The sequence below is a fragment of the Balaenoptera musculus genome, chromosome 20 (genome assembly GCF_009873245.2).
Source record: "Balaenoptera musculus isolate JJ_BM4_2016_0621 chromosome 20, mBalMus1.pri.v3, whole genome shotgun sequence".
Classification (NCBI taxonomy): Eukaryota; Metazoa; Chordata; class Mammalia; order Artiodactyla; family Balaenopteridae; genus Balaenoptera; species Balaenoptera musculus.
In genome coordinates, this window is record NC_045804.1 from 19,372,290 (window position 1) to 19,650,758 (window position 278,469).

Genomic DNA, 278,469 nt, shown 5'->3' on the forward strand with positions numbered 1-278,469 from the left:
ATCCCCCACTCTTCCCCGTAACCCCCGACCCCTCCCCCCACTCTCAGTGACGTGGGGTGTATGTGTGCGTTTCTCTGCGTGAATGTGTGAGCAAGTACACGTGGTGGGGGAGGAGCCGGGGGGACTCAGGAGTGCCACGCACCTGCTCTAGAGAGGCAGCTGTCCCAGTCCCTGCTTTGGAAGTGAGGGACAGGGCCCTCTCCTGGGGGCCATTGGTGCTAATGAGGGGGATGGCCTTGATGTGGGTGCTTAGCGTGCCTCCCCTAGTATTGGCCCGGGGCACTAGGGCAGGCAGAGTGGGGCAGCAGGTGCAGTGTTGGTGGGAGGAGGGGCTGCTGGGACTAGGAGGAGGGTGCCAGGCCAGGACAAGGGGGTGCCAGAGCCATGACCACTACCCCGCCCCCACCACCCGCCTCTCCATCTCAGTATTCCCCCTCCCATCACTCATAACACACATACCTCATCCAGCCTCCTCCCTGCTCAGACTTGGGGAGGGTGGGGGAGGAGGAGCCCCTACCCCTTCCCCTGGCGGCGGGTCTACAGGGCTGGGAGAGGGCAGGGCGTGTGACACAGACACCGTCCATAAGGGGGACAGTAATTCCTGCCCTGGGAACTCCTGGGTGGGAGGAGGGGGACACTTCCTTGCAGGCGCTACTGAATGTATGAGAAGCTGGTGCTGGGGTGGGGGGAGGGGGGCTGTGGCCAGAAACAGGGAAGGAGGTAGGTCCCTTCCCCAGGGAGGGGTGGGGCCAGTAGGGGTGACTTGGGGGGCTCCTACTCCTGCCCCACGTTGACAATCAGTATGTCTGTTATGTGCGATTTTTCACCCCGTTGTGTTTTGGGTCAGGATTTTAAAGAAAGATATTTTTATGGTAATTGTTGCTCGTCTATTTTACTATATATTTATGTAATAAATATATGATGAAAATAATCCCCTTGGGCACCCCCCCCTTAGACTTGTGTGCTGTTTCCCTGTATCCTCCCATCTGCTGGCCAGAGGACCCACCCCACAAACTGACCAGATGGAGAGGTGTGCCCCCAGCCTTGGCCACGTTCCCGCCCCACCCCCCCAGAACGAGCACACACCACAGAAGCCAGCTCAGCTGTGAACTATTGGATTTGAGACAGGAATAGAACAAATCGGGGGGCTAGAGAGTAAGAGGGGGGAGAGAGTGGTTTAAATAGGGGAGGCCGGGGAGGTTCAGTGATGGGGGAGGGAGGCAGGTATTTACAAGAAGGCTCGGGGGGCCAGAGGCTCATCTTGGAATATTTTATAACAATATAAATAAGATTCTGGTTTGCTTTTCCTTTTCGTCTCGTAAAGGAGAGAGAAGTGCAGAGTTCGATTCTGTACAAGGGGGCAGCGGCAGAAGGCCGGCCGGGCGGGTCACTGGGCGTCCACCCGGAAGGACAGCAGCTTCTCGGAATGCATGTTGTTCAGGGTCCGCAGGTCCGGCAGCTTGAGCAGCAGCTTGGTGAAGCGGGAAGTCTCCGAGGGCCGGTTCTTCAGCACCAGAGCCCGAAGAGCCCGCAGCAGCGTCTCCTGGAGCTGCTCCACCGAAGCGGAATTCTCCATGCCCGAGCGGTCTGTGGGGAAGACGACGGCAGTGAGGCAGGCTCCCTGAGCTCCTCTGACGAGGAGGACCCGGAGGCCTGCGAGGACGCGGCGGCGGCCATGCGGCCTCTCCCCGAAGCCCCCCAGAGGGCCGATGGGGAAGGAGGAGGAGGGGGAACATGACTCCCTCTCCAAGAGCAGGAGGTGCCTGCGATCTGGGAGCCCAGGCTCAGCAGGGCTGGCCCCCTCCCACCCCACCAGGCCGCTCTCCTTCCCTGAACAGGCCAAACACGCCCAGGCTCCCTTGCTTTTTGTTCTGTAGTTCCCTCTGCCTGGGATGCCCTTCCCCCTCTCTCTGCCTGGCAGTATCTTTACTTGTCCTTTGAGGCCCCACTCAAGTGTCACCTCCTTCCCCAGCTCCCCAGGCAGAAATAGTTGTGTGTGCTTCCAAAGCCCTTGGTTCATGCTTCTACTGTGACACTTATCTCACTGTTTTATAATTAGTCAGGCATGAGTCTGTCTCCTGAGCTAGACTGTGTCTGAATCATGTCTGTATCCCCAGTGCCCGGGTGCAGGGCCTGGCCTAGAGTAGGTACTCCATAAAAGGTGTGTTGAATCGAACTGCGTCCGCCTCCTCCCGGGGTCAGGCTCAGGCGAGAGCCTGACCTACCTGCAGAGACGAGCACCACCGCGGTGAAGAGGCCCAGCTCCTCCTCGGTAAGCGCCAGGGAGTTGAGCTTCTCGCTGAAATCGAACATGGCATTGAGCAGGTCTCCCATGCCCATAGCGCCGAGCTCCTGCAGGCTGTAGGTGGTGCGGCTCAGAAACATCACTGTCTGGTCCTTCACGTTGAACAGCGACGCAAAGCGTACCATCAGCACCTAAAGCGGGGACAGTCATCCTGGGTGGAGTGGGAGGAGCAATTGCCAAGTTGCCCCTAAAGTTCTGTGAAAGGGTTACTGGTGCTGCCTTAGATTTCCCAGTCAAGACTGGGGCTAGTTTCTGAGTGAGCAATGAGGCAGGGGGGCGGGGGGGGTGCCAGGTGTTAGGATGGGGAACATCCCACTGGCTTTGGAATCCAGCCTGAATCTGAGTCTCAACCTTGTCACTCCCTGTGACCTTGGGCAAGGCACTTCACCAAAGTTAATTTACTCATGCCTAGAACGGGAATAGCGCTGTACCCTAAAGTGTTATTTTAGGGTAGTAGGATGTAATTAGACCCCAGCTGAGATGACAGAAGTCCCAGCCATCCATAGGCAGGACTGGGGGGGATTCTGCCCCTTCCTTCATCCGTCACGAGTAAGGTTTCAGAGCCCCTGCCCACCCCAGACACCCTTTCTGCTGGATCCTTCCCAAGGTCAAGAGCAGGGAGCACAAAGGGTCACTCACCTCAAAGGTGCCAGCCTTAAGCAGGGTGACCTGGTCGTGCTGAGAAAGATCACGGAAGCCAGGGATGTGCTTGGCAAACTCTACCACCTCCCTCACAGCGGGCGTGAAGCTCATGGAGAAATCCTCCCAGATCTCCTGCACAGTTCGCCCACTGCGTCCGTGCGGGTACATGTTCATGGGACATGCCTGGAAGAGGAAAGAATTTGGGGAGGGGAGTATCAGTCAGGCTGCCTCGGATAGGCTTCCCCAGCAGTGCTGGGCCCCAGATTCTGCTTGTGTTAGAGTTGTGGCCTTGGAGGATGGGTCTTTCAGGTAACGTAGCAATCAGGTGCCCGGTGGAGATCAGGGATTCCCAGGCAGAGCCCTTCCTACAGGGCTGAACATCCTCCCTGCACCTAGCCTTCAGGCACACCCAGCGGCCCTGTGCTAAATCCAGTCTCCCCAGTCCCCTGCCCACTTCACCCCCAATGCCCTCACCAGCAGAACGTTCTTAGAGTTGCCCTGCCGCAGACTGTTGGCAGGTGCTTCGCCTTCTGGGGCTGGGTACACGTGGGTGGGGCACAGATGGTGCCCATTGCTGTTTGGCTGGTGGCAGCTGTGATGGGCAGGGCCAGGGGGCCAGGTGGGAGGGTAAGAGGAGGGAGCCTGGCGTAAACTGTTCAGGGCCTCATTATGACGCTGGGCGGCCATGATGTTGTTGTCATTGGGGGCAGGCGGGCAGCCCTGACTTTCCCAGTGATGTGGGGTGGTGGCTGGAGGGTTGCCCGAGGCATGGTTGGCATTTAAGTTGCCAGGTGAGGTGCCCAGCTTGTCATGGGCGTAGGTGAAGATCTCTCGGTGGGCCCGGGCTACCTGGGATATCACATCCTCCACTGTGGGCTCAGGACTTGGGGATCGGGGAGGCGTCAGCTGTTGTGGGAACTGGGAGAAGCCCACCAAGGGTGAGGGGGCAGGGGCTGGGGGTGGTGAGGGGCCCATGGGGCTTGAGGTGGGGTGCTGGGTGGGTGGGGTCTCCAGCGGGCACTGGCTGCTTAGCTGGTTGTTGGCCAGGTTCATGGCACTCTGCATCTCAGCCAGCATCCGCTGCTTCTCTCGTTTGGGGATGCGCCCAAAACGCACAGCTGTGACAGGATGAGAATAGTGTCAGGAAGTTCTCATACACACTCACATGCTTCTCTTCCTTCCTCCTGAATGGGCAAGCCCCTTAGGGCTTGGGGTTCCACATAAAACCCACAAGGCCACACCCATCGAGGGGGTTTTCCAAGTAGGAATTACGGTAAGAGGTGACCAGAGGGACTAATGGGAAAGATGTGTGTGTTTACCTGAGACCCGATGAAATGTGGGCATCCCCTATGCAAATGAGATGCCTAGTATTGGGCCTTTTTAAGGGAGGGATTAATTCAGAAACTTCTGAGTGGAAGAAAGGGGGAGGGCGAGGGGAAGCTCGTGGGCACGGTGCTGCCTCACCATCTCGAGACATGCCCACGGAGAGACACTTCTTGAAGCGACACTGCTGGCAGCGGTTACGATTGATGCGGACGATGGAGCAGTTCTCATTTTTCAGACACCTTTTGTACTGGATGTTCTGCTGGATGCTCCGACGGAAAAAGCCCTGTGGAGCAGGGGCAGCTAGTGAGCACCTCCGTCTAGGCCAGGCCTATGTGTCCTGTGGGAGAGGGTCACCTGCCCTTACCCACACCCTGCCTCACCTTGCAGCCCTCACAGGCATGCACGCCATAGTGGAAGCCCGAGGCCACGTCCCCACACACCTTACACAGTAGCACCATGCCATTCAGCTCTGCGGGAAGAGAGGGGCAGTGGGTGAACAGGGCAGGTTTCTGAGTGGCCAGAGAGCTGGAGGGTTTCTGAGCTGGAGATTGGGCGGGGGGGGGGCGGGGGGGGCGGGGTGGGGGGGGAAACTGAGGAGGAGCTTAAGTATCTAGGGGGCACTCGAATGAGCAGACAGGGTTGACAGCAGCTGGTGCAACTCTAGGAGAAATCCCTGAGGCCAGCGTAGGTCCTGGGAATAACTGTGTCACATGAATGTCAACTCCCCACCTCAGCCGGGACACCTTCCCTTCCCCCCAAATCGGCTGGAAATTTACTCACTGGTGATGTTGCTGGTGCTCTTGCTGGGGGACACTCGGTTGCTGTCTTCCAGGGCCACTTGTAGACCCCTGGGGGGGCTCCCGTTATAGGAGGAGGATGACGACAACGAGGAAGATGAAGAAGAAGGGGAACCATCGTCACCCAAGCTGGGTGGAGTGCTCCCGAAGGAGCGAGCTGGGTCCTGGGTGAGGGAGCCAGTGGGTGATGGTGGGAAGTAGGTGGGACAGCCTTGGGTCAGGGACTGGAAGCTGCCATTCGAGCTGTCACTGTAGAGGGACTCGGGGCTGGTGCGGTTTGGGGAGGAGCCACTGGAGCCGATGTAGGTGATGACGCCACCTGGCAGGAGAACCCAAGGGAAAGGCGTGTCAACCGCCATATATCTTTGGTCCTAGGTCACCACTCTGCCCATCCCTCACCTGCCTCCCAAAACACTGTTGGATACCCAGAAGTTAACCATGTGAAACACCTAATCTTGGAGTCCCCAGAAGAGCCACAATAAGCAACTCCCCAACACATACCAGACATGGCCAACCAACCACCGCAACTCTTGGCAGGTACATTCAGCTTCTGCCTGGCGTGTGAGGTACCTCTCTAGAGGCATGACCTCTGTGATGCTCTGTGAGTATTTCACATATGTACCAACCCCCCACCCCCCCGCCCTGGATGCCTTCCTTTAGAATATCAACCGCAGCTAATGACTTAATTGTCAGCAGCTGACCTCGGGATGGGATGAGCAGCTGAAAACCATTCATAATGCCCAGGCTTCAAAAAAAAAAAAAAAAACCAGCTGCTGATTTTCATACCAAGACCATTCCAGGGATGAGACCATGGAGGGGCAGCTAGCCAACATTGAGGAGAGTGGGGGTCTTACAAGAGTAAAACAATCACATTCCCTCAAAACTGGAAGACGTATTCTCCAAAGGTACTGTTCCCCTGGCCTCCAAGATCAAGTCAGAGTGGACTCTATCCCTGAATCCAGGAAGGGCTTAACAGTATGAGTTGCAGGAGTTGGAAGTGAAGGACAAACTGTCCAGCCTAAGGCTTTGGAATTCCCCCTTCTAGATCTCTCTGCCTGATGACAATGACCTTGGCTCTCTGGCCATTCAGAGACTTTGGCCCTCTAGTTATATTGCCAACCAGGTGGCTGTGTTCCCATTGCATTAGCAGGAGAAAAAGGTGACCTGCCTGCCACACCTTTGCCAAGTACCTCGCATGGCCTGCCATGGATGGGGTGGGAGGAGGGAGGATCCCAGGACACGTGTGAGCCGACACAGGGCATGCCACCGTGTCTACAGAGGCACATGTCTTGCTCACCCACTGACACACACTAAGCTGGGCAGAGCAACCCTAAAATAGCTCAAGGTTGGTCAGGGTGAACCGAGTTCCCTGTAAAATAATTGCACAATAGATCAGCTCCTACAGTTTCAGGGCTGAGGTGGGGGAATGGGATATTTATTTGGTGGTAAATGAACCTGACCCAGTTCAGCCATCCCCCAAAGAGAAGTAAGACTCATCCGAAGAGACTTCCACCTGGAAGTGTGGGGCACACTCAAAAGAGTCTAGTTTTAGATCTGGATCTATCACCAGCAACTTGATTTGTGACCCAGAGGAAATCAACTCCCCTCTCTGGGTCCCAGTTTTCCTTTCTGTGAAAAAAAAAGATGAAAGAGACTTAATATCCTTTCAGCTATGTTTCTGGGATGTAGTTGTTTTGAGGGAAGTCCTTAGGAGACAAACTGCTTCTTGTGTGGTGGGAGTAGGCGTAAGACAGTGTTTGCAGGACTAAGAAACGAGATGCTTGGGGAACAGAAAGAATTTGTAATGGGGAGAAGCCGAGTCTAAAGACAGTACGGTGAGGTAGGTGCAAAGAGAATAAAGAGGAAAAGAGTGAGGAGAAGGGTGGCTAGATGTGAGGTCCCCTTGAGGAGTGTAAACATGAGGCCACGAGAGGTCAGGGATGGCTCTGTCTTACTCTGCATCGGTTATGGGGAAGGAGGAGGGGGCCGGGCAGGCGGACAGGAAAAGGAGGCAGGCGGGGGCGGTGAGTCAGCCCAGCTTCACCCAGATCTCGGCGGGGCGGGGCGGGAGCCGGGCCCTCAGCCGGCCTCACGTCCCGGCTCCACGTGTGCCTCTTGCACGTGGCTCCCCAACGAGGAACCCCAGAACCCGAGGTTCCGCCCTCTCCGCTTCCCGTCAATTGGGAGCAGCAGCCCCGCCCCCCGTCCCGCCCCTCCTCGGCGTCCGGGGTCCCAGTCTAGGGCTGGGACCCTCACGCCAGCTGGGTCAGGACTACTAAGGGGAGGAGAGAAGGGTACACGCGTTGCCGGGGCAACGGGGGGCGGAGCTCATTATGTAACGGGGCCGGGAGGCAACCACCAATGGGGTGGCGGCCACGGCTTCTGCAGAATGAAAACAAACGCAGCACGTGGGCCCGGCTCCGCAGCCATGTGAGCGCTCCGGGCTGCCGGGGCGCTCTGGGTGTCCTTCCTGGGGCAGAGCACCACTCGTGGGGCTCCTCAAGTGCCGCTCCCTACTGAGGATTCACCAGTGAGATCCGACCCATTCCCCCAGCCCCTCCTGTCTGGAACCCAGATCGCCCCACTGCTTCTCGAGTTCCCTCGAGCCTGCAGGAACTAAGGGAAGAGGAAGATTGGAAGGAGGGGGTCCTCCTTCCGAGAAGTCCAGGCATGCCACAGCTGCAGGGGGTGGACAGATGGGGGCGTTTCGGGGCACTGCTCCAAAACTCCCAGTTCCTGTAAACTGTTCATCTCACCACACGTACCCGCTCTCCATTTCCTGCTTCCCCGCGATCCGAGTCCTTCAGGCTAAAGAGAGGGGCTCTGAGGGGTGATGGTGGGGCGCCTCCGGGCGCATTCCCAGGCCGAACAACACGCTCTGGAAATCCCAGCCTATGGCCCCCATCACGCTAGCAAATCCCCAGGCCGAGGGAGTCTCCAGTCCCTTACAAAGTTCCTTACAAAGGCGTAGATGGAGGAGAGGAGACAGTGACAGAGAAAGAATGATGGTAGCAAAGGAATCTTAGTACCTGTGTTGTTGTTGGAGTCCAGGGTCGTCATGTCTTCACCAGCTGACAGCGGTCATTCAAACTGGACCTTGACACAAACTGGAGATTACAATTGCCGCTGTCGCCCCCTGGGAACTGACCGAGGACGGGGAGTGGACCCCGCGGCTCACGATAAGGATCCTAGGCACCCTGCAGCAAGGTCTTGGGGTGGCCGACTGCAGCCCTGCAGAAGGGTAGGACGCTGAGGCAACGGAGGTCTGCTTTGCATGGGAAAAGCAAGAGAGTGTGGGGGAAGGGGGCGGAGGGAATCAGCCTGCAGTAGTTCTGGCTAGAAGGTAGCAAGGAGGGTCGGGTCTCTGCAGTGCCCGGGGTGCCACTGCCTGAAGGCTCCGCAGCGCTGCAGGGTAGCGAATCTGGAGCTCCCGGTGCAAAAGTCCCAGAGGGAGAGAGGTTGCAGTCAGGAAGTAAGTACGTGATGGGAGAAACGGGGCACCCAGGCGCAAAGAAGCGAGACGTGTGCCCTGCTACGTTCCCTCGGCAGCAGTATTTCACTCTGCCAATCTCAACGGCCTTTTGCCCCAGCCTTTTTCTCTGGGACAGAGGGCTCTGCGCAGGCGCCAGCAACCCAGGGTTCCCGGGCCGCACGCGGCACTGGAGCAGGTACCATGTGATCCCAGGGAGCGCCTCGTGCCCCAGTGACACACTTTTCCAGCAGCAGGCACGTTGAGTTCCGTGCGCCTGCGTAAAGCCAAGCCTGTCGGGATATGTAGTCCATTGGCAAAGTGGGCGGACTGCGTATATTTCCCCGTTTCTGCCTCGCAAAAGCTCTTGCTGGAACCGGGGAGGAGCTGAGAGCCTTGTGGGGTGGAGTGCGCTGAGAGTCAGGGTGGCGTGTTTGGAAAGCCTGTATGGCAGAGGCATGTGAATTCCTGGGGAGGGGCTGGCAAGCTTGGCCGCTCCCTGGGAGATCAAAGCTAACAGCCCCTTTCTGCAAACCTTGCAAACGTGAGGGCTTCACGTGATTGCAGGACTGACTTCGCCTTGAGGTTACTGGTGACACGAGAGAGATGACAAGTAGGAATATCCCCTCGGTCAGGAGCTTAAGCTGAACTTCTGCTGCAGAGCCAAGTCCTGAGATGGAAAGGAAATGTGGCCCCTGTTCCATTCTACTCCCCTAGGGAAGGGAGTTGCCATGGGTGGGGGGGGGGGGCGTGGTGAGGATGTCCCTGGGGACTCCCTGTTTTTGTGTATGACACCACCCCACCCACTGAAGGTGACTTTGGGGTGAGTCATTTCCCTTTGTCTAGGAAATAAAAAGGACAAGCGAGGAGAACTTTGTGGTGAAAGTGCTTTGAAGTCCTAAAGGGGCCAGAGGTGAGGCAGGGCTTGGGGGCAGAGTGACACCCCCATCCCCACCCTCAGTGCTTCAGGGTAGCGTGGATTCCACGGAAGGGAACACAAAGACCATCTTAACCCTCCCTCCTTTACTGACGAGGAAAATGAGTCTTAGAAGAAGTGATTGGCCCAAGGTCAGACATCCATTGCTAGTTTCATTTGACCACCATCAAGGAGGTGGGCCGACATGGAAGTGAAATGCTGAACAGGGGTTAGAAACATCCGGCATCTCCCTTCAGAGGAGCAACTCTGCCCCATTGGCGAAAGAGGGTCTCCAGTCGAGGTCTATCCTGTTGGGGGGGGGGCGGTTTGGTCTCGCTGTGCGGCTTGTGGGATTCCCCAACCAGGGATTGAACCCGGGCCTTCGGCAGTGAGAGCTGGGAGTCCTAACCACTGGGCTGCCAGGTATTTCCCGAGGTCTATCCTGTTTGAGGACTTGGGTTGCGGGGAGAGCTGCGAGCCTCTTCCTGAAGCAGCCAAGTGAACCTGGGCCACCTGCTTCTTCCTGCTAGTCCCTTCTCAGCCCCACAGCTCCTAGGGAGGGTTTTTTTGTTGTCTTTTTTTTTTCTATACAGGAAGCCCTTCTCCACTTGTTCACAGATAGCTCCTGGGACAGCATTGATGGATGCCTGGAAACAGCTACCGAAAAGGTAAAGAAACGGAGGCGTGTGGACACCAAAGAAGGAGTAAGCTGGGTGGTGAGGAAGTAAGCAGAGAGGGCTGTGAGGGTGACTGAAGGGGAGGCGGTTGGGCAGCTGGCCTGACCACTCGCTGACCCTCTGACTCCCAGGGGAAGACAGATGGGCTCCCTAGAATGGCCTGGGCTTTAGCTTTGTTCCCTTGCCCCCAAGAACAGTGGGAGAGAGAGGGCAGTGGGCTCTTCCCTGGCCTGCCCTGGCCCCTTGGCCCAGAGCTGGGAAGCTGCAGCAGAGCGTGGGAGGACCTGGGAGGGGCTAGGACAAACAAGGAAAGAGGCTTTTCAGGAAAACTTGGTTCTGAACTCAGCCTCCACCCCCTCTCCCTCCTCCTGCTGGGCTCTGGAGGGAAAACTGGGAGGTGAGCTGCCATGTCCGGCAATGCATGCTCTCTGCGCCCTTCCTGAGTCTCCATCAGAGCCAGGGCCAGGGCCAGAGCCCAGGGACCTGCCAGGGCTAGACTCAAAATCAGGGACCTTGGTATGACCTCTAGCTCCCCACCAGCCCAGCAGCCCCGTCAGCACACTCCCTTTAGTTGCCCTGTTTGGCAACTACGGTTCTGCTTGCTGCTGTGGTCACCCTGCCCACCCCTTGTTCTACTTGCTGGTGTTTATCCCTATTCGGGGAGGGCAGGGGTCAAGACTCCCTCCCTGAGTTTACAGCCAGTGAGAGGGAGGAGGAAGCAGAGGCAGCCAGAGCTGAAATGCAGTCAGCCTGACTCTTGGCAAGAAGCTGGGTTGTTTTGCAGTCTGTGTGAGGTATGAAGGCGGAGGCAGGGAGGGAGGAGGCAAAGGAGGGGGGTTACTTCTGGGCCCTCCTTCCTCTGCACTTCTTATAGGGCCCCTCCTTTGCTCCCTGACAAAGAAGTAACTTTGGGATCTTCCTTCTACAACTGGAGAGAAGGATACAGAAAAATGACAAGGCAGGACTCTCCCTTGGCTCCAGAAGCTTCTGTCTATCCATCCTGCTCGTCTCTCTGTCAACAGCTGCTGGGAGAAGGACAGAGACTATGGCACTCAGAGCCACCAAATGGAGGGAGAAAAGGCTGGGTCGTCTGGCCTTTGGGAACCTGGAATAGAATCTAGCTTTGGCCTCTCTATGACCTCAACCTTGACCTAAGACAACAGGTGTATCTCAACACGGCCTCCCACCCCTCCTGCCAGCTGGACATTCCAGTTCACTTCTATACACACACACACTCTCTCTCTCTCTCTCACACACACACACACACACACACACACACACACCTGTGCATGCTCACGCACCATATCTCCCATAGCGAAATTCAGCCCACGAACAACATGGACCCTTAATAAACAGTGCCCAGATAGAACCATGGGGAACGGATGCATATCCAAGACCCAGCACAGCAAAGCACACCTGGCTCCATGTTGCCCACACTTCTGCTCAGATTCCTCAGAGTCTGGGATTCTAGACTGACCTCACCATTTAGGGGCCGGGTGGAATCCTGTGTGTGTGTATATGTTTCCAACTATGTCTTAAATTCTCTTGAATTTCTTTGGTCTGGGGAGGACAGCAGAAATAGGGTAGAGGAAGAGAAGAGAGTGAGAGCTCCAAGCTCTGGCCAGAGTGTGTGTGTGATCATAGGATTATGAACGAGAGACTGCACGTGTGAGTGTGTAAGTGTGAATGGCAAGAATGTGTGTGGATGTGTGTGTTTGATCCAAGACCTATTTTCCTCATCAGTAGGATGCTCTGGGTAACAAGGCAACACCCTGTGCAAATCCTGGGTGGCCTAAATCTTGGGCTGACTGCTTGACTGACTGACTGACTGGCGTGGGTCCTTGCTGGAAACCAGGTCAGCCTTCAGTAGGTGCCTTCCTTCCCCGCTCCTTTCTCATGGAACGAACCACTGCCCCCGGAAAATAACCTGCCTGCCCAGGTGATGCAGACCCAGGACAGAAACGCTGGGAATGCCCCAGACCCAGGCAGCAAGCCCTGTGCCTGGGAGAGACTCATTCCCGGCCCTACTAGATCCTTTTTCTGTTCTCTGAAAGACCAGCCAGCTTTCCCTAACCTACCAAAAGCTTTGATGTCTTGGGGAGAATTTCAGGAGAATTAAGTAGGAGGGTTAAAGTCCGAATTAATGTTTTCTCTGGGGGTGATAGAAAAAGGGAGGGTGAGGTATGATCCAAGGCTGGGTTCCATGGATGTGTTTTGCCTCAGATTCTATCTTTACCTCACTACTCCTTTTTCCAAGGAAAGGAAATAATAAATATGTATTAAGTACCAACTGTATGCCAGGTACTGGGCTAAGTGTGTTACACACATTATTTCATTGAATGTCCACGACAGCCCTATGCTGTAGGTCTCATTCTTAGTTTATTTATTTTTAAAATTTATTTATTTAGTTCTGGCTGCATTGGGTCTTTGTTGCTGCACGCGGGTTTTCTCTAATTGCGGCAAGTGGGGGCTACTCTTCGTTGCGGTGCGTGGGCTTCTCATGTGGTGGCTTCTCTTGTTGCAGAGCATTGGCTCTAGGCGCGCGGGCTTCAGTAGTTGTGGCTCGCAGGCTCAGTAGTTGTGGCCTGCGGGCTCTAGAGCACAGGCTCAGTAGTTGTGGTGCATGGGCTTAGTTGCTCTGCGGCATGTGGGATCTTCCCGGGCCAGGAATCGAACCCTTGTCCCCTGCATTGGCGGGCGGATTCTTAATCACTTGCGCCACCAGGGAAGTCCTCATTCTCAATTTAGAGATGGGGAATCTGAGACTTAGAAACATTTATTAACTTGCCCAGGACGCTCCAGAGACAAGGCAACTTGTCTTGAAGCTGTATTTGAAGTGAAGCGCTTAAGATTGAGAAGATGTCACATTAAAGAATGGTGGAGTTAATGGAGACTTATGGAGGAGCTCAAGTTCCCCCAGCTGTCTCTTGGAACTACCACTATCAATGGCGCAATGAAAATGGCAATGTTGGGAATTCAACCCCAGGCCTGAGGATAAAACTCTTTCCACTAGCAAGACTGCCCTTCCTTGAGAGAATGATTACTCTGGGTGGAATGTCTGAGCTGCAAGCTCATCCTGGTGTTTCCTAAGCAACGATGGTGCTGGAAATGAGGTGTGTCACCAAGAAGGGGAAGCCTGAAGTACCCCTTGCTCCTGTCTCCACAAGTACCTTAGTTTCCCAGAACCTCTAACTCCACCCTCATTTCTTCTTCCCTTAAACTCCTCCCTCTCTCACTCCTACATCCCCCTCCTCTGGTTAAGTAGAAGAGGGCCAGATTAGGTTGCAAACAAACACACAAAAAACCAAACTTCCACATACATTGCTACAGAAGTGAATAACTTAAGCAGGCATCCGAATTCTCTTCTCTGACCCCGTGACTCTGGGATATGTAGCTGGTGATGAAGGGAGAGGGACACATAAGTCTGGGCCCCTTAAAGGGCCACGGTGTATCAAGAATGGATTGGTTGGGGGAAAAAATGGGAATTCCCTGGCGGTCCAGTGGTTAGGACTTGGCGCTTTCACTGCCAGGGCCCTGGTCGGGGAACTAAGATTCCACAAGCTGTGTGGTGCAGCCAAAAAAAAAGGATTGGTTGGGTGGTGTGGTCTCCATCTTGCTGGAAGTCACCCTCGGTGGGGGCCACATGAATGGGGGCTGCAGGATGTCCCCCTCTCATGGGAGCCTTGTGCATGCAGACCCTTTGGTGAGAACCATATCTACATGGACCCCTTGGTAGGAACCAATCAATATGGGTCCATTGCCAGTTAGGACCTGTTACATACTTGCTTACCTTTATAATTCATTTAGTCGATTGACTTTTCCAGTGAACCAAAGTTCTCCTTTCTTGTTAACACTTCAAATACAAGTTTCAATTAAAAAAATTAAAAATAAAAAAGAATGGGTTGGTTAAATGAGAGTACGGAAGACCACCAAGGACAGACACAAGTTGTATAAAAAACCAAAAGGAGGGACTTCCCTGGTGGCTCAGTGGTTAAGAATCCGCCTGCCAATGCAGGGGACACGGGTTTGAGCCCTGGTCCAGGAAGATCCCACATGCCACAGATCAACTAAACCCGTGCGCCACAACTACTGAGCCTGTGCTCTAGAGCCTGCGCGCCTAGAGCCCATGCTCCGCAACAAGAGAAGCCACCGCAGTGAGAAGCACGCGCACCGCAACGAAGAGTAGCCCCTGCTCTCTGCAACTAGAGAAAGCCAGCCTGCAGCAACGAAGACCCAATGCAACCAAAAATAAATAATAAAGTAAATTTATTTTTAAAAAAAAGCCATAAGGAAACAACATCCTTCTTCCCCATTTACCTGCTTGAGAGATGAGCATTTCTGAAAACAGCCCTCTGAAAGCCACCCACCATCCTGGGTCAGTGCTTCTTCAGCAGATGCTTTGGGGAATCCTCCTTTGGGTTCCCCTCTCTGAGCCCAGGATCCCAGCAAAATCACAGGATAAAGGAGGTGACATGGACTGTCCTTGGCAGGAGAAAACTAAGCCCCAGAGTGCCCTCTTTCTGGCACGGGGTTCCTCCTCCCAGATTGGGGGGCAGTGACATCCATCACATGCTATGCCAAGGCCATCCTGTCCAACCTTTGCTGTGCTGCTGCTGGAGCCCACGGGTGGTGTCATCTTCCAGGTCCCTGCACATGCCCCTTGGCTGTCCTTAAGCCTCTGTAGGACTAAGATGCAGGGGAATGTATGGGGAGTGGTGGGGCTGGGATACCTGTGTGCCTGCCCCCATCGCCATCCCTTACCCCAAGCTCCATCTCAAACCCCCTCCGTGTCCAGCATCTCCTCATTCCTTGGGCCTCTGCAGATCTCCATGCAGCTGCCTGGGGAGGCCGGAGGCTCATGACAGTCCTCGTGAGCAGGATGGACCTTGGAGGAGCTGCGGCCTGGGCAGGCATTAGGGGCTGTGTGTAGCTTCTGGGAGGCTTACATAAACACTGGCTGGGATGGGGAGGGAAAGAGGGATGCAACGGGTTGCCCAGGAAAAAAAAGCAACCCCGCCCCCCGCCAGCTCAGTCTGAGTGGAAAGAAGGAACAAGGCTGATTTTTCCCACCTCCCATCCCTCTCCCCTGGTCTGCAGCTGTTAGTTGGGCTGGAAAGACTGCAGTATGTTGGGGGGAGGGGAGCAGGGGAAAGAGAGAGGGAGGATGCGACTTCACAAATTTGGGATCCCTCCCCTTTTTCTAAATTGGGGGTGGGGGTGGGGAGAAGCAATTTGCCAAAGAGATTTTCAATGCCGCGGGAAGGAGCTTTGGCTCATTAGAATGCGCAGTTTGCACCCGGAAAAAAAAATCTGTACTGGTTGCAAAAATGCAGACGCGTGTAGGGGCCCAGTGGAGAATTAAAAAAAAAAAAAAAAAAAAAGCGCTAGCTCTGCAATGCAGGATCTGCGAAGTTTTGGTGCGGTGAGGAAATGTGGGTCGTGCTCCTTTCATTTGCTTGTTCCTGCTAACCTACTGTCCGCCTGACTCCAGCACAGTCTCACATCCCAGCAAGAGGCACTGCTGCTCAGAAACAGGGTCACAGGTGGGGGGCCCGGAGCAGAGGGCTGGGAGCGGGGGTCTGGGGTTAGAGTGCTGACAGAGGTCTCTAAGGGGCTGGGAGGGCCAGATGGATGAGAGGGGACACTTCCATGAGGGATGGAGGCTGAGCTTGTCTCTCGTGTCGCAAGGAAGAGTTTGTTCTCCATCTGGACGGAGTTTGTGTTCTTCCAGATCTCACCCCCCCATCCCCACCCCATCCCTCAGCTCTTCCCTATCCCCGGTTGGCAGAGGGATTTTGCCCTTCCTGCCCACTAACCCCACAGACCACTGCTGCAGAAAGAATCCTTGGTTCCAGTCCCTGACCCCACAAATCCCTGAACACTCCCGGTTCTGATCCTGGACTGGGCACTCACTGCATCTCTGTGTGGCATCCTCCTTCCTAGAAAGAGGGGACCAGGCGGCCAGATTTGGGGAGCCCAGGCTGCGGGGAAACCAAGTCTTGGCTCTGGGCTGACATTAGCACATCACTTGGAGGACTGGGGCTGGCATTCTGCGCTCTTGGCTTGGGGAGGCCCTTTGTTCACTTGGGGCCTAGGGCTCTGGGTAGTGTAAATGCCAAGGGGCTGCCTGGGAGGAGAATATGCCTGGGGAAACCATGTTCCTTTCCTGGGTGTTTCCTCCCCTGGTGGCTTGGGAGAGACAGAGGAGACAGAAGCAGGATAAAAAGCCAGGAGACGGGGGAAGGGAGCCCAGTGCCCTTTCACTCCTTCCCCATCTTTCCTCCTTTTTCTCCAGCCGGTGGAGGACAGGGCCGAGTGTGTCTGTGCCGGCTCGAGGCTCACGCGGGCTGCTGGGGTCACATGGCCCGGGCATGTGCAGCCTGCTCCATTTCTACCACAACAACTCGCTCATAAACAGCCCGGCTGCTGCGGCGGTGGCGGCGCAGACATGTGCAAGCGAGGGGGTGGGGCACGTGGCCCTGCCCGAGCCAAGGGAAGGCGCTCGCTCAGCACGGCCTCTCCCCTCCCCATGCTGGCGCTGCCTCGCCACAGGAAATTCCTAGTGCTCCGTTGCTGCTGCAAAACATGTTTTGGGAAGTGACTTTCAATAAGGATGGAGTCGATGGACTATTTAAAAAGAGAACGTCTAATCAATCGGAGACCGACTTCTGCTCACCCTTGCCCTATCTTTCTGGGACCCCTGTAGGCGTTGGGGTGGAGGACTGAGCAGGAGTCACGTGTTCCCAATTCTCACCTGTTTCTTCCTCCTAAACTGTATGACATTGGAACGAACCAGCTCCCCATGGTGAGCACTGGGGTGAGGGGCTGTGGTTCCCTAAGACAGTGATTTTCAGGATCCACTGGTGGTCCCAGGATTAGTGGAGGGGTCAGCATCACCCAGGCACCTGTTAGAAATGCAAATTTTCAGGCTCCATCCCAGACCCATTGAATGAGAAACTCTGGCGGTAGAGCCCAGCAATCTGAGTTTCACCCAGCTCTGCAGGCGATTCTGATGCAGGAGAACCACTGCTCTGGGTCTCTGTTCCCTAGCAATCAGTCCTGTAGGAGAATCTAGCCCAGGATCTGAAGAGGGTCCACCTTCTCCTTTTGTGCTTTTTCATCTCAAAGTTTAGCCAGAGAGCATAACCGGATTCAGTTTGACTCAGTGTAAAAAGCATTTATTGAGTGCCTACTGTGTGCAGGAATTCTGGGAATGAGAGCAAACGAGTAGTGAGAGGATAAGAGGATAAGTAGCTGAGCTGTGAAAGGGGAGGGTAAGGTTTGAGGGGAAGAATGAGGGGAAGAGAATGCTAAGACTGATTATTTATCCTTTCTCCATCTTCCCTACTTTTCTTCCTGTCCTGAGACTCCTACAGAACAATTGATTGTGGTTTAAATTGTTTTGAGTCTGGAGGTAGAAATTGGTCCCTTGTCTATTCTTCCTGGCCATGAGGACCCCAAGCTTGTTACAGCCATAGGTCCTTGACACCCCATGCAAAACCAAGACAGTATGAGTACCATGCATGCACACAAAAACACACACTCCTTGGGATCTTGGGGGATAGGGGTAGGGAGAGCCAAGAAAAGAAATGAGGTCCCAGAGGGTTGGAAGTACCCTGGGCAAAATGAGTTTAACAGATAACAAGCAGGAAGAGTCTTTCAATGGGGCGGGTGGGGACAACCCTGGCCTACTCTAGCTTCCTGAGACACAGAAACTGTGACCAGAGGAAGCAGAGGGTCTCTGAGGCAAGTCACAAAGGCCCCAGAAAATGAAATCTAAGCCTTGAAAGCAAGGCGACTGGAGAATGGGGGATGGACAGTAGATCAGAAGAGTTCCCTTACACAGGCAAACAGAGCAAGGGTGGGGCATGGGAGGGAAAGCCAGGGAGGGGGCCATGCTCAGCCTCTCTCCTCTCCCTTTCCCTCCTCCATCACATGCAGCCTCTTAGGAGCAAAGCTCCCATCGCTGTCTCAGGTGCGACCAGTTGACTCCTGGCCTCTCCATGCTTCATTTTTTGAGGAGTGCTTTCCTCTGTTTCTCACAGAGCCCTTTCTCTCACTTTTCTGCAAGGTTTCCTCTCTGTGCCTGAAAGGCTCTGCGCTCAAGGGGCAGACAGCCCTGTAGGCTCAGCTGCAAGTGACCTACATCGGCTCTCCTCTAGGCCCTGGGTGTGGGGGGCTGAGATTTCAAGATAGGAACTTGGGAATCTGGCACAGGTTACAGATGATGACTTCAGGGAGACAGTCTGCAAAATCTGTACCGAGGGACCGCGAGGCAGGGGATGCCACAGGACTGAGTTCTCACTTTGTCATTTGTGGACAATATCAGAAGACTCTCCAACCCCCGCAATGCAAAAACATTTCTGAGCAGTGACCCCTTGGAGAGGAGGCAGAGGCCTCTGACAGGCCTGGTCTCTATTCATTAGATTTGGGAGTAGTTTCTGCCCGTTCCCCATTCTTGCTGAACCCATCCCAGTCGGCTACAGCTGGGTGGAAAGATTTCCTTGGCCTTGATGTAGACCAACAAGTTCAGATTTCAGCTGATTTATTTCAGGAACATGGAGGGTGAGTAGAGGTAGTCAGATATGCAGAAATTCACTCCCAAGCTTTACTACAGAGAGACGTACTTCCTTAGACCCAAGGGTTCTGAGGAGGATCCAGAAGGAGCCCCAGGGCCAAATGACCATTTACAAAACCCTTACCTTCAGGACCCTGGCAGCTGAACCTCTCCTTACAGCTACATGCCTTCTGGAACAGGGAAGGCAGGTTCTGTAATAGATTTTTTCCCCCTCTCTCACTGTAAACCAGTGTTTAGGATGCCCACCGTCTCCATATTGTGGATGTTTTGCCCTGGCAAGGAAATCCTATTGTGGGGGTAGGAAATTAGGTGATGGTGACAGAGAATGATAGATGAGCCTTTTGCTTGGGGTGCGGGGTGGGGGGTGGAGAGAGAGAGGGAGGGAGAGAGAGACACGGAGAGAGCGCGCGAAAGCAGGCTATGCAGGATTGGGTGGCTCTCCTGTCCAAAGGGCTTCCCCTTGGCCAAGCCCCACCCCAAAGCCCAGGAAGTCCAGAGCTTGGCACCCAGCCAGGGTGAGAGCATTCCTCAGGACTCTGACAGGCTGTGGGGGATGGTGGTGGTGTTCCTACCACAAGGATGGGGGAGGGGAAGGAAACGCGCAGGGGAGGAAATGACCTCGGAGGGTAAGAGGTGGGGAACTAGTCCCAGTCCCACGAGAGAAGGGCTGAGGCTAGATGTCTTCCCAACGGCCATGCGAAGGGTCTGCAGCTTCAGAGTAAATGACCCCTAAGTCACCTCTCTGCTCAGGGTCACCACTGACGTCCCAAACTGTCCTCTGGAGGCTCTCTCTCTCTCCCCGCCCCCATCCCCCGCCCCCGTCCCCGTCCCCGTCCCCGTCCCCGTCCCCGTCCAACTCTGGGACTGTGGTTGAGCTCGGGAGCCCCCGAGTGGCGAGAATCTAGAACTGCAGCTGGGCTGGGGGAGGAGCCCATCGGGTCTCCCTCTGTCTCTCCACCAAGGCCCCTCCCTTTTCCTCCACTAGACCCAGGACTCTGGAAATAGCACCTGGTAATGGGAGCGCTGACAGATGCTGAGTTATAGGAGAGCAAGTGTCCCTAGTCCTTAACGTTCTAGCTTGATTGCTTTGGAGCTGTTTCCCTTGAAAATAGGTGCCTTAGGACTCCTCCCATTCCCTTTGACACATCTCTCTTTAACATGCCCCTGGGTAGTGTGCTTCTTGGCTACAATGCAAGTCCCCTTGTTTGTGCCCCAAGATTTGTACTTCTTGGGCTATCTACTATTCATGACCTCTGTGACTTTGGAGGGGCAAATGGCACCCAACTATTCTGATTTTAAATTTACCCTTCCCTACCCTTCCTTCTCTGATCACTACCTGATGTACAACCCTTTCTCCTAGTCAGCCTCCAACTACGTAACTTCTGTCACCCCAATTCCCTACCCAATCTCTCAACACCACATCTCATGTGGGGAAAAGGAGTGGGGCGGAAAATGGACAAAGCCCCGGTCAGAATTTTTCCCAAGGAAAACAGTTCCTCTGTTTAGCTTCACTTAACCTATTTTCTAGCTTTTCCTCTTTAGTCCCCTTGCTCTGCATCAAGCCTTCCCACTGGACTAATTTTTGCTGTCCTGCCCTCTCCCCCTTCCTCCACCGTTGATCTCCCAGGGCTCTTCCCATCCAGGACAAATGTTCCCGACGTTGAGAGAGGAGTATTCTCCATTCTAGAAGTAATTTGTAGCTTGAGGAAACTGAGCCCAGAGAGGAAGAACTGTTTCCAGTGTCGTTGGGGAAGGGGAGGTGATGGAGGAGGCAAGAAGCAGAACGCTCACCCTAGGAGAGGCCACGTTCCCATTATCCCGCCCGTAATTAAAGAACTCGGGTGGTATTCGGGGATCTCAGAGAGCTCTGCCAGCATCATGAAGAACTCTAGGGGAAATGGAGTAGAGGCAACCAACTTTGCAGCTAGGGATTAAAACTCTACCCAACTCCACCTCCAAAGCAGTTTTCTTTTTTTTCTAATTAATTAAATTAAATTAAATAATTAATTTATTTATTTTTGGGTGTGTTGGGTCTTCATTGCTGCGCGGGGGCTTTCTCTAGTTGGGGTGAGTGGGGGTTACTCTTTGTTGCAGTGCACGGGCTTCTCACCGTGGTGGCTTCTCTTTTTGCAGAGCACGGGCTCTAGGCACACGGGCTTCAGTAGTTGTGGCACGCAGGCTCACGCAGGCTCAGTGGTTGTGGCGCACAGGCTTAGTTGCTCTGCGGCATGTGGGATCTTCCTGGATCAAGGCTCGAACCCGTGTCCCCTGCATTGGCAGGTGGATTCTTAACCACTGAGCCACCAGGGAAGCCCCCAAAGCAGTTTTTTAAAATGATATCCTTCCTCTTGAATTTGCCTCTTCTTTTTTTTTTTTTTTTTTTTTTTTGCAAAACAGCATGTTTATGAAAACTCATTTGATCCATTTTGTGATGACACTTGAAATAGATTTACTAATTAAGACAACCAACACTCTGCTTTTGCTTTTATTTGCATTTATTTTTTGCAGCATTTATTCCCGGGCCATAAGTTTTTGTTTCTTCAATTTCTTCTGGGATATCTTTTTCTTCTGGGCAACCTCCTCTTCTGGTTTAGGAGCAATCTGTTCTTCTTCAGTAAGGATCATCTCAATGTGGCAGGGAGAGCTCATGTATGGGTTGATCCGACCATGAGCTCTGTAAGTCCTGCGCCGCATCTTGGGGGCTTTGTTCACCTGGATATGCTCAATGACGAGGGAATCTACATCTAAGCCCTTAAGTTCAGCATTACTCTCTGCATTTTTGAGCATGTGCAGTAAAAATTCAGCACTCTTTTTGGGCCACCGACCCCGCGTCCAGCCCCACTGTTTGGCCTGGGCACACTTACCAACTCCACCATTGTAAGGACGGAATGGCACACATTGCTTCTTTAAAGTGACATCCTTCAGATACTTGGTGGCTTTTCGGATATGCATACCCTTAATGGCCTGGGCAGTTTCACGAGTGTTCTTAAAGTGAACACGAAGATTTGAACCTCTTGACTTGCATGATTTTGTGGGGTTTTCTGGGTCAAGTAAATAGCGAACCATTTTTAGAGGTCACCTCAGGCCGCTTACCGCAAAAGCTGCCTCATCTTTTAATTGTATTATCCTTAAAGTTATTAACCAGGGAGTTACGGTTTTGAAATCATTTTAAGCAGAGGCAGTCACGTTCCCCTATTGTACTCCAGTCCTCAGTCAACTTTCCTCCCCTCCCCAGGCTGCGGCTCCACATTCACCCTGAAGGGGGCACTTTTGTTCAGTCGTTAGTTGGTGCCAGCGGAAAAAGGACCCCAAGAAGGAAATATAACAATTGGTCACGTGTTGGGGGTGGGGTCCTCGCAGAGGTTGCTGGGCCAGGGAAGGGAGGTCCACGTGGAGTGGGCGGAACTCGCTGAAAGTTTTGGCGGGGCTGGCAAAACGAGAAAAATAGCCGAATTTGAGTTGTGATTTTATTTAAAAAAAAAGAAAGAAAGAAAGGCAGCAGGGAGGGTGTGTCCTGCGGAGAGGCCCCCGCGGAGGGGAGAAGGGGAGCGGCACATGAGCATCCTGCTCGCGGAGGCCTGGAACGCAGAACAGGGTTTTTGCCAGAAAGCTCTGAGCCGGGGCAGGGCTTCAGAGCCGGAAACCTTTGTGGCTCCATGCTGGTTCCCCATCCCCCATCCTCCCAAAAAAGGGAAAGGTGGCCTCTCCACCCGTGGTCTCATTTTGGTGCCATGTGGAGCTGGGTTAATGCCAGCCACGCAACCCGTCTTTATTTACCTTTCCAAGAGCCTCAGGAAGCCGCCCAGATGAGTACTCTGTCTCCGGGAAGAAGCCAAAACAAGTCTCTTTTTACTATACCTAGTTCGGCCCCACTCTTAGTAGGAAAACACAGCTTCATACGGTCTTAAAGATGATCTATTTCAATTTTCTTTTTGGTCTGGGGAAACCAAGACCCAGACTGTTAAAAGGGCTTGCTACATGCTCTTTCCACACTATAGGCATTCCCTTCAAAGAATGTAGGTCATAGAAACAGAATTCTGTCATTCCAAAAAGTCTTAGAGGAATGGTGAAAGTGTTGGCTTCAACTACATCCATACACTTAGCCAGAGGGCAAATGGGAATGGTCATTATCCCATTAGGGATGAAATAGAGATTTGATTAGGGACTTGATTTATGGGTCCTATGGTTTTCCTAAGACTCCTTCTCAGCCAGTAGGTCCACTTTCTCCCTCTTGTCCTTTACTCTTTGATATCTCACGTCCTTAGATATGTCCTAGTTCAGAGATTATCACAGTTTAGAACCTAATGGTTTGGAAGCAAGAATTCTCTTCCCTTTTTAAAGAGCTTCTCTTCCCAGGTTTCAGTTTTCTGGTGGTCTATCCACCTCATCCTGTGAATTGAGATCAAGAAGATCAGACCTCAAATCAAAAATTCCAGCCTTTTCGCTTTGGGGGAGAAAAGCATGTTTACTTAGCCTGGAGCAGTGAAATCCTAGACTTTGGATTTCAGAACTGTAAAGTTTTCAGGAAAAAAAATTGTGGGGGACTGATGTAAGCTTTTTATTTTGCCAAGTAAGGACATTAAAAAACTACCCACCACCGATTGCTGTGTACTATCACTATCATTTCACGAAAGTACATTTTAACATACACAAAATAGGAAGTATGTGATCTCTGAGTAAATGACAGTATTAAGCCACCCTGCATTAATTTACATGGGTGCATTTATTTGTAGACTTTTAAATGATGGCCATTCTTGGACTTCCCTGGTGGCGCAGTGGTTGAGAATCCGCCTGCCAATGCAGGGGACACGGGTTTGAGCCCTGGTTCGGGAAGATCCCACATACTGCGGAGCAACTAAGCCCGTGAGCTACAGCTACTGAGCCTGCGTGACACAACTACTGAAGCCCGCGCGTCTAGAGCCCGAGCTCTGCAACAAGAGAAGACACCACAATGAGAAGCCTGCGCGCCGCAACGAAGAGTAGCCCCCGCTCGCAGCAACTAGAGAAAGCCCGCGTGCAGCAACGAAGACCCAGCAACGAAGACCCAATGCAACCAAAAAAAAAAAAAAGAAAAATGATGGCCATTCTGACTGCTGTGAGGTGGTACCTCACTGTAGTTTTGATTTGCATTTCTCTATTAAGCTAAGCTAAGTTTGTGTGTGTGTGTGTGTGTGTGTGTGTGTGTGTGTGTGTGTTGTTTTTTTATTTATTTATTTATTTTTGGCCACGCCCAGAGGCATGAGGGATCTCAGTTCCCTGACCAGGGATTGAATCCTTCCCCCCTGCATTGGAAGCGCGGAGTCTTAACCATTGGACCGCCAGGGAAGTCCCACTAAGTATTTTTAAATAGTTGAAAATCTAAAATAATATTTCATGAAACATGAGAACATATGAAATTTAAACTTCAGTGTTCCTAAATAAAATTTTATAAAATGGTGGGAATGTGATCGCTGGTTGCAGCCTCACCCCAGAGCCTTTGCTTTCAAACAATGAGTCTGCCACCTGTCATTCCCTCTAAATCCCCGTACCACTGGTACCTTAGATTAACCACTCATCATCAGCCACCACTCATTCATTTACACATTGTCTTTTGTGCTACGGTGGCAGAGTTGAATAGTGCAAGAGACTCCACGGCTGTCAAAGCCTAAAATACTTACTATGTGGCTCTTGAAGAATAGGTCCTGGTATAGACTCCAGAGCAGTGTTTTTCAAATTTGAGGTGCATCAGAATCATCTGGAAGGCTTGTTAAAACACAGACTGCTTGAGTCCCACTGCAGAGTTTCTGATTCATTAGGTCTAGAGCGGGGCCTGAGAATGTGCATTTCTAACAAGTTCCCAGCTGATGCTGGTGATGCCAGTCCAGGACCACACTTTGTCTAGTGAGGAAGAAAACATATGCAATTTGTTCATGGAATTGCCATCTGCCTGACCTTAGAAATCTTGACCACAAAGTCCTCCTTCTCCCTCACCCCCTCCTCACACTTTCTGTCGATCAAGAAATTCTGCAAATTACTAATAATGTGATAACTACACTCTCAAGCCTTAGATTAACCATTCATCATCTCTCACCTGGACTAACAGCCTGCAAGCTGGCCTCCTGCCTTCGGTGCAAAGATATACTGAAGTTAGCTTTCAAAAACACAAATCTGATCATTCCACACTTTGGTGGAAATCCTTCGATGTTTCACCTTGGCTGATAAATTAGTTGTCCCTCAGTATCCGAGGGGGATTGGTTCCAAGACCCTGCTCAGGAAACCAAAGTCCTCAAATGCTCAAGTCCCTTACATAAAATGGCGTATATTTGCATATAGCTGACGCACATCCTCTAAATCATCTCTAGTTTACTTATAGTAACTAACACAATGTAAATGCTATGTAAATCATTGTCGGGCTTGCGGCAAATTCAAGTTTTCCTTCTTGGAACTTTCTAGAATTTTTTTTCCTGAAATTTTTTTTTTTTTAATGGTCAGCTTTTTAAATTAAATTAATTAATTTATTTATTTTTGGCTGCGTTGGGTCTTCGTTGCTGCGCGCAGGCTTTCTCTAGTTGCGGCGAGCGGGGGCTACTCTTTGTTGCGGTGCGCAGTCTTCTCATTGCGGTGGCTTCTCTTGTGGCAGAGCATGGGCTCTAGGTGCACGGGCTTCAGTAGTTGTGGCACGCGGGCTCAGTAGTTGTGGCTCGTGGGCTTCGTTGCTCCGTGGCGTGTGGGATCTTCCCGGACCAGGGTTCGAACCTGTGTCCCCTGCATTGGCAGGCGGATTCTTAACCACTGCGCCACCAGGGAAGTCCCTTCCTGAATATTTTCAATTTGCAGTTGGTTGAATCTGCAGATGTGGAACCTGCGCATATGGAGGGTCGACTGTATCCATTTCTTAACTGGGCCTTCAGACCTTAACAATCTGGTCTCAACACACCTTGCTTGCTTTATCCCCTGTACTTCCCAGTATCCAAGCTAAAGTCCAGCCAACTTCTCCTATTTACTCCAACACATCCTTTTATCCCATGCCTAGGCAATGTTCTCACCTCTGTCTGAAATGTCCACCTATGGCCTCAAACTTTAAGACCCACTTCAGTTGTCACTTCCTCAATTCCCTCCAGAGAGTATGTTCTATCTTCTCTGTGCTTCTAGACAACTTTATTTTCCCCTAGGTTTCACTAATTTTTACACTTTATTAATGTTATAAGACTGTCATTCTCAACCAAGCTAAAGGTCAAGGGTACATGCTTTCTCTTAATATAAACAGCTCATTTACTCATTCAGTGAATATTTATTAACTGCCTACTCTGTGCCAGGTATCGTTCTAGGGGCTAAGGACACAGCAGTGAACAAAACACAAAGCTCACATTCTAGTGTGAGAGGACAATAAACAAGGTCAATTACATCTTAGATGGTAATAAGTATATGAAAAATATAAAGCAGGAAAGGCAAGGGAGGGTATTTGGAAGAGGTTGTGCGTTTACACAGGGTAGCCAGAGAAGAAGGCATGATGAAAAGATGATATTTAGTAAAGAGCTGAAGGAAATGAGAGAGGAAGGTACGTGACTATCTGAAGAAAGAGTGACCCAGGTGGAGGGAACAGCAAGTGAAAGGACCTGAGCAGACACATGTTGGGTGTGTTTGAAGGACAGCAAAGAGGCAAGTGTGGCAGGAGGGGAGTGAGTAAGGGGGAGAGTAGTAGGAGCCAAAGTCAGAGAGCAGTCCCGGGGGCCAGATCCAACAAGCCACAATGACGATTTTGCTTTTACTCCAAGTAAGATGGGAAGTCATGAGAGGGTTCTGAGCAGAGAAAGAACATGTTCTGCCTCATATCTTATCAGAATCACTATGGCTGCTGTGTTGAGAACAGACTTAAGTGGGGGAAAGTAAAGCTTGAAACTGAGGGGCTAATTACAAGGTTACTGCAATAAAAAAGTGAGATACGATTATGGCACAGATTATGACTCAAGGTGCAAGTTGTGGAGATGTTGCAAAGGTGTGTGATTTTGGATATATATATATATTGAAGGGCAATGGGATTGAAGACTGATTGGATGTGGAGTGAGAGAGAAAGAGAGGAAGGCTGTAGAAGAAGCAGGATTTGGGTGAGGGAAATTCAGGAGTGTGATTTTAGAGGTACGTTTGAAATGCCTGTTACACATCCAAGTGGATATGTCTCCTAGGCAGCTGAATATATGATTTTGGAGTGAGGGGATGATCCCAGAAGATATAAATTTAGGAGTTGCCAGTGTAGAGATGGTATTGAAAGTCTCGACACCGAAAAAGATCACCACTATTCTATATGCCTCCTGCCACACACCTCCTTCACTGGTATCCCTAACTCCAGTACTCCCCTTGCAGATCTGAGGCCATACAGTCTGGCAGAAGAGGGCTGGGGCTCCCTTGGCTTCTTAGCATATTCGCACCCATTTATTTAAAATTTCCAGTGCTCTGTGTTTTGGGGAGGTTTTCACATTAGGCCAAAGAATGTTAGTCATCTCCATCTTCACACAGACTGGAAAAAAAAAAAAAATCCCACCTCAACACAAAAGAAAAACAATCAATTAAAACTATTTAAAAGTTTTTCCAGGAGAAATTCTGTGAGGACTTGTTAGCTAAAGTTGCCTGTAAGTTAAGACAGACAGACACACAAAATGAACACTGAAGAGAGAGGACAAAGTGCTCAGCATAGGAGAATACCCTAAAGTATTCCTATTCCCGGTAAAGGTAAAGGTCCCTTCCGAGACTTCCTTTGCCTCAATCCTTCATGAACCCCCAGAAGATGCTAGAAGCGACTTAAGAAGGCTGGGGAGATGGCCGTTGGGAAAGAACTGTCGGTAGTAGGCAATACTTCATTCCAGGGAGGTGGTGGCAACAACTCCCTAGGCAGCAGACATCATGGATTTTCCTCCCTCGGGGAACCAGAGGTCCCCTCCGTTTCTGGCCTGGATCCCTTAGAGACAAAGAACTGCATTCTCTCCCATACCAGTGTGGGGCTGCTGGGGAGTGCTGGGGGTGGAGGGTTAGAATTCTATGCCCAGGAAACACCCGTAGGCTCAAATAGGAGCCTGCATCCTGACTGGTCCAGGAGGCGTGCGGGGCCGCTGGGCCCCTCCGGCGAGGGCCAGGCCGGTTGCCAAGGTGCCCGGGGAAGGGGTAGTCCAGCGCAGGCAGGGTACGTGGACCGCTCGGTACACTTCCACGGAGGGCGCCTCTGCCTCCCGAAGACCCCTTCCTTCCTTTCAACTCCATTCTCTCACGCTCCTCTCTCCCGAGGAGCCTCCGCATTCGCCTTCTACCCGTCATGGCCCCAGCCCTTTCTTCACTCCTCCTGACCCTCCCCCGGCTCGCCCCTCCTCCGGCAGCCCACCTTCACCCCGCCGCTCCTCGGGCTTCTCGGTCCTCGCCCCTCATCCCCGGCCTCCCCTCGCCGGCCCCCCGCGCCCGGGGCCCCCGCGGCCCCTTGCCCGCCCTCCTAGAGGCGGCGGCGGCCCCTTTCACAATAGCGCGGCCCGCCTCCCTCCTCTCAGCTCCCGGTTCGCTCCCGCCCGCTACCCTCCCGGCGCATGCGCCCTCCGGTCGGCGGCGGCTGCGGCTGTGGCGGCTCCGAGCGACTCCGTTTTTTTTAAAGGGAAACGCTGAGGCGCCGGGGGTGACTGTGGGGGAGGGGGACCCCGAGCCCGGAGACCCCCGGGGGAGGCGACAGACCCCCTCCCGGAGTAGGAGGGCTTTGGGCGGACCCATCCCTCCCACCCCCTCCTGAGGAGGAGGGGGGGGAAAATGGAGGCTCGGGGCGGCTGAGGAGAGCTCCGGGGCGGGGGGCCGGGGCGGGGAAGGGGGGGTGTGGGGTGGGGAGACGAGGCGGGCCCGGCCGGGCCAGGGGGGGCCGAAGCGAGCTCCGGGGATGAGCTCGGGGGCGGCTGGGTGCGAACTCCTGCCTCTGAGGCGAAGGCGGCGGCGGCGGCAGCAGAGGCGGCGGCGAGGCCCCCATGGGCCGGCGGCGGGCCTCAGCCGCGGCCTCCACTTCTCCGCACGCCGGCGGGATGGCGCCCGGGCCCCGGAGGAGCCGCGCTAGCCAAGGCCTGCTGCCGCGCTGCTGAGGCGAGCCCGCCAAACTCCCCTCCCCCTCCTCCGTCCTCGACCCCCCGCACCTCACCCCTTCCCCACCCCCTCCTCCGTTTCGGTCCCCGGCGCTGCTCCGGACCACTATGACCATGAGATCCGCAGTGTTCAAGGCGGCCGCGGCCCCTGCCGGCGGCAACCCTGAGCAGCGACTGGACTACGAGCGAGCTGCGGCGCTGGGCGGGCCCGAGGACGAGCCCGGGGCGGCCGAAGCCCACTTCCTCCCCCGGCACCGTAAGCTCAAGGAGCCGGGGCCTCCGCTGGCCTCCTCCCAGGGCGGGAGCCCTGCGCCCTCCCCGGCCGGCTGCGGCGGCAAGGGCCGGGGCTTGTTACTCCCGGCCGGGGCGGCCCCCGGGCAGCAGGAAGAGAGCTGGGGCGGCTCGGTGCCCTTGCCCTGTCCGCCCCCGGCCACCAAACAAGCTGGCATTGGGGGGGAGCCAGCGGCAGCCGGAGCCGGCTGCAGTCCCCGACCCAAGTATCAGGCGGTGCTGCCCATTCAGACGGGCTCTCTCGTGGCGGCGGCCAAAGAGCCTACGCCCTGGGCTGGGGACAAGGGTGGGGCGGCTCCCCCAGGTGCCACCGCCTCGGACCCGGCGGGACCCCCACCACTACCTCTGCCCGGGCCGCCACCCCTCGCGCCCACCGCCGCCGCCGGGACCCTGGCGGCCAGCGAGGGCCGATGGAAGAGTACGAGGAAGAGCCCTCTCGGGGGTGGCGGCGGCTCGGGAGCCTCCAGTCAGGCCGCCTGCCTCAAACAGATCCTTCTGCTGCAATTGGACCTCATCGAACAGCAGCAGCAGCAGCTGCAGGCCAAGGAGAAGGAGATCGAGGAGCTGAAGTCAGAGAGAGACACGGTACGGGAGGGGTTAATCTGCGTTCGGGACGAGGAGCGAGTTGTGCGCATGCTCGGGGGAAGGGGGCTGTAGGAGGTTAAGGTATCCCTGGGTTAGGGGTAAGGAGGTTGGCCACCGGCGAAGGAGTCTTCTCAGTTGCCGGGTCCTTGGGAGCCAGGCCCACAGACACGTTGGGTTGGAGGGAGGGGTTAAAGGGCAACCTCCCAGGGGGAGGGGGAGGGGAGGTTTCAGGTGCCAAAGGGTTAATTTAAAATGACAGCCCCAGACGTGTGGGAAAGACGTTTAGAGTGGGAAAAGACCTGATTTGTGAGGGGTTGAAAAATGAAAAGGTGGGATACATATGTGGTGGCTCTTTTTGGAAGGGGTTAACTTAAAGAGCTTTGCGTTAGAAATGCATTCTGGAGGAGAGGGCCATAGCAGCTGTTGCTCTAAGCACTGCTGTAGCATCTTTAGACAGAGTAGTAGGTCTTTTAATGGGCAGAGGGGTCGAGGTGATTCACAGTGGAACCCTATTACAGCTTTTTAAAATGATATTAAGCGAATCATCACCTTTGATTTCAGACAGTTTTTAATACGAATCTGAGTTATAAAACATGACCTGCTAACCAGCTCCCTTGTATAAGCATGGTGTTTAGAGGCTGGAAGGTTTTTAAGGCATCAGGGGAAATTAAGCTTATTAAATGTATTAAGTAGACCAAAATTTTTTCCCCTGTATTAGAATCTTAAGGTAGTAGGGAAGTCATTTATTATTTCTTTGTACTTCTGAGGAGCACGACTATATAGGGTTGTTTTTACTGCAGCAGTAGCTAAGGGCACCTTATGTGTTAAAACATATTCCTCCAGATATCAGGAAAGCTGTGGTGGTGGGATATTACTGTGCTAGCATACCTTACAGCTGCCTAAAAATAAACATGGTTTCTACAATTGTTGTGTTCAGGCTGCAGCAGTCTCTCTCTCTCTTCCTCTCTCTCTCTCTTCCTCCCTCTCTCTCTCTCTCTCTTCCTCTCCCTCTCTCTCTCCCCCTCTCCCTCTCCCTCTCCCTCTCTGGCGTTGTGTGCGCCAAGGGCTGAGCAGGAGAGCAGAGGGCTGTTCATTTTGTTTGCTTTCCAAATGAATCTCTCCAGGCAGCGACTGTTTTATTGGAGAATGCATTCTGCAAGGTGGAATGGGAGCTGGGGCCGGTCTCATTAAATTATCTCATGGTGTTGATTTGTGGAAGTTACTCAACATGGAGGTGGCACTGCTCAGCTACTGTACTGCAGTCTAGGGGTGTGATGGTACTGTAATTACAACACATCGTGTCCTTATTTGGGGGCGGGGGGAGGCGGGAAGAGAACGACCAGTGAAGGAGAAGAAGTCAAGGAAATGTCACCCACAAACCGTGTTTAAGTAATGTTAAGGCTGTGAATCAAAACAGAAGGAGATGAAATGAGAATGTGGCTGACAGGGGGGCTCTCTGCTGATTGTGGAGGTTTCTGTTCAGTTCCTGAGGTAATGGCCCCTTTGCAGACTTTCCTAGGCAGGAAAAGCGGGGTGAGTTAAGGATAGAGTGTCAGTCTGAACTTGGCATTCATTGCCTCTGTTGTGTATTGCAGTCTTAGTGATGCTTAAGCTTGTTTCTCTGATTCCAGTTGTTGTTTGGCCTCTCATGAAATCTATGCAGCTAAGTGGATGCAATGAAGTCAACATTAATATCACTGTCTAACCCAAATAAAATTGTTATTATAGAGTATAAGTAGCACATTTGGCATCTTTTCTCAGAACATTTTAAAGTGAACTTTTCAATGATAATAGACTTACATTTTCTGTTTGATTATGTGTTCCTCCCTTTAACTAGAATTAAAAGACTTTGTTTTCAATATTCAGACAAATAGGTATAATTTTTTTGTTATCTCAAATGCAAAGCAATATGTACATTTGATGATTGATGGGATTTATGGGTACTGGTTCTTTTATAATTCTTCCAAATTGAGTGTTCATTGTTTAGGTGGCACCTCCCCACCCCCACCCCACCCGCCTTCAAATAACACTGCAATCCCTAGTGGCACTGTGATTGTGTGAGCTTTTAATTCCTTCTCAATGTACTGTGTGGACTTTGTCCTTGTGTATAGTGTTTTGGAGTGGAAGTAGAGAGGATAGTGTTTGGAGAACCTTAGGGCCTCCTAAAAGAACATTAAGGTTAATTCTGGAAACTCCCAAACTGACTTGGAGCCACATGGTTAGCAGTAGCAGAGACCATGCCATTTAAAAGGCATGTTGTGGCCCCTCCCAGTGAAGAGGATTTTCTTTCAGAAGAATGAACCACAAATTCCCCCATGCCCCTCCCCAACTAGGTTAGCCCCTAAAATTAAGCAGTGTACCTTGTCTTCTCTATTGTGTTTAAGAAAATCTATTCAGATTAATGTCTGCCTGTTAAAAATAAGTTGAATTGCTATGGTTCATGGAAAGAGGCAGAAGACCATACTGATTCACAAATGGGGCTAAGCACCTGTGTTTAATTTTTTTGTTTTTTAAGTCTGCATTTTGCCACTGTCTCTTTTAGCTCCTTGCTCGGATTGAACGTATGGAAAGGCGGATGCAGCTGGTAAAGAAGGATAACGAGAAGGAAAGGCACAAGCTGTTTCAGGGCTATGAAACTGAAGAGAGAGAGGAAACGGAGCTATCTGAGAAAATTAAACTGGAGTGCCAGCCGGAGCTTTCCGAGACATCCCAGACTCTGCCTCCCAAGCCTTTCTCCTGTGGGCGGAGTGGAAAGGGACACAAAAGGTGTGCTGATAACTTTGTTACACTGTCTGGACATGAGGTTACTTGTTTCCGGTGACTGAGAGTAAGGGATTAGGACTTATGAATTTGTTTTAATAGAACTATGTCTTGAATCATGAGGTCTTCTGTGCTGAGAAACTGTCTTGAAACATTCTTGCGCAGACTATGTAAGTCTGTTAGGAACATTTTGGTCACAGTAGTAACTACAGAATGCAGAGTACATCATAAAGAGAGTGGGCAACAAATGTGACAGCTGAGTTTCTTAAAGAAAACTATAGCCCTTCACTTCAAGTTAGGAAGTGTTAAATTCCTTCATTGCATCAGGCACTGGTAGACATTAAAATGTAAGCTCTAAGTGTCCTTGGACTCAAAGAGATTAGTCTAGCTATAAGGATGGCATAAGTTTTGAAAACTCAGAATTCAACTGCAATAAAATATGCAGATAGACAACAGTGATACAAACTATTCAGAGATTAAAGATTATTGTGCGTTAGAATAGTGAAACTTTAAGGAGGAGATGGATCTTGAAAAAGAAGTGTAGAATTTAGATTGGTAAAAAGGAGAGGAGTTGGCATTCTAGAAGTGTGTGTGTGTGTGTGTGTGTGTGTGTAGACTGGTGGGAGAAAGAGAGTCAGAAGATAGCAAAAAAAAAAGAAATAGAGATTGTAATTAACATGGTATAGGATTGGGGGGGTAGGAGTAAGAGACTGGTCTCTGGTTGACAGGAATGAAACAGGCCACAAAGTAGAGGCCTCTAATGTTAGCTAAAGGATCTTGAATAAAATAGGAACCTTTTTAGATTTAGTAGGCAGTAGGATACTAGTAGAGGTTTTAAGCATGGAAGCTCACTTGTTCAACAAACATTTACTAAGGGCCTATTATATATACTGTTAAGCGTGAGGCTGTTCCTGCTCATGACAGCCAAATGAACCCAGATATTTAGATACTTGAATACTGATTATTTTGAAGCAAGCTAGTTCTCTTGCCCCAAAATGTAATCAAATCAGATTTTACTCAAGAGTCAATAAATTCTATAATGTTTTCTTCCCTATCTAATAGGAAATCCCCATTTGGAAGTACAGAAAGAAAGATTCCTGTTAAAAAGCTGGCTCCTGAATTTTCAAAAGTCAAAACAAAAACTCCTAAGCACTCTCCTGTTAAAGAGGAACCCTGTGGTTCCTTATCTGAAACTGTTTGTAAACGTGAATTGAGGAGCCAAGAAACTCCAGAAAAGCCCCGGTCTTCAGTGGACACCCCGCCAAGACTCTCGACTCCCCAGAAGGGACCCAGCACCCATCCCAAGGAGAAAGCCTTCTCAAGTGAGATAGAAGATTTGCCGTACCTTTCCACCACAGAAATGTATTTGTGTCGTTGGCACCAGCCTCCCCCATCACCGTTACCATTACGGGAATCCTCTCCAAAGAAGGAGGAGACTGTAGCAAGTAAGGCATAGAGAACACTTGCTCTTATACCCTAGTGGTGGCGGTCAAGCTAACAAGTGTGAAAATGCCTTTGGCATTTTTAAAAAAGTGCAATCAATAAAGCAGAGTTCTGTCAAGAATGAGTAAGTTAACAGCCAGAGACAGACACTGTGCAGGCATTGCAAATAGATGGAATTACAGCAAAATGTGCTCAATGTATTTGCCTGCTTACAACACTGGGAGATGTGTTTGCCAGTAAGTTGCTCATCACAAGAGCACCAGACTTGGGGGTGTAATCTCCGGCAACTTGCATGCCCTCTGAAAGAAGGGTTTTCTGTGCTGTGAAGTGCATAGAACTTATACTTTGCCATGCACGACTGTTCCTGCAATTGATATTGTGTGAAACCTGGGAGGGTGGTCTTTGGGTGTTCTCAGGGGCCAATGGTAATTTTTGGGTTGGGGAGCCAGCTTGGGGTGGGGAATTTCACCTGGGCCTCCGCTCTTTAACTATATAAACATTTATCTGTATCTCTATGTCCCGGTCTGGGGGGCAGGAGGAATCTGCCAAAGACCAACAGTCTTACTTTATCTTACGATACTTCACAAAGGTTCTAAATGTGAAGAGTTTACTTGGATTGCAGTAGCCCATTGGTTGTTCATATATTTAAATAAAATGGTCTACAAACTATTTTTCAAACAATAAGGACTATCTTGGGATATCTGAGCTGCTTGGGATGGGTGTGGGGTATGGGACCTTGGTCTTCATTCCCTTTTTTTTCTTCATGGCTTCCACACAGAGATGCTCCCCTATCTCCTACATCAACCAGTAACTGGAATGTGCCTTCAATCGTGTAATGTTAGTCTGTGACAGTCACAGCGGGTGCTCCGGGGTGATGGTGGGGAAGCCTTGGATAGAGTCACAGCCCTGAGTTTCTAACGCTGTGTCTTGCCCTAGTAGGGATGGGGATGGGAATCCATTCCAGTAAGACAAGAGCATTCTCCAGGCTTTGTTTGGCTGTTCTGGTGACAAAATTAAGTGGGGAAGATAGATTACTCTTCTTAATTATCTAAACTTCATTAGGCCTTACACTTGAGTACATGAGATAGACCAGGACCCTGATCTAGGTTCAGGTTTTTTGTTGGTTCAGTCAGTTGAACAGGTTCATCCTTAATGGTTAACCTTCTTGCTGCCATGGCAATGCTGTGTAACAAGAGAAACCGTGAAGCAATTTCCCATCCGGGATTGGGAAATGGCTTAGTCCGGAGCTGTTCTGTGTGACTGGCTGTTTTTGAAAACCCTTTCTGCCCTAGTACAGAAAATTCCGAACACCTCTAATATTGTGGGCCTAGCAGTACAGAAAGAGTCTGATGGGGGGAATCCCAGTCCTTTGAGGACCCTGAGTTGTGAATAAACGTGTGAATCCTTATTCTTGACGCCCCTATCTCAAGAGGAAGTCTCAATGGCTTGTTTTAAGGAAGCCAAAGTCTTTGTGCATGTTGTTCAGGCTGGACCAGCAAGGTAGTTTGTTTGGAGGGAGGAGGGAGCTGTTTAAGAAGACTACATATGTAAGTTTTGAGAACACTGATCTTTTATTTGAAAACTAGGGTCAACTTTTACTCACCTGCCATGTTCTGAGTTTAAGGTTTGATATCCTTGGCCATCAACTGTTGCAGGGAAACCACCCTAAATAATGAAGAAAAGAAGTCGTCTCAGTGTAAAAAAAAAAGTGGTGGGCTTATTTTCTTTTCTTTTGTCTGTTGTTCCCTCTTCCCCTCCCCCAGAGAGAAATTCTCAAAAGAACAACTCAAAAAACCAAAATGGCTTCCTAGTGAGAACTTCAGTGATGATCCTTTCCTCCATTTTGGGTATGGGCTTTTTTTCTTTTTACACTGAGGTGATTCTTCTTTCCTGCATTATTTAGGGTGTCTGATGCCATCAAGTGTTGCAGGAGAAACTTCAGTCTTGGCTGGTGAGTAGAATAGGAATTGTGCTGGCTGGGCCTGGGGTGGGGGTTGGTGGGATGGTGGATGGTTGGGAGCTGCATTCCCCATCAGTTGGATGGGGGAGAGTGAGATTCCTTGGTGTATGATTACACTATAGACTTCCAAATGACTACCAATTTCAGTTGTTTTTCAGGAACTGCAATAGCATCCATTATGTGAATTGTCAGGTATTGATTTAGGGTTTTTTGTGATCCTGTGTTTGGCAGACTGCAATGGCATTTTAGGTTCTTTTAATACCATAGCAAGGACACTGAATATGGCTTCAGGTGAGGCCATAGAATGGGTTCCTATCACTTGGTAACTTTGTCTTATCTGGGAGAGATCTCTTGTCCTAGTGAATAGTAGGTTGTGTGACCTTGGATTTAAGGGTGGTTCCACCCCTCCTCCCTTTCTTTTTCTTTTTCTTTTTTCTTTCCAGTTCCTTCTTGGAGGGACCACTCAGTAGAGCCTCTAAGGGACCCAAATCCTTCAGACCTTTTGGAGGTAGGTACCTAAGACCTGTCAGTAGAAGGGAGTGAGAGACAGATAGAAATGGGGCTGTTACTTGAATATGTCATCGTAACTGTATGGATGGGTTAAATAGAACTCTGAAGCAAGAAGGTAACTTGAGAGATTATCTAGTCCAACTCCTTTGTTGTATAGATGAGAAAACTGAGGTCCAGAGTGGCTAAGTGATTTATTAAAAAATAAATAACTAGGGAATGTTCAAAACAAAGCTAGATTTCATGCTAAGTAGAAAAGTTAGCGTGTACCACTCAGCAACAGCATTATATATTCCAACCTCATTTGACTGTTAAAAGTTTGATACTTACTTTAAACTCAGACTCTTATAAAGTATAGAGGTAGGGAGGGTTTGTGGCAGTCTCAAGGGTTGTTTCAGTTTGATGTGACTTTCACCTTGGAAAATTATAGCAATGATTTTGGAATATGGAGATTCTACAGGGTAGGGGTGGGGAAAGGAGTATGTGTTTTGTTGATTTTGTTACCAGGAGGTTCCTATGATATCCATAGAACTCACAGACTCAGGTGGGACCTGAAGGTGAAAGATTTTACATTCCTGGAAGCTGGAAATGAGTATACACGTGTCACACGGTGATAAGTAGCTTATCAGCTGCTATTCTTTACACAGAACCTGGATGACAGTGTGTTTTCGAAGCGGCATGCAAAACTGGAGCTGGATGAGAAGAGAAGGAAAAGGTGAGGCTAGAGATGTCCATTCTGGGGACAACTGAACCCTTATAGGACCCTGACCTCTCTTATCTATGCTGAGGGGAGCTCTGGAGCTCTTAATACTTTTAAATTACTGGCTTCCCAATTGGTTGAGTATCAGAGTTTGAAGTGGTGGTTGTTACACACGTTTGGCCTCTTTTTCTTCTGGGGAACACCAACGCATGATCTAGACTGCCAGACCTACACAGCTCTTCCCTAACCAAGCAGGCAGTTCTCTTTACCCCCCTACCCCGCCCCACCCCCCATCCCCCATCTAGAAGACTCAGCAAAGATCTCCCTAGCATCTGGATTGTGTGAGTTGCCTTTATAGAGCTGGTTTTCAGTAATGTTGGGTTTGTTTGTTTTGTTTGTCTGGTTTGTTTTTCCCAGATGGGATATTCAGAGGATCAGGGAACAAAGAATTTTACAGCGACTGCAGCTCAGAATGTATAAAAAGAAAGGAATTCAGGAATCTGAGCCCGAGGTTACCTCATTTTTCCCTGAGCCAGATGATGGTAAGTTTTGTTTATCTAAAAGAGTACAAGGCTCCAGGATACTACTTGCTCTGAATGAATGCAGTATTTTGGAACAGGTATAGTTGCTAGACATTTTCCATCTGTGTCACTAACAAGGTTCCATTTGGCTTTCTTCCGTAGTTGAAAGTTTGATGATTACCCCCTTCTTGCCTGTTGTAGCATTTGGACGACCATTACCAAAACTAACTCCACAGTAAGTATAAAGTTTTTTTCCCCTCATCTCTCAGGTAGTCTGCGCTTCACCTCCCTTCCAGACTTCATGAAAGCCTAGATATAAGGTGGAATAGCTGGCTTAGGGATAGCCATGGCTCTTTGACAGAAGTGAGGCTGCCTGGGCCACTAGTTTTTGCAGTGATAAGATTCCCAAGCCAGGAATTAGGAGGATTGCTTTTTGAATTAGAAATAGATTATTCAATCACTTTAATAGCACACCGTTGCTCTGGCTTTGAGGCAGGAAAGACACTCTAAACTTGGGACTTGGGAGTCAGGGCTAGGAGTCGTAAAGGGCATAGTGTCTTTTTTTGAGTTAGTCTCATGTCCATACTGAGTTTCTTCTAGTCTTGCAGGTTGATTTCCGTATCCTTTTTTTCTTTTTTTTTTTTTTTTTTTTTTTTTTTTTTTTTTTAAGATTTTTAGAAATTTCATGTAATGTCTGAAACATTTATATTAACATATTTCCATACATATTTCCATACCAATACAAATATAAGATTTTTAGAAATTTCATGTAACCGTATCCTTTTTTGCCAGGAATTTTGAGCTGCCCTGGTTGGATGAGCGTAGCCGATGCAGGTTGGAGATCCAGAAGAAGCAAACACCTCATCGGACATGTAGGAAATAGCTGTGCCGGCAAGAACCTTCTGTCTTCAGATAGTTGTAGCATGCCATTCCCAGAGAGTGGCAGAGACCTGTATATGTGACCGATGTCCTCATGTATGTTATCATTCGCTGGTAATGCCCTTCCACACTCCCCTGATCTTGGTTTTGTTTTCATCACTCTGATTTCACAAATACTCTTTCACTGGGCTAATTGTGAATTATGGAGGGTGATTGGGATTTCTTTTCCCTTTTTGGGGAAATGAACTCTCAAGCTAAATCTATAGGATGGCAGATTTGGAAGCTTCAGGGGTCTGCTTCTCTACATTTGCCTATGTTAAAAGGGTAAAAGGGCTCTCTTCATTAGACTTTTGGAAGATGAAGCAACCCCTGCCTTTAGAGCTGTGCCTGCATGGCACTCGTCTTGCCCTGGTATACCCTGCCTTATAGTGTGAGTATAATGGTTTTTACCCCAAAACAAAACAAAACAAAAAACCTCACCATGAGCTTAAGGACCAGATGAGGAATAACAAGTGACGTGATGAAGCAAGTCATCTTCACAGGGTAGAAAAGAGATTGGAGAGTTGGTAGATAAATATCTGAAAAGACAGTTCTCTTAAAACTATCCTGTGATATAGCCATGTGGGAAGGGATGTTTGGCTGTGATTATTTTCTTAGTTAATGGGTAACTGAATTTCCTCTCCCACCCCTCAAAGAATAAAATCTTCTGAAAAGAGAATGAGGATGGTAAGTTTGGGACCAGTTATGGCTCTAAACAAAAGCCGTTGGTGTTTGGGGATGGCATGCCAGATCCTGTATAGATGTCTTTGTGTCACATCACTTCTCCAGTATTCCTTAGTTGGGTTTTATCCTTTTAGCTGAGCTCTTGGTGGTGGGATAGAGATTTAGGGAGGGTGGGGGTGTGTGTGGAAATATGTGCTTCCTTTGGCTGGCAAATGTCTACATCTTGAAACAAACAGATGTACCTAATGAGCTTCTCCGTTCATTTTGTAAAAATAGATTTGTATGTGTACCATCTTAGTTCCCCCCACCCCACCCCCATTTTGTTAAAAGAATTTCAGGACAGCACTCCAGGCCACTTTGGTCTCAGTGTAAGATCCCTGTAACTATCTGGAAGGAAAATAGAGCCAAGACCTCTGGTCTTAAATATATAGGAATTGCCTTTCTTTAGTCTTCAGGACTATTGTATGAAAACAAGTAGGGGTCTAATCTCCTAGAAGGTAGGGGCTTTTATCCTTGAAGAGAATATGTCCCCAGATTATTAGCACTTTTAGAGGAGAAGCCAAGGTATGTAGGGTGTGTGGCCGGCCCATCAGTGGAGCATGAGAGAATGGGATACCACTGTGGGAAGGGAAGAAAAAAGTTCCTCAGGGGCCTCCCACTGCTAAAGCTTTTTGTGAGATGTTGATCTGTGCTCCCCGAGTTTGACTTTTAAAGGAATTACTCCGGCAGCACATGTAGTATTCTTGGATGATCTTGCTGCTCTTATTTCTCCTTTGTGTGTGTGTGTGTGTGTGTGTGTGTGTGTGTGTGTGACTATGGGTTTTCATTTGTAACTCCATCTGCTTAGGAGAGTGGGCTCTCCACAAGGGAACCTGCTGTGAACTTCATTGCAGCAAGAATGTAGAGAGAAATAGGACTTATTCCACTAGGGGCTCTCATCTCACACCTTAAGGAGAGGAAGGAGATTTCTAGAAAAACTGGGCCAGATTTTCTTCGTTCTCCATCATTTTAATATGGCAAGCTGTTTGGCTTTCCTACTCTGACCTATGTTATGTTCCTTTATAATGTGCCCAAGAAGAAAAAGACCAGTCAGTGTCTCTTTTATTCCTTGATTCCTCTCAGTTTCTTCTTGATTTTCAGCATTTGTCAGATTCCTAATTTGGATATGCATTAGCAAATTTAGCCTTTATGTTTGTGCCTATCCAGCAGACTCCCCAGATTTTGAACTTGAGTTAGACTAAGAGGAATCCATGGGTGCTATCTGGCCAGACTTAAGTGGATTCTATTTCCTTGGTTCTCCCTCTACCTAGGACCTCTTATTTTATTGTCCCCTCTTCTAGATCAGTTCTCCTTTGATTTGGATATGTTGAAGTTTTGTTGAGAAGGAGGTTGGAGAGTAGATTAGCAAAGTTCCAAGAGCAAAATTACAGTGTGTTGAAGTGTGGGGGGAAAATTAGTCTTATTTTTTCCCTACATGGGATACAACACTGTGAAATTCAATCTTCAACTGAAGGACCTGCAATTCTCCTAAAACACAGTTCTTTGTTTCTTTCCTTAACAAAGTTTAAGCTAGTGTTAATAAATTAAAAAGAGAAATTGCTTGTCTGTCCACTTCAGCTTTGTTTTATGCCCATTTCATATTGTTGTCTGTGTTGTAATTCATACTTTTGATACCATTTCTGATGTGTAAAATTGGTTGTCTTGTAAATATCTTATAAAGAGTTCAATTGTAAATAAACTATTGTGGCTGTTAATTTTGAACTTCTGCTTCAATTTATTAGATTTATTGGGAAGCATTAAACAATTCTGCTTGTATATTTTAAAAGACTAGGAAAAGAAATCCATTTTCACAAAATAGAAAAACACCATTTTCCCTTTTATATGAGATATCAACTTCCATTTGTGTATGAACACAATGTATGTTTCATCCCTCTTTGTCCTGTGTTCTTCCTTACACATAATTGGCAACTTTAAAAACAAGAAATGATAGGATACTTGGTGCCTGGTGTCTAAATTAGTAAAACCTCAGTTGGAAAGACCTTAGAGGTCTTCTAGTCTGACTCCAATACATGATTCCCTTTGACAACATTCCAGACAAATGAAGTCCAGCTTCTCTTTTTTTTTTTTTTTTTAAATTTTATTTATTTATTTATTTATGGCTGTGTTGGGTCTTCGTTTCTGTGTGAGGGCTTTCTCTAGTTGCGGCAAGTGGGGGCCACTCTTCATCGTGGTGCGCGGGCCTCTCACTATCGTGGCCTCTCCCGTTGCAGAGCACAGGCTCCAGACGCGCAGGCTCAGTAGTTGTGGCTCACGGGTCTAGTTGCTTCGCGGCATGTGGGATCTTCCCAGAACAGGGCTCGAACCCGTGTCCCCTGCATTGGCAGGCAGATTCTCAACCACTGCGCCACTAGGGAAGCCCCAGCTTCTCCTTTAACACTTTGTTTTCTCCTATACATTTTTTTCTAAATGTTAGAAAATTCTTCCTCGTTGACAAAATCTAACTTCTTGTAACTCGAGCCCACTGGTTCTTACTTTGCCTTCCAGGGTTATGAAAAAATATCAATTCCTCCTTTCCTCATAGTCCCTCAAATAGTTAAAGTTTGCTGTGGCAATCCCAATCTTCATGGTTAACATTCAGAGATTTTACAATTGTTCCTCAAAAGAAAGGATCTTGAATGTTTCAGTTCTCTGGATGAGTGAACAATCTGCTCATGTCCATTTAAAAATTGAATCCAGGGCTTCCCTGGTGGCGCAGCGGTTGAGAATCTGCCTGCCAATGCAGGGGACACGGGTTCGAGCCCTGGTCTGGGAAGATCCCACATGCCGCGGAGCAAGTGGGCCCGTGAGCCACAACCACTGAGCCTGCGCGTCTGGAGCTTGTGCTCCGCAACAAAGAAAGGCCGCGACAGTGAGAGGCCCGCGCACCGTGATGAGGAGTGGCCCCCGCTTGCCGCAACTAGAGAAAGCCCTTGCACAGAAACGAAGACCCAACACAGCCAAAAATATATATATAAATTAAAAAAAAAAAAAAAAAATTTAATCCAGGGGCTTCCCTGGTGGTGCAGTGGTTAAGAATCTGCCTGCCAACGCAGGGGACACGGGTTCGAGCCCTGACCTGGTAAGATCCCACATGCCACGGAGCAACTAAGCCCGTGCGCCACAAATACTGAGCCTGCGCCCTAGAGCCGGCGAGCCACAACTACTGAGCCCGCGCACCTAGAGCCCGTGCTCCACAACAAGAGAAGCCACCGCAATGAGAAGCCCGCAAACCGCAATGAAGAGTAGACCCCGCTCGCCGCAACTAGAGAAAGCCCACGCACAGCAACAAAGACCCAACGCAGCCAAAAATAGATAAATAAATTTATATTAAAAAAAAAATTGAATCCAGATCAAACAACTGAAAGGCAAAGTGGCAGACTATCACTTTCCTTATTTAGACACTAAACTTGGCAGCTTTACTATATCAATTTACTTTGAGATAGGATCCTCTGGGTCTTTTTTTTTTTCTTTCTGTTAACTTATTAAATCACACATCCTCCATTTTGAACTCGGGCAGTTGGTTTCTGGAGCTGTATTTACAAGTTGTCACATTTGACCACTTGTTTAACCAGTTGAGATCTGTTTGGATCCTGATTATATCTCTGAAGGCATTCAGAATACCTTCTAGTTTCATATTGTCTATAAATTTGATAAACATCAGTATCAAACAGCATTTGTAAAAGCATTACACAGGACAGAATCCTGTGCCATGATAGTGACCTTTCTCTGGTGTGTATTATTAAAATGTGTACTCCCGTAGGTGCACTAATAGCTTACGCTTCTTATATGTTTTTATTATGGTACAAAACAAACATACCGATTTTTTTCATTGCTGAAAAATGTGTTGCCAAAATCTCAGCATTCCCTCATTTACCCGTCTGGCATGCCCTTAACAAGAAGGATATCATGTCAGGTTATTGAACCAAATGCCCGTTCCTATGATTATCTTTTTTTAAATCGGTTCTAAATCTTGGTAAGATTACCATCATACCAGCCTGCACTTTGGGAGAGGTGATGGCTGGGGTGGGAAGACACGTGAAGGGGGAAGAGGAAATGAGAATACAGGGAAAACACTGTAGTGCTGCAACACTAAATCCTCGGGCTTCACTACGAACAACTGGTTCCTCCTCCGCCCTTTAGCTTAAAATGGGCTGGTGTTAACAAATCTGATGCAGCACAACGGCTTCAGAGGTTTCCCTTGATTCGTGATTTTACCAAGCAAACGAATTCAGTCAAACGATCTGCTTCAAACATAGGTAGAAACGAAAAAGAAAATCATGAAACAACTCCAATGCCGCAGTGAAGCTGTGACAGGTCAAAGATATCCACTCGGAAAGCCCAAGATGGCCGAGCGTGGAGCCGAAAGAGGCCGCCCGAATGCAACTCCCCTCGCCCGGTGCCCTACCGGGGGAAGTCAGGGGCCGCGCCACGCCCCCTACGTCACCGCTTTACGCAATCCCGCTCGCCCGCAAACTTGCCGCAGCGCGCCAGCCCCGCCCCCAGCACCTCCCCCTGAAGAGCAGGGCAACCAGCGCCGCAAGTGAAGCATGCTGGGACCAGGTCTCGAGCCTCCCGGCAGCCCCTGCGACGGGCGGGGTACGTCAGGAGGCGGCCGGCGGCGGCCGTTCTCCGTAAGATGGCGGATCGGCGGCGGCAGCGCGCTTCGCAGGACACCGAGGACGAAGAATCTGGTGCTTCCGGCTCAGACAGCGGCGGTTCCCCGGCGCGGGGCGGCGGGAGCTGCAGCGGTAGCGCTGGAGGCGGCGGCAGTGGCTCTGTGCTTTCCCAGCGCGGAGGCCGAGCCGGGGCCCTTCATCTGCGGCGGGTGGAGAGCGGGGGCGCCAAGAGCGCTGAGGAGTCGGAGTGTGTGAGTGCGCGCGGGCGGGGCGGGCCGGGGGGCGGGCGGGGTGTAGGTGAAGATGGGAGGCTGGGAGTTAACGGTAGATGCTGAGGCGTAACGTGTTCGAGGAGAGAGCTATCCCAGTGCGGTTTGCCTCCGGAGCCCCAAGCGAGGAGGAGCGGTTTGTGGGGGGGAGGGCAGAGCTGCTGCGGATGGGAAGTGGATGTTTATTCAGAAATTGGGACTGGAGGTGAATAGACGGGACCTCCCTCGGATGCTACTTGTTAAAGATGTACCTTTCCTCGTGTCCCTTTCCAACCATTTTGTGTTCAGTTTTCAGCTCTCACCCTCTGGAAGTCACAGAACTAACCCATGTCTTTTCCTTTCCTTCAGGAGAGTGAAGATGGCATCGAGGGCGATGGTGAGTAGCATCCTGACAGAGTTGTTTGCCCATAAACTCAGGTCAGCCGTTTCCAGCAATTGACATCCTCTCAGACTGTTAAGGATTTGAGGGAGGGTGCCACAAAGTGGCTCTTTGTAGCATAGAGCTTAAAAGCATACGTCTTAGCAGTATGATCCTGGGAAAGTCGAAGTCACTCTTTGAACCTGTTTTCAATCTGTATATGGGGACTGTAATTTTATCTTCCTCATAGGTTGAAGTCAGAATTAAATGAGAGCTTTAGCTTGATCCGCAACAGGCAGTCAGGAGATGTAATTATAATAATTTGTGTTGAATTTTTTTTCTTTACATGTTTCTGTTTTCTTTCAGCTGTTCTCTCGGATTATGAAAGTGCAGAAGACTCAGAAGTGAGTGTGATAGTTTCTTTTTCCTATGGTGTAGGTTGGAAAATGTATTTTAAAAACTGTACACACCTGTGGTTCAAAAGTACCATCACCTACTTGTTACTCCTCTTGTGCATTCTTCATTTGTGCTTCTGAAAAACTATTATAAAGGGTCTTGTTCAGTTCTAGGGAGGGAAGCGTGGTGTAAGCCTCTTCAGGCCACATGTGTTACACTGTTAATAGCTGGCTTTTCACCCTGTCTAAAGGAAATAAGGTTCTAAATAAGAGAATGAGAACATTCTGAAGCCCTTTACAGGTTGTTTGACACTCCATTTCATGATGCCTAGGTAGTGAAGCCAGCCAGTTGGATATTTTTTCTGAGTATATCTGAAGACCTTAAAAGGGTAGGATTCTGAGTGGTTTGTGTCAGAAACATTTCTCAGTTTATGGATAAGGTTTTCTGTCTTTAGCAGAAAGTTTCCCTAAGCCAAACGTTTGTGAACTTACTTGTTTTGATTGAATAAACTACTAGAGACGCTATCAGAATGGCTATTTGTTTCCTGGAGTTGTTGAACAGAGCCCTGAGATATAAGGAGGAATTGGATTGTGGATCAAAGGTTCATTCTATAAATTTTATAGAACTGTTGCTACATATTAGACTTTCCATTAAGCCCTGGAGATGCAACAGTGAACACTGTAACAAAGTTCCTATCTTTAGGAATCTTACAACTTAGTAAGGAAGTCAGACAAACATTGAGGCAATCATAGGACTTGGTGACAACTGCTCGGGGATAGGGTTAAGTAGGGTGTTAATGGCCCGGTACTGAGTCCATCTTAGGCAGTCAGAGGAGAACGAATTGGAGTTAGCCAGGCAAACCATGTGCTAGGCAGAGGGAACAACCGCTACAAAAGCCCAGAGACAGGAGAGAAGGTTAAATATTTGGAAACTTGAAAGTAGTTTGGTGTGGCTGGAACATTGTTGGGACAGGGTGGATACAAGAAATAAGGGCATGTTAGTGAGTAGGGGCCAGATCATGCGGGGATTACTTGTTCCTTCTCTTTATTAAGTGCCTGCTCAGTGCCAGGAGCTGTACTAGGCACTGGAATAAAAGACAGGCATGGTTCTGCCCTCATGGAATTTAGCAGTACATTCCAGGTCAGAGGGAGAAAATATAGACAGTTAACTAAGTAATTACAATAATGTTTGGTAAATGCCATGGTATTGGAAACATAAGGTGCTTTGGGAGCACATAGCAGGGGCAACTAACTGGGTTTAGGGTGTTTGGAAATGTTTACAGGAGCGAATGTTCAAATAGAGACCTGAAGGGTGAATAGGAGTTAGCCAGGTAGAATTTTCTAAGCAGAGGGAACAGTGTGGAAAGAAGGTCTAGAAGGGATGGACTGCATGGTGAGTTGGAGGATATGAAGAGTTTAGTATGACTGGTGGTAAGGATGAATCTCAGTCCAAATTTTAAACTACTTTATAAGCCAGGCTGAAAACTATTTGGATTTTATTCTAAGGAAGTAAAAAAGTGTACCAGGGTTTTAAACAAGAGTGTGATACAGGTTATGAATAAGACTTAAATTTTAAAGCAGTGTTTGTCAGATCCAGGGAACACCTACATGAAAAAATCCTACTGAAACAATCTTGCAGAGGGAGTGAAGATTCAGACATTTGTATGTTAGCAAGATCCCAGGTTGAGTCACAGTAATATTTTAGAATTATTATTTTTATAACCATCATTTTGTGTGCAGTGGGGAGAGTTGATCTGAAGGGAGCAAGATTAGAGACAGAAAAGCTAGTTAAGAAAGCTACTGTGGAAGTCTAGGCAAGTAGTAAGTGTGGCATGGAGTGGAGTGGTGGCAGTGAAAATAGAAGTGGACAGCACTGACAGTTATTTAGGCTATGGAATTGACAGAATGTGGTGATTGATGAGATGATTTATTTTCTTTGAAGTCAATGGTAAAGTTATCTGCAAAGAGTAAAAAGGAGATAAGAGGTTTTGGAGTGAGGAACGTTTGCTGTAGTCACTAGAGAACAGAAACATCAGAAAGACTGCCAGGCAGTATGGGGTGTTCAGTGAGGTTTGGTGATTGTGACTTTATAGGAGTGTACCATTCTGTGTATAAATGAGTTTGGATGTTACTCTAACAGCAAAGAAAGAAAGGCTGTTGGAAGCTTAAGTGTGGAGGATGAATTGTGGATGAGGCAAGACTGGAGACAGAGCTGTTAAAAGGTTATTAGGATAGTCCAAGGAGCGTGATGGTGCCCTAAAGAAAGGACATGGCAGTGGCACTGGCAAGACAGATTTGAGAGATATTTCGGTGATACTAATAGAACTTCTTGATTGATTGACTGTGGAGCCTGAATTAAGGAGGAGTCAAAGGGATGCCCAGGTTGATGAATGGTGTTATTCACTAAGAAACGGACCACAGGGGGAGGAGATTTTAGGAAGGACAGTGTTTGGGTTAAGTTTTGGATGTTTTGAGATTGAGGAACATGTGGGACTTTGATGAGGCAATATCTAGTATATATTGTCTGAAATTTAAGAGAGAGGTGTAGTTCTGTTCTGTCAGATAGGGTAGTCACCAGCCAAATGTGGCTATTTAAATTAATTAAACTTAAAGTTTCAGCTCCTCAGTTGCAGTAACTACATTTTAAGTACTCAGTAGCCACATGTGCATAGATAAAAACATTTCCATCATCCCAGAAAGATCTGTTGGACAGCACTTGTCTAGATTAGAGAAGTAGACTTGACATCTTGCCTTTCATTGTAATCTGTTACTTGCTTGAATTTCTTGTTGATTACTAACTGTATATACCTAGATGCTACACTTTAGTCTTGCCTATTTCTTAAATTTTGATCTATCTCTTAGTCTACAGTTTAGTTTTTCATCCCTTTGTTTTCTTTACAGTGTATCCATTGAAAAGATTTTGATGGTCACTCATTCATAGTACAATTTAGCATGCTCTCTCTGCCCTTTGTATTTCTTGCAAATTGTCTTTCCATGATATCCTTGGAAAAATACCAGTGTGACCCAAAGCTTTTATCTTGCACGGAACTGACTAATGAACACCTGATTTTCTTTCCCTTATAAGTCACTTGCTATTTTTGTCTAGGTATTCCCAGTATATTTTCTTTAGGGTCCAGTAAATTTATTAGAATTTGTCCTGGAGTTGGTCATTCTGGATCAGTGTTCATAGGTATGAGATGTGCTCTACAGTATGTCATGGAACTTCTATCCCAATATTCTTTTCCTGTCTTCAGTGTTTGACCCTTTCTCTGTAATCCTTTATATCTGTTTCTTCATTTTCTGTTGATTTTTAAATATTTTCTTCCTTTTCACTTTTAATTTCTCATAAGGCATTATTGTTGTGTTTATCCACGCTTGTTTGTGTTCCTTCTAGTTTTAGACTTTGTATTTGAAATGAATTTTTTTTTTAATTTCTGATATCTTCCTTTGAATGAATGAGTTCTTTCATTTCATTTTTGGATTTTTCTAATTCTGACTGATGTTCTTTCATGCCTTATATAATATTAATGTCTTTTTTGCTCATTTTGAAATAGAAGTTACAATTTTGATACGATATGCATGTCTTTTTGGCATGCCTTCATTGTAGGAATGCTATTCTACTTATTTTTTTTTCTCATAGCAAGTTTATGTGGGATTTGATCTCTGTATTTTTCCTTTGTTGATTTTAAAAATTAGTTTTCCTGATCTTTTCGAAGGAAGTGCGGCTCAGAGTAACTTTTTCTAACTTCATAGAGCTCCCTCTTCAGTTGTTTTTCTGTAGTGTTAAAAAAAATACATGGTGGCTTGCCTTCTGAGATTTCCTGCTTTTGTTCCCTTCTCTAATGTGTTTTGGACCTTCTCTTTCCTTCATTCCTTTTATCCCTCTTCTGCTGAATTTGATTCTCTTCTCAACAGTTTTATCTTCAGTGTGTTACTCTCCTAGAGGGGGCCCTGGCAGCCAGATTGGTTTTAAGATTTCAAAAGGGTTACACTGCTCTAACCCTTTCAGACCTTCTTACTGCAGGACCCTTAAACTCACATTCTATTGGAGACAGTAAAACCCCTTCTGGTTTCAACTGTTATTCTCAGTTTTGCTTTCTTTTGACTACCTATTGACTAGTTCAGGGTTCTCCTGTTTTCAGGTCCATTTAGTGCTCTCTGCTTTTTCCAACACTGATACCAATCTGATGCAGGTCTTGTGGCTGTTGATGCTTTGCTCTTATGTGCTTATATTTTGGGTCCTGGGGGATAGCTTGCAACCTAGTTTTGTTGTAAATGTTATCCAGAGGGTTTTGATATTGCTCCCATTTCATGTGGAGATTTGAAGAGATCAAAAACTATGCTGCTGCCATTTTCCCAGAATCCTCCAAGAAAATTTTTTAAAGAAATTAGCCTATGAAGGGGAGGCTAGAGAGCTGGTAGCTGGAAAGAAGGCTCTAACGTCAAGAGAGGGTTTGGTGTTATTTTTTAAGTTGGAGAATAAAGTATGGCTAAAGGTTGAAGAAATCAGTAGAAAGGGAGAGAACAGGGAGGGGATAGGTAATGCGTGTATTGGTGTCCTTGACTGAGTACATGAGAAGAAATAGGAAACAGACAAGAAAAACGTCTTCCATTGTAATTATAGAGAAGTGGGAAGGAAAGGTATATGGGGAGGAAGCTGGTGTGCCCTTCGTTTTGTTTTCCTTGTGAAATAGAAGGAAAAACGTAAAGAATGGTTGTTGGTGGAAGGGCAGTGTAGGAATTGTGAGACTAAAGGAAGTTTGAGTAGTTGAGGTTGGAGGTGGCACTGATGGGTGAAGTTGTATGATTTTTTTTTTTTTTAAACTCCCTTTAGTGATGATCAGAAGTCTGGTTGTAAGCTTAGAAAAAGCAGACAGTTAGTTGATCCAGTCTTGGGCACATGGGAGTAGGGGACTTGAGGGAATTACTAGTAGTGATTGAAATGAAGGGGTCACAGAGTTGAGAGGAAAGTGAATGTGGGAAAGGACTGATCTGTAGGGAAAAGGTAGAAATGTCAAGGGAGTGGATGTCTTAAGAAATTGGAGACTAGAGAGTAAAGGAGTAACTGAGAAAGAACAGGAATAACAGGGTTTTTTGTTTTTGTTTTTTTTTTTAACAGCTTTATTGAGATATAATTTATGTGCCATTCAACTTACTCCTTTAAAGTGTACAGTTCTATAGTTTTTAGTATATACAGGTATGTGTGACCATTACCACAGTCAGTTTCAGAACATTTTCATCACTTCAAAAGGAAATTCTGGGGACTTCCCTGGTGGTGCAGTGGTTAAGAATCCGTCTACCAATGCAGGGGACATGGGTTCGATCCCTGGTCCGGGAAGATCCCACGTGCCACGGAGCAGCTAAGCCCGTGTGCCACAACTGCTGAGCCTGTGCGCCTCAACTACTGAAGCCCATGCACCTAGAGCCTGTGCTGACCAAGAGAAGCCACCACAATGAGAAGCCCATGCACCGCAATGAAGAGTAGCCCCTGCTCGCCGCAAACAGAGAAAGCCCGCGTGAAGCAACAAAGACCCAACACAGCCAAAAAATAAATAAACAAAATTAAAAAAAAAAAAAAAAAGGTCCACATCAAAAAAATCTTAAAAAAAAAAAAAAGGTCCACATCAAAAAAATCTTAAAAAAAAAAAAAAAAGAATTTCTATACCCTTTAGCTGTCACTTGCCCCCCACAGTTCCTCCATCCTCATTCGCTCCAGCCCTAAGCAACCACAAATCTACTTTCTGTGTCTAGAGATTTCCCTATTCTGGCCTTCTATATGAATGGAATCATATATTATATGGCAACATAATATAATATGACTGGCTTCTTTCACTTAGCATAATGTTTCCAAGGTTTTCATCCAAGTTGTAGCATGTATCAGTACTTCATTCCTTTTTTTTTTTTTTTTGGCTGCTAGTTGCGTCATGCGGGGTCTCCGTTGAGGCATGTGGGATTTTTCTTTGCAGTGTGCGGGCTTCTCTCTAGTTGTGGTGTGCGGATTTTCTCTCTAGTTGTGGCATGTGGGCTCTGTAGTTGTGGCACGCAGGCGCTCTTGTTGAGGTGCATGAGCTCAGTAATTGTGGCGCGCCGGCTTAGTTGCCCTGTGGTATGTGGGATCTTAGTTCCCTGACCAGGGATCAAACCCATGTCCCCTGCATTGGAAGTCAGATTCTTTACCACTGGACCACCAGGGAAGTCCCCTGTACTTCATTCCTTTTTATGACTGAATAATACTACATTGTATGGGTATACCACATTTTGTTTATCCATTCATCCATTGATGGACCCTTGAGTTTCTGTTTTTTTATTATGAATAATGCTGCTGTAAACATTAGTGTACAAGTTTTTGTGTGGTTGTATGTTTTCATTTCTCTTGGTTATGTACCTAGGAATGGAGTTGCTGAGTCATGTGGTAACTGTTTAATTGTTTGAGGAATTGTCAAACTGTTTTCCAAAGCAGCTGCACCATTTTACATTCTCAGCAGCAATGTATGGGAATTCCAGTTTCTCCACATTCTCAACAGCACTTATTATTGTCTTGATTTTTTGATTCCAGCCATCCTAGTAGGTATGAAATGGTATCTCATTTTGATTTGTATTTCCCTGATGAGTAATGATGTTGAGCATTATTTCTTGTGTTTATTGGCTATTCGTGTATCTTCCTAGAAGAAGTGGCTATTCAGATACCTTGTCCTTTTTTTAATTGGGTTTTTTTTTTATCATTGAGTTGTAAGAGTTCTTTATATATTCTAGGTATAAGTTTCTTATCAGATATATGATTTACAAATACTTTTTCCCATTCTGTGTGTTGTCTTTCCACTTTCTTGATGGTGTAAGGTTTCAGTGTTGATGAAGTCCAATATATCTGTTTTTTCTCTTGTTGCTGTGTGTTTGGTGTCATATCAAAGAAGCTTTTGCTGAATCCATGCCAAATGCAAAGTCATGTTTTCTTCTAAGAATTTTATGGTTTTGGCTCTTATATTTCGGGTCTTTGATCCATTTTGAGTTAATTTTTTATAAGGGGTGAGGTGAGGGTGAGGAGTCTAACTTCATTCTTTTCCATGTGGCTTTTTTTTTTTTTTAATAAATTTATTTATTTATATATATATTTTTGGCTGCGTTGGGTGTTTGTTGTTGCCCGCGGGCTTTCTCTAGTTGCGGCGAGCGGGGGCTACTCTTCATTGCGGTGCAGTGCTTCTCATTGTGGTGGCTTCTCTTGTTGCGGAGCACGGGCTCTAGGCGCACGGGCTTCAGTAGTTGTGGCTCATGGGCTCAGTGGTTGTGGCTCGCGGGCTCTAGAGTGCAGGCTCAGTAGTTGTGGCGCACGGGCTTAGTTGCTCCAGGGCATGTGGGATCTTCCCAGACCAGGGCTCGACCCCGTGCCCCCTGCATTGGCAGGCAGCTGCTTAACCACTGCGCCACCAAGGAAGTCCCCCATGTGGCAGTTTTGATCAAAGTCTGGGGTGTTTAAATTTAAGATTTTTAAAAGATCAGGTTTACTTAAAAAAAAAAAAATGTATATAGCAGTTCCACGTAAGACTGGTCTGAAGTGTGTACATGGAAGCAGATGACTAAAATGGAGGTGAAAACTGTGAGCTCCTTGCCATAGTCTTCAAATTAACGACAAGGTGGACCCAGGCAGAGGCATAGAGGTACAGGTTTCCCCCTTGGTCTGATAGAGCGTCCCTGTGAAACCTTTCATAAGCTGAAATGGCTTAAAGCAAAGAAGCAATTACCTTAGGACACATCTTGCCAAGGGATGCAGAAAATAAATAGACATAAAGCGCGGATGCTCACAGACACAGTTCAAAGCTGTGGCAGCTTGATGCTGAGAGGCCGAGTGTAGTTCCCAGGGCAGGAGCTTGGTGGTGCCACTCTTTCTGCTTGGGGTGTGGAGCTGCCAATATGACAGCTCACTGCAAAACAAAACACTGAGTACAATTTTCACTTTTGCCTTTTTTCTTAAAACAAAGATTCTCTTGAAGCTTCTTTCAGTTTGTGAAAACAAGTGCTACTGTAGGTCTTTCATAAAAGTGAAGTGATGTAATCTGAACTTTCGAGAAGCAGGGTATAGCTAGGTGATAGGAGCCTCAGAGAAGCAGCAGTTTAAAATGAGGTGGAGTTGGGATTAGCAGATACAAACTGGTATATATAGAATGGATTAACAAGATCTTACTGTATAGCACAGGGAACTATATTCAGTATCCTGTGATAAACCATAATGGAAAAGAATAGGAAAAAGAATGTTTATATATGTATAACTGAGTCACTTCGCTGTACAGCAGTAATTAGCACATTATAATTCAACTATTCTTCAATAAGTAATAAAAACAATAAAAATTAAAAATTTTTTTAAATGAGGCAGAGGAGTTAGATCTGGAAGAGACATTGAGAATGAGGAAGATACCAGCTCGACCTCTTCCTCTGAAATATGTGGGGAATGGAAAAATGAGCTAAAACGTTTGCATGAGAATTCTGCCAGGGAAGCAGTTGCTTCAGTGGAGAGCTAGGCTTTAGGGTTTGGAAGGGTGTTCACTGAATGGGAGAGTCAGCACTAGGGGAAAGGGTTTTGATGTCAGCCCATAGCTGAAGAAGCTTGACTCTAGGGTAGCACCTTGGCTTCCATTATACCAGACTTTGATGCTAATTTGGAGTCTCCTCAGCACTGTGCTATTTGTATCTTTCTGTCCTGCCCTGGAAACAAAATTAGTTTCTCATTTGGAATAAAAGAGTTGCCTCATTTGACATTCCACCACAGACTAAGAGGGGATAGAGCATAAAACAAAGTTCTCTCATTAATCATGCTGATACTATTTTAAGGTGTTTGAATTCAGTCATTGTTGGGGTGGGGGGGAGTAGTGAATTAAGGTCACATACACACCAAGCAAGACTTTTTTTTTTTAAAGATGAAATCTTTATTATTATTATTATTTTTTGAATATTTATTTATTTGCTGCGCCAGGTCTTAGTTGCGGCATGTGGCATCTAGTTCCCTGACCAGGACTCGAACCTGGGCCCCCTGCATTGGGAATGTGGAGTCTTAGCCACTGGACCACCAGGGAGGTCCCCCAAGCAAGATTCTTGCAATTTCTGCTACAGAACCTGAAGGGAACATAGGACCAAGGAAAGAACTGAATGATTACCACCCACCTGTTCCCAACTCAAGAGGAGAGAAAACTTCTTGTGATTGAGGGGAAATGGGAAGAATCAAGGGTACTTGGTTGTTAAAAAGCTGTAGGTAAAGGCGTGGTTCTCATAGTGTGGGTGTGGTCAAGCAGTCTCCCTGAACTCTGGTTTCATAGCAGTGTCACCTTTCTGGGACTCCTAACCCAAAACACTTAGAGGCCGAAATACCCTGATGCTGAGCAGGGAATAAAGGGGAAAGGGAATTAATTGACTTGTCTGGGCCAGTCAGGCAATCGCAGCCCTATCTGAAAAAAGGTCAGAGACTTAGAGCTTGAGAGCTTCTTGTTTCGTCAGGAATCTCAGTGAGTATCTTTGATCAGATTCCTGAGGCCATCCTGGACCTGGAGTCAGGAGAGGGTCTGGTACAGACTGAGTGTCAGACCCAGTAGGAGAATAAGAGACCAGTGTACACGAATCTACCAGGGGGGCAGAGGTATATTGGTACCCTTACATGTTAACCCAGCAGTGGGGACTAAACCACCTTCCCTTGAATCCATTTCTTTGTGTCCTCATAGGTCTCTAAACCTACCTCCCCTGACCTATAGCCCTGCCTCCTTAGGTCCAAATCTTGGAAGGACAAGGCTATGAGAGTAACTTTAGTCTAAAGCCAGCCCCTTTAGCAGGAGCCTTAGCTGCTCCCTTTCCCTACCTAGAACTAGCTACACCTCTATTGCCTAACCCTTTCTAGTGGCCCCTATTTAAAGGATGGCCTAAGGGACCCTTCTTTGTATGGACAGACCTAACACTTTCTATGTCACAAGCAGGATTATCCGGTTGTTGTTTGTTTGTTTGTTTGTTTGTTTTAATTGAAGTATAATTGATTGGATTATCCAATCTTGCTGTGCTAAGAGAGGGAAGAAAGTGGAGAGGAGAGAGAGCATTTGGGCTTTAATTTTTTTCATTTCTCAGGTGCAGTGATTGTACAAGTTCTTCTAAAGTTTTCCAAGTCAAAATTTTATAATTTTATCATTCTGGACAGATTTGTTGGCTAAGGGGCTCTCATGCTACAGAAAATTTAGTATTTATATCATAGACATAAAAAATGTAAGCCACTGTTTCCCAACTTGAGAGTAATAGTGCCTTGGGAAATCATGGAGTTATTATAAAGGGCTGCGAATTCACTAGCTGTGTTCTCATTATCTGTACACCAAATCAACATCTCCTACCTTTATGTACTACTATTATTGAATATATATATGAATTAATAAAATATTAATGTATTTAAAAGTATTATTGAATGTATAGCAGTTGTTTGTCATTACATGTTTTCTCAATTTGTGGATACTATACTGAGCTATTGTCTCATGGGGACCCATGAAAATTTTAGATCCTAAAAAGGGGTTCACATAATCTAAAAGGTTGGGAATCTCTGTTCTAAGCCATTTTGAGATGAGAGAATTAACAACTTGAGTTAGAGTGTAGTTATTAGGCACTGCATGTTTAAGAGACAGCTCATTGAGAGGGAGAGAAATTATCAACAAAGATAAAGCTCCTTCTGTGTGCTAGACACTAAGAGCCTCCCATCCGTATCCCCTGGGCTTCTTCCCCAGAGGCTGCCACTGTTTTTGGTTTTTGGTTTTTTTTTCTCCCAGTTTTATTAAGGTATAATTGACATATAGCACTGTGTAAGTTCAAGGTGTACAGCATAATGATTTGACATACATCATGAAATGATTATCACAATAAGCTTAGTGAATGAAAGAGGCTGCTGCTGTTAACAGTTCCTTGCATTTCTTCCTGGAAAACTTACAGGAATCTATATAAACATATATATATATTTTGGCCACGCTGCACCGCTTGTGGGATCTCAGTTCCCTGACCAGGGATTGAACCCAGGCCCTTGGCAGTGAAAGCATGAGCATGGAGTCCTAACCACTGGACCGCCGGGGAATTCCCTGTATATATATTTTTTTAATGTGCTTTTAATTTGTTTAACAATGTTTCTGTTCTCTAGAAATTTTAGTAAGAATATTGATGTGTTTGCTTTTAATTCTTACATTACAGTAAAATTTGTTAGAAAATGTTTTCCTAAAGAATGGAAAATTTAAAAAAAAAAATAGAAAATTTTAAAATACACCATTCAGATCTTATCTCCACAGCTGACAGGGAAACTTTTTTCAGGGTGATGAAGGGGAGTACAGTGAAGAGGAAAACTCCAAAGTGGAGCTGAAATCAGAAGCCAATGATGCTGCTAATTCTTCAGCAAAAGACGAGAAGGGAGAAGAAAAGCCTGACACCAAAGGCACTGTGACTGGAGAGAGGCAAAGTGGGGATGGACAGGTTAGTACCCACCAAAGGCCTCCATTTGGGTTCTGGAATAGGAGCTCTTAACCTTGGAGTGAGTAAGGAGTCCTTTATCTGTCCGATAGGAGAGCACAGAGCCTGTGGAGAACAAAGTTGGTAAAAAAGGCCCTAAGCATTTGGATGATGATGAAGATCGGAAGAACCCAGCATACATACCCCGGAAAGGGCTCTTTTTTGAGCATGATCTTCGAGGGCAGACTCAGGAGGAGGAAGTCAGGTAACAGCCACTTGCTACTGCTCTGTAGGATGTTAGTATGTATTTAGTGCTTACTACTGAAATATATGCCAGGCACTTTGCTAAGTGTTTTACTTGTATTATCTCATTTACTATTCACAACATTTTAAGGTAAGTACTGTGATTATCCCTCTTGTACAAATGAGGAAAGTAAGGCTTAGAATATTTAGCAACTCTTGGTGGAAGAGCTGGGATCCAGACCCACACTTCCACTGCCTTCTTTAATCTGAGGCTCAGAACCTCTGGGATTTGAAATACTTGCATAGGTGGCCTTATAGGAGAGAGATGTTTCCAGAGTGCTGAGTAGTTTGAAGTGAAGTCTCTCCTCATTTCTATTCCTGTTACATTTGAGCCCAGCAGGCCCTGAGGTGCTGTGATTCACTCTTGCCTTTGGAAGGCCTGTTTTGTATAGCCTGTCGGGGAAGATGGAGAGAATACCTGAGTTCCTACTGTTTCCCTGCCCAACCCTGTTTATTTCATGAACATCTTTACTTGGCAGAATCTGCCAACCTAAGACACTTTTCCCTGGTTTCAACCAGACCCAAGGGACGTCAGCGAAAGCTGTGGAAGGATGAGGGTCGCTGGGAGCATGACAAGTTTCGGGAAGATGAACAGGCTCCGAAGTCCCGACAGGAGCTCATTGCTCTTTATGGCTATGACATCCGCTCAGCTCACAATCCTGATGACATCAAACCCCGAAGAATCCGGAAACCCAGGTGAGGAAATTTTGGAGCCTACACTATTGATATTTACAGGAGAAAAACTCTGCTTTTTAAAATGCTATTCTGGCCCGTAATTGGGTGAGGAATATGGGAAGTCTCCCTGACCCTCAGTTTATGTCTCTAGTGGTCCCTTTTGTTATTTCTCTGTTCCGTTTGTTCAGGTTTGGGAGTCCTCCACAAAGAGATCCAAACTGGATTGGTGAGCGGCCAAATAAGTCCCATCGCCACCAGGGTCCTGGGGGCACCTTACCACCAAGGACATTTATCAACAGGAATGCTGCAGGTACTGGCCGCATGTCTGCTGCCAGGAATTACTCTCGATCTGGAGGCTTCAAGGAAGGTTGTGCTGGTTTTAGGCCTGTGGAAGCTGGTGGGCAGCATGCTGGCCGGTCTGGTGAGACTGTTAAACATGAGACTAGTTACCGGTCACGGCGCCTGGAGCAGACTCCAGTAAGGGATCCATCTCCAGAAGCAGATGCTCAAGTGCTTGGCAGTCCTGAGAAGGAGGAGGCGGCCTCAGAGATACCAAATCCTGCTCCTGACACTGCACCACCAGCTCCTGACAGGCCTATTGAGAAGAAATCCTATTCCCGGGCAAGAAGAACCAGGGTCAAAGCTGGAGATGCAGTCAAGGTTGCAGAGGAGGTGCCCCCTCCACCTGAAGGGCTGACCCCAGCACCTCCAGTCCCAGAAACTACGCCTCCTCCGCCTGCTAAGACTGGGAACTGGGAGGCTCCAGTGGATTCTACTACAGGTGGACTTGAACAAGATGTGGCACAACTAAATATAACAGAACAGAATTGGAGCCCAGGGCAGCCTTCATTCCTGCAATCACGTGAGCTTCGGGGTAGGTACCTTAGGGCTAGTGACTCGCTTTTTCCCCTTTATATCATTGGACTTAGGGGCATGGGACTTATGTCTCTCAGGGATGTGGTGTCTGACAGTATCTTCATTAACTGCAAGGAACAGATGGATTCATAGTTATATTCATCCAAAACCTCAGAGCAGTTTTATTTATTGCACAAGACTACCCCACTACTTTGCTTACTATTAACTGATCAGTCATCAATACTGAGCTCCTGAGTACAGAATCCGTTACCAGTCGCTGTAGAAAAAGTGGAAGAAGGCAGTGTTCTTATTATTTGAGCTAATGGTTAAATGTTTCAAGGCAGAAACTGCATTTGAATTTGGATGAGTATCTCCTAATCTTCTTGAAAGGAAAGCCTCTCTAATTTCCTCAGTCTTCTAGAGCCAGGCTGCCCAGTAGAACTTTCTGTACTGATGGTGCTTTTGAATACTTGTAATATGGCCAGAGTGACTGAGAAACTGAAGTTTTAATTTTAATTAATTGAAATTTAAATAACTACATGTGGCTAGTGGATATCCTGTTGGACAGCATAGTGCTAGTGACTAGGACCTGTCTACCACCCCTCTCCCCCATCCTTTTTTTCTTCCTCCAGTCAGATAGATCAGAGGATCTTTTCCTTAGTTTCTGAAATCTAATTCGAGCTCAAAGTTTGGAAATCCTCATTTGGACTGGCAATTTCTGCATTCTTATCTGGTGTGCGTAATTTTTGAACACCGAAAACCAGGGTAGCCTAAACTGGACCTGGGGTTGATCTTTGGTTAGAGGAGTACACTCTCCTACCAATGCCTTATTACCATTGGAAGACAGTCTCTAGAACATTCCCTTTTGTCCTGAGTCATCTTCAGCCAGAGGGGAATCTCTTCTCATACTTCTAGCCCAGACCTCTGTGGCCAGGAATAATCAGGTAGACTTAGAACATCCTCCCCTCTCTAGTTGTTGCTCAGAGACTTCAGGGCTGAGATTTTTCAATATGTTTGATAATGTAATATGCTAATTATAACCTCCCAGGGATTCTGTGCAGGGAAGTACTTGATTGGAAGATTTTGAACTTGGCATTTTCTGAATTGCATTACTGAAGTTTTTTTTTTTTTTCATGTTCAAAGGTTTTATTGCTATATTAAGGTGGCAGGCAGTGGGGGCAAATTTCCAAATGCTGGAGTTGACAGGAAGCAGAGATAGTTTAAAAGGAATTTTGTTAGTTTAAAGGAAGAAAGCCATTCCCCATGTTGGGATTCTTCAGCCTGTCACTTTCTTGATGGTATCTTGAGTCCCATTCACATCTGTCTGCTCTGCAGCAGTGACTTTTTTGGTGTATTACAGGTATGCCCAACCACATACACATGGGAGCAGGACCTCCACCTCAGTTTAACCGGATGGAAGAAATGGTACAGAAGGGGGAAAGGGGCACATGTTGGGGGTTGCATGTCACAGCTTGTTCACTGTTTAAACTAAGTCAGTTTTCGCATGTTTCTCTTTTAATTTGGGTCTCCCGAAATGTAGGGTACAGGGTTTGGGTTTAGATCTTGATGCTTTTCATTGGTTTTTCAATTCTTTTTGCAAATACTTTTTTTAACACTGCCATGTACCAGGTAAGTGTTTTGCAGTACCTAAAGGAGGGTGGGACATGATACGAGAGTCAGCCTTTCGGAAGTCTTCTTGCTCAGACCTCTTTCTTTATTTCAGGGTGTCCAGGGTGGGCGAGCCAAACGCTATTCATCTCAACGGCAAAGACCTGTGCCGGAGCCCCCTGCCCCTCCTGTGCACATCAGTATCATGGAGGGACATTACTATGATCCATGTGAGTTTATTTTTATTGTTGGAGTATCTTTCTTGGCAGGGTGAAGTGAACTAAGAGACCAGCCTCCTGCCTCCTGAATTTCCCTTCTGACCTCTCCTTGTGGTTAACAAACATTCTCTGGTTGCTGTTTTCTTCACATGGAAATGAGAACATCTTTTCAAAGGGCTTGGGGGACAAGGAGACTTGTCCATGTGATGTGAAGAGTGAGGGTTTATGAGAGTCCCAATGTGATATCTTACAGTGCAGTTCCAGGGACCAATCTATACCCATGGTGACAGCCCTGCCCCACTGCCTCCTCAGGGCATGATTGTGCAGCCAGAAATGCACCTTCCCCACCCAGGTAAGCTTTGTGCCTCTGCTTGTATGCTTCCAGTACGTGAGGATATGTGTTGGGGGCTTCACAAACCCCATCCTCCTGAGCTCTGTGCTGCTTGCTAATGAAGCTGGCCACTTTGGCTGCTTGGGCAACAAACTCCTCTTGGGTCCATCCTGAGGACTTCCACCCTGAGCAGTTTGTGGTGAGCAGTCCAGCCAGGCCATCCCATGGAAATGGTGTTACCTTTTATTTCAGTTTTTGTTTTCTTCTTGTCCAGGTTTACATCCCCACCAGACACCGGCGCCTCTGCCCAATCCAGGCCTCTATCCCCCACCAGTGTCCATGTCTCCAGGACAGCCACCGCCTCAGCAGTTGCTTGCTCCTACCTACTTTTCTGCTCCAGGCGTCATGAACTTTGGTAATCCCAGTTACCCTTATGCGCCAGGGGCACTGCCTCCCCCCCCACCGCCTCATCTATATCCTAACACGCAGGTGAGATGGCTAATGAGATTTTCCTAAGTACACATCCTTCAAATCAGACAGGAATATAGTATGAGGAGAATGCTCAAAGAATTGGAGACAACATTTCAATGCCACTGATTTGCATGTGGTGTCAGGACGCCTCTTGGTGGTCAGGAGCTAGAAATGCAGCTTATGTGATGCCCATCATCTGTTTATTCTCTTCCATTTCTTTAATGATGTTTTTCATTCAAGTGTTTTAGTATGTCTTAGGTTGGCATGTCTGCTATTTATTCAACTGCATAATGAAGCTGTATTCTACTTACCAGCCCTACCCCTCCCTGTACTGTTTAACTCCCAGAAGGTTGACACCATGTGGTATCTGGAGTGTCACCACTGAGCTCAGTCTCTTCCATTTGTCAGCTGATGGTAGGAATTAGAGAAAGCTGGGTAGTACTTTGAAGAAGTAAGAACCATATTAGGACATATTAAGGCAGAAATGAATAATTATTTTAAAGGGGGCAGCTTAGAGATTTATAAATTCCCCGATACTCTTATTTTTGTGCCTGAATAATGTTTCCTGTTTATCATAGTTTGGATGAATTAATTCCTTTTTCTTCTCCTTGTTTATTGGGGTCCCAGGCCCCATCGCAGGTATATGGAGGGGTGACCTACTATAACCCCGCCCAGCAGCAGGTGCAGCCAAAGCCCTCCCCACCCCGGAGGACTCCCCAGCCAGTCACCATCAAGCCCCCACCACCTGAGGTATGAGAGCTCCTAGGGAAGGAGCTCTAAACAAGGGATGTTTAGGCCACATCCGACCTCAGTGGGCTTTCCTTTTCTTCAGATTTCCCTCCTTTTCTGGGTGTGTTTCTATGGAAAATGGTCTTTTTTTTTTTTTTTTAAATAATAATGACCTGATAACAAATTCCAACTTTATTTCAGGTTGTAAGCAGGGGTTCCAGTTAATATGAATTTGTGAATATTTTAAATCTAACATCGTATAAAAGTAAGTGTACAACTTAATATGACTCAGAACATTCTTAAAACTAATGCTTATGCTTACTTGCTTAACAGTCACCTAATTAATGCTCTAAGTTGTAATCATGGGATATCTCAGGGGGAGGCTTAGAGGAGTCCCAAAATTTGCCGGTTTCTTTGTTTTATGAATGCACTGAGCAGGGTTGAGTAGAAACCACTGTTAATTTGGTAGCATTTTATTTGGGAAGCTGGAAGGAAAAAATGCAGGAGGGCATTCCTTATTAAGGAAAGGGGAAATCTAAATTTGAGGTGTTACAGCAGAGCCAATTCTAAAGGTCGTGGAGGAGAAAGACCATGGGGGTTTTGTTGTTTTGTTTTGTTTTAGGGATATTACTTTAATATACATTATTTAGAAATGTGGTTTTCTGAAAATAGCTTGTAAATGCCCAAAAGGTCCACTAACACTTTGGTGGTTCTTCCCTTTTTCTCACCCCTGTCAGGACAGCAGAGGTGAGAACCCAGGATAGAAAACAACCGGCTGTCTACTACCAGGAGGGCTTCGAAGATACAGGGTGGCTCCTACCAGCAAGCAGCTGAATGGGGGGACCCCTGCCTTCCTCAGAGGATAGGCTCTGTTGGAGAAAGGGAGAAACAAGTGGACTTCCTCCCGTTTTCAGTCTTTCTTTGAGTTGGCTGTGCTCAGAGGAGCAGAGATCCAGACAGCCGAGGCTTCTGAGTCTACATCTAGGAGCCCACATCTTTTGCTCTTCTTCACTTTCTCCTGGGAAATTCAAGCATCTGCTGCTCCCAGGGAAGCTCCATCCTGTTTTGTTTTCTAAGATGTTCGTTTTTAAAGCCTGGCTTGCTATTCTTAAATTAATATTCCTTTAAACCCCCCCCCCCCCCACCCCTTTTCTCTCTCTCTGCCTTTAAATGAAACAAGTTCATTCTCTGGTTTGCTAGCTTCTCTGGGTTCCCTTTTGGCTCTTCCCTGCATCCCAGATAATTGAGACCTTACCAGCCAGTCTTCCCCCACCAAGTCTACAAAGAGCTGGCCTTTCATTTTTGGTTGGCCTTTGTTATTGTATACTTGGACTCTCTTAACTCTTCTAACCCTATGGAAACATAGCTGTCTGCACAGAGTGTCCCGTTGTGAAGATCTCAAAGTGTGTGGTAGGAGTCCTTCTTCTTGACTTCAGTTTTTAGAATTCTGGGCCTCCATCAGTCTCTGTACTCTGGTAGACTTCAGTTCTCTACTAAGGGCAAAGTCTCAACAGTGGGGAGAGATGGCAAAACTAGATGCTTTAGTGAGAAAGGGAGGGTGGAGTGAGACTCTTTGCACCTTAGGGGTATGTCTTCACACAGTCCTCAAGGCTCAGTCTTTGAGGTAAGTGGAATTAGAGGGCTCTGCTTTTCTTTACATCCTTTCTACCACACCCCTTCCAGTTGCTATGGACCAATGCATCTCTCTAGAGGCAGATATTACCCAGCCAGCGGTCTTCCCTGTCCTTTGCAATTGCTCTTCTCCATGTCTTTTCCTGCTACAATGTTTTAGATGTTACTACCTTGTTCTTCTAAGTTTTACTCTGTCCTTGCAGACAGAGGATACCACACCTGGGCCTAAAGCCTAAGGAAACCAGTCACTTTTCAGGGCAAGAGCTCCTCCCTCCTTTCCTTCTTATCTATGGCGCTGAACCACTCCCCTGCTGCCTCTTTGGAAGAGATTCCTGTTACTGCAGCACTTATGACTGCCAGGGGTAACTTGGCCATTGTCCCTGTCCTTCTATAGAACCTGAGGGAGAAGGTGGCAGCTGTGTCTCTCCCCAGGTAATGTCACCAATTCTGTTCCTTCTCTTCAACAGCTGGCTTAACCACTCTGAGTCACAGGGGTGGGAGGGGAAAGAGGCACTCAAGCTGTAACCCCCAAGGAGGAAACAACTAAGAGATTCTTCCAGGGGTGGCTGATGGTTGTGCCTTTTGTAGGCTGTTCCCTTTGCCTTAAACCTGAAGATGTCTCCTCAAGCCAGTGGGCCACATGCCCAGATTCCCAGACCTTAAGACACTGTGACAGTTGTCTCTGTTGGTCCACTGTGTTTTGTTGCAAGAGTTTCTCCACGTGTATATTGTTTCTTGTTTGTTACTGTTTTAAAGGGTGCACATATGTGATTGGCATTGTGACTTGGAGAAAATAAAATTTAGACATGTAAACTTGGCTCATTTGCCAGTGTTTTGCATGAGTCTTGATTTGGGAGGGAGGGAGGGAAGGGGACCCCCTGATTCCCTAGAGTCACAGTCCCAGCTTGAGCCAACTCAGAATTGTGAAATGGAAGCCCAGAGAGGTGAGGACCCCCTATGAGGCCACAAATGACTGTACTCCCCATTAATTTTCTTAACCCCATTGCCACATAGACACCAGGATATGCAGTCTCTTAGATTGGAAGTGCAAGGGACAGAAAAACTAGTGAGATGTTGCTTACCCACATGAACAGCTAGTAACCCTCATGCCTGCCTTTGTGCTTGGCAAGTAAGTTTCCCAGGGTGACGCCCCACATGTCAATACAACGTAACCAGGTCTTGGATGGAGGGAAGGTGCAAATAGCTAGCTGTCCTCTTGAAAAGGAGAGTTTGCACTGGCACTGAAGTATCAAGGACCACAGTCTAAGAGAGAGGCTCCTATCAGTCTTAGTACAAGTAAAGAAGAGGGGCAATTGAAAGACCAGCTCTGGCTCGTGGTCCCAGTTACCTAGGCCACTTGGTAGCTAGCTTTGAGTTGACTGTTTCCCCCTCCAGATCCTCCAGACCCTCGGTGGTGTGGAAGTTCACTACAAAGGCCGTCCCTGGTGTGGGGAAGCAGTTGAATTCAGTGTGGAGCTGGCAGCATCTGCCCTTGGGTCCCACAAGTCTTTGTACACTGGGGGCATGGGCATCATGGTGCACCTTAAAATGACAGCTGGGACTCCCTTTGGTGCTGCTGCCACAGCCAGAGAACCATTGACTCTTCTGACCCTCAGCCCTAATTCCTCTTTGATTAAAGTCAGTTTACTTACCTTCTCCCCTGCAGAGTGATGGGTAACTATGGGCCTGATCTCTTGGGGTCATCCAAAGAATGCCAGCCAGCCTTGGGGGTGCATTGCTGGCAGGAGGAATGAGCATGATATTTCCCCCTCACCCCTGCCTCTGGATTCTCCAGTCCTGCAGTTAGATCCCATTGCTCTCTCTGTTGCCCTGGTAACCAGCTCAGCAAGAAGAAACTCAAGCTCAGCAAAGCCCCCAGGTTCTCTGCCCTCCCAGCCTGCCTCTCAGTGGGCAGAAAGAAGGCGAGTGTTAAGGGGCAGATGGATCAGCCTTAGGTAGCCCTGCCCTATCCCCTTCCGGAAGTCCATGGGCTGGGCTCTCAGTTTTTTGCCTCCATTTCCTCACAGGTGTTAATCATACCACCCTCTCTCCCTCTATTTCTTCATGGAGTGTAGATGCCCTGCCAACAATCCTCCCCACAAGGTCGGCGCACAGGTTTTGTGGGAGACTCAGAAGAGCCAAGGACTTAGAATCCCCAAGTTGTCTCCCAGCATCTGCAGCCCACTTAGGTTGGGTTGTCCCTCTAGAGCAGTGATTTTCAACCCTGGCTATATGAATCACTTGGGGATCTTTTAAAAAATACCGTAAACGTTGGCCCTACCTCAGAGATCTGATTTAATTGATTTGAGGTGTGGCCTAGGGAACAATATTTTTGAAAAGTTCCCTGGATTACAGTGTGCAATTGGGGTGAGAACCACTGCTGTTCTAGGAGGACCATAACTCGATGCTGGTTTTCCTCTCTGATTCAAGGTCTTGAACTTAGTCTATGCCTGACATCCTTGAGTAGTTGGAGGGTGCTGAGGTCTTGTTTCCCCACATTCCAGTTTCCAGAAGTCTCTTTGACCCTTTTATTTGCAGCCCCTACACCCTCCACACTGCCCAATTCTTCCCCCTTCCTAGCCGACAATCCCAAATCCTGCCCAGAGAGGACGTTACCAAGGCAACCAGTTTAATCTGGTAACTGTGGCATGTGCTGGGAGTGGAGCCCTCCCCTCTCCTTACTTGGTTCATAAAATGCCTGGGGAGCTCCAAGCCACTCCAGCCAGTTTCTCCTCTTAACCCCAGGGATATTAGGGTATCCAATAAAGTGGGTCCAGGAAACTGATACTTTGATCTTTATTCTAGCTTCTTAGCCAAAATTGTGCTCTCTCCTTTTTTTATTACTGTTCCTTATTGCAAATCCACAAACAGATGGGTGTGCAAAGCTTTATTTCTGTAAACACATGCTCTTGTACACATAGGACCAGATAAGCACACACAGTAACACGTGTAATACACACCCTATTCAGTTCTACCACCACTCCCAGCCTTTAGCATTCCTGTCCCTGCCTGGTCTGTGCACAGTAAACAGAGGTGGGGCACTGTCCAAGGAGCCTCGACCCATCTGTTGCCTGGTGCCACTCTCCCACCTTGTTACCTTAACCTTGATGTGCTTATACTGTGCGTGTCTCTATACACCCCTCCTCCTGGGACAGTGTACCCTTAGGGACAGAATGCTCTGGGCATAGGATCAGGAATAAGGATTATTTGGAGTGCAAATTCGGTACCACTTTCCCCACTCCATGGTTATGTCACCTCTGGAGGGGATCTCTATGCCTGATGGTGTTGGTTGGCAGTTCTAGAGCTTGTCACCCATCTCCAGGCCTCTGCTTCCTCCTGCTGCCAGTGGGCTCAGGTGCCCTTGTGCCCCTGGTCTCCTCCTCCACCTGCCTACCGTCTCTTCTCTTCATCCTAATTAGACCTGCCACAACCTGCTGCTCCCTGCCTGGCTCCTACCTGCCTGCCAGTACCTGCCTCTCACAGGCCAGGCCCTCACCACCTGTGGTGCCCTACCAGAAAGGGCAGATGGGTACCGCCACCAGTTCCAATGCCAATCCACCCGAGGCCTTCCCATTCCTTCTTACAGAAGCAAGATAAAGACCACATATTCCAATGAGTATGGCAACAGAGCACACAGTCGAGATCGAGAGTGAGGGACACCCAATCAGCAATTTTCGTAGGCCTCACCTGAATACAGGTAGGTGAGTCAAGGTTCATCCTGGTTCTTTGCAATGATACCAGGAGTCCTCGTAAGCCTCGAGCCAGGAAGCCCCTCTCCATTGGTAAATTACTCCCTCACCCTTGTCCTTAATGTCTGCGTCTGCTCTGAACCCAGTGCCGGTCAGCCCTTACTGTTTCCCTCGCGGTCAGCCCCAAGTTGAAGCCTGGCGCGGCCCAGGGGGCGGGTCCATTTAGGGTAGGGGAGGGGACTGGGCGGGGACTGGAGGAGGGGGCGCGGTCTCAGTTCTGCCACCTTCCTCCCGGCCGGGAGCGCAGCCGCCGCCGCCGCCGCCGCCGCGTCCTCTCAGCCTTGCGCTCCGCCCGCTGCCTCTGCCGCCGCAGCCCGGCCCAGGAGCGCAGAGCCTTGGGCACCGGCCCCGCAGCCTAACCACCCTTCGGGCCGCGTGCACTGCAGCCGGCATGGGGGGCGACTAAGAGCGGGCACTCCTTCCCTCTGGTACCTCCCCCGGTCCCTGGCCACTGGACTCCGGCCAGCGAACCTCGGGCACCTCTGGCCCCCAGTCCGGCGCCTGGCACGGCCCTCTGCTCTGACCCTCCGGCTCTGAGCACCGTGTCCCCACCCCCCCCGCCCGTGCCTGGGACACCTGGGTCCCCCGGCGGCCCCGAGCAGAGGGGCGGGGGGGGGGCATGAAGCCGCTGGAGAAATTTCTGAAGAAGCAGACGTCGCAGCTGGCGGGGCGAACGGTGGCGGGAGGTCCCGGCGGGGGTCCGGGGAGCTGCGGCGGGCCTGGAGGGGGTGGGGGACCTGGCGGGGGCGGCGGTCTAGCCGGGGGACCGCGGCCGCTGCAGCGGCGTCAGAGCGTGTCTCGCCTGCTGCTCCCAGCTTTCCTCCGGGAGCCCCTCGCCGAGCCGGGTCTGGAGCCGCCCCCAGAGGAGGACGGAGGAGAGCCGGCGGGGGTCGCGGAGGATCTCGGCAGCGGGGGGCCCTGTTGGCTGCAGCTGGAGGAGGTGCCGGGGCCCGGGCCTCTCGGGGGAGGGGGGCCCCTGCGCTCCCCTTCCTCATACTCCTCAGACGAGCTGTCCCCGGGCGAGCCTCTGACTTCCCCACCCTGGGCCCCCCTGGGCGCCCCCGAGCGGCCGGAGCATCTTCTGAACCGGGTTCTGGAGCGGCTGGCCGGAGGGGCCACCAGGGACAGCGCCGCCTCAGGTAAGGGGTGGCTGGCTCATCTATCCCGGAGTAGGGGGTTGCCACCTGGTTCCTCTTCCTTTGCCCTTGGACGGTGGGTGGGGGTTGCCCTATGCCGAGCCTCGGCGTGGGGGGGGGGGTGTTGAGTGGTCAGCTGGGGGCCTATGGGAGGAACAGACCTTTCTGCAGCAGAGAAGTGGCAGTGCCACCTTCCTCCCTGTAGCGGCCTCACCCACGGCTGCAGAAGAAGCTGAACCCCTTTCTCTCCTTAAGCCACCCTTCCTCTCACCTGGACATTTCATCTAGACCCTCATGGGTCCCTGATGCTGACTACCTCCTTCTGTGGCCCAAAATTAGGGCCTGACACACTAAGATGGAAGCTGCCCAGACCAGTCAGTGCAGCCCCCTAGAGGTGGCCAAGCCCCAAAAGACCTTCCAGGAGTCCCCGATTCCGTTTAGAAGCCCCAGAGCAGAGGGCTGGCCCACTCAGTGGGGCAGTGCCAGACAGGCACACAGCCCAAGCTGCCTTTTGGGCTCTGGCAAAGGGATGCATTGTCCTTAGAAGCTTGGGGGGAGGGAGGTATTCTAGTTGGGGGCTGACTCAGAAGATATTTGTTGGGGGAGAGGCAGCTAGGCAGACATCAGGGCCCTGCAGCATCCCGGGGGGTCTGAACCTCTCCGACTCCCACCCTTCCGGTGGCAGGCCTCAGCACATGGCCTCTTTAAAAAATAACCACACCCTGAGAAGCTTATTCCCTGAATGATGATGCTATTTTGCCACTCCCCACCAGCACCCCTACTAAGGGGATTTTGAGGAAACTGAGGCCTCAGATTGCTGGTTAGTGGCTGAGGTAGAAGACCGGAGGGTCTTTAGGGCTAGCTCTGGGCATTTCACTAAGCCCAGCAGGGTCTGAGGATTGGGAGCCCTGGTTGAGGGCCTAAAGATGGGGTTTCATGCTTTGCTCCCAGACCTTTGCAGGGAGTCCTAACCCAGATGTGTGGAATGGGGCTCCACTCCCCTAGATTTTTCTCAGCACCCAGGTACTCTCCTTGGCTCAGGTTGTAGTTGCCCTGGGGAGCTGACACCTTTTGGATTTAATTAGAAAAATATCAGACACACACAGCTCTCTTAACCATAACTTCCCGCCTACACCACACACCCTATGTCTCTATGACACATTCCCTGGGGAGGCTGTACATTGGACCAGAGCCTGCCTTGGAAGAGACAGACGCCAAACTGTAGCCCCCATAACAGCATCTCCCCCACTCTGCCCCCACGTTCCTCTTCCTTTGCTCTGTTTAGCTCTCCTGTGAGATAAAGTGTAGAGGAAAGATTTTGGGTATCCCTATTCCTCGTCCCCATCCCTGGAGCTGAGGGTCAGGGCTGGGGGGCTCAGACTCACTTTAAAAACTGGGCAGAGAGGAAAAGGGAAAAACTGTCTTTCCCCTTCCGCAGGGGCCTGGTGCCACAGACGCTGCTCAGTCTCCCCTGGGGAAGGACTCTTGAACTGATTGTCACCGTATTATCTGGACTGGCAGGCTGGATCCCCAGAGTAACTGCTTTGGGGAACCCCAAACCAGTCCCAGAGTGAATGAGAATCAGCTTAACCTGCCACTCTGATATTCTCCAATATAACCAATGTTCTTAAGCCATCTCGGTTCCCTCCCAGGGCGTGTGGGAGGAGGGGACTTAGAGAAGGTACCCAAAACTAGCCAAAGGCTCTCAAACGTCTAAGCAGCCCCACCTGCCCACTGTACTCTGACGCTCTGCTTGCCTCAGGCATGGTGAGAAAAGAACACAGACTCAGGAGTCTGGGTTCTTACTCCAGCTCCAGGCAAGTCCCTCCCAGCTCTGGGCCTCAGTTTCTCATTTGTGAAATGAAGTAGTTGAAGTAGAGGATCTTGTGTTGATTCTCCTGCTCCACCTTCATGGCTGGAATTGGAGGCCAGGGGATGGTGACCCGGGGGCCATCAGAAGCCTTGGTTTTGCCCTGGGGCAGTACCTGGGGACCTGGCCCTAACCTGTCCTGGTGAGGACACCTGGGTCCCTCCCTGAACCCTGCCTGTCTGTGTGTGCCAGGCTGCCCTGCCCCACCCCAGGGCTGGCTGCAAGTCAGGGCGACCTTGTACCTGGCTGACTGGCTGAGCCAGGCCCAGATGGGGGTGTGGAGGGGGAAAAGGTGGTGTGAGGAACCACTCCCCTCCACCCTTCCATCATTAACTCTTCCATCCCTGGGCATCCGGAGGACACAGGCTTTCTATTTCAAGGCTTTGGGATCAAAGAGATGGCAGTCGCTCCCTCTCCCTTTGAATGGGGCTGGTTCTCACCTGCCTAGTTGGAACTCAAATCTGTTAGGTAGGGAGTGAGGAGGGGCGGAGGGACACACACACACACACACACACACGCACACACACACACACACACACACACACACGCGGACCCTAACGTCTGTGCTTAAAAGTTCTCTTTGTCTAGAGACACTTCTGGGGGCTACCTCTTCCTCTTTTTTTCAGGCAGATCTCAAGCTTGGTGTGTTAACTGACCAGCTTCCCACACACACTGGAGAGAAGTGGGCGTGGCCATGCAAGCGCGCCCCCTCCTTCTCTCCAGCCGCCTTGGCAGCTGCCAACCCCACCCCCGCAGCGGCTGCCCAGAACCTTCACATGTGTGTGTGTGCGCGCGTGTGTGTGCAGAGCGTGACTGGGCAGGTGGCTGGGGCTCCAGCCTGGCTAAAGAGAATTTGCCCTCAGAGGCAAGAGAGGGGGTGGTGAGTGTCAAACTGGGCCCTGGAAGTGCCCTCCCGACATCAGTGGTGGCAATTGCTCTCTACAGATATCCTGCTGGATGACATCGTCCTCACCCATTCTCTCTTCCTTCCCACGGAGAAGTTCCTGCAGGAGCTACACCAGTAATATCCTTTTGTGGAGCTTGCAAAAGGGGTCAGGAGGGAGCCACCCCGCCTCACCCCACATGTGATGTGAGGGTCTAAGCTCTTCCCTAGGAAACACACCTGGGTTTCAATTCCAGGTTTTTCACTCACCAGCTGTGTGACCTTGGGCAGCTCACCTAACCTCCTGGGGCCTCAGTTTCCTCTTCTGTAAAATGGGGGTAAATAGCACCTGCCCTGCCTCTCTATGGGGCTGCTGTGGAGACCATTCTGACAGCAGATGTGGGAGTGCTCTGGAGACTGCAGAGCCCTGTATAGATGTAAGGTGTTATTACTCTATTAAGAGTGCCTCTCTCCCCACTGAATTATTGCTCCAAACATCTGGTTGCCCAGTGAGTTATTACAGGGTCTGATGTAAACATCAGGTCATGGCCGTGCTTTAGTAGGGTCTACTAGAGACAAGCCACTGGCTGGGCTATTCATAGGGCCTCTCACCAAGTTATTCTAGGACCTAACTGTCAGTGTCAGGCCAGTGAGTAGAATATCATAGGCTCTCTTAGAAACACCAGGCCTTACACTGAAGTATGGTCAGGCTTGTGGTTAGCACCATTGGTCTTTATCAGCCTGCTGTAAGCTCCAGGCTGTGAGCTGATCAGGGGTCAGGTGGGTCCAGGCAGAGTAGCTTCTAGTGAATTTTCTCAGGTGAAATTCAAACAGGCAGGAGCAGGAGCTGGATGTGGTCAAGTGGGTGCCATCCCTACCTACTCTGGCAAAAACCTGGGCTGGGGCATGAGGTGGTCTTGGTTCCAAGGGCCCTTGGAGCCGCTTTCTCCATGGCCCCAAACCTAGAGAATTTTTAGGGGTAGCCTAGCCTCCCATGCCTCCCATTACCCCTTCCCAGTGTCCTCAGGTTGCCTGCCCAGGGCTTTTTCTTAACTTAGGGGTCAGCTTTGTTTGGGCAGGAGGCATGGAGGGCCCGAGGGGCTTGGCCGGAAGCAGGCCTGCTAGCCATGCTCCTTCATTTCTTGGACACCTACCAGGGGCTGCTGCAGGAGGAAGAGGGGGCTGGCCGCATCATCAAGGTGGGCCTGGGATGAGAAGGTGGTGTGAGCAGGCTGTGTGCTCTGGAAGGGGGCCCCCTTTGAAGGAACCATGCTTCTCAAGCTGGGTACCTGGAAGGAAATGATGCCAGTGAGCCTTAGCATGTACGGTTCTTCTGTGCTCGAAGGCATGGAGACCCTGCCCCGCCTTTGCAGAGAGTGATGCTTGAGACCCCTGCCCTCACCTTCTCTCTCCTCATCTCTGCAGGATCTGTACCTGCTGATTATGAAGGATGAGTCCCTTTACCAGGACCTCCGAGAGGACACACTGAGGCTGCACCAGCTTGTGGAAACAGTGGAGCTAAAGTGAGGGGAATAGGCTGGGGGAGGGGACAGGAAAGAAGTCCCCCTTGTTCCTCTATTACAGGGCTGGGTGCCTCTAGTCTTTGGGCTCAAGATGCTTTTATTTCATTCCCTTTCTCTTACTGGAGAGTAGCACAAGCACTGTCTCCAGTCATTTTTGGGGTCCATTCTCCCATCCATTTATTTGTCAATCCAATGGTGTACTGATAAATATTGAACAGCCAGCACGTCAGGAAAAAGAGCCCTGGTTTATAGCTTTTGCTGATTCCCATGGTGTAAATTCTCTCACTGTGGTTGATTCCAAGCTACCAGTATGACATCACTGAAAGTGAAGTTGGGAAGAGATGTGCAGTAGCAGGCCATTAGGTACTATCTTCACCATATAAATCCAACAGACGTAACTAACCTGAAGAGCATAGATAAGAGTAAAAGGTAGTGAAACAATTAGGAAACTACTTTTTTGGTAATAATTTGGCTGTAAGTTTATAAAACATATATATATATATATATATATATACACACACATATATATATGTCTATATATAATTATATATTTTATATATATGTAAGTTTACATATATACGTATAATTAATTTTTGAATGGCTATGTTTAAAACCAGTTGGCAAAACTCCCCAAAATTTAAACAATCTGCTCTCATGAACCAATGTGAGCTGGCTTCAGGACACTACTGCATCCTCCCTCCATCTTTTCAGCCCTTTCAGTTTCTCTCTGCTCCATCCCACCATCGTAACCTCATTTAGGCGTCATTATCTCTCAACTGGATTATCGCCACAGCCTCCCATCCAGGCTTCAGCTTATGGTTTTGTGTCTTTCTTATGCTGACCCAGAGAGATCTTTCAAACTTGACAACATGTGCTTCTGTTCCAAAAATATCCACGGCCCACCATTGCCTACAAGATGAAGTTGCAACATCCTAGACCCTCTTTCTGCCTTCTGGTCATCCTTCCCATCTCATCTCCCACATCCCCCTTCACCGTGACACTCCTATACACCCCCCATTCCATGAACACCTTTGTGTTCCCAGCTTCCTGCTGTCACTTATGTGGTTCACCCCAGCGTGCCCTCCTCCCACCCCCTTCTCTCCTGTTGTCCTTCAAGGTCCAGGTCAAATGCCATCCTCAGTGAAGGCATCTTTAGCAGTAGCTGTCCCTCCCCTATACCAACATAACTCTTCTCGTACCTTTATTATATCACCTAACACCTCCTGCCTCGTGTTAGATGTAGCTGTATGCCCGTCTGTCTCCCTCCCAGACTGTGAAGTTCTTTTTTTTTTTAATTTATTTTATTTTCGGCTGCGTTGGGTCTTTGTTGCTGCGCGCAGGCTTTCTCTAGTTGCAGCGAGCGGGGGCTGCTCTTCCTTGCGGTGCGTGGGCCTCTCATTGCAGTGGCTTCTCTCGTTGCGGAGCATAGGCTCTAGGAGTGTGGGCTTCAGTAGTTGTGGCACACGGGCTCAGTAGTTGTGGCTCGTAGGCTCTAGAGCGCAGCCTCAGTAGTTGTGAAGCACAGGCTTAGTTGCTCTGTGGCATGTGAGATCTTCCCGGACCAGGGCTTGAACCGTGTCCCCTGCACTGGCAGGCGGATTCTTAACCACTGCACCACTGGGGAAGTCCCCCAGACTGTGAAGTTCTTGTTGGCAAAATTCAGCAAACAGCTGATGACCTACACCTACCATGTGCCAGGCAGTGTGCTAGACCTGTAGGATGAAAATAAAACTCAGTCAGCTCTCAATCTTGTAAAAGAGATAAGACATGAACATAAACAAATATTAGCCCAATGTCCTACAGCTATTAAGACAAAATGGTGACCTCTCCTGGTGGGTGGGATGGATAGAGAAGGATTCATGGAAGAGGTGGCATTTGATTTGGGTCATTCAGACAGTTGTCCCATGCTGGCCGTTGTCCTCTCTTCTTACCCCCTTCACCACTCTCTGAACCTGATGCCGGGGCATCCTTGACCAGTTCTGATATCCCTGATTGATGTTGCCTGCCTTGCATGCAGTATGCCTGGCAGGGCTTCCTGATGCCCAGCTGTGTCCACACCAGGATCCCTGACGAGAGCCAGCTGCCCAGCAAGCAGGTGAAGCCACTCTTCCGCCACTTCCGTCGGATAGACTCCTGTCTGCAGACCCGCGTGGCCTTCCGGGGTTCCGATGAGAGTGAGTGTGGACCGTAGGAGGGGTAGGGCTTCCTTAGTGGCTCCGGGGGCCCTGAGGGGTCTCCGGGTCTCGGGCACCCTCTGTGGAGTCTCCTTGTGTCATAGCACCAGTCCTTTTCACAGCATCTTTTTCAGAGGCCAACCAATTTCCGGTTGGGGTGGGGTGGGGAACAGAGGTGCCCAGGAGGGAACTGTGCTGATGCTGCCGTTCTGCCCACGGGTGACAAGCCACCTCCCGGTCTCTATCCAGTCTTCTGCCGGGTCTACATGCCTGACCACTCCTACGTGACCATACGCAGCCGCCTCTCAGCATCTGTGCAGGACATTCTGGGCTCTGTGACGGAGAAATTGCAGTATTCAGAGGAGCCTGCGGGGCGTGAGGATTCCCTCATCCTGGTAGCTGTGGCCTCCTCAGGAGGTGAGGGTCAGAAAGAGCTGGGCTGGTGGCGGGGGTGGGGGGAGCACAAGAAAAGAAACTCACAAGCCCAGTGCCTTGGGGCAGGAGTAAAGGCTGAATTCTAGGCCCTGGCTGCTACTCCAAGTGTGGTCCTGGGACCAGACACATGAGCATCACCTGGGAGCTTGCTAAAAATGCAGTATCTCAGGCCCCACTCCAGACCTGCAGAATCAGAATGTGCGTTTTAACAAGATCCCCGGGTGATTCCTATGCACGTTAAAGTTGGGGAAGCAGTGGTCCAGGACACTTGGCTGCTGCTCTGGGTGCCTGCCTCTTACTCACATTGGGATCTTGTCCTTTAACTTCCACGAGCATCTAAGGATGCTACGTTTATGAGGCCAAAGACACAGGGTGGGCCTCCAATCCTGGTAGGAAGGCAAAAACCCTGCAATGTAGTCATAGCCTTATTTTCCTCTAATTCAGAAAAAAAAATTCCTGCTTTCCCAGTGTCACAGGGATGATAGACTAAGAGAAGAGCTATAAAGAAGGTTGGGAGCCAAAGGAGGTCATAAATGCAAGAGAACTCATTTTTTGAAAAATGTCAGATAAATATGGCATAAACTGGTGATGATATGAGTCCTGTTAGTCTAGAACATATCTGTGCGGGATGAGGAGTTTCTGGAGGGGACAGCGGTGGTGGCTGGGGTGTGTGAGGGTGCAGGGGCCGGGGCTGAGGCAGGGCAGCTCGTTCTCCTGCAGAGAAGGTCCTTCTCCAGCCGACCGAAGACTGTGTCTTCACCACGCTGGGCATCAACAGCCACCTGTTTGCCTGTACCCGAGACAGCTATGAGGCCCTGGTAAGAACTCCTTCACAAGCCTTGGCTGAGAGGGAAGGCTGAGAGGGGCCGGGAGCAGAAATTGAGAAGCCCAGCCCATGTCCCTGCCTGCCACCAGGTGCCCCTCCCCGAGGAGATCCAGGTCTCCCCTGGAGACACAGAGATCCACCGAGGGGAGCCTGAGGACGTCGCCAACAACCTTACTGCCTTCCACTGGGAGCTGTTCCGCTGTGTGCACGAGGTGGGGATTGAAGCTGGAGCTGGGCTGGGGGTCTGGAGGGAGGCAGCCTCTGGGCTGAAAGTTCTGGTGAGGACGCTCCCTTGCAGCATGCCCTGGGGCAGTGTGCCGCCAGAACCTCTCTAAGCCTTTGTTCCCTTTATCTTAAAAAAAAAAAAAAAAAAAGCAAAGAGAGAGGAAACACCCCACTCTACCCGCCCCCCTCCCGGGGTGGTTCAGGATCCACGTGCTGCTTACACAGAACCCGACCCACGGTTAGCATTTGTAAAATATTCACTATTAAAGAAAATAAGGCAAGGACAATAATGTCGATCAGATGGTTCAAGCGCCTGGCACCGGGTAAGTGTTCAGTAGATGGTAGAGCATTATTAATGTTGGTTGTCTTTTCTCCCCCCTCTCTGTTGCATCCTGTCCTGTCCCGGTTTTTTTCTATTTTCCACCCCTCCCGCCCCCGCCCTCCTGCCTTACCCTGCTCACCGCCTCGCACGCACTGCCCTCTTCCCACCCGCACTCCCCACGCCCTGGCGGCCCCTCCTGCCACCGCGGCTGCAGCTGGAGTTCGTGGACTACGTGTTCCACGGGGAGCGCGGCCGCCGGGAAACGGCCAACCTGGAGCTGCTGCTGCAGCGCTGCAGCGAGGTCACGCACTGGGTGGCCACCGAGGTGCTGCTCTGCGAGGCCCCGGGCAAGCGCGCGCAGCTGCTCAAGAAGTTCATCAAGATCGCGGCCATGTGAGTGCGGCGGCCGCGGAGGGGGAGGCCACGGCCGCCCGCCCCCCCGCTGACCCCGCCTCCCGCCCCCGCAGCTGCAAGCAGAACCAGGACCTGCTGTCCTTTTTCGCCGTGGTCATGGGGCTGGACAACGCCGCGGTCAGCCGCCTGAGGCTCACCTGGGAGGTGATGAGACCTCTTCCCTTTCCTCTCCTCCCACCTGTGCTGGCCCACCTCGGGGGTCTTGGCCTCCACCCTCAGCCTTGACATTCCGGGCTCACCCCAAAGCGGCCTCCCGGGACCGCTGCTCGCCTCTAGGGAGCTTTTGTGCCGATTGGAAAGAGGCGCCCTCTTCTGGCAAATACAGCCCCGGGGCACACAGCAGGGCTGAGGGACCCGGTCCCAGGGCAGATTAGCAGAGGCGGATACCCCGGGGGGTGGGGGTGGGGTGGGAGGGAGCAGTCCCGGCCAGGTCGCGGCCTTGGCTCTTGGATTTCAGACAGCACCCAGTGAGGCCTTGTACGTGGCACGTGCATCTGCAGAGGCCTCCATTTCCCCAGAATAACTCATTCCTCTGGGCTGCTTCAAGCTCCCCAGACCTAGCCCAAGGCTGGTTTTACTTTACCGCCGGCCAGCTTCCCAGCCTCCTGGGAGACACTCGGGCCCTTTCCCCCACTAACACCTGGGGATTAGTCAGGAGATCCCATGAAACCCAAGGAGCTCCAGACTCTGACATCTCTTCTTCCTTCAAACTGCAGAAGCTGCCAGGGAAATTCAAGAACTTGTTCCGCAAATTTGAGAACCTGACAGTGAGTGGGTTTGGCTCTTTTATCTGCCCCTGGACTGGCACCCCAGAGAATTTCTGTGCCCATAAACCTTCTACCTCAAGCTTCCCTTTCAAGGTTTTTAGTGCCTGGGTCCCCCCACGCCTACCCGCCCTTGCCCACCACGCTGGGAGGGAAGATGGGAGGATTGCTGCTTTGTTATCCCTGGAGGAGAGGGGAGAGCAGTTGAGCCCCAAGCAAGACACCCAAACACGCCCCTATCTGATTGGAGATATTTCTAGGGTAGGGGCTGAGGGAGGGAGTGGGGCATGACTTTGGGGTACACTGGGCCTGTCTGTCCCTTTATCCCTCTTCTGTGGAATGCTAGGACCCCTGCAGGAACCACAAAAGCTACCGAGAAGTGATCTCCAAGATGAAACCCCCTGTGATTCCTTTCGTGCCTCTGATCCTCAAAGGTGAGAGTCACTTCCAAGCTATGTTCTTCTCTCCACACTCTCCATGCCCCATTCTGACCCTCCGTCCCCTCTGAACTCAGCTCTGTGTGTGCCCACCTAGAGAGGAGCGCCCCCAGATTGAGTGCGGTCGGGGGGAGGGGAGGGGCCCTTTGGACCTCCTCTCTTACCCATTTGCTTCTCTCTCCATCCCTAGACCTGACTTTCCTGCACGAGGGGAGTAAGACCCTTGTAGATGGTTTGGTGAACATAGAGAAGCTGGTGAGTGGCACTGCCAACCTCAGTCCCATGAGTGGGGGAGGGCTGGCATCCTCGCCCTCTCCTGGCATCCCCCCTAAAGGCGACAGCCTTCCTCATGGCGCCCAGCTTGCCTGAAAGACTCCTGACTGTCTCCCTGGGGGTGTCACTGTGACAACCTGCCCACGGGTGGCAAAACTGACAGGCAGCTCGCGGTGGGGGGGCAACTCTGCCTCCCCCTCACGTGGCATCCTATTGTACCCCGTCTTTGGTCCTTTAGAGACCCTCCAGAGCTGGGGACTGGAGGGAGTTAAACCAAGAGAGTTGGAGATTGGAGGAGGGAGAGCATTAGAAGGGGGAGCATCTTTCTGTGCCCTTTTCAGGACTCATTCCTTGTCATCTCCCAGCATTCAGTGGCCGAAAAAGTGAGAACCGTCCGCAAATACCGGAGCCGGCCCCTTTGTGAGTAACCCACGGCGTTTTGAGAGCGTTGCAGGTAGAGCTTTGACTGAGCCGGGAGGGTTCCTGGGAGAAGTCCCCACTTGAATGTTTATTTCCTTAAATGTGTCATTTCTCCATTCTCTCCTTGGCCTGCCCGGGGGCCCTCCTGCCCAACATCTGTCCCAATCCACACCCTTCTTCTCTGGCTGGTATGTGTGTAGGGGGAGAAGGGTGGCCAGCACCCTGACCGCCTCCCTGTCCTCACACCCCCAGGCCTTGATATGGAGGCCTCCCCGCATCACCTGCAGACCAAGGCCTACGTGCGCCAGTTCCAGGTCATCGACAACCAGAACCTCCTTTTCGAGCTCTCCTACAAGCTGGAGGCCAATAGTCAGTGAGAACGGAGGCTCTGGCTGGCCCTTCACCAGGGTCCTCGGGCACCTGGCACTCAAGCACTTTGCACAACGTCCCAACCCACATCTGACCTCTGTCCCCGGGAGCAGGAAAGAGTTGGGTGGACTTAGCCCTGGACTCATAAGCCTGTTCATCCTGCTGAAGTCCTCTCCGCCTTGCTCCTTCAAGCCCAAACCACACTCTGCTGGTGCCTGCCCTCCCAGGGAAAGGGGGCGGAGAGCTCCTTCCCCAGCCCCTCCCATAGAGGTCTGTTCCGAAGATGGAGTTCCCAGCCTCCTCTTCCCAAGCAGACAGGAAAGCTGCCCCCCTTCCCATCTCGCAGAGCGAGTTACGGGAGGGATTGGTGTCCTTCCTCTCCACCACCTGCCGGGCTTCTCCATGGTCAGGGCTGGGACCCCTAGATGGACCCCCGAATATTATATTTACCTTGTGTCTGTGCGGGTGTACGCGTGCGTGTGTGTGCAGATGTGTGCGCCCCCTTTGAAGGAGCAGGAGTGCATCTGGTAGTTGAGGGAGGGTGTTGTGTGTGCCGGGGAGGGGGTCCTTCTGTTTGGTGCTACCCTTGTCTACTCTGCCCCTGGGACGGTGTGGGGTGCTTTCCCCGCCCCACCACTCCCTGCCCAGCTCCTCTGCTGCCCTGCATGTCCAGGCTTTTGGGTGAAGCTTCTCGGGAGGGCAAGGCGCAGCAGCAGACGGGAGGGTTACCCATTAGCCCTTAGGATTTCCCCCCTCAGGCCTCCCAAAGGTCCCTGGGTGGGCTCCCATGAGAGGGTAGAAGATGCTCAGGGAAACACCGGCCTAAGCTGCCTATTGGACCCTCCGTCTGCATTGCAGGGGGGTGAGGTGTGGCAGTGTCAGGGTTGGGGTGCCTGCTGTCCATACTCCTGCTGTTGGGGTGTCTCACTGCTGAGCAGGGAGTTGTCACCTCCCTTCTGGCTCTTCTGTGGGATACCAACACATGGTCTCATCCTCCTCCCTGTCTTGACTCCCCCTTGGTCCTTCCCATCCAAGCTGGGGTGGGGTGGACCCCTGTACCTGGGGCAGGCAGCCCCCCAGCGTGGGGAAGGAAACGACAGAGACTGGAAAGGTAAAACTGGGCTCTGGCGATGCCTTTATTACCTCTCTGTCTCCCCTCCGTCTCCCATCACGGGCCTCCAGGGCTGAGGGGTGCAGGGCTCCCGGCAGCTACGGTGTGAGGTTTCCTGGTGCAGCCTCACCCTCCTTTCTGGCACCACCTCTTTCCCTTCCGAAGAGGCAGCAGCCAAAGCAGCCAAAGCAGCTGCCGTTCCTATTCTGAGAGTGTACATATTTTTTACCAAAAGCTCGGGAATTGTAAATTTATTTTTTAAAACTCAAAGGGGGAAAGAGCCTTGTATCATATGTAAACAGTGTATCATAGGTTATGTTGTACAGTCCCTTTTATACAGCGGTCTGTCTTGCTCCTGCCCCCCAAAAATGTCTACAGACTCCCCACCCCCAGCACATTCGCAGGTGCTGTGTCCCACCCCCTCCATCCCTTACAGACAAGGACCTCTGTCTATCTACTCCTCCCTGCTCCTGCTGATGTGCCCTCCTCCCCCTGCAGCCGCGCTTCCTCCCGACCCCTCTCAGCAGCCTTGTCACTCCAGCTCTCACCATCCTCCCCAAACCCTGGGGCCCACTGGTCCAGTCTCGGCTGCTGCCCGCCCCTAGCCTTGACGCCTGCCCTGCTGCCGCCCAGGGACCTCCTGGACGCCTTCCTGTGCCCCACAGCTTTACCAGAGTGAAACGTGTGTACTGTACAGGCTCGGTTGTCATTGCAGAAACCTCCCGGTGGAGTAAAAGCTGATAAAAGTCTATGAATCAACCCGCCTGCTGTTCTCCATTCTGTTTCTTTGAGCCTGGGGAAGGAAAGGCCAAGGGAGGAGAGAGGGAACCACCTCTCGGGGCTCTGGGCCACCTCAACCAGGCTGTTCTGGAGTGACTTTGAAAATGTGGGTGAGAGGAAAAGGTGCTAACCTTGGGAGAAATGCCACCTAGTGCCTGGGACTTGCAAGAGTGAATGTTTTCGTTCTTCCACGTTCCAGGTGCCATGGATATGTGATCTTGTTTAATTCTAACACTATGAGGTGGAAGCTGGAAGCTGGGCAGTCCCAGCATAATGTCCAAGTTACAGGGCGAGCGAGGGGGCAGAATGGGGCCCCTAACCCAGATCTGTCTGCTATAGACAGCATGCATGTTTTCTAGCCCAGGGGTCCCCAAGCCCCAGGCGGCGGGCCAGTAGTGGTCTGTGGCCTGTTAGGAACTGGGCCACACAGCAGGACGTGAGCGGCAGGCGAGCGAGCAAAGCTTCATCTGCCGCTCCCCATCACTTGCATTAGCACCTGAACCATACCGCCCCCCTTCTGTGGAAAAATTGTCTTCCACGAAACCGGTCCCGGGTGCCAAATAGGTTGGGGACCGCTGCTCTAGGCGCTACCCAGACAGCATGCACTCTGCACACAACCAGTACCTACCAGTTATGCTAAGATGTGGAGAATCTAGAGCCTCGTGTTAGGCTCTAATGAGAGCCTGAGCTCCAGGAGACATCATATACTCAAACAGCTACACGTGAGCCCTTGACCTTCTCTCATCCTGCATCGGTTATTCCCTCAGTCTTCTGCATCTCAGAAAATGGTCCTCTCATCCACCCAAGTTTTCCAGGCAAGAATCTAAGACTCACCCTCGATGCCTCTTTCCCTCATGCCTCACTCATCTCATCGGCCCGGCCCGGCGGCTACAACTCCAGAACACAACCTGATCACTCCACTTCTCTACGATTTCTCTATTACCACCCAGTCCAGACACTTTCATGTCTTCCCTGGACGACTGCACTAGCCTCCTACCTGGGCTCTCGGCTTCCTCTGTCCAACCTGCTCTTAACCTCACCAGTTGGGTCTCCACACTGCAGCCAGGGTGCTCTTTTACAAACCTAAATCAGATAATGTATGGCTCGACTTAAAGGGCAGCGATACCAGGTGTCAGTGAGGATGCGGAGTAACCGGCACTTTTATACATTGCTGGCAGGAGTCTAAATTGGTACAACCAGTTTGGAAAACTGTTTGGTCGTATCTACTAAAACTAAATGTACACCCGTACCTGTGACCTAGCATTTCCATTCCTAGGTGTATACCCAAGAGAAATTAGTGCTTATGTCACCAAAAGACATGTACAATGGTGATCATAGCAGTTTTATTCATGATAAAGAAGTTGGAAAAAACCCAAGTATCCTTCAACAGGTGAATGGACAAATCAATTGTAGTATATTCTTATAATGGAATATTACATAGCAATGAAAAGGAACAAATGACTACTACCTGTGTAAATGAATCTCATAGACATAATATTGAGTAAACAAAGCCAGACATATGGACTACATACTGTATAATTCTGTTTAGAGAAGTTAAAAAACAGGCAAAATTATGGGGATTGGAGTGAAAATAGTGGTTACTCATGGGGTGGGAGAGAGTATTGAAGGGGTGTGAAGAAGCCCTCTGTGGTGATAATAATGTTCTGTATCAGGGACTTCCCTGTGGTCCAGTGGTTAAGAATCCACCTTCCAATGCAGGGGATGAGGGTTCGATCCCTGGTCAGGGAACTAAGATCCCACCTATGCCGCGGAGCAACTAAGCCCTCGTGCCACAACTAGAGAGCCCACATGCCACAACTAAGACCCGACGCAGCCAAATAAATTAATTAACTAATTTTTAAAAATATGCCCTGGGGAATTCCCTAGTTTAAAAAAAAAGTTCTGTATCTTTTTTTTTTTATTGAAGTATAGTTGATTTACAATGTTGTGTTTAGTTCCAGGTGTACAGCAAAGTGATTCAGTTATATATACACATACATATATACATATGTATATGTACATATACATATGTATATATGTATGTGTATATATATATATATATTCTTTTCCATTACAGGTTATTACAGATATTGAATATAGTTCCTTGCGCTATACCGTAGGTCCTTGTTGTTTATCTATTTTATATATAGTAGTGTATATCTGTTAATCCCAAACTCCTACTTTATTCCTCCCCCACTTTCCCCCTTGGTAGCCATAAGTTTGTTTTCTATGTCTGTGAGTCTATTTTTGTTTTGTAGATAAGTTGCTTTGTATCATTTTTTTAGATTCCACATATAAGTGATATCATATGATATTTGTCTTTCTCTGTCTAACTTACTTCACTTAGTATGATAATCTCAGGTCCATCCATGTTGCTGCAAATGGCAATATTTCATTCTTTTTTTATGGCTGAGTAATATTCCATTGTATATATGTACCACATCTTCTTTATCCATTCATCCGTTGATGGACATTTAGGTTGCTTCTATGTCTTTGCTATTGCAAATAGTGCTGCTATGAACATAATGTTCTGTATCTTGACCTGGATGTGGTTACATGTGTGTGTGTGTGTGTGTGTGTGTGTGTGTGTGTGTCCATTGAGATTTATATATTTCACTGTAATGCTACAGTTCAACTAAAACAATTCCGATTATTATAACGCTCCTCTGTTTTTGATAACACTTAGATGAAAAATCAAAATTCTCTCTCTCTGACCTCACCTCCTCTCCCTTCTCTCACTCATCCCACTCCAGCCACGCTGACTGCCTTACTGTTCCTAAAACACATAACACTCATTCTTCTCTCAGGGATTTTACCTTTGCGCTTCCCTGAGCCTTTCCTGACTACCCTGATCCCACCCCCGCACACCCCCAACTCTCTCTCCCCTAATCCTCCTGTGTTTTCTTCAAGGCTCTCATCACTACCTGACATCATCTACTCTTCTTTGTGTATTTGCTCCTCCAGCCCCCAGAATGTTAGCTCCATGAGTCTCTCTTGTTCACTCTTCAGAACCTAGAACAGTACTTGGCACCAAGAAGACCCTCGATACATATTTGCTGAATGAGTAAATTAGGTTGTTTGAAATAGGAGCCGTAAGAGGGGGACAAGACACAGGATGATAAATGCTCTAGGAGTTAAACCAAGGAGATTCACTACTCGTCTGGGGATAGGGGGGTGGGGGACAATAAGAGAAAACTCCTTGGGGGACTTCCCTGGCGGTCCAGTGGTTAAGACTCCGTGCTTCCAGGGACTTCCCTGGTGGCGCAGTGGTTAAGAATCCGCCAGCCAATTCAGGGGACACGGGTTCGAGCCCTGGTCCTGGAAGATCCCACATGCCACAGAGCAACTAAGCCCGTGCACCACAGCTACTGAGCCTGCGCTCTAGAGCCCGTGAGCCACAATTACTGAAGCCTGCGTGCCTAGAGCTCGTGCTCCACAACAAGAGAAGCCACCGCGATGAGAAGCCCGCGCACCGCAACGAAGAGTAGCCCCCGCTCACCACAACTAGAGAAAGCCCGCGCACAGCAACAAAGACCCAATGCAACCAAAATAAAAGACTCCGTGCTTCCAATGCAGGGGGTGCGGGTTCAATCCCTGGTCTGGGCACTAAGATCCCACATGCTGTGGGGTGTGGCCAAAAAGTACACACACACACACACACACACACACACACACACACACACACACAAACAGAGAGAGAAAACTTCTTGGAAGAGATGACCCAGTCCTTGAAGCAGGCAAAGGGTTTGATGGGCAAAGTGTGGACGTGGGAGCATTGCTCAGCACTGAGAGCTGCCCCTCAGGACACGAGGTGGTCAGAGAGCCCTGTGGGCTGTATGGGGAGAGGATGGGCTTACTTAATAATGTTTCACCTCCTAGGCTGGCTTAGCAGTGAAAAAAAGGTGGAAATAATTTGGTGTGTAATAAATAAAATGTAATAAGATGCTCTCTGGATCTGGTGTACAGAGTGAAGAATTTAAGCAGTGCCCTTTGAATCCACTAGGTGTCGCCACCAAGATTACTTCTCACCACACTTGGGAATAGGGAGGAGGCCTGGGATGGGGAGAGCCGGGTAGAATCTTGAATCTCTCAGAGGGTGTATCTCCAGGCATGAGAAATTTGACCAGAATAACCCATATCTTTCATTCTCTGCCTTTCTACTGGCTCTTTCCCATTAAGCGTTTAAACCCCTCTCAACTCTCCATTTTTACAAATTTTTTTTTTGTGTGTGTAATCTCAGTTCCCTGACCAGGGATTGGACTCAGGCCACGGCAGTGAAAGTCCGGAATCCTAACCACTAGGCCACCAGGGAACTCCCTATAAACGCTTTCCTTCACCCGACATACCCGCTCTAGCTTCTGTACCCCCTCACTTCCAGTTCTAGGCCAAACTTCCTGAAAGGGTTGTCTCTACCTCCTCATGTCCCATTCATTCCTTTTTTACTTTGCCTTGTTTCCCCAACTTTTCATCATGAAAGATTTCAAACACAGAAAAGTTGAAAGATTAGTACAATGAATACTTACATCTTTTTAGACTCTATAATTAACATTTTGCTAAATTTGCTTTTGTTCTCTCTGTCCACACACACACACACACACACACACTTTTTCTTTTGCCAAGCTACTTGAAAGTAAGTTGCAAACGTTAATATCATTTCATTCCTAAAAGCCTCAGCAGAAATCTCCTAAGAATAAGGACGTTCCCTTACATGTCTACCACAACATTATCACACCTAAGAAAATCAACAGTTGTTCCATGATATCAGCTAATATTCAGTCTATATTTAATTTTCCCAGGTTGTCTCAAAAATATCTTTAAGAAAACTAAAAAAAATCCGGATCTAATCAAGGTCCATGTGTTGCATTCGGCTGTTATATCTCTTTAGCCTCTTAATCGAGAACAGCTTTTTTCTTTTCAATGGCATTGACTTTTCAAAGTCTAGGACAGATGTCTTGTAAATTCTTGACTTGTCTGATTGTTTCCCCATGCTCTTGTTTACTTACATCTCCGTCCCCTCTATAGAGTAAAAGCTATTAGTTCTGTCTAGAGAGGAGTGTCCAATACAAATATAATGTGAGCCATATCTGTAATTAAAATTTTTCTAGTAGTCACATTAAAGAAGTAAGAAGAAACAAGTTAATTTAATACTTTATTTAACTCAGTATATCCAAAATAATATCATTTCAACATGTAATCAATATAAAAATATTGAGACATTTTACATTCTTTTTTTTGTATTAAGTCATTGAAATCTGGTATGCATGTTATACCCACAGCATATGTCAATTCAGACTAATCACTTTTTTAAAATTTATTTTTTGGGCTTCCCTGGTGGCGCAGTGGTTGAGAGTCTGCCTGCCAATGCAGGGGACACGGGTTCGAGCCCTGGTCTGGGAAGATCCCACATGCCGCGGAGCTACTAGGCCCGTGAGCTACAACTACTGAGCCTGCGCGTCTGGAGCCTGTGCTCCGCAACAAGAGAGGCCGCGATAGTGAGAGGCCCGCCCATCGCGATGAAGAGTGGCCCCCGCTTGCCGCAACTAAAGAAAGCCCTCGCACAGAAACGACGACCCAACACAGCCAAAAATAAATAAAATAAATTAATTAATTTAAAAAAAGAAAAAAATTATTAAAAAAGAAATTTTATTTTTTATTGACGTATAGTTGATTTACAATGTTGTGTTAATTTCTGCTGTGCAGCAAAGTAACTCAGTTATACACATATATACGTTCTTTTTTTAATAAATTTATATATTTATTTATTTTCTTTTTTGGTTGCATTGGGTCTTCGTTGCTGCGCGGGCTCTCTCCAGTTTCGGCGAGCGGGGGCTACTCTTCGTTGCGGTGCGCGGGCTTCTCATTGAGGTGGCTTCTCTTGTTGCAGAGCACGGGCTCTAGGCGCGTGGGCTTCAGTAGTTGTGGCTCTCAGGCTCAGTAGTTGTGGCGCATGGGCTTACTTGCTCCGCAGCATGTGGGATCTTCCTGGACCAGGACTCGAACCCGTGTTTGCCTAACTAGATGAATTTGAGCTTTTTCCAGGTCTTGTGGGAAAAGAAAACACCCCAGGACCTCCTCAACAGGGGAGTTTAACAGGACATTCTCCTTCATAAAGATGGGACCCCAAAGGACTACATCCTCATGGTTAGGGTGAACCAGAAATAAACCTGTCCCCTCCTCCCTTGGATGTAGGGTTAATGGAGATAGATTCTAGGCTCAGATGATAATAGATTTTTCACACAGAATGTTCAGTAAGACAGTGAAAGTCATGTGGATAATTCTTGGTTGTGCAGAATGGTCCCTTCCATTGCCAAAATCTAGCATCCCTAACTCCTGCCTACCAAATGCCAGTAGCACGAACTTATCATTGTGATAAACAAAAAAACCACCACAGGGAATTCCCTGGCGGTCCGATGGTTAGGACTCCATGCTCTCACTGCTGAGGGCCCAGGTTCAATCCCTGGTCAGGGAACTAAGATCCCACAAGCCTTACAGTGGAGAAAAAAAAAAAAAAAAGCCACCACGAATTTCCAACATGCCCCCATGGAGAACCACTGCCCCATGCTACACTGTCAAGTTGCCAGGGGCCAATTTGTGAAGGACTTTATTATCTCTCATGAAAAGTTACATTTTATCTCTAGGGCAAGAGGGAAACCAAGTTAGGCAAGTGTCCTCAGAGCAAAAGCCTGCTTCAGTGTTCCACTCATCTCTCTTTATGTCCCCTGCCTTCACTTACTTTGTTTGCCCTGAAAATTCCTCAATTTTCCATCAAAGCATTTAAGAGTTAAAAAAAAAAAATAGGGACTTCCCTGGTGGTCCAGTGGCTAAGACGCCGTGCTCCCAATGCAGGGGGCCCAGGTTCAATCCCTGGTCAGGGAACTAGAGCCCACATGCCACAACTAAGAGTTTGCATGCCACAACTAAACATCCCACATGCTGCCACAAAGATCCTGCGTGCTGCAACTAAAAAAAAAAAAAAAAAGATCCTGCATACTGCAAGGTAGATCCCACACGTGGCAACGAGGATCCCACAACTAAAACCCGGTGTAGCCAAATAAATAAATAAATAAATATTTTTAAAAAATTTTATCTAGGATTTTTAGTTGTTAGGGAGAAGGTCGCCAAGGTACTTAGTCTGTCATATGGTCAGAATAGGAAAATAGAAATATACAATATTTTTGCACATATTTAATATAATCCGCCTTTTCTAAGAATACAACTACTCTGTTGTTCTGTGTTGTTCAGAACTTTAACAAGAGCTGTTCACCATTTGGGAAAATCGAATCACAAATGACAACATTGCCCAACATAATACCCTTAGGTCAGTCTGCATTTGTCCCTGTCACATTCTTAGTGATTCTAGGTATGAGTGCTAGTGAAACCGCGCACCTCAGACTGGGACTTGAACCCCCGTGCCAGGACTCGAACCCAGCCTAAACCCAGATTGGGACTTGAACCCACGTGGCTAGGACTCGAACCCGGCCAAAACCCACAGTCTTCCAACTGAGATCACACACCTAGTTTCAGGACTTAATGAAGCTCAGGTTCTTGATGTCTCATGGCAGAAAGAATTCGGTGAGAGACAAAGTGATAGGTAGGAAGGATTTATTTAGAGAGAAGCACACGCCATAGACAAGAGTGTGGGCCATCTCAGAAGGCGAGAAAGGTCCCAGGGTATGGGGTTGTCAGTTTTTATAGGGATGGGTAATTTCACAGGCTAATGAGTGGGAGGAATATTTCAGGTATCTCAGGAAGGGGCGGGGATTTCCAGGAACTGGGCCACTGCCCACTTCTTGATCCTTGTGGTCGGTCTTGAAACTGTCATTGCACCTGTGGGTGTGTCATTTAGCTTGCTGATGTGTTACAGTGAGCGTATACTGAGGCTCAAGGCCTAATGGAAGTAGACTTGTCCGCCATCTTGGACCCATTTGGTTCTAATCAGCTTATGTCATGTCCTTGGGCTATGTCATTCCTTCAAAGGTTGTGCCCTGTCCCCTTCCCTCCTGTTTCACAAGCATCTGAATACTTCACCATACATCTTCCAGTGTAGTGATACCTGAGCATTGATATATTGAAATGCCTTCCTCTTCTTTTTCTTTTTTATAGTGAGAGCATTACATTGATATATTTTTTGAAATCATGTTTTTTAAAAAAAATTCAGATAGGTTAAATTAGGTTAATTTCACTTGGGGATAGTAAAGTTGAGTTATATTTGTTATAATAAAGGGATGCTGGGGTCTGGTAGGGTGCAGGGTCATTTGGTATGCACAGGCTCTGCAGATAGTTCTGCTACTTTGTAGGTACGTGTCTTTTTTTTTTTTAAACTACGCTATTATATTTATTTTATTTTATTTTATTATTTTTATTTTGGTTGCCCTGGGTCTTTGTTGCATCAGTGGGCTCCTCTAGTTGTGGTGCACGGGCTCAGTAGTTGTGGTGCATGGGCTTAGTTGCCCCGCGGCATGTGGGATCTTAGTTCCCTGACCAGGGATCAAACCTGTGTTCTCTGCATTGGAAGATGGATTCTTAACCGCTGGACCACCAGGGAAGTCCCTGTATGTATGTGCCTTTGGACAAGATGGTTAACTTTCCTGTGTCTCGTTTCTTCATCTGTAAAATGGAGGTAACAATACCTACCTCAGAAAGTTATAGTGAGGATAAGTGAGTTATGATATGTGAAGTTATGACAGTGCCTGGCACATGGCAAGTATTGATAAATGTCAGATGTTATGATTACTTCTTTGATCAAATTTCTTGCCTCTCCCATAAGTTCCTGCTCTAACTACATCAAAATGCTTTCAGTTTTTGGAATGGGGCATGATTCTTCTTGTTTTGTTCGTATTCTCCCTCTGCCCTGGAATGTTTTTCCTTACCCTCTGTGCCTGGCCAATTCCTATTTACCCATCAGGTCTCACTTAGATACTACTTTCTTTATGAAGCCTACACCTATTTCTCCCAGTCTAGGTGAGGTGTTCCTGTATTGCACCCTAGTGGTTGCTCTTATCATGGAGTAATGTGATAAAAAATGGAGGGCTTACATTAGCTATGGTGGGCAAGGAATGCCCTCTGAGGAGGGGACATTTGAGCTAAAGCCTGAAAAATGAGGAAGAGGCAGAGCGCAACCAACACAAAGGCCTTGAGGAACCACTTGGTGCATTGCAGCACTAGAAAGCGGGTCTGGGGACTTCCCTGTTGGTGCAATGGATAAGAATCCACCTGCCAATGCAGGGGACACGGGTTTGAGCCCTGGTCCGGGAAAATCCCACATGTCGCGGAGCAACTGGGCCTGTGAGCCACAGCTACTGAACCTGCGTGCCACAACTACTGAAGCCCTCGTGCCTAGAGCTCGTGCTCCCCAACAAGAGAAGCCCCCGCTCGCCGCAACTAGAGAAAGCCCGCGTGCAGCAACAAAGATCCAACACAGCCAAAAATAAATAAATTAATTAATTAAAAAGAAAAAAGATGTGGGTCTGCACAGTGTATAGTGAGCGAGGAGGGGACAGAATGGTGATGAGGTTGAAGAGCTGGGAGTTTAAATCTACCGTGTCCCTGGTCCAATCACCCCACCTTCAGGCATATAGGACTACATACCTGAAAATCTTTATCTCTGCACCTACTGATCCCTATGCCTGGAATATGTTCCCCGCCTTCTCTGATTAGCAATAAAATTCTACTGCTCCTTCAAGGCTGAGTTCAAACCGTTTACGAAATCTTCTCCCATTCTTTAGCAGAAAATAATCACTCCCTTGTCTGAGGTCCCACAGCCCATATGTCCCCATGGCACTAATCACATGCTGACTTGTATCTCAGCCAGATGTTTACATGCCAGTTTGCCCACCACCCAGTGAGTTCCTAGGGCAGAGGCTCTGTCTTCGTCACCTCTGTAGCCATCTTCTGATGCCTAGCCCAGTGCCTGGCCCACAGCAGGTACTCAGTGAATGTTGTGACATTTACTTGACTAGTGGGTGGTGCAGAACAGAAGGAAAACAAAAATAATAATGACGTATGGTTTATCACGTGCTTTCCTATTCATTACCTCATTTGAGCCTTCCAACAACCCTATGAAACAGTTGGGACAGGCACTATTGTGTAGACCCATTTTACAGATAGGGTAGCAGAGGCCCAAGGGCACGCAGTAAGTAGTGAGAACTAAGTCCCAATTCTGTCCCCTTACTTCGGATTCAGCGTAAATAAGGATGATGGAGAGACCCAAAGGACACTGTGAAGATATAAGACAGTGGGGTTGACTGCAACGGAAAAGCATTTTTGTGGGTGGACTAGGGAGGGATCCTTAGTCAGCTGGGACTGAGTTAACAGCAGCCCCACCAGGGAGTGCACAGGATTCCTTTCCCTGACCCAAGCAGCTGGAAGTCCGCAGCACCAACCCCCAGCTCTGGAAACTGAGGAAGCCCAGGCCCGGCAAAGAGGAGACGGATGTTCACAGGTGTTCGAGTCAGGCAGCTAAGATGACGTTAAGGATAACTTGTTAACAAGGCCTGCCTCTGTTGCCGTGACAACCGGAGCTTGACTACTGAGCCCTTGCAAGGTTGACTGGGGCGGGTTCTTCGTTAACTCGAAATTAGGAAAGGACATTTATGGTGTGTGTGTGTGTGTGTGTGTGTCCGCGCGCGCGCGCCAAAAAGATGAAAAAGATATTCAAAAAGATGTTCAGCTTAGTGATTCTCCACCTCCGCAACATGTTAGAATCACTTTCGCAATTTTAAAAGTTCCGATGCCTACCCATACACAAGACCAATTAAATCAGAATCTCTGGGGATGGAACTCAGGTATCACTACTTATTCAAGTCTTCCCAGGTGATTCTAATCGCAGCCAAAGTTGCGATCCCTGCTTTTAGCCGCTAAACCAAATTCCTGTGACCTTCTCCAGATGGCGGCCACCCGCCCACTTCCGCCTTTACGTGCGCTGGCAGGGGGAGGGCTTTCCAGGGGCGCATGCGTGTAGCAACTCTTCGCGCTCTGCTCCCTCCTCCTTTTTCCCCCTCCTCCATTTTGTTCGCGGACGCTGGGGACGGTGGGAGCAGATCCATTTCCGGGTTGGCAAAAGGGGCGGCGGCGGCGAGAAAGGGAGCTTGCCGGGGGGGGGGGCGAGCAGGACGGGACGGAGCCGGAGCGGAGGTGGCGGAGGATTCGCTCCCGGAGCCGCTGTGCCTAGGTCGGGAAGAGGCCGGGGAGGGTGGGTCCGTCGCTGAAATGACCTGAGGACCTGAATGGGAGGGAGAGCCGGGGGAGGGGCGATTGGGGCGGAGCTTGAAGAGAGAGGGGGACTTTGGAGGAGGGGCCTGTGGGAGAGAGGGGTCCTGGGGGCGGGACCTGAGGGGAGGGGGAGTGGGGGCTGGGTCTGAATAACCTGGAGAAGAGGGGCCATGGGGAATCTAAGTAGGGAGGAGTGGTCGGGAATTGGTGTGGGCCGAGCGCTGACTGTGAAATGGGGAGGAAGGTTATTGAGAGACGGGAAATAAGGGATCCTGAAGGGTTGGGTGAGTAAGACGGCAACTCAGGGTGAGGAACGAGGTAACCGTGCGCAAAAAGGGAGATGGGGAGGGAGGACCTGTTGGGAACAGGTAATTAACAGGATGCTCCGGGTGAGGAGGCCGCCGTGACATTTTGGGAGTTGATGAGTGAAAAACCAATGGTTGAAGGGATAACTGAGGAAATTGCTTACACTAGAGGGAATCTGGAGAACATTGGTTGAGAAGGAATCAGATTTGAGTCAAAGGTTGGATTGAGAAACGTTGGGGTTCGCATGGGAGCGACCTGCAGTTGAGGGTTCAGGTTGGAGTGATGTGAAGTCTTAGTTCTGGGCACCTCCAGGATCCACCTCCCTTTTCATGGTGTTATTTTTGCCCTGTGTTTGTTTCTGAGTGACTTATGGCATGTTTTGGGTGACTTTTTTCTCCTTTTACAAACCAGAACAGAATCTCAGGGAACAAGGACTCTTAAGGATTTACTAAGCAACTTTGAGGCAAATCATTAAAGTGTCTCATTTTTTTTCACTTGGAAATGTAGGTTTGATCCCTCTCTGCTTCTAAAAGATTGTGTTAACCAAGTAGGATCTTTAAAGTGGTTGCAAAGAAGTGATCCCCGAAACTTGGATTGAGCTATTGATATTTAGAAGACATGTCTTTCCCAGTTTCTTCCTCTCAGCCTTGCACATTTTGTGTGTGTGTGTGTGTGTGCCAGGGAGGAGTTGGTTTTGATTTGAAACATGCCCAATTTTTAAACTTTTCTCAGTGTCAACTTTTAGTAGCCAAAAATTTCATATTGTTGTGTTACATTGTATTGGCTGCCATCAAGATCGAGATGGGGAAGTTAGAATTGGGAATAAATAAGGTTGGTTGATGGAGAATGTGGAAGAATGCAGTATTTTATTTTCTATTTTATTGTCTTTGAGAATTCACTGAAAAATAGTGTTGTAGACAGTTGAGCCTTTTGCTTTGGTCCAGTCACTTTGGCCCTTTTTGCCAGTTGTTGGGGAACCAGTGTGCTCGTGGACAATTTTAGCTTCTTTATTCTTAATCCTTTAACATCTTGACTGTTTTAGCTTTTTCTTTGGGCATAATACTCTATAAACACTTTGCCCTTAGGTGAATTTGTTTAGCTTGGAAGTGTTCCTGAAGGTCTTGGCATTTCTGAAGTCTGATGTGGATTTGCTTAAGAAGGGGCAGATTCTAACTCACACTTGATATCAGAGTAGTGTTTACCTTAGTTGGTACTGATTAGTTAGGTGATGTCAGCACAAAGGTGAAATGCAGAGGAAAGTGGAAGGTGTTGAGAGCTGTGCAGTTTTCTGGTTTTACTGATGGCTTTTAAGAAGGGAAGGGACGAGTCCTATTTCTTTTGAAGAGAAAATTGTCGGATGTTCTTTCTTGACTTCTTGGGCTCTTTGATTGGGAGAGTAACCTGGTGGACTTGAATCTGTGTTCCTGTTGTTCTGAAGTAATTCTGAAAACCGGGGGCTGCTGGTTCAGCCTGTTTCAGCAACCCAACCCCAGGAAGAACTGCAGGTATGAAGTGTATACAGGTGGTCCCTGACTTACCGTGGTTCGATTAAAGATTTTTCAACTTCACAGTGGTGTGTGAGTGATATGCATTCAGTGGAAGCTGTACTTCGAATTTTTGATTTTGATCGTTCCCTGATTTGGCACCGTACTCTCTTGTGATACTAAGCAGAGGCAGACAGCCTCAACTCCCAGTCAGCCGCACCAGCTGATACACTTACAACCATTCTGTGCCCATACAACCATTCTGTCTTTCACTTTCAGTACAGTATTCAGTAAATGACGTGCGATATTCAACACTTTATTATAAAATAGGCTTTGTGTTAGATGATTTTGCCCAACTGTAGGCTATTGTAAGTGTTCTGAGCACATTTAAGGTAGGCTAGGCTAAGCTATGATGTTCCGTAGGTCAGGTGTATTAAATGTCTTTTCGACTTAACAGTATTTTCAATTTACAATAGGTTTATCAGGATGTAACCCATCTGTACACTGATTTGGGGGTAAAAACTTGCTTAATATTTTGCTGTCATTTCAACCTACAGTGTGTCTTTTTTGTTTGTTTTTAAGGTATTGAAGTAAGTTGTGGAGGCTCAGAGCTCTGGGCAGACTTTGGGTATAGCCTGCTTCTTTCACATAATGGTTTTCCATTTTTCCTATCCTGTCATGTGTTTCCATTGCTCTACTGGAGCCAGTCCCAAGTGGAAAACGGCAAATTGCACATTTTTTTCCTCCTTTTCAGTCTCTGGTGGACATCTTGTCTGTGTCACAGTTTGATACCACCAAATTGAAAGGATTTTTGACTGCTTCAAATGGGGAGGGTGGACAGCAGCTGAGCTGGGTTTGCTGGGCCAGAGAATGGACTCTGTCAAAGCAAAGAATAGTTGCAGAAACACAAACCAGGACCTTGAAGCTGTGACTAACATTTTGGCAACATGCTTCCCTTTGCCAAATAACTTCTTTTCTTCTTGAGTGTGATTGTTGATCTCCTTCTCAAAGTAGGCTCTTGTTGCTGCTGTTCTTTACACAGCTCCCGAGCAGAAGTTGGCAGAGTTCCGGTTGACTGTCTCTTGAGGGATGTGGCCCGGATTAGAGTGGATGGGGTGTTTCATGTCAAAGTGAGGTTCATTGGCAGATCCTGAGAGCTGCTCTGCAAGGAAATGGAGGCGGTACTCTTTACTGAATGTTCTTACACGCCTTTATGTTTCTCCTAAATTCAAATCTGTTACTTATTCATCTGGTGATTAAATGCAGAATCATTGCCTTTGCCTAGCTTTGAAAGTCCAAGGCATTGAGGAAGAGAGAAAGAGTGTTTCCAACTTTTTTTTCCTCCTCACTCTCAGTCCCAAGCCTTTGAGCCTGGGGAGCCATGGGCTAAACTCACGAGCACTTCTTGGTATTATTATCGAGGGGTATTTTAAAATGCTGAATAGAACTTTATGGAGAAAAACAACGTTAGTAGGGAACGAAGGTGATACATTTGCTAATGTCTGTGTCAGTCTTAGATCTCTTAATATTTTGACTTACCATGCCTGTGGAGGCAAATAGGTTATCAAATAGGGGAGCCAGGAATTGGCTTCTAACTTGCCATTTAGGCTTGGCAAAGTTATAACAATTTAGTATGGCTATAGTAAATACTTAATGCTACTTAGTAAATGCCCTTTTCAGTGTGTTCTACTTAGTGAATACCCCCTTTTTTTAAAAAATATTTATTTATTTATTTGGTTGTTCCGGGTCTTAGTTGCTGCATGTGGGCTCCTTAGTTGTGGCATGCGAACTGTTAGTTGCTCCACGGCATGTGGGATCTAGTTCCCTGGCCAGGGATCGAACCCGGGCCCCCTGCATTGGGAGCGCGGAGTCTTAGCCACTGCACCATCAGGGAAGTCCCTACCCTTTTGTTTTTCAGGGGATAATAATTTGAAGATTACTGTGTCTCCATTAGGTCTTGGAATGGATTATGAAGATCATTTCTTGCAGTGTGTGACAGTGGCCCTTGTAGCATTGGAGATAACCCCAAAACAAATCCTCTTCTTGGTGGCCCTGGATTCACCTTTCTCTTGCCATCGTTAGTCCAGAGTATTCTGTTCCTGATATGCAGGTTCAGATCCAAAGGTTTTGACTCTGGTCCAGGGCTTTGATTGTGGTAACAAATATGATTATTGGAGTTGTGTTCAGCCTAGTCTCAGGTCTTTCTTTCCTGAAGAGTGTCTTGAAGTTTGGCACATCTGTATATCCAAGGAACGTGTGTAGATGTCCTCCCCATTTTAATAATCGGTTTTCAAAAAATTTTTAGTTTCTTAAACTTCATGGATTCATATTAAGCTCCATTTAGATTGAGGCCCCTGAGTGAAAGTAATTTGTTTTTAGTTGGTATTTATGATAATTCTTCAGTACAAATTCATCAACCGGCTTTCTGTGCTTATAGAAATGCTGAATCCAATAATCCCTTTTTTTCCTCCCAATAATCCCTCTGACTGTGAAACATTCTGCATAAGTCCAGATTGGAACAATTGGTTGTTTAAAAAAGAAAAAAAGACATTTTCTAAAGTGGTACAGTCTACTATGGGACAAGTTGTCTGAGATTTGTGGATAGTGAGTTTTCCTTCTTTCCACTTCTACCTTCCCTGTGCTCAGATGTAGGCAGGGTGTTTGTCATCAAAGATCCAGTTATGAGATTAATTTAAACTCTTGCTATCACTGTCTTATAAGGACAGGACTGTCTTTAACAAATATTGTTGTTTTTTTTAAAAAAATATTTAATTAATTTATTTATTTGGCTGCGCGAGGTCTTCATTGCAGCACACTGGATCTTCGTTGCTGCGTGCGGGCTCTTTAGTTGTGGCATTCGAACTGTTGGTTGCGGCATGCATGTTGGATCTAGTTCCCTGACCAGGGATTGAATCTGGGTCCCCTGCATTGGGAGCGTGGAGTCTTAGCCACTGGACCACCAGGGAAGTCCTGACAAATATTATTCTTTTAAATAGATAATACACTCACGTGGCCCAAAATTTGAAAGGTAAAAAAAATGGTATACAGTGAATAGTCTGCCCTCCACCCTTGTCTACTTTTCATTGCAGTTTGTCTTCCCAGAGCCAGCTAATATTATCAGTTTCTTGAGATCCTTTCCAGAGATACTGTGTACATGTAAAGCAAATACATACATTTCTTGCATTTTTTTAAACAACTGTAGCACGCTGCAAATTCTATCTGCAGTTTTTAAGAAACTTATTTTGACCATCATTCCGCATGAGCAGTAAAGAGAGTTGGCACCTGCCCTATACTGGTAGATATTTAATGTTTCCAGTCTTTTAGATATATAATGTTTCCAGTCTTTTGCTGTTACAAACTATGCTCCAGTGAATAACTATATATATTTGGCCCTTTGCATGTGTGACTATGTCTGTAGGGTAAATTATAAGTAGAATTGCTGAAACTGCTTGTTTTGGGCCCTGTCATTCACTTATGTGACAATTTTTGAGCTCCTGCTGTGTGCCAGGCACTGTGGTAGGTGCTGGAGATACAGCAGTGAACAAAAGTGACTCAGACCTTGCACTCATGCGGTTATGGTCTAGTGGGGAAAACATCCATTAAACAAATAATTAATTACTCTTGCTATAAGTGCTGTGGAGAGAGCTAATGTGAAGCCTAACCCTGGTTCATTGGGAAGGCGGGCAGTCAGGTAAGGTCCCTGAGGAATTGACTTCTAAGGCTGAAACCTAAAGGATGAGGGGAGGAAATGGCATAGATGAAGGTCCTGAGGAGGGAAAGAACTTGGCTATTTTGAAGAATTGAAGGAAGTTCCAGTGTGTCTGGAGCTTAGGGAGTGAGAAGCAGAGAGATAGGAGGCAAGGCTTCAGAGTGTGAGCTCTCCAAAGATACAGATAAATGGCATAGTGAATTTTGAGCTCAACCTTTACAATAGACGTTTTTTCCTGCCACTTCTTTCCACATGTAGTAGTTTACCAGTGTTGATGCTGAAACCATCAGTATCATAAAGGAGTATGATGCCTGTAGAGTGGAACATGTTTTCTAAAAACTTTCCTGGGTAAAGCCTATTCTTTTATCTTGATTTCTTTTAGGTCCTGCAAATTAAACTTGCGTGGCTGGATTAGGACTTAAAATTTTGGGCTCTCGAGAACTGGTTTGGAGATTGTTGGGGAGCAATTCTTATATGGAGGATGATGGGATTGTTAGTTTGCTAGACCTGCTTATTTAGGAAACAGAAAACCTCTTCACTTCTGGGGACTATTGACTGTTTTTTTTGTAAGCCTCGTGGGGCTAGAGAGACAACACAGATGTTCTTATTGTGAACTACTGAATATAATTTGTCATACCCATCATCTAGGACATATGTCTTAACATGATGCCTACGACTTATTGGACATGCAAATGAATCAGTAGCTCAAGGGCCATTATAACTCTGAATATATGAAAACATTTTTATCTGCTGTATATATATTTTTAAAATTAATTAATTAATTAACTTATGGCTGTGTTGGGTCTTCGTTTCTGTGCGAGGGCTTTCTCTAGTTGTGGCAAGCGGGGGCCACTCTTCATCATGGTGTGCGGGCCTCTCACTATCGCGGCCTCTCTTGTTGCAGAGCACAGGTTCCAGACGCGCAGGCTCAGTAGTTGTGGCTCACGGGCTTAGCTGCTCCGTGGCATGTGGGATCTTCCCAGACCAGGGCTCGAACCCGTGTCCCCTGCATTGGCAGGCAGATTCTCAACCACTGCGCCACCAGGGAAGCCCTATCTGCTGTATATTTTATATTGACGTTTGTTCAGGAATCACAGTACTCTTCCCCAAAGCCCAGATGGTCCTGTTTGATTTAGTACCTTTCTTGTGTGATTGGATCAGCTTGCCCTATTTTCATAGCTCAAAGTAGACTCTTGGTTTAGCAGACCATCACTAGTGATCAAGGAATGAAAATGTGCAAATTTTTCTAGCATTTCAGCAAGGAGCATATGTGTATCTGATGGCTTAAGGGTGTCAGAGTGAGAGAAGAGACTCTTCAATGAAAGTCATAGCTTTGTTATAAGATTATCTGTGGTGAGTTGGGACTTAATATATTATCTTTGAAATGAGGCATGACACTTCTCTCCATGTGGAGTCTGGATCAACATTTTATGGAGCATCTTCTTAAATTTTCTTTCAGGTCTTTTTTAAAAAAATTAATTTATTTTTGGCTGCGTTGGGTCTTCGTTGCTGCATGCGGACTTTCTCTAGTTGTGGCGAGTTGGGGCTACTCTGTAGTGTGCAGGCTTCTCATTATGGTGGCTTCTCTTGTTGCGGAGCACAGCCTCTAGGCACGCGGGCTTCAGTAGTTGCGGCACGTGGGCTCAGTAGTTGTGGCTCACGAGCTTTAGAGCACAGGCTCAGTAGTTGTGGTGCACGGGCTTAGTTGCTCCACGGCATGTGGGATCTTCCCGGACCAGGGCTCGAACCCGTGTCGCCTGCATTGGCAGGCGGATTCTTAACCACTGCGCCACCAGGGAAGCCCAGACCTTTTCTTAATGGAGACTGTCATCACTGATTTTCCTTGCTTCTGACTGTTCTCTGTATAAGCTTTCTACTTTTATATTTGGGGTGTGCAAATGAAGGAAGGCACGTAGAAGCCGAGGGTTAGTACTGTGAGATGGCCAACCTAGAGTGAGAAGAGCTGCTTTTTGTCATCAGTGACTAGGTTTCAGCCTACCTGGTAACAGTCTTTTAATCTCATTAACAGTTTCTTAGAACTTCTAAAGATATTTTGACAACAGATGGTTATTTTTGCTTTTCAATTAGTTGCATTAAATTGAGGAGAAGACCTTTTAAAAAGGGGGGTAAGTTAATTGATTTTAAGATTTATCCCTCTATTTTTGTGCTTACCTTTGCAGTTAAATTTTGGTCACGATTTCTCATAGTGGCCTGGAAGTTCCTCCCATATTTGACCTATGGTGGAGTGAGCTCTGGGGTGGTGAACACTGGTTGCACCCAGGCTGTGCCAGAGATTCGGGTTGCATTAGGCAGCCTGCTTCCATTACAGTTGAGTGAGACACGGGTTATTTTGGTTTGTTTGGGATTTTCTACTCTCTTTAACTGCATTGGTAGCAGATCCAGTACTGACCTCATTTTTTTGAAATTTTGGTCAGTCTGAAGCTTGGTTTTGCTTATACGGTGTTAGATTTTTTTGATTTTTAGTAATTAAATTAAAAAAATCAATATAGTAAGAATACATCGTTTAAAGAGTCAAATAGTACTATAAGTCTTACAATTTAAAAAGCTGCTCCATTTCTCCTTATTTGTCCTCAATCACTTTGAATACTTCTGGTATTTTTTCCTGATGTATATTACCTTCATGTTTCTACATAGTATACTCACACTATTATGTCTTGGTTTTTCCATTCTTAGATATCTATTGAATTTCTACTGTGGACACTGAATTTTGCATTCTTATGCTGCTTTTCACACTCAACCCTTCCTGCTGTCTGCCTAATAGAGATATATCACAATCTTGATTAAATCAATAATTTGTATGTTTTTGTGTTATATATCAGGATTCAAATAGAAAAACCAACCATTCTTGATATTTCACAGATTACCAAATCATTGGAAGGCCAGGGGAGCATAGGTCAGGGAAAGCCACTTGCAGGGATTGTAAGAAACTGCAACCGTTAATAATCTTGGCTGCCTTAAACACCAAAGCAGGCAATTTACAGAATATTGAAAACTGCTGCAAACCACATGTCTGTCATCTGTTGGAGGCCACACACCTGCTCATTGCTCCTGGAAGGTCAATAATAGCATCCACCTTCCTTCCATCTTCCAGATCTTGAGTGAATGAGTTGTGTCGGTGGAATTTAAACCACAGCCCCATTGACAGGGGATTCTAGGAAAAGTAGTTCCCAGACCTCCAGCCTCCCTCCTCTCCCATGAGTCCAGAAGGGAGTAGAGGTGAGTGTTATCAAAAGAAGAAAAAAAAAAAAAGCATCCAGTATATTGACTGTGTACTATGATTATATTTCCTTCTTTATACTTTTTTCCCCTAAGTATAATAATTGCCTTTTTTCTTTTGTTTTTTTTTTTTTTTTACTTGATTTTCTGAGTGTCAATCATTAATTCATCCCTAAACTCGGATGAAAGTTTCTCTTTTCAGTACACTCGAACACATTAGTGGAGTCTCTTCCAGAGGCTTTATGAAAAAAGGTCTATAGGAGGGGGTGCATTTTTTGAGGTCTTGCATGTCGGAATCATCTCTTTTCTACCCTCACACTGGTTGGTAGTGTGATTAGATATAAAATATTATGTTGGGGATCATATTTCTTTGGAAATTTTAAGCCTTTGTGGTTTTCTAACTTTCAAAAATCATATTGTGAAGTTTGATGCTATTCCAATTCTAGATTCTTTGTGTGGGATCTGTTTTTCCTCTGAGAGATTTTAGGGTCTTGTCTTTACCTGCACCCCTGGAAGACTCTGCAGTGGAAGCGCAGAGTCTTAATCACTGGGCTACCAGGGAAGTCCCATTTAGGGTCTTGTCTTTATCCCTGGTATTCTGAAATGCAATGATGTGCCTTGGGATGGTTATTAGAATTCATCATGCTTGGGAATTCCCTGGTGGTCCAGTGGTTAGGACTCCACGCTTCCACTGCTGGGGGCCCAGGTTTGATCCCTGGCCAGGGAACTAAGATCCCACAAGCCCGGTGGTGCGGCCAAAAAAAAAAAAAAAATCATCATGGTTGACCTTCAGTGGGCGTTTTCAGTCTGCAACTTATTTCCATCTGTCTTGGGAAGTTTTCTTGTATTAACATCTTTTATAATATATTCTCTCTCTGATAACTATTTCTCTCTTCTCTCTTTCTGGGAACCCCTTTCTGGGAATCCAGATGGTGAAACTCCTAGAATGGCCCCGTAATTTTTTTTCCCTTGTGAATTTCTTTTTTTCTCATTCAATTTTCAGATAGCCTTAGCTTTTTCTTCCAACTCTTCTATTGTATTTTTAATATTTGCTATCAATTTAAAAAAAATAAATTTATTTATTTATTGGCTGCATTGGGTCTTTGTTGCTGCATGCGGGCTTTCTCTAGTTGGGGTGGCGAGCGGGGGCTACTCTTGGTTGCAGTGTGCGGGCTTCTCATTGTGGTGGCTTCTCTTGTTGTGAAGCACGGGCTCTAGGCGCACGGGCTTCAGTAGTTGTAGCACGTGGGCTCAGTAGTTGTGGCTCGCAGGCTCAGTAGTTGTGGCACGTGGGCTTAGTTGGTCCACAACATGTGGGATCTTCCTGGACCAGGGCTCAAACCCGTGTCCCCTGCATTGGCAGGTGGATTCTTAACCACTGCACCACGAGGGAAGTCCTTGCTATCAGTTTTTTTAATTTCCAGGAAATTTTTTTGGAATTTTTTTTTTTTTTAAGTATTTGTTTATTTATTTATGGCTGTGTTGGGTCTTCGTTTCTGTGCGAGGGCTTTCTCTAGTTGTGGCAAGCGGGGACCACTCTTCATCGCGGTGCGCTGGCCTCTCACTGTTGCGGCCTCTCTTGTTGCGGAGCACAGCCTCCAGACGCACAGGCTCAGTAATTGTGGCTCACGGGCCCAGCTGCTCCGCGGCACGTGGGATCTTCCTAGACCAGGGCTCGAGCCCGTGTCCCCTGCATTGGCAGGCAGACTCTCAACCACTGCGCCGCCAGGGAAGCCCTGGAATTTTATGTATAAATATTTTTGCATGTTGTCAGGAATTGTGTTTTGTTTGCTTTGATTCCTGTCTTTCATGTTAGAGGTTTTCTTGAAATGTCTGATAATTCTTGGCTATGTCTGTTCATTTTTAAGGATGAGGCACTAAAAAGCTGAGTGTGGAGCCCTGGCTCATCAAGTGGTGGGCACCATTTTAGGGTGAATTGGCACTGGTCACTTTCCTCAGAGAGGGCTGCTCCAGTCTTCTGCCTAGAGAGTATAAGCCCAGCAGCAGGTGTTTTGGAGCCAAGTGGGAGAAGAGAGCTGGGGATGGGGGAAGAGGTCTCATTGTTGAGTACAAGTTAGACTTTCACTTGATCCCTCTGTTTTCATTATGGCTCTGCTGCCCTTAGCTATGACTGGTCCCTTGGTTCAGGAGGCCCTCTGGTTCAACTTCTCTCATCTTCTGCCAGGCATCATGGGGGAGGGGACAGAGAGGATGGAAGAATCTTATTTCTTATACAGATTTTCAGCCAATTCTGTTTTAGCCCCTCCTACACTCCTTTATCCAGAGGTATTAGGTGCCTCCAATTTCTGAGCCTTTTCTGAGAGTCTGTGGTAGGAACCTGCTTGCTTCTTACTGCTGCAAGCATTTAGCTTTTTCCTTTCTGTGAAGTTATTTATCACTAGTGCATCTGCTTTCCAGCTTCCAAAATTTTGTTGACGTCTCTCTTTATGTTGTTGTCTCCTTTCCCGTTTTTTTTTCTTTTTTGAAGTTTATGCCTTAAAAAATCCCTTTGCTGTAATTTTGATGGTGTTTATGTGTGATAAATGCACGGACATATCATGTTTAACCAACGTATTCATCACCTTTTCTTTACTGAAACCCATTCAGATAGCAGTTGATTGCTAATGCTCCTTTAGAACACTGTTTTCCAGACTTCCCTAACACCAAGAATACTTAAGGTGCTCATTGAAAATACAGATTCCCAGATCTCTCTCCTGCGAAATTTCTGATTTTAGTAGGTCTGGATTAGGGCCCAGCAATCTTTTTTGTGTTTGATTTTTAAACAAATGCCCTAGGATGTGTCTTATCTTCAGACAAGTTTGGAAGCTCTGTTTTAGAAGGATCTTCTAAACCATTTATTGCTATCCTAAGTTGCTTTTGTATTCCGACTGTGTTTTAGTCTGTCTAGCTTTGGTCTGGATTTCTAAATTAGAATGTGTCCTTCATCTGATTAACTCCTCTCTTCTGTAGTTAAATGCTGGCTAATGGTAATAACTTTGGCCTTGTATGACTCCATTTTTTTAGCCAACATTTGTAAACCCACTGGTTCCTGGGATGTGTGAGTGGGGAGGAAATATTAGTTACGAATATTGAGCTACTCTGCATCATTTCACTGTCCAAATCCAGGAATCTGTTTTTTGTTTTTGAAATGGAAAATTGACTCAGGCTTTAAAAACAAATCTGCTAATTATCTGCCTTAGATTTATGCAGCATCATTTTTGGAGATGTTAAAGCACTGTGATTTGAAGTTTGTTTTTAACTTTGACAATACGAGAGGGCACATTCTCTTCTTTTTGTGTTGTAGATCCCTAGGCCTTGGAAGGAAAAACAGTTGTATCTTTTACTGTTGGTATGTAAAACACCTGGAAAGGAGGTGTTTGCCGCTGCTCCTTGGTTGCTGTGAGTCGCTTGGAGATCAGGAGCTAAATAGTACCTGTCTTAGCTGTGTTGTAGAGGCCAAGTGTAGTACCCTAGTACTCGGGTGTTGGAAGTCTTGCTGCTATTAGCTAAAATGCAGCCTGAGGAAGCGATGTCGGCTCTGACGTAGATTTACATTCTAAGATGAACAGCTCTATCAAAACAGCTCTAGTAGGAGTTTACATTGAAACAGTTTTGCTGAATGAAGTCACAAAAGCAGTGCTAAATCTAAAGTGTTATTGTCTTGGGAGTTCCCTGCTGGCTTAGTGGTTAGGATTCCAGGCTTTCACTGCCATGGCCCGGGTTCAATCCCTGCTCAGGGAACTGAGATCTCGCAAGCCGCACGGCCAAAAAATAAAAATAAAGTGTTATTGTCTCATTGACTGTGAATCACTGGCTATGTTTTGAAGCACTACAGCACTCTGAACTATTACTGATTTACTGCCGTTGACTATTTTCTATATATGTTCCCCCGCCTTCCCAATACTTCGGTGCTTTCAGGATAGTAGGATTTTCTCTTTGCTTTGAGGGGTGTGGTAGGGGCTGGGGATGTTTGGTGAGGTCATTCCCTGATCTCTGTTTAGGACGATTTTCAGGTATTATGTTTACAGTTGCTCTTGCATTAGTTATCTCTAGCCGTCTTTTTAATGAAGCCATTTTTCACAGATGCGGTTATTTTATTGCACACAAGAGTAGACTTCTCATTGATTTGTGATCATTTTAGATGAGAGGACTTGGCTGCTGGGTTGCCCTGTAACTGGGAATCATAACCTGTGGTACCTAATATTTACCACATCAAGTTGTCTATGAATATGTAGGCTTCTGAGTTTATGTTTTTCGGGCTTTTGAAAAATAATCTGAGACAAGAGGAAAGAGTCATATTAGGGGGAAAAGCTGCATTTTGGGATGTATACTTATGCTTTTATTAGGAAAATTATATTTGAAAGGATTTCATCATATAGTTATATATCTTTCTTTTGCCTTTATCCTTTTCTAGGGTTGTGTTCTGCTTGTAACAGTGAAAAATCATTGAGGTAAAGAAAGAGTAAAACATCCAGGTTTAGTTGTAGAAGTCTAGGATTTTCAGTTTAAATCATCATGGTGTGCGTGTGATTTTTTTAAAAATTAGTTTACTTATTATTTATTTTTGGCTGCGTTGGGTCTTTGTTGCTGTGCGTGGGCTTTCTCTAGTTGCGGCGAGTGGGGGCCACTCTTCGTTGCGGTGCGCGGGCTTCTTATCGCGGTGGCTTCTCATTGTGGAGCATGGGCTCTAGGCGCGCAAGCTTCAGTAGTTGTGGCACGAGGGCTCAGTAGTTGTGACACGTGGGCTCTAGAGCGCAGGCTCAGTAGTTGTGGCTCACAGGTCCAGTTGCTCCGCAACATGTGGGATCTTCCCGGACCAGGGCTCGAACCCGTGTCCCCTGCATTGGCAGGCGGATTCTTAACCACTGTGCCACCAGGGCAGTCCCTTTGTGATTTTTTAAAAAATTACTTGTTGGATCAATCAGATTTGCTGCAGAGTTGAATTTCCATGATGGAATATGCGTGCAGTTGGAAAAGTGATTTTTTTCCCTTCATGGAGTAACCTTGGAATTTTAATTAATTCCATTTCTACATATGATAGAAATCTGTTTCACCAGAGGTTTGACCGAATTGAATTTCAAGGGGGAGGGAGCACCTTTTCCTTTGAGAAACGAGGGCTGTAGATTATTTTCAGACTATTTAAAGCTTTTTGCGGGGGGGGGAGGGTGGTAAAATATGAAGAACAAGAATGTTACTCTAGTCTGTTTCCTTGTATTTTAGAGAAACCAAAAATGCTTTAGTGGAAACTCTCTGCTGTATTCTGTCCTAGAACACATGGAGGCGTGTTCATAGTTCTATGTTGACATCAGTTCCTCCGTAATTATAGGAACCTGTTTGGCTCCTGCTGTTCGTTAGTCTCCTGCAGTGGCATGTGAATACTCTTAGGCAGTAGCTCCTGGCTGTTCTCCCATGTGGGGTTCTGTGGCTTAGGAACTGGATGCCATTGTGCCACTGTGGCAATGAGCTCCTGCTTCCCCATACTGTACTGCTTTTCAGGAGCAAGGCTGAAGGGCAGGTGGACAGGTGGGCAGACTGCCATCAGGGGACTTTTAACCCTGGAAGGCTTCCAGTTAGTACCTAGGTCCCTAGCTGTACTCAAGCCAACGAGAGATGAGGCGCAGTCTGTGGGGTTAGTGAACGAGATAACTGATGGAACTTGTTTACTTTGGGTGTGAAGCTGTTGGTTTGTTTAGACTTCTTTGGTATAATAGGCATATTGGATGGAGAAGGATACTACTTTTGGATTTGGAGGATGGCCTACAGAGGCTCAGATTTCGTCTCCTCTCACTCTTCACCTCACCCTGTTCTAGTTGCTCTGGCTTTTTCACTAGTTCTCTAACACATCAAGCGCATTACTATCTCAGGGGGTTTTCCCTTTGATGTTTGTGAATTCTTTTTGGAATGCTCTTTCCCCAGATGTTTCTAGGGCGTGGCTGTTCATGGAGAGACTTCTTCTTTGGAGAGCCAGCCCCCAGCCCCCGCCCCTCTCCTCATCTAAAAGAACACTATACCCTACTCCTGCACTCTCCCTTTATGATTCTCTTTTTTTTCATTCTTTTTGTTAGTAATGGAAATGTTGAGATTATATTTGTTTCCTTGTTTATCTCTTCCTCTAGAATATAGGCCCCAAGGTTGTAAAAAAATTGTCTAGTTCAACCTCTAGAACAGGGTTTATCAACCTCAGCATTATTGACATTGTTGGACGGGAGAATTCTTTGTTGTGGGAGGTTGCCCTGTGCACTATAGAGCGTTCAGCAGCATCCTTGTTTTCTATCTACTAGATGCCAGTAGCACCCACTCGTCATGACAGTCAAAAATGTCTCCAGACATTGCCAACTGTCTCCTGGGGGACAAAATCACCCCGCTTGGGAACCATTGTTATAGAACAATGCTTTGGCACCTAGTGGGTGCTCAATAAATGTTTATTGTATGATAGATGAATTAATGAATGAATAAATTCAGCAAGTTAAGCAAGTTAAGATTTTTTGGAACACTGAACTACACATGTGTATATAGCCTTGTGTTTCTTCCTTACCTCCTTTCTTGTCTTTTCCATTTCCGGCACATTGATCCATCCTTCACTGCTTTTTTCCCTCAACTCAGACTTGCTTGCTCTTTCAGACAATGCTACTTTAAAATTTGGTTCGGTTCAACAAGTGACAGTTGAGCCCCTACTCTGTGCTGTAAAATAATAGGGAAGAACTATAGAAGGATATGGTGCTGTCTGTGCTTAAGAGCTCATTGGGTAAAATGGACACAGATACATGAAATGTTCCTCTAAAGTTTCTTAGTTCAGGGTAATGTCTAAACTGGTACCAGGGCCATTATAGGGTTATTTGAGGAATAGTTGTTAAATGAAATGCTTATCAGAATGGGGTGATTGCTGTTGAATTTGGAATCCAGTTTTAACAAAAACCTACCCATTCAGGGAATTCCTTGGTGGTCCAGTGGACTCTCACTTCCAAGGGCCCGGCTTCGATCCCTGGTCGGGGAACTAAGATCCTGCATGCCGCACGGTGTGGCCAAAAAAAAACCTACCCAATCATTTTCTACTTATTTTCATTGTTGCAGTTACCCTTGGTTTCTTGCTATTGAGTCTGTCAGTAACATGGTTGAGAAATATGCAAAGTGGGCTTGCTCATTTTGCACTTGTTTGATGGGAATGTTTCTAGGGTTGGTTATTTTATTGAATGGTCGTGAACAGCTGATTCATCAATGGTTCTTTTTTTTTTAATATCCGTAAAAACTTTTTTTAAAAAAATTTATTTATTTACTTATTTATATTTATTTTGGCTGCGCCGGGTCTTAGTTGCAGCACATGGGATCTTCGTTGCGGCATGTGGACTTCTTTAGTTGCGGCATGCGGACTCCTAGTTGCGGCATGCATATGGGATCTAGTTCCCCGACCAGGGATTGAACCCAGGCCCCCTGCATTGGGAGCTTGGAGTCTTACGCACTGGACCACCAGGGAAGTCCCATCAGTGAGTTTTTAACGTCCTTGCTTGGAAAATCTTGCCACCTCTATCCACCTGGTATGAAAATACACCAAACAAAAACCCCATTGTCTGTTATGTGACTTTTCTTTGTCCTAGAGCAACTGATTTTTCTCTTTCTGCTGAATATTTATGTTCCATCTGTCATACTGTTAGAGAGGTGTTTTGTTTTGTTTTTTTTGAACTATGGGATCAGAAGAATTCCATTGGGGGAAACATTTGGAACCTTTTCCTCTTGAAGACACAACTGTCTTCTCTTTAGATTATCTGGAGACAGAGTAGACAGAGCTAAATGGTCTTTCAGTGAGAATCTTGAAATGTCTCTTTTAGCTGTCTCTCTGTTTCTTTATATTACGAAGTGGTTTAGTAGGATATTAAAGAATTGAACATGTATTTAACAAAGGAGAGATAATTTTCTTGTTGAAATCCCAAATTCCTATCCATATGACTGAGTCTTGTAAGGTAGAACTAAGGCCCTTGAGACTTTGCTGAGGGAGACAGCCTACGTAAAAATGTTCAAGGTCAGGTGTTTTTTTTGTTTTTTTTTTTTCCCCTGTGGGATTTTGTTGGGTACTTTGGTACAGAAACTGTAATTTACTCTGTAATCAAAGCTGAGATCAAAGGAGAGTGCTGTTACCTAAGGTCGCTCAGCATGAAAGTGGATGTCATTAAGATTTAGATTTAAAATAAAAATTTTTTTCTTTGTAAAATAACTTGGTATTGAAACCTGAGTTTTATAACAGCAGAATACCATTTGAGTAAAGCCCTCAAATTGTAGTGGTAACTGGAATACCTCTTAGATCTTTTAAAATATATGATAAAAAGCAACAACTAAATTGGATTCTTCGTTTATCAAATGTAAAAGGAAGTAGTTTCTGTCTTTGTCCTCAGGAGGTTTCCTGCTCCTAAAGTGTATGAATATTTGAAAATTGAATAGAAAAATAGGTTTTGTCTTTTGAGAAATAGAAGAAAGCACTTTTTAAAAGTGCATTGCTGGGGCTTCCCTGGTGGCGCAGTGGTTGAGAATCTGTCTGCCAATGCAGGGGACACAGGTTCGAGCCCTGGTCTGGGAAGATCCCACATGCCACGGAGCAACTGGTCCCGTGAGCCACAATTACTGAGCCTGCGCGTCTGGAGCCTGTGCCCCGCAACAAGAGGGGCTGCAATAGTGAGAGGCCCGCGCACCGCGATGAAGAGTGGCCCCCGCTTGCCACAACTAGAGAAAGCCCTCACACAGAAACGAAGACCCAACACAGCTAAAAATAAATAAATAAATAAATAAATAAATTTAAAAAAAAAAAAAATAAAAAAAAATAAAAGTGCATTGCTTGAGTTTTATGGAGACTTATCTCTGAATTCTGTGATAAATTTGACATTAAGAAGACTTGAAATAATACTCTCTGATCTTTATTTCAGAGAAACTGACTCCTGAGGATGTGAAAAGCTATCATGGTTTTTAAGTGGAAAGGCTTAAGAAGGGAATGAGAATTTTTCTGAAAATCAGGGACTCTGAAGAACACAGATGGTGAGGTTTGTAGTTCTAATTTAATAGATGAGAAAGGAAAGACTTAATTCTGTGATGAACCCTCTTTTTTCCTTTTTTTAGTTTAATCTCAGGTTTAACTTCAGGAATGTTAGATTCTTTAATTAAAAAATAAATTTATTTTATTTATTTTTATATTTATTTTTATTTTTGGCTGTGTTGGGTCTTCGTTGCTGTGCATGGGCTTCTTGTAGTTGCGGCGATCGGGGGCTACTCTTCGTTGCGGTGCGCGGGCTTCTCGTTGTGGTGGCTTCTCTTGTTGCAGAGCATGGGCTCTAGGTGCGTGGGCTTCAGTAGTTGTGGCACGTGGGCTCAGTAGTTGTGGCTCGCGGGCTCAGTAGTTGTGGCGCACAGGCTTAGTTGCTCTGCGACATGTGGGATCTTCCCGGACCAGGGCTGGAACCCGTGTCCCCTGCATTGGCAGGTGGATTCTTAACTACTGCGCCACCAAGGAAACCCGCTTCATTTGTTCTTAACTGAAAGCAGTTCTCAAAGCAGACCCTCTGCATTGGGTTAGTGCTTGTAGTGTCGATCCTGAATTGGTTTGAATAAAGCTTCCTTAGGGAATCTTCAGGGCAAGGAAAGTTGTGTTAATTTAAATTTACATAAATTGGTTTGCTCTTGGAAAATACAGAGATCTGTTTGTATTCCATCACTAAGATAGGAATTTGGAGTGGGTTAAGTTTTCATTTAGGAAAAATAGTAGAAAATTGCTAATAAACCCAACCAACTTGCAGTGGAGATTTTTTTCATAGTGATTGGTGAAATAGAAAGGGATCAGGAGACCTGAGTTTGAGTCCTAACTGCAGTTTACTCCTGAGTGATCTGGGGGGTCGCGCTTAGCTCAGTCAGTCTGCCTCTCTCCCTAGTGTGCATACACGTAACCCCACTCCTCGAGCTTCAGGGTCCTCACCTGTAAAATGGGAGTGATAATACTCTACTGTAGTGTATCATTGTTTGCTCAGTGTCCCTGGTAGGAGGGTGTCATGCCTGCAGTCTTTGTGGAGACAGAAGAAAAGTTGAGAGCCACTGCTTGTAGTCAACCATGGTGCTGGTAGTGATTTTTTTTTTTTTTTTTTTTTTTGGCCACGCTGCATGGCTTGCAGGATCTCAGTTCCCTGATCAGGGATTGAACCCGGGCCACAGCAGTGAAAGCCCAGAATATCCTAATCACTAGGACACCAGGGAACTCCCAAAAGTGATTTTTTTTTTTTTTTTTTGATGAGTCTACTTTGAAATTGGAGTTTGAATTGAGCCTATTTTAAGAAGACATCTTTAACTGCATAATGTATTAGTGGTCTTCTGCAGTGGATGACTTTAAAAAAAGATTTGCCTTGCTAGAGAACTACTGCTTTGCCTAATAAATGACTCTCACTGTCAGACTTAAGTTTGTCCCTTTAGGTCATTTCTTACTCCATAGCATGTAGATTGGATCAACTGTGGATCTGGAAAGAACTAGGGACTTGTCTGAATCTCTTTTCCGGGTCATTCTAGGAGACGATTTCAACTGTGGCAATGTCCAAAGTAGGTAGAACTGGAAGCCCAGAAAAGGTGGGAACTGAGGTGACTGGAATTAGTTGAAAATGTTTGTTTCTGAATAAACTAGTATTTTCCTTATTCTTGGGCTGCTAGCTTTAAGACTGCTATGGGGACTTGAGTGGAATGGTCATAGTGAAGCCAGAGAATTTTTTATTTTTATTTTTTAATAAATTTATTTATTTATTTTTGGCTGCATTGGGTCCCTGCCGCTGCATGCGGGCCCTCACCAGTTGCAGCGAGCGGGGGCTACTCCTCGCTGCGGCGCACGGGCTACTCACTGCGGCGGCCTCTCTTGTTGTGGAGCATGGGATCTAGGCGCACGGGCCTCAGCAGTTGCAGCACACGGGCCCAGCAGTTGTGGCAGATGGGCTCCAGAGCGCAGGCTCAGTAGTTGTGGCACACAGGCCTAGCTGCTCTGCAGCACGTGGGATCTTCCCAGACCAGGGCTCGAACCCATGTCCCCTGCATTGGCAGGCAGACTCCCAACCACTGCGCCACCAGGGAAGTCCCCCAGAGAATTTAATAGAAGAAAGTTTTTTTCTTCTTCTCCACGTGTTTCTTTCACTTTAACACCTGCCACGCCCCGAGATAGATGTTTTGCTTATGAGGATTTACTATTTTGATCAGTTTTTCAAGCCTAGTATGTTAGATTCCTGGCAAAGAAAGACTAGACTTAATTTTGAAACCAGAAATGAGAAGGTATTTCCCTTAGAGGGGAGTCAGCTGCTCGTTCCTTGAAGTGAGTTCAGATATCATTCCCTGTGGGAACCACCTAGCCAAAGTACTGTCCAGTTCTTTGTGATTGGAGGAAAAAGCTCTGTTGGGCAGCCAGCCTAGAGTGGCATTCCACTGGAAGGAGATGGGATTTTGAAGATGTTCACGGTCATGTTTTTGATCAAATTTACTACCTACAAAGGTTCTTGGTTTTATAGAACCTTTGGAATATTTGCCCTTTTATCATTCTCAGGACATTGAGAGAAGTGTTTAAGTGGTTACTTCTTTATTCACAGAGAGATTTTGATCACCCATGTAAAGAGTTTAGAACCAAACCTCTGCAATTATTTGGCTTTGACTTTTGAGGGTTCAAGAAGTGGGATTTCCTTGGGGTGACTTTTGGGGGGTATTGTTCTTGAGTTTTAGTTTTATCTTTGCCCCCTACTTCAATGTCTTACGAAGACTAAAGTTCCCTGGCTTTAGTCTCATTTGTGAAATGAGGATCACTTACAGACTGTAATAAGGAGACAACTGTATACTTTTTGAAGTCCCGGTTTTTACATTTTTAAAATATAAAAATCAAGGGAATGAGAACACAAGCCACAGAGTAAGAGAAAATATTTGCAAAAGATACATCTGATAAAGGACTGTTATCTAAAGTGTACAAAGAACTCTTAAAACTCAACAATAAGAAAACAAACGGGCTTCCCTGGTGGCGCAGTGGTTAAGAATCCGCCTGCCAATGGAGGGGACACGGGTTCGAGCCCTGGTCCCGGAAGATCCCACGTGCCGCGGAGCAGCTGGGCCCGTGAGCCACAATTACTGAGCCTGCGCGTCTGGAGCCTGTGCTCCGCAACAAGAGAGGCCGCGATACTGAGAGGCCCGCGCACTGCGATGAAGAGTGGCCCCCCTTGCCACAACTGGAGAAAGCCCTCGCACAGAAACGAAGACCCAAACACAGCCATAAATAAAAATAAATAAATTAAAACAAACAAACAAACAAACAAGCAACCCGATTAAAAAGTGGGCAAAAGACCTGAACACGAACCTTGCCAAAGAAGATATATAGGGGCTTCCTTGGTGGTCCAGTGGTTAAGACTCTGCGCTCCCAATGCAGAGGGCTCGGGTTCGATCCCTGTTCGGGGAATTAAGATCCCACATGCTGCAACTAAGCCTGCATGCCTCAGTGCAGCCAAAATAAATAAATTAATTAATTAATTTCAGGGCTTCCGTGGTGGCGCAGTGGTTGAGAATCCGCCTGCCAATGCAGGGGACACGGGTTCGATCCCTGGTCCGGGAAGATCCCACGTGCCGCGGAGCAACTAAGCTCGTGTGCCACAACTACTGAGCCTGTGCTCTAGAGCCCGTGAGCCACAACTACTGAGCCCGCGTGCCGCAACTACTGAAGCCCGCGCGCCTAGAGCCCGTGCTCCACAATGAGAGAAACCACTGCAATGAGGAAGCCCGCGCACCGCAACAAAGAGTAGCCCCGCTCGCCGCAACTAGAGAAAGCCCGCGCGCAGCAACGAAGACCCAACACAGCCAAAAATAAATAAATAAATAAAATAAATTAATTGATTTCAAAATAAGAAGATAGGGCTTCCCTGGTGGCGCAGGCTTCCCTGGTGGCGCAGTGGTTGAGAATCTGCCTGCCAATGCAGGGGACGTGGGTTCGAGCCCTGGTCTGGGAAGATCCCACATGCCGCGGAGCAACTGGGCCCGTGAGCCACAACTACTGAGCCTGCGCGTCTGGAGCCTGTGCTCTGCAATAAGAGAGGCCCGCGCACTGTGATGAAGAGTGGCCCCCGCTCGCCGCAACTAGAGAAAGCCCTCGCACAGTAACGAAGACCCAACACAGCCAAAAATAAATAAATAAATAAATAAATAAAAATAAATTTTTTAAAAAATCCTGGAAAAAAAAGAAGATATATAGATGGCAAGTCAGCATATGAAAATATTCCAACATCGTATGTCATTTAGGAATTGCAAATTAAAACAACCGGATACTACTACACACCTATTAGAATGACCAAAATCCAAAATGCTGGCAGGGATGTGGAGCAATAGGAACTCTCATTCATTGCTGGTGAGAATGCGAATTGGTACAGCCATTGCGGAAGGTATTTTGGTAGTTTATTACAGAACATACTCTTACCATATGATCCATCAGTCATGCTCCTTGATGTTTACCCAAATGAGTCAAAAACTTATGTCCTCACAAAAACCTGCACAAGGATGTTTATATCAGCGTTATTCGTAATTGCTAAAACTTGGAAGCATCCCAGATGTCCTTCAGGAGGTGAATGGATAAACAAACTGTGGTACATCCAGACAGTGGAATGTTATTCAGTGCTAAAAAGAAATGAGCTATCAAGCCATGAAAAGACATGGAGGAAACTTAAATGCATATTACCAAGTGAAAGAAGCCAATCAGAAAAGGGTACTGTATGATTCCAACTATACAACATTCTGGAAAAGGCAAAACTATGGAGACATTAAAAAGCTCAGTGGTTGCCAGGGGTTCAGGGGTGGGGGGCAGGGAGGGATGAATAGATACAGCATAAGAGATTTTTAGGACAGTGAAACGATTCTATATGATACGACATTGGTGGAGAGTTGTCATTATACATTTGTCCAAACCCATGGAACGTACAACACCAAGAGTGAACCCTAATGTAAACTATGGATTTCGGGTGATAACAAGGTGTCAGTGTAGGTTCATCAATTGTGACAAATGTACCACTGCAGGGTGTAGATAGTGGGGGACTCTGTGTGTGTGGGGGGGGACAGGGGTTTTAGGGGAACTCTGTACTTTCTGCTCAGTTTTGCTGTGCACCTAAAACTGCTCTAAGAAATAAAGTTTATTAATTTAAAAGGTTGTCAAAACAAAACAAAAGACTAATGTGCGACAGAGACCATATGTGGTTTACAAAGCCTAAAGTATTTTTTTATCTGGCCTTTTACAGAAAAGATGTACCGAGCCCTGGACTATATCACAGTGTGACTAGGAGATGAGTGCCTAGTTTCTCTCTGGTGTCATGCTCAGTCCTCTGGTTCTCCTGGTACTTAGTGTCTCTCATGGCAAAGTTGTTCTCATGAATTTATTTCTATTTCACTTGCAGGTATATGAGTGACCTAAAGCTGCAGATTAAAAAGGAAAGAGAGCAGTGCCAACTGCAAACAGGGCAAGGATGCCAATTCCTCCTCCCCCTCCACCACCCCCCGGTCCTCCTCCACCTCCCACTTCTAATCAGGTAGGTAGTCCATCCACCTGGCTATCTCAAGACCTGAATGGATACTTAGGGCTTCCTGGTATAAGACACAGTGTACTCAAAGACATGTGGTGTAGGAAGATGGAGAATAAATAAGTAAAGTCTGTCTTCCTCAATTCGTTCTGATTCCTGAGAAGTCCTCTTAGGACCATAATGGCTTGTCTTGGTTTTTTTATCCTGGTTCAGCCTAAATGGAGATTTGGGCAGGTGGCATCAGAGTAGGAACTAGTGTGTCTTCCCTAAAACTATTGTAATGTAAAGGTCAATGTGTCCTTTCCCTGCATCTTTGAGAAAAGGGATGGCAATTCCTAGTTGTTGTTTCTTGCTGCCATTTATTTCCTTCTCTTCTACTCCAAATCAGTTCACTTTAAAGTCAAGTCCATCAGGTCTAAATGCCCCCGCGCCCCATATCAAGAAAGAAAGGAGTTAATGGAATTAGGAAGAAGACTAAAGGTTCAGTAATGGGAAGAAAAAAAAGCAATGTGGCTTCTGAACCAAGGAGACAGCCACTTTTACTGTATCTGAGTTGTGATACCTGGAGTCACATGAGAAAGAAGGAAGGAACCTGGGTGCTTCATCTCGTGTGTGTGTGTGTGTGTGTGTGTGGGTTGGGTGTGTTGGGTGTTTAACAGATGAGAAATTGTGCCCTAAAAGAGGAAAGGTGACTTAACCTAGCTAATTTGTTTCAGAACTAGGACTAGAGTTCAGGTCTGCCAACTTCTGGTTTTTTTCCTGTAATTTTTGGGGTGTGGTGGGAGCTGAGGCTGGAGGTGTAGGTGGGGGGTTTGGAGTTTTCTCTTGGTCATGATGGGGAGATGCTGAAGTCTCTTCAGCAGCAGGAGGAAGCTGCTTGGGTTTATATTAGGAAAGTTACTCTTCACAGTGTGGACGGTAGGTTGGGAGTTGAGACTACAGACAGGGAGGTTGAGACTGGAGACAGAAGCCTGTGGCAGTTGAAAATGAGAGTCTGGACTAAAGCAGTGAGGATGGAGAGTGGAGACAAGAGACAATGACAAAGTAAAATCTTAAGAGTCTGATGACAGATGGAAGAGTGAAGAAGAGGAAGGAGATTTGAATGACTCTAGTTGGGGGATTGATTGAATGCTGGTGCTATTTACAGGAGAAACAGGTTTGTGGAGGAGGATATGAGCTCAATTTTGGACATGCTTAGTAATATTTTTCTCTTTACAAAAGTAATATGTTCAAGAAATTTATGAACTGTGGTTAAGCAAAAAGGAGCAGTTACCCGTAATCCAACCATTCATAACGGTTTTGTGTCTAGCCTTCCCCTCCCTCCTTCCTCTTTTTGTATCTGTCTACCTTTTTTAAAATAATTAATTTATTAATTTATTTATTAATTTATTTATTTTTGGCTGCATTGGGTCTTTGTTGCTGCACACGGGCTTTCTCTAGTTGCAGTGAGCGGGGGCTACTCTTCATTGAGGTGCGCATGCTTCTCATTTTGGTGGCTTCTCTTGTTGTGGAGCATGGGCTCTAGGCACGTGGGCTTCAGTAGTTGTGGCGCATGAGCTCAGTAGTTGTGGTTCGCGGGCTCTAGAATGCAGACTCAGTAGTGTGGCGCACGGGCTTAGTTGCTCCGCGGCATGTGGGATCTTCCCAGACCAGGACTCAAACCCGTGACCCTTGCATTGGCAGGCGGATTCCTGACCACTGCGCCACCAGGGAAGCCCGTCTACCTTTTTTTTTAAAAAAAGGCTGTGCTTTATGTACATACTGATTTCTGATCGGCTCTTCTTCCTCATTAATACATCATGAATGGCTTGTCATGTCATTAAATGTTTAGTGATATCATTAAAAAATTTTTTACTGTACTAAAAATCCAGAAGAAATTAGAGAACACCAATAAACATAGAAAATGTTAATCTATAATTAACCTTTGTTAACATTCTGTATGTTTATTGTAGGAAAACTAGAAAATACAGATAAACATAAATAATTATTACCCCAAGTTAACTTTTGCTAGTATCAGTGTATATCCTTCTAGAAATTTTCTGTATGTGTGTACCTTTTTTTTTCTTCACAATATAAGCTAGCTACTACTTATTGAACTCTTACTATACACCAGGCACTGTGCTAAGCTCTTAAAAAGTGTTATCATTTAATTCTCAAAACTACCCTATGAGATAGGTCTTGTTATTATTCCTGTAGAAAACTGGAATCATGCTATATGTATTGTTCTATAATATTTTTTGCTTGATTGTGTCAGATATTTATTTCCGTGAAAAGATGCTTACTTCTACATCTTTAAGAGCTTAACTGGCATCCCACTGTATGATTATACCATTGTTCTTTTCGGTTGAACTTTTAGATTACTTCAGCTTTATGCTGTTATAAACTGTTTTTTGCTATTATTATTGTCTTTGTGCACGTCTCCAATTATTTTCTTAAAGTTAATTTCTGGAAGTAGAATTCTTGTGCTAGACTTTTAAAAGGTGTTTGATACATAAATTACTTTCTAGAAAAATCATACCAATTTATCCTACCACAGGTAATAGGAAAGAGTACCTGTTTTCCTGGATCCTTATGATCACCGTAGGGCAGTTTTTTATTCTATACATTGTTTTGAACATCTTCAGTGTGCCAGGCACTGTACAGGCAGTGGTCCCTGCCTTCACAAAGCTAGCAGTCTCTGTAATTTTAACCTTTACCAGTATCATAGGTAGATAATGATAGTTTTACACTACATTTTTTTTTATTATAGTTGATTTTTTTTCATATTTGTAGGCTCTTTTGACTTCTTTTATGCAGTGTTGTTCATATCTTTTGCTTATTATCCTGCTGATTTCTAAGTCATCTTTATATGTTAATGCTCTATAGATTTAGGCCACTACCTTTGTTTCTATCATATGTTACATTTGTCACCGATAGTTTTTCTTCCAGTGTGTCATCTGCATATTTACTTATATTCCTTAGTAAATAATTTGTAATAAGCAAATCTGTCGATCTTTTCCTGTATTTTGGTTGTCTTGATTAGAAAGTCCTTCCCGTTACCTATTTTTTTCCATATAGTACTTCTGTGGTTTTATTTTTTTACACTTAAATTTTATAATTCAGCTAGAATTTATTTGAGAGTAAAGTGCTAAGGTAAGTATTTAACTTTATTATTTTTTTCTAAAAATTAACCACTTGTCGGACTTCCCTGGCAGTCCAGTGGTTAAGACTGCACGCTTCCACTGCAGGGGGTGTGTGTTCGATCCCTGGTTGGGGAACTAAGATCCTACATGCCGCCTGGCATGGCCAAAAAAATTAACCACTTGTTATTAACACCTTGTATTTAATAATCTATCCTTTCTGCACTGAAGAAATATACTTTTATAAATTTCTATGTAGACCTGGGCTTGCCTTATGGACTTTCTGTTCTGTTCCATTTATCTAGCTGTCTGTCCCTATGCTCCTGTTGTTGTTGGTCATAGCAATATTTCAGGATTTAAACAAGATAATGAAAGTAATGTGCTTATTATTAGCACAATGCCTGGGATATAGTGGGGGCTCAATAAACGTTTGCCTTGGTGGTGATGATACAAATAAAGTGTCTGACACACAAGCCTAGCACGTAGGTGCTCAGTAAGTATTGGTGCAGGCCTCCTGTCAGAAGCTTCTGAACAGGAGGAAGACCTGTACCCTTCACAGAAGGTACAGCATGAGAGAAAGGTCTAAGGAGGAGGATAATGGACATTGATACTGTCGTCTGGCACATGTATCTTACTAGGTTAGACAGGCATCTCGTGGAATCCAGTTTGGCTTAAGGCATTTATCCCGAGCTTGTGATGAAGGGGATATTGAGGGTGAACTTATGTTTCCCTCTTCCTTCAGGCCAACACTGAGCTGCCCAAGCTGAGTAGAGATGAGCAGCGGGGTCGAGGTGCTCTCTTACAGGACATCTGCAAAGGGACCAAGCTGAAGAAGGTGACCAACATGAATGATCGGAGTGCTCCCGTCCTCGAGAGTGAGTCTAAGCTTCATCTCCTGATGAACCACTGGGATCCCAGGATTGACTCGGAGACTAGGCTTGGCTGTCATTTTTATTGTTGGGTCGTGAGTGGGAGAGTTTTGTCTTGGGATATTCTTTGGCTGTCTTCTCATCTGTTCATTTGGATACCTTAGAAATTTCTTTTTGACCTTTGAGAAGCATTCTCGGGGTCTTAAGCCTCCCATCTCCTACTATAACTAGTGCTTGTTAGGGCATATCCTTGGCTCTTCTCTGAGAAGACCACCACAGTCCTAAAAACCTGTAAGCTGAAGCCAACGATGATTTTATAATTGCTACAAGTGTTCATTCTGAAAGGCCTCTGGGGATTTTCTCACACCTGGGTCCCTGAGCCATTAAGCCCCCTCACCATCTGGGACTTGGAGAGGAAAGCCTAGAGAACTCTGTTGAACAGGTCTTCATCCTGGTTACCGCTCTGCCCCAAATAAAGGAAGATTGGCTCCTCGTTCCTTTTGTTTTCTCTCTTCCATCACAGCACAGAGTTTCATCCCCACACCTACATGAAGCTGTGGAGCAGAGAAGCCCAGGTTTCTATTTCAGTGGAAAGGCAAAAGCAATATCGGTTTGTTTGCAAATTAAAGCCCAGGTAGAGGAGGGGTTTCTCCTCAGGATTGACTTGGTCACCAGCCTCAGAGCATATGAAATGAAAATCCTAATGGTGTGCTTTCCAGAACCCAAAGGAAGCAGTGGTGGTTATGGCTCTGGAGCAGCTGCCCTGCAGCCCAAGGGAGGTCTCTTCCAAGGAGGAGTGCCAAAGCTCCGCCCTGTGGGAGCCAAGGACGGTTCAGGTATGTGATAAGTACTTTCTTAGGATATTTCCCAAACGCATTCATTTCTGACTGGTCCCAGGTGGGCCATCTGGGGTTGAGGAGTGTGGTAGAGATGGGAAGAAGGAGGGGTGGGAGCAGGGGAGGAGTTATAAAGTAGAATAAAGCAAAAGCTGAGGGTAAATAAGAATGCATTCAGCTTGCATCAGTAGTATTTGTTAATGGGCCCTGAGCCTGAAACCAGGTTAAAACCCAGAATCGTACAGCTATTTGCCCTGCTGCCATGCAGGTTGCACTAAGGAGGCGGGGTGACGTGGAGATACTCAGCAACATAGGTCCAGCTCTGTTGACCCAGTGTTGTCTGGTGTATTTGTAGAGAACCTAGCTGGTAAGCCAGCCCTACAAGTCCCCGGTTCTCGAGCTGCTGCCCCAAGGCCTCCAGGGTGTACAACCAGCGGGCGCCCTCAGGATGATACAGACAGCAGCCGAGCCTCACTCCCAGACTTGCCCCGGACGCAGAGACCCTCGTTACCGGACCTCTCTCGGCCTAATACTGCCAGCAGTGCGGGCATGAAGCACAGCTCCTCCGCCCCTCCTCCGCCTCCCCCGGGGCGGCGTGCCAACGCGCCCCCTACACCTCTGCCTGTGCACAGCAGCAAAGCCACAGCCTACAACAGAGAGAAGCCCCTGCCGCCCACACCTGGACAGAGGCTTCACCTTGGTCGAGAGGGACCTCCTGCTCCACCCCCAGTCAAGCCGCCTCCTTCCCCTGTGAATGTCAGAACAGGACCAAGTGGCCAGTCTCTAGCTCCTCCGCCGCCGCCTTACCGCCAGCCGCCTGGGGTCCCCAATGGGCCCTCCAGTCCCACTAACGAGTCAGCCCCTGAGCTGCCACAGAGACACAATTCTTTGCATAGGAAGACACCAGGGCCTGTCAGAGGCCTAGCGCCTCCTCCACCCACCTCAGCCTCCCCTTCTTTACAGAGTAATAGGCCACCTCCCCCAGCCCGAGACCCTCCCAGTCGGGGAGCAGGTAAGTGCCTGGAAGCACCTTATTTTTCCTACTGTACTGAGATGGAGTTCATCCTTCCTCTTCACCCTTTTCCCCAAAGCTCCTTCAGTGATTGAAGTGAGTACTCATCAACAGGTTCATTGAGTGCCTTTTTACGTGTCAGACTCTGTTGTTAGGAAAACAGCAGTAAATAAAAAAGACAAAAAATCCTGTTCTCCTGGACAGTTAACAAATAAATTAGTTAAAAAAAAAAAAAAATATATATATATATATATAAATACATAGTATATAGATGCTTTAGAGAAATACAAAGCAGAGAAAGGGAATGGGATATACTGGAGTGGGGATGAGGTAATATTTTAAATTACAGGGGTGAGGGTAGGGGTGGGGTCAGGGAAGGCCTTACTGATAAAGTGACAGTTTGGCAAATACCTGAAGAAAGTGAGGGAATACGCTACGCAGGCATTGAGGGCAGCAAATGCAGAGACCCTGAGACTGGGGACAGCAAGGAGACCATTGTGGCAAGACCAGGATGCGTGAGGGGAAGAGCGGCAGGACGTGGAGGTCAGAAAGCCAGATGCCGCGGGAGAACATTGGAGGACTTTGTGAAGACTTTGGGTTTTACTCTGTGTGAGATGGGGAGCCACTGGCGGGGGGCGGGGGGTTGGAACACAGAAGTAGCTTTGATTTACCTTTTGAAAAGGCAACTGGCTCTGTTGTTGAGAACCCACCGCAGGAGGACAAAGGGGCCAAAGGAGACCATGTAGGGGGCTAGTGCAATAATCTGAGTAGATGGATAGGATCACAGCAGGTTTGGGGGAAGGTGGGTGTTCAGTTTTGGATGTCAAGTTTGAGGTGCCTGTTAGACATCCAAAAGGAAATAACCAATTGTCGATTGACTCTCAGACTCTGAAGTTCAGGAGAGTGGTCTGGGCTAGAGAGAGAAATTTGAAGGATATTGAGAACCACATGCTGGGGTGAGATCACCTGGGGAGTGAGTATAGAGAAGAGGAGAGGTCCCCGGCCTGAGGCCTTGCTACATGACAGGTGAGAGTGATAAGAGTACTAAGCAGAGGAAACTGAGAAAGGGCCTCTAGTGAGGAAGAAAGGAGGAATGCCAGGAGAGTAATGGAGAAAGTCCAGGATAGAGTGAGTGAGCAGCTGTGGCCTGTGCTGCAGGTGGGTCAGGGAAGTTGAAGACTGAGAATGACATTGGTCTCAGCAACGTGGGAGTCATTTGGGGGACCCCAAACTACCCTTCTAAGTAGTTTCAGTGGAGTGCTGGAGGGAGCATGAGGGTGAAAGTCTGATTGGGGTGGGTTCAAGCATGCAGGAATAGGAGAGGACTTGATGAAGATAGCAGTAGAGAAACTCAAGGGAGTTTGCTGTAAAGGGGAGTGGGGGGTACAGGTATGTGGAATGGTTGCTGGAGGAGGATGAGAGATTGAGGGTTGGTTCCCCCCGCCCCACCCCACCCAAGACGGGAGATATTTCAGCATCTGTTTGTACGCTGATGGAATGATCCAGTAGAGAGGAGGAAATTGCCTGGATAGTGTCCTTGGGGAGGCAAGAAGGAATGGAACCTGATCCACAGGTCAAGGGTTGGCCTTAGATAAGAACACAGTTCTTTGTGGTAACAGGAGTGAAGGCAGAGCAGATAGGCAAAGAAGCAAGTAGGTAGGTGGGTGTAGTGGTAGGAGCATGTGGGAAGTTTCTTCTAAATTTTTTTTTTTAATAAATTTATTTATTTATTTATTTATTTATTTATGGCTGCGTTGGGTTTTCGTTGCTGCGCGCGGGCTTTCTCTAGTTGCATGGAGCGGGGTCTACTCTTCCTTGCGGTGCGTGGGCTTCTCATTGCGGTGGCTTCTCTTGTTGAGGAGCACGGGCTCTAGGCACGTGGGCTTCAGTAGTTGTGGCACACAGGCTCAGTAGTTGTGGCTCGCGGGCTCTAGAGCGCAGGCTCAGTAGTTGTGGCGCATGGGCTTAGTTGCTCCGCAGCATGTGGAATCTTCCCGGCCCAGGGCTCGAACTCGTGTCCCCTGCATTGGCAGGCAGATTCTTAACCACTGCGCCACTAGGGAAGCCCTTTTTTTTTTTTGCTTCTATATTCTGGGTGAAATTGAAAGCAAGGACATATGCTGTGAATGAGGGTAAGGAAATAGAGGGAGATTTGAGGAGAGAGGAAAGAGGGCACAAAATGGCCATCTGGGCATGCAGGAGAATGAGTGGAGGAGAGAAGTGTGCTAGGATGACCAGCATCACGGAAGGCCCGCTCGAGCTTAGGGGCCACACATTTCAAGTGAGATTCATCAGCTCCGTGTGTGTTCAGCTGTGCCTCTGCAGGTACGGAGTTGGAGCAGAGTTGTATTTAACCAGCTTAGCGTGTTTTAGGCATGTGTGGCTGTAATGGAGAGCAGGGCAAGGGAGTTAAGGGTGTGTGTAAGGGAGTGCTTGTAACAAGGAACCATGGTCCTGAACTGGGTAAGGAGGGGATTAAGGCACCTTCAAAAAGGTGGGAGAGGTTGTGTCATCTTACAAAATAGCCTGACTGAAAGCGGAGAGTGAACGAGACCGTGCTGGGGCCTTCTCAGACCCAGGAATTTTGGCTCCTGTATTCTCTTGTTTCATTGTGCTTTGAGCCGCAGCCTCCACAGATGGCTTTTGAGCTTTGATTTTAAACAGTCCCTGCAGGTATAGATGAGATCATCGATTAAGCAGGTATGTCATCAGGAAGCATGTATTAAAGGCCCATTAACTGGTACTGCTGCTTCATTAGGTACAGAGACTTGTATTCTAGGAGCTGGCAGTAGCATCAGGCGGTCACACAGGAACCTGGTACGTGGCCGACCCTGTATCTCCCTGGCTTTACCCATAAGGATATAGTCCTAATGTGACCTTTGACTCTACAAAGTTTAGGTTAAAAAAAAAATTATTTTTTTTAACTTAGGGATTTTTTTTAAATGACCCTTTATCTGAGCAGAGCCCATATCTTTCTGAAGCCAACCAGGAATAGAAGCGGAGAAAAATGTAATTTCTGTGGGTTGAACTGAGTTGTTTTAAATGTCTGCAGACTTCTTGCTTCCCACTTCTCAGTTCTTTTTTTGTGATTTCTTTAGAAAAATGTGAAGTTATGAGCCTTGTTCTTCTGTCTACTAGCCATCACCAACTTCGAGGCCTGACATAGGCCTCAGCCTGCTTTCTGTATCAGTAACCAGAGCAGCAGTTCTTAAGAGTGACACTCTGAAAAAAAATTGAGATATTTTAGTCAGAGATCTTTCAAGTATTGGCTCCACTTGTTTTGTGACATTGGGCAGATCACTCTGATTCTCTGAGTTTGTTTTCTCATCCGTAAAATGGTGTTCACAGGACTTTTCAGAGGTGGTTATAAATAAAGGAATGTGTAAAAGTGCTTTATAAACTCTGGTGTGCTGATGAATTTAGTGGTTTTATGCAAAGGACTTCTAGGCAGTTTTCATGGACTTATCTCTATGAATAAATCATATGGTGTGATAACATGGGATAATTTACTTTTGTTTCTTTATGAATTATTTACATTTGAGTGAGTATGTAGTCTTTTGCCTTCCCTGGGGTGCTCAGAGACCAAAAAGTCCCTTATTATTGGTCCATAGGGTTTGTTTTCTGAATTTTTCCTTTGCAGAGTAAAACACTATTTTTAAAAAATATATTTATTTATTTATTTATTTTATTTTGGCTGTGCCGGGTCTTAGTTGCAGCATGAGGGATCTAGTTCCCTGACCAGGGATAGAATCTGAGCCCCCTGCATTGGGAGCATGGAGTCTTAACCACTGGACCACCAGGGAAGTCCCTGTTTAAAACACTATTTTTTTAAGGGAATTTTTTTCTTTTTAAAAGAATCGAGGATGGAGTGGGAGGTTGGGTTTAGCAGATGTAAGTGATTATATATAGAATGAATAAACAACAAGGTCCTACTGTATAGCACAGTGAACTATATTCAATATTCTATGATAAACCATAATGGAAAACAATATAAAAAAAGAATATGTATAACTGAATCACTTTGCTGTACAGCAGAAAGTAACGCAACATTGTAAATCAACTATACGTCAGTTAAAAAAAAGATAACATCATGCTTTCTTTCATACGGGTTTATCTTGGATTACAAAAGTCAGTCTTCCTACCCCAAGGTTTCTTTTGCACACTGCTTGTTTCTTGGGGTCCTTGGGTTCTGGCTCTGTCACTTGAAAGTCTTAAAACTGGATGTGACAAAGAGCTCAGAAACTTCTTAGAGATGGCAGAATCTGGTCAGGATGACCGGCCCTGAGGGAGGGTGCTGAGGGAGCCAAGCAGGTAGCTCTTGGTCCTGCTCCGTTTTGCCCATCCAGGTTGGCCCTCATCACTGCCTCCTGCTCAGAGTCTAGCTGGTGTCCTTTTGAGCTTGACCGACCCTCTACCTTACTCCCCCTGGCCCCGCCCTCGCAGTAGATGCAGACTCTCAGGGCCCTGGGAAATCTGAGTCTTAGGGAAATATTTTGAGGATGACCTGAAAGAGCTTCGGTTTGGGCAGATTTGGAATGAAAACAGGGTTCGGAGATCTGCTGGGAGGAGTTAAGGAGATTTCTCTTTAATTATGGCCTCTAATGGCCCCGTCCATACTTACACAGACCTTGGAGAGTGAGGGAGAGTTGACATTCTGAGTGTGTTTTATGGGAAGCTAAAACTAACATTTACTAGGCCTACAGTGCCGGACTTCTTGTCTATAAGCGTCATCCCAGGGACTTCCCTGGTAGTCCAGCGGTTAAGACTCCACACTCCCAGTGCAGGGGGCTCAGATTCTATCCCTGATCAGGGAACTAGATCCCGCATGCCACAACTATAAGATCCCACACGCCACAACGAAGATCCCTCGTGCCGCAACTAAAGACCCGGCGCAGCCAAATAAATATTTTAAAAAAACAAAAACGAAAACAAAATCATCCCATTACTGTTTCATTCTTAACTATGGTTACTCTATAGAAATTCTGACAGTAATTCAGGAGGAATGATATATACTCTTATTACTAAGACAGTGTTGTCTGTTAAGCCGAGTAGTCTCCATGTACTGTTTGGTAACATGGCCCAGGTACCAAAAGACACATTTCCATCTCACTGGGTTATACATTTGTTCGGGAGATATTTAATACTTGAGGTTGTTGTGAAAAGCATTGTGTAGCAGTTTTCTTACTATGGAAGAGCAGATGTATGCTGGGTCTATTAGATCTGTGACCTTAGACAAATAGCCTGAGTCCCAGTTTCCTCATTTGTGAAATGGGGATAATGCCTCATACTTGTGCAGGGGTGGCTACAAGAATTTTTAAAGATTTAATGCATATAAAGTGCCCAGGACAGTGCCTGGAACATGATGGATATCAAATAAATGGTAGCTGCTATTATTGTTAGTGCAAAGCATAGAAATAATCTAACTTAAACACATTCGAACCTATTCCAGTGATGTCCAACATGCTTTTTATTTATTTATTTATTTATTGGCTGCATTGGGTCTTCGTTGCTGTGCGCGGGCTTTCTCTTAGTTACGGCGAGCGAGGGCTACTCTTCGTTGCAGTGCACGGGCTTCTCATCGCAGTGGCTTCTCTTGTTGTGGAGCACAGGCTCTAGGCGTGCGGACTTCAGTAGTTGTGGCACGTGAGCTCAGTAGTTGTGGCTCGCGGGCTCTAGAGCACAGGCTCAGTAGTTGTGGCACACAGGCTTAGTTGCTCCGCAGCATGTGGGATCTTCCTGGACGAGGGATTGAACCTGTGTCTCCTGCATTGGCAGGTGGATTCTTAACCACTGAGCCACCAGGGACGTCCCCCAACATGCTTTTTTTTTTTTTTTAATTTATTTATTTTTGGCTGCATTGGGTCTTCGTTGCTGCATGCGGGCTTTCTCTAGTTGCAGCGAGCGAGGGCTACTCTTCGTTGTGGTGTACGGGCTTCTCATCGCAGTGGCTTCTCTTGTTTTGGAGCACAGGCTCTAGGCGTGCAGACTTCAGTAGTTGTGGCACATGAGCTCAGTAGTTGTGGCTCGCGGGCTCTAGAGCGCAGGCTCATAGTTGTGGCACCCGGGCTTATTTGCTCCGCGGCATGTGGGATCTCTCCCCAGACCAGGGCTCGAACCCGTGTCCCCTGCATTGGCAGGAAGATTCTTAACCACTGAGTCACCAGGGAAGTCCCCCCAACATGCTTTTTATTTGTTTGTTTGTTTTTATTTTTGGCTGTGTTGGGTCGTCATTGCTGTGCGCGGGCTTTCTCTAGTTGCAGCGAGCGGGGGCTACTCTCAGTTGTGGTGCGTGGGCTTCTCATTGCGGTGCCTTCTCTTGTTGCAGAGCGTGGGCTCTAGGCACACAGGCTTCAGTAGTTGTGGCACGTGGGCTCAGTAGTTGTGGCTCACGGGCTCTAGAGCTCAGGCTCAGTAGTTGTGGCGCAGGGGCTTAGTTGCTCCGCAGCATGTGGGATCTTCCCGGACCAGGGCTCGAACTCGTGTCCCCTGCATTGGCAGGCAGATTCTTAACCACTGCGCCACCAGAGAAGCCCCCCCCAACATGCTTTTGACATTACCTTATGCTTGGTGGCATTTTGTCTTTTTTTTTTTTTTGCAAATTTTGTCTTTTAAGAGTTAATTTGATTTTCGAAAATGGCCAAAAATCAGAGTCAGATGTAGGTATGAATTTTTTTATTGGTGGTGCAACCTCAGAAATGAGAAGTGACCATCATATGACAATATTTATGGATCTGTCTGACAACCTGGGTTTGGAGGCAATTCCAAAAGAGGTGTTCCCAATTTTTTTTGAGCAATGAGCCTATCATTGGAAATATGTAACTTCTGCAGATGAAATTATTATACATAATTTGAAAATCACTCATTTTAGTCTGTACTACTAAGTGTTAGAATAAGTGACATAGCCTGTAAATGCTGTGGGAGAGCAAAGGAGGGAATCAGATGAGAGTGGATTGCTTTGGAAAAGCCTTGAGAAGATGGGACTTGAGTTGAACCTTAAAGAAAAGTAGGATTTGATAGTAAGGGATGAGGGGTGGTATTTCTGAGTATTGAGGGGGAGTCACAAGAGCAAAGCATATGTAATTTGGTTTATTTAGCACGTACTGATTGAAGACCTACCATGTGCTGAGCTTGGGAACTCAGATGAATGGACACTGCTCTGACTTTAAGAAATATACAGTACACTCGGGAAGAAGCAAGTGTAATACAACATAGTAGCGGTAGAGAGAGACAGAGTCGACAGAGGCAGTACAGAAGAGTGGTACCTAATCCAGTGTAGGAATCAAGGAAGAAAAGAAGGTGCGATCAGGCTGACTGATGTGGTGGGTTACTGTGTAAGAGAGGAAAAATGATTGGGTGAGACCCAGTCGGTGTGGAAGCTAAGGATTTGAAACTTTACGATATGGGAAATGCAAAGCCCTTGGAAAAGTTTGAGCTGGTATTTTGGGGAGATTAATGAGTTGGTGGTATGCAGAATGGATTGAAAGGCTAAGAGATTAGAAGCAAGGAAAACATTTGAGAGGCTTTTTGCAGTAGAACAAGATAAAAACGAGAAAGCCCTGACTTAGAATTGTGGAGGAAGGCATGCAAAAGCAGAGAAAAAAATCATCAAGGATAAGTGGAATTCTTGACTGACTTGTCACGGGAAATGAAAAAGGGTCATAAATTTATTCTGAACTTTGGTATCGAGAAGAATGGTGATGTTGTTAAAGAAATAGGGATGAGGGGAGGGTGAATATGATATTTAACATGCTGCCCAGTGGTTCACAGGGTCTGGCTCTTTGGGAAAGCACCAAGCACTCTTTTGGCCCATGTCTCTCAAATCCCTCCGCCCATCACCGTCTCTACATCCAAACCTAACTGCTTTGAACTTTAATTGCAGCTCCTCCACCCCCGCCACCCATGATCCGAAATGGTGCCAGGGATGCCCCCCCGCCCCCACCACCGTACCGAATGCACGGGTCAGAGCCCCTGAGCCGAGGAAGGCCCCCACCTCCGCCCTCAAGGACGCCAGCTGGGCCCCCGCCGCCGCCTCCACCACCCCTGAGGAATGGCCACAGAGATTCTATTACCACTGTCCGATCTTTCTTGGGTGAGTAGCTAGCTGTTTTAGTCTTGTAGTTCCTGTGGTGACTTCACTAATTCCAGTGGCCGCTGCAGAGTGGGAGTGGTCGCTTGGTGTCCTCTGTTCACTGCAATTCCTCTCCTGACCTTCCCTCAGACTTCTGGGTCCCATCCATGGACATCCCTTTCCTTAGGCAAATTCTAGGCACGAATCTTTTGGAATAGATGGAAGTAAAATCAGCAGGTGTTGTGCTAACTCTAAAAGCCAATCTCTTGTTCCCCAAGGCTCATTATTTGTGGTTAGCTTTTAGGTCAGAGGCTGTATCCTCTTCAGTATTATTGAGACAGGAATTACGTATCCTCCTAGGAAGAAGAGCTCCTTTCTGGACCTTTGAAAACAAAACAACACTGTGTACACAACTTTTATCTAGTAATCCAAAGCCGCTGACTAGTTGTGTTACTTTGAAGAAGTCACTTCATTTTTTTGGACCTCACTTCCCTTATCTGTGAAACAAGGAGACTGACTAGCTCAAGAGTGTATCGGATTAACTTTTCCAAGGTTATAAATGAATCTTAGACCCCACCTAAGAGATTCTAATTCATTAGGTCTGGGATGGAGCACCAAGTAAAGATTGTCCAGCAGGTATTGTTAGACCCTCTGTTGAGGAAGTCTGGAAGGATCTGCACAGTCCCTTTTAGCCTGAACGCTGTAGATTCTTTAATGGTTGACTCTTCTCTGGCCCTGCTCTAGTCTGTTCCTGTTAAGTGGACCAGTATTTTTGCTTGGAGGATATGCCCGTTGGAATGTGATCGAGCCACACCCATAGAACATTTGAGCCTTCTTGTAGAGGGGTCATGGAAAGTGGGAGCGGGAGCCATGACATGGCCATCCCGACTGTGTTGCAGAGCTCAGTGTGGGGAGCCTGTGCCAAAAGGGAATTTTCTGGTCAGATCGTTCATTAGCTGGTGGCATATAGTCCCATTTTAGATTAATTTCTACCAATTTGTGGATTCAGTTCAGTTGGTTTCCCATGGTGATAGTCTCTAACATGACTATGTTACCGAAACACGGAACTATATTTCCTTCTCCTGCCATGCAAACAGCTGGGCTCCTTTCCTGGTATGTGCCTGGTTTGGGGTGGAAACATTTAAAGAACCAGTTCAAAGACTCATTCCTTAACGTAAAGAGCCTTTGAACACACTCTGTGCATACGAGGCGCAGAGAGTAATGCTGTTGCTGCCCTCACGGACCTTGCTTTAGTGGGCAAGGCAGGCCCTCATGGTACATCAGGAAGCCTGGGAGACTAGTATGGGGAGGGTCAGAAGTGGTAGAGGTGTGTGTGGGAGCACGAGGAAGGGTGATATGAATTAATACTCTGTTCCTTTTGCAGATGATTTTGAGTCAAAGTATTCTTTCCATCCAGTAGAAGACTTTCCTGCTCCAGAAGAATATAAACACTTTCAGAGAATATATCCCAGCAAAACAAACCGAGGTGAGAGAAGAGAATCATGGAAGGTCTTCCATAATTGCATAGGCTGTAGAATTGGTGTGTGCTTTTCTTAGCTTAAAATTTGCTTCTCCTTGTCTGCATTTTCTTAAAAAGACAACGAAGCCTTGTCCCAAATTTTAAAGGTTAGCTTGAAGAGCCTGTCTGTCTCTCATTTTAGGAATGTTTGGGTTATTCAGGGTCTGGTGGGTGACCTTGCGTATGTGGCTTTTTTTTTTTTTTTTTCAGCTGCCCGTGGAGCCCCACCTCTGCCACCCCTTCTCAGGTGAAGCCTGGCTTGGTCCTGTTCCTCAGGAAAAGGATGGACCCTCTTATCTTCTCAGATGGTCCCTTCCATTCTCCCTGAAACCTGCATGACAGCTCCTAACGTGTTTCTCCAGTGCAGCCAACCTCGAGACTCCAAGCGTCCTCCCAGCCACCTCCATCTATGCATCTCGTCTCTGGACTTGGTGACCGGACTCTTTATATTGACAGTAGGGTCTCAAACCCTGCATCCATCCCTCCTCTTGCAAGCCCTGCTGGCCAGATGAGGAAAAAGATTCCAAGTCTCCTGCTTTCCTCTGGGGAAAGGTGCCTTGTTGTGATGAATGAACTCATTGTCGGGGCAGGGTGGAGAAGGGTACTCCTACCTTCTCCTACCCACTGTGGGGGGAGCTTGGTGGGTATATTATATTTCATCGTTTTAGGAGGCTGGCATGGCCAGGACTTCTGGGGGTGGGCATTTTTAGTGAAATGGGAAAGGAGTTTGCAGAGAAGTGATCTGTTTTAAAGGTCAGGTTTAGAGCATGGGCAAGGAAGTGGGTCTGCTTTATTTTTAGGGGTATTTTGGTTTTGCCCTCACCCCACTCCACGCTCATACCCAGAAGTAGGTTGGATATAAATACTAAATACTAATCAGTTGAACTAAACATCTAATAAAAAGAGAGGGTGAAGTAAACTGGGGGTCCTTTTAGAGCTAGTCAGTTCCTCTGCGGCACAGGGCCCAGGAGCCATGTGAGCCCTCTGGGGCTCCCTGCTCCATTTCTTCAGGTGCTGAGGCTGAGGGATGTTTTTCCTCCTCTCACCACCTATCCCCTCAAGAGAAAAGTCCCTTTCATTCATTCATTATGGATTCAGAAACCCCCAAAACCTCTAGTGAGAGATAGGAAGATAGGACCTTGGCCTTGGCCTTAACCTTGACCTTGAGGCTGCCTCAGTCTTCTCTGCTTGGCCCTGAAGGCCACTGGCCCTGTCAGTCCTGTTCAGAAACTTCAGCCCCTGATGGGTGCTCCAGGATGACGAAGAAGGGAAGGGTGAAGCACCTTGCGGAAGGGACCAGCTCTGCGGGCTGTGAATGACTTTAACTAAGGCCTGCTCGTTGTGAAGTTCATAGACCATCTGAGTGAGCAGGCTCTTCCTGTTCCCTTCTGCACCGCTCAACCCCAAGACTGCAGGGGTTAACACAGCAGAGTGGAGAAGGGTGAGTAAGCTTATGGGGGTAGTCAAAGATTCCTCTGCCAAAAGCACAAGGACTTTGGTGCGGTGTGCCTCAGTCCAGTTGATCTTCCCTGGCAGCCAGCAGTATGTTGTTTCGTCTTCCAGGTCCTAGTTAAAGAGCACAGAGAAAATGGAGGTTCCCAATCTAGGTAGGAACTGAGCTTGGATCATGGTACAGGGACTTCCCCTTCTCCAACAGCACGATGGAGCTCCTGGGCTCCACATCCAGCTGGTTTGGTTTGCTAAAGCTCTTGTCAAGTGCAGAGGCTGCTCAAAGCTTGAAGTGAGAGCAAAGGAGCTTTCATCAGATACATCACAGGCTTAAACTGCCCTAGGGACCTTTCCAATCTGTTGGATCACAGACGAAGGATCTGTACATGGTGCCCAGTGAAACCCAAGTCTTCCCAGTGCTAGATGAGAGAGCTCTCAACTTGGGTTATTTATCTGGGGTCTGCGATCCTTTGCCATCCCCTGGACCATATTGACTGTTGGGGCAAACCATGATTAAGTCTGTGACCACGCTTTTTCTAATCATTCTTTATTTATCATTCTTATTTTCAAATCTGTTAGCAGTTACCTCCCAGCAGTATCCCCCCAGCATCCTGAAGCCAGTGGAGCTTAGAGAGAGGATGCTAGTGGAGGGAAAAGGAGAAAGTACAAGACTTGATACCGCAACAGAGTTCCAGGGTAGATGCTGACCCCAGTTACTGAACTTGGACTGTGAAGTCTTCCCATTTATTTTTGAAATGGGAGTTGATGCCTTTTGTACGATGTTATCAAAGCGTATCTCTTTTCCCCTCACTACTCAAACATAGAGCATCGAAATGAGCATCACACGTAAAAGCCAAACCCCAGCTTTTCAGTGGGGCTACTATCTTCCTCCTGTATGACCTGATGCCCCTCATGTTCCCCAGCATTTGGACTGTGTCACGTGGGTATTGACTGTACTTTCATTTTCTTGGCCTCATGGAAAGAGGCCTGGGACTAGATCTAGTCCGATGGATTTTCTTCTTCAGAGCATGTTGATGACACAGTACCTGTTTAAATGTCTTTGCCTTATACCTTATTTGGTCCCTGTGTTAGTAACAGATTTATTATCATGTATATTTACTATTGATGAATGGGAATGTGAGCCTCATAGTTATTGATCTATTTTGTATGCTGTAAAAAGCTTGTAATATAGGTTTGAGGTGGGCTGGCTACAAGAGCACTAAAACTTCTCACCTTTTAAACTGCTCTTTTTATCTGCTTGTGGGAATGTCATCTCTTCAGTGGAAGATTGGGTGGTCTCACGTTGAGGCTGTTGCCCAGTCCCATTAACCCCCTTATCCCTTCCCAGAAGGAAGAGACATTGCCCAACTAGGCATCAGGAAGCTGTGTTAAAAGCCCTTGTGTGGGTTTGGTTTTATGATGTTTTTCTCGGGTGGGAAAAACTTCATAGTTGTTTCTTACTGCCCTTTCTGGGAAGCAGGCCAGTGGTCTGCAGGTTTTTAAATGAGCTAGATGCCCCTCTCCCCCTCTCCTCTGGTCCCCAGACCTGGATCGTAGCGCTGTGGTGCTCCAGGTGTGGTTTGCTCTTTCGGGGGGGGGTTTCCTCCAGCTGCAGAGGCCCAGCGTTTTCCCAGCTGGGCCCGTAGAGTGAGAGCACCTAGGGCTATCCCACCCAACGGACATGAGGCTTCTGTCTCCAGAGTTCATCCCAGCCCTCCGAACTGGCAAAGGCAAGGAGACTAGCCACTGGCCATTGCCCTGGGGGCATCCCCTCACCCCATAGCTTCCCCTCTTGAAACCTAAATTTACCTCCAGGGAGAGGTGAGATAAAATTGTAAATAGACTTGCTACAGAGCAACTCAGGGTTGGGGTGTGTTTTAATTCTCCTGATCACTTGAAATAATCTGTAGGCTGAGTGCTTATGGGAGTGGGGGTGAAGTGTGACTCCAGGGTCCTTCCCTTCTGCAAAGCTCTGGGGGTGGAGTAGAGGGCATCTGAGGCCCTTTGATGGCACTACACTGAGCTGTCTGTTCTTCTGGAAACCCAACCTACAATCAACTGCAAATCAGATTCCTCACATTCCAGCTGTAGTCTTTCTTTCCCTGTTGGATCTCAGTCCCTGGCTGTACGTGGTCAAGGTGGCTTTCTGTGAGCCACCCTAATTTAGGGAATGGGAGGCATTACAACTCTGCCTTCAAGACTCGTCTCTTAAAAGCAAAATGAAGCAAAACTACAACCACCTTCAAAACACATACAAAAAAAAAAAAAAAAGGATAATTTTAACCGAAGGAAGGGTTTGGTTCCATTCAACTCCACATTCATTGTGCCTTTACTTGTGTTAGATTTCTGTGCTTTCTTCCTCTCTCCCTCTTTGAAGCAATTAAAATCTTCCTTGATAACTGCTGTTTCCTTCTTTCTACTCTTGTCTGACAACTTAGTGGGTTCCCTCTCTAATTGTCTTAGATCTCATTCCACTGGTGGCAGAGGGGCCGAGCCTTCTTTTCTCACGTCTAACCCTTGTCCTTTTCCACGGCGACCAGCATGGGAGCCATCGTCAACACTGCATAAAAGACAAGAGTGACGTGTGTGAAGAGTGTATGTATGTATGTGTGCGTCCATCTTTGTCTGCATGTGGATTGGTTTCTTTTCTTCTAAAAAATAATTTATTGTATGATTTATTTTGGAGTTGTTTCTGATTACAGTACTCCCTCTCCCAATTAGCATTGATTTCTTTACCCCCTTCTACAATGTATAATCCGGTCTCAGGTTGGATTCTTTGGTACATTTCTTTCTTCTGGATGCCGTGCAGTTTAATTAAACCTTGCTTAAAAACAAAAGCAAAAAACCTGAAAACTGTGTAGTCTTGTCTGGAATACCACCACAAGTGGTGGCATAGAGGGGAGAAAATCTGTTGCCTCCGGTTAGGGTAGTGGTTTGATTCCAGATCCTCTGAGAAAGTAGAAATACTAACTTGGGCAGAAGCATCTGCAGCTTCCTGAGAGTTTTCTCTCCTCCCCTCCTGCTGTGTTTTGAAAATCACAGTTCCAGTTAGCCAGGCTGACTGAGTGATTCTGATAGAGTTGGTCATTATTTATATTTGCCACCTAACTCCCCTTTGCCCATGATTCCAGGGAACTCAGGAGACCCCCTGGCCTTGTGTCCTTTCCTTATATCCCTAATGCTTCTTTCCACCTGTGTGTGTGTGGTAGATTCTCACACTGTAGTGTGAAGAAAAGGTGAGGGCAGAACACACAGACTGTGTCTGTTTTTATGTGGGTGTTGCCTTTTTTTTCTTCACTGCTTAAGTTGAAATCTTAGCTGGCTTTCTTGAACTTTGACTATAGGTGTCAGAATTGAACCAGACATTCTCTGCTTACTGTGGTCAGCTGACATACTCACCACTAAGATTTAATGAGCTTAACCTACACTTTCATCACTAGCAAAGGTCTTGAAATTATTTCCCATACTGGTTCATAATAGGTGTGTGTATGAGTCACTCTCACGGTTTGATATAAAAACCTATGAGGGTGCGGGAGCAAGGGGAAAAAAGGGCCTCCTTTCATTTTCATCCATATTTGCCAGGTTGGCTGAATTCCTGATTCTTTGACCCATCATTGTTATTAATATGATTAATAAACTACCTATTTATTGATTTAATTGTTCCTCCTGTGACTTTGAATAGCCCTCAAATAGAGCTTGCCTAAATGACCCTCAACTTCCTAACCCTGTAAGCTTTCTCTGTCCTATTGGGATGGTATTGCTCGTCTGTGTATGTGTGCACATGCCCAGACACACATAAGGATGCCGGACAGGTTCTTCCTGTGTCATTTGGTTCCTTCCCCCATGACACTGTGTATGGATTAGCAAGTGATAAGGACACTAGTTTTCCCACTTTAATTATTACCAAGACATAGCCCCTTATGGTGAATGTGCCTCTTAAGTGTTTTCTGGCCCAGCCCAGCCACTAACTGCAACTTACTGCAAGGAAGCTACCTGTCTCTGACTTCCTATTACTCTGCAGACAGAGGTAAGAGAACTAAAATGTCAACCTCAGGATCCTAACCACCCCAGAGGATAACTATGGGGAAATGCTTCGTCTTTGACATCACTGGAGCCCAGTCTGGATTGTTTTTACACATAATTGAATTCATTCTCCACTCCTAGGTTTAGGGGTGTGAGATCTAAAGGACTGTATGCTGTCTGACCACAAAAAATGTTGAAGCAAAAGATGGATATCCACTTGGCAGGAATGTCCTTTCCATTCATTCAGCAAGCGTTGATTGCATATTTTACTCTGTGCCAGGCACTGACAATATGAAGACGAATAGGACATGGTCTTTGCCTCCAAGGAGCTCAGAGTCTAGCAGAAGACTTCAGGACAGCCACCAAGGGAAACCTATGCGGGGCATTAAAGGCTTTATGGTAATTAGCCAGGGCGGGAGGATGGTGACTGGCATTCCAGACATAGGAAACAGCAAGGACGAGGCACAGAAGTGAGAAACAGTATGATGGTATGCTCATGTTACTGGAGTAGTGAAAAGAGAAAACTTCAATTAGGTAACCTTTTAGAGAACTTTCAATCTGGACATTCCGTGATTCTCTGCCTGCTTCCACAATAGTCACTTATTCTTGTAGGCTTTTCTTGGACCGGTGCTATATTTCCTGGTGAATGCTTTCATAGGCTCCAATATGCACGTTAAGTACTCCTGGCTTCCTCTGCCCCCTCTGTCCCACTGTAACTGAGATAGTTGTTCACCACCATCCCTTAAAAGCTGGCTGGGCACTTGTTACCATTTCTGGTTATGAAGGACAAGGTTTAGGTGCCCAGGTTATAAAAATAAATATAAACAGTGAAAGTTGCTTCTTTCTAGGTTCTATTCCCCTGTTAAGAGATCAGACATACCAGCTGGTAAAAAAGCCTCCATTCTGTGGTAACACTTTCTCCATTCATGGCAGCCTACGCTCTTCACTCTTGTAGTTTTCAGCTCCTAGAAAGCCATCTCTCCCTCCAAAACCTGCATCTGTCTATTCCCCCTCGGTATGTTTAAGTGGTCAGGAGTTTGATCTCCTGTCAGACTCCCTGAGTTTGAATTCCAGTTCTTCCACTTACTAGTTGTGTGACCTTGGGCAGATTTACTCAACCTCTCTATTTCAGTCTTCTCATTTGTGAAATGGAAATAATTCCAACTTCATGGGGGTGCCTGTGAGAATTAATAAGGTGATATAGTTAAAATACCAGAGCTCAGTGCCTGGCACACACACAAGCACTCAATATTGGCTTTTATCTCCTATATGAATGAACTACAATTAAGTTGATTGTAATATTGTTTTCCTATTTCTCGGCTTGCTCTATTTCATTTGATATTGAAGGATGACAGATAAATGCTTACCATCACCTAGAACTGGGTTTGGGTTTTTAGTGGAACCTGGGTTATTAGCATTGGAAGCTGGCCTGTAAATTACTGCTCTAATTTATATTTTTCATTAAAAGCTCAGATTGCCACTCCTTCTGTAGTGGTCTTCTCTGGCCCTGAAACCCTTGTATTTAGCCATAAAAAAAAATATTTTAAAATTAAGGGGCCATAATTCTCTCCACTCCCCACATTTGTGGATTAATGGGATTAATGATAGGAAGGTACACAGAATACCGTATTCTTATCTTTAACAAAATAAAAGCAAAGGCCTGGCCCTTTTTCTCACCCTTGAAACACAAATCAGGGAGATACTGTGATGAAGTGCAGTGTATTTATGTTATGTATGTAGAACTTTACAAAGAAACATTGCTTTTGGTGTCAGGAAATGGTCCTAGGCCCTTCGAGGCCACCAAAATTCTGTGACCTCTAACTAACCCTCGGCACATTTGCTTTGTGTCTTGCAGTGTTGAGCATTAGATATGTAAAGCGCCTAGCATCATACCTCGCACCCAGAACCGCCCAAATAATGGTAGGTATTATGTAGTAACTCTCTGAAAATCTAGCCCATTAGGGTAAGTAAAAAATGGGTACGTGCAGCAGTGAGAAGGGGTACTGAAGGTAGGGCGTGGGAATACAGTCGCTAGGTGCAAAGACTACAGCTCCCGCCGGGACTCACTCAGTCGGCCCCGGCGCAAGCGCGCGTCTTTCCGCCGAGGCCCCGGATGTAGACTGCCCCCACGGCTCGGTGGGCGCGGCCTCACAGTGGCGCTGAGGCCTGAGGCTCTCTTATTGGTTGTGCGCCTTCCCGCTTGATTGGTTGTGAAGGAGGGGGCTGGGGCCAAGGCGCGCGGCGCTCTGGCGACACCCAATCAGAAACGTGGCCGGGCTTTGGCGGGAGGCGGGAAAGCTGCTGCTGTGCGGATTTGGCGCGAGTGCGTCTGGGCTTTCCGGCTGACGGTGTGGGGGTTTGTCCAGGATCCTGTCGTGCACAGTCCCTTTAGTTTTGTGCGGGAGAAGTGAGAAGGCGCCGGCACTGAGGTGACGCAGCACTGTGAGGTGGAAAGGAGAGGAAGCCCGGGTCCTGGGGGGCGGCGGAGTTGGGTGAGGGGCTAGGGCGAGGACCGCGGGTTCTGTAAGAGGAGGAGAGCTCAGGTCGCGGGAGGGTGAGAAGGTCGGGGTAGGGAAGGGTGACGTGCGCTCTCGGAGTGCTCTGGCAGTTGTGCTGAGTGCGGCAGGAGGGAGACGTTCCCCGAACATCTGGGGCTATGTGGGGCCGAGAGTTGGGTAGAGCGGGGATTGAGTGCGGGGTGAGGGCTTGGGGAAGCCTGTAAATGTGGGAGGCTGCTGGGCTAAGCTGATGTTAACGATGTACCCCGTGCCTGGAGCCAGGGGAGTAGAAGTACTATGGACGCCAATTAAGATCAACTTGCTATTGCACGTCTCGAGTGGTTAAAAATTTGGGCTCTGGAGCCAGAATGCCTGGTCTTATATCCTGCTTTGCTGTGACGTTGGGCCTCTCTGCCTCTGTTTTTTCATCAGTAAGATAAGGATAATAGTACCTACCTCTAAGGTGGTTGTAAAACTTAAAGGAGTTAATACCTAAAATGTTTATGACAGCCTTTTACTCGTAGTAGGTGGTGTTCGCTATTGTTGCATAGATTCGGATACGAAGCAGAATTAAATGCTAAAATATTGTTATAACATAATCTACTTCTGAAATGAATTTTGATCTTCGGTATAAGTTACATGTTAGTTGTTTTTTCTTCACTTTTACATATTGACTGGCTGTCCTGTTCTCTTTTTTGTACACAGCTGTGTTGCCATCATGCCTCAAACCCGCTCCCAGTCACAGGCTACAATCAGTTTTCCAAAAAAGAAACAGCCTCGGACATTGGACAAAGCTAAAAACTCCAGTGACACCAAACTAGAACTGACAAATGTCCAGGCCATACCCCGTTCTCCTTGTGCAAAAATTCTGCCTCTTAGCCCCAGAAAACGTCTGGGTAAGCTATCCATTATTTGAGTACAACTTTTTGACTGGTAGCTCTCGACCTCTCTTTCTCAATAATAAGATGCCTTTGAAACAGCTTTCTGAGTTCAGTTAAGACCACTCTGTTCCCTTTGGTTATTTTCAGAATGGTTGCTAAGTGCTTACTGAACTTCAGAATTAAGCTACTTATTGAGATTACTTTCCGAACTACTTAATAGGTCTGATCTTCAGTTCCTTAATACTGAACTTGGTTCTGTCAGTGTTTTAAACGACCTTGCAGTTAGTTATATAGTATTTTGAGACTTGCCTCGATAGTTGTGAAATTAAGAAAAACAGGTGACAATTCTTGTTTTAGAACAGTGGTTGGTAATCCTTTCTTTTTCTTTCCTTTTTTTTTTTTAATTATTTTTTGTTTGGTTTTGTTTTTTCCTTTCTTGTTTTAGATCATCTCTTTTTAATGAGGGGTGATTTGGTAGGATCTGGAGACATTTTTAGTTGTCATAACTGAGGGGGTGATACTGACAATAAAGGCTGGGAATGCTGCTCAATATTCTACAGTGCACAGGACAGTCCCCCACAATGAAAAATTATTTGGTCCAAGATATCAATGGTGCCAAGGTTGGGAACCCCTGTTTTAGAGCAATCCTATAATTTCATCCCATTAAAACCTCTATCAAATAGTAAGACTCAGTGGTGCCATCTGGTGGCCACTAGTTGCTTCTGGATGAGAGGCATTTTATTTTGGTGGTTCTGACCATGATAGAAATTCATCCCCCTTTTCGGGGGGGAGGATGCAGAGATCTTTCCAAGTCCTTTTACTATCCACTGCTATGAATGACCACATTTTGATTTTAATGTTTCAGGTGACGACAACCTGTGTAACACTCCCCGTTTACCTCCCTGTTCTCCACCAAAGCAAAGCAAGAAAGAAAATGGTCCCCCTCGCTCACGTACATCTAAGGGGCGCAGATTGGTATTTGACAATCAGCTGACAACTGAGTCTTCTAGCAAAAGAGAACAAGCCAGAGTTCACCAAAACAAAATACGTTCCTCAGGTCCAAAAGGTCAAGACATCGCAACAAATTCTGAGCAGAGACGTCCACTGGAGAAAGAATCTGCATGTCTGAGACTTCTCAAGCAAGAAGGTTGGTTCTTACATGGCAGCTGATAGTGCAGCCTCGTAAACAAGGCTGGTGATTCCAAGTGAAACCTGGTGGGTCTTCTCAGTCACCTCTGTTGTGTCTAATTGTCCTTTCATGTCTGGCACAGGCACTTGCTACCAGCAAGCAAAGCAGCTTCTGACGACAGCTGTCCCAGATCAGCTGCCTGCCAGGGAAAAGGAGATGGATGTCATCAGGAATTTCCTGAGGGAGCACATCTGTGGGAAGAAAGCTGGAAGTCTTTATCTTTCTGGTGCTCCTGGAACTGGAAAAACTGCCTGCTTAAGCCGAATTCTGCAAGACCTCAAGGTACATTGAGAGTCTGAATGCTCTTGCCAAAATGATACTTGGTTATCAAGGGTTAAGAAAAAGTAGAAGTGCTTAGGGGACTGCAGTTTTCCCCAAAATAAGACATTTTTAATTACACTGTCTAAATCTTTCCAAATGAAAGTGGACCTTATTCTCTTGTATGCTGTTAACTCTTAAAAGACACTTCAGGTTCCATCAAACCTTTATCTGAGGCCAAAATAACTCGCATGTTTGCATTTTTCTAGAAGGAACTGAAAGGCTTTAAAACTATCATGCTGAATTGCATGTCCTTGAGGAGTGCCCAGGCTGTATTCCCAGCCATTGCTCAGGAGATTTGTCAGGAAGAAGTATCCAGGCCAGCTGGGAAGGACATAATGAGGAAACTGGAAAACCATATGACTGCGGAGAAGGGCCCCATGATGTAAGCATTGCTCTGCTGCATGTTGCTCTGTGAAAATCTGCAGGATCCATTGCCCACAAACTCACATTCTCATCTCTTGAATTTAGCAGTTTGCTCATAAAAAGAACATTTCCTATATTTTCTCTCTGAGGGGTAGTTACATAAGCTTAAAAGGAAAGAAGAAAAGAAAAAACAAAAACCTTCTAATTTTAAATTGGGGGGAAATGTTTTTAAACTAATTACTTGAAAAACCTGTATGTTATTTTCTGGTGATGATGGGGGTATCATCATAACAGTGACTGGAGGTGGGACAGATTATGATCTTCAAACTGGTCTTAGCTGTAGGAATGTGACCTAGCATCAGCCCAGATCAAACAGATTGGAGAGTTAAGAAGGTGAACATGGGTACTAATTGTTTCTCTTTTTTTGTAGTGTGTTGGTGTTGGACGAGATGGACCAGCTGGACAGCAGAGGGCAGGATGTATTGTACACACTGTTTGAATGGCCATGGCTAAGCACTTCTCGGTTGGTGCTGATTGGTTAGTGCTCTGTTGTTGATGTTACGTGGTGGTTCTAAAGACCTTTTTTTAATCTCTTCAGTTTATTCATCACATATTTTGTTTTGTTTTGTTTTTTGGCTGTGCCATGCAGCTTGCGGGATCTTAGTTCCCCGACCAGGGATTGAACCCGGGCCCCAGCAGTGAAAAATGCCAAGTCCTAACCACTGGACCACCAGGGAATTCCCTTACCAACTATTATTTGATCTTACACCAGCTTTCTGCTTTCTTACCAAAATAAGAAAGTTACTATAAAATAATAAGAACCTTAATCTAAGTCAAATCAACTTTGTTAACTCTGGATAGGAATGACATAATGCTGCATTTCAGAGACAATTGATTTTGGGAGTATCTGATCCTGCTTATAATTGAACAATTCTAATCCTAACTCGAAAAGAGCATTCTTCGATGATTATGTACATCTTATCTAATGGATATTCAGGGTGGAGGGTGGGGGAAAGTGGGAAACAACAGTTGGAATGCCAGATTATAACTGGAAATTTTATTCAGTTTTTTGGTGGGTGTTTTTTTAATATTTATTTATTTGGCTGCGCTGGGTCTTAGTTGTGGCGTGCGGGATCTAGTTCCCTGACCAGGGATTGAACCCGGGCCCCCTGCATTGGGAGCGTGGAGTCTTAACCACTGGACCACCAGGGAAATCCCTTATTCAGCTTTCAGAGGGTTTAGTTTTCCTTTTATGATGATTTGACCAATGATGCTTAGTGTTATTTATCTCCTTCTCAGGTATTGCTAATACCCTGGATCTCACAGACAGAATTCTGCCGAGGCTTCAAGCTAGAGAAAAATGTAAGCCACGGCTGTTGAACTTCCCACCTTATACCAAAAATCAGATAGCCACTATCCTGCAGGATCGACTTAATCAGGTGAGTGCCAAGCATTGTACCAAGCTGAGTGTTCCTTGTATCACCTGTGAAGATGGTTCAAAAATATTTTGCTTTGATTGCATTACTAAACAGGGAGTTCCTATAGCCCATTCATTTTTATATGAATTTCTACTCTTGGCTCCATTTTAGATGCCTTAGTGTTGGAATAAAAAGAGTTAGAGGAGTCACCCAAATGCTTCTCTAATGGCCTTTTAAAATAGGACCTGTGGGGACCTCCCTGGTGGCGCAGTGGTTAAGAATCCGCCTGCCAATGCAGGGAACACGGGTTCGAGCCCTGGTCTGGGAAGATCCCACATGCTGCGGAGCAGCTAAGCCCGTGCGCCACAACTACTGAGCCTGCGCTCTAGAGCCCGCGAGCCACAGCTACTGAGCCCACGTGCTGCAACTACTGAAGCCTGAGCGCCTAGATCCTGTGCTCCACAACAAGAGAATCCACCGCAGTGAGAAGCCCGCCTACCGCAACGAAGAGTAGCCCCCGCTCACCGCAACTAGAGAAAGCCCGCGAGCAGCAATGAGGACCCAACACAGCCAAAAATAAATAAATAAATAAATTTATAAAATAGGACCTATGAAAACACTTTCTCTATTGAAAATGGCCAAATAGATTTTAGTTTAGTTTAGTTTTGCTAATTTAAGTTTCAACTGCTTTTTTTTCCCTTTGTGAACCTCTACCACATTCCTACAAAATGCTTAAATGTATGAAATCTCCATTTACTTCTAAGCAGAAAAGGCATCTTAGACCCTAAAGGTTGGTCAATCAAGTCTGGGACCTAAATTGCAGAGGGGAAGTCTTATAGTTCAAACTGTCATCTTCTATGTGTTGTTCAAAGGCATCTAAAGATCAGGTCCTGGACAATGCTGCCATTCAGTTCTGTGCCCGCAAAGTCTCTGCTGTTTCGGGAGATATTCGCAAAGCGCTAGATGTTTGCAGGTGAGTTATGGCACTGTTGGCTGCTTTTATTAAAAAAAAAGAAATGCTGTTAATTGTCTCATGTAACTCAAGTGAATGTGGCTTAAGAGGCTCCATTCTGCCACATTTTACACTCAGAAAGGAGGACTTGTTTCTCAGTGGGGAGCTCTGCATTTCCACCCTGTTAATGTCTGAAACATTATCAGTCCATTACCTACAGAGGGAGAAACAAATGAGATGTTGCTGGCACTCCCTGTGGTGATTATAGATTGGTTAATTACATTTGTATTAAAAAAGACTCCAGTTTACTTTTCCATTAGCTGGTCTCAAGCAGGTTTATTTATGGACCTGAACCATCTTTGCCTTTAGACTCTTTTTCCCTTCCTTTGCTTTTGTGAGCACCCCTTCCTCCAGTTGGTAGTCCCCCACAGTTGTACTCCAGACCTCTCTCTCCCTTCCCATCCCCCGGCCCCTCCTGCTGGGGAAAGCCTCTGTGCTGACTGATGAAATTTCTTCCTTCCCACTAGGGACACTTGGTCCATTAAAATGATACTTGCTGCGTTGGCCCGCTGGTCCAACTTCCCCCTACTGCCATGCGGAAGATCCAAGTCTGGCTTATGGCTTCCTGTGGGCAAAGTACTTTGGAGAGAGCAGTGGGAGAGTAAGCTCTTCCTGTTGCTAGATGGTGTGATCCTGGATTTGAGTTTCCCCTAGTCAGCAAACTACTTGGGTAGAGACTGCAACTATGAGCAAGAGTCAAGTAGGCCAGTGTGGTCTTAGCCTACACATATCCTGTGTATAGATAACTGAGGACTCTCCTCTTAGGTCTGGTGTGTATGGGTGGTACTGGCTCTCTTTAGTCAATCACCCACACTACGTATCCTCTCTCCTGTCCATGACGGGTTTTCCTCGTCCAAAATGTTATCATTGGCTCAGTGTACGATGACTTACTCGGCCTCTGTAATAGGAAACCATGTAGTGTTGAAGTTTCTCAGATTCCCTGGTCCATGAATTATTTCAAGGCAATTAAGTCTCCTGGAGCTGAGACATAACCCAATTTTGTCTGGGGGCTTTAAAATTATAAAACATGTTGCTTTTTGTTAATGTGCCTGTTTTTGAGCTTGGTGGTTTGGTGTGGTGTTTGGTTTGGCTCAGCCTAAATTAATTTTAGAAATATTTTTTTTTTACAGGAGAGCTATTGAAATTGTAGAGTCGGATGTCAAAAGCCAGACTATCCTCAAACCACTGTCTGAATGTGAGTAGTTTATCTCCTTTCTGTCTTCCTTTATAATTGGAAGCTTAACTTCTCTGAGGAAAGAGATAGAGAGCTGAAATGAGCATAGTTAAATCCACACTCACCCATTTGTGTATGGGTGTCGTGTTTTTCATCAATTTCATCCACTTTATTTCCATCTTGCCTGCCAGTGCTATAATCCATGCGTTACTGGAAATGAGTTCTCCAGGGTGTTACATGAATGGTTGGGACAGAGTCAGTTTTCTTTCCAAGCTCTAGGAATGAAAACTAGACAGTAAGGTTGGATCAGCTTCTCTCTGGGTACTTATGTTGAGTGCACTTTAGGTCTCAACATAGGTGGAAGCAAAGCCTGGGAAGTAAGAGAGTCAGGCGGGAAAGAATTGAGTTCAACTTGAGATATCGCAAACCTTTAAACAAGTCTAGGAGGGTGGAGGTACAAAGATAGTATTGCTACATTAAACTGCAGGCTTTTACAAAAATGACTTAATTTTCCTTTCCCTCAGCCTTGTTCTCTTAGCTATGGCAGATGTAAAATGGCCATGGACTACATATCTTGTGTTTAATATCCACTCTTAATCTTTAGAAACAGGACAGTCTGATTTGATTGTTTCTTCCTTCACTCCTGCACTGGTTGAGTGTTATTAAAATTGTTTCTAGCACCATAGTTCCACAGAAGACTCTTTTTTTCATCAACTTGTTGAAAGAAAATTACTAAAAATATTTCAGAATTAGCCAAACTTAGTGCTTAGACTCATAGCAGGTAATATTTGCCAATGCATAGACTAGATACTGGTTTCTCTTCAACTTTTCACATTATTCCCTTTTTTCCCTTACCAATAACATTTAGGCTTGCCAGTGGACCCTGTGAGCACCACCCGCACACATACAGCTAAAAGGGGTTGTGAATTCCTGTCATAAATTATTAATCTAATTCCTGTCTTTTGACCTCTGGTAGGTGTGGTTAGCTTTTAATGGCTCTAGAAAGCTATAGGGAGACTGACTTGAAATAGATATAAGAAGACACTCCCAACAAATAGCACTAACTGGGCTTCTTTGACACAGTGTGGGTACCCCAGTGTTGAAGATACTCAGACACAAGCTGGATAGGTGACCACTTTTTGGGATTGTTTTGAAGAGACTCAGCTGTTGGGTGGGGAGCGAGACTAGACCTCTAAATTCCTCTCAGCTTTAAGATTCTGCTTGTTTGATCGCTGATCTCCAGTTTCTCCATGACGATTAGTCCTGGGTAGCATCCCATTTGTGGTCATGAAATAGAAGCAAACTCTTGTGAGACAACTGACTTAGTCTCAGGAAGTAACTTTAGGCAAAGGTTTGTTACAGAGCAAATCCCTCCTCTGTCTTGCAATTCCTGCGTCCAAACAATGAGGCCACAATCCTCCGAAGCTTGTTGGCAGTTTCCCAACCTCCAGACTCTGAGATGGTGCTATCTGCTAAGATATCCAGTGACATTTTCTCAAGTGTTGCTCTCCTGGAGATCAGCTTGGGCAAATGAACCCAACCTCAAAGGTCATTTGGGGAGGCTATCTAGAGGACTTAGGTAGGATTGTCCACGTTTAGCCACTCTTTTTTTTTTTTTTGATGTGGACCATTTTTAAAGTCTTTATTGAATTTGTCACAATATTGCTTCTGTTTTATGTTTTGGTTTTTTGGCCATGAGGCATGTGGGATCTTAGTTCCCCAACCAGGGATCGAACACGCAGCCCCTGCACTGGAAGGTGAAGTCTTAACCACTGGACCGCCAGGGAAGTCCCCTAGCCACTCATTTGATTTGAAATATTAGGTAATTTTTTGAGCCTTTAAAAATGACCAGGGACTTCCCTCGTGGCGCAGTGGTTAAGCATCTGCCTGCCAATGCAGGGGACACAGGTTCGAGCCCTGGTCCGGGAAAGATCCCACATGCCGCGGAGCAACTAAGCCCGTGCGCCACAACTACTGAGCCTGTGCTCTAGAGCCTGTGACCCACAACTATGGAAACCTGTGTGCCTAGAGCCCGTGCTCTGCAACAAGAGAAGCCACCGCAATGAGAGACGCCCGCACCACAATGAAGAGTAGACCCCGCTCGCCGCAACGAGAAAAATCCTGGACGCAGCAACAAAGACCCAACGCAGCCAAAAATAAATAAATGAATTAAAAAAAAAAAAAAGACCAGGCCCAGCCATCTTTGTTTCAAGGTTCTATCCTTCTTTGCCTTTGAGATATTAGGAACCTTCCAAGGCTGAGTACATTGGTTCTCTGTCTGGTCCTTATTCTTTCATGAGGTGGATTTCGTCTCTCTGACATTAAATTGCACTCTACAGGATAAAATAGCTCACCGTTCTGCCCAGAAAAAGGATAACTCTACTTTCCAAGTCATGTCACACTTTGGCATCTTTCTAAGGATCACATTTTGTCTCATCCTCTGGCTTCTAGTTACAGAATTGGAACTTCTGCTTTGCTCTTGAATTTCCTTCTGCTAAAACTTAATATCATCTGTCTCAATACCCACAATATTTAAAAAATCTAATTAAGCTTGATTTATTTACTTTATAGGTAAATCACCCTCTGAGTCACTGGTTCCCAAGCGGGTTGGTGTTATTCACATATCACAAGTCATTTCGGAAGTTGATGGAAACAGAATGACTTTGAGCCGAGAAGGAGCACAAGATTCCTTCCCTCTTCAGCAGAAGATCTTGGTCTGCTCTTTGCTGCTCTTGACCAGGCAGTTGAAAATCAAAGAGGTCACTCTGGGGAAGGTTAGTTGGGAATCTCAGCAGATGGAGCTGGGGTGGAGATGAGAATCTGCTTTGCAGAGCAGATATTTTCCAAAAGGCCTATCACGCTCCAGCTGATGTGAATTAAAAATGGATTTTAACAGTAAGAATAAGTACTGGTATCATGTAAAAGGCAGCTGACTTTATTTCCCTTGGGTTGTGGTTGAGACCTTACCATTAATCTTCTCCCCTTTATTTCTGCCTCTCCCTATGAAATATATAAAGCCCCTTTCTTGCATTACAGTATAGGTTTTTGGCAGTATCTCCAAAATGCCTTTTCAAGGATTTCATTGAAAAGGGAGAGAATTAGGGTATTCAGATAACTATTTTGCAAACCCAGATTCACAGTCTTTTAAAAGATTACAGGGTTACAAGAGATATGACTTTTAAGCAACATTTGTTCTCCCTTGTTTCCTCTCAGTTATATGAAGCCTATAGTAACGTCTGCCGCAAACAGCAGGTGGCAGCTGTGGACCAGTCAGAGTGTTTGTCACTTTCAGGGCTCTTGGAGGCCAGAGGCATTTTTGGATTAAAGAAAAACAAGGAAATGCGCTTAGCAAAGGTACAATGAACTGCTTCTTTGTGACATTGCTTTTAATTGTCCTGCTTTGGCGAGCTTATCTTTTGCTCAAGTAAAGATTTAAAAATGACCACAATTAGATAAACAATTTTTTTTGTTAGGTAGGGTTTAAGGTGTGTGAATATAGGGCTGTAGTATGAATGAGATTTTTTTTTTTTTTCGGGCTATTGCAAAAGCAGTGTTTAACTTGCTTGCCTCTTGTGAGAAAAGTTTAACACGGTAGAAGTTTGTGTAATGAAAACTGCTTTTGTGAGTTCTCCACCATGAAAAGTCCTTTTCTCTTCTTTGCAGGTGTCTCTGAAGATTGAAGAGAAGGAAATAGAGCATGCTCTGAAAGACAAAGCTTTAGTTGGAAATATCTTAGCTACTGGATTGCCTTAAATTCTTTTCTTTTATACTAATACTCTGCCTAAAATTATCTGGCTGGCATTTAGAGAGGGATGGAATCTTCATTTTATTACTTTATACACTTAGGTCTGAAAGCAAACATGACCTTTTTTACTTAAAACTGATAAAATTTAAGCTATAAATTCATGAATATTAGCACAGAATTATATATCTTTGGGTCTTATTATGTTTATGCATTAAAGACTACCAAGTAGACCCTTTTTAATTATTCACTGCCTCTACCTCTAGTGTGCCTCTAACCAACATGCTTGCAAGTATACAGACTTAGGCTGTGGGAAGTTTATATATTTATCTCTGTTTCCTCAAACATTGGTGTATTTTAAAGAATTTTTGGACTAGAGGAAGAAGAATGAAAAAGGGGATGATCCAGGAAAATAAGTCCACGTGGAGATCTGGAGGACACTTTGATCAAAGAATGTTTTTCTTTTTGGAGTATACTGTGTTCATGTTGCAGATACGTCCACATTGTGACATTTTAAAGACTCATTGAGTGTCTTGGGCACTCCCAAGCTTGTGGAGGTGGTAAGGAGAATGTGACTACAGATTGTGAATATATTTATTTTCAAGTTGCATTCTTCGTCTTCTTAAGCAATCACATTTCAGGAGAGCTCAAACTTTCGGAAGGCAATGTGAAAATTGTGAAAATCCTCCCCAAACTGTCCCACTGTCCTAGCTGCCCTCAGATGAAGCCACTTGTTTCAAGATGCCTTCATTTGGGGTTGGATTTTCATTGACACCTCATTTTCCCAGTCTTCTTAGATAAATGTATCCATATGGTTACTCAAGTCTCCCCTTTTTTCTGGGTTTGGTTTCCAGTGGCATTAAATGGCAATTTGTGACAGGGACACCAGAGGGCACCATTATAACACTGACTGCCTTGAAAGTGCAGGCATAGGGCTGGGGTAGTTTTGAGAGAAGGGGAAAAGAGAAACTTAAGTTTGCTTCATTTGGGAGGTTGCTGTACTTTTATAACTCGAGCAAATGCTTGGAATGCAAACCATGAGCGCTGTGAATGGTCTGAGAGCCAGTGACCAAGTCTGCTGCTCCCTGAGCTCTTCTGCCTCCTCCCACCTTCCCGATATGGCTTGGGTTTGAGAACTTGATATGTGTACAAATGATCTGTTGGCCACTGTTTCGTTCATGCTGCCCACTGTATCCTTGCAATGCGATCTGGGCTACAGCAGGTGGTATGGGATAGAAGGGCACACAGAGCCCTCTGAAATGAACACTACCCACCGGTGTGTGTAGCAGCGCATAGTCTATAGACAGGAGTCTGACTGTCTCACCGTCACACTCCTTTACTAGAGCATTCATTCCCTCTGAGAGCAATTTGTGAGGGGAGGACACAGTTCTATACCTAGAAGCTTGTAAAGTATCTGGGGCTATAAGGGTTAACCAGCATAATTGCAGAGATTGTCCGAAGGCTGATGGAAAGCAGAGACTGAATGGGATTGAGAACAGATGCGAGGCTTGATTTAAATTACATTTTATTGGATGCTGCAGCCTTAAGAGACGTGACTGCTTTACAGTTTGTTTCCACACTGTGGGCAGCTGCTGTCTGTTCTGTGTCCACAGTAGGATCCTGCCCAAAAAGGAGCAGCCTCCCCACCTCGTTGTGTTGGAGGCTTGGCGCCTTCCTCTTAACTGCAGGGCTGGAGTCAGGAACGTGGTTTGCCTCGCAGTGGGGCGTCTATGCATCCTCCATGGCTCTGAGCCAAGATCGCCTTTGCAGATTCAAAGGGGCCAAATTTCTTTCCCCTCTACCTCCTTTCTCTTCCTTTCCCCTGGTATTTGGAAATCAGGTTTTCTGTGTACTGGTTTGTTAGTTTCCTTTCCTTCCATTCTCCCCACACTGTCAATTTCTAGGTCATTGATGCTCTTAAGACTTCAGCAATTGGAACAGGGTTGGTTCTGTCAATGATGCGTGAAGCTGCCTTAGAGTCCCTGCTTGGCTTCCGCTGCCCTTGTGGGAGCAACACCTGATGCATGTTTGTCAGCGAGGTCTTCAGTGTGATTCAGACAGCTGGAGCGGACTGAGAGGGGGAAGAAAGTCCTTTTCTCACTGAAGCTGACAGCTCTGGTGGGATTTTTAAGGGGCTGGGCTGAGCCTGTGGTTACTTGTTTTTTGCCAGGAGCATAGGCTGTTTCGCAGGGAGTAGTGGCAGAGATGCTGACCTACATTCTTCCTCTTGAAGGTGGTGGGCTGTGTGTCTGTATCCTGGTTTATTTATTTTTCTTCACAGTAGCAGATGAAGCTTCCATAGAGTGTTGGTGGGTATTGCCATGGAACGCACACAGACACAATAAACTTGGTGTGAGTTTCAACCCCAGAGCTGCAACTGACATTTCTGGCTCAGTGAAGACCTGCCTGTGACTGGATGACTGGCAAGAGAGTGTGAGGTCCAAGCTATCCAGAGATCCAGAAAGTCGGCAGAGCTCTCTCTTTCTTCCCCTTCGTTGCTCCCTGCCTTTATTCAGTGTCCTTTTAAGATGCAGCAATAAGAACTGGGAAGGAGGAAAGAGATACGACTTGGGGCTTTTAAAAAATATCTGTGGAGAGGTTACCTTGACTACTGAGGGAGACCAAAAGAGAGAGCCGAGATGGAGATTTTATTTACATTTGTATCTGTCCCCAGCACTTCGTACAGTGCCTGAGACCTGGGAGGTATTCAATAAACTTGTTGAGGGAACAGATACATGACCAAGTAAGATGCTGCCTCGCCCTCCATCTCGGGGACAGTTCTAATCTGGAGGCAGACATTGCTCGAGCTTTTGCACCGAGGTGTAGCAGGCCGTTGTGAAAGGGGAGTGCTCCATCCTACAACGTGTGTCAGCACAGCATTTATCGGCCTCACAGATGCGTTCCAATGGCTCCCTCTGATGTGGTACTTTGAGGCAACTTCCATGTTGCTCCCAGGAAGCCTTGGCTTTGGGGAGAGAGTCCACCTACAGGCTGGGAAGAGGGGGTGCCTGTCTGGAGGCTCCCTAATGTCCCTAGAGATGGGCCAGAAGCTGTGCCTCTAGTTGGCAAGGGATGAGGGAGGAACCCACCTCTGATGTCCCACTTTTTAACTTCTGGGGAAAGATGTGACCTCCGGTTCCTCCCGAAAAGATCAGGTGCCCTCGAAGACATTTCTGTCTTAAGCTACGAACAGCAGCAGGTCTCCGTCTCCCAGAAGAGGTGGTTCTGTAGGGGAAGAAGGCTTGCCCTCTGGCCTCCGCTTGATTTCAACCCCAGCCCAAGGCGCTGGCAGGAGAAGCTAATTGGGTGCAAGGGGCCTGGGTGAAGGCTGTCTGAAGACTGGCGAAAGGAGAGAGCTGGCTCTTTTTTGAAAAAGCTCTAATTGAGTTCTGAATCAGCCTGGCTCCCTTTGATCCCTCCTCTGTTTCCCACACTGCCTGAAAGAGCTAGATCAGCACTTTGTAACAAGGGTGCGCCTGCTCCCCACACCCACCCACCCCCCGCGCTCTCTGCTGCCGCCATCCACTGCTTGTCTCCTTCAGTTAAGATAATGAAGATGCTGAGAGATAAAATGTGTATTTAATAAGGGTGGGGGGAGGGAGGCGGGAAGGGGCAGCCGGGGCCTTCCCTAGTTTGGGGCCCCGCCAAGACTCAAGCTGAAGGCGCTGAAGGCGAAGCCAGAGTAGGACTTGGCCCCAGGGTGTAGGGGTTTCCGGGCCCCGATCCCGCTGACTTCACTGCCTGCTGCTTGCCCTAAATTCCCCCACCTCCACCCTCTCAGCCCCACACTCCTTTCTTTCCTCCCTGCTCGCTCCCAGTGGCAAAAAGGGAGTCTTGCTTCAACCTTATTTTCAGCTGGTAGCTTGGCCTTTGGTGCGGTGCCCCCCCACCCCAGAGTCAGCTGCAAGGTCGGGCTAGGGCAGCCCCTCCAGCCTGGGCCTGTTGAAGCTGTGGGTTCACAGTACGGGGCGGGGGGCGGGGGGTGAAAAAAGCTGGAGTTAATGAAGACCAGCTGTAGCCTGGGTTCTGCCCACAGTTAGCTGCAGGCCAGCCTTTGGTGGTGGTTGGAGGGATGGAGGTGTGTGACCTCCATCCCTGGGCACAAGGATATCCTGTGGCAGCTGAGGCTTGCGCTGCTCTGTGAGCGTGGCTTTATCCTTAGGTTGTAAGAGAGTAGTCTGTTTCCCTCTTCCTCTACTCCTCCCCTCCCCAAATGACACTCAGCCCTTATTGAGCTTTATAACTGTAGTGGTGGCCCAGCTGAGATTTGAATATCTCCAGGCTCTTCTGTAAACACTCATTAACTGCCTGGGAAGAACCGAGAGCCCTGTTTAACAGCTGGGAGAGAACTGAGGCAGATTAGGGTGAAAGGCTTGACCTGAGCTCACCCCATGGACTCCACCCCGGGGCCCTCCAAACTTCCCGTCCAGCTCCTTTCCCCAGTTCCTGCCAGACAGATGAAGAGGTGGAGGCAGAGCTGCCGCCCTCTCCCCTTCTAGGAAGAGGCCGTGCCCTCTCCCTTCCCTTGACTCTGTCCCTGACTTCCCCTGGCCCTTCACCCCGTGACATTTTCCCTGCCCTGCTGCTGGGGATATGTGCAACTCTCCTTGCAAAATGTTCTCCCCCCAGCCCTCTGCAGCCTTCCCATCCACCTTTCCCTGGCCCACCTGGCCCACCAACCGTGAGTTCTCCCTTTGGAGAAGGTGGGCTACCCTAAACGGGGTCTGTAACCTTGAAGTTGATCTAATTGTGCATAAGAGGCCCTCTGCCCCCCTATATTTATCCTAAGTCGTACCTGGGAAAATATTCTTTCTTTTACGTATTCATTCTAGTAAAGTCTCAGGATCCTATTAAGGGCTGGGTAGGGGCCCGAGTTGACCCCAGGTTCTGCATCCCCTTCGTTCACTGACAATTGCCATTTCTGCTAATGGTTGTAACCCAAAGTCCCCCAGCCCCACCTGCTTATACTCTCACCTGGCTCCGTGTATCTGCACACACTCCCAGATCCAAGGATATAAAACTGCCAGTTTCCAACTGCTGTCCAAGTCATACTGCTCTTTTTACTTGCTGGAAATCAGGACTTTTTTTTCCCCCTTGGCGTGGCCTTCTAGGCGGTTAGGAATAGTGGGGGAGAGATGGGGAGACTGTGCTCTGTCTAGGAGGGGGAGGGTAGAAGTGAACTCCCGTCCAAAATGAACGCCCCCTTCCCCAAATTCTCAATAGCCAAGCTACTTGGGAGTGATTAGGAAAGCGATCTTAACCCCAGCTTCAGTCCCAAAGCCCAAATTCATCTGGTCAGGGCAGGCAGAAGAAATGTCTTCTCCTGTCCCATAATATCCTCAGCTAAAATCAGCCATGTGCTGTGTATTTGACACTGGGGACTCTTGCTGTCCCAGCCCATGACTCAGACCTCGTCTTTCTCCAGTGAGTTCTTTCTGCCCCATCAGTTCAGCTCTGCATCCGCTGACCCAGTCAGGGACGGTGGGAGAGGGTGGGGAGAGCCTCCTGGTTGGAGAGTGGGCTTTAGGACCCAACGGGAACCCGCGCCTCTTGCAGCAGCCTAACCCAGAAGCAGGGGGGGAATCCTGAATCGAGCTGAGAGGGCTTCCCCAGTTCTCCTGGGAACCCCATCGCCCCCCGCCGGCACGCACCTGAGCAGGTAGGACCACGCACACCCCTTCCCAATTCTCCGTTGGCCGCCTTCCGCCTGGCTTCTCCGCTTCTGATCTGGTCTTTTCCCTCTCGGCAGTTCAGGCTTTCCCCATGCCTCCTCCCCCACGGCTCGCTGTAGTGCAGGGAGGTGGGAGCCTGGGAACAGAAGGGTGTCTGGAAGCTCAGAGCCCCTGCGCCCTCCAGCGCCCTTGCTGCACGCCCCTTGAGGCATTCCTGTTCTCTAGCTAAGAATGGCAAGTGGGGGAAGGTCTGCCCAGGCCCCAGCCCCTGCACCCTCCTTTGCAGTATTGCCTAATCCCCCTTCCCCCACCTCACCTCGAGGGGAGAATTGGCAGAGCTGGGGTAACAGAGAGCCGGACAGGGAGCCGGACGGGGACCCGAGACTCCCTGGGAGATTTCTCTCTTGCTTCCTCTCTGCCCCCCCCCACCAGCCCTAAGAGCTCAGGACTTTGCCCCCGACTCCCTACTCACCTTGTAGAACCAGTGCCTCCTTCCAGGCTCATTGCACATTTGAGTGGCCAAAGCCTTTGCTGGAGGGTAGTGGAGGTTGTGAACAATTCTGTGTGTGTGTGTGTGTGTGTGTGTGTGTGTGTGTGTGACCTTTTTCTCTGGGGAAAGTTCTTTCAGGTTAAAGAGCTGTCTTTCCCATCTCTGCCAACACCTCAACCCCTATGAAAAGCACGCCCCCCCGCACCGTGTGTGTGTGTGTGTGTGTGTGTGTGTGTGTGTGTGTGTGTGTGTACCATATGGTTGTAAGATCTATAATCTTAGGATGGAGGTGGCTGGGTGCGTTGAGACATCCCAGAGCGTGGCCCAGGCCAGAACAAACTCAGCCCAGATGGCTGGGGAAGGGGGTGTGGACCAGATCAGGGAGGCCGCCCAGCCATGCCAGCTCCCTGGGCTCCTTGGCTTTCAGAGCTCAGGCTCCTGGTGTTACCCCAAAGCTTCTGCCCTCCTGCAGGCTCTCTGGGAGAGCGTTGGATGATACCTACTGTTTACAGTGACTTGTTTGTCCCTCTCATTGGGGGCTGACAGGCCTTGTTCTCTGAAGATCTAGGGCATCTCATTCTGGCTTGGTGGGTTTGCAGGAGGGGTGTATGGCTTGTCGGGGTAACCGTGTTTGTAAGTGTGGGTGTTGCCTCTGGGCGTAGCAGACTGGGGTGGGGAGCAATGGAAGAGACGGGTCACATTTTGAGGGAACCCCTCTAGCTCTCTGTGCGGTAGGTGAGTGGCACATCCCTATCTGGTAACTCTGTCTGGTGTGGGGTGTGTTCTGTATCCCTCCATGTCTCCCCAGATCCCCGAAGGGTTGGTTTTAGAGGAAAACTTGGATAATGGCGTGACTTCATTCTGCTCTTGACCCAGGAAGGGAAGTAAATTCTGAGTGTGAGCAGTGGACTGAGAATCAGGCCTGAATGAGAGACGCAGCTCGCTCTTTTAACCATGTGCGTTTATACAGCTCTCTAAGCCTCTGGTTTCTCCATTTATAAAAATGGCTATTAGTAACAAGACCCGCTTGCCTAATAGAGATACGGCCATAAAGACCTCATAAAGCAGTGTATCCTACAGCCCAGTGCAAATGGTAGTAATGGCGGGGGCGGGGGGGGGTGGTTTCTAGGATGGGATTCTCTTTCTAATCTAGGTCATCTCTCTGCCTTCAGTTCCCTTCCCCCATCCTTGCCCATCTGGGGGATGGAGGAACCAGACAGGCTTTTGCCCCAGGGGCTGCAGAATTCCCCTAATGTAGGTTGTAGCCGGCCACCAGCTCTCGTCCTCTGGGGCTCCACACCTTCTCCCCTGAGCCCCGTCTCCACCTTCCTCCTGTCATCCCTGCTCAGCGTCCTTGTCCCTGTCTCTCCCCTGCCCAGTGGCCTCCTTGTCCGGCTCACTGGGCAGGAGCCCTAATCGGATTCGACAGCTGAGATATGTGTGGCGGCTGAGAGCAGGCAGGAGGGAAGCCAGTGGGAGGATGGGATGAGGGCTGCCCCTGGCACTGCCCAGGCCTCCTAGGCACCACCTTGGGCCTGCTGACTCCTGGCTTGGCTTGGCCCCAGGGAAGGGGTGCCAGGGGAAGCTCAGGAACGAACAGGCTGGGGTCTGGAGACAAGGGAAGTGGAGAACACACCTAGGACCCCAGGACCTCTTTGATATTTAGTGCCCTTAACCTCAGCATTTTGCACTCTGACCAGGAGGAGAGGAGAGTAGGTGAGAGACCGGCTGGCCCAGCCCCCTCCCCATCCCCAGGGCTCTGCTTTCTTCTCTCTTCTTGTTCAGAAATGTGTTCGCCTGCCCCATCCAGCCCCTCTGGCCAGTTCCTCCTGAAGGGTCACATCTGGGAGCTGCTGGGGCACCATGTGTCTGCCTCACTCTGGGCTGTTTCCTCCACTCCAAGGTATTTCTCTCATTCACTCTCTGGGCCAGGCGCCAGGACTCCTGGGTTTCCCGCCTGCCTCATGGTGCAGGGCTGCTCTGCAGGCCTCCAGAGAATCGCTAAGCTGGTTTCCTTCCTCCTGCGTGGGGAGGGCCTTCTCCCAGGGCTGGGAGGTGTCAGAAATCCCAGGTGGGTTAGGGGTGGGGGCACTGGAGCCCCTGGTGCCCCAGCACCCCGGCTCCTCCCTCCTAACCTCTGACTCAGCTTCAGGGCAGCATCTGCCCAGCCTGGCAGGCATGGCCTCTTCTTGCCTCCAGGCTTCCATCTTTACGTGTGGGAGCCAAGATCTAGCCTCTTGAGCTTTTTTCCCATGGTATCTGGAGGGGGGGGGGGGCTACCGAAACCCCTCTGTCTGCACCCACATGTTTGGGGGAGCAGGGGATTAGCGTAATTGAGGCTGGGGCACTATTTTGTCTTCCTTCCAGCTGGGCCAGGATGAAGAAAACCAGCACAAACTTCCCCACACCAATTCCCTCTGCCCTCAAAAGACCAGTCAGTGGAGCCAGGCCCTGCCCTCTCGGTGCCCACAATGTGGTTGGCACTGATTTGTCAGAAATTGGGAAGGTTTCCCTCTAGACCGCTGGCCTCCTCCCTCCTCCTCCCGCGGGGTAAGGACAGCTCTCTGATTGTAGGCACTTCTGGGCAGGCCTCCCCCTAGAGAAGGGGTGTGGGATGCCCCCGAGATGGCCAAGTTGGCACTAGCCCCAGGCTGGAGGGCTGGACCTGATTTGGGGCTGGGAGTTTGTGGGGGAGAGCAGGACATGGGCCTCCCTGCCCCCTCATTTCCTGCTCTTTGGGCAGCTGTGGGCGAGAAAGGCTGCAGGGACTATTTTTAGTTGGTCTGTCCCCTGGCAGGAGGGACGTGCAGAAAAGCACGGGGCAGGCAGAGGGGCTGGCCAAGGTGAGGGTAAGCAGGCGGGTGGAGTGAGGCAGGGCCAGAGGGGCAGCCGACGGAGCAAGGATGCGTGGCGGGCAGGGGTAGGACCTTGAGAGGGGGAGAGGGTCCTGACCTGGTAGATGGGCTGGACTGGGCCAGGGAGTCCTGGGGACTCCTCAGGGCTCTCTCTGTCCAAATAGACTCCGAACCAGAAGGGGCTTTAGAGGCGCCTGGACCATCCCTCCCCATTACAGAGGGTGAGACTGAGGGCATGTGACTTGCCCTAGGACCTTCAACCGGTCGGTCGTTGGCTGCATTGGAACCCCAGCCCAGGCCCCTCGCACTGTTTGTTTTTCTCTTGTCATGGTCTCTCCCCTCCTGCAGCAAGGGCTGGGTTCCTGGTTTGTTTCCCTCTCTGCTTGTTTACACAGGGTCTCCGGTAAACCCCAGCTGGGTGTGTTCATAAGTCTCCACCATGCGGAGAGAGTCTGTGTCCAGGCTGGAAGGAGGTCAGGGCTGGGGTTTGTTTAGGTGGCCTGTGGCCACTGATGTGAATCAAGGTGCTGGGCAGGTTCCAAAAGTCTCACAGGCTGGCGAGCTGGGAGCTTGGAGACCCCTTTGAGAAGGGGCATCTCGGTCTAACTCCGTTTTAGAGACCCAGAGAGGGCTGGGGGTTGTGCCTACAGTCCTAGGATGAGTTAGGGACAGACCAACTTTCTAGGATGCAGCTTTCCAGACTCTCCAGAGCCTTTTGTGAGCGCCCATCCTGCCGTGCCTAGGTCAAGGTGGTTGTTTGCCAATCGCCCTCAACAAAGGAAGGGAGTAGGAGCGGGGAGATTGCTATTGGCTTCTAATCGCAGTCAGAAGTGAGACCTTCTGAGGCCTTGAGGCAGAGGCAGCTGGTTGGAGGTGTAGGGGAAGAGAGTTCAGTGCAGAAACATGGTTCCTCAGAATTCAGCCTCATCCCCAGGGCCACCACGTTGCACAGCTGCAGGGGGCGCCATTCCATAGACCAGGGTATGAATGGCACCCTCTCTCTCGAGTTGTTCAGAGCCCTGCCTGTGTAGCCAAAGACGGTGCTCCTGTCCCCCACCTTCTTTCTTTGAATCAGCTTCAGATCCTGCTGGAAGGAGGTGTCCCAGACAGGCTTGAATCCAACTCCCACTCCCCACCCTCCCTCCTGCCACTCAATGGCTCCTAATCCCTGCCACCCACCTCCTCCTCAGCAAGCCGGTCTCAGTGGGCCACAGATTGGGCGCAGGGGCCCCTCCCCCCTCTTTGCTCAGTTTCTATGTCTCTGGGAGGCTTATTTATCCCCCCCCCCCCCCAATCAGGCCGGCTGCAGTGCATGAGAAATCAATAGTGCAAATGGATTGAGGTTGTTCAGCCGGTCGGCTCCTCTTGGGCCCCATCAACTCTCCCAGGACTTGGGGAGTTACTCAGTCTACTTCTGGCTCAACATACGCAGAGATACACACATCTAGTGGTTGTAGCCTGGGCACCGAGCACGGGAATTATTCTTTCTGTCCATCGCTGTCTTCTCTCTCATTCTCTCTCTCTCCCTCTCTCTCATATACTGGGCTGGTCTTAGCATGACAAATACCCTTGAACATTTATTGTTTTCTAGCTTGGGTGGAGTCCACTGCCAGCCAGAGGTGGGAGGGGAGCAGGTGGGTGAGGCAGGCTGTGCCCAGGGAGGAGGACGAGCTGGGGAAGGGATTGGGTGGCAGCCCACCCCATCAGCCTCTGGTAACTCGATCCCTGCACCCCACCCTCCCGATTCCCCTCCTGCTGAACAACTTCAGCAGCTGCTGGCAGAAGCAGGGCTGGCAGAAGTGTGTATGAGTGCATGTGTGTATTTGGGGGGGGGCGGGTGGTGGTGAGAGGGGCTGTGGCGGCAGGAGGTGTTGCCAAGACATGTTAAAGGAGACTCACAGCCTGGGTACAACTTGGGTGGCAGGCGGAGGCGGGGCTGGGAGAGTGGGTGGTGAGTGATGGGCAAGGGGCAGGCTTCAGGGGAGAGGCAGGGCAGCCCAGGGGGTCTCACAAAACTTGTCTGCACTGGAGCAGGGCCTGGCGTGGTGGGGGTGAGCAGTGGGGAGGGGGCAGGGGTGGGTAAAGCCATGGCTTGTCCCAGGATGCCTGTAATGCACATAACCATGGAGGACACAGCCTGCCCCTGTCCCCAATCCCTGGGCTGTGCCTTCTGGGTATCACAGTCTCGGTGACTAAGTCACTTCTGTCCTGGGGCTGGCAAGGTGCCAGGCTCAGCTCTTCTCGGTAGGTGAGTCACTGCCCTGGCATCTCCCCCGGATGCAGCTGAGTCACTGGCCATGCCTGCTGGGCAGGTGGGCATCGCGCTTGGGGGTGGGGTTGGGGGCTATGTGTGTAGCCCCCAGCATCTTCTCTGATCTCTCTCTGGCATGTCCTGGCCCCACCCACAACTCTGCAGAGCCAGGCAAGGCTGGTGTTTCTTCCATATGCTCTGCTGAGAGGGTAAAGGAAGAGGGAGCAGGGTACTGCGTGGAAATGTATTTCGTTCAGAGTAAATGGGAGGGCGTGTGAGGAGGGGATTGTGGGTTTGAATCTTAGGTCTGCCATTGACAAGCTGTATGACCTTGAGCAAGGCAGTTCCCTGGTGGAGCCTCAATGTCCTCATCTGTACAATGGAAGCAGGAGCCCTGCCCTAGATGACCCTCCAGGACTGTAAGAATCAGATGTGCGGAGCCATGAGGGGGCTTTGGGAATGAGCTGGGTGGCTGGGGAGGGGGACAGGAGTCTGTTGGGGTCGGTTCGGGTTCCAGCAGACACCTCCACCCCACCTGCATCCAGATGGTCAAAGTTTCCCATCCTCTGTTCCCATTACCAATGATGCTATTCTTCAGGAGTTCCCCACAGGCCATGAAAGGGAGGCCTTGTTTTGGGGGAAGTGTGGGCTCTCCCGGGGTGTTTCACAGCTGTTTTGTATCTCCTTTGTCTGTGTGGGGGGCTGTCACCGGCCCTGCACCTATCAGGGCTCTCTTAGATTTCCTCTAGTGGGAAGAGGGATCCCTGTCTCGGGAAGCCGGCTGCTCAGGCGCCACCCCAGCCCCTCTCCTTCTGCCTGCAGCAGGGGAAGTGTAGGCCCCAAGAAGGAGTGTCTTTTTTAAGGAGTGAGGAGCACCTGGGACTGTGGCTTTTCTCCCTCTGCCAGTCTCCTGCTGCCTCCTTCTCCCTCCTGCATGAGGGTCCCTGGAGGGTGGGGGTTGGGGACACTGGAGTGGGCCCAGCACAGCTGCAGTTCAGCTGGGCAGGGAGGGAGTGCTCTAAAGGCGTGCAGTGTGCTTGTATACTTGGGTGCCGATCTTCTGTGCGTGAGTGACTGCCCCCTGTGGGGAGCAGGTTTGTGGGTGCATGAATTTCTTCCCTCATCTGCCTGTGGATCTACTGCTCTGTCCAGGAGTGTGCCGCACCCTCTGCTTCATGACCTTGTGCACGCACAGATGCCTGTCTTGTATGTGCTTGTTCTGTGTGCATACATGTGCATACATATGTGCATACAGGTGTGCTCTGAATGTGCACGTGCGTGTGCATATATGCGTGTCCTGGGTGTGCATTTGCACACCTGCATCTCCGTGTACGCCAGTGTACCTGACCCTCTGTGCTGGCAGGTGTACATGAAGGCCACCCTTCGTGGGAGGCAATATACCTGTGTTTGTGCACACTTGTATTTCTGTGTCTGTGATCCTTCCCCTCTAGCCTCCGCGGGAAGGAAGACTGGTAGAATGTAGGCCAGGAGGAGCCTGCGCGGGCTTGGGGGTTGGCTGGCACTAAGTCCCCTCCCAGGCTGGTCCCTCATCTGGGCGGCGCCCCCTGCTGCTGGCTGGACTCAAGCTAGAATGCCTTTGTGGGGGGGGAGCTGGGGGGGAAGGGGTTAAGCGTCGGCGTCCACATCTGGGAGCCATTGGTGCATTCCTGCCCGCTGAGCGCATGTTTGCGGATGGATCTGGACGGGACAGGGTGGGAGGGGCTGGGCGGGCGGTTCGCACTGGCGGACGGAAATCCAGACGGGAGCGGGAGACGGCCAGGCCCAGCAGGCGGGAAGGGGCCTGGGGAAGCGTTGCCCGGACGCTCTTCCCCGGTGCCGCCGGACCTCAGGGCACAGCGTCCCGCCGACCCTGCTTATCCTACCTCACCCAGGCTGGGGCCCCAAAGCTGGAGAGAGACAATCAGATACCTCGGTCCTAGACCCGGCTGTGCAACCGGTGCCAGGGTGATCGGGGACTAAACCCGTGTCCACTCCCAGCCTGCGGTTCCTCGTCTATAAAGCGGGGGCCGTCGGGCCGGTGGGTTTGAGAGTTCTGCCAGCCGGGTCAGGCTGAGTCTTCTCACTGGGGTGGAGGCCTGGGAGTGTGGCACTTCCCCTTCCAGTGGGAAGTCCTGTGGGGGCACTTGTGGCTACTTCTCTGACCGGGGACGGGGAGGGGGGTGTTCCCTATTGATTCCTCTTTCTCTCCCCCAGTGGACTGCTAGAGGTGGGGAGATGGTCCTCCCAAACGGAGCAGCAGGCTGGGAGGGGGCTTGTGGCTGTGTTGGGGATTGGGGTCTCTGCAGAGGGAGAGTGATTCAGATCCTGCCCCGCTGGAACAAGAATGCGAGCTTTCCTGGCTCCTCCAGCCTGGGCCAGGAGAAAGAAGCTTGGGTCTGGGAGTCCCGTAGCATGTAAGGGTGCTCCTGGGCGCCCCCTACTCGGCTCTTGGAAGATCACAAGAGCCGCTGTCCTTTTTGGGGGAGGGTTCTGGGGTTTGCTGAAGGGTTGGGTTGGGCCAGAGTTCCTCCGACCCACTTGAGCTGGAAACGTGTTTGGGGGAGACGAGGAGAGTAGGTGTACTTGAGGGCGGTCTACCTGCTTTTGCACTCCTTTTTGCCAGTGAGAAAATTAGGATTTAGAGAGAGGAAGCGACTTGCTCAAGGTCACACAGCTCTCATTTTCAAGGGGTTCCTGGAGGAGGATTATAATTATGGGAGTCAGGGGCTTGACAGATAGGGCCGGAGTCACTGTATTCGCTTCCATATTACGTCGCAGCCCCTCTAACCCCGGTTTAGGTGTGAGGGGTGTGTGCGTATGATCCTTGCCCCTGTGAGTGTGGGTGTGTCGTTGGAGGGAAGGGAGTGTGATACCGCACACTGCAGTCCTTTCTCTACCGAGCCCTCCTTCCATTCTTTGCGCAGAACTCCCCCTTCTCGCTCTGAATCTCTCCTTTTGGGGCAGAGGGAGGGATTCTCCCAGATTCCCACGGTCCAGCCTTCTGCTAGGCGCGGCTCCTTTAAGACTCGCCCTTTCCCGGGTCTGTTAAGGCGAAGGGGGGGGGCGTGATCCTGTGGGCCCGCCCCTGGTTGGTGATTGGTCGGAGGGCGGCCGGGGGCGGGCCCGAGGGTGAGGTCCTCCCCGCTGCTCGGTACCCTCCGCCCCCCGGTCTGGGGCTCCGGGTAAAGTTTCAGCCTCCGCACGTGACTCGCCATGGCCGCTGCTTTCGCCCCGCGCCCCTGAGCCGCGGCCCCCCAAACCGCTCCTCTCCCTGGACCCCGGCAACCCCTGACGCCGAGCGGCTCCAAGGCTCAGGGTCAGGGCAGACGCCGTGCTCGCGGGCGACCCGGACGGATTGCTTCCCTCCGCTGCGAGGTAACCTCTCCCCCGGGGATTTTGGAGAGCCTCCGGCTCCCGCAGGCATCGCGGCCCCTTGGCCTGCTCCTGAGAGGACCCGTGGGCGGGGACCCGGTGCCGGGCGGGTTCCGACGGGAACCTGGGGTTTCCTGGGCTTCCCAACCCCGCGCCACCGTGCTCAGGGTGGGGGAGCCCCATCTGTCCGTCTGTCTGCGCCCGTGTCTTCGCGCGAAGCCGTGAGGCGTCTGGGGCCGTCTGCCGCGCGTGTCTCCGGCGACCGAGCTGTGGCAGAACCGCCGCTGGGAACTCCTGCTCTCTCTCACTTTTCTCTTCACAAACAAGCAAAACAAAAAGACTTTAAAACCTGTTTGGGGAGAGATCGGATGCCCAACGGACTAGCCCCCTCCTTCTTTCCCTCCTGTTATCTGAGCCGCCCTGTGGTTTGGGGAGAATCAGCCCGGGGGCCCACCCCCACCAGAGGCAGCCGGTTGGGGGGCGGGGCCCATTCAGCTGGTGTCCCCCGTGGAGCGCGGGGAGCCGTCAGAATTGGGGACGGGAGCCAGTGCAGCCAGGGAGGGATGTCTCTGGGTCGGGTGGCACCATGGGGTTATGGAAGCTTTTGGGGGTGTAGGGGGGAAGGAATAGATTGGTCGTCTTTGCTCTGCTGAGGGTGTCTGGGACCTGGTGCCACCCAGAAGGCGGGGAAGCTGCTAGCCAGATGTGTATGTGGGAGGGGGCGCTGGAAAATCTGCTTGGCAATGCCCCTTCTCCTCTCTGGGCATTGCCCTATTGTCAGGCTCCGTGAGAAGGAGGCCAGGCCTCCAGTGTGCTAGGCTGGGGATGGGGACTAACTCAGGTGGAAATCAGATAAGAAAAGCCCCCCAGTCTTGGAGACGCTTTTCCACCGTTCATCCTACCTTGGATAGGTTGCCCACGTGCTGGCATGGAGGGGTACCCTTGGCCCCCACTAGTGCCAGCTCCCTCTTCTGTAACCAGATTGCCTTCTACCTGCGAGATGAGTGCACGTGTGTGTGTGTGTGTGTGTGTGTGTGTGTTTTCAGAGGAACACTCCCCCACTCCCCCACCCCATGCTGCTTACCCCCAACCCTCACTTCCGCTCCTAACTGCCATTCCTCCTCCAGTTTCCTGGTTAGGAGATTCAGGGATGTCTCTTATCCCCTTCCCTGGCTGCAGTGGTCATAGGGCAGGGTTCTGGGGAAGTGGTTCAGTAAGGTTGCCAGGTCTTGCTAGGAAACGGGCTCAAGCCCCAAACTCTCTTCCAGGGCTTGTGCTTGATGGGGAGGCTGGGCTGGGGAAGCCCCAGGTTGCAGTGGGGGGTGGTTTGGAGCCTTGGGGCTTCCCCTGTGAGGGGTGGAGATGAGTCTGGGGGAGGGAATAAGAGAAAGAGTATTTGGACCTGGAGGAAGAAGAGGGGTAGTTGTGGAGTCAGGGAGTTTGTGGCTATGAAAGGTGTTGGTGCAGTGGGAGGGGCTAGGACGTCAGTTCTGCCTGGGAGTCTGGACCATGTCATTCCTGAGACAGAGCGGTCACTAGGGTCAGACTGGAGTTGACCCTTGGGAGCTGAGGATCTTGGATTTGGAGGGTGTGAATGAGTGTGCATGAGGCGGTCACCTCAGGACTTTCCCTGCCAGACTGATGAGGGCAGTGCAGATGCAGTGGCAGTTCTGAGAAGACCCTGGGCTTGGAACCGCTTAATCCTGGCCACCTCCTCTTATAGCCCCCAAATCCCCATCCTTCAGGTTGACCCTAAATGCCCCTGCTACCACTCTGGGAAATCTCTCTGGTCCCCCTCCTACTCCCAGCCATGTGGCAGCCTGGCAGGAAGCTAGCTTCGGGCAGCCCCATCCTGATCACCCCCATGCCGCCCTGCTGGGCATAGTCACCCACATGTACCATGACGTGGTTCCTGCCACCCTGTCTATTGTGGGGGGAAAGGGCATTGTCTGAGTGGCCCTTAAGGTCTGTTTTGGGGGTACTGACCCAGACCCCAGTTAATTAGCTCCCCTTCCCCTAAATCATTTGGTCTTGGAAGCTGGCTCTGCCCTCTGGGAACCCCTCCCCCCCCAACCCCTGCGCCACTCCTTGCTAAGACTTGAGGGTCTTAGGTGGGTTGTCCTCAGAACTATGTGACAGGGTGGGGCCTGCCCCCAGATAAAACCTCAGTGCCCCATTCCCTGTCCTCTGGGTGGCACGGGCAGGGCAGGACCCAGACTAGGCTGTACGCGTGGGTGTGTTTGGGACTCTGTGGGGTCCATTTAGGAGCTCTGTCTGGGTTTGGGGGTGATGGGCATCTGGGGAGGGTAATCCTATCCCTGTGATGAGTAAATGGGGTAATCTCCACTCGCCCAGCACCCCACACCCTTTCTAGTGGTGGTGGTTTGGGGAGTGTGGGAAGCTGGCAGGGCTCCTGGCAAGATGGCCAGGGTTGTCTTGACTTACTGGGTTTTGGGAAAGGAGTGTGGCAACTGATACCCCAGTTCCCAGGGCTTTGGCTCCATGTCCTCTCTGACGCCTGCTGTCTTTCCTCCCTCTGTTCCCCTCTCCACCCTCTGGCTGCTGTACGGAGCCCACAGGGTTTGTGGGGGGATGTGGGGTGGGAGCGAAGGCCTGGCTCTCCGTGTGTGTCCAGGGAGTGTTCTGGGGATGGGCAGGATTGGCTGAGGAAGTCTGGGTGTCCCTGCAGAGTGGGCGGTACTCGGGGACCAGGCCCAGAGTGGGAGAATGTGTCAGTGTCGGTGTGTCTGTCCTGTCTGGCTTGGGCGTGGGCGTCTCTTGCTTCGTCTGGATCTTGCCTCCCGCTCCAGTCCCCGCCCCCCCCCCCCTCAGCTGGGACCGCCTGCTTGCTCTCTCTCTCTGCAACTGGAGCCTCCCTTGCCTGTTCCTGGAATTTGGAGAGGAGGAGGAGGAAGAGGCAGGCAGACAGACCTCCCACACTCTAGCCCGCCCGGCCTGGCATCGTGGGGAAATGAAATAGGTGCGGTGGAACTAAGGTTTCCCTGCCTTCCCCAGACCCTCCGGTACACATCACAGAGTCCAGGGGGCCAGGTCTTACAGAAGGGGCCTGGGCTGCCCCCCCCCACCAGGCAGCAGTGCCTCCTTCTTTTACCCGGCACCCTGCTGGCCAGGGCCCCTGCCTGGACCTCAGGCACCACTGTCAGCCTGGGGAGCGGGTGGGGGATTAGACTGCTGCCAGCCTGGCCAGCACCTGTTGCCAACCCCCAGCCCTGTAACTGGAGCTGGCCAGGGAGGGGGGCTGCAAAATGACAGGTGGAATTTCTGCAACTAGGCAACCCCCCCCCACTGGATATGCCTTTCCCTTCCGGCCCCGGAACAAGGAAAGCCTACCCACCCCCCCACAAGTGTCAACATGATCTCGTGGGTGATGTCCCTATCCTGCCTGTGGGGGTTAGGGCCCGGGAGATGGGCAAGGGGATGAGTTTATTGCTATTTGCCCGATGACCACCAGCCGCATTGCTGGCTGCAGGGCTGGGCTGCCCTTGTGTTTTCTGAGCTCTGCCGCTCTGGCTGGGCTGGGGGGTATGGGGGTGTGTGGATGGGGGTGGTTCTCTGTTAATGTTTTAATTGCATAAAAACTGGGAGCTCAGCTCCGGGCCAGTGGGGAGTCTGGGTCTGGCTAGCCGCCCGGTTTGGGCTAAATATAGTCTGGGACATCTGCAGAGAAGGGGAGGGGGGTGGCGGGAGGTTCCATTCCCCCCGCCTCCGGCCAAGGTGCCCTCGTCTAGGCGAGCACCTTGGAGCAGGGAGGGGGATTCCTCAGCATGAAAGGCAGGGGAGAGGCGGTGGGGGCTGGGCACGGTTGGGACCTCGCCTGCCTGGAGGCCAGGAGACGCCTGAACTGAACTCGGAGGCTCAGGAACCGGGCTGGAGTGGGGCGCGCCGGGGCGGATCCAATGGCCCTGCTCCCTTCCCCCCAGAGCTGCCTGAGGTCAGGCAGTCTCTGTGTGTCACTGCGCCCGGTGGTGTGTCACCGTGACCCACTCACTCTGTGTGTGCCTGTGTGTACACACCTACCTTGGAGTAGCTCCCTCCCGGCTCCTCCCCTGGAGAGCCTCTGTCCCCTGGGTCCTACCGCAGGTCCCCAGCCCTCCTTCCTTGTGTCCCTCGCCCCACAGTGAAACCTTCAGGCCAGGAATCGAGACTTGAGAAGGGGAAGCTGCGGTGGGGAGTTCTCTGATCTCCAGTCACGGCAGGAAGTGGAAGGGAGGGGGACCCAGCGGGGAGAACCGTGAGTGGCAGGCGGGAAGGGAGGGCCCGTCAGCCCTGCGACCAACCGCGCACACTGCAGTGGGGTCGGGGGTGTGTGTGTGGCCACCTTCCCAGCTGACCCCTTCCCTCCAGTTCCAAGTGGGGGAAACTTAGGGGACAGCTGATTCCCCAGGGGCTGCTAACAATCTTCCTCGCCCCCCCACTGAAAAAACTGTCTTCCTGTCACGTGGCTGTCACTTCCTGTCCCTCTGTGGTTCCCGGGATGTTTGTTGTTGGTTGCCATGGAGATGGCCGCCTTGGGCACTACCCTGGTTCTTGTGGGGAGGGAGCTGCCCCTCCCCCTAGGCCCACAGTTTGAGGCGGGGGTTGGGGGGTCCTGCCCAGGGGGCTGTTTCAAGCTGAGTGTGTGTGGTCTCGGATGCCCCAGATCCCCCAGGGCCCCCCAGACTTGTGTCTGTGGGAAGGAGTCACAGCCACCTACTCAGACTGAGCGTCGGGGAGACTGTGACCACGTCTGGCTGTGCTTGGCTGTGGCTGACTGTGAATCTGACTGATTGTGCAGACTCTGTCCCCTCCAGCCTGGGTCCCGCTGTCCCAGAAAGATGCCCGTTCTTGGAACCTCCGCTCCCTGTCCCCTTTGCCTTTGGAGCCTTCTCCTGTCCTGTGTTCTCATGGAAACTACCTTCCCCAGGGAGTTTCTGTGGTTTCTTGGGGTCCAGGCTGGAGTAGGGAGGGGCTCTGGGCAGGATCCCCAGTTGTGTGTGTTTTGGGGCTGGGGAGGTGGTGGTCCGCAGGGCCTCCTCTCCCCTCCACACACAGCCTGCACCCGCTTTGCCCTGACCCCGCAGGCCCTGTGCTTTAAGGGACTGGTCCTGGGACTTTGTGACCATCCGCCCCACCCCCTGGTGGGCTTCCCTGTTCAGCTGGGGGTGGAGAGGGGAAGAGATTCCCCCTAGTTCTAGCCCCACCTGAGTAGGTGGGTGTGGAGCGTGGGGAGTAGGAAGTTCCTGGGGGTCGCTGGATGGGGGGTGTGGGGCGGGGCACGGTCTGACTCAGGCCCGGTCTGGGGTCAGAGCCAAAAGGATATCCTGAGGCGGGAGGGGGGCGGGGGCGGGGGCGGGCGTTCCCGGCTTCCCTGCAGCCCGGGGTCCCTAGGGAAGGACGCCGGGAGGGGGCTGGTAGCACTGGGTCGTGCCGACAGTCTGTCCGCCCGGGGCAGAGCTGAGGGGTTGGGGGAGGCGGGTTGCAGCCGCGCACCCGCGCACATACCTGCTGCTCTGTGCGCTCGGCAGCCCCCGCCCCTTGTGAGAGTTATGCTTCCTGCACTGCGGAGAGGGGAGACAGTGGTGAGGGGGCAGCTGCCAAGGTGGGGGTGGGGAAAGCCCCGTGCCAGGCTGGCTGTGAGGACGGTGGTTTCCAGGCTGGGGGGCTGTCCCCTTTTGTCTGTGCCCCTTCGGTCCCCGACCCGGACAGAGCTGCCTTTGTGTGGTCCACACACTCCTGTGGTCTGGCTGTGGCCTCGGCAGCCTCATCTCTTCCTCTTCCTGTTTTCTTCCTTCCCCGTGGGCCCTTCCCTCTCCTTGAGGCCTGGGCTGCCCCCTGCCCTTTCACCTGCTGTCTGCTCCAAGAGAAGACTGGGTGGGAGGCTTCAGCTCTGGTTCTGGGTGGGCCCCTCAGCCGCCCTGGGCTTCGGAGGCCCTGGGCACATCTCCCAGGGGGCTCTGGGGTGCAGTCCCTGGGGTGCGGAGTCGGGACACTGCCCTGACCAGCAGACATCCCCCCCACCCACCCCAGTTCCTCCTCCCAGCACCTGGCCTGTCCTGGGCTTGGGTTGTCCAGTTGCCCTTTCTGCCTGGTATTCAGTCACTGCGGGGATGATGGCCCGTGGAGGTCAGGCAGCGCTGTGTAGCTGGGGCAGAAGCTTGGGCGGGTACAAGTTGGGGAAACATCAGATCCACTTTTCTGGGACTAGGTGCTGTGTCTTGAGGCAGTGGGCAGTGGCAGCATCCAGAGGCCAGACGCTGGACTTCAGCACTCCCCTGACTCTCTCCGTAGATGTGCTCAGGCCCTGCATGTGCTCGGGGCAGGTTTTCCAACAAGTCCCAGCTCCAGCGAGGCAGGCCTGGGCTTCTGAGGACTGGTGGGGAAGAGGTGCCCTCCACCTGTCCCAGCCTCACCCCGCTGATCCTTCTCAGGCCCTCCTGGGGTGGTCTCTTTCAAAATGAGGCTGGCCCTGCTGGCTTCCTGCAGCCCAGAGCCTGGAGAGCAAAAGGTAAACAGAGGACCAGAGTGGCCGGGAGGAGAGAGGGGCCTCTGGAAAAAGGGGGAAAAGGGAGTAATGTTCATCATTCTGCTGATCTGAGGAGTATGGGGGAGGGGAGAGGTCTTGGCTTTGTGTGTGTGTGAGTGTGTGTGCGTTTTCCTGGAAAGTTTATAAATAGTTCCAGCCCACTGTTCTGGTTTGAAATCTGCCCTGTCCCGCCCTGCCCTGCTCTGCCAGCTCCTGACAGGGGAGGGGGTCCAGAGGGGCTGGGTCTTTGCTTCCGTCAGGGCTGGAGTCCCTGTCCCCCACCCCCAAGTTGAGCTTGAGCTTTGGGTGTCATTTGCATATGATTCACTGACTGTCTAGAATGCTTAGGAAAGCCCCTGTCCCCCCTTCTTTTACGCTCCCCAATCCTTATCCCCTCCTCTCAGCCCGTCCAGGACTGCCTGGCTTCTATTCCTTGGGAGCCATGGTAGTAGGGTAGCCTGGGAAGCAGAGAGGAGCGAGTGGATGAAGAAGGGGGGCAGGGCCAGCTGGGTTTGGGGACCCCTGGCTCCTCTCCCCTGAGGGCCGGGGGGGGGGGAAATCTTCTATTCCTTTTCCCCTCCTCCCCTCCCCACGTCCAAAGGTTTCCCTTTTTTGGTTTGTGAAACGAAAGAAGGGAATTTGGGAAAGGGTTGTGGTCAGGCCTCCACCCACACCCCGAATATTCCTCTCCCCACATTCCTGTCCTCAGTCTGCGGGGGAAGCAGACCCTGGAAAATGGGTAATTCTCCCGCCCAGCCCTGTCAGCAGCTGCTAGCCCTGGCTGGGGAAGGGACAGCAGACATACTGCCCAGGGAGGCCCCGAGGTGGTGCTGGCAGGCGCAGGGGAGGGAGGGGACCCGTTGCCCAGCACCTCCTGTGTGCCGGGTGGGCGCTGTGCTAGGTGCTTTCCAGGACTTTTATCTCTTAAATCACACAGCCCGTTGTTGAGGTAGGCAGTTCACAGACGAGTAAACAGATGCTTAGAGAGGTTAAGTGACTTGCCTAAGGTCACCCAGAGTGGCAGAGCTGAGATTTGACCCTTCAGACTTATGGTTCTTTCTACTGTCTTCACAGCTCGACCAACATTTGCCTTTTTCTCCAGATGTGTGACTCTGGGGACATAAAGAACGGGTAGCTGGGGACACCTGACACTGGGGGAGGGATCCTGGCACCTTTTGAGGGTGAGGGAGGCCCCAGCGGGCAGGGGTGCCTGGCTGGTGGCAGGTGCTCCGGCCCTCCCCCCCACCCCCCCTTTCTGCTGTGCCGAGGCTGGGCTCCGGGTATGGGAGGTGTGGGCCTGTGGTTTTTCTCTCCCTCAAGGGAGGGTGCCCATGGGCAGTGGAGGTGGCGGGCATAGGGTGGAGGTTGGATGTGGGTAATTTGTTTTCCCTTTCTTTGGTGCTGGTTTCGATTCTCTCACAGTGTCTTCTCCACCCCTGGGTGCAGGGGGCCAGGGCCCAGGCATCTCCCCAAGGGTCGTGGTTCCAGAGGGACCTTCTGAGGCCGGGCCTGTGCTCTTTGGCCCCGCCCCCATCATCCCTGCCCTTGCCCATCCCTGTTCCCTGGCCAGCCTGGCCCTTGGCCCATTTCTGTAACCTTTGCCCCCTCCCTTGGCTCAAGGCCTTCCCCAGGGAGCTAACTGCATTGAAGTTTGCAGGCTGAGCTCCTTTATTGAGGCTCCGATGGGGGTGGGGAACGCCTTCCAGCCTCTCCCTGGGGTGTGTATCTGTGGTTGAGGTTTGAAGTATGGTCCAGTTTCAAACTCCTCAGGGGCAGAATTGAGGCATTAAGGCGGCTGTCGTTAATCTCTCCTCTGGGGTCAAGGGTTGGCTCCAGAGGGTCCAGACCGAATCTGCTGCCGCACCCCCTGCCCCAAAAGCTGGGTCAGGAGGCCTGGAGTCTGGAGTGAATGGCTTCCTGGGCCTCACCTCAGAGAGGCTGGCCCCCATTTGGACCTGAATCCACCGGTGTGCTTCTCTGTGTCTGTGGACCCTGCTGTGTACTGGGGGGCCGGGCCGCAGGGAGGCAGGTGCATAGGTTCGCCTGGCTGGGTGAGGGCCAGGGTAAGTGCAGTTTGGGAAACTCTGAGGCTGTGGTTGTGCGTCTGTGGGGAGCTGTGTCCCGGGCCGGGCACGCAGGCCTGGAGCCGGCTTCGCTGTTTGTGGAGCCCAGGTGTGGAGGGATCGCATCTCCGGGTTCCCTCTCCTCACGTGTCACGTGTGTGCCCGCATGCACCCGGGCTGGGCGTGCAAGCACGCGTGCTCTTGGCCACCGGACGCTTTCCCTGGAGCTGCGCGTGTGAGTTTCTGGAAGTGGGTGTGCACGTATGTGAGGGTCTGACTGTCAACGCTGGTGAGGCTCAGCCAACCCCTCCCTCCCTTGCTGGCTCGAGTTCCCCTTGTGTGGCGCCCCTCAGGGTTGTGGGGGGCCAGGGCGGCAGCTGGCCGACGGGTGGGGTCCCTGCTTCTCTGACGTCAGCCTCGCAGCCCGGGAGGGAATTGGCAGGGGCCTGGGGAAGGAAGGGGGCACCTCATTCAGGAGTAAGGAGAGAGGCCCTATGGTCGTCATAATTAGTAACAGTCAAAATCATGCTCGTTAACAATAGGGGAGCTGCCCCTTTCCTTGCAAGTACCTGTCCCCCTCCCCCTCCCTCAGCCCCGCACAGTCACAGGCTGGCTGGCCGGCCCGGCTGGGCCCAGAAGTCCTGGCCTCGTCCATAGTGGCCTTGGCAGAACTCCCCCATCCCAGGCATGGTCCTCAGCCAAATGCTGGCCATGTGTGTGTCCCCTGGACTCCAGGTCTGAGCCTGGAGCCTGGAGCTTGGAGCCTGGCACGGCCTGAGCTTGGGGAGGAAGGGCTTGGAAAGGGAGGTAGTCCTTATATGGGATCTCTGTGGCCCTGTTTTCTTTTCTTTTCTTTCTCCTTCCTCCCCGCCTTTCTTTCTTCTTAACAGCTTTATGGAGATATAATTCATATACCATAAAATTCACCCATTAGAGTGTACAATTCACTGGTTTTAATATATTCACAGAGTTGTGCAACTGTCACCACAATCACTTTTAGAAAATTTTCATCACTCCAGAAAGAGCCCCCATACCATTCAGCAGTCACTTCCCATTTCCCTCGAACCCATGCCCCAGCCCCTGGTAACCACAATCTACTTTCTGCCTTTATAGATTTGCCTATTTTGGACATTTCATATAAAAGGAATCATACAATAGGTGGTCTTTTACAACTAGCATAATGTTTTCAGGGTTTATCCATGTTGTCGTGTATATCGGTACTTTGTTCCTTTTTATGGCAGAATAACATTCCATTGTATAGATGTGCAACTTTTTATTTATCCATTCAGCAGTTGATGGACATTTGGATCGGTTCTACTTTTTGGCTATTAGGGGTGCTGGTATGAACAGCCACACCCACGTACAAGTTTTTGTGTGGACTTATGTTTTAACTCCTCTTGGGTAGATACCTAGAAGTGGAATTGCTGGGTCGTATAACTCTTGTGTTTAACCTCTTAAGGAACTGCCACACTGTTTTCCAAAGCAGCTGCACCATTTTACATTCCCACCAGCAACGTCTGAGGGTTTCGATTTCCCCGCATCCTCACGTACTTGTTGTTATCAGTGTTTTTGATTATAGCCATCTTAGTGGATGCAAAGTGATATCTCATTGTGGTTTTGCTTGGCCATGTTTCTGTCTCTTTTTTTTTGTCTCTCCTATATGTCATATGTGTGTGTATACACACACACTCATATATAAATACATGCATATTTATTGATACTCTTTATATATATCCTCCTGGACCTCTTGTGGATGCTTCTCTTTCTCCGTCTCATTCTCTGCTCTTGTTGCTGCCTGTCTGTCTCACTGTGTCGTGGAATTTCTGGGTTCATCTCTGTCTCTTGCTACCTGTGGTGTTATCTCTGCGTGCCCTTGGGTCCCAGCTGTTCAAACAGGGTATGGATTTGTGGATGCACTGGTGGAGGGGCATCTGGCCTTTCATCTTCTGCCCACCTCCCACGCTCTCCAGGGAGGTTGCTTCTGCAGACAGAGTATGTGGGTGAACTCTGAGATCAGTCTCCCTTGCCCCTCCATTGCCTGGGAGTAGGGGGCTTCCACCCTGGGCAGTCCCTGCCCATCATGCTCTTAGGCAATGGAGGTGATACCCAGGAGTCCTCGGTTCCCATTTCCCTATTTGTATGTATGTAAACGGGCCTCCTCTCCGGCCCGTGGGACAGACCCATCTGGGGTGCTCGGGCTTGGATTTGGGGGGGAAGTGGTGTAAGCGGGGGCCCCCTGGCTTAGGAGTCATTTTTCTGAGAAGTGCCACCGCTTTAGGGAAGCAGCTTTTCCTCCCCCTCCCTCCTCCCCTCAAGCACACGTTCTCTGCATCTTGACCTCAGGTAACCTGCTTTGGGGGAAGGAGGGCCAGCTGCCTTCCTCTGCTGCAGGAATCTTCCGGGTGGCATGGTACCGGGGACCCTTTCCTCTCAGGATTGTGGGTAAGAGGCCCTCCTCGTCTCTGGGCTCTGTCCCCGTCTCCCCAGCCTGGCTCTGCTGTCCTGCCACCCCCAGCAGTGTCTGGGCCCTACTCCCAGGCCGTCTCTGCCAGCCAGGCATGGTGCCAGCTGTCTGCTCAGCCGGGTGCCACGGGAAAATCTCCGGCCGCCCAGGTTGGGGAGCTCCGCGGGGGATGCCCGTGCGCCTGCTCCTCAGTGCCCATTCACCTGTCTTTTTTCTCTCTGCAGCATCACAGGACATGGCCTCCCCAGCCACCTAGCCGGGGCCCACCTAGGAGAGGGATCCTTTCAGCGTCCTGAAGGCCAGCTCTGGACCTTCCTGGGAAAGTGCCAGCTCACAGAACTGCTTGACCAAAGGACCGGCTCTTGGGACGTCCCCCAGCCCACCTGGCCCCCAACTGGAGTCGGGGCTCCAGGAGGCCGAGATCAGCCTGCTAGCCTTGGACCGCAGCTCCAGGACAGAAGGGGGGGGTGGGCTGACCACCCAAACCCCCTCTGGGCCCAGGCCCCATGACCCGAGGAGAGGCGGCCTGAAGCCTGCCAGAGCCTTCCGCCAGACTGTCTGCCTGCTCTTCTGACTGTGGCTGCTTGGCATGGCCAGTAACAGCAGCTCCTGCCCGACACCTGGGGGCGGGCACCTCAATGGATACCCGGTGCCCCCCTACGCCTTCTTCTTCCCCCCCATGCTGGGGGGACTCTCCCCACCAGGCGCTCTGACCACTCTCCAGCACCAGCTTCCAGTTAGCGGCTATAGCACGCCATCCCCAGCCAGTAAGTGGAGTGGTGGGCATGGTGGGAGGGGCGGTGGAGGGCGGCAGGCCGAGGCTGGGCCTCTTCGGCAGTGGCGAGGGCTCCTCCAGACAAGGGGGATCGTCGTCTGGGGGGCTTGTAGGCTGCTGGCTGGGACTGTGTTTGGTGTTGGGGGGGGGACAGAGGGAGAGCTGAACAGTGCTGTCCTCCGGCGCCTCTCACGCCCCCCCCCCCCCCAGTGCTGTGCCGTGGAGGGCCTTATAAATAGCTCCAAGGACTGGACACGGAGGCTGGAGGCGGGTAAACAAACCTCTCGACATTTGGTGGAAATGGCAGCTCTACTGAGAGCAGCGCCCCACCTCCGCCCCGCCCCATCCAGTGCCTCTGGGGGAAGGGGCTTGAAGGCGTAGACTCCCCTCCCCTCGCCTTGGCCAGGCTAGGTGGTGCTTCCCTTTGTGGGGAGGGTGAGAGGGAGGGGCCCACAGGCAGCCTGGCGGGTCGGGGCAGTGTCCCAGGAGGGGGCGCTCAGCCTGGACTCCGGCTGCGGACGCCAGCCTGCTCTTGGCAGGGCCTGTGTTTTCTCTCCGCCTCCGCCTTCTGCCACAGGGGTCGCCTGTTGGCTGGGTGGGGGTCTCGGTAACCTTCCCTGGCTGGCCGAGCCAGGTAGTGGGAGGTGGCGGCAGCTATGGCCAGCTGGCAGAGTCCAGGCCTCGGGCCTGCCAGGCCGCTTACAGTAACTCTGGCCCCCAGGGCCCAGCTGGGCGCCGGGCCAGGGCTTGGCGGGGGGAGGGAGCCGGGGCCTGGCCTGGGGCAGGAGGGGGTGGAAGCAGCAGAAGGGGGCCGTGGACGGCGGGCTGGCTGGTCAGCTGCTGACCTGGGAAACGTGTCCCACCTCTCCTGGCGGGCAGGTACTGAACACCCTGCCCCGGGCACCCACCGCCTCTCCCGTGGCCACTGGCAAGCTGCCTGGCGCCGCTGCCCTGTGCGCCCGGCTGGGCTGGGTCAGTGCCCCCTTCCCAGCGTGGGGGCAGCGCCCTCTCCCCGGAGCCAGGGAGTCTCTTTGTCCCTGGGGCAGGCCCTGGCTGGGCGCCTCACTGCCCGCACTGGCCGGCTGCCCACTGCCACCGCTGCTTCCTGGCTCACCTCCTGTGGCTGCACGGGGGCCCCCTCCCTCCCGGGCCCCACCGGCCACTGGGAGCAGGGGCTCTAAGTCTGTGCTCCTTTAGGTCCCTACCCTTTGTGCCCTGGGGCAGGGGGCAGGCGGATGCTGCCTCCTCAAACCCCCACCTTCTGCTTCCTCCCTTGGCGGGTGCGCAGCCGGCAGCACTTTGACCTGGGAGTCGGAGTCGGGAGCCCCATCCTGGCCTGGTCTTCAGTCTATGCTAGGTGACGGGGGAGGCCAGTGTCTGGGTTCAGGGTTGCGGGGGAAGGGGCGGGTGCGTCTGTGTGGGGTAGTGCCTACGTCCATGGGGACTGGGATTCATATCCCAGCTCCAGTGACTGGAGTGTCTGCTTCCTGCCAGGGTGGGGTTTTCAGGGAGGGAGACATCGAGGGTGCTCAGCCTGGTGCCGGTGGACAGCTTGCTCTTCCCCAGGTGATGGGAACAGAGCCCCAGACACTCTGTCCAGCTGGGGCCTGGCTCACGGAGGGTTGGATGGGGCTGGGCCTGACCCCCGACCTTGCCCTGTCTTGTGCCGGACAAGCAAATGTTTTGCCCTTCTTTGAATGTTGCAAGCTTCTTCCTCTTTCTTAGAGGTGGGTGGGGAGGGTTTCCGGGTACCCCACTTCCCACCCTGGTAACCTTCTTCCCCCAGGGTGGGGTGCCCACATTTCGGGTTAGGCAATGCCCCTTCCTGCCCCCTCCCTTTGTGAGCCTGTGGGTTGCCCTGTCCCTTCCTAGTAAACAACAACAACTTCTCTTCCTACCCAGGCCCCCAGCCTCTGAGCTTCTCCCTGACCTTCCCCTTCTCTGGGACCAGAGGTGTGGCCAGGAACCTGAGGGAGCCCGGCATCTCCCTCCTTCTTGGGCAGGGCTGAGGGGCCTGGAGACCCTGGCTCTCAGCTCTGGGTAGCGAAGCATGACAGATCAAAGTTCAGGCATGGAGGCGGCCTCGCCTTCCCCGCTCTCCCCACCTGGGGGCTGGTGCTGGGGTCAGGCAGTTCCTAGGAGGGGTGGACATCTGTGGCCCCCATTCCTGTAAAGAGCGATTATATGCTCTGGTCCTCTGCCACCCTTTCTGTAGGCAACCTGGCACATGAGGCTCCCTCCTCCCACTTCCCACCAACAAAGGTGTTTGGATAGTCCTCCCTCCACCTCCCATTCCTCTCCCCAAGTCAGGAGGAGGCTGGACCTTGGGTGTACCCTTCAAAGACCCAGTGGCCTGTGGAAGGACAGAACTGTTCTCCAGGTCACTGGGGACAGGTGGGTATCTGTCCTGCTGTCATCTCCCAGGGAGCCGGAGTGGGAAGCTCCAGAGATGGGACAGGATCCCCCTTCTAAACCAGCCCCTGGGGCGTGGTCTCTGAGGACTGGTATTTACTGTGGAGGGTTGGGATTCAGTGTGCCTTGTGGGGAGGGTCAGGGTTGGGTGTGTTTTAGGGGTGGGGAGGTCAAGGTTGGGTGTGTGTTGGGGAGGTGGTGAGAGGGTCAGAGTGTGTATGAGGAGAATCAGACCCAGAGCCGGGGAGGGGTGTCGGTTTGTGTGCTGGAGGGGGCGGTGACTTAGGGCACAGAGGGTGTAAGGGGGAGGCGTCTGTGATTGTGTTGTGTGTTTGGGGAGGGAAGGGTCTCTATTTCTTATCGCTAGTCTAGGCTGGAGAGGAAACGAACTTGCCTTTTTTGTTGCTCCTCCTGGGAATTCCACGGGGTCGGGGGCAGGGAGGTGGAGTAGGCTGTGTAGCGAGTTCTGGCTTTGCCACTTACTAGATGTGATAACCTCTCTGGGCATGTGTCCTCGTCTGTAACCCAGGGATCTGACCAGAACCTCCCTCAGAGGGCTGAGATTAGGCAAGATCATCGGCGTAATGCACTCTGCTCCTCACCTTGCATGTGATCATCGCCGTCTCCTTGCCGTGGTACCCCGTGTTAGGACAGTGGAAAGGGACCGTGGCCCTATCTGGGTGGGGGCTGGAGAGAACGGGAGGCTAACATCTGTGGAGCACCTACTGTGTGCCTGGGACTTTATCTCTGTTTTACAAATCTTAATCCCAACAATCCTGGGAGAGGGACATTATCTCCATTTACACATGAGGAAACAGCACCGGTGGTTAAGTGGCTGAGCTAAGTGACCTTACAGCTGGGCTGTTTTCTACCATCCAGATAGGCAGCTGCGGGAGGGTACTGTGGGGAGCCCTCCTGGGTGTGAGGAGCCTTGGGTGGGGAGATCAGGGCCATGGTGAAACCCCCTCTCCCGTGGCTGAAGCCCCGCTTCTGCCTCAGGACCTTCCGCTTTCACCCAGTAGGGGGCGTAGGGGAAGGCCTCCCCCCTAGCCACGCCCCCTTTTCTGTTTTTGATCCTGAAGGCTGGAGGGAAAGACCGATAAGAGGCCTGGGCCAGATCTCCATCCTGTCCTGGAAGCTGCGGATACAATCTGTTCACACCCATCCCCGCCCCCAGATCAACCCACTGCAGCCCGGGGAGTGTGCAGAGCTCAGCGGGCACCCTGCCTCCATCTCCATCCAGACAGACACTGTAGGAACAGAGTGTAAAAGCTACCGTTCTTATTCTTATTTTGTTTCCATTTGTGGAGTGGGGGCAGGGAGGTTGCAAGCTATCTGTAGAGGAGCTGGGGATGGGAGCCCCGAAAGACCGGGTCCAGACTTTTCCTTTCCATCCACACATTTGCTGTGTGTGCCTAGAAACTGGGGAGCGGCCTTGGGGTCTGGAGGAGCCTGGCGAGACTGGAGGGGGTGAGCCCTTCTCCTTTCCCTCTCCTCTGCCACTCCCCTTTTCAGTCTGTGTCCTCCCTCCCCCCCCCTCCCCCCTGCTCCTGCCCACTCTTTCCCTGGACAATAGGAGGGACAGCCCAGGGAGAGGGGGGACTGCTAGCAGTGCCCTCCCTAGGGGCCAAAATGCAGAGTCAGCCAAAAGACTGTTGGACGGGGTTTTGAATGAAAATGCGGCCCCCTCACCTTTTATCTCCAAGCATTGATAGTGCACAGGCCCCCTCAGGGCAGGATCCCAGCATGGGCAGGGGGAGGGGACTCAGGGAAGGAAGCCTGTCCTCTTAGGCTGGCCAAGACCTGAGACACTGTGTCCGCCCGTGCCAAGGGCCCTGTGCCCATGGGGATGTGCCAGTGCAGGCCCTGACTACCCTTTGAGGGGTAGTGTCTGTGGAAAGAGGAAGTGTTTCCCTTCTCCAGATCACTTTGGGGCGGTGCCTACAACGCCTTCCTTCTCCTCTCCGTTTTCAGTGGTGGGGCACAGCCCATGGAGCTGGACCTCCCAGGGTAGACTGGAGGCCCTCTGCCCCGACTCCATCAGAAATAGAGGCCCTCCCCTCCCCATTTTGACTTCTGAGTTGCTGGGAACCTCAGCCCACGGACCAAGGCCCCCTTGGCAGAAGTCTTAAAGGACAGCTCTTCCTGCGCAGCCTTGGGCAGATCACTCACCCTCTCTCGAGTCTGAGTCTGTTTCCTCCTCTTTAAAGCAAGACTCCTAATCCGTTGCTTGCTGGGCAAGTTGCTATGAGGCCACGGTGACCTGCTTGCTGGTGAGGGCCTGGGCGAGCTTCAAGTACCCTGCAAAAGCAGTGATGACGAGGGGTGGGTGGAGCCGGGCATTGTCTTGGGGGATGGCCACCCTGTACTGGGACCCGATGTCCGTCTGGCCCCCGGCCTCATGATTTCCTGTTTGTTATCCCCTCCAGATGGGGTTGGGAACTGGAGGGAGCCCTGCCTGGCACAAGCGGGGGCCACTTCAGTTCCGCCCATACCTGCTGAGGGCCTGCTAAGCACACGGTCCTGGAGGAGTTGTGGGGGACACGGCAGAGGAGGACGGGGCCCCAGGCCTGCCACTCGGTCCTCCCCACCTCCCCGCTGCCCCCCCCAGGTGGCCAGAACCTTCCTTTTTCCCTCTTCTCCCACTGCCCCAGGACACTGTGTTCTGCTCTGACCTGCCCCATGACCTTGCTGTTACCCAGAACAGGCATCTCACCCCGACTTCTCCACTTCTCCAGCTCCACAAATCCTATCCATCTTTCAAGGAACATCTCAAATACCGCCTCTTCCCAGAAAACTTCACAGATGTTCCCGCTTCCTTGCTCACTCGCTCCCTCCTTTGAAGGCCCGCAGGTCCTTATTTTTTCTCTTAACAACACTCATCTCTCTACCATGAAGTGACTCCTCTCCATCTGGTACCTGCAGTGAGCTGTATCATTTGGGAGATCTTTTCCTGATCACCAGGTCTTTGATGGCAGGGACAGTCCCAGATCCCTTAGTACCTTGAAGCTGTGAACACAAGGCCTAGCACGTAACTGGTGCCCAGGATCTACGTCGTTTGGGAGGAGATACCAAGCGCCGTGGAAGCAGTCTGCCCTCCTCCCCAGCAATCTCATCCACAGCCAAGGCTTGCACCCGTGCCCTAGGCCCCAGTGTTCCGTCTGCAACCCAGCAGCCCAGACCTCACTTAGGTGAGACCTCACTTTGGAGCCCAACACCCACCTGTCCACCCGCCCAGTAGACTTTTCTGCTTCGCACTCTTGGAAACTTTGCTGTAGCACAAGCCACACACCAGAGTCCTCTTTGCTACCTCCTTTCCCACACTCCCCCCTACCAGCCCCCCAGCCACATTGATTACTTTCCTCTGTCACCACTGCCAGTTTCCTGGGCTGTGCTACTATTGTGTGCTGCCTGGACTGTTCTAACTGGTTCCTCTTGCCCTCCTACCATCCATTCTTCATACAGCTTCACACGGTTAAATCTGATTTATAACACTGTAAATCAGATCTTGCCTCTCCTCTGCTTGGAACCTTTTTGTGGTTTCTCCCTGCATTTGAGATAAAATCCAGCAAGCTCACCTGGTCTGGCCTCAGCCCATCTCTCCAGCCTGGTCCTCTGCTCCTTTTTCTTTTGAATTTTATGTTATGTCCTCTGTTAGTTCCCTGAATGAACTCACCAACTTCTGTAACCCCAGGACCCTTGCACAGGCTCTTTTACTGGGATTCCACTCCTTCCTACTCTTTACCTAACTTCTAAACTTCTACTCTTTCTTTAGGTCTCTGCTTTGACCCTCCAACCCTAAATTAGGTGCCTACATTAATTCTCCTTCAAAGCATAATTTATGTGCTTACTTGTGTCATAATACCAATTATCTCAGTTTGCAATTATTTATAATATGCAGTAATAAACATAAATATATATATTTGTGATTATTTGCTAAATGGCTGTTGCACCATAAGGTCTGCAAAGGCAGGCTCCCCAGGGTATCCACCTGGGAGGTGCTCAGAAAATAGTTTTCCTTGAATCGGCCTGGCATGGTGGGAATATGGGCTTTGATGGCAGAAAGTTCAAATACTCACTCTACTCTTTAATAGCAGTGTGATCTTGGACAACCCACCTAACCTTGCTGAGACCTTAGTTTCTTTATTTGTAAAATAGGAATAATACCACTTATCTCTTAAGAGTTGCTGTGAGGATTAAATGACCACATATGTTAGGATCCTGGCTTTTAGAAGACTATCCTCGGGAAGCACGTAAATTCCTGTCAAATGAGGGAGCTGTGCTGCAGGGTCAGAGGGAGCAATAAGATACTCTCTTCTCCTGGGGCATTCCCCCCGCCCCCCCCGCCCCCCCCGCCCCCCCCCCCCCCCCCCCCCCCCCGCCTACCTGGACCTACCCAACCCAGGTCTTTCTTCCAGTGAAACCGGCATCCCGAGGGCTTCCGGGAGGAAGTGGTCAGCTGAAAGGCACCAGCCCCTCCTTTTCTCTCTCCAGGGCTAGACGGTGCGGTGGGGGGCCCATGCTGGTTCCGCCTCTGGGAGACACCCTGGGCGGGGCTTTGCTCGACTGAAGCACGCCGGGCGTTGCGGGGAGAGCCCCCTCTGCATGCGTTTGTGCCAAAGCACCCGAGCTGCCGCATCGGGTTCCGGCGGGCGGGCGGCCCGAGTCACACATGATGTCACAGACAATGACACAAGCCGGGTGTCTCATTCCCACGCGGTGCCCGAGCTGCACAATGTCACACCCGGGACACCCGGCACGGCGCTAACACTTGGCCACACGCACCCCAGACCTTCGCCTCCTGCCGCCACTCTCCGCGTCTCCGGGGGAGCGGCCCGACCGGGCAGGGGGCTGGCGAGCGGGTGATGTCACGGGCAGCGGTGGGTGGGTCACCCGGAGGTGAGGCGCCGCCAGGCGAGTTCAGAGAGAGTTCAGCCGCATTGCATTAGGCAAATGAGGCCCGGGCTGGGTGGGGGTGTGTGTTAGGGGAGGACAGCGGGACCACCCCCCTCTTCCCGCCCACCACCTCCCTCGCCTTGGCATCGCGGGGCCGGGGACTGACCAAACCACGGGGGAGGCTGGGAGCCGGAACTGGGACGGGGGAGACGCCCGCCCCTCTTCCGTCCTGGCGCAGCCCCCTCCTCTCCCGCTACCCAGGCTTCGTCAGTACTCCGTGCACTTCTCCTCTCGAGCCTTTTACCCCTTCCGTCCCCTCTTCTCTCCTCCCCCTGCCCGGGCTCCCCCCCACTTGCCTTCCATGGCCCGCCTCTCCCTCTCAGTTCCCGGCTTGGCGCCCGCTGCAGCCGGACCCGCCGGGAAAGGGTTAAAGCAGGGGCGGTGCCTGGACGGGACGGGGCGGAGGAAAGGGGGTGGGACTGCAGGGGAGGGGGCGCGTAGGCCGGGGTTGGGGGCCCGCGGCGCGCACCGCCAGAGACCGAGCGCAGGGCGGCCGCCCCGTGCCTGGTGGAGGCGGAGGCGGAGCCGCGCGGTCCCCACCCCACCCGGAATCCTCGCCCGGGAGAAGCCCGGGAGCCCCGGCTGGGAGGAGGAAGTGCTCGGTGACCCCCCGCCCCGCGCCGATCTCGCCCCCGGCCGGCGCACTCGGGGAGCCGCGGGACGCTGCCTCGGACACCATGAGACTCGCGACGGGAGCCCCCTCGAGGTGAAGACGCCGAGTTCCCGGGCCTCGGCTGGGCGTTCCCAGGGTCAGCCGAAGAACCCCCCCCGCCCCCCCACCCCCCCACCAGTACACACAACTTCCCTGCTTTTCACCTGGGACTCGCAGAGCGGCCGGCCGACTTGGACGCGAGACTAAGGGCAGAGGGCGGCCCCCTGCCCGGGTCGCCAGTCGGGGCGGGGGGGACGTGCCCCTCGCCCCCAGCAGCTCTCGGATGGCGCCGCCGGCTGAGTGAGGGAGGCAGCGCGCAGGACTTATCCGCCCGGACCTCTTGTCTTCGCGGGGAAGATGTACGAGAGTGTGGACGTGGGGGGGCTCACCCCCACCCCCAATCCCTTCCTGGTGGTGGATTTTTATAACCAGAACCGGGCCTGTTTGCTCCCAGAGAAGGGGCTCCCTGCCCCCGGTCCCTACTCCACCCCGCTCCGGACTCCGCTTTGGAATGGCTCAAACCACTGTAGGTACCGGCCTATCCCTCCTATTGTGGGAGTTGGGGGGTGAGGGTGGGCTGTAGGGCTTCCGCTCCACCAGGAGATGCAGGCCTGGGGGCGTAGTGAGGGTCTTGTCTCTACCCTCCACTTGTCTCTCTTGCTGAAAGTCGGGTGCCCTTGTTGGACAGTTGGACTCCCCCGAGTAACCCTGGGCGCTATTTCTGTTGTATTTGGACTGAGGAACTTTGGGGGTTCCTCCTTTCAGGAAACGTTTGTTCATCTCTCCTTCCACTTCTTGCAGGGGAAGTGAAGCCCCTTGTCCCCAGTTTATATTCTTCTTGCTTGCAATCCGATAGCTTCACAGCTGAGTGGTCCTTTCTCCCACCCTGAAGGGTGGGGTAAAGGTCCTATCTGTGGGCTTGTCTGCTTCTAGGAGGAGGGGCCTCCTCCCCAGATCCCACCCCTGCCAAAGCCTGGGGGAGAGCCTGTCCTGGGCGACAGCTGCTGCCCCCAGCTCTTGGGTGTCAGGGGAGCGCTCCATGTTTTTGGTGTTGGCAGTGGGGTGTGGCAGGAAGGGGCAACTCCATGAGATACCCGTCGGCCATCCTAACTGACCCTTACACCTTGGGGAAGGGCACCTGTCCATCTGAGGGCTGTCCTGGCCCTAGACACTTGGCTGGTACAAGCTTCTGTGCCAGGAATGGAGGGGAGACGCTACTCTGGTGGGAAGAATCCCCCTCCCCATAATCCTAATACGGTTTGTTCTCTGGAGGATGAGTTTGATTTTTCTGTGGGTCTGGGGCTACTCTGGAAATGAGGGCTGCATCCCCTCCCAACTCAGCCGTGTCCTTTTGTTACCGTGTTTTCACCTGCGGATGGGGCAGGCACTGGGCTGTCCCTTCCTAAGAGGGCCGCTGATGAGAACCCCGGAGTCCTGGCACCTCCTCCTCGCTGTCCTCTGGCTGGGTTCAGGCTTCCCTGGAAGGGAGGGGCTCTGTACCCTGGCGGGAGCTGTGAGTGCCTGGGGTGCACACCTGGGCATGTTTATACCCAGCTGTGAGGTAGTGTACCTGGTGGGGGAGAGCGGTGCTTAGGGGGTTATTGTTACTTGGCTCCGGTTCCGTCCTCTCCCCTGCTCTGGGCTCAACTCTTCCCTGGGGGGCTTCTCCCACCCTCCCGGACTGGCTGCCTCTCTCCTGCCTGCCAGGGAGGAGGGGTAGAGTGGGTCTCTGGGGGCCTGGCAGATTGCAGTAGGTTGAAGGGCAACCCCCAATGCCTTTGCTCTAGGAAGAGAGACCTGAGGTGCAGACACCCATCTCTGCCCCTTTCAGAGCCACCTCACCCCCAGCCTTTATTGTCCTGCCCCCTGACCTTTGCCTCTGGGGCAGATTGCCTGGGAGGCTGCAGGCTGCAGACCGTGGGAGGGAGGGAGGGGTGCGCGTGGGCGGACTTTAGGAAAAAAGGGACAGGCGAGAGGTTGACACACACTGGGACCCTTCTTCCCATCCTCCCAGAACTGGAGGAAGGTGTCCCCTCCTAAGTGGGGTACTTGGGGCATGGCTGCCATACTCCCTCCACAGCCTTGGCCGCCTTTGCCAGAGGACTGGGGAGGAGATGGGATCTGAGGCCTTGGGCTCCAGCCCTTGGGGGCAGCTCAGCTCTTTCTGGCCCCAAACTGGCCAGGCGAGGTAGGGGGAAGCCTGGAGTCCAGCGGGCGATGGGGGAAGTGGAGGCCTGTTCCCCCGCACCGTGTGTGGGGCAGGGTGGAGCCAGAGGCCTGTTCCCTTGGTGGGAGTGTCGGGTCTGTGGCAGTGGGCTCAGCCCCCAATGCTTAGTGGGCCGGGAAAGTGGCTGGGAGGGTTGTGGTGGGGTACAGGAAGGGCCTGGAGGTTGGGGGTGGTGACTTGAGTGTGTCTAGATTACACGGGGTCATGACCGAACCCCTGGGTGTGTGTAGGTCCTCTGGTGACAGGAGCCCTCCTGCCCCCTCACACCGAGTTCTCCACTCCCTCCTGCCACCTCCACCGAAGGTGGGAAGAGACTGCGCGTGGGCTGGGGGAGAAGACCTTCCCGATCCTGCAGGGCCCCGGGGACCTTGCCTCCCTCCCCCAGAACCCCCGTTTTGGGGCGCCAGAGGACAAGGGGTACACAGGATGTGGCTCTCCATCTGTCCCCCACCAATCTCGCGGCTCACGCCTCCGCCCGCTCCCAGACGTCCAAGAATGTGAAGCACGTGGATGCCCGTAGTGGGGGGAGGGGGAGAGATGCTTATCGGCGGCCGCTGGGTAGGGGCCTTCTTCCGCCGCCGCCGCCGCCGTGCTACACCCAGAGTCACCCCCACCCTCCTCTGGGGTGGAGGAAGGGCGGGACCCAGCGCCGTGCGCCCCCTCCCCGCCCCTCCCCGGGGGCTGCCAGCGGAGCTGCGGAGGAGCGGGCGCCAGCAGGATTGGGAGGGGAGCCGCTGGCCGGGGGCCCGGCTGATTTCCTGCTGATCTCCTCCAGGAAACCGGCCCCTTGTGCGGGCCTTCGAGCGGCTCTGGGGCGCGGGGACTCCGGAGCGTTCTGCCCACCAGGAGCCGAGCGGGGGCGGGGGAGGGGCAGCCTGGCAGCGCGGGCGGGAGGGGACGCCTGGCTCCCTGGGCCGGTGCCATCCCTTCGCTGGGCGCTGGAACTTTTGAGCTGAGAAGGTGTGGTGCTTCTCCCGCCTCGTCCTTCTGCAGGAAGAGGAGAGATTTGTGGGCTGGGGCCTCTGGGGAGGGAGGTGAGCGGGAAGGGGCCAGGCCGTGGCAGTCCTTCCCCCGCTGGGTGTGCAGAGTTAAGGCTGCGTCCTGACTCTTGCAGAGGCTGGGAGCGTCCTAGAGTGCCCCTGCTCCCCTTGGCTGCTGGCTGGTGGCCCGGGAGGTGGGGACTGGGCCGGGGCTCTGGGTTCAAAGGGCACAGTGGGAAACCTCAGAGCTGTTACCTGGGTGACAGGTGGGGATGTGCTGGGCGTGGGGCGTGCAGACCAGTGTCATAGCCTCAGAGGCAACCAGCTGCTGTGGGGTGGGCCGCAGGGAGGCCTCACTGAGCCCAAACTGTGTACCCTCACCTTCGGTCATCTCCCCCGTCCTGCCAAAAAGCGCAATTTGAAAAGCACATTCTTCCAGTTTCATAAACAGCCTCTGGACTTTGCCTCAGCTCCAAATTTCTACAGACCTTTGCCCCTCCAGTCAGTCCTGCTCTTAAGCTGCCTGTCCCTCATCTGGATGTCCCCTGTGTCTCCCCACGGCCCCCTCCCCTCTCTCAACCCCACTCCGTACCCCAAAGCTCCCTCTGTCCTTTCTCCCCCTCCCCTCTGGTCCATTTTAGAGGTCGGGCCTTGGGGGAGGTGGGCCCAGGGCAAAGACTGGATGGGGAGGGAGGGAGGGAGGGGGAGGGAGGTCAGAGCCTCCTTCCTCTCTGGTCTGAACGCTGACTGGGATTCTAGGCCATGGTCCCTCCCCACACCCCCTTGTCCTTGACACCCCCCCACCCCCCACCAGTCTGGATTGTCTATTGTGACTCCTTTTACGTCTTGGAAAAAGTTAGCACAACAAAAGGCTCCTTTGTCGCTCACCCCTCTGCCTCCTGGCCTCACCCAGGCCCCCCAACCCCACCCCCCCCCCAGCAGCTGTTCTCAGGCCTCTCGCCTGTCTGATTTGCTTGTCTGGCCTCTGGGAGAGTGAGGTGGGGAAAACCAGGCCAGGACAGTTCGATTTGGGGTGAGGAGCAGAGGGTGGGGGAGGTCAGCGAAGAGTCTGGATCGGTGGGGGTGTGGTGTCGGCAGCCACTGACCCTTTGCTGCAGGCTGCTCTCTGGGCAGGGACAGGGACATGGGGCCACAGCAGTGCTGGTCAGCCGGGCTGACCAGGGAAGTGGTGCCCAGGCCCAGCTAAGAGCCAGGAAAGCCCTGCCAAGGTTGTTGGCCTGGTTCCCTGTCATCAACCGCCTGGCAGTCCCTAGTTGTGTTTGCAGGTAAAGGGGGAGGGTAGTAGCATGCAGCTAGCCAGCCCCCCACCCCTCCCCGCCCCCATCCAGGTGCTTCTTTTGTCTGTGCCTGGACTCCGGGGCCACATGAGCCATGAGGTGCTATGAGGTGCTTGGGCAGGAACTCTGGGCCCCTTTGAATTCCAGAACCTCGTGTGCTGGAGTTTGGGGTGAGACTAGACAGGATTCTGGGGTGTGGGAGGAGGCAGGGATCTATCTACTCAGGGAGGCATCCTTGCCCCTCCTTGGCCCTGGGCAAGTGGACTTGGCAAAGCCTCAGGAGGGTGCTGGGTGGCCCCTTGGGAATCTGGGGTTGACTGGGTCACAGTTCTCATCCAGTACAGTACACCCCCAGCTACCCTGGCTTCGGGCACAGACAGCCCCCACGCAACCCAGCCCTGTTCTGCCCGGGGTGATGGGCATGGGGCCAGGCACTGGGAAGGATTTGTAGGGGGGGCTGCCCTTGCTGACTAGGTCACCCTCCTGGCTGCCCTCTTAGAGCTGAATAACAGGAGGGGAGGGGAATAGTAACTGGGACGTAGGACATAGTATCGTATGGAGGCCAGACAGACAGAGCATTGATGGGAACAGACCCCCTTTGTCATGCTTTTCCCCCCAGACAGGGGGCACCCAGAGCAATGGGCTTCCGGGGCCCATAGGGACTCTTCTCCCTGTCTCCAGGGGGTCCTCCTGCTTATCTCAGGGAGTCCCCGCCTGCTGTGCCCCAACATTTGTGACTCTGCACACCCTGCCTTGGGTCCCTGGCCAGGGGATTGTTTGGGTGGAGGAGGGGCTGTGGCTGCTGGCAGAGGGGGTGGAGGGGGGAGCGGAAGCAGAGGGGGTGGGGGAGTGGCCGGCTTTGAATATCCTGTTGACCCCAGTTTCCTCTGTCCCCAGCTTGTGTCCTCTTCCCTCCCTCCTCATCAGGCCTTAACTCCTTCCTAACTTGGGGGAGCTGGGGCTGGGCTGCCCAGGGTCCAGGGCTGTGGAACCAGGCTGACACCTACGCCCAACCACCAAGTATAGCCACGTCCGTGTACAAATCTGATGGTTTATTATCTGATCTTTCTGGTTTTGAAGGTGGGGTCCTGTGGAAGTAGGCAGGACTGATGGGGTGCTGGAGCTTCATCGGCCGCCTCATTTCCCCAGTTGGGCTGGGAAGTCCCAGGTTTCCTGAGACTGTGTCCCTGCCCCAGAGTTTGACTCCTGGCAGCAGTGGGGTGGCTGGGAGAGGCTCCTGGGAGAGATCAGGAGGCAGGGTGGGCACCATATTAAGGATGGTGACCTGGGTCTCTAACCGCCCTTCTCCTCTTGTCTCTCTAGCCATTGAGACCCAGAGCAGCAGTTCCGAAGAGATAGTGCCCAGCCCCCCCTCGCCACCCCCTCTCCCCCGCATCTACAAGCCTTGCTTTGTCTGTCAAGACAAATCCTCAGGCTACCACTATGGGGTCAGCGCTTGTGAGGGCTGCAAGGTGAGTTGAGGGGGTCATTGGGAAGGACCTCCCTGATTAGGTAAATGGGATGTTCCCACTGCCGAGTGCTGGGACTGTGCCGGTGGTGGTGGTGGTGGTGGTGGGTGTCCCTGAAGCTGCTGATCTTACTTCTGTGTGGGAGGTGGCAGCAGCCTTGGAGGGTAGGAAGCCTTCAGCAGAACCTCCTTCCCCACAGATGAGCAGGGGTCCCCCAAACCAGAGGTCCCCCTCCTGCCTCAGCTCTTTTCCCCATCATCTCCATCCTCCAGCTGGCAGGGTGTACACCCGCTCTGCTACCGCTGCCCGGGTTGCCATGGTGAGCTGGCTGCCGACCGGCTCTTGGCTGGGGACCCAGGAGGCCTGCCCTCTGTGGCCCTGCCTGAACCTCGCCACGGCAGCCTGGCAGGAGGCCGTTAGGAGCAGGCGCCTTGCCTTGGCCTCTCCTTCAGGTGCCCAGGCTGTGGGCTTCCCAGAGTCTGGCTGGATTTCCACGTGCCCGTGTTTGGCTCCAGGGTGCAGATGTGGCTGCCACCTTCCCAGCAGCTGTGGGCATGGCCTCTCCTCCTCCTCTCCCCAGGGCTTGAGCCTCTGTACCCGTTTCTTCCCCACAGATTGGGGCTCAGAAGCTGCACAGCTTTGAGGCTTGGTGCCCTGGGCTGCCCCTCAGTGTGGGGCAGAGATCAAGGGCAAAGCACCAGGCCTTGGACTCTGTGTCTGCCTGTCCTGTCTGGTTGTTCTTGGTCTGCCTTAGCCTGTCTGCCAGTCTCTCTGTTAGCCCGTGTGGGCAGCCCCTGACCAGCCTGCTCTACCTGTGATCAGTCTGTGCTGATCACACGTGTGAACGTGTGTTTTGCTGCCTTGCTCCTGAGCGCGCTCTCCACCTGTCTGGCCAGCCTGTGTGTGTGTCTGTGTGGCCCCTCCTGCTTGCCTTCTCTTCCTGTGCTCTGAGCCCAGGCCTGTGGGTTCCAGAGCTCTGCCTGTCTCTCATCTAGCCCCATCTGCCCCTTTTCTTGAGTCACCAGCAGCCCGAGGTCCTTTTCCCCAGGAGAGAGGAAGCTGGGTCTATGCGTGTGGGTTGGGGGAAGCCCTCTGCCCGCCTGCAGTGTTGAGGCGGCAGGTACTGGGATTCTTCTCGGGGTATCCTTGCAGGCGGACCCTTCTCTCTGCCTTATCTGGTCTCCTCAGGTAGTTGATGGCCAAAGCCTTGGGGGCAGCAGCCGCCTGACCCTCTGCCCCCACGGCTGAGGCCACAGGCCAGCGCTGTTCCTACTGTGGGTGTGGCCGACCTGACTCCCTGCCCTCCGTACCCAGGGCTTCTTCCGCCGCAGCATCCAGAAGAACATGGTGTACACGTGTCATCGGGACAAGAACTGCATCATCAATAAGGTGACCCGGAACCGCTGCCAGTACTGCCGGCTGCAGAAGTGCTTCGAAGTGGGCATGTCCAAGGAGTGTGAGTGCCATGGGCGGGGCGGGGCCATGCATTGGGCAGGGCACGAGTGCCCGGCCCCTAAAGCTGGGTGATCAGGGGCATGTGGATGTGTGTGTGGATGTGAACGGGCGTGCTCGTGACGCGGTGTACAGGCTTGTGGTTGAGGACGGTTCACCTATAGCTGCAGGGACCTGTCTGTCTGTCTCACTAGTTGTGTGTCCATGTGCGGACAGCCCTTCCTGTTCGAGTGAGGCAGGCTGTGTGTGCTCGCCCACGTGTATGCACGTGTCTGCTCCAGCTGGCTTGCTTCCAGGTCCTGGCTGGCTTTGGGGTGGGGCTCAGAGGTATCCCTGAGACCCTCCGATTGTGCATCTTAGGACAGGGGTGCTGCTGGGTATTTGTGTGTGTGTGGGTGGGGGGGAGGTGCTGCAGGCATAGGGATCTTAGAGCCTTTGTCTGGTGGAACCTGGGACCGGGAGTTGGAAGAGAGAATTGGGACTTCTCCGATTCCAGAGGAACGGGGGCTTCCAGTTTGGGCTCAGCTGAGGCCCGATGGAGGGAGAGAGGGAGGGCTGGACAGGGAGACCCTCTTGTGTTGAAATCATGGGTGTTGCCGTGGTGACCGGTGATTGATGATGTCAGAGATAAATGACGCTGACAGACGCCTCCTTGTCTGCGTGGCCGTTGCCATGGTGCCTGAGCCGTGGGGGATGGAGTGGGGGAGGGGGCTGCAGGACCCTCTAGCCCTTTGTGGGCAGGGCAGTGGAAGAAGGAAGCTGGGAGGGGACGAGGGGGGGACACGAGCAGCCCCAGACAGGAGCAGAGGGATCCTGCAGCACCCGGCCACCTCCTGCCTCATGAGGAAGGGGCTGCATTGTCCGGAGCCCAGGAAGTGGCTGCTGTGCGCTGCAGAGCCGGTGACAACTTGGGACCCACAGGCCTGGGACCCTTCCCTGCAGGGCCCAGAACCTCCTCCTCCCTCTGCTTCTGCCACTTTCCGCTCCCAGAGCTTTTCATCACAGAAGGACCAGGGTGGGGACCCCCTCTCCCTTCCACCACCAACTCCCCCTTTCCCTCCCTCCTTCTCCTCTCTGGCTGCTCTGTGCCCCGGAGCTGAGCAGCTGCCATTTCAATAGAATTAAAGCTTCCGAATGATAAACGTCTTGTCACAGCTGCAATTTTCTCTTCCCAAATTATCCCCCCACTCTCTCTCTCCCTCTCCCTTCTCTCCCTTGCACTTTATTGAATTTGCAGAATCGACATGAGTGATCTCCAAATTATGCCTGCCCCCCCACCCCGCTGCCCCTCCCTGGGCCCCCCACCCCCACCCTCTCTTCCTCCAGCGTCAGCAGCCGCCACCACTGGTCCTGTGAGTGATTGTGTGTCTGGGATAATCGGCTGGTAACGACCCCGTCGCTTCTTTAAAGCCGAGTGGTGTGTGCGGCTCAGCGCCCCCGGTGATTTGTCAGCTCCCCCGGCTAATGGGCCGAGAGATTCTCCCACCCGGGCCCCCCACTCTCAGGCTGGGGAGCCCTACTCTTCGCCTGGCCGCCCAAAGAGCTCTCCGAGGCCGTCCCCGGGACCCCAGGGAGAGGGCTGCCCGGAGGGCTGGGGGATGGTGGAGGCAGGAGCCGGTCCTCCCTGGAGGCAGGGGGAGCGGGAGGCAGGGAGGCCGAGCACAGACGTGGGACACTCTGCACACGTGCCTTCAGCCCTGGACCCCCCGCGCGTGCGCACCCGGAGTGTGAGCTGGAGTAGATGCGTGGGAGAGCGGGCGTGCGTGCGGTGGTCACGGGGCCCTGGGGCAGGCCTCGGTGTGTGGGCCGGGTGGGCACGGCGGGGGGCGGGGGGGGCACCGTGTGTTGTCATCCCGCCTGCCTGTGCGCTCGCGTGTGTACGCATTCATGTGCGCGCCCCCGCTGGATGGCCTCCTTTGCAGCTGGCTGCTCTCGGTCTGGTGGGAGGAGCTCGGGCTGGGGATGGACGGGCTTGGGGACGGACCGCCGGCCGCACTTGCCCTCTAACCGCGCGGCCTGGGCCCTCCACAGCCGTGAGGAACGACCGAAACAAGAAGAAGAAGGAGGCGCCCAAGCCCGAGTGCTCCGAGAGCTACACGCTGACGCCGGAGGTGGGGGAGCTCATCGAGAAGGTGCGCAAAGCGCATCAGGAGACCTTCCCTGCCCTCTGCCAGCTGGGCAAATACACTACGGTACGGCCCCCCGGGGGCACCCCTTCTTCTGCCAGGCCTGCCCCTCCGCACCCCTGCCTGGGCCACCGCCGTGTCTCCCCCCCCCCCCCCCCCGCCTCCCCCGCCTCCCCTTCCTCCCCGCCGCCTCCCGTTGAGGAGCTCTCAGGAAGTGAAGGCAGTAGAGGGCAGGTCTGCGGGGGCTGGTGGAGCCAGGCTGAGAAGGGTGCCACGAGGGGAAGGCCCTCACTCTCCCCCGTCCTCCCAGAACAACAGCTCAGAACAGCGTGTCTCTCTGGACATTGACCTCTGGGACAAGTTCAGTGAACTCTCCACCAAGTGCATCATTAAGACTGTGGAGTTCGCCAAGCAGCTTCCCGGCTTCACCACCCTCACCATTGCGGACCAGATCACCCTTCTCAAGGCTGCCTGCCTGGACATCCTGGTGAGGGTCTGCACCCTGCCCACCTGGGCACTACCCCCGTGTCCTTGGAGGATGTCCTGCCACTCCAATAACCACCTCCCTAAACGTCCATCTGGAATCGACCTGCCCAAATGCCCACCCACCCAAATAGCCACCCTTCCTCTCCCCCACGTGTCCACCTGCCCACTTAGCCACTCAGCCCCCGGATGTGCACTGGGTCACCCATATAGCTATACACGCATCCATCCACCCTCAGCCCATCTTTCCATCGGACCTTCCTTCCAACCACCCATCTTCCCATCTATTCAGTCTAATAAAGATTCACCTGGGACCCTGTGTGGCCAGGCCTTGAACTGGGTGTCAGGAACAGAGGTGAACACACCACTGTCCCCTCTCGAAAATCTTCTATTGGTGGAGGCAACAGATATGTAAACAGAGCTTGCAAAACTGTGATAAGCGCTGGCTGGAGATGGGGGAGGGCTGTCCCCTCCCTGAAGGACAGAGAGCCACACTGCTGGACCCTAGGGAGGGCGCCCCAGAGGAGGTAGCATCTAGGGGTTTGTAGAAAGGGCGTGTGAAAGGCCTGCTGGGGTGGGACCAGCTGGATTCGGGGGACTGCAGGGCATCTGGAGGCAGGATGGGGGCGGATGGGATTGTCAAATCCAGGGCTGGAGGGAGAACTGTCCTCCCTGTCTTCCCTGATGGGCTCAGCCCACCTGTTCCTTCTGGACCACCTCCAAGGTGGTCGAGATGTGGAATGTTGTGGTGGGATGTGACCAGGCTGCTCTTCCTTATAGGGGTGGGGTGGGAGGTGGGATGCAAGAGGCAGGATCAGGGTTTGAGAGAGCTGAAGACAATATACATTTATGGAGCTCTTGTTGCGTACCCAGTCCTGGGAACTGTAGACATAAATCCACTGTGGTCTTTGCCTTCTTGGAAATTCTAGTTTCCCTCTTAATTCTCTGCATGGAGGCAGGATGAGCTCGATCAGCTGTCTTAATACGGAAGCCACTGGTCATGTGTGGCTATTTAAATTTAAATTAATTAAAATTAAATTCAGCTTTTCAGTTGCACTTGCCACATTTCAAGTGCCCAGCGGCCACACTGTGGCCGGTGGCTACTGTATTACATGGTGCAGACGTAGAGTGTGTCCAGCATTGCAGAAGGTTCTATGGGACAGCACTGGTCTGGCTGCCCGCCAGGTGGTCCTCGGGGGTTGCTGGTGCTAGAAGTGCTGGGGGATGTGAGTTCCTGAACTCGAGAACCCTCTGCATCCAGATCCTGCGGATCTGCACGCGGTACACGCCCGAGCAGGACACAATGACCTTCTCGGATGGGCTGACCCTGAACCGGACCCAGATGCACAATGCCGGCTTCGGCCCTCTCACGGACCTGGTCTTCGCCTTCGCCAACCAGCTGCTGCCCCTGGAGATGGATGATGCTGAGACAGGGCTGCTCAGTGCCATCTGCCTCATCTGTGGAGGTGGGCAGGGGGCCTGGGTCTGGGGGCCAGGCCCAGGGTGGTGGTACGACCCCCAGAGCCTCTCCCGGGGAGAAGCTCAGGGATCATCAGATCAGAAAGGGACCTGTCAGACCCTTGTCAGACCCCTGTTAGAGGGGGAAACCGAGTCTCAGAGGAGCAGGGTCTGGTCTGCAGCCACACGGCAAGGGAGTCGTGATGCAGACCTGGATTCTGGTTCCCTGTTTCCAGGCAGTGCTCCTTGTAGGGGGCTTAGGAGTGAGGACTTGAAGGTCAGACCACCCAGGTTCAAATCCTGGCCAATGTGTGACCTTTAACAGGTTGCTGAACTTCTCTGAGCCTCTATTTCTGTAAAATGGGGGCAGTAATGGTCTTCCCCTCATAAAGTTGATGGGAGGATTAGGAGGTAATAAATAAGGCACAGTGTGCCCAGAGTAAGACCCAGTAAATGTTGGCTGCTGTTATTATTTTATTATTATGAGTTCTACCTTATCAGGCTGGTGTCCAGGATAATGGGCAGGAGTGGGAGACCAGTCTCTGATGGCACTGCCATCAGAGTGGTGTTCAGGGATCCCACCTCCATGAACTGGGCTCTCAGGGTGACCTTTGGGCAACCCCTGTCCCCAGCCCCTCTTTGCTCACATTTGAGAGCCTCGTAGGGCCTTTATGTGTGGGGACCGCCCCCGCCCCTTCCCCGCCCCCCAGCAGAGAAGCTCAGTCCGTGGTCTGGGCAGGCATGCCCCCTGGTGGTCAAGGCTGGAAGTGCAGCTGTGTTCCTCGCTGGGCTAGGGCAGCGACTCAGCGGGCATCTCTGCTTCCTCAGACCGGCAGGACCTGGAGCAGCCAGACAGGGTGGACATGCTGCAGGAGCCGCTGCTTGAGGCACTGAAGGTCTATGTGCGGAAACGGAGGCCCAGCCGCCCACACATGTTCCCCAAGATGCTGATGAAGATCACAGACCTGCGAAGCATCAGTGCTAAGGGTGAGGCTCCCACACCTGGAGATGCCCCGTGTGTCTGCTGGGGCTGGGCCCCAACACCTGGCCCAGGACCCACCGTCCATGTCCAGGGTCAGGCCTCCTGCATCTGAGCTGACACCCCACGTCTTTGTGCCCATGTGATGCCCCACTCACCGGACCCCACCTTGCCTAGGTGACCCCTGCCTGTGAGCCCCAAGGTGGCAGTGTCATCTTTGCGTGGGGGTTAAGGGCATGGCTCTGGAACCAGACTGTGTGGGTGTGTGTCCTTGAGCAGGTCAGAGAACAGCTCTGAGCCTCAGTTTCCCATCTGAGGAGTGGGGATAATGACGGTGTTTACAGAGTTGTTTTGAGATGTCAGTAGGAGAGTCCACAGCACACGGCGCATAGGAAGGGCCCAGTGTCAAGCCCAGGCGGTCTGACCCCAGAGCCCGAGTTTGGAACCACTTTGCCCTGCTGCCCCTCAGCCGTGGGGGCTTAGGAGGGCTGCCTTATGTCAAAGAGCTGAGCCCCGACTTCAGTGCACGGTGGAAGCTGATGTTGGTAGTATTGATCCTCCCACCCCCTCCACCCTCCCTCCTGGAGCCACACTTGCTTGTGGGGCTGGAGGAGCAGGGCGGGCATGCTGACCTCTGTCCCTCCTTTCCTGCAGGGGCTGAGCGGGTGATCACGCTGAAGATGGAGATCCCGGGCTCCATGCCACCTCTCATCCAGGAAATGCTGGAGAACTCAGAGGGCCTGGACACCCTGAGCGGACAAGCGGGGGGCGGGGGGCGGGATGGGGGCGGCCTGGCTCCCCCGCCCGGCAGCTGCAGCCCCAGCCTCAGCCCCAGCTCAAACAGAAGCAGCCCGGCCACCCACTCCCCGTGACTGCCCGTGCCCCGTGGACACAGCCCTCGCCCCGTGCCCTGGCTTTTCTCTGCCTTTCTACCAACCATGCGACCCCCGCCAGCCCTGCCCCCCACCCGTCCTCCCTTCCCTGGGGGACCGGAGGGAGGCGGCGGCGACTCTTCGGACAGAGGCCCGGGCCTGCGATGGACTGCCCGCTCCTGCAGATGTCAGGGCTGACATCGGGGGCAAGGACTGAGTGAGGACCCCTGGTCCCGGGCCTCAGGATGGGGCCCAGGGGCCTCGTGTTCATCAAGACACCCCTCTGCCCACCTCTCCACATCTTCATCACCAGCAAATGCCAGGACCTGGCTCCCCCATCCTCAGAACTCGCAAGCCATTGCCCCCCCGTTGGGGAACCCCCCTGCCTCGGTTGGTGACAGAGGGGGTGGGCCGGGGTGGGGGATCCCCCCTGTACATACCCTGCCGTACCAACCCCCAGGTATTAATTCTTGCTGGTTTTGTTTTTATTTTAATTTTTTTTTTTTTGGTTTTGATTTTTTTAATAAGAATTTTCATTTTAAGCACATTTATACTGAAGGAATCTGTGCGGTGTATTGGGGGGAGCTGGATTCAGAGCTGGAGGGGGGTGGGTCCTGGGGGAGGGGAGTGGCTCAGAAGGGGCTCCCCCTCTCTAAGTCCCTGTGCCCCCTAAGCCCTCCTCCCCAGCCTTTTCCTCATCAGTTTTCTCTTTAAAACTGTGAAGTACTAACTTTCCGAGGCCTGCCCTCCCCTCTCCCTCTGCCTAACCACTGGGCGTGGACAGTTTCCCCGGCAACCCCTGGAAGGAGGGGGCTCCCCCAAGAGATGGGGCAGGGGCAAAGCAAGGGGGCCTCAGAACATAAAGGCGTGTGTTTCTCAGCCTCGTGTCCTTGGCAGGGCTGCCTCCCCGCCAGAGCCCACATCATCGAAGCCCTCCAGCCCCACCCCGCGCCCCGTGAAGGCGCTGGCCAGGGGGTCCGAGCTGCCCCTGCCCCCCAGCCTCACAGCCACCAGCACCGCCCGCAGGGCCCCCAGACACACACACACACACAAACACACACAGTGGACAGACGGGCCGGCAGACACTTGTGGCCTGAGTTCCTCCATTTCCCTGGCCTACCCCACCCCCGTGCCCCCTCCTTGCCCCGCAGGACGGGCCTACAGGGGGCCCCCTCCCGTCACCCCTGCACCCCCGGGTTGGGGGAGCTGGCTCTGCCCTGCCCTCCTTGCCCCGGGGTTGGGGTCTCATCCCCCCAGAGCCCGCTGGTGCACCTGTTACTGTTGGACTTTCCACTGAGATCTACTGGATAAAGAATAAAGTTATATTTATTCTACACATGCCTCAGAGCCTCGCTGCCTCGCTGCCTTCTCTCGGTGTCTGGGCAGGGGCTGGGGGTCAGCTGTGGGCACTGGGGGGGGCCAAGCCGCCTTTGGAGCCTGCCTTGCTGTGCTGGGATCTTTGGAGACCCTATGGAAGGAGATGGGCCTGCCCTTAGAAAGCCCTTGGTCTAGGGGCTTTCACAGCCCGTTAGGGACCCCAGTGTGGAGTGGGGGAGGGGAGAAAGGGAAAGACTGCCTGCACCTTCAGGGAGTCCCCGGTCCGAGGGAGAAAGCCACCTCGGCCCTCAGAGAGTCCCTAGCCCTTGGGAAGCCAGAGGTTGAGTCTGGGGGGGGGGTCACTTAGTGGCAGAAGAGTTCTATTTTTGGAGTGACCACAGATGACCTTCACAGCAGGAGTGGCAGTTGGCTTGGGGACCTGGGTCAGGGGCTCGTTGCAACCTAAGAAGAGCTCAGGATTGGGATGGAAACTTGGGAGGCCAGCCCTCTTGTCCCTCTGCCTCCGGGAAGAATTGTCCTGCCCTCCCCTGTCCGCCCCTAAGCTCACTTCTGTGGGCAGGAGGCACAGAGGACAGACAGGTGACAGGGCACCTGGATGCTCCTGGTTGAGAGGATGGAGTGTGACGGGCCTTGAGGGTCCTCAGAAGCCAGTTTCCCCCCCTCCCCCCCACTACACATCAAGGCCCAGAGAGGGCAGTGCCCTTGCCCGTGGTCACACGGCAAGTTAGTGGCAGATCGGGGAACAGTACTAAGGGCTCCTACCTCTCAGCCAGGGCTCTTTCCTGTATCCCTGAAGCCCTTGAAGAAGCATCAAGCACTGAGATCTTGGGGGGCGGGGGGGCGTCTGGGAAGGTGGCAGTGGAGGCTGCGTTTGGGGAGGGTTAGCAGGGCGCCTGGGCGAGAAGAGATTCCTGGGCGGGAAGCGTTCCTTCCACGGGGGTCCACCTGCCATTTCTACTTTAGCCATCAGGTGGAGCCAGATCCTCACTTATGTCACAGTCTGGCCCAGGCTGGAGCGGGTGCTGAGGACAGAGGCTCTCTTCCTCTAGCAAATATTTTCTAACACTTTCTAACAGGTTTCTTTATGAACCTGACATAATTTAACATAACATACCAAACACATGCTTTAAAAAGTCACCATGCTGTCACACTATATTGTAAAGGAGAAATTCAGGGAAAGTACTGTGAATTTCCATGTGTCAATGCTTGGGCCCAATCACTGGGCAGATAGGACACAGTCCTATGCTTGCTTCTATTTTTAACGAACATTTGGATTTAAAAGAAGTAAGAAGGTCAGAAGCTATTCTGTAGAAGGATCCCAGGAAAATTAAAGAGTATGGGTGGGTAAAAACCAATAACGAGGGCTTCCCTGGTGGCGCAGTGGTTGAGAATCTGCCTGCCAATGCAGGGGACACGGGTTCGAGCCCTGGTCTGGGAAGATCCCACATGCCGCGGAGCTACTAGGCCCGTGAGCCACAACTACTGAGCCTGCGCGTCTGAAGCCTGTGCTCCACAACAAGAGAGGCCGCGATAGTGAGAGGCCCGCGCAACGCGATGAAGAGTGGCCCCCGCTTGCCGCAACTAGAGAAAGCCCTCGCACAGAAACGAAGACCCAACACAGCCAAAAAATAAAATAAAATAAAATAAATTAATTAAAAAAAAACAACCAATAACGAATAATAAAACCATGCAAAAAAACAAAAATCCCAAACTAAACCCTTAATGTTTTATATGTAAAACAGGGTCAGGTTTTGGGTTCAGGTAATTATAAAGAGGTTGTTCACTATGTAAATGTCAGTGGGACGTTCTAAAGGAGTGTGTGACAATTCTTTATTGTGGGGGGACATTGGCATTCCTAGCCCCTACCCACCAAATGCCAAGAGGGTGCCCCTCATTGTGACGACTAAAGCAGTGACGCCCACACTTACAAAGCGCCCCCCTTGGGATAGTAACTTTGCTGCTGGGGCTTGAGGTTGCTCTGGATGGTTCATAGTTCACTGTAGAGCAGAGTTTCTTATCTACGGCACAAGTGACATTTTGGGCTATGATTTATTTGTTGAGAGGGGCCGTCCTGCACACTGTAGGGTGTCCAGCAGAATCCCTGGCTTATATCCACTAGTTGCACCTTCCCTCAAGCTGTGACAACCAAATATATCTGCAGACGTTGCCCAATGTCCCCCGGGGGGCAAAGTCGCCCCCAGTTGAGAACCACTGCTGGAGTCTGGTCATCGAGGGCTGATATGTGCTTTGCCTATGGGAGCACAGGGCAGAGGCATTTAACCAGACCTGGAGCAGGGCTCTTAAGGCTTCCTGGAACAGGTGCTCCCTCCCAGCTAAATCTCTAAGGGGAAGAGTTAGCCAGGTGGAATGCAGAGGTAATAAAAAGCTTCTGGTGATCAGAAACTATCCCCAGCTCTGTGTTTTAACAATTTCGGGTTTCGGTTGAAAAGGCAGAACAGGTGAAGCTGTAGAGGCTGGGACGGACTGGTCAAGGCCAATTCAGGAGCTGGACTTGATCCTGAGGGCAATGGCAGTGAAGGATTTGAAGCCAGTGAGTGAGGTGTTCAGACTAGAATTGCAGGGGGCGGGCGCAGAGGCTGAGGAAGGGAGTACCCCAGGCCATCGGTGACCGGCTGACCCTGCGCAGCCTCTGAAGGGGTGGAGGAGAGTGGCCAAGGGGAGGAAATGCTTAGGTGGTAAAACAGGAGGACCAGGTGATTGATGGTATGTGGAAGGTGGGCAGAGGACGGGCTCTGGCAACAACAGACGGAGGTGGCCGGGGTGGATGGGGACCCCAGCCACTGAGAGGAGAGCTAAGGAAGTTGGGGCACCGTTTGAGTTACTGGTGACCCCCTCCACGGCCCTCACTCCACTCCTGCCACACCAGCCTCCTTGTTGGCCTCCAAGGCCTCCAGCTTATTCCTGCCTCAGGACCTTTGCTCTTGCCATTCCCTCCAATGGGAATGCTCTTCCCGGAGAAGCTTCATGGCTGGCAACTTGCTATGTTCTGCTCCCCGTCACTCCTTGGGGGTGTCACTCTCTCTCCCCTTACTCTTTACACTGGCTGCTGGTACAGTCTATATTTATCGTCTGCCTTCTCCACCAGAATGTAAGCTTCACAGGGGCAAGTTTTGTTCACCACTGGAGCCCAACACCTTGAATCTGCTAATACAGCAGCCACTCGCCACAGGTGGAGGCCGAGTCTTAGATACGTGGCTGGTCCAAATTGCGATGTGCTCCAAGCGCAGAACACACACCAGACTTCAAAGACTTAGTACAAGATGAAGAATATAAAACATCTCCTCGATACTTTTTTTATATTGATGGTGTGTTGAAAAAATACTTAAAGAAAATATATTACTAAAATGAATTTCACCTGTTTCCTTTCACTTTGTAATGTGGCTAATGGAAAACTTGGAATTATATAGGTGGCTCACATCCTCTTTCTATGAAACAGTGCTGATCTTGCACACTTTACTGAGCACCTACTATGGGCCTGCGAGGCGGAGAGAGCTATGCATCCAGCAGAAGTGCTGCCTTGGGGCCTCCAGCTCTGGTTTGGGGGTTGGGCTGTCTGTACAGGAAGGCCTCTATTTTCTTCCCAGGTGAGACCAAAAGGCAGGTAGGCATTAATTAGCTAGGGGGAGGGGGCGCTGCAGAGAGGGAAGCCGCTCCAGGCAAAGGAACAGCATGTTGAAACACTTAGAAGCAAGATTGGGTACCGTGCTTGGTAGGAACGGAAAATTTGGTATGGTTTGGGGCATGGCAACCCTGGAGAAGCTAACGGGAGGGGGCCTGATGAAGCAGGGCCAGACGTGCAGGGCTTCAAAAGCCTCGTTCCGGTGCTGGACTTACCCTGAGGACAGGGGAGCCCCAAGGACGTAAGTAGGGGGGCTATTTAGAAAGACTCCTCCAGCTGCTGTGTGGAGCCATGGCAGGAAAGCTGAGGAAGAGGCGTGAAGGAAAGGAGGACAGAGAGGAAGGACCAGGGACATAGAAGACTGGGGCGCTGGCAGCCTGCTCAGCAGGGTCTGGTGAAGCCCCAGAGGTGTGGTTAGATGGTGGCCCCTGGATTTTTCAGTTTGGTGCTGGCTGCTTATGGAGAGCATCCCCACTGGGGCGGTGAAGGAGGAAGAAGATGGGGGCAGAGGAGAGATAGGAGGGGAACAGGAGGCAGACACGTAGACAGATCCTTGTATTTCCCGGGGGCGGGGGCGGGGTGCGGAGGGAGGCGGGGAAGAGGGCTGCAGGAAAACGCAGGGCCAGGAGCGCGTTCTGGGAGAGGTTTCTTCTGAGGGTGTTTATGGACTGCGGTAACAGCAGCAGGGTGAAGAGGGGGAAGCTAGAAAAGAGTCCTGCCCTCTGACCCCACTGCCCACCCCCACTCCATCTCCATGAAAGGAGGGCCCAGCCACCTTTTCCAGGCCACAAGGTCGAGAGTGTGGATGGTGCCCAGACTGAGGCCTCCCCTCCCCCTCCCTTCCGGTGTGGGCTCCATCGGGAGGGCAGATCATCCTGTGATGCCCCTGCAGGTAGGGGGGAGCCACCGTGGCTGCTGCTGGCACTGGATCCTGGCCACTCGCACAGTGCGTGTCAGAGATCACACACATAGCTCACACAGGGCACACAGATGCACGCGCATATGCAGATCGCACACGGGGTGGGCCCACACACGCACAGAGAGCCTGCAGAGGTTGGTCATGTGCTTATGCACACGCGTGCACAACCAGAGCTCACCCAGGATATATGTGTGCATGCACACACACACACAGAAAGAGCTCACACAGGTTTTACGTGTGCTTGGGCACCCATAGCTCACACCGTATGTATGTGTACATGTGTGTGCACATACACAGAGGGCCCACACAGAGGCCACGCCTCAGTCTGAACAAGGAGAGGCCCCCAGGGATGCTGGTATCACTGTTGTTTTTGTCCCCGGTAAAACAACCCGGGCTCCACCGGCCCCTCCACTTTGCACTAGCTCTGTCCTCCTCTTGTCCACTTTCTCTCAGCCCTCCGCCTCCTTCCTTTTTGCCTGGATGACGGCACCAAGGACCGGCCTTAGTTCATTAGATGTCCCCAGCTTGGCTGGGAGCTGCAGATGCTGCCCGGTGGGCCATGCCCCCTGTGTGTCATCTGCTGGGCAGGGGACCCTGCGAACAGTTGCTGCAGAGCCGCTTCTCGCTCCGGGGTGGTGGGGTCTGGCCTCTGACCTCACTCCCGCCCCAGGCAGTTCTAGATGGCCAGGTCCTGGCGGACGGTGGCCAGCGATGCCTTGCTGCGGCCGCTGCCGCCTTCGCTGTCGCAGGCCGGCGCCCGGTGAGCGTAGGAGGGCGGGGCATAGGGGTCGGGCCCCGGGCGCCTGGCGGGCAGGGCGGGCGGCGGCGGCGGGAGCAGCTGCTGCGCCTCCTCGTGCGCGCGGTTGCAGCGGTTGTCGCGCTCGGCCGCCTGGCGACAGTGGCCGGCGCGCGTGCGGCCCTTCCAGAGCAGGTGGCCCAGCTCGGCCACGCTGAGCAGCGCCGAGAGCAGCCCCACGGCGAAGTAGAAGATCACGAAGACGGTCTTCTCGGTGGGCCGGCTCACGAAGCAGTCCACCGTGTGTGGGCACGGGGCACCGGCGCACACGAAGTGCGGGGCCACGCGGAAGCCGTAGAGCAGCGCCTGGCCTGCCAGGAAGGCCAGCTCGGCCAGCAGGCGCAGCGCCACGCTCAGCAGGTAGCAGCGGCGCGCGCCGCGGCCCTCCGGGCGCCCCGGGGGCCCCAGCGACCCCGCCCCGCCGGCCGCGCCGCCCGGCTCCTTGCTGGCCCGGTGCACAGAGTAGATGACGAAGAGCACCGGGGGCGCCGACAGCAGCAGGATGTGGAAGAGCCAGAAGCGGTAGTGGGAGACGGGGAAGGCGCGGTCGTAGCAGGTCTGGCGACAGCCCGGCTGCAGCGTGTTGCACACAAACTCCTCCTGCTCGTCCTCGAACACGGCGCCGCCCACGGTGGCCAGCACCAGGATGCGGAAGATCAGCATGACCACCAGCCACAGGCGGCCCACGAGCGGCGACTGCAGCTGCACGGCGTCCAGCAGCGAGCCGAGGAACGCCCACTCCCCCATGGCGCTGGGGATGGACGCGGGGCGGGCAGTCAGAGGCTGAAGGAACGGGATCCTCAGCCCTCCGTGCCCGTCGGGGTGGAGTCAGTTGGACCTCCTCTAACTTCGAGGTGAGCCAGGGGGTCAGCCAGGCCTGGGTTTAACAGGGACTTTGTGGGAACAAAGGGCTTAGCAAGGGGCGCGGGGGCGGGAGGGGTTAGGTGATTCTCCACTACGGGCGCTGGGGAGGAGCTCCACCCTGGTGCTCTAGTCAGACACCCACGGGCCTGCTGGGTTGGACCCTGTGCTCCTCCAGAGTCCAGGTTGGTGGGAAAGAACCTTGGAGACCAGCCCCCCCCCACCCCTCTCCACCCCCCACCCCCCGCGGCCTCTGACTGCATTTGTAGAAGCGGAAACCCAGCAGCGCCCTCATGTGCTCAAGGATGCTTTCTGTGGGCAAGAGTGGTGCCCCAAACCCAGCTCTCCGTCGGACCCAATTTGGTACCCCTGGGAGAAGTGGAGCCCGCAGACCCAGAAGGACCCACCTCCTTCTTTCTCTGCCCATTTTCCTGCCCTTTTTACTGCAGTGAACTGCTCTCAGAATTGGGGAGCGGGCACAAAGGTAACCCCACTTCCATAACTCTACCCAATGTCCTAGGTGTCCCCTGCCATCTGAGCCCAGTGTGGCAGGAATGCCGGCCCACCTTCTCCCATCTCCTCCCTGGTGTCCCTCTGTTTCCAGCCTCCCATATCTCCCGAGAACCTCCCCAACTCCCCCCACCCCTCACAGGTCCCACAGGCCCCTGATGCCCCCAGACTCTCACCCGTATGTAACCACTCGCCCTGTAGCTGACGCTGGGATGTTAAAGCCGAGTAAAGGACCTTGGGAGATGGCTGGGACCTGTTCCTCCTGGTCCCTCTTTCATTTTCCCTTTCGGATTTTGCCGGGATGGATGACAAGACAGGATGGCTGAGAGGGGCTAGCTCTCCCCCTTCTCTTAAAGCGACAGGGTGACCCTGTTGGCTGGCTCCACCCCTGAGAACAGACCCAGGGCCACACCCCTTGCTGGGCTCTGCCAGCCTCCCTTTCCATCCCCTCACCCGCCCCCACCCCTCGGCTGTGTCCCCGTCTGGAAATGAGGGAAGGGGTTAACCAGAGCTGCCTCTCTCTTTTTTAAAAAATAAATTTATTTATTTTTGGCAGCGTTGGGTCTTCGTTGCTGTGCGCAGGCTTTCTCTAGTTGCAGCGAGAGGGGGCTACTCTTGGTTGTGGTGCGCGGGCTTCTCATTGTGGTGGCGTCTCTTGTTGCCGAGCACGGGCTCTAGGCGCGCGGGCTTCAGTAGTTGTGGCACACGGGCTTCAGTAGTTGTGGCACGCGGGCTTCAGTAGTTGTGGCACGCGGGCTTCAGTAGTTGTGGCTCACGGGCTCTAGAGCGCAGGCTCAGTAGTTGTGGTGCATGGGTTTAGTTGTTCCGCGGCATGTGGGATCTTCCTGGACCAGGGCTCGAACCTGTGTCCCCTGCATTGGCAGGCGGATTCTTAACCACTGTGCTACCAGGGAAGCCCCAGAGCTCCCTCTTTTATTGAAGGAAGCCTATCACCAATAAATTCCCCCAAACTGGAAGGCCTAGGTCCACTATCAAGTGACTGTCCCCTCTGAAGGCCGTCTTCAGGGCTGGAGCGAGGTTTGCCGCCGGTGTTGGAGGCACTGGTATTTTAAGAGGCAGCCGACACCTGGTAACTCTCCTTCTAGCTCTGCCACTGCTAACTTTGGAGCAGTCACTCAGCTCTTCTGGGCCAGAGTCTCCTGGCTTGTCAGCTGGGGAGCCTGGGCCGGCTGACCTCCAAGTTCCCTTCCAGCTCTGCGTCTTAATGCTAAGGTCCCAGCCATGTTACAGAGAACAAAAAAGCCTGAGCCTGGAAGAAATTCCCTTTTGGAAAAACCTTGAAGTATCAAGAGTTTCTGGCTTTGGGACTTAAATAAAAGCTTTTGCTTCCTTCCTGCTTTTCTGTAGTTTCCAGATTTACTGTAATGAGCGTGTCATTTCATAATGCGAAAAATAAATAGAAAGCAAGGCTTCTTTTCCCCCATAAGGCTCTGAACTGAGTCACCTACTGCTCTAGGTGGCAGGAGAAGCTGTCCCATAGGGGAGGAGAGTTAGGATGACCAGTGGTGACCTGAGCGGCCAGGGAGGGGACACTCCCAGGTTGAGTGCTTGTTTGTTCCCTCTGCCTTTTCAGGAGTCTGCCCAACCCACACCATTCCCCTCGTCCACCTGTGCAGATGCTCCGGGCCAGGCCCTGCGCCCCACTCATCGCGCGAGTTAGCTCGCTTAGCCCTCCTGGTGAGCCGGCAGCAGGGCAGCTGAGACTCAGAGCGCTAAGCCACTTGGTACACTCACGCGGCAAGAAAGAGCAGCTCCTGGCCGCACGCCCAGCCTCACTGGTTCGGAGCCCATGTTCTTAAGCACATCGTGGAACTGTCCCCTCTCCAGCCTGGCTGGGCTTCCCAGGTGGTGTCCCAGGGCCTAACAGTCCCCAGGGCTTTGTGTGGGGCTGGTGGGGGCCATGCCAGGACTCCTCTTCGGTGACACTTTCTCTCCTCTCCAGCCATGGGGGACTGTATAGTTTTTCATGGGCCAATGGGGACACCTGGCCCGATTTCAGGAAGGGGTGGGAAAGGTATCCTTCACCCACGCTGGCTCAGGGGCCCGGCCCAGCCTGGAAAAACCCTAGGTTAATGCTTGGGAGTGCTGGAGTTCCCTTGGGACTGGGCCTGGGTGGGGAGACACTGGCCTGGACCAAGTCCAAAGGAAAGCACATGCTGGGGCCCATTCCAAAAACAGGATGTGGCGTGAGGGCACTGCTGACCTCCCCATTCCCAGCCTCCACCTGCTTCTGGCTAAAGCTGCTCCCTGCCCCCTGCCCCCTGTCGCCCGGCCATGGGGGCTCAGGGACATACCTCATCTCCCCTGGAATGATCCCTGCCCTGGACGCATGGCCACTGCCGGCTCAGGCCACCAGCCCAGCCTGGAAAAATCCTCATCAGACCAGACCCATCTGCCCTTGGAGAGTGGAAAGTGGCAGAGCTGGTGGGCTGGGCTGGGGGGGTGGGGGACGTGGAACCCATGGTCACCCTGTGCTGTCCCCAGTCCCTGATACCACAGGGCCAGACACAGGAGACTCTACAATCTCCGGAGCCCATCCTTCTTCCCAGATAGCGCCGTCCAGCCTGGGAGGAGGTGTCGCTGATGCTGCCCAGAGCTGGCGGCACGTGGCCCTGTTCTTGGCCAAATGTGAGGTCTGGGACTGGGCTCAGAGGCCTGTCCGGCCCTGGTCCACGTTCAGTCTCTGTGTCCGACACCTCACCCTGACCCGTCAGGCTGTGGAGCCACTTCCCATGCATGTTCATCACACATGAACACACACGTGCAGGCACACACATGTCGGCACCTGGTAAATTAATACTCGTGACATCATCAACACACGGCTGTATTTTCTCTCCCCTGTGTCCCTCTAACATTTAAAAAAGTCTTTTCATAAATGCTGCCTTTTAGTGAGGCTTTTCCTTGCTGCCCTAACTGGAATTTAACCCCTGACCTCCTATCCCCTTTCTCAGCTTTATTTCCTTTGCACTGACCACTTCATAACATACTTTATATTTTTCTTATTTATCCTGTGTAGCATCCGTCTCCTCCGTTAGCGTGTAAGCTCCATGAGGGCAGGGATTTTTGGTGCTTTATACACTGTCCTGCTCCCAACACCTAGAACAGTTCCTGGCACTTAGTAGAAGATCAGTAAATATGTGTGGGGCGACAGAATGAATGAAATGGGGTGAGAGGATTGCGGAAGGTGCAGAGCTCTTCTGCCCCAAGAAGATGAGGACGCTGCTGGTCTGTTGGACACTCTGGTCTCTTCCAGGGCTTTGATCACTTAAATGGCCAAGGGTCTTTGGAAATCTTGCTGTGCATTGGACCAGTAAAAGTAATTGCAGATCTGAAGGCAGCTTGGAGTTGGCTTGTTTTTACTGATTCCTTTTTGTTTTTCAGAGCAACTTGACTGCCTGCTCTCGAGATGTCATTATCAGGAGTTATATCTGCCCAGCCTTACACGGATCAGCTGGTGGGCTGCAGAGCTTGTGAACTTTTTCTATCTGGGGGTTGTAAAGACAGAAACGTAAAGACTACAAGGCTCTTCAGAAGATGCTTTAATGGAAATCATCATCTCCTCTTTAGTCATTCCAAGAGCATCCACTTTGATGTGGGTGAGAAATATCGCGAAGGTGATTCTGTGTTCAACTCTAGCCACAGCTCAGCAGCTTGGCAAGCTGTCTCCTCATTTTCCACAGGTAAATTGTCACTAACGAGAGTGCCTATCAGTAGGTCAGGTGGAGGCGGCATGGAGACTTTCTGATGGTACCCAGAAGCGAACTTGTGCCCACCAATTTTTAGCATTTTAATTCCTTACAGCTGCAGGGGTCAGCAAAACTCAACAATTCTCCTCATTTATTATTTTTAAATTAAATATTCTTGACATTGTTGCAACACGTATTCTACTTGTAGGAAGCACGTTGTTTCATAAAACTGTTCTACAGTGCTGTCATTTATTGCCGTGTGACCATGTGTGCACACGTTACCCCTAAGTATAAGGCAGTGTAGTGACACCAATGTTCCCTAGGTGTGAGTGTGTCTACTGTCACTAGTTCATTCATAAACATGGCCGGGAATAAGAAATACACACTGCAAGAATCAACTTATCGCAAGGGAGTTCAGTGCCTTCAATGCAAATAGTAGGCCAGTGAGGAGCTGCTCTTGGTTAGTTTTAACTGTTCCAGCAGACACAGCATATTCAGGATTGATCTCTTCTCGTTGTGATGCACATGACTGCATTCTATTACCATCTTTAGGGCCAGACTGGAAAAGTCAGTCTTTCTAATGAAAGAGGATCAAGTGAATGATTCCTAAGTAAAGAAAGGAGGATCTTCATGCGATCTTTTTCTTTTTTGCTTTTGCTTTTATTTTAAGAAAGTTTTAATTGATGTATAGTTGATTTACAATATTGTGTAAGTTTCCGGTGTACAGCAAAGTGATTCAGATATATATATATGTATATTTCTTTCAAAAGATTCTCTTCCATTATGGGTTATTACAAGATATTGAATATAGTTCCTTGTGTTTACAGTAAATCCTTGTTGTTTATCTAGTTTATATATGGTAGTGTGTATCTGTTAATCCTATACTCCTAATTAATCCCTCCCCCCTCCCCTTTGGTAACCCCTTCCCTTTGTTTTTTCTATGTCTGTGAGTCTGTTTCTGTTTTGTAAATAAGTTCATTTGTACTATTTTTTAGATTATACGTATAAGTGATATCATATAATATTTGTCCTTCTCCGTCTGACTTACTTCACTTAGTATGATAATCTCTAGGTCCATCCATGCTGCTGCAAATGGCATTATTTCATTCTTTTTTTATGGCTAAGTAGTATTCCATTGTGTATATATACCACATCTTCTTTATCCATTCATCTGTCGAAGGACACTTAGGTTGTTTCCATGTCTTGGCTATTGTAAAGAGTCCTGCAATGAACATTGTGGTGCTTGTATCTTTTCTGGATATATGCCCAGGAGTGGGATTGCTGGATCATATGGTAACTCCATTTTTAGTTTTTTAAGATACCTCCATACTGCTTTCCATAGTGGCTGCACCAATTTACATTTCCACCAACAGTGTAGGAGGATTTCCTTTTCTCCACACCCTCTCCAGCATTTATTATTTGTAGACTTTTTTTTTTTAAGGTTCTTTTCCTATGTAGGTCATTACAGAGCATTGAGTAGAGTTCCCTGTGCTGCACAGCAGGTTATTATTAGTTATCTATTTTATATAGTAGTGTGTATATGCCAGTCCCAATCTCCCAGTTTATCCCTCCCCCACCTCCTCCTTATCCCCTGGTAACCATAAGTTTGTTTTCTACATCTGAGACTCTACTTCTGTTTTGTAAATAAGTTCGTTTGTTCCCCTTTTTTAGATTACACATATAAGTGATATCATATGATATTTGTCTTTCTGTATCTGACTTCACTCAGTATGACAATCTCTAGGTCCGTCCATGTTGCTGCAAATGGCATTATTTTGTTCTTTTTTATTGCTGAGTAATATTCCATTGTATATATGTGCCACATCTTCTTTATCCATTCTTCTGTTGATGGACATTTAGGTTGCTTCCATGACCTGGCTATTGTAAACAGTGCTGCTATGAACATTAGGGTGCATGTATATATTTGAATTATGGTTTTCTCCGGGTATATGCCCAGGAGTGGGATTGCTGGATCATATGGTAGTTCTATTTTTAGTTTTTTAAGGAACCTCCATAATGTTCTCCATAGTGGCTGCACCAATTTATATTCCCACTAACAGTGTAGGAGGGCTCCCTTTTCTCCACACTCTCTCCAGCATTTATTATTTGTAGACTTTTTTTTTTTTTTTAAGCAGTTGTTAACATTTAATGAATCTTCTACCAGGTGGCTTCAAGCTACTAGGACACATGCCCCACCCACACCCTTAATCTTCTCAACTCTTCTGCTGAAGAATTTGACCTTCACGATGCAGGCTGCTTTGGGAGCTTTCCCTTCCTCAGAACTTTGCATTGATAGTAGCCTGATCGCACCACATCAATGATAGGAGCAGCTTGTCTTGTTCTTGACAACATTTACCTGTGTCTGCTCACCGACCAAGGTTCCACAGTTTATCACGGTTGAGAGCTGGGCAGAAGCTCTGGTCCCTCTTTAAGTGGTAATGCCAGATAACAACTTTCCCAAAGTATCCCGGGTGATATTTGTGGAAGTTGATCCTGTGGTGATGCATGCCACCAGCATTATCCCGGCCTCCTGGGTGCTCCTGGTGTTTGCTGTTGCAGCTGTGGCTGTATCTCGTGTGGCCCTAAGTTTCCAGGTCTCCCTCAGTCTGGATGGCTGTAGACTTTTTGATGATGGCCATTCTGACCGGTGTGATACCTCATTGTAGTTTTTTTGTTTGTTTGTTTTTTTAAAAATAAATTTTGTTGGGCTTCCCTGGTGGCGCAGTGGTTGAGAATCTGCCTGCCAATGCAGGAGACACGGGTTCGGGCCCTGGTCTGGGAAGATCCCACATGCCACGGAGCAACTAAGCCCGTGAGCCACTATTACTGATAAATAAATTAAAAAAAAAAAAAAATAAATAAATAAATTTTGTTTATTTATTTTTGGCTGTGTTGGGTCTCGTTGCTGCACACGGGCTTTCTCTAGTTGCGGTGAGCGGGGGCTACTCTTCATTGCGGTGTGCGGGCTTCTCATTGCGGTGGCTTCTCTTGTTGCAGAGCACAGGCTCTAGGAGCGTGGGCTTCAGTAGTTGTGGCATGTGGGCTCGGTAGTTGTGGCTCATGGGCTCTAGAGCGCAGGCTCAGTAGTTGTGGTGCACGGGCTTAGTTGCTCCGCAGCATGTGGGATCTTCCCGGACCAGGGACTGAACCTGTGTCCCCTGCATTGACAGGTGGATTCTTAACCACTGTGCCACCAGGGAAGTCCCTCATTGTAGTTTTGATCTGGATTTCTTTACAGGTCCATGTGATCTTCTCTGCAGCATTCAGAGCCAAGGCTGCCGCATCCACTATCCTAGGTCATCCTGGGTTCTTTAGGTACCAAAATGGACTTTGTATAGTCAGGGTTCTCCAGAAAACAGAACCAACAGGAGATATATATATAATTTGTTACAGGAATTAGCTCACAGTTATGGAGGCTGGGAAGTCCCACGATCTGCCACCTGCAAACTGGAGAATTGGGAAAGCTGGGGGTGTAATTCAGTTTGAGGCTGAAGGCCTGAGAACCAGGAGCACTGATGTCCAAGGGCAGAAGATAGACGCCTCAGCTTAGAGCAAATTCACCCTCCCTTCACCTTTTTATTCTATTCAGGTCCTCAATGGATTGGATGATCCCACCCGCATTGGTGGGAATCATCTTAACTCAGTCTACTGATTTACATGCTAATCTTTTCCAGAGACACCCTCACAGACACACTCAGAAGTAATATTTTACCAGCTATCCGGGCATGCCTTAACCCAGTCAAGTTGACACGTACAATTAACCATCACAGAGTTTTTCAATACAGCCTGCAGACAGCCTGCTCAGATTTGCAAGGATGCAGCCCATGAGTGAAAAACACCTGAGGGCAACTCCTGGAGTGGTACCAGTTCAGCATCATGTTAGAACTGGAACCCATATATTACTTTTATAACCAGAAAAAAAATTAAAAGTTATTTTCATTTTGAAAGAAAACATGTAACATCACTATTTTTGTAAACTATAGGAAGATGCAAAGAAGAAAACAAAAATCACCCAAATCTCATTATCCAGAGAAAAGCAACTGACATTTTGCTGCAACTTGCAATAAGGCCTTTCAATGCATATTGCATTCTCGAACTTTAGTGTGCATCAGGATTAGCTGGAGTGCTTGTTAAAACAAGTGCTTTTAAGTCAGTAGTTCTGGGGTGGGCCCGATAATAAGAATTTCTAACCGCCTCTCTGGTCTTGCTGCCACAGTCAGTCCAGGGGCCACACGCAGAGAAGCACTGGTCCAGAGTTTACACCTCTGCTGTTCCAAGCAGGGTCTCCAACCAGTAATACTGACATCACTTGGGAACTTGTTAGTAATACAATTTCAGGCCCCACCCCAGACCTACTGAATCAGAATCTGCGGTTTAACAAGATCCCTAAGGGATTTGAAACACAGGTTTGAGAAGCACTGGTTTATATTTGAGCCTCATACTGTCTGAAAGATAGCTTTTCCTCCCTACTTTATTGTGATCTAATTTACACACAGTAAAATGCACCATTTTATAATTGAGTTTTGACAAATTATATAAGAGTTTGGTATCTTTCCCCCCCTCTTCCTAACAGAATGAGAACTTTCCTGTGCTACTAAATATTTTGGGAAAACATGCTTTTAATTGACTCTATAATACATGGTAAGTAAGGACGTGCCAGTTTAATTAGTTCTTCTATTGTGGGACATCTATGCTGTTCCCGGTTTTTCACCAATGTAAATAATGCTTCAGTGAACTCTTTTGGACACAAATGTTTCATTTTTCAGACAATAATTTTCCAAAAGTGTTATTACTGAGGCAGGCAAGAACAAACATCCATTACTGTAGGAAAAAATGTTAATGAATTAAAAAATTTGCTATGTGGGAATTCCCTGGTGATCCAGTGGTTAGGACTCTGCGCTCTCACTGCCAAGGGCCTGGGTTCAATCCCTGGTCGGAGAACTAAGATTCCGTAAGCAGCGAGGCACAGCCAAAAAACAAATGCAGATTTGCTATGTGTTTGGGTTTCAGGAAAAATGGCCAGAAATCACTTAAAAAAATTCCACTGCAGGAGGAAGAGAGGGATGCAATGTATCCTAAACAAAAAGGCTTAGAAAACTTATTGTATCACTTATCGACTAATTTTTGAATCCCTTATTTTCTCAATAGCCATTCTTTTTAATTTATAGTTGATGTAATACGTATTTATCTAAGCAATGTTGCATATGTGTAAGGAATAACTACATTCTATAAAGGGTTTAAATGTGTATAACCACGAAGTTTATTAGCACTAAAATTTTTATCTCCTAGAATGTCAGTGGCTTAAGGAATGAAGAGTCAAGGACTGAATTCACTTGGAGTCTTTTCAGTTAGCAAGTGCATTACTGATCAGGAGAGAACTTCTAGTTTCGAGAGGGAAACATTTCTGATTTTTTTCCTTTCCAAAGAAGGTTTATATGCTTTTGTCCCACCATTTATTTTGTAAACAAATGCATACATACCAGACAGGGATTTCACCTTTGATTTGTAACCTGCTTTCTTCACTCAGCAATGTCCTGAATACCTTTTCATGTCAATAAATAATATGCATGATCATTCTTTTTTTTTTTTTTTTTTTTTTTTTTTAGCTGCGTGGCATGTGGGATCTTAGTTCCCCGGCCAGGGATCGAACCTGTACCCCCCGCAGTGGAAGCGCAGAGTCAACCACTGGACCGCCAGGGAAGTCCCTGCATGATCATTCTTAATGAGCACCTGGTATTCCTCACTGTACCATAATTTGTTTAAACTAATTGTTTTGCTAGATGTCTCTTGTTGGACATTTAGTTTACTTTCAATTTTATTATTACAGAAACTTTAATAGGCATCTTTGTATGTGGCTTTTTTTTGCGATAATTACAGATTTACATGTAGTTGTGAGAAATAATACAGAGATCCCTTGTACACTTTGCCTACTTTCCCCCAATGGTAGCATTTTGTAAAATTATGTTGTAACCAGGATACTGATATCTTTCGTTACTTGAACTTGCATTTGTGTGTATTTACATAGCTTTTTGCACATGTCCAATTCTCCTGAACTAAATTTCTTAAAGTGAGAATTGCTGGGACAAAGAGTTTGACCTTTTCGTCCAGGTTCTAGTGAAAGGGCTCATTTTTCCATATCTTTGTCAATACCACCCTTGGGGATATGTTTAGGATATCCCTCTGTAACTCAAGACTACTTTTCTTCTAGTACTTCTTTAGTTTTGTTTTTGATATTCAGTCTATTTGAGGGACTTCCCTGGCAGAGTGGTTAAGACTCCAATGCTCCCAATGCAGGGGGCACGGGTTCGATCCCTGGTTGGGGAACTAAGATCCCACGTGCCACATGGTGTCACCAAAAAAAAAAAGTCTATTGGAACTTAACTTTCTGGTAAGATGGGAGGAAGGGGTTAGATTTTTCTAAATTTTTTCCCCCTAAATGATTAGCCAGTTGCCCCAATATAACTTATTGATATCATCAAGCAGTTGACTAGTTTATCAAAATATTGTTAAAGTGGGAATCATTAAAAAAAAAAAAGTTTATATTTAAAGTTATTTATTGATGTAGGGCCAATGCCTTTTGAGTGTGGAAGAGATGAATTTAGCACCCACGTTTAAAAATCTCAGGAATAAACCTGGATGGCCCCAGTTAGGTCATGGTGCCTCTCTCTCAGAACTATCACTATGGCCAGGAGCAGGCACATCAGAAAATGATCAGAATCGTTCTCAAAACTATTTACAGTGAATAGTGAAGAAGGATATATTTTAGACTAAGGGAAAGAGTGTAGTGCAGGGGGAAAAATGGGCAACAATCACGGGTTGCAATGTCTACAACATTTTATTAAAGCATAAAATTGTTGGAATTAAGCTAAATAGAAAAACATAGTAAATATTTACAAAAACATTGATAACACCACTCAACTCACACACATATAACGAATGCAGGACGGTCTTAAAAAGCTTACAAGTTGAAAATTATGGAGATTTCCTCAAATTGGATGTAACAGCTCGCTGCTGAGTATGGCATCAATATAATATATAAGATCTTTGAGAGAATGCTGTCCCCGACTCTTCTGCAATCTAGTGCCTCCTAGAAATTTGTTCCTTGGGAGATTCAGACTCACAGGCAGCCAGAGGGGACAAGTCAAGAGTTGAGATAATCTCAACTTAGGGTCTAATTTTCTTCATCTGATTGACTGTGTTGAGGTTATATAGACACAGCCACGGTGTTTTTCTTCAGCTTATTCAAAAAGATATGAAGAATATGAACAATTTTTCACTGCTTAAAAATTCAGCACATAAAAGGCTGAGCGAGGAGTATTTGGTACTGGAACTACATAAAGTTCTATCTGATGGAAAATTATCTATGAAACTAAGATAAAACAGAGAAATTAATCATGCTGTATCTCATATTTACAGAAAGTAGGCAGAGTAGAAACTTTTATGTCAAAGTGCTCCAATTTTAGCTTAATGAGTGGTCAAACTACATTATGCTGAAGTGACCATGCAACTGTCTCTAGAGGCCAGAAGAACCTAAAATCAGATTTAAAAGGCAAAAGAAAACAGACTCAATACATATACAAAGCAGAGAAAAAAACAATCCCACGAGATGGTCACTACTTAGACAGTATTATATAAAGATAAGGGACACTTGGGCTCTACTTCACTTTGATGGTTCTGAATTAAAACTACCTTCCCCAAACTAAATTCAGAGGGGAGGAAACTGAGAGATTCACGTAACTTTAAAACCAGTCTTGGGCTCAATAAGACAATTACTTAAAATAATCACCTCACATTTTAAAACAGATCATCTTCATCTGATTCTTCGAGGTACTTTATAGGTTTTTTTGTCCGTCCAGATTTTGCCCGAGAAGCCACAGCTGAGTCTAAGTCCAGATGGAAGTCATCGCTGTCCTCCTTGGGTTTCTAAAAGAGAAGAGCCCAGGTAGTTTGTACAGTGTCAACCTGACAGCAGAATTTCGATGCAAAAAATATATCAACAGACTACAACTCAAGTTTTCCACCTTCTAATGAGTAGTAAGAAATTGGGGCTTCCCTGGTGGCACAGGATATCCGCCTGCCAATGCAGGGGACACAGGTTCGAGCCCTGGTCCAGGAAGATCCCACATGCCATGGAGCAACAAAGCCCGTGCACCGCAACTACTGAGCCTAAGCTCTAGAGCCCACAAGCCATGACTACTGATCCCGCATGCCACAACTACTGAAGCCTGCGTGCCTAGAGCCCATGCTCCAAAAGAGAACTGCAATGAGAAGCCCGCGTACTACAACGAAGAGTAGACCCTGCTCACGGCAACTAGAGAAAGCCCACGCGCAGCAATGAAGACCCAACGCAGCCAAAAATAAATAAATAAATTAAAAAAAAAAAAAAAAAGAAAGGAAAGAAATAGACCGAAGGCAACTCTCTCATTGACTAATTAGTGGCATATTTAACTTTTTTACAACTAAACTACATAGAGTAAAAGGCTAATGGACTATGGGATTTAAATTGATTTCCTTAAAAATGTGCCAAATTATTAGGAGCAAAGCTTGGTTATGTGCTTCAAAATACCTACAGCAAAAGGACTGACTAGGATAAATACCTTGCTTGTGACTGCTTTAGAAATCATTTTCTCAAAATTAGAGTCGGAATCATCAGAAGTGGACGGCTTCCTCTTGCGGCGACTCTTGGTTTGGGGGGGATTAGGCTTTTTAGAGACATCAGAATCCAAGTCTGGATCCTTTTTGGTTCCTTTTGGTGCAGCCCTTTTTTTGGCCCCTGTAGTAGAGGTGGAAGACTGACCTGCAAGTGAACACAGGCATTTGTCAGGGCCACTCAGCTGAATTGTTCCCACAGTGAACCTTCTTTAGCAACCTGTTGACTGCTTATATTTAACATAGGAAAAGACAACCTAACAGAGATGAAATGCATTAGAGAATCAAAGTATTCTTAAGCATATGATTTTTTTGTAGGTATATGCTTCATGTTAAACATTTGCAACTGTTTCTAACTCCCATCCCTGTCATAGAAATAAGCTAACACCTGGCATTTTGAGAAACATGCTATTTTTAAACCTTTTGACTAGCAATTTTGATTATGAAGATCTAAAGATTTGTTTTCATTTGGTAAAGGCTTAATTTCAATATCTATAGTAAATTTGGGGAATAAAAAATTGAAGCTGACTTGTGGCAGCCAGTAGTTTATCCCAATATTAACCCATCTCAAAGACCGAGGCTCACTTTTTGCTGCCGTCTTCTTCACTGTCACATTCTTTTTAGGAACAGGGTTTATGGTTTTAGTTACAGCTGGGAAATCAGCAGCAGGAGAGCTTGGAGGAGGTGGTACATTACCCTTGGCATCATCAGCGTTAAGGTCCGTTACTTCAAATGGAAAGGAAAATAGTACATATAAGCAATACATGAAAATCTGTTTACTGCTTTTGTCCCTGCTCTGAATTCCTATTTAAACACCAAGTCTGTGACTTTTCTGGAATATTTCAAACACACTTTTATAACTCTGTTCTAATTTCTGGGTTCTTCATGAGCAAACAGTATTTTTTTGTATCTCTAGCACCTAGCATAGTACCTGGCAAGCAAATGATTACTTTCAGTATATTAAATGTAGAACCTATTTATGTGCAAAACTAAACCTAATGAACAATATCAATGTAATGCTAACAAGAACCCACATTTATTTTCAAAGACAGGACTTGGATAATGTAGGCCGGGTGGACCTGAGTGCTCCAGTAAAGCAGACATCTCACTATTTTTACTTAAATACATACCTGATGTGGCACTTTTCTGTGGCTTCAGTTCTTTGTTAGTATGTCTAGAATAATAATAATAAAAAAATCCTGACGACCAAGTCTAAATGTGTCAAACAACAAAGAATATATCATCAACTATTAGAAACCATCATGATAAGATCCCTATGAGAGAGGATACTTACTTTGGGGACGTTTTGGTCCCAGGTGGACTAGCATCTGATGGGACAAAATCTTCATCTTGAGCGTTTTCATCAAAATCTGAGAAATCTTCATCTGAATCCAAATCCATTGTGAATTTGGTTTTTGCTGGTAGAAAAATATACATATACAAAGAATCAAAGAGGATAATAGGAGAAATATTTAATCCACAGATTAATATAACATTTCCTGAAGATATAAGCTTCAGTTTAATCTTCTAAAAGATGTTTTAGTTTCTCAAAAATGTAATTACTACTCTAAGATATAACAATTTCTGGGATTATGTGCCTTGAAATAGATCGCCCATTCAAATCTTCCAGAATATGCAGCATGTTCTTCACTCTTCCTTACTTGCTGCTCTCCGTGGCTCTTTTTCTCGGGGAGGGACATCAAAATTACTTTCGTTACTGCTCATATCTGATTCCGAATCAGACCAGGGGTTTCTCTTTTTGGCTTTCTTGACTGGTTTAAATGGCAATGTAGTTTGTTTCCTTGTCTTGGTACCTGGAAGGGAGATAGGAATTAACCATGTTTACATATTCTTTGACTCACTTTTCTCCATCTATCATCCATCCATCCTTCAAATATTTATTGAACTCTGTGCTAGTACTGGGAATAGAATGGTGAACAGAAAAGGACATAGTCCCTCTTTCTGTGGAGCTTATAGTTTGGTCATCTAATCCCATATATAATCATAATCCCACATGGCATATATGTTTACACAGGGCATGTAGTATGTATGCATATGTATATATATGAGGCTTTTCTAAGAAAGAGATGCTTGAGTTAACTAGTTGAAGGGAGGCGGATGACAAATCATTCCAGTTTAGGAAATAACATGTACAAAGCCCTGTGAGAAAACATGGTGCACTTAGGAAACTGAAAGAAATCCATTATGGCTGGAAAACAGAAGTCAGAGGGAGAGTGGCTGGTCTTTTTTAAAAAATCTTTGGCTGCACCCCACGCCATGTGGGACCTTAGTTCCCCGACCAACCAGGGATCGAACCTGCGCCCCCTGCATTGGAAGGCGGAGTCTAACTCCTGGACCACTGGGGAAGTCCCAAGAGAGTGGCTGGTCTTGTTAAGGATTTTGTTTTAAACAGGGAACCAATATGACCAGATATGCATTTTAAAGAGTTCTCTCAGACTGTAGTGTGAAGATGGGAAAGGCACAAGAACAGATGCAAGATCAACAGAAGATTACTGCTAAAGTCAAGGCAAGGGAGACAACTCAAAGGGAAAAGAATGGCTAGGCCCAAACCTTGAGGAGCATTTAATGGCTGCGTTAAGGAGGTTTGAAGTCACTAAGTCTTGTTAATTCTTTTCCTCCAATGTCTCTCATACCCATCCTTTGCAATTTATTTCCCTCATCTAGGCCCAAAGATAAGGACAGACTCCTTATTGATCTGACTTAGTCCTTTCTTCATATTCTTTCTTCATACACCTACTTATTTCATATTTCCTAGTTGAATCTAATCTTATCCACCCACCTCCAACAACCTGGTTTTCTAACTCTCCATAATCTGGTTTAACTATTTTCTACTATTTTCCACTCTGTTAAGGGGCCTTCTCATTGTCCCATGCATATTATATGTCCATTTGCCTTCTCCCAGTCTAGAATACCTAAATCTTACCCAATCTTTAAGACTCTAACCCAAGTTTTACCTCTTTCACAAAGCCTCTACAATCTACATGTACCCACACTGATCTCACCTTTCTCTAAATCCCTACAATGGCTAGTATGGACTGCTTTACCTTTCTTTCCTGATAAACCTCTTGAGGGTAAGTGCCATGCTTCCCCACTTCTTGTGTCCTCACAAGATTTGAGATAGTGATGGGAAACGTGAATGCTCAAAATACTTATCTGATTCATTGGTTTTATATGCTAATTGTCGCTAGGTAGGTTTAAAGTTAAATATGTGCTGTATTATAAGGCCAATATATAATTTTCCACAACACAGCACACACAACATACTTTTATTACTTCTTTTTAATACTAAGATGTTTCCATTTGTTTTATTCATCTTTGTATTCTCCACAGAACTGAACGTTATCTATCAAAAGTAGATACTCAAGGATAGACATATACATCAATCAATGGAATAGAGTTAAGAATCCATAAATAAACCTTATTATTTATGGTCAATAGATTTTTGGCAAGGGTGAAGACAATTCAACAGGGAAGAAGGTTTTTCAATATATGGTGCTAGGTCAACTGGATATCCACATGCAAAAGAATGAAGTTTGACCCCTTCCTTATGCCATATACAACTTAATTCAAAATTACCTAAATGTAAGAGCTAAAACTAAAAACTCTTAGAAGAAAATAAGGGGTAAATCTTTTCTTTTTTTCTTTTTCGCCATGCCGTGCGGCTTGTGGGATCTTAGTTCCCCAACTAGGGATTGAACCCGGGCCCATAGCAATGAAAGCATGGAGTCCTAACCACTAGACTGCCAGGGAATACCCTAGGGGTAAATCTTAATGACCTTGGATTTGGCAAAAGATTAGATATGACACCAAAAACATGAGCAACAAAAGAAAAAAAAAAGATAAATTAGACTTCATTAAAATTAAAAACTTGTGCTTCAAAGGACACCATCAAGAAAATGAAAAGATAATACACAGGCTGGCAGAAAATATTTGAGAATCATATATCTGATAAAGGTCTGGCATCTGGAATATAAAGAACTCTTACAACTAACTCAACAATAAAAAGATAAATAACCCAATTAAAAAATGGGCAAAGGATCTGAATAGACATTTCGCCAAAGAAATATAAAAGCCCCAAAGTGGAAACAATCCAAATATCTAGCAGCTGATGAACAAATAAATATAATGTGGTATATTCATACAATGAAAAACTATTTGGCAACAAAATAGAATGAAGTATTGATACATGTTACTACATGGATGATCCTTGAAAACATTATGCTAAGTGAAGAAGCCAGCCACAAAAGAACATATTATATGATTCCATTCATATGAAATGTCCAGAATAGGCAAATCTAGACACAGAAAGTAAATTGGTGGTTGCCTAGAGGGAGGGGGAGTTGGGAGAAAATGGGGGGTGACCACTAATTGGGTACAGTGTTTCTTTCCAGGACAAGAAACTGTTCTAAAACTGAGTATACGAAAACCACTGAATGGTACACATTAAATGAATGAATTTGGTATGTGAATATCTCAATGAAGAAGTTAAAAAAAAGTAGATATTCAGTAAAGGCATAATCAAATGGTTAACAGAATTGTTACTTCTATTTAATTTACTGAGTGAGTGTTAAGTATATCCCAGGCATGGTGTTGAACTCTAGGGATAAAACAACATGACTAAGATATGGTGACTGTCCTCAAGAAGCTTTACATATGAATATATTACATATATGAAAACCTCATAACTGGCTAGAAAGTGAAAGCTAATAAACTGAACATTTTCTTTAGATCCCAACAAAGTATTTCATTACAAAATGATCTCTTCTAAAATGAATCAAATCCCAAGGGCAATGTTAGGGAAGTTCAAGTATACTTCAGACATAGCCCTTCTTCATGTACCTCAATAAGAACTTCTGAATGTCTATATGGAACGTACTAGGTAACAAACATAATTTAGTCTCAACTCTATATGATTTTCCTTAAAATGTTTTAATACCTGGTTCTCTTTTCTGTTTCTTTTCTAATCTCTGTTTTAGGCCTTCTATTTCCATCCCATCCTCTTGAGGGCTTCCTTCAGTATTTTCATTCTAAAAGATAGCAGGACAAAAATGGTTAAGTTCTGCCCATTTATTATTTGGAATAATATAAGGTCAAATATACAAATATATATCTGGTCAAAGAGTGATTTTTTTTTCTTTGTATTTTGGCTAAAAGCTCTGAATAAAGAAAGGTATGGGTATGACTTTTTCAAGATACTTAAAGATTAAAAAAATCAGGCTCATAAGAAAGGAAAGTTATGATTAGTTGATAAATTCTTGACTACGGGATTAGAAGTTTTATGATTAGTTCAATTTTAAGGGGAAAAATATTTAAAGTGTTTTATGTATAATGCTTTCAAGAGTATTACCTTAATTTTTTTTTTAATTTTCTTTTCTGCCTCTGCTTTCATCTCTATGGTCACTTGGGGGATGACTCTTTTTCCACATGGAGAAGGCAAAACTTCTGCCCTTTGTGTTTTTTTCCCCTTTGCTTTCCCACCTTTCCCAGGAAGTCCTATTTGTTCATCTTGTTTCTCCTTTGCTTCAACAGCCTACAAAAGGTTGATATAAGAAAGCAAGTTTATAAGCTAACAAAGACATTACAGCATCGATGCCACTTTATAGGGACAGAATAAAAGGCAACGGTTAAACTGATTTCAATTTGTTACATCTTAACATAAATTTGTGATAAGCTGTTCTATCAGGTATACCACCAACATTAAGGCACACTTTGTAAACTCAATTAAGAAATAAGAAAGGATGTGATTCCAGTAATGTACATTTATCCAATCAACTGATTACAAGTTGGACATCCAAACTGAAGTACAATAATATAAATCTGCATGTTAGGCCTTTTATCTTAATTTATGAAATACTTTTTCTTATGTTAAGATAATACTGGAGAACAAACCACATTAGCAATTTTGGTAACAGAGGATCTCCTGAAACTACTGATCAGGTAGCCCTGAAGGAAACTGTTTTTGTCCTTTCAGGTTTACTTGAGGGACTGGGCTGGTTTTCTTCCACGTTTGAATTCTCTTTATCTTCTCAGTCCCAATAGGTCAAAAACCAACTCCTGCTCTTTCCCTTCTTTGTCCAAAAACTTCTAGGTAGTATGTTTCTTGGCACCATTTACTTTATTCTAACTAGTTTCTAACAATCTGTTATTTTATGTGTTATCTTGGAATGTATCTCCATGCCTCCTATATTCTTTCTATTGCCAATTGTGAAATTTCTTGACAAAGAGGTATATTGCTAGAATACATTATTTCATTAATAAAAATTCTAACACAGGCATTATAAACTACACACCTCCAGCTCTTCAATAAAAGCAGCCAAGTCTTCTTTCCACAAATCTGATGGACTCTTTCTCTTTAATGTTTCTAGCTCTTGCTCCTTCATAAGATAGTCAGAAAATTAAGTTAATTTATGTGCATAAACAGCGTTTTCCCAAAGCACACAATTTACTTTCACCATTAGAATACAACCAAGCAACATGTACTATCCATCAACAACTCACTTTTTCATTTCTTAGTTTGCACAGTTCATCTTTCTTTTCCTTGGTTAGATACCAAAGAGGCATATCAAGAAGGTAGTTGAAGGTTGGTCCAGAATCTGTTACAGAGTCACTCTTTGCAGTTTCCTTTTCATTGTCACTCTCTTCATTTTCTTCTTCATCTGGAACCTAAAGGAGAAATTAAAATGTAGCTTTAATAGGAAATGTGAAACATAGACATTAGACTATACATAGTCTTTAATAATACAGAAAATGCTAACCAAGAAATTACCTTTTGCTGGGCTTCTTTCCAAGCCTTCACAGGATCCGAATCATAACCTCTTTGAATCAGAACTTTAATTAATTCTTTCTTAGGCTTGTTTTCTGTTTAAACAAATGTGAACAGAGATAGTAGTTTTGAGCAATTTTTTAGGAAAGGGATAAGGTTTTACCATATTAAGTGAAAAGATTAAAACTGGAGATTAAACTGTCTTCTTGCATAAATTTGTACATCCTGGTGGATAGTCAAGTCGGCTTCCTAAACCACTGACAAATGTAAATTACCACAAGGGGGCAGTCAAATCATATATGAGGTAGTGACTTAATCATAACTCAGAATAACAGAAGACAATCAAAACCTTTATTTCTGATAAATATTGACCTCAGTTATATTCCCTGGTCTTTTATTTATTTATTTTTAAAATTTATTTATTTATTATTTATTTTTGGCTGTGTTGGGTCTTCACTGCTGCGCACGGGCTTTCTCTAGTTGCGGCGAGTGGGGGCTACTCTTCGTTGCGGTGTGCGGGCTTCTCATTGCGGTGGCTTCTCTTGTTGCGGAGCACGGGCTCTAGGCACATGGGCTTCAGTAGTTGTGGCACGCAGGCTCAGTAGTTGTGGCTTGCGAGCTCTAGAGCGCAGGCTCAGTAGTTGTGGCGCATGGGCTTAGTTGCTCCGCGGCATGTGGGATCTTCCCGGACTAGGGCTTGAAACCATGTCCCCTGCATTGGCAGGAGGATTCGTAACCACTGCGCCACCAGGGAAGTCTCCTCCCTGGTCTTTTAATTTCAACACCCGAGTGGGCAAGTTTTTAGTGCCACCCATTCAGACATTGATTTCTCTTGATTATAGTCCCCTATAATGCATTTGTTCCCTTTTTTCTATAGCACCCCTCTCCCAATGTTTACTGCAGTCAATTTATTAGACTTTGAGGGACACTGAGAGTTACTAGCTATAATAGAGTGAGGTTTCGAGTACCACCTTTCATCAATTAACTTGATATAGGTCACACTTTTAGGCCCTTTATATTTACTCCTCAAGAAGACTGGATAGTCTCTAGTATTTCCTAAATTCCAGTCAACTAAATACAATCTTTACTTTTTATTTTTCTTTGAGTTATATCCAATATTACTTATTTTAGCTTTGTCTTAAGCAATAATATCTGTGAAATTAGGGGATTGATATGCCATTGTTATTATATTTTAAAATATCCATGAAAATGAACATGTAACTAAGTAAGTTAAACATTTTCATGTACCATTAGAAAATGATCCTGTGATCACTGGTAACTTGTGTTGTCATGTTTTGGGACTTGCTACTACAAACCATAGTTACCTGGCTTTTCTAGTTTACTCTGGCCAGAGCTGGGCCATTTCTTTTAACCTTCCAGCTTTAGTCAAAACTGTTTTCTTGGGGGCTTCCCTGGTGGCGCAGTGATTGAGAGTCTGCCTGCCAATGCAGGGGACGTGGGTTCGAGCCCTGGTCTGGGAAGATCCCACATGCTGCGGAGCAACTGGGCCCGTGAGGCACAGCTACTGAGCCTGCGCGTCTGGAGCCTGTGCTCCGCAACACGAGAGGCCGCGATAGTGAGTGGCCCGCGCACCGCGATGAAGAGTGGCCCCCGCTTGCCGGAACTAGACAAAGGCCTCGCACGGAAACGAAGACCCAACACAGCCAAAAATAAATAAATTAATAAAAAAATAAAAAATAAACAAAAGAAAAAAAAAAAAACTGTTTTCTTCCTGGTTACTTAAACTCTGATTTAGTTGCTTCTAGAATGTCTTAAAAAAATTCCCTTAGACATGACTTTCAGTCTTGAGTATACCATTTACTTATAATATAAGTCATTTAAAATCCTCCTTCCTTTTTTTGTTTTTCTATCAGACTTATCTCTGCTCTTTATCAATCAGTTTACACAGGGACCTCTTCTAGCTCTCTGTTCTCTTCCTGTCTAAATGTTAACTAAATCTTGATTTCTCACGATGCTCAATCTAGGAAAAGCTATCTCTTTTAAACTATAAATGCTTATTTAGGTATTTGAAAGAAGTACTTGTACGTGTAACCAGTGAAAATAAACGGATTTTGCCCGCCCTCCCCATCATCCCTCTCACCAAAAATGTTTAAAGGAAGTGAGGCACGATAGTGATTTTAGTACAGGAAGTTATTGTTCCAAAAACATACCAATGATTATTTTGCCATCTATTTTCTCTAAGATAAAGCGAGCCTGATTATTCAGTTTAGCAGATTCAGCGCCAAGCATTCCTAGAAGCCATTCTTTTCTTAATCCATAATATTTAAGCCTGAGTTCAAAGAAGTCTCTTAGAATATCCAACACTGTGTCGTATTTCTTTAAACAGCCTACGTGGTCAAAAAGCACCTAGAAAAGAAAAACAAGATTAGAGTCAACAACAGATAAATTGGCTAAACATTAATGGTTTTAGAGAAATGACTTTATTCTTTGAAACTGTAAAAGTAGCCTAAGATATCCTTTTAAAATTGATAATAGTCTTTAATATAAATGGAAACATACATATTTCTCATGAAACAAGACATACCATAGAGTTGCATGTGAGACTAGTTTGGAGTTTGAAGACTTTGTGTAGTCCAACTCTCTCTGCCTCTGCCAGTTTTTCTTCAGTCATCTTCACAACAAACTTCACAGTGGTGTCTGTGTGGTATTCCCTATAATCTGTTATCAGAGGGGGTGTCTTCTCAGTGCCATTCAACATGGGTTCTAGAACCTGTTCTTTATATGTCTGAAGAAAGAAATAATCCTTTTGTAAGTTTCTCAGACATAGGCTCCTGAATATTCAACAAACATCAGTATAAAAAATGTTTCCCCGATCACAAAAATCAAAAAAGAAAACCATAATTACTTACCTGGGTCCATGTTCTGATGGGAAGCTCTGAGATTTCAATGGTTGTAGAATTAAGAATAGCCACTTCACCACTAATCACATATTGATTTGGAGCCAGCTCGTCAATAGTACCCTTGAAGTTCTTGTAACTTGGAAGCTAAATTGGTATTTTAAAACAGAATATTTTCTAAATGTGATACTAAAACAAATCCCAACGGCATTAAACAATAAATCTAACTAACATTAAGCATGAAATAAATTTTCTATTTGTGTCCTCTTTAACCATATCATCTGCTGAATTGAAACCAGAGGAAAACTAATAAGGTTCCTAGTACCACAGAATAGTTACCATTGGCAAAGGTTCTTCTCCATCCATCAAACGTCTGATGTTATTCACAACTTCACGAACATCAAAGTTGGGGATTTTGCAGGACCAGCCAGTACCAATCCCTTCAGCGCCATTTATCAGCACCATGGGTATAATAGGAATGTACCATTCAGGCTCAACACGTTGGTTGTCATCATATAAAAACTTTAACGTGTGATCATCTTTTGGTGGAAATAACAACCGAGCCAAAGGGCTAAAGAAAACAAAGAATGTTATTTTAGAAAAATATTGGCTATGACACAACTTTCATGGAAAGAACGAACATATGTTATCTCAGATATATACATGAAAATTACTTTGGCTTTACTTGCTGACTAATATTCATTTACCAATATTATTTATTGAGTACTTTCTACATGCCAGGCACTGCAGATATACAGTCTCAGTCTTCAAGGAGCTCAGTACAGGGAGCTATTCTAGTACAGGCATTTTGTCAGGCGGTACGATAAATGCTAAATAGAAAAATAAAGTAGCTAAGATTGACTGAGGGGATGCTAAGGAACGGTAAGCACTTTCTGATAGGATAACATTTGAGCAGAGAAGAAACTGAGAGAAAGAGTACTGCAAGCAGAGGGACCAGTAAGTCAGAGGCCCTGAAGGCATGTTTGACTATAGGCAAAGGGGCCAGGTGTGTTTGAAGCAGAGATAGTAGGAGATGGAATCAAAAGACATGGGGAGTGGGAGCACATATCATATAGGGTCTGGTTTGCTAAAACAGGGCTTTAGTTTTTCTCTGAATGAAGAAGTTGGAAGGTTCTGAACCAGAGTAACCTATTTTAAAAAATCAATTGGCTGCCAAAAGAAAGAAGAATGGTAGACTATAATAGTCTGTATGAATATAACGAATGGGGTGGCTTAATATTTTTCCAATGTGGAGCCCACAGGGATGCAAGTGTGGAGAAAAGGAGTCAAAGGTAACTCCAAATTTTGAGCCTGAGAATTAGAAGGATGGCTTTCCATTTACTGAGACAGGGACTAAGGATATGGTTTTGAACTTACGTTTGAGATACTTATTAGACATCCAAGTAGTAAATGTTGAGAGGGGACATGAAATTTAGAGGGTAGGGCTGGAGCTATGAGACTGGATGTACGAGGTACCATCCATGGATGGGAAGGCAGTATAGTTAGTGGAAAGAGGTCTGATGAAGGAGCCCTAGGGCAGGCCAGTATTTGGAGGTTGGGAAGATGAGAAGGACCCAGTGAAGACTAATAGGGAGGAGAACCAACAGTCTGGTGTCTTGGAGGACAAAAGACTTTCAAGGATGGAGTGATTACCGTACCCTATGCTGTTGAAAAGCTGAATAAGATGACAGGTGAAAATTGACCACTCATAATATACTTTCCATAGACTTGTAAAGGAAGTAAAATTTCAACTTGTGGTATTTAAGAAGAATCAAGTTCTTCTTTACTCCGGCTCAAGCTCTACAGGGTTTCCCAACCTCGGCACTACTGCCATCTTTGTTCTTTGCCGTGGGGGTGCTGCCCTGTGCATTACAGAATGTTTAGCAATATCCCTGGCCTCTGCTCACTAGATGCCAGTGGCATGGTTCCCTAGTCATGACAATCAAAAATGTCTCCAGACATTGCCACATGTCCCCTGAAGGGTAAAATCTACCCTGGTTGAGAACCACAGCTCTATATGGAGAAAGAGAAGAAAATAAAAGAAATGGGAGCAAAAACATTTATAGTTTGGCAAGGAAACAATACTTCTAAGGGATACAAAGGCTAAGCTATCAAACTGAAATAGAATTTTGACTTTCTACTCATTGCAAAGAGTAGCACAGTTAAACTTTAAAGAGCTAGTTTTAAACAATTAATAATCCAAGCATCTGCATCAAAAATCTATTTTCCGATTAACTGGATTTTTCTATTTTTGGTCAACTAAATCTCACAATACTTCAAAATTGGAAATGGCAATTCACAAAAAATCGGAAGCATACCCACCTGAGCATTGTGAAGATGTATCGAGGACTAGCAGAATCCTTGCCACCATGCAGCCTGGTACCAAACTGACCAATGGGCTGCAAGAGGTTCAGATTATTGCTACCCACAAAGTTCTGAGCCAAATTGATAATGGTCATCATTAGTGACATCTGTGGGTGGGGGGAAAAAGATTCATTAATCTAATCTGTAGTCTCTCAATAATAACATGTTTGTTATTATGAGTGTGTTTCACTATAATCCTGTAAGGTTTTATGAAGTGTAGATATTTATTGGCTTTTCCCAGATAAATACATGGCAGAAGTAGTACCTTAAACCTAAGAATTCTGGCTCCAAGTTCAGGGATCTTGCCTTCCAGTAATTTCTATCAAGTCCTACTCAACCTTGAAGGTATACCTCCTCTATTCACCCTCAGCAGAATGAAATATTTCCTCCTTTGTGTTAAACACTTTGCTCATTTCTATTCTAGCATGTATCACTCTATTCCATAGGGGTGTGTGTGTGTGTGTGTGTGTGTGTGTGAGATATAGTCCTCTGGTTAAACTGTGATTATACCTTAAAGGTAGAGAACATGTATGATTTATCTTTGTATACTTGGTACATGGTAAGCATTCAACAAATGTTTATTATGTGAACACTTATTGAGTACCTGCTATATTTTGATTGAAGCAATAAGCAAGACAATCATTACCTTTAAAGTTCTAGAAACTTATAGACAATCTAATTCTTTAAAACTGTTTTACATAATAAATGCAAAAAAAAGCAATTTCAATTACAAAATAAAAAATGAATAGGTGTATGTTTGTATTGATATAAAGTCAAACAATTTAGACATATATGAAAAATTGGAAAGGTGCCCTTTCCAATTCCCAGTGATAACCAAAGTTAGCAATTTGGAGTATACCCTTCCTTTAAGTATTATTCTGCCTCTTTTTTCTTTTCCCTCACCTGACAATAGAACATGGACATTCTTCAATGTTAGTACATATAGATTTACTTAAGTTATATCACTGATTCCATGCATAGATGTGTCATAATTTATAATAATTTTCCAATTGATGGACACTTTCCATGTCTAAATTTTGGCATAACAAAGTTATAGCAAACATCACTAAATCTCTTTGAACATAGATCCTTGCATATCTTTTGATCTATTATAGTATCCTTTCAGGAACATTATTTTTATAAACAGATTTGTTAGGTCAAAAAATAAGCAATTTTATAGTTTGATATATTTCACCACATTGTTCTCTACTATGGATGTATAGCTTATACTTTCATTAGCTGTTTGGAGAATGACTTTGCAGGTATTTCTGCTATAATGCTTTCTGGAAACATTACAGATTATGTGTTTACCTCACCATGATGATAAGAGGACATCTCAGCTACTGACCCAGCTAACTGGGCAACCTTCACCTCTCGCTTGTCATTCCGTTTGAAACATGTAAACAAAACCTTTCTCTGACCTGGTTTCAAACCTTTAAAATGAAAGAAGTGCAAATATTAATATCCTCAAATTAACCATTTCTGGGCATTGATTTCCATCTTATGATAAAAATAGAACTCACCATCCACCATAGATGGGATAGACCTCTCATTATCAGAATTTGAGAACAGGATAAGTTCCTTGTTTATGAAGTCATTGTATGTCAGATATGTGGTAGTTTGCCCATATAAGTAATCCTGAGGAACCAAAGAGAGTATTACATGATCTAGTTTAAAATAAAAAATATCACTGGTCTTAACAATGCTTAATACAAAAATGAAACAAAGACACATGTTAGCATTATCACTTCTATGATAATTGTTAAGTCCCTCAAAAGCAAAGAATTATGAAGTATTTTATATGTTTTAAAGACAAAACAAATTTAATTGCTGCACAATCAGGAAAAAAGTGCATTGACTCTGTAGTTTCTTTCAGGTCCAATACATTTATGCAGCAGTCTAAATAAGAATAAGGATATTTATAAATAGTTATCTGTTAACTTTTTTACTGAGGTACTTATTATTCAGTAACTTTAATTTGCTATAATGTCAATTCTAAAGGTAATAAATAGTACATTTTGTGGGATATATTTAACATTTTTTTACCTCAGGAAGGCCAAGTAACTTTCGTTGCCTTCTATCTTCCATGAAATGAGTTAACCATTCCTTTCGATCATCTATCTGTTTTTTGCTAAAGGCCTACAAATTAGAAGATGAAAAAGATGTCACTGGCACTAATAGGTTCCAAAATATTTCTTCTATAAAAAATTAACAAATAAACAACAAAACTCAGTTTCGAAAATATCTGGCTCCTTTCTTTGGGATATGCTTACTAAAAACAATCTATTTTATAAAACATTTTATTATATGAAAATTTAAATGTTTCAATTGACTAGTTGAAGCATTGATTTCTAAAACTAGAAGGTATGTATGAAATACACTCAAACTCACCAGGCTGATTGCAGCATCATCTTCAGGACCTGAATATTTGAATTGGATACGATGTCTTTTCATATCTGCAAAGTACTCTTTAGCTTCTTTTGATGTGCTGGTGCCCAAACCTACAAAACCAAGAACACCAAGTTACTCTGTATAATATTGTACAATGGTATATAACAAAATGAGAAGTTCTATGTGAGTTTCATTACAAACCTTTGTAATACTTGACTTTCCATTTTTTATGATTTGGCATAGAACTCTTCCATTCTTCAAACTCAGGAAGGCTATAGAATGCCATTTCTTGCTTGTTTTTAGACACCTGAGGTAAAAAAACACATTGCTGTGGCTTTCCACACTTCTGGGTCCCCTGCATACCATCATACATCACTGGGGTTATATGTGTATCCAGGGTTGAGGAGTAGGGCCTTAAAATATCCATTATGGTATCTTAGAAATTAGTATACCTTTACAATGGGAGTGATAAATTCTTCCAGAAAACGATGTCGCAGAAGAGAGGGCCAGTTATGATGGATAAAATTAATCAGCAAGCCTTTGATATGGGAACCGTCTTGGTCCTAGAAATATTTGGAAAGCCAAAACGCAAAAGAATTGTTTAGAAACTAAAAAAATTATGATTAACTTACTGGTAATTTCTCAAAATATTTTCTATGGGGATTAAAAAAAGGCTATTCAAATTCAGACTCACTTAACCTATATATGTAACATACATAAAATACATACATAATATATCTTATTAGATGTGGATTAAAAATAATGAACAAAGCTCCAAGTTAAGTAATTTCCTTTCATGGCAGAAAAGCAATGCAACAATAAGATGTGTTTAATTTAGGTTAACAATCTAAAATATTTGCTGTTGGGCTTCCCTGGTGGTACAGTGGTTAAGAATCCGCCTGTCAGTGCAGGGGACACGGGTTTGAGCCCTGGTCCCGGAAGATCCCACATGCCACGGAGCAACTAAGCCCATGCGCCACAACTACTGAGCCCGTGTGCCACAACTACTGAAGCCCACATGCCTAGAGCCCGTGCTCCACAACAAGAGAAGCCACCGCAATGAGAAGCCTGCGCACTGCAACGAAGAGTAGCCCCTGCTTGCTGCAACTAGAGAAAGCCAGCGCGCAGCAACGAAGACCCAACACAGCCAAAAATAAATAAATAAGTAAAATTTAGAAATTTAAAATATTTGATAACAAATCTGACCTGATCTGTCATAATCATTATCTTCCCATAACGCAGAGTCTTCAATGAATCTTCATCTTCATAGTTTTTCTTGTACTGAAGACCCACAATCTTGATTATATTGTTAATTTCAGCATTTTCCATTATCTGAAATGGATGTATAGTCAAAACAGTACTATTTTGTTTATAAACTTTAAAAGAACAAAGAATTACAACAGTATATGTTGCTTGGGTTTTCTTGAACTCCAGTATTTTGAGTATATTAGCCTATACTTCAGTAAGTCAGAAAGATCTGTTAAGATATGCTACAGTGTACCCAATTTCCTAAAATAACAAAAAAAATCCAAGATATATTTCAAAATGCCCAATAAAGGAATGAAATACAAGCATGAAGTCCTGCATTATAAAACTAGATTTAGATTCTGAAGATAGTTTTTATGTATTCTACCTGTTTATGAGAAGCTTCTCGAACATTAAGCAGTTTTCCTCTAAGAGGGAAAACTCCGTACTTGTCTCTCCCAACCACACCAAGGCCTGAAACAGCCAAAGTTTTAGCTGAGTCTCCCTCTGTCAGGATAAGTGTACACTCAGTAGAGTTTCGGCCTCCTAAAATAAACAAATTAATATTAGCATTTAGTTCAACCTCAAATATACTAACTCAGACATGTGATAAAACACAAATAATTTACAATTCATAACAAGTTGGCTGACGAGTCAAATGGAGCTAAGTAATTAGATACACAGTTTAGCTAAAGTTTGTAAGTTAATAAAGTCTTAGTTTCTTAGACTAATTTCTCATGACAATTATACTGTTGCTAAACATTCATTTAATTATATTACATTTAATATATTTGTTAGTGATGAGGTTTAAGACATGCTACCCTAAAATATGGCACCTTGGCATACTGAATATCTTAAGCTGAGGGAGTTTTGAGAAAATGGTAGAAGCAGAAAGATCTCTCTGACCTCCCTGTTAAACTTTGCCCCTGAAGCATGTCGTAAGACCCTCATGAGGAGATGCCCTCTTTATACCTGGAGGAAAGGAATATTCTAATCCAAGATTGAGGGTCACCAAGAAGAATCTGGATGAAAAGGCCTTGCTAAGTTTCCCCAAGTTTACTATACTTAGCTCATAATCATTGTGCTATCATATCTTTCTACAACTTTCCATTCTTCATCAAAGCTAGCATAAAACCACTTAGGTTTAACCATTTCTTTGGGTCTGCATTTCCTTACAATGTTCTGGTGTCACAAAAAACCATATTAAATAAATTCACATGCTTTTTTCCTGTTAATCTGTCTTTGTCAGTTTAATTTTCAGAGATAGCCAGGGACCTAAGAAGGTTGAGAAGACTTTTTTCTCCTCTACATTAGGTAATAGATTACTGTAGAAACATTCTTGTTTTATACCCCAAAATAATCATCTCAACACTATTTTTAACAGCTAAAAATTGAAATGACCCAAGTGTTCAATAACAGGGAACTGGTTGATTTTTAACAAAGTACAAATATTCCATTGAATATTAAGTGTCAAGGGGAAAATATCCACAGTATGCTGTTAATGAATAAAACAAATAACAACTACAAGATTTAAAGTTTGGAAACATTATTAAATGTGTACCTGCATCATTGGCATCATCAAGTTTGGGAATTCCTTTGATTCTGTTATGTTTTACAGCTGAACACTTCTTGTTTAACTGGATTTGGGCCTTAAATTTCACCCAATTTAGTATGCTTTCTACAATACCACAGCCAGTTGCCTGAAAATGAGAGGATTCATGTTAAGGAAGAAGAGTTCTGTCAGAAATCTAGAGTACAAATGAGCTCACACAAAAATAAAAAGAATTCAAAGATGAAAAGAGGTAGAAAAGTAATGTCTGGATAGAGGGTGGCACATCTTCCTGTCTCAGGTTACCACTACTGAGGGAGCTGGTTCCTTTGGGTTCATTCATTCAATAAATATTTACTGACTACATACTTATATTGTGCCAGGCACTGAGCTGCATGTGGAGATCTATTGGTTAAAACAAATTAGACATGGTCCTTGTCCTCAAGGAGTTTAGTTTACAACAAGGAAGACAGAAATAAAATGAGAAATTACAAGTGTGACAGGTGTTACAGATAAGTGAAAAGCATGTTACATATAGTAATGTATGCCCAGTGTTATATGGGAACAAACTTAGGGAAAGAAGTAGAAAGTAAAGGCTTTCCTGAGGAAATGACATTTAAGACCTAAAGTAGTTGGGGACTTCCCTTTGGTCCAGTGGGTAAGACTCTGCGCTCCCAGTGCAGGGGCCTTGGGTTCGATCCCTGGTCAGGGAACTAGATCCTGCACACATGCTGCATCTAGAGTCTGCATGCCGCACCTAAGAAGTCCGCACGCTGCAACTAAAGATTCCGCATGCTGCAACTAAAGATCCTGCATACCGCAGTGAAGATCCCACGTGCCACAACTAAGACCCGGCACAGCCAAAATAAATAAATAAATATTAAAAAAAAAAAAAAAAAAAAAAAGAGACTTAAAATAGCCAAGTGTAAAGCATTTCAGGCAGAGTAATCCTCTGCCTGAAATGTGAAAAAGCTCTAAGGAGGGGAAGAGTACTCTGCTTTTGAGTAATTTAAAGCCAGTAGAAGTGAAGCTTAGATAACGTAGGAAAAGTGGTACTGAGATGAGGCTGGAAATGGCAGGGTCTTGCAGGCCAAATTAAGGAATTTGGATTTAGATTTATGCAACCCAGTGGTTAGTTGGGGCCTTTGACTAAAACAGGAAATAGTTTTGTTTTCTGGGGGTGGGGGAGTTCCTTGTATGGCGATCAGCTAGTACGGAGAGAACTAATTCAGTTTTGGATATGTCCACTGAGAGCAACTTTAGGCATTCAATGAATGAACTTTAGGCATTCAACTAGGTAAGTAGTTAGATGGGTTAAATTCAGAAGTGATCTAAACTGGTGACATGTAATGGGTAAATATAGATGGTATATAGATGGTAATTAAGGGCTTGGTAAGACCTGGTAAGAGGTAAGAGTTGTTTTTTTATTTCCTTTTCAGAGTGAGAAGACATGTGGGAGGAAGCTTTATTTCTGCAGGGCTGAGAAGGGCAATGGAAAATAAAGGAAGGTGCTTCTATTTTTTATTTCCCCCTAAGTACTCACAGCTTTGATGAATTTTTCACTCAGTTGGCATGTTGATCCAAAGCTCTTGACTTGTAAAGTCATGTTCTCTTTTGTCTGGGAGTCGAAGGTTGGGTTTTCAATTAAGGCATTCACAAAAATCCACATGTGATTTTTTACCTGCAGTAAAAGTTGATAATAAATCACTAAAAACTTAGTCATGTTTTATTTATAGCCTTTCTCTTCTTTCTTGACTTTCGAAAAAGAACACTGTGTTAAAGTATCATACCTGATGTGCTTTTACTGCAACACCACCCTTGTTCTTTTTCTTCACAACATCAACAAGTTTAGTCACAATCTGATCAGCTACATAATCAACATGTCTGCCACCCTAATGAGGAAAAATACCAAACTGTAAATTCATTGCCCTCAAAATTATAATAATAAAACATTAAAAGAAATCTAATTTAGCTTCCTTTATGCCAAGGTAGCCAAATATTCAAGTTCATTTTATATATTTAAATCAATAATACTTATATGTAAAGGTAAATCATGATTAATAATTCAAAAATAAAATTACCTTGGAAGTGGCAATGCTGTTGACAAAGCTGATTTGCTGAAAGCCCTTTTCACTCATTGTTAAGCACACTTCCCACCTGGGGTTTACTTGTTCGTGGATAATTTTCAGTGGATTGCCAGTTTCATCTACCTTATCCTTCAGATACATATCTACATAGCTACGGAATCCTTTTATCTAAACAGGAATTAAAAATAATAATATTAAAAATTTATTTAAAGTAAATTAAAAAGTAGATTGTAAAGATTTTTCAAAACTAATGAAATGGTGTTCACTGATGGGCATAAGAGGATGGTCATTAAAAGACACAGAAGGATTTATTTAGGAGATTCTTTGAGAAAGACTTTAGTGAACTTAAAATGAGCTAACTGATTTTAAAAAACGTAGCATAATGTTTTCTTTACAGGAACATATTTGAGAAGTGGTTAAGAAAAATATATGGGATGGAAAAATAAAAATCAGCATTGCCTTTGACAATGATCACAATAGTCCCTCATTGCCCACACCCAGGAAAGTACTTACTGGAAGCTTATTTCCATTGAGAAAGACCTTGACATCTTTAGTGGATCCAGCAATATCATATGCTCTTCTAACCATCAGTGCAACAATATCTTTGTCTAGGCTTTGCATTTTAAACTTAGACAAATCAGGGTGGAAGGTAATACATGTATAATCTTCTCCACTAAAGGGCTTGAGTTCCATCTCACCAGCTCTCCCCATGTTATCCATCCATGTCTATGGAAATAAAGAATAGAGGAGAGAGGAAAAAATTCAAGTAATCTCACAAACTAGAACTAAATAACACAAATTTACAAGTCCTAAAAAAAAACCCCAAACAAACAAACACCAAAAAACCCCCCAACCCCCCCAATATATGTTTATGAATAATTTCCCATGATGTAATAGCTTATAAATTATGTTAAACCATTAATACCACTATAAATTGCTATAGTACAATTTATAATCAAGGCACAAGATACCTATTTACTTGCCTGTCTGAACATTTTCTTGTATTCTCTACTGGCTGTTTCCACAGTAAATTTGGTACTGAATATATTACACAATTTGGCTCCATAGCCATTTCGACCACCTGGGCAAATAAATGCAAAATACTATTTAATTGTTCTTATCTCATTAACAGCTTTATTTCTTAATCACTGGCAATGTTATTCAATTACAGAGATTTATTTCCATGCTTTTAACCTTTATGCCACAGACAGTCATTTAAAAGATGTTATTTTTTTTTCAGCAACAAATATGTTTTTTATTTTCCTCAATACTCTACCCGTTACTTTCTTTTCTTCATCATCATAGTTACTAGAAGTTAGGAGTTGTCCAAAGATGAGAGCTGGGACATACATCTTCTCAACTTTGTGTTCAACAACAGGAATACCTTTTCCATTATTCCATATACTAATTAAATTATTCTCCCTAAGAAAAGAAGAGTGAAAAATTTTTTTATAAAACAGATGTTAAACTAGTGCTTAATATTTTCTAATATTTAAATATTATCATCTCTAAAATACATGAGTTCACAAGTCTCAATTTCTTTATGACTCTTTTTCATATATACCTTTTGAACTTCAGCATGCTTAGTTCCTACCACTCCTGAAACAGGAGCCAAGAGAAAAAAAAAAATCAATCCTTTTCCAACACCTGGGCAGACACTGATAATATTGAAAAAATAGGAAATTTAAAAATGTTAGGATAAACAAAGGGAAATGATTTATGCCCAATGGAAAGAAAAGGACAAAATTTGGAAACAATATTATTATATCACTTTTAAGGGGATCATCTGTACTGTCCCAGCACCCTTAGCTTTCCCACCCAACAAAGTACATTGCAAAACAAATATGAAAGGGCATTATTAATTGTAAACTTCCCTGCTCACCAATAAAATGCTAAAAACTTATTTGGACTTACTTATCTCCTAGTTATTTTGATTCTCAGAAGATAATGTATTTTAGTTATAACCGGAAACACACTATGGTTCTTATTACAAATAGTACTGAGTATTATCTACAAAAAAGACTAATTAAATCTAGCTTAACATTTTTTAAAAGACTATGATATCAAGTCCTTAGGAGCATTTGAGTTCATCATTAACACATTTCCCAAAAAGAGCCTAAAGTATAGTTTATGTTATAACTCATCAGGCTAACAACAAGGGGAAGCAACACCCTGACTACCCACAAAGGGGGACATTTATGAGCAGAAATGTTCGATCAAATTATTCTCTATCACCACCTGCTGGTTTACTATTTGAATAGCATCATGAGAAAAAGTTACAGCTATAGACTCCAGAATACTTAGAGCAGTTAGTGGAGATGCTTACTAAAATATTTAGGGATGAAGTGTCATAATGTCTGTAATTTATTTTGAAATGATTCAGAAAAAATATAGATGGAGCAAATATGGCAAAGTGTTGATAACTGTTGGATCTAGATTGTAGGTATCATAGATTGTTCATTTTAGCCTTCTACCTTTCTGCACTTTTGCAAACTCCCATTTAAAAAAAAGCCAACTTTACTATAAATCAAAGTAAATGCAACTAACAGTAACAGTGAGCTATAAAAAACAAAAGACTAAGCAAGAGACTTACGGGTCAACTGTGACTCTAATACAAGACATTTTTGGGTCCCTTTGTTTGTTGTCTGCAGCATTGACTGAAAGAAGATAAAATACACATTGGTCAAAAATTAAAGTATTTTAAATTTATTTATTTATTTTTGACTGTGTTGGGTCCTTGCCCCCGCGCGAGGGCCCTCTCCAGCCGCGGCGAGCGGGGGCCACTCTTCATCGCGGTGCGCGGGCCTCCCACCATCGCGGCCTCTCTCGTTGGGGAGCACAGGCCCCAGACGCACAGGTTCAGCAGTTGTGGCTCACGGGCCCAGTCGCTCCGTGGCATGTGGGATCTTCCCAGACCAGGGCTCGAACCCGTGTCCCCTGCATTGGCAGGCAGACTCTCAACCACTGCGCCACCAGGGAAGCCCAAAAATTAAAGTATTTTAAAAAACATCCTTTAACTCTAAGACATAAAAAGAAAAAAAATCTCAAGCAGCACAGGAATAACATTAATGAAGTATTCATTTAGCAATTTTTAAAAAAAGGAAAAAATCTCAAGCAGCACAGGAATAACATTAATGAGGTATTCATTTAGCAATTTTTATTTATAGGCCTGTTTCTAGGAAAGAAGTCAACTTCCTAGATTCCAGTAGACTGCCTCACCTTTGCCAACTGTTGTTTGAAAGGATAGGATTTCTGGCTACAGAGGGTTTGCTAGGAATGATACTTCTTAGGAAGGATCTGACCAGTGGATCTTTGTATTAAAGAATATACTCACCTGCATATAGCTGATTGACTTTGTTATACAGCAGAAACTAACACAACATTGTAAAGCAATTATATTCCAATAAAGATGTTTAAAAAAAAAAAAAAGAATACACTCACCTAGAATCTCATCAAAGATTTTGTACAAACCAGGAACAAAAGTGACTTCCCTACAGTTAATGCCAATATCTTCATCGTAAACCCACATTTGCTGGAAATAAGGCAAAGAAATATGGTTACTTTGACCATATACTTATTCTATTTTATCATCATGATGACTGTAAAGTCTTCTGGATTAGTAGGACAATATACATGATAGATTAGGCCAGTTCCAGTGACACTCCAAGTACATGAAGTACAGAAAATTAACCTGGAAAAGTACACATTTTAACTACTTAGTAACTGCATTTAATTAGCTTGGTTTTACCTGGGTCACTGATTCCACAGAGCCAATGTAGGTGTCTGGGCGGAGCAGAATATGTTCCAGTTGTGTCTTCTTTTGATAGATTCTTTCAATAGACAGTCTTTTCTTAGCATCTTCATTTTTCTTTGTTTTGTTGACTTGCATATTGTCATTTACAGGCTGGCAATGTTTTAAAAATTGAAGAGAAGGTATTTTGAGTCACAGGTTTATCAGAAACCATAAACAAAACACCTATCATAGTGATCTGCTTACACACACTATAACAAATCACAACCTTTTAGTAGGTATCAGTGGAGTTGACATCGTTTTGTACAAACATGGCAGTTTAAGTTAACTGCAGCCAGGTTCCCAGGTGTCCGTTTAAATTGACATATTATTTTGCCAAGTGTATCTGACATGGAAATATTTTTACGTGTTAGACGCCATCAATAGCATACACCCCCTTCTTTCACCTACTCCACACATATTTACTGAGTGCCTACTAGGTCCCAGGCAAATAATAGATTCTAATTCAGCAGCAGCAGCAGCAGCAGCAGTTTGGGAGGCTATGGATCCCATCCTTTGGGCACCTAACGTTTTGAACACAGGAGGGACGTATTTTGAGCACCTCGGGGCTGCCGGCTGCACAGTGGGAACCCTGTGCCTTGCTCTGCACCTTCCAAGGTCCGGGGCGTTCAATCCCATTTTCAGCCCCAGGTAGAAGAGGAGAGCATCTGTCTGTGCCGCTTAAAGCCCCACGCGGACCATGATCCCACCGATCTACTCCAGGACTAAGTGAATTCCTAGACACAGTGAAACACAACGGCACACCTTAGAAGCCAGGTTAGCCGATAATACTTCACTATTAGCACGAGAAAGGGGTTTCAGCCTCTTCGCGATCACGCCGAGCCCAGGGGACCCGGATCGACGCGGAACACCGGCGCCCAGTCAGCCTCTGCCGGACCACAGCCCAGGCGCCTCCCCCTCTCACAGGCAGCCGAAGGGATGCCGGGCCGCGTTGAGGCCCCGCGACGCGACCCTTCCGCGAGCAGTACCTGCAGTGGCGACACCTCCATGGTGACGGTCGTGAAGGTGCTCGAGAACCCTGCAAGCGACTAAGCCGGCGCGACCTTTGAGACAATCACGGAGCAAGCCGCTTCTCCACAGACGTTCGTCGGTTAGGAAAGCGCTTCCACTCCGGTTTGAACGTTCCGCTAGCCCGCCCAAATCAGATAAGCCAATCCCTGAGGCGCTCTCACTGGCACCGATCCGAAAAACGAATCAGAGCTGGCCTTTTATATTCACCAATGAATGACTGAGCTGGCCGGGGGCCCGTTCGAATGAACCAATTAGGCAAGGGAAGCGGGACTAGAGGGCATTCAAAAGGCACCACTCGGAATCGTAGCGGAGAGACGGACAGGGAATCTAGCCAATGACGGGGGCTGGCTTGTTCTCCGTGTGTAACTCTGAGGAGAGGCGCTGTGGAAGTGGGAGGGGGTTTTCTGAGGTCCGAGCTGGGGTAAAAAGAGAAAAGGAGAGGGTATGTATACCTCAGGAGCTGCTAACGTCTTTCAGACCACTGAAATCTAAAACCCATCCTCCATCCTGAGGTTTTGTTTTTTTTTTTTAGCGAGAAGAACGGGAGTCCTAGCTCCGTTTCCTGAGGAAACTGAGCGCCGGCTTTCTGGACAGACACCCCGTGATTTGGTTCAGTTCAGCGAACAGGCTCTGGCGTCTGCTTCAAACTCCGTCCCCCCACCCCCCAAATTTATTTATTTATTTATTTAATAAATTTATTTATTTATTTATTTGGCTGCGTTGGGTCTTAATTGCTACGCATGGGTTTTCTCTAGTTGCAGCGAGCGGTGGCTACTCTTATTGTGGAGCACAGGCTTTAGGCACATGGGCTTCAGTAGTTGTGGCACGCGGGCTCAGTAGTTGTGGCTTGCGGTCTCTAGAGCGCAGGCTCAGTAGTTGCAGCACATGGGCTTAGTTGCTCCGCAGTATGTGGGATCTTCCCGGACCAGGGCTCGAACCCGTGTCCCCTGCATTGGCAGGCAGATTCTTAACCACTGCACCACTAGGGAAGTCCCCCAAATTTATTTTTAAAGAAACAAAAGCGGTATAGTTGGTGGGTTTTTGTATAATAGAAGGGCATAGAGAGGCCACACAGAAGAGAGAGCAGCATTCCAGGCCCCGGGGAAGAGGGGCGTGGGGCTGCGACTGGGCAATCAAAGGGAATAATTTATAGTCACCACCTCAGGAGTTGAAGATGGTTTAGGGGCCATTCTAAGACCATAACTTTTCCCTCAGACGGTCAGCAGGATGCCCTCGTACTTGTTACTTTTGCTCTCCTCTGTTTTATATTCCCTGAGCCCTGCAGTCCAGATTTGACAAGGAAATGCCAAAGACCGAAGTGTTAACTCTGACGTCTAAACGTTTGAATGGGTTTCTTCTGTCCTCAATCCACAAGGTTAAAATGACAAAAAAAAAAAAAAAGTCGTTGCCCTTACAAGATGCTAGAAAAAATAACTGCACAATTTGAGTGATTACGAATCCCATCAGGACCACCTCCTTCCAATCATTATTCCCACCCCGCCCCCCCCCCCCCCCCCCCCGGGTTTCAATCCCGACTCAGCAGTTTGCCAGTCATGTGGTCCTGATGGAGGCAGGCTTCTTGGTGTTTTCTTCTCCTCCTCTCAAAAAAGAGGAGAAAAATAACTGTTACCTCAGAGTGATGTGAGGATTACAGGACATAAACATAAGGTGTTTAGAAATAGTAAACTAACAGTATCAGAATCAGGAAGCAGGGATTTTCCTTAGGTTGGCATGACAATTCGTGGATTTAATCCTTCTTTTTTTTCCTTCGAAAAGAAATCAGGTCAACCAATTGTTAAATCACCGCGGAGTATCCAATGCCCACTCTGCTGGCAAAGCCCCAGGGAGGGCCAGTGAGGAGGGGGTGTGTTGTGACAGGAAGTCAAGGATGGAAGTGGCCCACGGCCTAGGGTAATTGGAAAAGCCAAAGGAGTGGAGCTTTGGCATTGCTCTGGTCCCTGTCCTCTTGGTCTCCTGGCCTCCAGTAGTTTCTGAGTGTTTTCAGCTCTACCCTGCTCAACACCTGCTCTGTACTGATACAGAAAGGCAGCCTCCATGCACAGGACCACCAGGGTCTCAGAGCGGTTGTAGGGAAGCCCATCCACATCCAGTAGCTTCTGCCCATCTGGAAGGCTGAGCAGGTCCTGGGCTCCGGGGCCAGCCTGTCATTCTCTGCAGCTTCCCCAAGACAGAGGTTGACCCTGACAGAGACCAGCCATGCCTTCTACCTCTTGGAACACAGAGGCCCCAGGTAGTAAAGGTAGGTGGGCATTCCTCCCCCAAGGATGGCAATCCAGCCTCTGCCTCTTGGCCTCCACCTTGTAGCTCATCCCAGCCTGCAATTCCCTGCAAGACCCATCTGGGGATGAGGCGAGGGGAATTTAATAAGCAGCTCCAGCCCTATTTTCTGGTACCCAGCTTTAAATCTTCCTGCAGTTTAGCCTGATCCTGACTGTATGGGTCTTTGGTCCAAAGGCCCTGAAGCAGAACTGGGGAGTCAAAAGGAATTTGGAGTCATACATGCCTGAGTCAGAAATCTCCCTGAGCCTCAGTTTCCCCATGTCATTATCCTTCATCAAAGGTGCAGAGGGCTAAATGAGATATGGAAGCACCTAAGACAACCTTCCAGTTCTCCAGCCCAGGATGGTCTTGTGGTGGGGTGGGGCAGTGGGGGTGGGCTTCTCTTCGGGACACAAGCTGTTTCTCTTTCAGCCCCTCCTCCTTTCCTGAGCCTATCACAGAGGATCCTGCAGGACTTGAGGTGGGAGAGGGGGGAGAAGGGAGTCTGGGACAGGTGGCCTGGGAGGCACTGTCCACAAAGAGAGTTCTAGGTGCCTGCTAGCCTCTAGTCCTGGGAGGCAAGAAGGGATTGGGGGTCAGTTCCAAGGAGAGGGGAGGCTGCCATCACCCTCATCCTCCCCCGACCCCTCCTTCCCCCAATTCCGCAGGGGCCCAAACTAGATACTCTGGACCTTGCCCCCATCTTTACCCCCACCTGTAGGGGCGAAGTTGAGTAGCTGAGTCAGATTCCCGATTTGCTGGTTGTATGACCTTGGGAGAGTCACTCAGGCTCACTGTACCTCCATTTCTTCATCTAAAATGGGGATAATGAGAGTACCTCCTCATAGGGTGGGGTAACACATGCAAAGCCCTTAGTGCATTGCTTGGCAAATTAGTAAGTGCTCACAACATGTTGGCAGTTATTACCTCTACTCCTTTTCAAGAACTTCCTCCCAAATCCTGGTCCGTTTTAACGAGTCCATTCTTCCAAAACCAATTCAAAGTTTCCCTCTTCCAAGGAGTCTCCAGAGAATCTTCTCAGGGCATCTTTCTTTACTGAGGCTCCCTCAAGACCTTTGGAGTACATTTGCATATGCGGATGAGTTCCTTTCATAAGTATTTCTTCTGGGTGTTGTGCGTTTCCTGTCTCTCCACTCAGTGGGGGAGGGGTCTCCATCCTCCCACTGGGAACTCCCCTTGGAAGGGCAGTGTTTCTTTCATCTAGAATGAAGTTGATCTAGGTGTACTGATATGGAAATATCACTAAGACATATTGTTAAGTTTTAAAAAGTGAGGTAAAGAATAGTACGTAGGGCATAATCCCATTTGGGTAAATGTTTATGTATGCATTGAAAAACATCTGGAAGGAATTGTAAATATATGGAGGCAAAGGAAAACTTTTCATATTTTCCCTTCTATCCTATGTGAAAAATTTAAAATTATAGACATATTATTTTTATAATGTGAAAAATTAGCTTAAATAAACAAAATTTCAAAGATTTCCCTCGGTAATCATGGGTCTGGGTAATTCTCTGTTTCATTACCTTTTGCCATGTGGCTTTCTAAGTGTTTGTTTTCATGCATGCCCTACACCCTTCTCACTGCTGTCCCTTTTCCCCACCTCAGTGAAGGCATGGCATACCTGACTATACAAGTTTGTGTGAGAATGTGAGCTTTGTAGATAGAGAGGTTTTCAATATACAGGGGGAACTTGCAGTTGATTGAACCCAGTGGTGAAGACTCTGCAGAAAAACTCAATCTTTGGACCAAATTGAGGGACAGTGTGTGGTGGTGGGAAGTCCTAGCTCAGCTGTGTTGTCACTAGTTGCATGACCTTGGGCACATCTCCTCCTCTCTCTAGGTCTCGGTTTCCCCACCTGTAAACTGAAGCCTATGCGTTCCTCAGAGTCTTAGAGAGGTGACGGCGAGGATGGGGAGGTTGGTTAGAGGAGGTGAGGCCCAGGTTCTCCAACCCAGAGAAGCTCCATTTTCATCTTTTTTTTTTTTTTAATTTTATTGAAGTATAGTTGATTTCCATTTTCATCTTCTATGTCCCGTGTAAGATTCTGTGCAAGATTTCGTTTGAAAATGATGATCCACTACTTACATTAAAAAAACAAACGAACAAAAATGAACAAACAAAAACCCTGGGCAAATGATTTTTAAGGGGGGGGGAGCCCTTCTTGTTTTAACACTGTGTGATTGCAAATATAACTTTTTGTGCATTGAGTTGGTTTAAATCAGGGTATGTCTGCATCTTTGTCTTCCCCTCCCCCGCCAGTGCCCAGCCTGGAGCTGCACCAGAGCTCAAGCCCACTGGGAGTCTGGGGAGGAGGAGAGTGGTCTCTGATTCTTTCCACTCCTATGTGACACCCCTCCCTGCCACCTCCTGACCTAGTGGCATGGCTGATCTGACCTTAGATCTCTGCCAAGACCCCAAGACTCCTGGGCTGCCCCTCCCTAGCACCAGTGGCCGCTGATGGCAGCTTTTGGAACTGGAGCTTAGAGTTGGCTCCTGCACTTGCTGGAGGGTGCTGGGTCAGTAAAACCTGGGCAAACACAGTCTGGAACCCCTCCTTGCTCCATCACCCTCAGACTCTGCAGCTCCCCACATCCTTCCTCTATATGCCACAGAGTAGAAGCAGTAGAGGAAGCAGGTCAGGGAGGGCCTCCCATCAATTAACAGAGACCAGGGCTGTGCCTCTCTGCTCTCTCCGCTGCTCACACCAAGAAGGGAAGGCAGAGCTGGACTGAGTATCTTGATGGTCAGGCTACCTGAATTCTCATCCCTAGTACGGTTTACCTGATCACTCTGGAGCATGGAAGGTCATCACTGAGGAAAGCTGTGGCAGAATCCTCCACCTAGGAAGCAAAAAAAGTACATCTCCGAGGTGTCTTCTGTCTGACATTAATCTGTCTGACATTAATCTGACAGCTGTCCCTCCTCCTGATACCTCCGTGGCCACCAGGGCCAAGTTTATGTCTACAGAGGCCCCTTCACAGATGATCTGAGAGACCAGGCAGGTTGGAAAGGGATGGAGTGGAGTTAGGAGCAAGTTATTCACCTAAAGAAAATAGAAAGCTATACCTTTTTGTCTGTGATTGAAGAAAATCATGGTGTTTCCCAAAGGCCTACAGCTAAATGCTGCTTCTGTATTTCTCTTCCGTCTTGATCATGAAAAGAAAGAAGCTACAGAGGCAGAAGGTGGGAATTTTACAAAGTACAGAGAAGGCTATCAGATGGAGCAGGCAGTTAGTCCTTTTCTTACTAGAGGAACCAGAAACTGCCATAGGAGAAAACCTCCATGGGCTTTTGAAATCAAGCTGTTTGAAGCCTTCTGAATGTCTAAGAAAGAAGTTTTGACCTGAGAGATAAACATTTAGGGCAAGTGTAAGGACATATTCTATTTGAGGATGGGAAAGATCCAGGGTAAGATCAGTCTTTGATAGGTTAGAAGGAACAATTCATAAGACAGATACTGAAGTAAGAAAGTACCATGTAAAGAAAAGCTGTCCTCTAACTGGAAACGTTTTCTTTACATGGTCCTGTCCAAGAATGGACATTCTTAGGAGAGAGGGACTTCTCCCACCACTGGAATGCTCAAGAAGAGTCTAGATGACCATTTTCCAGGTATTGTTGCTAGAGAGATCTCTGCAGAGTGAGGGTTGGATTCAAAGGGCTACGAGATCCCTTCTAACTTTAAGATGTTATGGTGATTTTACCTAGGAGTTTACATTTCTATAAATTGTGCTATAAATTATTTATCAGATTCAAGCCTAGTATTATTTAAACACTTACGTTTTACTCGTTTAACAGAGTGATTTTTCAAAAAGCCTAATCAAGTGGGGAAATGTAATATAGCCCCTGTCTGGAGTAGCCTCTGCTTGGAATGATGTCTGTGATGGTTAATTTTCTGTGTCAACTTGGCTAGGCTAGGGTATCTGGGTGTTTGGTCAAACTCTAGTCTAGATATTGCTGTGAAGGTATTCTGTAGATGTAATTAGCATCATCTACAATCAGTTGACCTTAAGTAAAAGGATTAACCCTTTATAATTCCAGTGGGCCTCATCTTATCAGTTGAAGGCCTTAAGAGCAGAAAACTGAGGTTTCCCAGAAAGAATTCTGCCTCAAGACTGTAACATAGAAATCCTGCAAGAGTCTCCAGCCTGCCGGTCTGCCCTGCAGATTGCAGACTTGTTAACCCCCATAATCGGAGCCAGTTCCTTAGAATAAATTGGATATACGTAAATTTCTGAGTGCCGGTTATGTACTAGATACTATCATAAGCGCTTTACATAATTTCCCCCCGATCTTTTTTTTTTTTTTTTTCCATTTCTTTTTTTTTTTTTTTTAATTTTATTTATTTATTTATTTATTTATGGCTGTGTTGGGTCTTCGTTTCTGTGTGAGGGCTTTCTCTAGTTGCGGCAAGTGGGGGCCACTCTTCATCGCGGTGCGCGGGCCTCTCACTATCGTGGCCTCTCTTGTTGTGGAGCACAGGCTCCAGACGCGCAGGCTCAGCAATTGTGGCTCACGGGCCCAGTCGCTCCGCGGCATGTGGGATCTTCCCAGACCAGGGCTCGAACCCGTGTCCCCTGCATTGGCAGGCAGACTCTCAACCACTGCGCCACCAGGGAAGCCCATCCCCCCGATCTTTACAACAACCTTTTAAACTGAGAAAACTGAGGCTTGGAGGGGTTAGGTGATTTCCTCAAGATTGTGAATTTCTACTTACCTTTCAAGACTTAGATCCGAAGTCTCCTCCCTTGAAGCTCTTCCTAACCACTCTGGCTCCTCTCTGTTTTCTTGACATCCAGGGGATTTCTCTCTATTATGCAGCACTGACCGTGGTGTGTTTACCTGCAGGTCTCCCTGTTCAGACCGCAAGCCCTTCTGAAGGCAGGGATTGCCTGTGTCTTTGGAATCCTCAGCACCTTGTACGATGCCCATTATTCCCCCAGAGGGTCTCCGCTAACGGTACTATCAGTACTATCATTGACCACCTGGGGGCAGCATACCAGCAGCAAAACCCCTGTTTCAGGCGCGCAGGACTCTGGAGGGCTGGCCTGGCAAACTCAAACACTAACGTGAAGGGAAATGCCTCTGCTTGCGCCCCCCACTGGAAGCTAGGGCCCACTGTACCAACAGTTTGCTCCATCCTCCGGGGATTCAGCGGAAAGCTCAGTATCTATTACTGATGTTGGCTGGGCTGCCTTTGGGGACACTGGGACTGTCCTGGAGCATCTGGGCCTTGGACTCAAAGACCCAGTGAGGGAGTTGCAGGAAACAAAACCCAGAAGAGGCAGAAGGGGTCAGCTGCAAGTGTCCCAGGAGAGACTTTTCCTGAGTAAGTCTGCATCCCCATGAGGTGAAAAGGGGAGGAGGAAGAATTCTCCACTAGGGCGAATGAATCCTACTCCTAACTGGAAAGTGGATAAAGAGTCAGCAGTTCCAGCAATCTCATTCACATGCCCTCCTCCTCCTACCGTTCTCTCAGATATTCTGTTCTTCCCAGATCACTTTTTTTTTTTTTGGCCTCACCGCTCAGCTTGCAGGATCTTAGTTCCCTGACCAGGGATCGAACCTGGGCACCTCTAAGGATGGGGTGAGGTGGGGGTGTGCATAGGTGTGGTGCTCCTATATCCACGTGCCTCACATGCACTCAGCAGAGAGGTGGGACTCAGGTTAGGTCTGTCCTCTGGAAGCAGAGCCAGGGCAGTCCCACGGGGTCTCTGTAGACACCCTCCTACCTCTTTTTCTTGGGGCTACCTGAATGCAGAAGGTGTGTGTTGGGGGGTAGTGATGGGGGTACTGGCAGTAGGGAGGAGGGCGTCCACTGATGCCACTTGGAAAGAGGCAGAGCAGATGAAAGAATGAGGGGAACGGCAGGGTATTGCAAAGGACAAATTTTGAGCAAACAAATGAGAGAAGAGAGGATGAAGGGAGCATCTGGAATCATTTATTCTGAGGGGGAAAAAATACTTTCACAGGCTTCACTGACATATGAGAAGTGAGATGTCCAAGATCACACAATTCCCAGACTATTGATGTTCTACTACATACACTGCCTCCTCAAAGCCAATTAATCTCTAACAGTGGATGGTGAGATCTGAAAGGCAGATTTGAGAACATTGCTTCAGGGAGGAAGAGGAAATAAGAGAGAAAGAGGGGACAGCAGCCGTGAAGGAGGGGTCCTCTGTCCTGTCCTCTCAGGGAGATCCATCTGAGCATAGATGACATTTCCAGATGGACCTGGGGCTCCAGGAGGCCCCTCCAAGCCTATGGGACAAACCTAGGGCATCCATGGAGCCTCCCTCTGCTTTCTGGCCCTGTACTGGGAAGGGGGGTAGGACACAGGATGAGATGAGCTCTTCAGTCCTAGGGAAAGACCCCCAAAGGGAGAGAGATAGGTGGGAGAGAGGGGAGGTGGGGTAGAGGGTCAGTGAACCAACAGTAGATATGCCTGAGCATCTATTATGTGCCAGTCTAAGACCACACAGGGATGCGTCGGACACAGTGTCTTACATGTGAGCAGCATTTGTTACGGGAAAGGTTGTAGGGAAGGATGGAGGTGAGGTGCTAAAGAAAAGGAGGGAGGGAGAAAGTAAAGAAACAGGGGGAAGAGGAGGAGAGAAAGGCCCAGTTGTCGATGTCCAGTAACTCACATTCTACTTACGGCAATAGGACAACTAGAAAAATGATGGCTAAAACTCAATGATAAGTGAGCAGTCCCCAGAAAGAAATTAAAAAGGGTGTTGAGGGAGTTGCAGGCGGGCTCAGGATAGAGGAGACTGGGAGCCAAGGTGAGTGGACCTGGCTGACTTGTCTGGCCTGGAGGAAACTCTTGCCCAGAGGGTCCCCACCAGTCCCTGACCTCCGTGGGAGCCCATGTGGGCTTGGCAGCCTTGGACAGCCAGGGCTGCCCTGCGGTTCCTGGGAGCCCACCAGTCCCAGCCCCTAGGTATCCAGGGTGGTCCTGGGAGTCTTCATGGCCAGGGTATCCCTGACGTCCTGGGGGTTCTGGAAACCACTGGCAGCCAGGGGGACCAGGAGGCCTAATTCCACCCTATACGTGGAAGGAGAGGCAGGACGGGTGGAGGTGAACCACAGAAGGGGAGTGTATGTATTTGGGGTGAGGGACTTTTGTAGGGGAAGGCAATGGGGCCAAGCCAGGAGCCCTGATGGGAGTAGAAAGTTATCAGAGGGTTAGAACTTTTGGTCCCAACCCTGACCTCGGAGGAGATAAGGGCCAGAGATTGAGTTCAATCACCAATGGCCAATGATTTAATCAATCATGCCCATGTAACGAAGCCTCCATAAAAACCCAGACGGATGGGATTTGGAGAGCTCCTGCATCAGTGAACGCTCAGAGTGCTAAGAGAGTGGCTGGGAAGGAGAAGCTCCCCCCACCTTTCCCCATACCTTGCCCTATGTCTCTCTTCCATCTGGCTGTTCCTGAGTTATATCCTTTTATAATAAACCAGTAATCTAGTAAGTAAAATGTTTCTCTGAGTTCTGTGAGGTGCCCCAGCAAATTAATCGAACCCAAGGCGGGGGGGTCATTGGAACTTCTTATATATAGCTGGTCAGTCAGAAGCCCAGGTGACAACCTGAGCTTGCGATTGGCATCTGAAGGTGGGGGGGGGCAGTATTGTAGGACTGAGCCCTTAACCTGTGGGATCTGATGCCATCTCCAGGTAGACAGTGAGAATTGAGTTAAATTGTAGGACACCAAGCTAGTGTTGTAGAATGTCTTGATGGTGTTGGAAAACCCACACATCAGAATAGGTGTCAGAATTGCAGGGGGCATTAGGGTGGGACCCTGAAAGGGAGGAGTAGGATGGGGTGTGGTGCTGTGTACCTCTACCCGCATCCATCTGTCTCTCTGGCCATCTCATCTCTTTGGGCTCCAGGCCCTTCCCTCCCTCTCCTAATGCATACTTGCTTGTTTGTTTGCTGGTGGGGGGAGCCTGAGTAGAGGCTGAATGTCAGTGTGATTTGACAAAACATTGAGCTACTAATTTGTAACCTGTGTTCTGGGGTATATGTCCTTTCACTTATATGGATAGCCTCATTTGATACTCCTGATAGCCCTACAGAGTGAAGTAGGGACTGGCATCCCCATTTTACAGATGAGGAAACTGAGGACCATCATGGTGAAGAGACAAGCCCACAGTGCACACAGTTCATCAGGGCACAGCTGGGATTTGAACCCCTAGCTCTGACTGCAAGAGCTCTCTGACCTATAGCTTGTGCACCCCAACCTGAGGGCAAAGCTCGTCTCCATTACGGGCTGTCTGGTTTTCCCCTGGCTTTGGGCCCAGCTTCTGCTGCTCTTTAGATCATCATGACTGGGTGGGGGTGAGGAACAGACTGCACAGATACTGAGGATTACTGGCTCCAAATATCAAGCCTCTGGGAACAGTGAGGGCTGAGGGGTGAAAGTGGGAGGAATACAGGCTTTAGGAGAGAAGAGGATGGTGGTTATGTGAAAGAGGGGATGTGGTGGGGGTGCCAGGTGGAGCTCTATCATCCCCCAAAAGGATTTAAATCACGTTTAGTTCCATGAGACCTTAATCCAGTCTTTTGACTACTTGGAGCCCCATCTATAAAATGGGTTTATAGGGTTACCATGGTGATCAATCATCATCATGGCTAATACGTATCTGTGCCGGGCACTGCGCTGACTGCTTTACATAGATAGTCTCTGTAGGTTCTCGCACAGCTCTATCAGGCTGGGCTGGCGTTATTCCTCTTTTACAACAGAGGGCATTTAAGGAAGATGTCATTTGGCTAAAGTCACAGGGCTAGGAAATGGCAAATCCAGAATTCAGTGCAGGCGCTTTGGTTTCAGGCCCTTCACCTCACTAACCTGGCTGGTCATGGCTAATAACTAACACTCATTGGACAGTTAATAAGGAGCAGGCATCATTGTAAGCATTTTACACAGATTCATTCATTTAATCACTATAGCCGCCCTATATAACATGATGGGTGATTAATATGAAAGATGAGGGCACTCAGGCACAGAGAGATGTGCTAACTTATTCTAAATCTACTGTCAGAAATCCAGTCCAGGCAGGATGACTTGAGAGCTAGGGCTCTTTAAAAAAATAAACAAAAATGTTTTTTCTTAAAAAAATTAAAGTGTAACATACATAGAGAAAAGTGCAGAAATAAGAAATGTTTAGCTCAGTGAACATTCACATAGTTAATACACTATGTAACTAAATAATAAACATTACCTGTACCCCATAAGACCCCTTCCAGTGATTATTCCCACCCTCCTCCCCAAAAGTAACCTGATTTCTAAAACCATAGATTAGTTTTGCCTGCTTTTGAATAATAGAATCATACAGTATTAATCTGTTTAATATGTGAGTCATCTATGTTGCTGGGTGTAGCGATAGTTTATTCAATTATAGATATATCTATTCTACTATGGATTCCAATGTTTGGCTGAATAATGCCGCTATGAATACTCTTATACATGTGTTTTGGAATACACACAAATAAACACACACAGACATTTCTATTGGGTGTATTCTCGGGGTGGGGTTGTTGGTTGCTTCCAAGTGGTTGTACAAGTTTGTTTTCTTGCCAGCATTGTACGAGAATCCCCTTACTCTACATTCTGGTACTGTCAATATTTAAAATTGTTACCAAGTCTGGTGGAGGATATGTAGTAGTATTCCATTATGTTTTTCCATATGTATTTATTAAATGAGGTATAGCCAGAAGGAAGCACTCTGTACAGCTTCTCATAACAATCTCATGAGGTTGGTATGGTTGTCAACCCTATTTTGCAGGTGAGGGAATGGAGGCCCCAGTTACTCCTTTTCCCCTTTCTTTCTTGCAGTCCACTCACTTGCCCTTTGGGGGGGGCCTTCCTCACTTTTCCCCAGTGGTGTTGGGATGTCGGTTACTAGGCTTGGGAAGCTCCTCAGACCAGGGTGTTCTCCTGGGTGGGGAGAAGAGGAAGGCTGGGGTGAAGTGGGCAGGGGTGGGGAGGAGAGAAAGGGTGAGACATCAAGCCTGATGTGAGGGACCAGGGCTCTTGGCTCTGGACGTGGGGTGATGGGGCCAGAAGAGAGGTCTGGGACTAAGCAGAAGGTGCGACTGGGGCTATCTGTGAACTCCTAGTGCTGGTAGGGAGAGGGCGACGCGTGCAGCTGGGGAATAGGGCCCCTGTGTGTGTGAGTGTTGGCATCTCTCTGGAACCCAGGCCCTGTCTCTTGGGTTTTACTGAATCTGAGGACTCCTCTGTGGGGTCTCTAATCCTAGAGTTCTTTTGCGGGCGATTCTTTGGGGTCAGCGGTCCCTTGGTAGAGTCTCTTTGGGATTTTCTAAGGGGTAGGTAGCACTCTTTCTCCAGGGCCAGGGGAGTAGAAGGCAGGGCTTGGAGTCTTCCAGGGAGTGTGTGGGAAGGACTCGGGGTCTGCTCTGATTCTGAGCTTCTGAGCTATCAGGCCAAGAGGCACCTGGCAAGCAGACACCTTGCTCTTAACAGGTGTCAGGGGAGGCAGGGAGAATGATTTTCCCACAGATTTTCCCACATCTGTCTCTCTTTGCCCGGAGTTGCCTCTGTGTCTCTACTTTTGCAAGTGTCTTCTGCATAGATTCGCCCAGGTAGCATCTGCTTTTTCTCCCCTGCCCACTGCCCCCATCTCCACCTTCCTTGAGTCTTGAACCCATGGCTTGCTGGCGATGCCCTGGCAGCAGGGGTAGCGTGGCACAGGGGGCTAAGTCTGTAGCAGGCAGTAACTGTATCTGGCTTAAGTCCTGGCTGGATTACTTACTAGCTGTGTGCCTTTGGGTGAGCCTCGTCACCTCTCTGGGTGGTGACAGAGCTCTCAAAGAGCCCAACATCATTCACTTGGCTCGTCTGCTGTGCAGGCTTTGAGCAATGAGACAGAGATTTTGCCAGTGCCAGTCAGCCTGGAAACAGTGCAAACTCTGGAGGGTTGGAAGCCATGCCAACACTGGGCCTAGGACCATGTAAAAGAACTCCAGAGGTTCTAGATTCCTAGACTGCTCCAGCTGGAAAGGGCTTCACAATTCAATGAGTTCTCCTCCCCCCATTTTACAGATGGTAAAACTGAAGCCGAGGAAGGGCAAGTGGCCACAAAGCTGGCAAGTAGCAGAGCAGGATGGGCTGGAGATATGAAACTGGATCCTGGCCAGCCCAATGGCAGATGGGCTCTCTTTTCCCCACTCTCTCCCCTGCCCGGGTGTTCACTTCTGGAGCTGCATGACCTGCGGGAAGGACTCAGGCTCTGTCCTCTGGACCAGACCTCCCTCTGTGCTGTGGAGTCTTTGTGGAGATCCTTGCTCTCCTGACCTGGTCTAGCCAAGTGTGGGGCACTGGTGGGCAAGGAGGCAGCCATACTGAGGTGCCATTGCTCAGCCCACACCTGGGGCGACTACGAAGGATGTTGTACTGGGGGCTTGGACATCAGCCAACATGGAGGGAAGCTGAGCTCCCTATTCGGTGTGGGCACAGTGGACAGTCCAGGGCAGCCAGGGAGGGCCTGGGAAGCCAAAGTTATGGGGAGGCCTGGGGCCCCATCCCATGTCAATGCCCCCTCTGCTCTGATCCCCTATACCCAGCTTGCACGCTGTACCATAGTCTTTTGCTCTTGGCATTTGTTTAGAATGCTTCCGACCAGCTGTTTTGGAAGGCAGTAAAACATAAGGGTTAATCATACAGACCCTGGAGCCAGATTGCCTGGGTTCACATCCCTGATCTTCCACTTACTTGTTGTGTGACCTTGAGTAAGTTACATACCTCTCTGTGCCTCACTTTCCCTATCTTAAAAAGGGGATAATGATAGTGACTACTTCATGAGGTTGTTGTGAAGGGGACACAGTGAAGCACTTAGAACATGTCCAGTGTATGGTCCATGCTCATTAAATGTTAACCTTCATTATTATGTACATTTTGCCTACTCCATCCTATGAGATGCTCCCTGGGGCAAGCCCATCAGGTCGGGGGTTCCCTGAGGACAGGACTGTGTCTTTCCCTTGGGAATAGAGCTCTTTTTCTTATTGATTCTCTAAGAAGCCCAGCTGGAGCCCAGTAGACATTTGATACTGAGCTAACAAGGGAGCTAGTGAGACTCTTTCTAAGCAACAAGCCAGTGAGGGTGTGGGGTGGAAGAGGCTGAAGGGAGCGAGGATTTTCACCCCTCCATTAGGAGCATCTTCCTGGCCCCACCCCGGGTGTTCAGGAGGTGAGGGACAGACAGGAATGCTGAGGGGGGGGAGGAGTTCCTTTTACCCGTAGAGCCCTGGGCTGGGGAAGACCACAGAGAAGGAGAACCAGGTTTCTGCCTCTGGGGGGCTCCCAGTCATCAAATAGGTAGCAGTCAGGTAGAGAAAACCAATATGCAGCATCTGCTTCTCATTCCTCGCGTTCCAAAGCCCTTTCTCTTCCATTATCTCACTTTTTCTTGCAATCATCCTGTGGGGCAAGCCCAATTATTATCTCTCTCTCTCTCTCTTTTAACATCAAGTGTGTGTCCAAAGTCACAAAACTCGTTTTTTTTTAAATTGAAGTATAGTTAATCTACAATGTTATGTTAGTTTCTAGTGTAACAAGGCTCTTAAGTAGCTGTGCTGCAACTCGAACCCAGGTCCAGTGACTCCAAATCCCATGCCCTTTATATACAGCCTCTCCCAGACACCAGCAGGCCAGAGGAGGAGGAGGTACTAAACCCAGTCCACTGGGAACTTCTGGTCTGGTGGGGGACACACAGATCCTGCCACCGGGGGATTTCCAGCCACGTGGAGAAGTTAGTTTCCACCAGGGAGGTACAGGAGGGAGCAAACACTTGGTGCCTACTCTTTGCTGGGTACTGCACGGGCCACTCTTTCTTTCTCTCTCTTCCCTCCCCACCCGTCTCTCTTTCTTACCATTTTCCAGGTAAGGACAGGAATAAAGATGCAGATGTAGAGAATGGACTTGAGGACACAGGGAGGGGGAAGGATAAGCTGGGATGAAGTGAGAGAGTGACATGGACTTATATATACTACCAAATGTAAAATAGATAGCTAGTGGGAAGCAGCCGTGTAGCACAGGGAGATCAGCTCGGTGCTTTGTGACCACCTAGAGGGATGGGATAGGGAGGGTGGGAGGTAGATGCCAGAGGGAGGAGATATGGCAATATATGTATATGTATAGCTGATTCCCTTTGTTATACAGCAGAAACTAACACACCATTGTAAAGCAATTATACTCCAATAAAGACGTTAAAAAAAAAAGAAAGAAAAAAAAAGTGAAGCTCAGTGAAGCTCAGAGAGTAACTTGTTTCAGGTTCCCCGGTGACCTTGGTGGCAAAACTGGGATAGAATCCAGGTTAGCCTGATGCTACCTGTGTTTGTTCCTCTAGCATGGAAGACCGTTGGCTCAAGGGTCACCTCCTCCATGAAGTCTTTCCACGCCCTGGATGTTGAACTGACCATTTGTGCCTCTGGCCCACCCTGCCCCCTATAAACACCCCCAGGGCACCTGCACTTATTTTATTCATATGTCTGTCTCTCCTCACTAGGCAGTAAGCTCCCTGAGGGCGGACAGTGGTCTCAGCCGTGTCTGGATCCCCTGGATGTAGCACAAAGCCTGCACACAACAGGTGCTCAGTAAAGGTGGGTTGCATGAATGGTGGGGAGGCCTCCTCGTGTTCATTTTCCTGCCTCCCAGGAATTATCCTAGATGGTGATGGGGGTGAGCCCGAGGATGGAATGGGGGGGCTGCTGGGGTAGGAGTGGGGGCATCTGTCTCACCTGGAAACCTGTCCAGATTTCCTACACTCACCTGCACTCATGCTTCATCTCCAGTTCTGCCCTCCTTCCTCCATGTCCCAGTACCTTTATCCCTCCCAGGTCTGCGGTCTAGGAGACAAGTCTGGCATTGGGATCAGAACTATTCTTCCTGGTCCCATTTTATTCTCACAAGAGCTTCAAAAGCTAGGCTAGGTGGAGATGACCTACCTCCATTGCAGTTAGGGACATTTGAGCTCCAAAGGGGGGTGTCCAAGTTCACACAATAAGTTTGTGGCAGAACTGGGTCCAGTGATGGTGAAGGATGGGGAGGGGGCTGGGGGCAGTTTTCTGAATCAGGGACAGGCCAGGCTTCCCCCAGGGACTTGAGGATCCTGGTTCTCTTTACCCTTCTCCAAGGCAGATGGGGCAGAAGAGACCCCAGTAGTCCATGAGCTGGCGCGGAGAGAATCCCAGACTCTTGTCCTCAGCCATAACTCTCCAGCCCTTCTGCAGTCTTTACGGTTGCCAGTAGGGGCCGTCAGTTTGCAACTTTTGGTTCTGCCCCTGCAGGTCCAGCTTCTAGCCCCTCTTCCAACTCTCACCTGGACAGTCTGTACTTGCAGAAAGTAGGAGAGGGCCCAATCCCTGTGAGATTGAAAAACCCCTGCCCTGGGAGAGGAAGCAGGAAGAGGGTCTCTGATCTGCACTTCAGCTTGGCTGCCCTGCAGCTTTTAGGCCAAACCAAAAAAATCCACAGTAGGTCACCAGGTATGCCTGGACAGGCGCCCTTACCCTGAAATCAGCTCCAGGATAGCAGAAAGTTTTGTGGGGGAGGATGAGTAAACCCTGGGGGGACCTGAGAGACCACCTAGGAGAGGAGTCCCTTCTCCAAATGCTACTCTAGAACCCCTCCCAATCCCAGCAGGACTGAGGCAAAGGGTAGGGGATACGGGCACCAATAGGATCTCACAGAGGGCCTAGCCACCCCTGACACTAGCCCAAATAGCACTGCTGGGTGAATTAGAAAAAGGCACCCCTTTCTCAAGACGCTTGAGTGCCATCTGCTGGAAAACAGTCACAACAGCTATACAAGTCTACAATGACTACCAGAGAAATGGTGCCCCCTGGAGTTGTGCAATGCGCAATTTGCACGTGAGAGTGGCAGTCTCCTCAGCTGATATCCCTCTGGGAGTGGGTCTGGGCAGTAGAAGCAAACATCCAGGAAGGAGCAAGCATCTTGGCACCTCCCTCTCCGGGTGCGAGCTCTGTTGATGCCATCCTGTGTAAGGCAGAGGGGACAGGGGCCCAAATGAACCCCGGGGAGATTGGGGGAAGGGGCAGGTTGGAAGGGGCCAGTGGGGAGAGAGCCTATCAACCTCTTAGGGCCATGCGGCCCTTCTGGGCCCCCTTTCCCGTCCTCACCAGACTTGGTCTCCAGCGGCTGAGGCTGGAAGCACTGGAGCGGGGTGGGAAGGACTCTGGCCAGGGAGACTGAATCCCCGGAGCTGGGAGTCCGGGCTAGGAGGCCGCCGCGCTCTCAGTGCGGGGGGACTGCGGGGCCATCTCAGTGGGGTCCGGGGAGAATCCTCCAAGGTCGGGGGAGGGGGCCACGGAGCCGCCCCTTCGCTTTCGCTCGCCCTTCGCTGCCCTCCCGGGCTCCGGTTCAGAAGCGCTCTCGGCGCCTGCCGTGGCTTCCAAACTGCGCCGCTTTCTCCTGCGGCAGAAAAGGACTTTCAGATGTAGTAGCAGCGGCGGCGGCAGCAGCGATGACTTAGGACAGCGCCCCCTCCCCCTAACAGCCGCCTCTCCTTCTCCCTCTCCCCGGGCCTCCCCCCCCATCCCGTCCCTCCCTCCCCCCCGGGAAGGCGCTGGGGGTGTGGCCAGGGGCCGGTATAAAGTCCGGGGGAGCCGGTCCCGGGCAGCAGCTCAGCCCCCTGCCCCCCTACAGCCAGCCGCCTGGGCCGGGCCGAGGATGCGGCGCAGCGCCAGGCTCGCTCCCCTCCGGCCCGCTTGCTAACTTCCTCGGCTTCGTCCTTGTCCGCCAGCGGAGCCGCCCCGTGTCCCCGCGCCCTCCGGGTCGGGTCCTCCAGGCGCGCCGGGCGCTGCCTCTGTGTCCCCCGCTGCCCGCCCGTGCCCCGTCCTCGCCCGGTCATGCTGCCCCTGTGCCTCGTGGCCGCGCTGCTGCTGGCCGCCGGGCCCGGGCCGAGCCTGGGCGACGAAGCCATCCACTGCCCGCCCTGCTCCGAGGAGAAGCTGGCGCGCTGCCGCCCCCCCGTGGGCTGCGAGGAGCTGGTGCGAGAGCCGGGCTGCGGCTGTTGCGCCACTTGCGCCCTGGGCAAGGGGATGCCCTGCGGGGTGTACACCCCCCGCTGCGGCTCCGGCCTGCGCTGCTACCCGCCCCGGGGCGTGGAGAAGCCCCTGCACACGCTGGTGCACGGGCAAGGCGTGTGCATGGAACTGGCAGAGATCGAGGCCATCCAGGAAAGCCTGCAGCCCTCTGGTAAGGTGCCCCATCCCTTGCACGCCCTCCCTGGGGTCCTCCCCTCCCAGAAGCCCCTTCCCCATTCGGGCTGGCCCGAAAGGCTCTTGAAAATCCCCTGTGAGCTGAGCAGAAGGCAGGTATGTGGCAGGGCCCGACTGGCATGGGACAGGGTCAGCCAAGGAAACTGCTATCAAGTCCCTAGCAGCCTGTTGCCACCATCAAAGAGGACTCTTCCCATCCCTCCGTCTCAAGGGTGCCTATTTGGGAAGAGAGGTCTCAATGGTAGTCCTGGCTGCTGGGGCAAGAGTGGAAAATTAAGTGACCTGGTCCAGCCCACAGCCTGCAAGTGAGCAGTCTAGGGCCAGATACCTGGAGGATGGGGTTGGTGGCAGTGGAGGCTTTCTGTTCCTGATCCAGGGACCTCCCCTCACCCTGGACCCAAGTGGAGGCCCCAGGGGTCTGAGAAGCCAGGGCTTTTGACATTGAGGTGGGGTGGAGTGGGACATGTAAATTAGAGTGGCTTTGGTGGTGAGAGGCATCAGAGTGGCCCTTCCTCAAAGCCCCAGGCCGGCTCACCTAGCTTTTTGAGAGGTATTGGGAAGACAGGGGTCTCTCTGCCAGGCCTGGCACCTCCTCCTGCCCTGGTACACAGGCGCCCTGCTCCTTTCTCCTGGCAGGTGCCATTTGAGGTGGCAGAAGAGAAGCAAGTCTTGGCTCCCAGCCCAGAGCTGCAGAAACCTAATGGGATAGGCAGTAGAGAGGAGAGGGATGGGGCGGGGGGGGAGGGAGAGAGAGAGAGAAAGGAAGAGAGAGGTTTAGAAGGTCTTTTGCCCTAAACTCATTCTTACACTTTCTCTTTCTCTATTTCTCAGTGAGGCTTTCAGTTTCTCCTTATAGTCTTTCTGTCTCTCTCCTTCTTTCTCTTATTCTTTTGTTCTTTCCTGCTGCGTCTCTCAACCTCTAGTTTCACTAACAACATTCTCAGATTCTCCTTTCCTCAATATCTCCTGCCCGTTATCAGTTTCCTTCTCTTTCTCCTATTCCTTTTCCTGTTTTTGCTGCCCTGCTTTGCTCACTTTCATCTCAGTCTCTTTCCGTTGCTCATTCTCTTGACTCTGTCACCGTTTCTCTTTCTGTCTTTGTTCCTGTCTTTCTCTGTTGCTTTCAGAATCTCTCTGTCTGCCTTTCTCTACCTCTGCCTCTGTTTCTTGTTCCCTCTCGGACTCTGTTTTGCTCTCCCTGTGCCTCTGTCTGTTTCTGTCTCTTTTCCTGGTGCTTGAAGCTTCCATTGTTGCAGTCCGGATGCTGGGACTCCGGCCCCAAGCTTCCTGCCCTGGGTCCCAGACCGCTCCACTTCCTCAATCCTCTGCAGCTTGCTAGCCAGAGGAGAGCAGGATGCAGGGAAAACAGGAAGGAGGTGGACCCCAGGGGTCTGGGCCTCGGGCCTCTCTGCCCTTCCTGCCCCTGGGCAGCGAGAGATAGGTCAGCAGAAAACATTCTAGGAGAAATGCCAGCCTGGCACCCAGCACATCTGGGAAGCGGGGGTGGGGGGGGTTCTGGGGGTGTAAGTCGCTGATCCTGGGGCAGAGATGCCAGCGCTAGTGGGAGAGCAGACTGGGAGTGAGGGCTGAACCCTTGGGCTCCCCGGGTATAACGGGTTCCTTTTGCTTGGTATCTCCACCCTCCACCGGCCAGTGGGTATCTGGCACCAGATTAGGATGGCTGGTGAGCTCCTCCTCTCTCACCAACTTGAACGTGGGACAGAAGAGCCCTCAGTGGGTCTTGGGAACCCCTTCTTCCCTGGCTGGGTAGGAACACCCCGTCCTGAAGTGGAAGAAACTGTTCCCCTAGGAGCTTTGGGGAGGCATGGCGTGAACAGTTTGTGAGTGTCCTGTGAACATCGTGTACACCAGCCTCGAAAGACAGCTTTAGGCCCCTCTTGGATTACAGGGCCCAAGGTCTCCTTGCCTTGGCCTCCACCCTTGCAGTGCAGGCAGATATCGGGAGAGGGGAAGGGGAGGTCTGGGGGGCTCTGGGGAAACTAGGTACCTACTCAGCAAGCTGTGTCCATGCCCTCTTACCTCCCAGTCATCCCAGAAGTACCCCTGCCACGGCCCGGGCCACACTGCACTGTGTGAAAGGTGCCCCCTAGAGTTGTGCAGTAGCCCTGCAGGGTGCCTGGTGAGACCAGGCGGCCAGGGCTCAGCCCCTCTCCCCGCTGTTCTCCTGAGCCTTCCACTGTCGATAGGCTACTGTCCCTTCTGCGTCCCAAAGCTTGGGCCTTCTTGCCTGGGGAATAGTTTGGCAGAGAGGTCAATCAGGCTCTTCTGCCTGCCTTTTCCTCTTGGGACTGAGCTTCAGCAGGTGATTGGGGAGGGCAGTCACTCAGCGTGCCCCCTCTCTTGGCCTGCTATGGTCCAGAGGCCCACTCTTTGCTCCTGGGGCAGGTCTCCCCCATCCCTCTCTAGGCTACCCCCCTCCCCCGTGCCCTCTGCCGTGACCCCCTGTCCCAGCTTTCCAAGCCAGAAAAGGTTGTGGATTAACACAGCTCAGGCCACCAGAGGTGGGGGCGGCGTGGGACACGTGTGTCAGAAGTCCACGATCCTGATTCAGTGTACTGACCCTCGACTTGTGGAATCTGGGGGAGTGGACAGTGGGAAGATTAGCGTTTGGACTGGGGAGATCCTAAACTGTGCTCTGGGTCCCTCTGGGACACGGTTAGGGAACATGCAGGCTGGGTTAATTTTTAGTCAACACAGCAAATATTGTCCCCCCTACTTCAGTACTGGGAATCCAGTCATGTCATGGGAACAGGGCCTTCCCAGAAATTCTGTGCCTTGGGGGAGGGGGGAAGGAGGAGCATGGCTGCTTAACATTTTTTCTTTAGTTTTGGCAAAGCCAGAATTATTGGTGCCTCGGGTATCAGGAGTCTTTCCATTTAAAGACATAGGAGCTGCAGAGATAAGTTCTTCTCCTTTCCTCTAGCCAGACTGCTTCATTTCCTCATCTGTAAAAAGGGGGGACAGTAGGACCTATCTTGCAGGGCTGGGGCATCTGGCATGGAGTAAGAGCTCAGTATTGGAGCAGTGATGAGGATGGTGATGAAGAGGAAGCCGAATGGATTTAAGTTGAAGCTTAACTTCTCCTCTGATGCTGGGGCTTTGGGGGACAGTAGGGCAAGTGAGCAAAGCTGGGGGGACATGCAGAGGAGTGGAGGGGGTAGGGTGGAAGGGCCAGCTGTCCTTCTCTGACTCTTTCGTCTGAGGCCAGCAGCATGGCACAAGGGTGAGGGGGGACACCCCTTGAGCCAGACCTCAAAGAAAGGCCTGGTACCCAGCATGGGTGGTCTTGGCTTCTCCAGCCAGAGTGCAGGGGAAGAAGGAAAAGGCCTTTGTTGTAGGGCAGGTGGGTGACCCTCCAGATCGTGTCTGGTTGGCTGGGCCCACCTACCTCACAGCCTCACCCTGGGCGTCTTGAGGGGAGTGGGGGCTAGAGTTGAAGGGAAATCATGAGGATGAAATCAGGCAGCAAGAAAGAGGAAATCTTCTAGCTTTGACCGTGAACTTTGCAGCCATTGGTGCCAAAGCTGTGAAACCTCTTCTTTCTCTGGGTGCCTGCCCTTCCTCTGTGGCTGGAGCAAAGACCAAGGTTTCCCCTGTGGCTGGATGTCGTTGGCCTAGCTCCAGCGGGGCAAGAGGAGGTGACCTGGCCTACCTCGGAAGCCCCGCCTCCCAAACAAGCCTTTCAGATGTCGGGAGGTCCGACCTTTGGTGGGGGGCGGGCAGGTTTGACTCGGCTCCCGCTCAGAGGGGAACCCACCAGGATTGCGATTTTTCCAGAGGGCCCCACCTGGGTGAGCAGCTCGAGGAGGATGGACCTCCTGCGTGAGCAGGGAAGTAGCAAGAATTTAGCCAGTTTTAGAGATGGGAAGGTGAACGTTTTTTTAGAGACTCAAGGCTATGACCCTCACCCTCCCAAGCCTAGTGCCTAGGGTGGATCCTGGGGTGGGGTCTCAGTCTGCCAGTTAAACAAGACTGGGCAAGAAGAAGTTACAGATTAAGTGGAAAGTCAACAGCCGGGGTACAGTCAGTGTGCTCTGGCCAGGGCAGGGTCAGGGCGCCTGGGTGCATGTGGGTGGGTGTGCACGCGTGGACCAGTGTGTGTCTGGACACGTGATCGTTTGTGTATGTTTGTGATCCTTGAGTCCGAGCCTGTCTGTGTCTGAGCTGGCAGATAGGGCCGTAGTCTGTGTACCCCTGCCCCTGTGAGAAGCAGTACAGAGCCACTCTCCCTGCCTGCCGTGTTCTACTCTAAGCTGAGACACAAGCTGCGGCTAAGTGTGCTGGGTGGTGGAGAAACCAAGGTGGGGGAGCCCAGGCAGGCTGCCTGTTGATAATGCCCCATGTGACGGGAGCCCTGCAAGAACATGAGCTATGTTTCCAAGCTTGCCCTTTGCCCTACGCGTCCCCAGGGTTCAGTGAGTGGACCCAGTTGTCCTCCTTCATGGCACTTCCTAAATTAAAGGATAATCATTCCAAATATCCTTTAATAATCCCCCGAGTAGCGCAGGGAGATCAGCTCGGTGCTTTGCGTCCACCTGGAGGGGTGGGATAGGGAGGGTGGGAGGGAGACGCAAGAGGGAGGAGGTATGGGGATATATGTTTATGTATAGCTGATTCACTTTGTTATAGAGCAGAAACTAACACACCATTGTGAAGCAATTATACTCCAATAAAGATGTTAAAAAAAAAAAAAATCCCTCCCCCGAGTGTTTTTGTGAACTTGACTCATAGAAACACAATGTTGGAAAGTAGTCGAATTTCTACGGCAAATCTCTCCGGGTCCTTGAGACCTCTGCCACCCTGACGTGCCACACCTCCAGGGCAGAACTCTACCTCCTGAGGCAGCCCCATGCATTAGAAAACTCTGCCTAGGGAACCTAAGAACATCTGGCCACTTACCAAGAGGGACAAGTGTCACTGTGCACAGCCGTGCTTTCCTTTATGGTCATGAAAAGAAAGCAAACTCAAAGGAAGAACAACAAAACCTTTCCGGTTGAAGGGGGCCCTCAAGGTAGTGTCGTGGGTTGTGTCAAATGAGCCCCTGGGATCCTTCCAGACTTTCCAGGTAGAATGGTGGCCCCTTTGTTCCAAGCTCGCTCAGCTTCTGTGGTTCCAAGACAAATCTTTCAATTCTTTTAGGTCTTCTATTTCCTTTCTCTCCAATCCCCAGCTCCAGCCTACACACCTGCAGTGCTGTGACCCCATCCACTAGTTTTGTGGCTTTGGACAAGGCAGACGCGGTGATGGCGGGGGGTGGTCACTGGCCAGCCTGGGCCTTCTTAGCCAGAAGGTTCCTTGGGAAGGTCTTCAGGGAAGAGCTTAGATCTCAGGTCTTCTCTCTGGTTCCTGCCTGGGGGCTTGGGGTCTATCTTCCTATAGCCCCCTTTGCACAATCCTGGTCTTCTGAAATTGATCTGCCCCTTCTTTTGCTGCCCACACCAGCTGGGAAGTCTTTGCTGTAGTGGCTTCTCCTTGGTTGACCTTTGGGAACTCAATCTTTTGGGACAGAAATCCCCTCCAGACTGCCCTTCTTGGGATGTTAAATATGCAGAAGGAGGGATTATATCTATCTGCTCCATTTATTCCTTCCCTCTGTTTCTTTTTTCTAAGCCAGCCCTGCATCAGTGACAAAACCTCTTCCCATCCTTGGTGACTGAATTTTATAAATAACCTTTGGTGTGGAATCTTGACAAAGACTTTCTGGGGGTCTAGATTCCTCCTTGCCTGGTTTCCCTTTATCCACGTGCTTCCCCCTGCACCCCCAGAACTAGGAGAATAAAAAGAGAACTAACCCCCCAACTAACTTTGGCTCGGCAGAAAAATACCATTTAACCCAGAGGCAGCTCTGGGACTGCTGCCATGCATGGAGGAACCTGCTAACTCCTCAGGAAAAAAAATCCTGACGCAAACCAGATGTAACCTTCTGTCCTGCTGCCAACATCTGGAATGCTGGCAGGGGCTCTGCACTCAGGCCGGCAGCAAGTTGCCAAACCCGAGCATTTCAGAGGTGGCTCTGATCTGCGGAGGGATCTTGCGACCTCTTTCTCCAGCTCAGCCCCGTGTTCTGGTTTTGGCTGCCTGGATGGAGGAGCAGTGGTTACAATTCTGGGACTTCTGGATGGGGTTTTTCTTGAGTTCGGATAGAGCCTTTAGGAGAGCCCAGGGAGAGCGTGACGGTTCAGCCTCACCAGCCCCGTCTCCACATCCCCAGTGCCCTGGCTCTGGGCAACAGATGTGCACTTTGGATGGGGTCTGAAATGTAAGGATGGGAGACTTTGGGGTGGGGGGGCTGAAGGGACGTGTGAGGGTGTTCTCTTGGTTCTGGGGCCACACAGTGTCTCAGACACACACGCACACACACACACACACACACACACTCTTTCACATGCAGGCATACACACCCACTCCCACTTCTCCTCTGCAGCCAATGGAGAGAGTTTTTGGGCCAGATTTCTCATCACTCATGGAAACTTTGATTCTGGCCGTTTGGAAGAGGGTCAGCAGAGCTGACAGCCCTGGGGATCCCCTGGCTGGCTCAGCCAGATGCTGAAAAGAGCAGGAAAAGCGAGAGGAAGAAAGAGCAGACCGAGAGGGGGATGGTAGGAAGAGCTGAATGCAAGGGGGATGAGATTCGGTGTGGGGCCCCCTGCCTGCTTGAGACCTCCCCTGCAGGGCCCAGGGGACCCTCCTGCTGTCTGGGCAGCTGCAGCTGGTGACTCATCTGAGGGCTGGAGTGGGTGGAGTGAGGGACAAATCAAGGACTTCAAGAGGAATATTCTCCTGAGGAGATCCTGGGGAGTGGGGAAGAAACCGGGGTGCTGCTTTCATTTCTTCGCACCCCCCAGACCCCCTGCTCTTCCCCAGCGCCAGGCTGGAGGATCCCTAAGAAGGAGAAAGCAGGTGGGAGGCTGGGTTGCTGTGCTGCCTTGTCCTTTCCCATCGCTGACCTTTCCCCATCTTGGCCTGATTGCAGACAAGGACGAGGGTGACCACCCCAATAACAGCTTCAGCCCCTGCAGCGCCCATGACCGCAGGTGCCTGCAGAAGCACTTCGCCAAAATTCGAGACCGGAGCACCAGTGGGGGCAAGATGAAGGTCATCGGGGTCCCTCGGGAGGAAGCCCGGCCTGTGGTGAGGACCTCTGACCAAATGCGCACGTGCATAGGCACACACACCACCACCATCCCCAGATGTGGACGATGTCCATTCAGCAAACATTCTTTAGATGTCTGCTGTGTGCAAGATGCACCTAGGGTGCATCAACAGGACCCAGAAAGCCCTCACCCCTCTTCTTGAAATTCCTTTCCTGCTCACCGGTTCTAGACATTGGGATAGCTGAAGTTATTGTTAAATACTGAGACACTTCCGTACTGGTTGGTGAACAGCAGTGGCCCCAAGCCTCCTGATGTTTCTTGGCCCTTCCCAGGGATTCCCCACCCCAGAGCTTCTCAGTAGCTAAAGGGTTCATGCTGGCCATAGCAGGGAGCCTTGGGACCCTGCTCTAGGGTCTGGCTAATGTCTTTTCTTTTTTTTTTTTGAAATTGGGCAAAGATGTGTTAGGCAAGTGCAAAAATTAGAGAACATGGGTGGCATTATTAATTACAGACAAAGCAATAGTGAAGTCAACTGCAAGCATAAATCACAAAAGAGGAATGTTTTTTGATAACAAAGGACAAATTCATAAAACTTAATCACATAATGTCCTTTCTGATGGGTGTTTCTGATGGATCCATGCCTGGGTCTTACAAGTTGTTAATTATATGATTTCATCCATCACTCCTGTTTAGAAATCATCCCCTTCCTGTCCTTCACCATAGATTTCCTTTCCCCACAAGGTCCCTTCACTTCATACCCCTCCTTTTTAGAAGCTCTTTGGCTCAAGATCCTCTCTTCAATGTCCCTCTGTTCTGCCTGCCAGTGTCCCCTGAGCCCGAGCTCCTCCTTTTACCTCACTGGGCCCTGCTCAGCTTCCAGGCCTTAACCCTCCTTTCAGAGCCTGCAGTCCTGATCTGACCCCCAGCCCCCGTCCTCCTGCCTCTCTCCCTTCTGCTGAGCGGTTTCGTCCTCCCCCTCCTCCAGCCCCAGGGCTCCTGCCAGAGTGAGCTGCACCGGGCCCTGGAGCGGCTGGCCGCCTCACAGAGCCGCACCCACGAGGACCTCTACATCATCCCCATCCCCAACTGCGACCGCAACGGCAACTTCCACCCCAAGCAGGTGGGTCTCCATCTCCGCCGACTCGGCCCGGCCTCAGCTCCAAGATGTCCAGAATGGAGGTCTCAGGAAGGGGGGAGCTCCTCAACCCAAACCTAACCCTTTGGACCCTCCCCCAGACCCTCCCCCAGCCTCAGGACCTCAGCTCATTTTGCCCACTCACTGATTTTGCAGATGAGGAGACTGAGGCCCAGGGAGGGGTAGAGGCTGGCCCAAAGTCACAGAGTGAGTTAAAGGCAGACCAATTACCCTGCCTCCCCATCCAGGCTTATTTCCATGACCTCTGTAGTCACCATCTGTGATGCAGACCTGGCACTCCTGCCAACCTCTGCCTCCCAACCCTCTCTCACTCCCCTTCCTCCATTCCTGTGAGTTCTCCTTTGTCCCTGGATGTCTGAGGTTTCCACGTGTGTCTTGTGGGATCTTAGTTCCCTGGCCGGGGATCGAACCCAGGCCCTCACAGTGAAAGCGTGAAGTCCTAACCACTGGACGGCCAGGGAACTCCTGATGTCTGAGGTTTTATCTGGGAATGGAGGGGCTAGGTCTGGAAGAGTTGAGGAGGAAACTCGGCCTGCCCCTTCCCCCAAGCTGAGCCGCCGAACGACCTGGGGTTCAGCCAGGCTGGAGGTGAAGCCAGACCTGACAGCTGGAGACGGGAACTTTGGGTGCAGCAGAGGAAGGAGAGGGCAGGAGACAAGACAGGAATGCAGAAACCTCTGTACCTCCACACGCCCTTGGAACATGGGCTCCTCTGACAAGCCCCCAGGACGCTGGGATGGTCAACGAGGTTGGCCTGCTCCAGCCTCATCTCTGGCCTGTCTCAGTCGGGCTCATTCAGAAGGGTGGCATATCTGGGCAGGACACTGGGTGGGGTACCTCGTGCTGGGTGTGGCCTGGATCTCCTCCAGCCCTTGTGGGTGTAGGCACACACGTCCTCCCGCTCCGTGCTCTACAGACAAATCCACAAGGTGGACCACCACTCAGCCAGAAGAGGCCTAGCTAGGAGGAGAAAGGCGGCCCCCGAGTCTGCACACCCCAGGGTGGCATGAGGAGGTTATGAAGAGGTGTGTGATGGAGGAGGACCACAGAGGTCTCCCCGCCAAACCAGCACCAAACCTCTCTCCAGCCTCTATCCCAATACCAATTTCATCCTTGGCCCAATTTTTCTTTTTCCTTTTTTTTGACCGTGCCGTGTGGCTTGTGGGATCTCAGTTCCCCAACCTGGGCCCTCCGGCAGTGAAAGCACAGAGCCCTAATCACTGGACCGCCAGGGAACTCCCCCTTGTCCCAATTTTTAAACCGCCCCCCCCCCGTTAAAAAAATCAATAGACTTTATTTTTTAGAGCAGTTTTAAGTTTACAGAAAAACTGAGCAGGAAGTACAGAGTTCCCATCTACTTCCCCACCCCCAGTCTCTCCTATTAACATGAGTGTGGTACATTTGTTACAACTGAGGAACTAAAATTGATTATTAGTTATTAACTAAAGTCCGTAGTTTATGTTAGGGTTCACTCTTTGTGTTATACACGTTTATGTGTTTCCTTCCCCCCAGTTTTTATCCCACTGAAAATTCTGACACTTGACCCTTTATCTTCAGGCCAATTCTGACCCTTGAGACAACCTTCACTCCAACTCTAATCCTGACTCTGAAATACACCTTTACCCCCATAATCTTCCTCCTCTCCTGTCTAGCCCGGACCCAAACTTTAGCCCAACTGCTTTAATTGTTCTGACCTTGACCTCTGTCTCTATCCCAATTCCATTTCTGACCTGGGCTCTAAGCCTCACCCCACTCAAGTGTTAGTCATAATTCCCAATTCACCTGCAACTCTTATGCTGATCCTACCCCAACTTCAATGTGGATAATCACAATCTTAACCATAATCCTATTCTTAAAGTCCCCACACAATCAGGACCCAAACTAAAACACAATCAGAGCACAAATTAAAAACTTCTCCAACCTGAACCCTAGCCTGTCAAATCCAGCTGCCCCTTTCAACTCCATGGATCCAGTCTCCCCTCCAGGTAGGCTACAGAACTTCCTCAGGACCCTGCCTTCTGGACCTTCTGGACCAAACCTCTCTGGACCTTTCCTTCTTGGCCAGCTTTACTCCAGTGAGCTCAGAGGACCCATGTTCAAGAAAGCCTCCGCCCTTAGAGTCCATCTTGGAGCCCCTGTCTGACTTGGGGGCTGGGCTGGGATCGGGGCCGGCTGCCTGAGATCTGACCTCTCACACCCTTGTCTTGGCAGTGCCACCCGGCCCTGGATGGGCAACGCGGCAAGTGCTGGTGTGTGGACCGGAAGACGGGAGTGAAGCTTCCGGGGGGCCTGGAGCCGAAGGGGGAGCTGGACTGCCACCAGTTGGCTGACAGCTTCCGCGAGTGAAGCCCTGTCGGCAGGCGGGGGGGCTAGCTGCCCCCTCCCCTGGAGGCTGCAGAGCTGACCTGGAGCCTGGGTCTGAGTCCTGGCCCTGCTTCTGGCCCAGAAGTTTCCCTTGGGGTGTGTTTGCGTGTATGCGTGCGTGCGTGTGTGTTTATGAGCATGGGTGTGCCCTTGGGGTGAGCCGAAGCCTAGGGGTGTCCTTCTTTGGGCTTAGATAGCCTGAGAGAGCCCTGGTATGTTTCCAAATTGATCCTGGATTCATTTAGCCCTTCAGCCATCTATAAACACTTCTTGACCACATACTACATGTCAGCTCTAGTTTTCAGCCCTGCGGGCTCTTATTTTAACTCCCTCTGATTTAGACATGTGAGGCCACCTCCTAGAAGGTGAGCACGAGTCTGTAGGAGAAGAAAAGTCCCAGTCCCATAATGAGGGGAAGAAAGTAGACATGTACCTTGACCGTTGTCCCTCCCCTCAAACTAGTCAGAGGGTAGAGGCCATAGGGAAAGTGTGGGGTAGCAGGTGACTCAGTGGTTAGGAGATCGACTGAGACCCAATTCCAAAGCTAAAGCCTGCCAGGCTCCCCTTTACTTCCTCCCCAGGTCTCTCCAGGGGGAAGGACCTGCAGGGACAAGCCCACCTTAGCTTGGTTGCCTGGCAACTGAGACCCTGCTTTGGGGGAGGGAAGAGGTCAGCGGAAGGCCTGCAGGACAGAGGGCAGGGGAGGTGGGGCCCATCTCCGAGCAGTCAGGGGAGGAGGAAAGAATGCACAGCTGGAGTGCATGTGCCTGATGGAGAAAGGAAACCACATGCTGGGAGGTGAGGGACTTACCTGGGGTCCTGCTTCCACCCCCATTTGTGGTCACAGCCAGGAAGTCACCAGGATGACTCCATCCTTCAGTGGCTCACTGTCTGTGGCTCTGCCTCCCTCCCCACACCTCCTTCCCTGGACCTTCCTCCCCGATATTTCCCTACCCACTGGGCATTTTCTGGCTTGACTGGATGGAAAGAGACTTAGGAACCTACCAGTTGGCCATGATGTCTTGTTTTGTTTTTTTTTTTTTTTTTTTTTTTTTAACAAAACAGAACAAAACCAAAAAAACCATAGACAATGGTGTTTGGTTGATTTATTTACAATTAAGAGACAGGGATGCACCAGGGGTGGGGAGAGCTGTCTTACATAGTAAAAGGACTGCAAAGGGTCAGCCAATTCACCCTCCTCTTCCTTGCAGCTCCTTCCTGGGGAGCCTCTCTGTCCCCAAAGTCTGTGCTGTCTGTGTTCAGACTCCTGGTGGGCCAGTAATGGCTTCTGAAGGGAGGGAACAAGCAGGGACAGCCCTGCTGGGCCAGAGCTATTTCTGGGATCAGCTGGTGTGTGAAGCCGGGGCATTTCCTAGGGCATCAGGCAGACTGGGTTTGTGTCTGGATTTGATTTATCGATTTAGTGAGGGGAGGTACTGCCCTGAAGCTAGGGAAAGGGGGTAAGCTCTCCAACACATTCCACAGCTCTGACTGCCTAGATTCCTGACTGGGGGTTGGGCTGAGATTTGATTCTGAGGGGTTGGGAGTGGGGGTATCTTTGATCTTGCTGTCCTGGACTCGCCGGGCTGTGGGCTCTCAGTACCAGCCCCAGATGTGTGCCCACGTGGTACCACTGGATTCCTGGTCATCTCCCAATGCTCCTTACCTCTCACCTTTGTGCTGTGTGTGTGTGTGTGTGTGTGTGTGTGTGTGTGTGTTTGATCTCTTGAGGCACTCCCAGGCTTCTCGATTGCGCTGGCCCCTGATGCACTGGCACCTGTGCCGTCTGAATCTCGAGCCTGGGGCTGCAATCCTCATCTCTCTAACTCTGCCTCTGTGGCGGCATCCCACAGCCATCTAGTCTTCCTGAGGCACCACAGGCTGCTGCCAGCAGCAGGAGATAAAGAACAAAGTGACACTCCTTCAGCTAGCGGGCCTGCTCTTCATAGAGCCCCCTCCTTCCGGGGCTGAGGCCAAGGCATGCTGGGAGAGGAGGTGAGTGTAGGCTGAGGATGAAGGTTTAGGTCCCTAAGCCAAATGTAGGGAGAGTATCTCTTTCCCTAAGGCATCTCTTTAAATTCCCCTTTGTCTCCAGCCTCCCTTCCTAATGCTCTATTCTTGCATCCTTGGAATGGGTGGTAAGAGGTCCTTTTCTTTTCATGTGCCTCCAGAAAAAACCTGGGTCTGCTTGGCAAGTAGCTGCACGTGTGGCCTGGGATGTGCCTCTGTGATAGGTGTGTATTTATAATGTGTGGGTGCACATGTGTGTGCATACAGTGAAGTGACACCTGAAATGTGAGTGAGAGTGTGGGCTCTTACAGGGCGTGTGTACCTGGGCTGGGTGTGTGTAGATGTGATGCACGTTTGTGTGGTGTGTCTGGGTGGGCTGTATGAATCTGAGTATGAATGGGTGTGATGTGAAGAGAGAGGGAGTGAAATTCACAGTGTATGTATGTACTTCCCTCCGCCACTCATTACGTGTCCTCAGTGCAGGGCTTGTAGGGAGCTGTCTAGCACAAGAGAATGGAGGATGTGCACTTTGGGAGTGGGAATCCCACATCCCACAGAACGCCCCCCACCCCTGGTGCTTGCCCGCACCATCTGGGAGCCAGGTCCTAGTTGTCAAAAAAGAAGGAAATAAAAGCAACTCTGGGGACTTCCCTGGTGGTCCAGTGGTTAAGGCTCTGTGCTCCCATGGCAGGGGGTGCGGGTTCGATCCCTGGTCAGGGAACTAAGATGCCACATTTTTATTTTGGCCATGTGACAGGGCCAAAATAAAAGCAACTCCGTGTCCATGTGGACACCCTCTACCACTGCCAGGCCAGAGGAAGGGAACTGCCCTGGGTAGTGTCACAGTGGGGAGAACTGGGCTGCAGAGAGGAATTGCTGGTCTAGTTTGTACCTAAGCCCTCCCGTGGCCTCCAAATACCCTTGAATGGTCACTCGAGTTGCCACAGGGGCATCAGCATCCTGGCAGAGGTGGAAGGGAGGGGGAGGCAAGGACCAAACTCTTGTGTCCTGGTGGGGCCACCATACCTAGAATAACTTTAATTTTTAATTTATTATTTTTTTAAAGTTTTTTTTTTGATGTGGACCATTTTTTAAAGTCTTTATTGAGTTTGTTACGATATTGCTTCTGTTTTATGTTTTGGTTTTTTGGCCCCGAGGCATGTGGGATCCTAGCTCCCCAACCAGGGATTAAACCTGCACCCCCTGCATTGGAAGGTGAAGTCTTAATCACTGGACCACCAGGGAATTCCCCTAGAATAACTTTAAACCGAAGTCCTTGAGTGGTCTGTCCTGCCTCCCTAAGAAATGTCATTCCTCCCACTGTGGTTTGGAGCAGGGGGATGGGGGACCCCCATTGGTGCTGACTGGCATCAGGCATTCATTCGGTTTCCATCTCCCAGCTCCCCAGTGGAGATCAAGACCTGATGTCTGGCTGAGGGGTGAGGGCTGGCTTTTGCATTGTCAAGAAGGCCAGGTGGGAGTAGAGAGAAAAAAAAATGGAGACTTGGATTGATTCCAGTACTGGATTCAGGTGGGGGAGTCTCTGGAGAGCTGGCCAAGCCTCCTGGCCCCTTCTCCTATCAGGGACCTGAGGTTCCAGACACAGCCATTCCTTCAACCCCTTCCAGGAAAAGGCTGCTTGTTCTAACCCCTCTGCCCTCTGGGCTAGATTCCACCACTAAGTTACTCCAGGAATGTTATGAGGCATGCAGGACTTGGGGCTCCTGCTCAGGGGTCCCCCTTCCTGGGGGGATCTGGCTGTGTGGTAAATGACCCTGAAATATTCCCAGCCAGAGAAACTCCCCCTGCATTCCAGACGCCTATGGCAATGTCACCTCTGACCTCGAAAGAGAAAGTCAAGATGATGTGGTTGGATGGAGCTGGGAGGCACTGGCAGCTGGGATGCTGGGTTGCCCTAGGGAAGAGGGGAGGAAAGGGGCGCTTTGTGAGTCTGGGGAGAGGGTCAACGAGGAGGAAGCATGTTCAAGGGGGAGGAGGGAGTTAACGGGAGCAATGAGTGGAGGAGGGGCAATGGAACGGACCTCGGGGCACACACATGCGCATGCGCGGGGGAGCAGGCACCGCGCCAGCCAGCGTGGTGCCTAATTAGATCGTAACTGTAGAGTAACCTGTCCCCTCTATGTCTGAGGCCCCAGAGGTTGGGGAGGCTTGGGGTCAGGGAGTAGAAGTGGGGGTGCTGTAGATAATTAGAAACATACCCTAATGAGTGAGCAGGCGCCACCAGGACCACCTCTCCCCTCACTGTCCCCCTCCCTTCCCCAGGTCCCCAACCCCCTTCTCCGTGACCTGGACAATTCCAGCCAGGCAAGGGGAGGGGCTGGTGGAGCCTGGGAGTGGAAACCCGGTGGGATTGGCTTCCTGGACCCTTACACAGTCTCTAAAGTGCAAACAACATATTTTTGCCATGCAGTGGTATTTAATTACACATAAAAACAGAGCCATTAAACTGAAATTAAACCCTTGTTGGAATCACTTAATTCAGGGCATGACAAATTGCTTTCAGTGGAGGCAGCAGTGAAGTCCCCTCAGGGAGAGATGGAGATTAGCGGCTTCCATGGCTGGTTGCGTCACCTCTTGGTCTTGGCCCCCTTGCTGGCTCTAAATTCTGAAATTGGGGTCAGAACCTTCTAAAGACCACCCAAGCCAAGGGGAAGCCTCTAGGTTTGTTCAGGATGACAGGAATGGAGGGTTGGAGAATCACAGAATCATTGTTCAACCCAGTTTCAGACAACTCGGTCCATTTTATCCATGGGTAAGTTGAGGCCCAGGGGCCTGTGTCATCCAGAGCCAGGAGAGAACCCTGGCGCCAAGCCATGACCGGGGAGGCTATTTTATCCTTTCACCCTGGGCCTGGAGACAGAGGTTGGGGCTGGGTGGGTGATGGAAAACAGAGCAGGCCCTGGTCCAAGTCTGGAGGCAGCAGGGAAAGCAAAATGGGATCCTGGGGCTTGGGCTGCTGAGGCAACCTTGACTTTGTGGAGGGCAGCCTAGTGCCCAGACTCTGGCTCAGACAAACCTGGTCACTTAACTACTTGGGTGAGGTTGGGCAGGTATGACCTTCCAATCCTGCGAGCCTCAGTTTTCCTATCTGTCAAATGGGGATGGTGATTCCTATCTATAGAGTTCCTGTGAGGGCCAGTGGGCAGAATGCCTGAATAGGGCTTGGGGCCAAGTCCAGTAAGCGGTTCTACTGGACTTCCTTCTCAGGACCTCTGGTCCCCATTTGTAATAAAATCCAGCTGGGACCTGGTGGTTTCTAGGGTTCCCTTGCTCTGTGTTTGCAGCCCTTTCTCCTCCCTCCAGGCCCCTTCTTTCCTGCAGTTTCCCTTCTCTCCTCTGTGGTCTAGTCTAACTAAGGGCAGAGGTCTGGGGTGTATGGTTAGACCACTGGGTAGGAAGAGGCAGGCCCAGGCCCCCTAAAGTTTCCCTGCCTCACCTAGTCTTCCAGTGGCTGTGTGTGAGGCCCCTCTGGGAGGTGAAAGGGGGCCACACTGTGGGGAGGGGTGCTGGGGGTGCACAGTGATGTAGTGAGGCTGTGAGGTTGTGGTCTCCCTCCTCCGTGTGCCCTCCACAATCTGGGAACCAGCTCTCCTGATTGGAACCAGATGGGTCCGCTGTGGCCGGAGGCCTGTCTTCGGCAGTCCACTTACTCAATGTCCTTCCCTGGGAGGGGAGAGGGGGCGTGGGCTAAGGGGAAGTGGAGGTGAGGAGGGTCCTTTTCATCAGGGCTGGGAGAGAGAGTACTTTCCTTCTCTCTCCTCTCCAGGCTAGTGGCCTGGGAACTTTTCTATTACCCACAGAGGATTATGGTGGGACGGTGGCCCGCTGAGGACAAGTCTGTCACTGAGGCTTAGGGGGGCAGTCTTAGAATTTATGACGCCTCCCCTGGGAGCTTGATCCCATCCCTGAAGCTCAGCTCAGCTGCAGGTTGCCAAATAGGGGCTAACTATGCCTGTCGCCCGACTCCAGGAGTGCCCCGAGGTCATCCCCCTCACCCTTGGACTCCTTGGCCTTGGTAGACTGCCAAGTTCCTGCCCTGGGGGTTGGGGTGGAAGGGCTGGGGCTGGGCTGAGGCCCAGGGTTCCCGTCACTGCAGGCCTGGCAGCTACCCGGCTGCAGATGGCCCTCCCGCCAGCCTGGCGGCCAGCACAAATGCTTTACAGCTGTACCTCTATCGGCTTGCCCCGAGAGCCTAGAGACAGAGGTAGGGAGCTGGGGGGCACAGAGCTACCGTGGGTGGGGGACAGGCTAAGATGGCAGCCCAGCAAACCCAGGTTGCTAAGACAGAGAGGACAAGGAAACTTGAGGATCCAGAAAAAGCTTCCCGAGCAAGGACCGCGGGGAGGATCCTGGGTGCTACCGCCTGGCAGGTCCAGGGATCAGGGTCCCTGCCTCCCTTCTGGGTCCTGGTCTCTGAGTAGAGCCAGAAGCTTCCAAGTTGAAGCAGCAGGAAGGGGAGCCCAGGCTCGTCCCCACCCAGGGGAAATTGGACCAGACTGCTCAGGAAACAAATTCAATTTTCCAGCATCATGGAAGGTTAGTCAGACAATAGAGGGTTTTTTTCCCCCCCAGAAAACATACGAAAAAAAACATCATAAGAAACAAAAGTCCAGTTGCCTTCGGCTGAGCTGTTTCCCAACTTCATTTCTCAGCTTCAGGTCAAGGCTTCTCATTCAAAGTGACATGTGACTGCTCAGTGACCCTGGCCTGATCTCAGGCCTGTGAGGAGCCATGCTCCCAGGGTCTGTGACCACCCTGACTTCCAAAAGCCCTGGGTGGGCCCAGCGCCATGCACCAAGGGAGGGGCAGTGGTAAAAACAAAAACCTTCCCCCAAAGAGATTTTGGATTTAGGGGCTGGTGAGTCCTAAATCCCAGGCAACAGGCCCAGATGGGTTTATATTAAAATGTAAACGGACCTGAAAAGTTTTGAAAAGTTTTCTTTTTGCGGGGTGGGGTGGACTACAGGAAGTTGCCTTTAAAATGCAAACAGACCTTGTAAACCCTTGCTTGGGGAATTTCTTGGGGCTGGAATGAGGGGAGCTGGCCTTGCAGGGAAGGGCCAGCCTCCAGTTGGGTCCTCTGCAGATGGTGGCCTTGTAGGGGACTCTGGGCACTGGCCGGGGAAGAGAGGGTCAGCACAATCTAAAGTAGAGGGCAGGCCCAGAGTGGGGGAGAGCAGAGGTTGCCGGGAGACAGATCCCAAAGTTCTAGGGTGGGAGGTGGGCGGTGGGGAAGACCACACAGGAAGCTTTGGGGGAGAGCTGGGCGGCATCTCCTGGGCTGGAGAGGGGGATGTAGGGCGGGGTGGGGGGGGCGGTCAGGGAGAAGGGATGGTTCCAGCCTGATGGCTGAGAAAGGTCCTTCCCAAGAAGACCGGGGCTGGGAGCAGCTTTCAAGTTCTTCTCCAGTTCACCCATTACACAGATGGGAAACAAAGGCCTAGATGGGGTCTGTGATTTGCTTGCCTGAAGGCATAAATGAGCTGGTGGCACACAGATTAGAACTCAGGGCAGTGGTCTTTTGGCACCATCTCCCAGTTGGGGCAGGGGAGACTCTTCAGGCTCCAGAAAGGGGAAGCTAGGAAGGGCTATTATTTGGGAGGAAGGAAGGAGGTCCTGATGGAAGATTCTGGGTGGAAGATTACAGGGAAATATGCCACCTTTCAGGCAGACAGAGGGACAGGTGACTTTTGCAACAGCCTGAGCAGCCTGGCGTAGTGGCTGGAGCGGCATGGGGACCTAATCGCTGGTGGGAGAAGAGGGGCTTGGCAGAGACACCAGAAGGAGGGGCAGACAACTCTATCCTGGTGTAGATGGAGGCAGGGGATTGGACTTGATGACCTCTGGTTCAATAAGCTCCAAATGTCATCATTATCATCATCACTATGGGTTTGGGTCCAAATCGCTTGGGTTCAAATCACACTTTACCATTATTATGGTTGGACCCTGGGAAATGGACTTAATCTCCTAATCCACAGTTCCATATCCATCAAATGAGGGTAAATAATGAAACCTACATAGTGTTGCTATCAAGATTAAATGAGATAACACACGGCAAAGCTTCTAACAAATACTGTAGGCCTGATGTGTGCCAGGCACTGTTTT

General features: G+C 49.1%; 11 protein-coding genes, 2 long non-coding RNA genes and 1 pseudogene across 27 annotated transcripts; 8 read left to right on the forward strand and 6 right to left on the reverse strand.

Annotated features, from left to right (window-relative positions):
- Positions 1–1,094: 1,094 nt before the first annotated feature.
- On the reverse strand, positions 1,095–9,066 carry NR1D1 (nuclear receptor subfamily 1 group D member 1). The gene is made up of 8 exons (XM_036837694.1): positions 8,100–9,066; positions 5,054–5,389; positions 4,654–4,742; positions 4,412–4,556; positions 3,422–4,065; positions 2,945–3,130; positions 2,226–2,436; positions 1,095–1,587 (listed from the first exon to the last, which is right to left on the reverse strand). Exons 1-8 carry the CDS (start codon positions 8,128–8,130, stop codon positions 1,388–1,390), a joined length of 1,842 nt encoding a protein of 613 aa, XP_036693589.1. The 5' UTR covers positions 8,131–9,066; the 3' UTR covers positions 1,095–1,387.
- LOC118887118 lies at positions 8,204–12,471 on the forward strand. Of its 2 annotated transcripts, none has more exons than XR_005017892.1 (3): positions 8,204–8,311; positions 10,049–10,123; positions 11,007–12,471. It is a non-coding gene; the product is annotated as an uncharacterized LOC118887118 (long non-coding RNA). The 2 variants fall into 2 exon arrangements; XR_005017891.1 differs by having other exon boundaries at positions 8,221–8,311; positions 10,074–10,123.
- Positions 12,472–21,182: 8,711 nt separating this feature from the next.
- On the reverse strand, positions 21,183–24,457 carry LOC118887117 (60S ribosomal protein L17-like). Its single transcript, XM_036837696.1, has 2 exons — positions 24,368–24,457; positions 21,183–22,137 (listed from the first exon to the last, which is right to left on the reverse strand). The coding sequence occupies exon 2, from the start codon at positions 21,774–21,776 to the stop codon at positions 21,222–21,224; it is 555 nt and encodes a 184-aa protein (XP_036693591.1). The 5' UTR covers positions 21,777–22,137; positions 24,368–24,457; the 3' UTR covers positions 21,183–21,221.
- Positions 24,458–28,534: 4,077 nt separating this feature from the next.
- MSL1 (MSL complex subunit 1) lies at positions 28,535–40,919 on the forward strand. 2 transcript variants are annotated; one of them, XM_036837134.1, is made up of 9 exons: positions 28,535–29,665; positions 32,208–32,431; positions 33,488–33,870; positions 35,772–35,819; positions 36,272–36,336; positions 36,983–37,050; positions 37,453–37,577; positions 37,719–37,791; positions 38,349–40,919. In XM_036837134.1, the coding sequence occupies exons 1-9, from the start codon at positions 28,898–28,900 to the stop codon at positions 38,437–38,439; spliced, it is 1,845 nt and encodes a 614-aa protein (XP_036693029.1). In that variant the 5' UTR covers positions 28,535–28,897; the 3' UTR covers positions 38,440–40,919. The 2 variants fall into 2 exon arrangements, with proteins under 2 accessions (XP_036693029.1, XP_036693030.1); XM_036837135.1 differs by lacking the exon at positions 35,772–35,819.
- A 2,853-nt stretch (positions 40,920–43,772) lies between these two features.
- Positions 43,773–63,916, forward strand: CASC3 (CASC3 exon junction complex subunit). Of its 2 annotated transcripts, XM_036836904.1 has the most exons (14): positions 43,774–44,064; positions 44,431–44,458; positions 44,807–44,844; positions 56,143–56,301; positions 56,391–56,542; positions 57,100–57,276; positions 57,444–58,129; positions 59,471–59,535; positions 59,834–59,948; positions 60,190–60,288; positions 60,542–60,756; positions 61,366–61,488; positions 61,669–61,732; positions 62,205–63,916. In XM_036836904.1, exons 1-13 carry the CDS (start codon positions 43,834–43,836, stop codon positions 61,690–61,692), a joined length of 2,112 nt encoding a protein of 703 aa, XP_036692799.1. In that variant the 5' UTR covers positions 43,774–43,833; the 3' UTR covers positions 61,693–61,732; positions 62,205–63,916. The 2 variants fall into 2 exon arrangements, with proteins under 2 accessions (XP_036692800.1, XP_036692799.1); XM_036836905.1 differs by lacking the exon at positions 60,190–60,288 and having other exon boundaries at positions 43,773–44,064.
- Positions 63,917–67,037: 3,121 nt separating this feature from the next.
- On the forward strand, positions 67,038–80,783 carry RAPGEFL1 (Rap guanine nucleotide exchange factor like 1). The gene is given in 17 exon segments (XM_036837676.1): positions 67,038–67,987; positions 70,800–70,878; positions 71,803–71,822; positions 71,825–71,857; positions 71,860–71,936; positions 72,163–72,260; positions 74,322–74,434; positions 74,684–74,851; positions 75,590–75,687; positions 75,785–75,907; positions 76,457–76,635; positions 76,710–76,800; positions 77,373–77,423; positions 77,767–77,854; positions 78,048–78,112; positions 78,496–78,550; positions 78,803–80,783. Coding segments are annotated over 17 exon segments (1,983 nt in total). The 5' UTR covers positions 67,038–67,467; the 3' UTR covers positions 78,928–80,783.
- Positions 80,784–91,847: 11,064 nt separating this feature from the next.
- WIPF2 (WAS/WASL interacting protein family member 2) lies at positions 91,848–134,562 on the forward strand. 5 transcript variants are annotated; one of them, XM_036836281.1, is made up of 9 exons: positions 91,848–91,980; positions 109,667–109,780; positions 115,169–115,300; positions 119,153–119,285; positions 119,999–120,115; positions 120,471–121,127; positions 129,007–129,216; positions 130,580–130,681; positions 130,925–134,562. In XM_036836281.1, exons 3-9 carry the CDS (start codon positions 115,238–115,240, stop codon positions 130,963–130,965), a joined length of 1,323 nt encoding a protein of 440 aa, XP_036692176.1. In that variant the 5' UTR covers positions 91,848–91,980; positions 109,667–109,780; positions 115,169–115,237; the 3' UTR covers positions 130,966–134,562. The 5 variants fall into 5 exon arrangements, with proteins under 5 accessions (XP_036692176.1, XP_036692175.1, XP_036692177.1 ...); XM_036836280.1 differs by lacking the exon at positions 109,667–109,780; XM_036836282.1 differs by lacking the exons at positions 91,848–91,980; positions 109,667–109,780 and adding an exon at positions 91,981–92,001.
- Positions 132,018–149,602, forward strand: CDC6 (cell division cycle 6). 5 transcript variants are annotated; one of them, XM_036836275.1, is made up of 13 exons: positions 132,035–132,155; positions 138,042–138,106; positions 139,390–139,580; positions 140,431–140,712; positions 140,837–141,036; positions 141,282–141,457; positions 141,869–141,975; positions 142,738–142,877; positions 143,729–143,829; positions 144,999–145,063; positions 147,614–147,816; positions 148,256–148,396; positions 148,706–149,550. In XM_036836275.1, the coding sequence occupies exons 3-13, from the start codon at positions 139,403–139,405 to the stop codon at positions 148,793–148,795; spliced, it is 1,683 nt and encodes a 560-aa protein (XP_036692170.1). In that variant the 5' UTR covers positions 132,035–132,155; positions 138,042–138,106; positions 139,390–139,402; the 3' UTR covers positions 148,796–149,550. The 5 variants fall into 5 exon arrangements, with proteins under 5 accessions (XP_036692172.1, XP_036692170.1, XP_036692169.1 ...); XM_036836277.1 differs by lacking the exon at positions 138,042–138,106 and having other exon boundaries at positions 132,018–132,155; XM_036836274.1 differs by lacking the exons at positions 132,035–132,155; positions 138,042–138,106 and adding an exon at positions 138,508–138,633.
- Positions 149,603–150,319: 717 nt separating this feature from the next.
- Positions 150,320–154,839, reverse strand: LOC118886881. Its single transcript, XR_005017816.1, has 4 exons — positions 154,773–154,839; positions 154,436–154,592; positions 151,874–152,009; positions 150,320–151,327 (listed from the first exon to the last, which is right to left on the reverse strand). It is a non-coding gene; the product is annotated as an uncharacterized LOC118886881 (long non-coding RNA).
- On the forward strand, positions 154,361–197,947 carry RARA (retinoic acid receptor alpha). Of its 4 annotated transcripts, none has more exons than XM_036837216.1 (9): positions 154,361–154,443; positions 174,699–175,241; positions 189,098–189,246; positions 190,558–190,699; positions 192,727–192,887; positions 193,132–193,308; positions 194,566–194,770; positions 195,591–195,749; positions 196,396–197,915. In XM_036837216.1, exons 2-9 carry the CDS (start codon positions 175,064–175,066, stop codon positions 196,611–196,613), a joined length of 1,389 nt encoding a protein of 462 aa, XP_036693111.1. In that variant the 5' UTR covers positions 154,361–154,443; positions 174,699–175,063; the 3' UTR covers positions 196,614–197,915. The 4 variants fall into 4 exon arrangements, with proteins under 4 accessions (XP_036693111.1, XP_036693110.1, XP_036693112.1 ...); XM_036837215.1 differs by lacking the exon at positions 154,361–154,443 and adding an exon at positions 162,832–163,427 and having other exon boundaries at positions 196,396–197,947; XM_036837217.1 differs by lacking the exon at positions 154,361–154,443 and adding an exon at positions 174,433–174,452.
- Positions 197,948–203,186: 5,239 nt separating this feature from the next.
- Positions 203,187–204,932, reverse strand: GJD3 (gap junction protein delta 3). The gene is made up of 2 exons (XM_036837403.1): positions 204,854–204,932; positions 203,187–204,057 (listed from the first exon to the last, which is right to left on the reverse strand). The coding sequence occupies exon 2, from the start codon at positions 204,051–204,053 to the stop codon at positions 203,187–203,189; it is 867 nt and encodes a 288-aa protein (XP_036693298.1). The 5' UTR covers positions 204,054–204,057; positions 204,854–204,932.
- Positions 204,933–210,554: 5,622 nt separating this feature from the next.
- On the reverse strand, positions 210,555–212,262 carry LOC118886668 (annotated as a pseudogene).
- A 2,943-nt stretch (positions 212,263–215,205) lies between these two features.
- On the reverse strand, positions 215,206–241,248 carry TOP2A (DNA topoisomerase II alpha). The gene is made up of 35 exons (XM_036838343.1): positions 241,091–241,248; positions 240,060–240,215; positions 239,753–239,843; positions 238,905–238,968; positions 237,588–237,733; positions 237,295–237,392; positions 236,825–237,037; positions 236,306–236,479; positions 236,015–236,116; positions 235,768–235,905; positions 234,237–234,375; positions 233,064–233,221; positions 232,637–232,762; positions 231,883–231,993; positions 231,632–231,737; positions 231,431–231,540; positions 231,086–231,178; positions 230,563–230,677; positions 230,351–230,472; positions 228,998–229,146; positions 227,015–227,246; positions 226,688–226,822; positions 226,363–226,563; positions 225,989–226,184; positions 223,821–223,912; positions 223,553–223,717; positions 223,345–223,428; positions 222,402–222,584; positions 221,991–222,081; positions 218,695–218,847; positions 218,328–218,451; positions 218,164–218,207; positions 217,619–217,759; positions 216,982–217,181; positions 215,206–216,307 (listed from the first exon to the last, which is right to left on the reverse strand). The coding sequence occupies exons 1-35, from the start codon at positions 241,109–241,111 to the stop codon at positions 216,179–216,181; spliced, it is 4,602 nt and encodes a 1,533-aa protein (XP_036694238.1). The 5' UTR covers positions 241,112–241,248; the 3' UTR covers positions 215,206–216,178.
- A 17,831-nt stretch (positions 241,249–259,079) lies between these two features.
- IGFBP4 (insulin like growth factor binding protein 4) lies at positions 259,080–271,394 on the forward strand. Its single transcript, XM_036836137.1, has 4 exons — positions 259,080–259,675; positions 266,693–266,850; positions 267,799–267,933; positions 270,181–271,394. Exons 1-4 carry the CDS (start codon positions 259,327–259,329, stop codon positions 270,313–270,315), a joined length of 777 nt encoding a protein of 258 aa, XP_036692032.1. The 5' UTR covers positions 259,080–259,326; the 3' UTR covers positions 270,316–271,394.
- The last annotated feature ends 7,075 nt before the right edge of the window (positions 271,395–278,469 follow it).

Bases quoted from the DNA above. Each gene is read 5' to 3' on its own strand.
- RARA (XM_036837216.1), top strand. From the start codon at position 175,064: ATGGCCAGTAACAGCAGCTCCTGCCCGACACCTGGGGGCGGGCACCTC. The intron at 190,700-192,726 runs GTGAGTGCCATG...GGCCCTCCACAG, and splicing joins AGTGGGCATGTCCAAGGAGT to CCGTGAGGAACGACCGAAAC. The intron at 192,888-193,131 runs GTACGGCCCCCC...CCGTCCTCCCAG, and splicing joins AGCTGGGCAAATACACTACG to AACAACAGCTCAGAACAGCG.
- IGFBP4 (XM_036836137.1), top strand. From the start codon at position 259,327: ATGCTGCCCCTGTGCCTCGTGGCCGCGCTGCTGCTGGCCGCCGGGCCC. The intron at 259,676-266,692 runs GTAAGGTGCCCC...GCCTGATTGCAG, and splicing joins GGAAAGCCTGCAGCCCTCTG to ACAAGGACGAGGGTGACCAC. The intron at 267,934-270,180 runs GTGGGTCTCCAT...TTGTCTTGGCAG, and splicing joins GCAACTTCCACCCCAAGCAG to TGCCACCCGGCCCTGGATGG.
- MSL1 (XM_036837134.1), top strand. From the start codon at position 28,898: ATGACCATGAGATCCGCAGTGTTCAAGGCGGCCGCGGCCCCTGCCGGC. The intron at 35,820-36,271 runs GTGAGTAGAATA...TTTTCTTTCCAG, and splicing joins AGAAACTTCAGTCTTGGCTG to TTCCTTCTTGGAGGGACCAC. The intron at 36,337-36,982 runs GTAGGTACCTAA...TTCTTTACACAG, and splicing joins ATCCTTCAGACCTTTTGGAG to AACCTGGATGACAGTGTGTT.
- WIPF2 (XM_036836279.1), top strand. From the start codon at position 119,259: ATGATCGGAGTGCTCCCGTCCTCGAGA. The intron at 119,286-119,802 runs GTGAGTCTAAGC...CTTCCATCACAG, and splicing joins GAGTGCTCCCGTCCTCGAGA to CACAGAGTTTCATCCCCACA. The intron at 129,217-130,579 runs GTGAGTAGCTAG...TTCCTTTTGCAG, and splicing joins CACTGTCCGATCTTTCTTGG to ATGATTTTGAGTCAAAGTAT.
- LOC118887117 (XM_036837696.1), bottom strand. From the start codon at position 21,776: ATGGTTCGCTATTTACTTGACCCAGAAAACCCCACAAAATCATGCAAG.
- NR1D1 (XM_036837694.1), bottom strand. From the start codon at position 8,130: ATGACGACCCTGGACTCCAACAACAACACAG. The intron at 5,390-8,099 runs GTACTAAGATTC...TTCTCCTGCCAG, and splicing joins GGACTCCAACAACAACACAG to GTGGCGTCATCACCTACATC. The intron at 2,437-2,944 runs GTGAGTGACCCT...TCCCCGCTTTAG, and splicing joins TTAAGGCTGGCACCTTTGAG to GTGCTGATGGTACGCTTTGC.
- CASC3 (XM_036836904.1), top strand. From the start codon at position 43,834: ATGGCGGATCGGCGGCGGCAGCGCGCTTCGCAGGACACCGAGGACGAA. The intron at 57,277-57,443 runs GTGAGGAAATTT...CCGTTTGTTCAG, and splicing joins CGAAGAATCCGGAAACCCAG to GTTTGGGAGTCCTCCACAAA. The intron at 61,489-61,668 runs GTATGAGAGCTC...ACTTTATTTCAG, and splicing joins TCAAGCCCCCACCACCTGAG to GTTGTAAGCAGGGGTTCCAG.
- TOP2A (XM_036838343.1), bottom strand. From the start codon at position 241,111: ATGGAGGTGTCGCCACTGCAG. The intron at 230,473-230,562 runs GTGAGTTCTATT...TTCATTTTAAAG, and splicing joins TATCCCATCTATGGTGGATG to GTTTGAAACCAGGTCAGAGA. The intron at 226,823-227,014 runs GTAACTATTCTG...ATACCAATTTAG, and splicing joins GAGAAGAACCTTTGCCAATG to CTTCCAAGTTACAAGAACTT.
- CDC6 (XM_036836277.1), top strand. From the start codon at position 139,403: ATGCCTCAAACCCGCTCCCAGTCACAGGCTACAATCAGTTTTCCAAAA. The intron at 141,976-142,737 runs GTTAGTGCTCTG...TCTCCTTCTCAG, and splicing joins TTCTCGGTTGGTGCTGATTG to GTATTGCTAATACCCTGGAT. The intron at 145,064-147,613 runs GTGAGTAGTTTA...TTTACTTTATAG, and splicing joins CCTCAAACCACTGTCTGAAT to GTAAATCACCCTCTGAGTCA.
- GJD3 (XM_036837403.1), bottom strand. From the start codon at position 204,053: ATGGGGGAGTGGGCGTTCCTCGGCTCGCTGCTGGACGCCGTGCAGCTG.